The sequence below is a fragment of the Brachyhypopomus gauderio genome, chromosome 10 (genome assembly GCF_052324685.1).
Source record: "Brachyhypopomus gauderio isolate BG-103 chromosome 10, BGAUD_0.2, whole genome shotgun sequence".
Lineage (NCBI taxonomy): Eukaryota > Metazoa > Chordata > Actinopteri > Gymnotiformes > Hypopomidae > Brachyhypopomus > Brachyhypopomus gauderio.
This window is the reverse complement of record NC_135220.1, coordinates 5,249,350-5,506,849: the sequence shown is the minus strand read 5'-3', so window position 1 is coordinate 5,506,849 and position 257,500 is coordinate 5,249,350. Positions and strand designations below refer to the sequence as shown.

General features: G+C 45.0%; 11 protein-coding genes and 2 long non-coding RNA genes across 32 annotated transcripts; 6 read left to right on the top strand and 7 right to left on the bottom strand.

Moving 5' to 3' along the window:
* Positions 1–8,193: 8,193 nt before the first annotated feature.
* On the bottom strand, positions 8,194–26,301 carry LOC143525258 (6-phosphofructo-2-kinase/fructose-2,6-bisphosphatase-like). Of its 5 annotated transcripts, none has more exons than XM_077018958.1 (15): positions 26,094–26,301; positions 22,106–22,231; positions 21,838–21,934; positions 21,360–21,426; positions 19,957–20,031; positions 19,199–19,255; positions 16,604–16,725; positions 15,998–16,205; positions 14,945–15,091; positions 14,235–14,339; positions 12,746–12,875; positions 12,442–12,504; positions 12,165–12,229; positions 11,259–11,384; positions 8,194–9,517 (listed from the first exon to the last, which is right to left on the bottom strand). In XM_077018958.1, exons 1-15 carry the CDS (start codon positions 26,164–26,166, stop codon positions 9,458–9,460), a joined length of 1,521 nt encoding a protein of 506 aa, XP_076875073.1. In that variant the 5' UTR covers positions 26,167–26,301; the 3' UTR covers positions 8,194–9,457. The 5 variants fall into 5 exon arrangements, with proteins under 5 accessions (XP_076875073.1, XP_076875074.1, XP_076875072.1 ...); XM_077018959.1 differs by lacking the exon at positions 26,094–26,301 and adding an exon at positions 25,454–25,675; XM_077018957.1 differs by lacking the exon at positions 26,094–26,301 and adding an exon at positions 23,926–25,095.
* A 2,369-nt stretch (positions 26,302–28,670) lies between these two features.
* LOC143525257 (structural maintenance of chromosomes protein 1A) lies at positions 28,671–41,918 on the bottom strand. The gene is made up of 26 exons (XM_077018956.1): positions 41,521–41,918; positions 40,804–40,992; positions 40,527–40,639; positions 40,191–40,394; positions 38,638–38,876; positions 37,961–38,219; positions 37,400–37,540; positions 37,221–37,303; positions 36,871–36,970; positions 35,547–35,654; positions 34,951–35,136; positions 34,637–34,816; positions 34,299–34,445; positions 34,063–34,200; positions 33,746–33,862; positions 33,555–33,661; positions 33,112–33,253; positions 32,555–32,700; positions 32,297–32,450; positions 31,613–31,723; positions 30,879–31,035; positions 30,547–30,701; positions 30,022–30,173; positions 29,844–29,913; positions 29,564–29,674; positions 28,671–29,453 (listed from the first exon to the last, which is right to left on the bottom strand). The coding sequence occupies exons 1-26, from the start codon at positions 41,627–41,629 to the stop codon at positions 29,373–29,375; spliced, it is 3,699 nt and encodes a 1,232-aa protein (XP_076875071.1). The 5' UTR covers positions 41,630–41,918; the 3' UTR covers positions 28,671–29,372.
* A 1,448-nt stretch (positions 41,919–43,366) lies between these two features.
* On the top strand, positions 43,367–48,320 carry LOC143525256 (suppressor of cytokine signaling 2-like). The gene is made up of 3 exons (XM_077018954.1): positions 43,367–44,023; positions 45,567–45,844; positions 46,060–48,320. The coding sequence occupies exons 2-3, from the start codon at positions 45,574–45,576 to the stop codon at positions 46,527–46,529; spliced, it is 741 nt and encodes a 246-aa protein (XP_076875069.1). The 5' UTR covers positions 43,367–44,023; positions 45,567–45,573; the 3' UTR covers positions 46,530–48,320.
* Positions 48,321–54,345: 6,025 nt separating this feature from the next.
* On the bottom strand, positions 54,346–55,776 carry LOC143525255 (uncharacterized). Its single transcript, XR_013133597.1, has 3 exons — positions 55,637–55,776; positions 55,217–55,329; positions 54,346–54,881 (listed from the first exon to the last, which is right to left on the bottom strand). It is a non-coding gene; the product is annotated as an uncharacterized LOC143525255 (long non-coding RNA).
* Positions 55,239–61,751, top strand: smim29 (small integral membrane protein 29). 6 transcript variants are annotated; one of them, XM_077018943.1, is made up of 6 exons: positions 55,239–55,468; positions 55,727–55,805; positions 56,123–56,374; positions 56,714–56,739; positions 59,068–59,173; positions 60,774–61,751. In XM_077018943.1, exons 3-6 carry the CDS (start codon positions 56,267–56,269, stop codon positions 60,840–60,842), a joined length of 309 nt encoding a protein of 102 aa, XP_076875058.1. In that variant the 5' UTR covers positions 55,239–55,468; positions 55,727–55,805; positions 56,123–56,266; the 3' UTR covers positions 60,843–61,751. The 6 variants fall into 6 exon arrangements, with proteins under 6 accessions (XP_076875058.1, XP_076875062.1, XP_076875060.1 ...); XM_077018947.1 differs by having other exon boundaries at positions 55,727–55,809; XM_077018944.1 differs by having other exon boundaries at positions 55,456–55,575.
* Positions 61,752–62,098: 347 nt separating this feature from the next.
* hmga1a (high mobility group AT-hook 1a) lies at positions 62,099–72,307 on the bottom strand. 4 transcript variants are annotated; one of them, XM_077018950.1, is made up of 5 exons: positions 72,153–72,307; positions 71,262–71,356; positions 66,896–66,988; positions 65,737–65,796; positions 62,099–64,185 (listed from the first exon to the last, which is right to left on the bottom strand). In XM_077018950.1, exons 2-5 carry the CDS (start codon positions 71,349–71,351, stop codon positions 64,123–64,125), a joined length of 306 nt encoding a protein of 101 aa, XP_076875065.1. In that variant the 5' UTR covers positions 71,352–71,356; positions 72,153–72,307; the 3' UTR covers positions 62,099–64,122. The 4 variants fall into 4 exon arrangements, with proteins under 4 accessions (XP_076875065.1, XP_076875067.1, XP_076875068.1 ...); XM_077018952.1 differs by having other exon boundaries at positions 66,896–66,985; XM_077018953.1 differs by lacking the exon at positions 72,153–72,307 and adding an exon at positions 71,681–71,833 and having other exon boundaries at positions 66,896–66,985.
* A 3,780-nt stretch (positions 72,308–76,087) lies between these two features.
* On the top strand, positions 76,088–100,321 carry LOC143525250 (death-inducer obliterator 1). The gene is made up of 15 exons (XM_077018940.1): positions 76,088–76,196; positions 78,463–79,294; positions 79,507–79,807; positions 80,426–80,692; positions 81,220–81,427; positions 90,554–91,013; positions 91,369–91,528; positions 92,016–92,099; positions 92,427–92,549; positions 92,700–92,823; positions 93,149–93,677; positions 93,845–93,998; positions 94,769–94,858; positions 94,955–95,150; positions 95,255–100,321. Exons 2-15 carry the CDS (start codon positions 78,480–78,482, stop codon positions 100,153–100,155), a joined length of 8,412 nt encoding a protein of 2,803 aa, XP_076875055.1. The 5' UTR covers positions 76,088–76,196; positions 78,463–78,479; the 3' UTR covers positions 100,156–100,321.
* Positions 100,322–103,518: 3,197 nt separating this feature from the next.
* Positions 103,519–109,365, top strand: LOC143525252 (transcription factor-like 5 protein). The gene is made up of 7 exons (XM_077018942.1): positions 103,519–103,705; positions 104,205–104,861; positions 104,970–105,108; positions 105,274–105,442; positions 105,539–105,749; positions 108,122–108,263; positions 108,453–109,365. The coding sequence occupies exons 2-7, from the start codon at positions 104,206–104,208 to the stop codon at positions 108,576–108,578; spliced, it is 1,443 nt and encodes a 480-aa protein (XP_076875057.1). The 5' UTR covers positions 103,519–103,705; position 104,205; the 3' UTR covers positions 108,579–109,365.
* A 38-nt stretch (positions 109,366–109,403) lies between these two features.
* Positions 109,404–134,278, bottom strand: col9a3 (collagen, type IX, alpha 3). The gene is made up of 32 exons (XM_077018941.1): positions 133,997–134,278; positions 133,136–133,204; positions 131,168–131,203; positions 130,740–130,811; positions 130,566–130,619; positions 127,976–128,011; positions 126,588–126,611; positions 126,232–126,285; positions 124,756–124,809; positions 124,489–124,530; positions 123,483–123,539; positions 122,079–122,132; positions 120,566–120,619; positions 120,153–120,206; positions 119,950–120,003; positions 119,678–119,731; positions 119,542–119,595; positions 119,377–119,430; positions 119,232–119,285; positions 118,879–118,923; positions 117,422–117,475; positions 116,965–117,018; positions 116,040–116,093; positions 115,678–115,749; positions 114,053–114,088; positions 113,917–113,961; positions 113,673–113,705; positions 111,462–111,608; positions 111,309–111,363; positions 111,043–111,225; positions 110,852–110,929; positions 109,404–110,534 (listed from the first exon to the last, which is right to left on the bottom strand). Exons 1-32 carry the CDS (start codon positions 134,072–134,074, stop codon positions 110,353–110,355), a joined length of 2,046 nt encoding a protein of 681 aa, XP_076875056.1. The 5' UTR covers positions 134,075–134,278; the 3' UTR covers positions 109,404–110,352.
* A 991-nt stretch (positions 134,279–135,269) lies between these two features.
* Positions 135,270–144,769, bottom strand: ogfr (opioid growth factor receptor). 3 transcript variants are annotated; one of them, XM_077018936.1, is made up of 7 exons: positions 144,178–144,769; positions 142,789–142,857; positions 139,665–139,746; positions 139,499–139,577; positions 139,073–139,139; positions 138,606–138,754; positions 135,270–138,410 (listed from the first exon to the last, which is right to left on the bottom strand). In XM_077018936.1, the coding sequence occupies exons 1-7, from the start codon at positions 144,301–144,303 to the stop codon at positions 137,390–137,392; spliced, it is 1,593 nt and encodes a 530-aa protein (XP_076875051.1). In that variant the 5' UTR covers positions 144,304–144,769; the 3' UTR covers positions 135,270–137,389. The 3 variants fall into 3 exon arrangements, with proteins under 3 accessions (XP_076875051.1, XP_076875053.1, XP_076875054.1); XM_077018938.1 differs by lacking the exon at positions 144,178–144,769 and adding an exon at positions 143,540–144,142; XM_077018939.1 differs by lacking the exon at positions 144,178–144,769 and adding an exon at positions 143,258–143,504.
* Positions 144,770–157,856: 13,087 nt separating this feature from the next.
* kcnk15 (potassium channel, subfamily K, member 15) lies at positions 157,857–163,280 on the top strand. Of its 2 annotated transcripts, none has more exons than XM_077018935.1 (3): positions 157,857–158,083; positions 158,438–158,858; positions 159,204–163,280. In XM_077018935.1, exons 1-3 carry the CDS (start codon positions 158,072–158,074, stop codon positions 160,127–160,129), a joined length of 1,359 nt encoding a protein of 452 aa, XP_076875050.1. In that variant the 5' UTR covers positions 157,857–158,071; the 3' UTR covers positions 160,130–163,280. The 2 variants fall into 2 exon arrangements, with proteins under 2 accessions (XP_076875050.1, XP_076875049.1); XM_077018934.1 differs by having other exon boundaries at positions 157,857–158,344.
* An 892-nt stretch (positions 163,281–164,172) lies between these two features.
* On the bottom strand, positions 164,173–169,426 carry LOC143526248 (TLD domain-containing protein 2-like). 2 transcript variants are annotated; one of them, XM_077020891.1, is made up of 7 exons: positions 169,266–169,426; positions 168,755–168,839; positions 167,553–167,798; positions 166,644–166,796; positions 165,807–165,902; positions 165,444–165,517; positions 164,173–165,335 (listed from the first exon to the last, which is right to left on the bottom strand). In XM_077020891.1, the coding sequence occupies exons 3-7, from the start codon at positions 167,625–167,627 to the stop codon at positions 165,200–165,202; spliced, it is 534 nt and encodes a 177-aa protein (XP_076877006.1). In that variant the 5' UTR covers positions 167,628–167,798; positions 168,755–168,839; positions 169,266–169,426; the 3' UTR covers positions 164,173–165,199. The 2 variants fall into 2 exon arrangements, with proteins under 2 accessions (XP_076877006.1, XP_076877005.1); XM_077020890.1 differs by having other exon boundaries at positions 168,755–169,426.
* Positions 169,427–212,993: 43,567 nt separating this feature from the next.
* Positions 212,994–246,798, top strand: LOC143526246 (uncharacterized). 4 transcript variants are annotated; one of them, XR_013133840.1, is made up of 4 exons: positions 212,994–213,107; positions 213,182–213,289; positions 215,751–215,927; positions 218,971–219,897. It is a non-coding gene; the product is annotated as an uncharacterized LOC143526246 (long non-coding RNA). The 4 variants fall into 4 exon arrangements; XR_013133842.1 differs by lacking the exons at positions 212,994–213,107; positions 218,971–219,897 and adding exons at positions 245,853–245,944; positions 246,189–246,798 and having other exon boundaries at positions 213,114–213,289; XR_013133841.1 differs by lacking the exon at positions 212,994–213,107 and having other exon boundaries at positions 213,114–213,289; positions 218,975–219,900.
* The last annotated feature ends 10,702 nt before the right edge of the window (positions 246,799–257,500 follow it).

Below are 257,500 nucleotides of genomic sequence, written 5' to 3'. Positions count from 1 at the left end.
CCTTTCTCTCTCTCCCTCACACACTCTTTACATCTCTTACTCTTTCACTCTCACTCCCTCTTCATCTCTCACACACACTCCCCAATTACTCTCACACACTCTCTTTCCATCTCATACACTCTCTCATGTTCTCTCTTGTCCTCCCTCACTCTCTCTCTCTCAACATTACTCGTTCACACACTCTGCCTCCCTCATTCTCACACTTCCTTCTCTCCATGTTTCTCACCAACATGCACACATACTGAACACAGGAAGTCATAAATGTGAGATCACAGTCACACAAGCCAAATGGGACAGTGATGGCAACATGCTGGAGGGGTGTGTGTGTGTGGGTTGGTGGATGTGGGTGGGTGTGTGTGTGTGGGTTGGTGGATGTGGGTGGGTGTGTGTATTGTGGATGTCTAGCTATGAAATTCCGGAATTCTGCCCTTTCTGAGGTCTGTTTCTGTGTGTTAAAGTATGTGTGTTTTAAAGCATACGTGTGTGTGTGTGTGTGTGTGTGTGTGTGTGTGCGCGTGACTGTATCAGGAGGACTGTGAACCAGAATCAAAGTCTGAGTGCGGTCTGTGAGCAGAAATGACTACACACAGAACTGACACACACTGAACTCACACACACAGGCTTAACACACACAGGACTGACACACACAAGATTAACTAACAAAGGACTAACACACAGGACTGACACACACAGGATTAACACACACAGGACTGACACACACAAGATTAACTAACACAGAACTGACACACACAATTAACACACACAGGAATGACACACAGAACTCACACACAGGATTAACACACACATGATTAACACACACAGGACTGACACACACAAGATTAACTAACACAGGACTAACACACAGGACTGACACACACAGGATTAACACACACAGAACAGACACACACAGGATTAACACACAGGGTTACCACACTTGGTTGCCACCTTCATGTTTTTACATGCTACTCGCTACTTACTGTCTGTGTGTATACTGTGTGTAGTGATAAAAGTACTTATTACTGTGTGTGTATAGGGGTAAATTCATTGTGTGTGTGTATAGAGGTAAAAGGACTCATTACTGAGCAGTGTTGGGAACGTTACTTTAAAAAAGTAATTAGTTATAGTAACTCACTACTTGTTCAAAAAAGTAACTGAGTTAGTAACTGAATTACTCTATAATAAAAGTAACTCGTTACCAGAAAAAGTAACCATTTGTGTTACAGTTAAAAAAAGTTATATGCCAATGAATAAGGATTTTTTTTGAAAAAGCAGTTTTTACAGTGAGTTGAAATGAGTAGATCAGAAAGGTGTTTAACTTTTGATATTTATTGCACATCCACAGACCAGTGCAGGATAAAATCCTTTAATATCCCAAATCTTTGTAAAAAAAATAAAAATAGTAAACAGTTACACTATATAAAGTGCATTTACATCTATCAAATAAAATTAAATTCTTTCAATCTGAGACAACTGTTTGTTCACAACAGAAGTAAACTTAACAATACAACCTCTATTCATAATTAAATAATTCAAATACCCAGTCTGGTAGACATTCAGGAACTTCAAGTATTTTCTTAAATAATGTTTATATCGCCACCTTGAAAATGCTAATTTTTCTTCGTCTTGCTCCTGACTCGCCATTTCTGTCTCTTCTCCGTTTGTGTCGCGTGCTTCAGTGTAAAAACACTGGCTCTGATTGGCTACCATAACGCTGCCTTAGACAATCGCTTACTGACTTGTTAAGTTAAACAGGTGTTACACCGAGAACCGTGATCTATCGAGATCTGTTACTTCTCACTAGTCTGGGCAGCGGTCCGCTCGCATTACTGTTAGTATATCAATATATAGTAACGCACCGCTTTTAATGACCAGTAACGTCAACGGCGTTGTAACGACAGGAAAAGTAATTAATTATATTATCCTGTTACTAACAAAATGACGCCGTTACCTAACGCCGTTATTTTTAACGGCGTTATTCGCAACACTGTTACTGAGTGTATGAGTGTGTGTATTTGTGTATGTGGGGGGCTTGAATTAAAGTAGACTTTAAACATCCCTTCTTTTTTCTTCCTCTGATAGACACACACACACACTGCCTTAAGAACCCGCATGCCACAACAGGTGTCTAGAAGAGACTACAGAGAAAATAGATGGTGGAAAAGAGAGAGAGAATTGAGAAAGGGCGAAGGAGCCCCGGTTCTAGAGACCCTCCCACTGGTGACACTTGTTCTAGAGACCCTCCCACTAATGACATCTGTTCTAGAGACCCTCCCACTGATGACACCTGTCCTAGAGATCCCTCCCACTGATGACACCTGTTCTAGAGACCCTCTCACTGATGACACCTGTTCTAGAGACCCTCCCACTGATGACATCTGTTCTAAAGACCCTCCCACTGATTACTCCTGCTCTAGAGACTCTCCCACTGATGACACCTGTCCTAGAAACCCTCCCACTGATTACACCTGTTCTAGAGACCCTCCCACTAATGACATCTGTTCTAGAGACCATCCCACTGTTGACACCTGTCCTAGAGATCCCTCCCACTGATGACACCTGTTCTAGAGACCCTCTCACTGATGACACCTGTTCTAGAGACCCTCCCACTGATGACATCTGTCCTAAAGACCCTCCCACTGATTACTCCTGCTATAGAGACTCTCCCACTGATGACACCTGTCCTAGAAACCCTCCCACTGATTACACCTGTTCTAGAGACTCTGCTACTGATTACTCCTGCTCTAGAGACTCTCCCACAGATGACACTTGTCCTCAAGACCCTCCCACTGATGACATCTGTTCTAGAGACCCTCCTACTGATTACACCTGTTCTAGAGACCTCCCACTGATTACTCCTGCCCTAGAGACTCTCCCACAGATGACACCTGTTCTAGAGACTCTCGCAGTGGTGGCTACAGCTTAGACAAGATGCCCAGCTACTGCTTGGTGAGAACATTTCTAACATTTCTAATACATCTCTGCCTCTAATGGTTCTCTGTCCTAACCCCAAACCCCTCCCTAACCCCAACCCCAACCATAACAACAACTTCAACCCTAAACATAACCCCAACCCCAACTCTAACCTTTACCCCAACCCCAACCATGAAACCAACTTCAACCCTAACCTCAACCCCAACTCCAACCATAACTCCAACCCCAACCATGAAACCAACTTCAACCCTAACCTCAACACTAACCTCAACCCCAACCCCAACTATAACTCAAATCCCAACCCTAACCCTAACTCTAATCCCAGTGCCACCCTAAACTTGATCACTCCCAAGTGTGGTTGAACATGTGTTTTCTGTGTGAACGTTGTGTTAATAAATGACCAGATGGTGTGAGTGAATATGAAGAGAGGAAAAATGGAGATTTAATAAATAAAAACCCTTTTTGTTGGTTTTTGAAGGATGCAGGGTTGCCAACTCTCACACATTGAGCGTGAGACACACGCATTTGACCGTTTTCACACGCTCTCACGCCACACTTCCGATATCTCACGCCGGAAAAAAATGCAGTTTATTTACCTCTGATCCACATGTATGATTCAATGAGTTACTAGTTCGCTCTGGCGACAACCACCGGCGATCGATAGATCGCGATATAACACTTAATTTGTGTCCATTTTACGTTCGCCACCCCGGCTCAACAATTTACACTCACCACCTCCTCCAGGTTCAAATCTCACTCTAAGCGAACGTCAAAAGTTGGCAACCCTGAAGGATGTGAGGGAGACAGAGACTCTATTGGTCAGTTCAGCAGGAGATCCCACTGTGTGTCTCATTAACCTCCCCACGGGAGGGGAATCATCAAAGTGACAGGAGACTCCTTCTCACACGCACACACACTCACACACACACACACACACACACACACACACACACACACACACACACACACAATCCTCAATTCTACCATGGGGGTCTGGTGCCAGAGAAGCACACCCTCTAATATGTGACTGGCACACGACACACACACACACACACACACACACACACACACTACACTCCACAATTCACCTGTGAATATTCTTGTGTGTGACTGGTTCACATTCTTTTTGCAAAATTGCTTTATGAAATAAGCAGCACTGAGATGACTCGGCTGTCTCTCTCTCTCTCTCCCTCAACCACAGACACATCCTGCCTGAGCAGAGTCTTCACCTGAACAGAGTCCTCACCTGAACAGAGCCCTCACCTGAGCACAGTCCTCACCTAAACAGAGTCCTCACCTGAACAGAGTCCTCACCTGAGCACAGTCCTCACCTGAACACAGTCCTCACCTGAACAGAGCCCTCACCTGAACAGAGTCCTCACCTGAGCACAGTCCTCACCTAAACAGAGTCCTCACCTGAACAGAGTCCTCACCTGAGCACAGTCCTCACCTAAACAGAGTCCTCACCTAAACAGAGTCCTCACCTGAACAGAGCCCTCACCTGAACACAGTCCTCACCTGAACACAGTCCTCACCTAAACAGAGTCCTCACCTGAACAGAGTCCTCACCTGAGCACAGTCCTCACCTGAACAGAGTCCTCACCTGAGCACAGTCCTCACCTGAGCACAGTCCTCACCTGAGCGTGTGTGGAGAAGGTGGAGTTACACAGCTAACCCACACCCTTAATGCACCATTCATCTGCATTTACCTTTTTGAAATCACCTCCTTAACCCTAACCAGCTATGCCACTCAACATGACCACTCTAATTTCACTCTCCGTGCACTCTCTCCATTCACTCTCTGTGCACTCTCTCTGTGCACTCTCTCCATTCACTCTCTGTGCACTCTCTCTGGCCCCTGTAGTCCCCAACAAGGGATCTCTCCCAGATGCCTACAGGCCACAGCTCAGCCTGTCCCTGAGGGAACCCTGGGAGTGACAGGAGACAGGGACAGGAGACAGGGACAGCAGACAGGGACAGGAGAGGCTGCGGGAAACCTGTAGGATACTGGCGGGGGGCATGCGGGGGTAGGTGGGGGCATGCGGGGGTAGGTGGGGGCAGGTGGGGGCAAGCAGGGGCAGGTGGGGGTAGGTGGGGGTAAGTGGGGGCCGGTGGGGGTAGGTGGGGGCAAGCAGGGGCAGGTGGGGGTAGGTGGGGGCCGGTGGGGGTAGGTGGGGGCCGGTGGGGGTAGGTGGGGGTAGGTGGGGGCCGGTGGGGGTAGGTGGGGGCCGGTGGGGGTAGGTGGGGGTAGGTGGGGGCAGGTGGGGGTAGGTGGGGGTAGGTGGGGGCCGGTGGGGGTAGGTGGGGGTAGGTGGGGGCCGGTGGGGGTAGATGGGGGCAGGTGGGGGCCGGTGGTGGCAAGCAGGGGTAGGTGGGGGTAGCGACTCACTAAATTTGGAGCCATAGTGTGTCAGTGTGTGGGGGCTTGACTATGCAGGATGGAGATGAAGGGTGCAAGTGTTACTGGCTGAGTGGTGTGTGCATGTCTGAATGGAGCTGAATAATACGAGTCATAATCAAAGCTAGCAGAGCCTCATACTTCACACTGGACTAATAAACACCACCATATCTACCATGGAGCAACTACAGCAGAGTTTAGGGCTCCCTGCTAATTCAACACACATGGACCAGCTCAGCCGTCAGCTCAGGAGAGACTCAGCTCAGCTCAGCAAGAGAGAGAGGGAGGGAGAGAGAAATTAAGAGTGTGTGAGAGAGAGGGGGCAGGAGAGAAAGAGGGAGAGAGAGGGAGGGGAAGATGGAGGGGGTGGGAGAGAGAGGGAGAGAGAAGGGGCAGAGAGATAGAGAAGCTAATCGGTCAATCATAGGAAATGATACACACAGGCAGGAGGGCTGGTGAAAGTGGGGAGGTTGCAGGGTGGTTGGTGAGTGGTGGGGTAGATGGGGGTGAGTGGTGGGGTAGATGGGGGTGAGTGGTGGGGTAGATGGGGGTGAGTGGTGGGGTAGATGGGGGTGAGTGGTGGGGTAGATGGGGGTGAGTGGTGGGGTGGTTGGTGAGTGGTGGGGTGGTGGGGTAGATGGGGGTGAGTGGTGGGGTAGATGGGGGTGAGTGGTGGGGTAGATGGGGGTGAGTGGTGGGGTGGTTGGTGAGTGATGGGGTGGTTGGGGGTGAGTGGTGGGGTGGTTGGTGAGTGATGGGGTGGTTGGGGGTGAGTGGTGGGGTGGTTGGGGGTGGTGGGGTAGATGGGGGTGAGTGGTGGGGTGGTGGGGTAGATGGGGTTAGTGGTGGGGTAGATGGGGGTGAGTGGTGGAGTGGTTGGTGAGTGGTGGGGTGGTTGGGGGTAATTGTTGGGTGGTTGGGGGTGGTGGGGTAGATGGGGGTAATTGTTGGGTGGTTGGGGGTGGTGGGGTAGATGGGGTATTGTTGGGTGGTTGTGGGTGGTGGGGTAGATGGGGGTAATTGTTGGGTGGTTGTGGGTGGTGGGGTAGATGGGGGTAATTGTTGGGTGGTTGTGGGTGGTGGGGTAGATGGGGGTAATTGTTGGGTGGTTGTGGGTGGTGGGGTAGATGGGGGTAATTGTTGGGTGGTTGTGGGGTAGATGGGGGTAATTGTTGGGTGGTTGTGGGGTAGATGGGGGTAATTGTTGGGTGGTTGGGGGTGGTGGGGTAGATGGGGTTATTGTTGGCTGGTTGTGGTGTGGCCCGGGTGACTGTAGGGTGGTTGAGGGCTGAATGGGGGGGGGGGGGGGGGTGCTTGGGGGTAAAGTGAGCAAACTGACAAAAAGGCAAGTGCAGCGATGGGGGGGCACCTTGCAACAGCTGGTCTCAATTAACTACCCTGGGGGTGGGGCAGGGGTTCCTGGGAGGAGGAGGAGGGGGGTCAGAGAACACTGGCGCCAGCAAAGGAGCAGTAGGTCAGGGAGGATGAAGATTATAAAAATACTGACGAGCAGTTGGACTCAGTATATGAGGGAGTGAGGGAGAGACACAGAGAGAGAGAGGGAGAGAGAGAGGGAGAGAGAGAGGGAGCGAGACAGAGAGTGTGTAAATGTATGCAACTGGAAGCTTTGCTGATTCAGTGCAACAGGATGTTTGGGAGGGCAACAGGGTGGCCTTTTAACTCAACTTCCTGTTGAAGATGTTCACAGTCAGCCAACAAAACCAGAGAGAAACAGAGAGCAAAGGAGAAGGGGAGAGAGAAGAGAGAGAGAGAAAGTGAGAAAGAGAGAGAAAGAGACAGTGAGTGGACAAAGCTGTGGACAGCAGCATAAATACGGCTGTAAGTTTGCTGTGTTTAAATCGTGCTGCGTCTTGTCTTATTGGACACACCCACATATCGCCATTACACGAAAGCTTCTATTCTTAGAAAAAGCCCAACTTCCAGCAGATGGATTGGTGCTCTAGGAAAAGAGACGGCGGGGCATGTTGGCGGAATACGTCGCTCTGTTTAGTTCAATTCCGTGGGGAACAACGCCCTCTGCTGGCGACTCCCTGCAACTACGTGAAGGGGAGAGAGCCGCAGAGAATAACAGCAGGTCAGGAGACAGATAAACGAACAAATAAATAACCGCTGATAACAGAAACGGTAACACGGAACAAACTTCCGAATACTGAATGAAAACCTAATAATATAGTCAGGACCAAACACACCCCAGTCATTATCCGCTAAACAGTTCATACTTACTCAGACGCAGGTAATTTACCCGTCCAATAATATTAACAACTTTGTTTTTAACCACTTCATGCGTTGTTTTGTACCTCTGCGTATTCGTTTCGGCATGGATTGCTGTTTTAACTCATACACTATCAAAATTGACAAAGTAACTTCGAGATCCCGCGGCTGAGCTTAGTGCGGCCCGTTGTCGCCCCCTACAGGTTTTGATAATGGCTCAATAATATGGAAATATTAGGTCAACATGCTGTTACTTTATGCGCCAGAAATGTAAGTTAAAAATAGTTAGTAAAAATAATAATTAAAGACATTACCAAACAGAACTGCTGTATAGTAATGTAAAGAAGAAAACACCTCCTCCCAAGGCGTTTACTCACGCTTATCTTCAGCGGTGTCAATTCCAGGTTCAGAAAGTAAAAGTCCTCACCAGGATTTTGCTCAGGCTTCCTGGATTGTGTTGATTCCACTAATGTCTAGCAAGCTTGAGCAAAATCCTGGTGAGGACTTTTACTTTCTGAACCTGGAATTGACACCTCTGCTTATCTTCCACAGACATTACTGCAGCCATTAAATTAACACCCACCCCTAACTACCACTAGGTGGCCCCCCAAGCTAGAATGTCAGACGTTCAATCCATCAATCAATCAAACTTTATTTATATAGCGCTTTTCACAACAGCTGAGATCACAGCTTTACATTAGTGTGGGTCCAACAGAATAAGACAAAGGCAACAGTGGTGAGCAATGATTCCCTGAGTCCGAGAGTAAGAAACCTCACGAGGAACCAAGACTCAGACAGGAGACATCGTCCCCCTCACCACCAACACCTTCTGTCATACAGCCCAGATCAGTACTCCACATTCACAATGCAAGTTACCCCAGGCTGGATATATGTACATGAAAAACATCCCAACAGATGTAGTCTGTTATCCCCGAAATGAAGTATACAGCTCATTTAAACCTTAATCATAGTTGGGAAGAACACAGCTTTTGTGTAGTGAGACATTCTGTTTTAAAACATCTTACATTACATCAGAAACTAACTTTTCCATTTGTGAGAGAAGCCTACAAATGCAAACTGGCTGGTCGCACGTTTTATTCACTTTATCGAAATATTCACTTTATCGATCATGAGTCATGTTCATTATATGTCATTATTCACGATTTGTTAAGGGTATGGTTTGACAGACCACAAGTAACTATGGTAGATAAATGCCAATCATGGATTATAATGCAACATATGCGTTACATTACACAAATCATTACATAGAATCATTCCAGTACTCATGGAACCCAGTTCCTGTAATACCCGTCTAGTCCACATGAAGACAGCTCATCAGGTGATGAACACCAACAGCACCAGAGTAAGGTCTTATTTCATCAGAAGTTAAAATGATTGCACAAATGCTGCTTCAATAAACACAATTCAAATCTAAAATTGAATATATAAAAAAAAAAAGTCTTGTGCAGGTATGGTGTGGTTGAACCGACGGAGGTCATTGAGGTATTCGTGTGGTGCAGGCCGTTCGTATCCAAGGGCCATCGTTAGGGTCTCGGAGGAAGCAGCGCATGGGAACGGCCAGCGTGTCGGTGCAGATGGAGGCGGAGCCACTTCAAGCCACACCCACAGTTTGTCTTCTCTGACATCACCTAGGTAACCTGGCCTCTATATAGCTTGAAATGAGTCTGCCCCTCAGGGTGACTGCGTTTGTTTTGAAGTGTTGTGTAATTAAATGCCCAGACCACTGCCACCCCACCATAACTTCAGAAGAGTTTTTGTTGAATAGCTGTAATTAAAACCAGCGTCCAAAGTGTTCCAAGGATGCAGGAAACGAGGCAAAATACAGAATTTGTGCAGTGACACCGAGGACAAATCTTCACTCTGGGCTTCAGGGTTCTAGATGTGCTCTGGAACCGTTAGGAGGGCATCCATGGGGTCTCGGTCCACACTGACATTCTGAAACATCAGAAGAAGAAAAAAAAACTTACCAGTTTACCAATGATACTCCACAGCTGATCTGAGGCACACCTGCCTTCTTACAGCCACACCTACACAGCTCAGCCACGCCCACACACCTCTGCCTTCTTACTGTCACGCCCACACAACTCAGGCACGCCCACACACCTCTGCCATCTTACTGTCACCCCCACACACATCTGCCATCTTACTGTCACGCCCACACAGCTCAGCCACGCCCACACACGTCTGCCATCTTACTGTCACGCCCACACAGCTCAGCCACGCCCACACACCTCTGCCATCTTACTGTCACGCCCACACACCTCTGCCATCTTACTGCCACACCCACACAGCTCAGCCACGCCCACACACCTCTGCCTGGTCACTGCCACACCCACACACCTCAGCCACGCCTACACATCTCTGCCTGCTCACTGACACACCCACACAGCTCAGCCACACCCACACAGCTCAGGGACACCTCTGCACGTGTTACAGTTTGTCCAGGCACACTGAATAAGACCGCCGTCACACGTCCATAACATTGTGAGAGGAAATGATAGAATGTGAGTATGTTCCACAATTAGGTACCTTCTTACTTTCTAAACAGAAATGTTTCTCAATAGATGGCTTATCAAATCATGCTCAACACATTCATCTACGTTCACATGTCTCAGGGGCATTTAGGAAACGTTAGGGTTGATTTTTTTTACGTTTAAAGGACATTTTATTAGTAAATGCAACTGCAATTAGAAATTAGAGGATCCAAGCACTGTTAAAATATCAGTGAACCCCTAAATAAACATAAAACCATTAGCACCCACACCCTCGAGTGCAGGAGATGATACATGCACAGCTAACGGCCCCGCCTCCGTCTCCCTACGACCCCACCTCCTCTCTCTTTCTCTGAATATTGAGGGCACTCTGTAGGCTAACGGACAGAATTGTAATTTATTTCCAATCATTTGGAAAGTCAAGTAAACCCTACTACATCAAAACCAGGAACCATACACCCAGTTTGACCTGTCTAAACCAGGAACCATACACCCAGTTTGACCTGTCTAAACCAGGAACCATACACCCAGTTTCACCTATCTAAACCAGGAACCACGCACCCAGTTTGACCTGTCTAAACCAGGAACCATAACCCCGTTTCACCTATCTAAACCAGGAACCATACACCCAGTTTGACCTGTCTAAACCAGGAACCATACACCCAGTTTGACCAGTCTAAACCAGTTTCCTATAGTGTATTTTATTCTTTTATATTGCTTGTGTACTGGGGAGGATGTGGAACATTCATTTGAGGTCACTGAGGCACACAGAAAGCTACCCTAGTGTTCCTGACACACTCTGATGCCCCCTGAAAAGCCCCATAGTTTTGTTCGGTGTTCCTAGCCTTCACACCAGCTCACGTCCTGGATGAGGTATTTATTGTAGGTGTTTCCTGCTGGTGTTTTAAACAGGTATTGGCCATGTAGGTCTACCTTGGTCAGAACCAAAAAATAAAAATAAAAATGAAAACACAAAGCCAGTAATGTTAGAAAAAAAATGAATTTTCAGAACATTCTGTGGAACCGAATAGCAATAGTAAATTATCACCCGTAACTGTTTATGAGTGAGGGAAATTAGCAGATGAAACGGGACTATAGATGACAGACTTTGGATTAGAGATTGTTAATTAGTGTAAATTACCCCAAGTGTCAGGTAGTAATATCCAACCACATGACCGTGATACCTGCAAGCTAAGATCATTCAAGCCCAGCTCAGGTAGGCTGGGAGCCTTGTTGGGGGCGGGGCTGGCCATTGGCTGGATGCGGTTGTGTCTGGAGGAGGGGGCGGAGCCAGCCTGAGCATCCTCACACTGGTGGAGAGGGATGTTTGAAGTCTGAACAAACTTAACATTTAGGCAGCCTTAAAATTCAGCTAAATGATGTTCAATTAAGTCACATTTTAAGACAGCCTGGACATTTTCTTTAGTTAAAACAAGAATGTCTTTATATGCCTCAGTCACCTTGACATTTTGGAATGTTTTATCAGCGAATGAACAGTTTTTTCTGTCGACAGAAAATGGCCATCAACAGGAAGGAGGCACTAATGAGGATCAGGGTGAGGTCAGTTATGGGGGAGATGAATGTCCAGGTTAGTTATGACTCTCTACTCAAGTTCCACAGTCACACACACTAAACCACAGATGACTGTAGCACAGAGCCACACACATGTGGACACAGCAAAAACTGAATTAAGACCTACACTGCAGATGTAGCACCCTGCACTGCTGAATTATCAATGTTCATTTGTGTCTAGCTGGACTTACATAAACCGCGTAGGTATTTAATTCAGCACTGGGGGTTGTTTAGCACAACACTGCAGCAAACACCATTAAATACTGCACTACTAAATATTACATCACTGTACTGCTGCAAACTTGTACCCTGCAACACACCACTTACACGAACAAGTGTGCAGCACAGGGTCGTGACCTCAACAATGTGCAGCACGTAATTACATAATTGTGACGCTTGGGCTACAAAGTAAGATGATGTCACAATAACAGGGCGCCCCCCGCTGGCCGAGAAACATAAGTGCAGGCATCAGAGCTGCAGTGCCAGGCAGAACACTGGCCCTCCCAACAGACACTCACCACAGGTCTGTCTCTGTGCGTGTTCACAGCCTCAATGTTCAGGAAAACTGGATCCACTTTACAGCCTGCAAAGCGAGGAAAGAGAGAGAGGAGGGAAAGGAGAGAGAGAGGGGGAGAGGGAGATGAGTGGGACGGAGAGAAAGAGAGATGGAGTAGTAGAGAGAGGGAAACCATTTTGGGAACTGTATATGAACAAACAATTGGGGAGAAAATCGTGGAATTTTACGATAGGCAGTAGTTAAGATTTGCTATGACTGAAATGACTGAGGACACCCACCGTAGGCCACAGGTGTGAGCTTAAGCACCGTGTGTAGAGGACACTTCAGGTAGGGGAGTTCATCTGAGTAGAAGAGAGACACCATGAACCACAGCCCATGAACACACCTCAGACCGTCAGAGAGAGCACCGTTTCCTGGAGGACATCCTAAACTCAACACTGTTTATATGCCAGATTTGACTGAAGGGCCATGTTTTTCCCCCAGGGTACCGTGACCCGTCGAGTCTGCACACCTGTGCGAGAACTCGCGAGAGCGAGAAAGAGCGCGTGGGCACGGACCCCGAGGCCACCCCAACGTGCTCACCTGCACTCTTGTCTAGGAAGTAGGCCAGCAGACACCTCATGACGGCCTGGTGACACACCACCAGCACGTTCTCCTGCCTCTCCAGCTCCATGATGACGGGCTCCAACCTGTGCACCAAGTCCTCGTACGACTGACACCACAGAGAGAAGCAGCACTCAACAAAGCAGCCAACACACCTGCAGGGGTGCAGGTACACAGGTACAGGTACACAGGTACAGGTACACAGGTACAGGTGTACAAGTACAGGTACAGGTGTACAGGTACACAGGTGCAGGTACACAGGTACAGGTACACAGGTACAGGTACACAGTATACAGGTACACAGGTACAGGTGTACAGGTACAGGTACACAGGTGCAGGTACACAGGTACAGGTGTACAGGTACAGGTACACAGTATACAGGTACAGGTGTACAGTGTAATGTCACAATAATGACACATTTTAATACAGATTTCCATCATTATCATTTACTATTTCACCCTCACTTCCACCATGAAATGAGCATGGTTACTGTAGTTTTGTACAGTACTGTAGGTCTGGTCATTTACACATTCTGACTTTTCTCTTAAGACAAATTGATCTGTGCTGAAAATTAAGCCTGTGTTGTCAATCATTCACTTATTTACATGTTATACATGACATGACATTAAATAAAGTCTTAAATACATACATTTTTTTCTGCGAAAATACTGATGAGAATTTAAACATTTTTTTTGTATGTTTACATCAGGTGTGATGCATTCTCGCTTCTAATTTCATTTGTTATTATTATTATTATATTACCTTTCATGAATGTGTGGTGGAGATTTTGCACTGTAATTGACACTAATTACACAAGACAACTATCAAAGAAAACCATAAGCTAGCTAAGAGCTCATGGTTCTTCCCGAGTGTGAACAGACTAGGATAACGCTGGTGTAATAACGCTGGTGTAATAACGCTGGTGTAATAACGCTGGTGTAATAACGCTGGTGTATTAACGCTGGTGTATTAACGCTGGTGTATTAACGCTGGTGTATTAACGCTGGTGTATTAACGCTGGTGTATTAACGCTGGTGTAATAACGCTGGTGTAATAACGCTGGTGTAATAACGCTGGTGTATTAACGCTGGTGTATTAACGCTGGTGTATTAACGCTGGTGTATTAACGCTGGTGTATTAACGCTGGTGTATTAACGCTGGTGTAATAACGCTGGTGTATTAACGCTGGTGTATTAACGCTGGTGTATTAACGCTGGTGTATTAACGCTGGTGTATTAACGCTGGTGTATTAACGCTGGTGTAATAACGCTGGTGTAATAACGCTGGTGTAATAACGCTGGTGTAATAACGCTGGTGTAATAACGCTGGTGTAATTACGCTGGTGTAATTACGCTGGTGTAATTACGCTGGTGTATTAACGCTGGTGTATTAACGCTGGTGTAATTACGCTGGTGTAATTACGCTGGTGTAATAACAGCTCCCACAGGTTCCACAGGTCCTGTCTCACCTCTCCTTTCGGGTAGCGGTACCGGTATTTGTCCTGGTCCCGAAGGGCAAACTCTTCTGGATAGTGTTCCTGAATCTCCTCATACGTCATTTCCTCACACACACCCTACAAGAACAGAGAGAGAGAACACACACACACACACACACATACACACACACACACACACACAGATACACACACACACACACACACAGATACAGACACACACACACACACCCACACACACACACACATGCATGCATGCATGCAGACAAACTGGTCATTTGTGACATCAGTAGTAGCTGCTGTAACAGGGTACAGTGGGTAAACCTACTCCTGGCCGTCTGCTGCATAGTGAAATAACAGAGGCCCTCCAATCACCTCATACAACCACCACTGTATTCAAATGATCACAGTGATCGGGTCAGGGCGACCGGGTCAGGGTGATCGGGTCAGGGCGGTCAGGTCAACCGTCATGAGTACTGCCTGTTCTTGTACACACATTGTAAATGATTTGTTGCTTCAGCTAAAAACTCATTAATTCCATGTTAAATAATAAGTCAGTCATTCTTCACATATTAAATGTCCAATTAATTTAAGGATTAAACAACAAATAATATGTTGTAGTAAACTGAAATGGCATGACGGTAGTGTGAGGTATGACCGTGGTGTGTCTGTGAGGCGTGTGTGTGTGGCGTGTCTGTGTGAGGTGTGACTGATCGACTACTCACTGCGTCGATCTCGTTGAGGGCTTTCCATTGCTCGTAGGCCACGCCCACTCCCTCTGCCGTTTGGATGGTCCTCCTCATGTGACTGGTCCAGATCTTCAGGTCCGGGATACACTGGCCCCGAATGTACTTCCCAAGAGCAGCGGCAAACTGGGATGGAGAAGACACACTTCAGAACACACACAGACCCCGCACACACACATCAGAGCACACACAGACCCCGCCCACACACACCAGAACACGCACAGACCCCGCCCACACACACCAGAACACGCACAGACCCCGCCCACACACACCAGAACACGCACAGACCCCGCCCACACACAAGAACACGCACAGACCCCGCCCACACACAAGAACACGCACAGACCCCGCCCACACACAAGAACACGCACAGACCCGGCACACACACAAGAACACGCACAGACCCCGCCCACACACAAGAACACGCACAGACCCCGCCCACACACAAGAACACGCACAGACCCGGCACACACACAAGAACACGCACAGACCCTGCCCACACACAAGAACACGCACAGACCCTGCACACACACAAGAACACGCACAGACCCCGCCCACACACAAGAACACGCACAGACCCCGCCCACACACACAAGAACACGCACAGACCCCGCCCACACACAAGAACACGCACAGACCCCGCCCACACACCAGAGCACACGTTTGTAACTCTGCAGCAGAGAGTCCAGACACACACCTGATTGTGTACAGAACACCAAGCACAGTGTGTGAATTCAGCAGTCTGGCTAATCAGGAATATGGAACAATGCAGTATGGAACTGAACATGCGATTTTATTTTTCCATATGAACACACCAGAACTGCTTTTCAAAATGTATCATTATTGTGTATATAATTATATATATAGTATACAAGTATAATTATAGAGTTATACGACTGAAGCATTTAAAACACGAGTCCCTCACTCCTGTGTGGAAGGCCGTGTATCAGAAACCTATGCACTGTGCCCTATAATACTGAATGCTAAGGTCATTATATGAAGACAGCATTGGGGTAGGAACATCATAGCAACCTTGTTTCCACGGGGTGAGAGGCCCGAATCGCCCCCGATACGGCCAAGCAGGTTCAGGTCACTCTCGCCATGACGGCACAAGTAAATAGTGCGTGGTGTGACGTGGATGTTCATCAGATAGTAGACGATCCTGCTCTGAATGTGGTCCTGCACACGATTCACCAAGTACCTGCTGCCTACATTAAAGATCTTTATGTAGGACAGGTTTCTGAGAGATGGAGACAGACACAGAGAGACAGACAGACAGAGAGATCAGTCAGAGCCAGAGAGTGTTTAAAAATACATACCTGGAAAAAACACAGTGGACAATCTAAATAAAAGATTAATTAATAAAAAAAACATTTGTGTTTAAAGATGTAAGGAAATATGCAGGATACAAGTCCCATCAAAGTGAAGTGGTGCTCAGACACCAGAGCCCAGAACTTCATCAAACCAACACCCTTTTAATCAACATATTGTTTACATAAACAAGTCATCTCTGGACTTAAAATGGTTTTATCAATAGGTGACGCTGGCCCCAATTGAGTGTTTCGGATATTTCACTATGAAAATGCCTCGTGTGGAGGTGTAAACCTCGACGACGTTTGCTGGAGTGTTAAACCTCACCGGTCACGGTCTTCATCCAGGGGCACATAGGAGACCTTGTAGCACTCGATTCTCTTCAGGAAGTCGGCCACTGCCTCTTCTTTATCACAGCCCACATAGTCAGGACTGCTTAGCTTTACTTGCTGTTGGGGACAGAGTCACCAAAGCTAGACACAGACCAACATCTACGGACCAAGCGAGAAGACATGCTGTTCTTCAGACGTCAGTCAGTACACACACAGTAAGGCCTCATGCATTTCTGTGATTTAGCACTTAAACTCAACACGTTCAGTTTGAGCACCTGAGGCACTATTATTGGTCAGTCTCCAAAACTGAAGCCTTTTTTAATGGCATTTTGGAGCAACAGCTATTTAGATGTTCAGGAGATATTCAGGAGAAGTTTGGGAGAAACCCAACGGCTGGAACTGTAACCCTCCCCCATTGCCATGTTCACCCCTCCCCCTCCCTGTGCAGTCGTTTATTGACCTCCGTCTCTCCTCGGTAGGAGGGCTCCCCCAATTCACCATTCTCTGTCCCTCTGCAGACACACAGTCCCCTCTGTTTCAGCCTCCACTGAAAGAGTGGACAGAGTCCACACTGTATCCAAAACATCTGAACACATGGTGAGGAGCTCGAAGCAGGTTTCACTCACAGAGCTCTGTAAAAATGACCAAACAACACGATTCTGTTTCCTTCAGAAAACTTCACAGCAAGGATTTACAAAAACGAAGGAAACAGGAAGTCCTTTTATTGCCCGGAGACCAATTAAGTTATAAAAATGACAGAGACGGACAGAGACGGACAGGGACGGACAGAGACGGACAGGGACGAACAAAGACGGACAAAGATGAGGAGCCTAAGGCAGCCACAGGAAACTTATGGTTGAAGAGCGCACAGACAAAATGGAAGAGAAGCCAACACAAGTCTGCAACCAAATGGTTTAAACAAAGTCAGGCAAACGTAAGTGAAAGTAAAGGTGTACTATAACTAGGATGAAAACTAGGAGAATCCAACCCAGCATTCCTCTCTTACATCTGGGGTGTTCTTGACTGTTTTAAAGTGACCAGGCTGTAACCTCTGCATAAGTGGATTACATGGAGCTACTGATTCTTTCTCAGCATTCCTCAGGAGTGTAAAATGATCGTGATCATATCAACCTGTGCTCACCTCTCTTCACTGGTCGCCAGTGAAACTTAGAAATTGATTTTAACGTTCTGGTTCTTAGTTATAAGGCCTTATATGGTGAAGCACCTGATTACATTTGTGAATTGTTGGTTTCGCAGTCAGATTCTAGGTCCCTGGGATCTAGTAATAAAGTCCAGGACTGTACTGCAGCGATAGGGAGATTGTGTTTTTGTCGCACAACTCCTTTTGAAACAGAATGACGGCTGGAAGGAAACAGCCTCACCACCTTTCTTAATCTCCCCACTGGAAAACTTAATCCTAACAACACAACGGTCAGATTTTACTTTAGCAGATTATTTTATGATCAAAGTGAGTACTTGGGGGTGGAGGGTGGAGAGTGTAGAGTGGAGGGTGGAGAGTGGAGGGTGTAGAGTGGAGGGTGGAGGGTGGAGGGTGGAGAGTGGAGGGTGGAGAGTGTAGAGTGGAGGGTGGAGAGTGGTGGGTGGAGAGTGGAGGGTGTAGAGTGGAGGGTGTAGAGTGGAGGGTGCAGAGTGGAGGGTGCAGAGTGGAGGGTGTAGAGTGGTGGGTGGTGGGTGGAGAGTGTAGAGTGGAGGGTGTAGAGTGGAGGGTGCAGAGTGGAGGGTGGAAAGTGGAGGGTGTAGAGTGGTGGGTGGAGAGTGGAGGGTGGAGAGTGGAGGGTGGAGAGTGGAGGGTGTAGAGTGGAAGGTGGAGAATGGTGGGTGTAGAGTGGAGGGTGTAGAGTGGAGGGTGGTGGGTGGAGGGTGGGGGGTGTAGAGTGGAGGGTGTAGAGTGGAGGGTGTAGAGTGGAGGGTGGAGGGTGTAGAGTGGAGGGTGGAGGGTGGAGAGTGTAGAGTGGAGGGTGTAGAGTGGAGGGTGGAGAGTGGAGGGTGTAGAGTGGAGGGTGGAGAGTGGAGGGTGGAGGGTGTAGAGTGGAGGGTGGAGAGTGGAGGGTGGAGAGTGGAGGGTGGAGAGTGGAGGGTGTAGAGTGGAGGGTGTAGAGTGGAGGGTGGTGGGTGGAGAGTGTAGAGTGGAGGGTGTAGAGTGGAGGGTGGAGAGTGGAGGGTGGAGAGTGGAGGGTGTAGAGTGGTGGGTGGAGAGTGGAGGGTGGAGGGTGTAGAGTGGAAGGTGGAGAATGGTGGGTGTAGAGTGGAGGGTGGTGGGTGGAGGGTGGGGGGCGTAGAGTGGAGGGTGTAGAGTGGAGGGTGGTGGGTGTAGAGTGGAAGGTGGAGAATGGTGGGTGTAGAGTGGAGGGTGGTGGGTGGAGGGTGGGGGGTGTAGAGTGGAGGGTGTAGAGTGGAGGGTGGTGGGTGTAGAGTGGAAGGTGGAGAATGGTGGGTGTAGAGTGGAGGGTGTAGAGTGGAGGGTGGAGAGTGGAGGGTGGAGGGTGTAGAGTGGAAGGTGGAGAATGGTGGGTGTAGAGTGGAGGGTGTAGAGTGGAGGGTGGAGAGTGGAGGGTGGTGTGTTCTGTACCTTGATGTTTTCTGCAATGATCTCAGGGTCATCACAGACAGACTCCACAAAGAACACCTGTGAGGGGAAGTGCTCAGTGTCACCAGACGCACACGACGTGGAGACGGTGTGTTGAGTGAGGACAGATAACGCACCATCTCAGAACTACATTTGGTACACGCGTACGCTACTGACCAAAGGAAGCTACGCACGCACTGGTTCTACAAACTCATTAAAACATTGGACAGAATTTTAAAACAAGCACTTGGAATTATTTAGACAGGAAAGGACTTCGCCCACAGACAGCAAACCGTTCCCATAGTCGTGATCTCCCTCACCAGTCAAGCACCATGTGGACTGCTTAGCTGTTTGGGGCAAACTCCTAAAACCTGGACTCACATCATCACTACACAAGTACTACATCAGCACTACACCAGCAGAACCCTTCAGAAGCTCCCTGATCGGCCTCCACCACAAAGCGTTAGTCCCTTACTCCCAGATCATTAGGCTTACTCTAAGTCTATGGATATTTGAATTAATTAACAATAAATTTGAGCTCAAATTACTAAATTACAGAAACCTGTGTTAGTTATTAAAGATATAAAAAAAATACTGAAGCTCATGTAAATAAAGATATTACTAAATTACTGAACCCAATGTTAATAAAGGTAATACTGTTGACCGTTCCTTAAAAATATATGTTTATATTTGCTAAGCTAGCAGCTTCCAGGCCTTTGATCAGTGGGATCTTGAAGTGCGGGGTGTCCACACTCACTCACTTTGTAGCCGTTGTCTTTAGCAAAGGAGAGGATTATCTCTCTCCGCTCCTGCGTTGTGTTTGTGGCATCAAAGACCTAAAGAACAAAAAGGATGCTGTGATATTCCATCTTCCGCAAAACAACAAAATAACAGACAAGACGATTTTGGACGGCGTGTCCAAGCAGAACACTGGAGGAGCAAGGCTCATCAGCGCTCAAACGTCTTCAGCAGGAGTCTCAGTGCTCACACACGTTTCAGCGCTCAAACGCCTTCAGCGGGAGTCTCAGTGCTCACACACGTTTCAGCGCTCAAACGTCTTCAGCGGGAGTCTCAGTGCTCACACACGTTTCAGCGCTCAAACGTCTTCAGCGGGAGTCTCAGTGCTCACACACGTTTCAGCGCTCAAACGCCTTCAGCGGGAGTCTCAGTGCTCACACACGTTTCAGCGCTCAAACGCCTTCAGCAGGAGTCTCAGTGCTCACACACGTTTCAGCGCTCAAACGTCTTCAGCGGGAGTCTCAGTGCTCACACACGTTTCAGCGCTCAAACGTCTTCAGCGCGAGTCTCAGTGCTCACACACGTTTCAGCGCTCAAACGTCTTCAGCGGGAGTCTCAGTGCTCACACACGTTTCAGCGCTCAAACGTCTTCAGCGGGAGTCTCAGTGCTCACACACGTTTCAGCGCTCAAACGTCTTCAGCGGGAGTCTCAGTGCTCACACACGTTTCAGCGCTCAAACGTCTTCAGCGGGAGTCTCAGTGCTCACACACGTTTCAGCGCTCAAACGCCTTCAGCAGGAGTCTCAGTGCTCACACACGTTTCAGCGCTCAAACGCCTTCAGCAGGAGTCTCAGCGCTCACACATTTAGCAAATGTCTCAGAGCTCACGTGTTCAGCAGGAGTCTGGAAGTCTCAGCGCTCACACACATGCATGTCGCCAGCTATATAGCTGTGGGCACCTCATTCTCACAGGGCTACACATTTCTGCGTCCAGTTAATGCTCATCGGTGGGAAGGGGTCATTTGTTTTTTTTAGGCAATAACTAAATGCTCAATGGTCAATTTCTTTGCCATTTTAAAGAATGTCAATTCTCTGATATAAACAGAGCAGGTTGTCCTTCATCAGCCTATAAAAGCATGTGTGTGTGGGAAAATGTGTGGGGAAAAATGCTCAATATAGTAACTGCTAATGGTTTTCCTTAAGATGTCCGGAATACCAGAAGAGCTTTCAAATATACAAATGCACGAATTTGCAAACACAACATATTAACGGCCCAGTATTGAATAACAGCTGGTATTGATTAAGGGCCCAGAATTGATTAAAGGCCCAATATTGATTAAGGGCTGCTGTTGTTAAAGAGATAATTGTTGTTAAAGGGCTAGTACTATTGACTAGATGGTGTAGTTAAAGGTGTCTGTCCACTTACCGCAACCTGGCCATGATCCTGAGTGAAGTAGGCAGAAACATCCTTCAAAGCAGAAAGGGCACAAGCTCTGTACAGACAATCAGACAGACAATCAAACAGAGAATCAGACAGAGAAATAGTGAATAGGATAGAGAGCAGACAGAAACAGGGGGGGGGGGGAGAAAGCAGCGTTTAGGTATCAGTATCTAATTGAACGTATCGTATCGAACATTTTCAAACGATAATCAGCACTACACATGAACAGCATATCCAAACAAGTAATAAAAGTACATAATGTTGTTGAAACATTGCTGATTTTTTTTTATGTAGATTTCTCAGTTTTAGCTGTTAGTACATAAATACTAGTATTACTAATATAGTACTCATATTACTAACATACTAATATACCTAATTTAATAGTAATATTGCTTACTTTCTTTAATAAGGAATTCAATCAGCTGCACAGACAACTGTATCATGTTTACTGTATCATGTTTACTTGCGAATTTTCATGGCTTCTTCATTGTCTGGACGAAAGAATTCAAAATTCGAGTAGGCTCGAACAGCTTCCCTGCGATACTGCCCCACATTGTACACTACGAACATGAATAAAAAAAGGATAAACATCTTAATAAACAGATCTTAAGAAGTTTTAATAAACAGATGCTTTTTCATCTTGCTGCACTTTGTTTTTTTAAGCTTATTGAGTACTATCACAATTAAACATACACAACCGAATCTACGGTGAGCATTGAAGACACGTTTACCTTTGGTGGGGACTCCGATCCAGTTGAGGTAGCGTGTGAGCTTCTTGGAGATGTAGGTCTTCCCTCTGGCCGGGAGGCCCACCATCACGATCATGGTGGGGGAGTTTGTGAACTGCGGTACGGAAGCTGGAGCAGAACAGAAGAGGGACAAAGCCATCAGAGCTCAACACCACCTCCCACAGGCCAGCGTTTCAACACCAACCTTACAGTCCCAGTACCAGAACAGGGAATTAGTAGAGACTGCTTCTGTTGCCATGCACACTTCATTAAAACCCCTACCCTTTGTATGATGTTTTGATCACTGGTGTGTTTGTGACAGGTTAATCAGGCACTGGCATTTGATTAGGAGGAGATGCAAACTGATGATTTCTAATGTATAAATGTCTGAATTAATATGGGTGGTGTAAGAAATATTATATTAGGCCTAAATATCAGAAATATTATAGGGAGTAAAACTGCACACAAGGTTACTACAGTGACAGGTTTGGTACAGAGTTCCTTATTCAGCAGTAGAAAATTGCTTCTGAAGATCTGTTTCCAAGTCAAATTGATTTAGGTTCAAATCAGATTCAAAGGAACCAGGTGTACAGTCCTAATGAGCCCAAAACTCCCTCAGGTGTGGAAACCGTGTGAGGACAAGACTCAAGGGGGAGCTCTTCCTCTGAGCATCACATACACTACCAGTCAAACGTTTGGACAATCCTACTCTGTTTATACTATTCTCAACATTACAAAAACAGGGAAGAAGCCAAAACAATGAAAGAATACATATTATTGTGCTCCAATACATATTAGAGTCTTTGAAGTAACGATCCTATATTTAGATGACAGCTTTGTAGAGTCTTGGTGTTCTTCTTCATGAAGCTGCATCTATGACACTTTCCTATCAGTCCTGAAGACATTCTCACATATGCACAGCACTTATAGAGCGAGGAACTAAAGTTCTTAATTGTCTGAAACTGTTTGCTGAAGGTGCATTTAAAACTGTGTGTGGGTGTTGAAAATTCATATAAAACACCTTTCCCAAATTATATTTTTCTTATAAACATTTTTTACTATTAAGAATATGCATTTTGACAGGTGCATCCAATCTTTTGAATATTTTTGGTAGTGTATATGTACATACATGGTTCATGAGGGTAACGACTGAAACAATTTACACAGAGCAGGTCCAGGACAAGGCACAGGGCAGAGGGCACTGGGTACAGTGTCAAGGACAGAGCACAGGATCCATCAATCCTCTGACTTTAGAGCACAATTCTAGAGCACATTCTATGTTTTAGAAAATTTATCAGAAAATGTTTGAAAGCCTATTAAGTCAAGCTATAGAGCAGGTGGAACTAATAAAGTGTCAGTAAATACAGCATGGGGATCATTTTAAGGATGATTAGCAAGAGACAACGCTTGATGATCAACAATCTACCAATGATCCGGTAGATTTACATGATTCACTCCAATTGATGAATATCTCCATGGAAACATAGTACTCCTACTCATTTAATTGCAGAGTACAAAATTAGCTCTGTGTACATAAACTGTTCGTGTGTGTGTGTGTGTGTGTGTGAGATTACACTGAGTCCATCGGCTGTGTTTGCATCTACTGAGGTTAATGGCCCTGAAGTCATGGTCTAAAGCAGAGTCACCATGTGTTCCTCTCCTGACCAGAACCTTCAAAACTCATGACAAGAACACAATACCAGGATCCTTGCTATGTGAGTCAGTGAATGTCCTTTCTATGATAAAGTCTAATAAGTTTGATTACACTGACGTCCTCTGAAAAAGAAAGAGAGCGAGAACAAGAAAGCCACAGACACACTTACACCCTCTTCTTCTTCTCAGTTTACTGCTCATCCATGGAACCCAGATCTTTTCCAGGGGATTCTGGGTAAGAGCACTTTGCAGGTGATCCATTTCCACAAAGCCACAAGCCCTGTGAGCCAGCGACAGCTACAGATACCTAACCAGCCGGGCCAGACGATACATGAATGTGTATGATGGTCTTCTTCTGCCTAAATAGTGAACATGCATGGGCTGTCATAAAAAGCAAAACCAATCAGGAGCAGCCTAACACCTATTGGGCCCCTCCCCTTTCAGCGGACTGACCTGAGTTACCTCATTCTGCTCAGGCTAACCACCACAGACACAACTCCACAACCTCACCACAGAATTACACCTTACAACTCCACAATCTCACTGCAGACACAACTCCACAACCTCACCACAGAATTACACCTTACAACTCCACAACCTCACCACAGAATTACACCTTACAACTCCACAACCTCACCACAGAATTACACCTTACAACTCCACAACCTCACCACAGACACAACTCCACAACCTCACCACAGACACAACTCCACAACCGCACCACAGAATTACACCTTACAACTCCACAACCTCACCACAGACACTGCAGTCTCACAAGACTCAACTCCACAACAGGTTCAACTCCACAACTACAGAACAGACACAACTCCAGTACCTTACCAGACACCAGTCCACAACAGACACAACTCCAGAACCTTACCAGACACCAGTCCACAACAGACACAACTCCAGACCTTCACAACAGACACAACTGCAGCCAGCAGGAGACTGCACTTGGGTTGTGAGGATGTTATACAGCTGTTAATTCTATACTGGATTTAAATATCACCAGAACACTAATAATTTCCCTAATGTTCATTTATGCAGTCATTAAATACACACACTAGACACACACTATATATACACACACACAATACACACTGTTCCTCATCCTCAAGTCTGCCAGACAGCCCAGATGACTCTGTAAGCCAACACCTACGTTGAGAAAATAGCACTGTGCACTGTGTGCTGGTGGTTTTGGCACATATGTGGTGGAGTAACTATCTAGGTCAGGGACATGTTGAGTAGCAGACACCTTCTCCAGAGTTAACCCAGCACTGAACCAACTGTGGACCACTCATATTTATTAGCATTTTCAACACCACCTCCGTAATTATGGCTTAATCCAGCCTAAGGCAAAGAAGGTGGCTCTTGTAATTCTGGTCGCAAACCATTAATCACTTCTTCCATCGCTTCTTAGTGCAGAACAGGACACGCATCCTGTTCGTCTGGTTATTCCCAGATTAGTGGACGAACTAGTTCTGTTGAGACATTCCTTCAAATACCTGACGGAGGTGCGCGCTGCGTCCTTCTGACAGGATGGCGTTAAAGCTCGGAGAGACCAGGCTGGTGAACCTAGAGCTACCGAGAAACGAGTACTTACAGTGTCCCGGGGTGACCGGAACCACGGATGAAGGTCAAACCCAAATCTTATATAAACCGAGAGCCAAACGCACACGGCGCGGTAAGAATCCTCACCTGTACTCTCGCATCGGACGCGGTTCCGAATCTGTGGTCGTTTGGGCTCCATTGCAGCGCGCAGTTCACCAACGTGGACACGCACGACCGAGTCGGGACTACCGGACTGTGGGCTGCCGGTAACGGTCCGGTCGTGTTGAGGTCCCTAACTGGCGCCCCCCCCTCGCCGCAAGGACATCGGATCTAGCAGAGCTTATTTTGCCTTCGCGGAATTTCAATAACAGACACAGATGTTTACGAATGAATTGCCCGTCAATCAAAAGCAATAACCTGAACTGCCATAAAAGTTACAGTCACGCCTGTGGTGGTGTGTAATAATAACCTCAGAAATAATAATAATAATAATAATAATAATAATAATAATAATAATGAAGTTAGGCGCATGCATGAATGTTCTTGCAGCCACACACGTGAGCCGTACACCACGACCACGCGTTCACGTCGGGCGGTGTTTACACGCCTGTCGCACCGGACACGACCGAGTCCGTTTAACTTGGTCCGTGAAAACAGCCCCGAGCCGCCGGTTACCGGGAAAACTATTACGGTGCGCGAACTCGAGCTCGCGTGAGTGCTCCTATAAATAACGGGGCGCGCGTTGTATGTTCGCTCTCGTTTTACACGACACGTCAACGTCACTCACCGTGTGGTCGTTGGTACCGGGGCGCCGTGCCGGGCCCCTCCACCACCGCTCTCATAACCGACGCGCCCTGCATGGTCTAACCGCTGCGTCTGGACTCCCGTCCGCGCACACGCGGCGAGCTGTACACGCGGAACACTGTAGCAGCTCCGCTCAGCGCTCTGGGTCCGGAGGTGGCGGCGAGGCGCGCGGATCCTCACGTGAACCCGCCCTCTTCGCGCGCGTCATCACGTGAACCCGCCCTCTTCGCGCGGACCACCATCACGTGAACCTGACCTCTTCGCGCGGACCACCATCACGTGAACCCGCCCTCTTCGCGCGGACCACCATCACGTGAACCCGCCCTCTTCGCGCGGCCACCATCACGTGAACCCGCCCTCTTCGCGCGGACCACCATCACGTGAGCGCGCCCAAAACAAACCCTCACGTGCGCTGAAATAAAAGTCAGCGCGTTCTGCGTTTCCACTTGAACGTCATGAAAGGTCGCGACGTCACATTACTCTGTGATTCATACGTCTAAATATTCGCCGCATTATTATAAATTGATTAGCTGGTTACATTAATTACTAATTAGTTGATTAATAGCAACCTGAAGTGTTTTTGGTTTTTTTTAACCAAAGGTGCCAGAAATGTCACACATAGTGACGGCCTGGGCGTAAACCTAAACCAGCAAGCTGTGCACATTCTTGGTAGACAGATGGTGGTTTTTCCTTATGATACAAGTTAAACGGAAAACGTACAGGGAAGAAACTGCTCATTAAAACCGTCTGCAAGTACAATGTTAGGTGTGTACAAACTCCTGCGATTACAATAGCAGGCGCGTTCATAAACCTGCAGCAACAGGGCTGTTAGCACGACGAAAACCCGTCTTGGATTGGAAGCTGAAGACGCACACACGGCCCCGCTGACCTCTCTGATTACATTAGAGCAGTGGTTCTCAAACTTTTTCTATCATTCCCCACCTCAGAAGAAGGTGAAATTCCACGGCCCATGAACGGATGGCGAACGTAATTTGTAATTCGCTTTTTTATTCACATTATTTAATGGTTGTTTATTTTCAAAACGTCCAATCTTAACGTCTTCACGTTCTCTCATGTTTCGTCCTGGAAATACAAGAGGCTCGTATTTGTTAGAGAACTGTTCAGTTAGACAGATATTTGTTGTGAAACGAAGTAGTTACAATTTCAAGCATTTTCAAGTACTTTAGCCTAAATTTCAGCACTTTCAAACCTGAAACACAAAACAACATTAAAATTCATCAGGTAAATGTTCCTTCCTCTGTTTTTGAGGGGTGTTTCTTTATACTACCACATATCGTTTCGGAGAACACTGCACGCGGAAAGTATAAACGCTTCCACCGTTCGCGCGAGGTGGGCGGAGTCACGCGCTACGGTCACTCGCGAAAGTTTGAACCAGGCTTTAGCAAGGTTCATTTCTTCCAATTGCTTGCGCCCCACACTTTGAGAAACGCTGCATTAGAGACACGGTGGTGTGGGGACCTCGCCATCACTCCTGCTCATGCAGCACGTGCTCACCTGGTGGAGCGCGCGCCCCCAGCCCTACGCGTCACCGCCGGCCACGTGTGTCATTCCTACGTTTCGTACTGAATCACACGGGGTATGTGCTGCAGTCCATTTCAAAACGACTAATACAGTATCTAAAACGGCAGAGAACACCGACTAGAGCCGCCTTCCACGGAACGAAATAAGGCGGAAACCCGGGACTCCACACGTACTGTGTAAGAGCCACAGTCAGTGGATCCCTGTGAAGGTGTGATGTGGAAACGCCTCCTGTGGTATTACATACGCGACCCACACACTACACTTTATTAAGGATTTAAATGTTGAATTTAGAGGAGCTAAACATGGATGTTATATTAATTTGGTAGATGCAGTTAGGAACGTCTTAATCTTACATCCGGACTCTAGTCGTGCTCGTGTGTTGCTGGTCATTGGTCCTACTGTAGTTGGAAGAGACAATCACGCCAGTGTTTGAGTTTCTAATGCAACTTTCTCAAGTGGACATTTTACATCAGTAAGACTGTAGACACCAAGACGTTAAGGATTAAGGATCTGTACAGGGTCTCACCACCCCTTTCTTGTTGGGGTTTTGAGTTATTGGTCTAGTTCAGCTGGTCATTCATAAATAATTAATTAGTGAATAAACTAATTTCTTAAAACTCGACTTCATTCAACAACAGAGTGAAGCATGTAAAATAAGACAAATCGCATTACTCACTTTGGAATCTGACTCATTGCTTTGTTTTCGCTTCCCAAACACACAGTGGATTCTTACTTTCAAATCTCGGATCTACTCAAGTTTTCATTTCAGGATACACAACCTTTTCCTTTAATCTCAGATTTAAGTATTCAACCAGAAGTGAATATCATGAGACTAGGAACTAAAAGTGAATATTGGAAATTTAAACTTTTCATAGAAAATGAACTTGAATCTAAACATTAAATCTGTGTGCTTTTGTCAACCAGAGTTTGTAATTCTGAATACAAGTGTAAGGCCTTATGAGTACTAGAAATGTGAACTATTATTCTTACCATCATGAAAAATCTCTCCTGACTCCTGTTAACAAGCACTGGAAACAGTTTATTGTTCTTAAAAGTCAATGACTTTACATTTTTAGCATAATAGGAAACATGATTACAAATGCAAAAAGACTCAGACAATCAGAAAAGCGTGAATGTACATACAGACAGCACTACGTCTACAAACCCTGACTTTCAGCTTACCAGAAAATTACTTTATTGACCTTGTACTGAAGACCACGGACCCACAAGCTCTATCCAGCATGGATAAAGTGTTTGCTTTAAAAATAAGACCTATGTTTTACTGAACATAATCCATTGAAATTACCATCACTGATTATAATAAATGTCTACAAGCGAAGCAAGATTAAAAGCCATAAGTTAGCAATGTGAAATAAAACAGGAAAGAAAATCTCAAATTCCTGCATGATATGCCAAATGTAAATATACTTAAAATCCATGAAGACTAAAATAATAACTTGTGAAATATTAAATGCAAAGAACAGTTTGTTTATATGAGAGAGAGAGAGAGAGAGAGAGAGAGTGTGTGTGTGTGAGTGAGAGAGAGAGAGAGAGAGAGAGAGAGTGTGTGTGTGAGAGAGAGAGAGAGTGTGTGTGTGTGTGTGTGAGAGAGAGGGAGAACTAGGACCATAAACTAAACTAAATATTTGTACAATGACATCATGTAAAATCTGAAGCTTGTCAGATCAGAATTCCTGACGTGGCAAATATGGGACAGTCATCACTCGTTGGGATTGGGATTTGCGTCTGGATACTGGGAGAGGTCGAAGGTCAACACCTTACTGATAACACAGTCTCCTTGCTGCAGGCAGACAGAAGGTAGAGACACATTAAGGGATCAGGGAGTCTTAACTGTTTAGTCAAAAAACACATCGACTCGTTCAGTGTGTCAAGGTTTGTGAGTGCACTGACCTCAGGATACACTCCAATGAGGGAGTCAGCTTTAGTGTAGAACTCCTCCTTCAGGGAGATTACAATGGCCTGGAAGTTGTGAACTGACTGATCCTTGATGTAATTAGCGACCTGTGGGGGGGAGACAAATTCAGTACAAGCAAACCATCACCTCTGACTAGATACTCATTTCAGGGTCTTGGCTGCAGAGGCCTTCTATACTGCTGAGGAATACAGCAATAATGAGAGCATAAACAGTTCTGAACAGCAACTCTGGCATAAAGGGAGCGGAGACACAGACCTTGCCGATGTTGGTGTTGTCCAAGGCTGCATCGATCTCATCAAGAACAAAGAAAGGAGCAGGTTTGTAGCTGTAGGGGTGCAGAGGAAGACCCGTGAGACTTTACACCCTGTTACAGGTACATTCACTCTCTGAGCGGGGTGGGCGAGGGGGACCTGCCTGGACCAGCTGTGCTCACCTGTGGATGGCGAAGAGTAGTGCCAGGGCGGCCACAGTCTTCTCCCCTCCCGACAGGTTGTCCATTGGCCTGAACCGTTTCCCAGGGGCCACACAGTTATAGTTGATCCCATCCAGGTAAGGCTCCTCCGGATTCTCCGGCCCCAGAAAAGCCTGCAGCGACAGAAGCCTCGTAGTTTTGACGCAATCACACCATTGGACGTCTTTGAACGCAACTCCCAGCAGAACTACACACTTCAACTGCACCGGATTAACTACCATGGACCGAACTATATAAACTATTACAGTTTATTTCCCTGCAGAAACATTTATTGTAGAAAAACCGTTACGTCAGGTTTTCATTATTTGGGCAACGTAATCAAAATTTACATTTAGATATCTAGAAAATATCTAGATTTATCTAGAAAAGGTTCGGCCATATCGCCCAGCTCTGTGATGGAGCAGTCAGTCCTGTCTGAGCACCAGGAGAAGACGTCCAGAAACCACGCAGCTCACGTGTGCCGGGTGACGACGTGCGTAAGCTCACCTGAGCGCTGCTGTTGCGCGAGAGTGCTTTGTAGATCTCGTCGATGTTGGTGGCGACAGATTCGAAGCAGGCGTTGAAGCGGTCGTAGCGCTCCTTCTTGATCTGCTCAAACGCCTGCTTGGCCTTCTTCGCCCTCTTCCTCGCCGCCTCAAACTCTGAAAACGTCAACGGCACCAATTTTAGACGCTTCAGGCTCAAAGCAGCTTCTCGTCTATTAAGGGTCGCATACATAGACGTGTCCACGTCCACGCAAAACGTGATCTTCCGATTTCCCTCATATCTGTCGAGCTAGGAGACGACCTGCTAGTCAGCGAGGACGAGGGGACGCTCACCGTCGCTGGTCTCCTGGAACTTGTCCCTCACGCTCTCCAGCTTCTCCATGGCCTTCATGTTGGGTGCGCTGATGCGCTGCAGAATGCTCTGCTGCTCGTTGAGCCGCTGCTGCAGGGCGTTCATCTCACCCTTGATCTCATCATCAGACAGGGCGTCCTGCACCCAACACGCCCATGTTAGTCAGCTGCGATACAGCCCCTTCAGCTACACCAAGTAATGAGGGTGAAGTCCACCAAGTAAACACAGTAACAGCATCAGACATGAACACAAGACCCATAAGTGATCGTCATTTAGATAAACTAGAAAAGGAAAAGAAGCGTGGTAGAGGGTAAGCACTGTGTGCAGAGCTTCAGTCTCAGGACATCAAACATCATTAAGAGCAATCATTCAACATTTTCCCTTATGGTTATTAAAAGGTTCTTTTATTCCGCTTTATGAAACTATTAACCATCATGGATTTTAAAGAACACCCGGACACTGACCCTCCCACCCCACTGATTTTGGAAAATGTCTTCATACTATAATTATTCAGATTTAAATGGTCACTGGCCAGTAAACTGGTGTGGAGTCATTCTAGAGAAATGTAGTTAGAACCAAAAGGGTGCAGTATATTTGGGTGTAGTACACATTTGGGTGTAGTTCACATGTGGGTGTAGTATATCATTGGGTGTAGTCCACATGTGGGTGTAGTATATCTTTGGGAAGAACTGAATGTGCATGGGTGCTGAGTGACCTTGAGGTCGTCCGACAGACTGCTGTAGTCGATCTCGATCAGCGCCTCCTTGGCGAGGACAGTACTGGACGTCTTCTGACTGCTGCTTAAACTCTCCTCCTGACTGCTGCCCTGCAGCGTACACACACACACACACACACACACAGACACACACACACACACATCACCACATGCTCTCTGGCAGAGGTCTACATGACTGTCAGAGGTCTATGAGAAGTATTTAAGGGACGGAAATCCCTGGTTTAAGACCCCTGTGTGTTTAGGACATCATGTTCTCCTGGGACCCAGAGTATGCTGTAAGCATCATTAATTTAACTGGAAACATAGAAGAACAGTGTGTGAATTAACTGACTGTCATACTGCAACAGTGCCAGAAGCTCTTCCTGGGTTTATTTTACATAATTAAACAGGGGCAGAGTTAAAACCCTACCAATACCGCCATTCTGGCTGTTTATTTTACATAATTATACAGGGGCGGAGTTAAAACCCTACCAATACCGCCATTCTGGCTGTTTATTTTACATAATTATACAGGGGTGGGGTTAAACCCCTGGCAGTAGGTCCTTCTTGGTGTTTATTTTACATAATCAAAACAGGGGCGGGGTTAAAGCCCTGGCAGTAGGTCCTTCTGGATGTTTATTTTACATAATCAAAACAGGGGCGGGGTTAAAGCCCTGGCAGTACCTCCTCCTGGCTGATGTCGTCCATGGTGCCTGACCTGAGGGGCAGGCGGATGTCCTGCATCTTACAAGCCTGTAGCAGGTTGTGTCTGTCACTACGTTTCTGCTCCGACTTGGTCTCAATGGCTGTTACCTCCTTCTGGAGCTGAGTAAGGTCCCTAACACACACACACACACACACACACACACACACACAGTGAGGACTACAGCGGTTCTCCCACCACTCTTCCTCAAAGCAGCAGCGTGTGAAGAGCGAACTCACTTGTTGGCTCCTCCGAGCTTCTTACGGATCTCCTCCATTTCATGGTTTTTGTCGTTGACCTCGGACTTCTTGGCAAGATGCTGGTTCTTCAGGTCCTGCAGCTGTGCCATGGTCTCATCAATGATCTTCATGTGCCGCTGCTCCTCCTGTTCAAAGGTGGTTGAACAGTCAGAAGACCAAGCGGAGCAGATTACAGTTCCCGGTGGGCAGTGATGTTCGTCATGGAGTAAATGACTAATCTAGTGAGTTAAACTTCTCTAACTGAGCAGAAAACGCCCCCGTGTCCTGATTCTACTTATCCTTTGTGGTATATGTAATATCTCCATTATGGTTATGTATTATGTCTTCCAGAACTCTACCTTCTTCAGTCTCTCAACCCCACACTCATCTTTCTTTGTGGTGTATATATATGTCTCCATTATTGTTATGTAATACATTTTCCAGTGCTGGTCCTCAGTTCTGTACCCTCGTCAGTCTCCATCTCACTCTCGTCTTTCCTTGCGGTGTATGTAATGTCTCCATTATTGTTAGTTATGTAATGTTTTCCAGAGCTCTACCTTCTTCAGTCTCTCGATCTCACTCTCATCTTTCTTCACCGTCTGTTCCCACATGATGACCTTCTCCTGGTCTTCCTTCAGCTGGTTCTTCTCGTAGTCCAGCTGGATAGCCAGGCGGGTCTTCTGGGTCTCAAACTCCAGGCTGGGATAAAATGAATAGAGGGGGAGTGGGCGGGGTTAGAATCCAGTGACCTCGGAACCAAAAGGTCATAGCCAACATTTACAAAACAAACACTGCTACATAAAAACGATGGGGAAGAACCCAACAATGTAAAGCCTGTCACTAAAAAACAAGACCTGTACAATATAATCTACTATTTACTTTAATTTAATCACTTAAGATTATTCTCCTACAGGTCCCACTGAAAGAGCATACAGCATAATCCATCCATCACAGCAATAAAGCTCACTGCTTTTGAACCCACACCCTAGATAAAACTCACCGTTTTTTGGCGATCTCATTCTGCCTCTTGACTTTCTCCTCCTCAAACTCACGAATGTTTCGGACCCCGATCTCCTTACAGAACTCGACAAACACCTCGTCCTCCACCTGGGAAAGGACACGGTCGTGGATGAGAACGACGTGGGGAGCACATTTTCCGTGACATGTTCCGGTTCAGGTCTTGCTGCCTACCAAGTTCATGCGATCTTTCAGCTCTTTCATGTCTCTCTCACGTGATTGGACGATCCTCTTGATGTCGTTGATTCGAGGTCCAAAATTGGCAAGCTCACTCTCCAGTTTGGATTTTTCCTAAAATTCAAACCATTTAAGAGTAGAGTGGGTTCAGTAGACCTATCCAATAAGAACCAACGACATCCCCAAGTTTCAGACAGTAATCACGTGTTAATTGTGGCTTTTGGGCATCACTCATACCACACTGTGCCCGTCTAAAAGACTTGGCGCAAGTTCTGGAAAATACAAAATGGCCGCAAACAGCAGCAGGGCTGCACCTGCATGTTGAGAGCCAGGTGGCGTGTTTTGGTCTGCTCCAGGTCACTCTGGGAGTACTTCAGACGCATCTGGAGGCCATGAGCCTGCGACTGCACCTGACGTAGCTCCGCCTCCTTCCTCTTCGCCTTCATCTGCTCCTAAAACGTCAAAAAACAGCCACGTTCAGCCAACTCAGCCCCCTTCCCCAGCTTGGCCGTCCCTGCACCTGGACAGGACTGGGCGCGGTCAAGGTCACCTTCAGCTCATCCGTCAGTTTCTCCTTCCTCTCCTTCAGCTTGTCCACGGCCTTCTCGTCCCAGCGGCGAGCTTTAGCCTTCAGATCGCTCGCTCCTCCTGAGATCACACCAGACTTCTGGAACAGGGTTCCATCCAGAGCTACCGTCTAGACCGAAAGGAAGAGATCAGACTCAGCACAAGAGCGAGAGTCAGCTCCACACTGGGCCAAATGACTCTTAAAAACGTCAAGAAGAACTTGAATCACACATGACTGAAATAACACTGATATTGCCAGTCTGCCAGCTCTCGGGCAGAGATCACAGTAACCCTGAGCCCCTGCCAGGTTTGTGGGGGCACCTTGTGTCTGTAGGGACCACCAAAAGCGATCCTGCGTGCATCCTCCACGTTCTCGCACACCAGGGCGTTCCCGCAGGCGTACTGCAGGGCCTTCTTGATCTGCGGTGGTTCGTAACGGATCACGTCGATGACCAGCTTGGCCCCACGCAGCTCACGAAGCTTCTCGTCAGTGGGCTTGACCTTGAGAAGAAACACACCTTCAAGAACTTTCCTAATTTCTGAACCTGAAATTTCTTAAACGACCATGACTGCACTGCAGTGTTTATCCATTTGCTACCATAAAACTAAGGGTTAAGGGTTAGGGGTTAGTGTACCTCCAGGTAATCGAGGGGCAGGAAGGTCTCGGGTTCCCCCCTCTGCTCCTTGATGTACTGGATGCAGTCACGTCCTGTCTTCTCAGAGTCCACAATGATGGCGTCCATGTTCTTGCCCAGAACCTTGGTCACAGCGATCTGATATTTCTTCTGAGTGGGCTGGCATAGGTCGATAAGTCTTCCATACTGAGGATGAGGAGAGACTCATGACCGCAGAGAAACACCCAACACGTGTGCCAGAGTGAAATACTAGGTAACTGCAGCAGTATTATAGCAGTGTGTTTTTGTAGTAATAGTAATGATCTTAAGAGCTTGATGATCTTTGTTCATGCATATCTTATAAAAATTATTTATTAGTAAATATTTAATTTTTAATATTTAATATTTAATTACATGTAATAAAAAATATGATAAAATAATCACAATTTTGGTGGTTGAAATATATTTAGTTCCATTTTTGATAGGATATTAATAATTTCATGGCATTGCATAGCAGTAATGCATGTGGGGGCCTGTGCTGTGCTGTGGGCCTGTGCTGTGCGGGGGGGCTGTGCTGTGGGCCTGTGCTGTGCGGGGGGCCTGTGCTGTGTCCGTACCACTGATCCAGGGTAGAGTCTTTTGATGCTCTCCATGATTTCAGCTTTGCGCTGCTGCCGGCTGTTCTCCTGCCTGTCTATACGGGCGTCACCGAGCTGTTCCATCACCTGGTGGAGAAGAGCACAGTGTGTGAAGGAGGCTTAACATCAACATGACAGGATATTTATACATAACACCTATTAACAACATATACGTAACACCTATTAACATATACATAACACCTATTAACAACATATACATAACACCTATTAACAACATATACGTAACACCTATTAACATATACATAACACCTATTAACAACATATACATAACACCTATTAACAACATATACATAACACCTATTAACAACATATACATAACATCTATTAAACAGTTACATCTATTAATTCAACATGTGTACAACAATTAGAATATTATGTTTAATAAATGGCCTCCCCCACTCTGTCTAAAGACCCCACACCCGCCCCGCTCCCGGTACAGACCCCACACCCGCCCCGCTCCCGGTACAGACCCCACACCCGCCCAGCTCCCGGTACAGACCCCACACCCACCCAGCTCCCGGTACAGACCCAACACCCGCCCCGCTCCCGGTACAGACCCCACACCCGCCCCACTCCCTGTACAGACCCCACTCCCTGTACAGACCCCACACCCGCCCCACTCCCTGTACAGACCCAACACCTGCCCTGGCGAACGAAAATTGTTGACGTTGTTGAGGCCGTATACTCCAGCGCTAGGAATCTAGCACTAGGACCCTGGAGCGGTTATTTTCTGCATGGTCCTAGCGCTAGATTCGGCAAAGTTCACATCGCGCCAGAACAACTGAACAACACACACTTATAATAATTTAATGCCTCCCCTCATAAAATTCCAGACATTTAAAGACATTTTTAGGCCTTGAATATGGAAAACTAAATTTAAGACATTTTAAGACTTTTTAAGGACCCGCGGGTACCCTGATAGACCCAACACCCGCCCCGCTCCCTGTACAGACCCCACACCCGCCCCGCTCCCTGTACAGACCCCACACCCGCCCCGCTCCCTGTACAGACCCCACACCCGCCCCGCTCCCGGTACAGACTCCACACCCGCCCCGCTCCCTGTACAGACCCCACACCCGCCCCGCTCCCGGTACAGACCCCACACCCGCCCCGCTCCCGGTACAGACCCCACACCCGCCCCGCTCCCGGTACAGACCCCACACCCGCCCCGCTCCCTGTACAGACCCCACACCCGCCCCGCTCCCTGTACAGACCCCACACCCGCCCCATTCCCTGTACAGACCCCACACCCGCCCCACTCCCTGTCCCCTGTAGGCGGTACCTGGTTAAGCTCCATGTTAATTTCATCAATCCTCCTCTTCGCTTGCTCCACCTCCTCTGTTAGCTCCTCCTCCATCCTCTTCTGCTCATCCAGCGACTGCCTTTTTTATAAATACAAATTTTAAATGGTTTTGGCTACACTAGACATTTTACAGTCTTTTTCACTTACTGATTTATTTGCCATCATTTCATAACATGCATTAACATTAAATGAATGTACTTTAGGACGGGATCAAGACTGAATGATAAATAAATGAGTGAGTTAAAGTCATACTATGCTGTTATTTTAAACTTATACAGCTCCTGGGTGGGTGTAAAGGTCAGAGCTTCAGTGGTTTCAAGCGCTGGTACCTGCTGGTGGTGATGTAATCGTCAAGCTTCTCAATCCGTTTCTGGTTTTCCTCGATCTCCCTGATCTTCTGCTTGATCTTAGCCTGTGGACAAAGCAACACTCACGCTTCAGTTACCGGAGGCGGGCAGCCGTACACTCGCCCTTCTCTACGTGGCTGTCTGGACCTTGTGACCAGTACCTCCGTCTCAACTTTCTTCCTCTCCTCCAGGTCCAGACGGTCCTGATCCGCTTTCTGGTCGCGGTTAAACTTCTCCAGCTCCTGAGCCAAGGTGGCAGCGCGTTTGCTGGCCTCCTCTTTCAGACGGTGGTACGCTTTCACCTGAGGGACGCAGGAGACACAGAGCGCAGCGGCGTGGTTATGATGACTACTCACTGAAGCAGCCAAGAGAGGCAGGCCAAATTAACCCACGAATAAAACACAGTGAAAAAATTACAACTCAAATGGACAGAACGTACAGCAGAAAAGCTGACGGTTGTGGCTTTTTGAAAGATTTGTACCATAGTATGGTTTTTGAGAAACAGTAAAGCAGGCCTTTCAACTCTCTGCCTCAGGCCAACTGCCCTGCACAGGTCCTAGTCTACCAGGCCCAGCTCAGAGCTAGTGAGCAGCCCCGGTAGAGAACCAGGGCCTGGACCTCCTGCTACAAACTAGTGGAGTACATTACACACGTGAGCCGAATCATACAATTAGTAAAGAAATAAAACAACTCTGGAGTGGCGAGTGCAGTGAGTGTCTGACCTGGTTCTCCTCCAGCTGGAGGTCCTGGCCCTGACTCTGTGCCTCCTCCTCCATGCGTTCCTCAAACTCCTGCCGGGCCATCTCCACGGCCCTCTGCTCGCGCTCCAGCTCATCCATGTCCGTCCGGCGTTTCTTGTAGCACTTCTGGGCGTTCTGCAGGGACTTGCGTGCCGCCTCCAGCTTCTTTATCTTGTGGGCCGTGTTCTCCTTGGCCTTGATGTACTGCGGCCTCTTCTGGTTCAGCTCTGCGTCCTTCTCCCTTGTGGACGGAGGAGACGTCACCAGTCAAGAGGCTACCATCATACCCACAATGCACCACGCCACACACATTACCATTATATTACCAGTTTAAAATGCTGTTTGCCCCTTCAAGTATTCATTTTTGTAGCTGCACTGATCCAGTATATGATAGTTCAGGTGACAACATCAATCCCTCAACTACGCAGTCAGTTCTTTACTACTTTTGCTTCTGGCTTTCCGTCTCTCTCACACTTTAGCTGCAGTCTGCTTAAACAAAATGTACACATCACTAGGAAAACAATGTATTATTTTTTCCCCATTTGCTGTTAACTCTGACACTGAAAAGATCCACCTGCCTCTGTCTGAGCTCCTGACACAGCACCAGCCCTAAGACAGGAGCGGCACCCCTCCCACACCAAAGCCCAACATCTGCTCACTTGATCTCCTTCTCCACGGTCTGCTGGTCTCGCATCATTTTGCCCAGCTCCTTCTTCTTCTCCTTCAGCTCCTCCTCCACGCGGTCCATGCGTCTGCGGTCCTTATCGATCTCCCGGTTGTGCTGGCCCAGCAGGCGATTCAGCTTCTCAATTTCCGCTTCGTTGTGGTACAGTTTGAAGAGCTGAAGCTGCACATTGGCCCTCACCACCTCGTCCTTCAGCCTCTGGTAGCGCTCAGCCTGAAGAGGAGGATGAGGAGGGTGAAGGTTCTTCGGATTACTGCTGTGACTCAGGCTGCTGTCACAGACACTATACAGATATAACTTCATCTGCTGGAATGGATCTAAATGGAATCTGGCTAGGTCCACATAGTACAGAATATGTTAAACATCACAGTCCTGAGCTTTGCCATACTGTTTCCAAACAGCTGAAGGAAAAAAAAAAAGTATTGTGAGACTTTAGTACCAGAATAACCTCAGACAATACTCAATACTGTGTTTCACTGTGGGGATGTGCCTTGGGGTAGGCGCGACTCCACGGTTCACACTCTGAGAGACCAGGGTTCTCCCCGAAAAGATCAGGCCGGACTCCGAAGTAAACTTCACCCAGATTTTAATCAGTGCAACAGACGTGAACATAGTCCCTCGGATCAGATAAAACAATAGTAAAACCTCGTACAATAAATGGCTCTGGCGATATGTCGGGGCACACTCGCTACCCCTCCAGGAAGGTCGTTCTTCCCGATAGATCTTCTGTTCGGCCTTTTAAACGAGTAGCCCCGCCCCCAACCTTGTTAGACTAAACCAACATCTTGGAGCGGGACCACACGTGCCGCCTGTTGGAACATCTATACAATACACATGAACATGATAATACACCATTGTTTGTTAATCACATCCTGCATGGTTATGATTTCCTGTCTTTCCCTTGTCCTCCTCCTACAGGATCAGTAGGACCCGTCTCCCCCCCTCTACTGCCGACCGTGGGCTCTACCGGCCAGCACCAGGGAAGCCCTGGAAGACGGTCCTCCCCCCCCTGAGAACATAGGACATCCGGTGAGCTATTAATCTGCATACCCATACATATACATACACACAGTCCAGGTGATGGGTCAAGTCTCTGACCCCATCACATTCACAAAACCTGATCAATTTGCAAGTCAATAATTTGCAGGTGAGCCTATACCTACATCACAAAAATTCACCAGTGTTCTACAAGCCTGCAAGACTGCAATTACAATACACAGTAATTCAGTCACCAAACACTCAGCTTGTCCTCATTATAGACATTTAAAGAGATGTTAGTAACTACTTACTTTTCATTACTTATATAATTTCAACAATGTCAAGTAGAATCCAATTATGTAAATTATGGAATGAGTACAACCAGAAAGACCAGAAATGTAACCAGAGCTCTCACACACTAAGTGGAAATAAAAGAAAACGACAAAGGGGAAACCATGGAAACACACCAGAAACCCTCCAACACAGAGAGAACGTTACGTGTACGAGGGATCAGAAGGTAGGTGAGAAGGTAGCAGGCAGAAAGGTCACCTCCTCTTTCTCCTGCTTGGCCTCCTTGCGTTCTGCCGCTATGTTCTTCTTGCGATGGTAGTTAAACTGCGTGTCCTCCTCGGCCTTCACCATCTCCTTCTTACGGCGGTCGTACTCCTGCGCCAGCTCCCCAGAGCGGGAGATCTCTTCAAAGAGGGCTGTTCTCTCCTTTGGGTTCTTCATGGCTATGGACTCTACCGCACCCTGTAACAAAAACATCACACCAGAAATGGAGGGCGAAATAATTCAGCACACCATTTCCTGACCAGGATTTAACAACAAAAATACACAAGCTACAGCACAACAGGTCTCTCACTCAAGAGCACAACGACGAACCTGAAAGACGAGGAAGTTTCTGGCCTTAATGAGAATGCCTAACTTCTCCAACTCCTCACTGTACTCAGACAGGCCTACCACTTTACTATTAATGCGATACTCCGATGATGAACCTGTCAGAGGAACAGAGAGTGAGGTGAGAGACAGATCACAAAACACCATAGTAAAAAGTCTCCACAGATAAGAGTAGCAATCAGCTCATCAAAATCTCATTAACATCCTCTAATATTATTATAAATCTCTCATTAATTTCCCCTAATTGAGGTGCAGGCCTCACCTATGATGATACGGGTGAAGGCGCACTCCTCTCCACCCTCCTCCTGGTACACCATGCTCACGTAGGCGCGGTTTGCGGCGGGCTTCCCCACAGGGGCGCCGTGAATCAGGTCCTTCAGGGTCTTCACTCGCAGGTTGCTGGTCTTCTCAGCCAGTACGAAGCTGATGGCATCCATAAGGTTGGACTTGCCTGAAGAGACCAACACACACACAACACTAAGGAAACGTACTTCCACTGTACAAACATATTTATTTACAGCTTGGGATGATTCCAAAGACAATGAGAATATGCATCAAATGTCCAGTTTCATGAAGATGGCTAAAAATGCAACTACATCTGCAGAAGTTGTTGTAACTCTCACGTACTGGTTGATAAGGGAGCTGGGGACTATGTACCACCATGATCATGGACGACCCTCAAGAGTACACATCTTATACAGCAACCCCTAACGTACTTTTACTGCTTTTCTATCAAAACCACTCTGCTTCATAAACAACGAAAACACATTTAGCTTACTGTTGGCTAGATTAACAATGTTGCATAAGTCATCATATATAAGTAAAACTGTCTTCACGACGCAAACAGCATACACGCTGAGCTAACACTATCGAGGTTAGCTTAGCTGCTAACGGACGCGCTAGCGGCCAGAGCTCGCGCCCTCAGCTCGCGCCAGCTCGGCCTACTTCACCACCTCCACAACGGCTGCGAGTCGCTTACCTGATCCATTGGGTCCAATAATTGCTGTAAATTTATGGAAGGGGCCGATTATTTGTTTTCCTTTGTATGATTTAAAATTTTCGATCTCAATTAATTTTAAGTAACCCATCTTGAAATGTTTGGTATTGAAACAAAACGAAAAAAAACGTCAGGCTGTTAGCCAGCTAGCTGGTTAGCTAGCGAGCTAAAATTGCCGCTAACACTGCAGTGTGTACAAATGAAAACCTGTGCTGTTAAATTTGTCCTGCAACTGAAAGCGTATTAACCCTAACCGAGCGGCACCACACGGTATTTGAGTTTGTAAACCCCAGGTGGTTAGCAGTATTTTTTAAGCTTTCGGATTCCCATTGCAATGTTGGGTTGGCAGCCCTGCAAACTTCTAGTGAAGGAAAACAGTCGCTGCGCGCGCACTACAAAACGCGTGAACGAGCCAATTATCGCGAGATTTAGATGCGAAGATGAGAGGGACCATAAAACCATCATAAAACGCCCGAGCAGAGTACAGAGACCAGTTTAAGATTAACGTTAGCATTACGTTACAGAATCACCCAATATAATACGTATAATTTATAATTATACAAATATACCTAGGTATTTATTGTTAACACATAAAAAGATATAGCTCTCTTTAACATGCGAACAGAAATAGATTATTTGGGACCGTCTCACAGTACGCAAATTATACATATTAAAACGACAAATATTTTACGCAGTGTTTTCATGTGCAACTTTTTTTTTCATTCACATGAGCAAGGGTACAGTGTATGTAATAAGTGATGTGATAGTAAATTGCAAAACCTATTATTTCACTAGATCTCATATTTCAGATTGTTTCGATTTAGTTTGATTTCAAATCTTATGAAATGTAGAACTATCATTTCAGATTCAGAGTTCACTGAACATATCTTGCAGTCTTAACCACGTGTTTCACTCCAGTCTTTGTGGGCCTCATTACAGTTGGTCTGTTAATTATAAACATTTCTAGCATATAATCCAATATCCTATAAAGCAGTTATGCAGTTATGAATAACATTAGCGGGTCAGGGGCCCCACAGGGTCAACGTGGCGGTGCGGGGCTGGAAACAACAGCCTTCCTATGATGAGTCGAGTGCTTTAACCACTGAGCTACCAATACCAATTCCGAGCACTTTAAGGACATATGCATATTAGAATAAGTTAGAAGTGTGATCTTCAGCACAGATCAATAGCAGTGAAATGCACGTTATATGTGCGCTAGGGGGCGCTCCACAGCGCTGCCATTGTCATACCGAAGAGACACAGCGCAGCGCAATTCAACCATGAACGACAACCTACCAGGAAACGCTCGTGGTGGCGTCCAGGGTTCTTGGAAGCGCAGCGCGTGTCATTTATCCTTACAATAATAAATCCACGAAAATCCCACGTTTAGGTTGAACAGGCAGTACTTTATGATGCATGTGAGTTAGCTTGCTGTTTTGCGAATAATTATTGGAACTACTAATAATTTTGTGAATTTGGAGCAACGTATGCATATACATATTTTAACCCCACAAAATGTCCCAATTGTAAAACTCCTTATATAGAATTTTCTATGACAGTCACACCTCCGTGAATAAGAATCGACTGCTCCGCGTAACAACGGAAACGCAATGTCAGAGAGAGAGAGAGAGATTTAGAGGTGACCCACACATAGGACATTAAGATTGCGTTACATTAGATTTCAGTAACGTTTGTACACGCAGTAACCGCCACTGCTACAAGGAAATATTGATCCATAATGGAGCAAAGAAATGTTTAGTGACTTCATCTTCTGAGCCACACACTGGTGGAACAGAGCCAGATCAAATCACACACACACACACGTGATCAGTCTTTCTCAGAATATTCCTGGAAAGTGGTGCGCTGCCTCGGTACAAGGGAAAGACTGTAAAAATAAACGTGGGACACAGGTTCGCGGACCGAAGAGCTGAATGAGCAGTACACATTCGGAACTAAAGGAATCACAAAAACCAGAGCCTCAAATACGCAATCTAATATAATCCGATTCTTAAACATTAGGGGAAAAGATTCGGGGATCGTTGCGAACAAGCCTGCGTTTTCTTGTACGACACGAGGTTCGTACAGCCTGCCCATTGTTTTTGTTAAATATAATTTCATAAATCATTTTCCAATTGGACAAATCTCCGCTAAAGGCGAAGAGAAAGCTTTCATTTCGCAAATTGTACTTTTAAACAAGAAGGAATCCGCCACCCCTCGAGCCAGTATGATGTTGTTGTGCATTTTTAAAATTGGAACTAATTAATACCTGGAAGCGTACGAGCACAGTTGCCTGTGCTGCAGCCGTCGGGCTTGTGTTCGCAGTGTAATGGACATTACTGGAGAAAGCTTTGGCTTCTTCTTCAATGGACAATTAACGCAGTGTACAATCTAAAGCGCTGACACGGGTCACCAAGCAGAGAAAGAGCGAGTTGGTGACAGAAAGAAAAAAGATCTTGGGTCTTTTCCGAGGACCACGTCGTCGAAGGTAAGATCATGTCTTATTTGTTCGTTTTACGCTTAATGCACAAAACACGGATCAAATCATGTAAAAAATTGCACTTAAAACGTTTATTCAAAACGTACGGTTATATAACGAGACAATTAAAAGTGAAAGGAAACCGAAGAACGCACATTTTATTCTTTAAATACACGGAAACACGCGCCACCTAAAAGTGTGATTATTAATTTACCAGTATTTTGTGTCCAAACATCTTACAAAATTATATGAAATATGAATTAACTAACAAAGATCGCGTATTTTCTGTTTTTTATATATATTCTGAATTCTTATCTTTTTAAATTGACGAATATTTCTCTAATCTTGCCTAATTTTCTTTTCAAAATAACTTAATAGGAAAGACAGCTTAAGAAGACGAGAGAAAAGTTACTATATCGTGATAATTAAAGCGCTTTAAAACAACATCAACTGACGACTCAGCTGCTACAAAATGGTGTTGATGAAACATTTACGTGTTAGCAAGTGTGAAAGGGGGTTTGTGACAGCTTTAAAGAGTCCGCACTGGTCTTCTATTAAGAAAAACTAAGAAATAATTGTAGCTGGCCAATACATCCTCGTCCTTACAACACATTCACACAAATCCTCAAACGGGCACCTCTTTTGTGTTTTGATACCTGTTTGCTTGTCACATTTTGTGTCTGATGTGGCATAGCAAGATGATTTCATCTCCCAAGTTTAAGTTTGTGCAAGGCAGATCAGAAGCGCATGCCAGCGTTTCTGACACGTGAAGGGGATTTGTTAAGCCACGACAGCATCCTTCTTAATCAAAGTCAGAATAATCAAATTAGACTAATCAAAGTCAGACTAATCAAAGTCAGATGTGTTTTAATACGCAGTACACCCGTATATAACTGTGATATAGCTAGTGTTTCCAGTGTAGTCAAAACTTTGTCTTAGTTACATCGAAAGAAAGGCGAAGCGTTGTCGTTAATTAAAGTATTGCTTTGAGTTGTGCCTGGCAAAGTATAGGTGATAACCAAAGAAACCTGGAAACTTTTTAAAGTTAACGACAGAGATGTGTTCAGGAAAGTTTTCAGGTACTGATAACGTCATTAGGTAACCCCGTTATATGTTAAGATTTATAGCCAGTTTCCCTCATATATATTTATTTCCACGTTTCCACAAACGTTTTCCACAAAAAGTGCAATACTGTTATATATATTTATATTTTAATAGTGTAGCTGGTATGTGGCACAATGAATGTTTGTAAGTTTATAATTTGCATATTGCAAACTAATAAAACCTTTAGAATTTATTAGATTTTCTGCAAGATTTCAAATTCTAAAGCACCCTACACAACCATGAGTTATCCTCAGTGCCCAGAAGCACTTGGTGTAGTCTAACACAGGCTGATATGCCACTTGATGTGTACAGCTGTAGGAACACATCAAAACACATCTTGTCTCTTTCAATATTTTTGATCAGAAACGTGTCATATGGCCCGTGTTTGCTTTGGTTAGTAATATTATCTTTCCAAACATTCTTGACATTCTCTTACTTCTGTTCCAAGACCTTGGATGGGGCACACACAGTGCATCTCAAAAGTAGCAGAGACCGAAGCACCTTCTGCGCAGAGGGGTCCCTGCGGACTTGATGCGGCTGGCCGGCCCGGCACGGCCCCGGCCCCGGCCCCGGCGCTGAGGTGCCGCGCGGCCCTCCCGAACCTCCGCGCGGAGAAGTGCGACTCTGCGGTCGGAGCAAAGACCCTGGAGCTGGAGCCCAGCGGGGCGGCCTCCGCTCACGACGCTGAGACGCTGAAGAGTGCCATGACTCACCTTCATGAGTCTGGTGAGGAGAAGAGTGACTCTCTTTTTTTACTTTGTACTGCTGCAGTACTGTATTGACAGAGTGCATCTTGGGAGTGTCATGCCAGCATAACAGCAGCGTGACCCCTTACTGTGTCTCGTCTCCCCTGTGTCTCACAACTGTGTTTCATCTGTGTCTCCTGTCCCCTGTGTCTCATCTCCTCCGTGTCTCGTCACTGTTCGTTATGTGGTACACAGGCTGGTACTGGGGCTCAGTTACAGCGTCGGAGGCCAAACAGCTTCTGCTTGAGGCGGTGGAGGGAGCGTTTCTGCTGAGGGACAGCTCCAACCCTGCGTACCTGCTCACCCTGTCCGTCAGAACCGCCCTCGGCACCACCCACCTGCGCATCGAGTATTCAGGGGGCGTGTTCGGCTTCGACTCCACCGCCGTGGCACGCCCTCATCTTCGTCAGTTCAAGGGCGCCGTGGATCTCGTACAGCACTACGCCTTAACCCACCAGCGGGAGGCGGAGTCTGGAGACGCCCCTGCACAAGTGGGCCTGGAGACCCCGCTCCAGTTGAAGCTCACGAGGCCACTCCGCAAAGCCGCGCCGAGCCTGCAACACCTGAGCCGCATGGTGATAAACCAGCACTGCGGTGACCACGCGGCCCTCCCACTGCCACGCCCACTCACACACTACCTGCTGGAATACCCCTTTCTCCTGTAGCCCTGGCAACAGCTCAGCACTCAGTATTTCGTTTTTAAATTCAGTGTTTGTTTCCATATTCTTCACATTTGAATCAAAGATGATGAGGTGAGATTAGCGTCGCCTCTCCATCCATCTTCTCCACGAATTTGTTGCAACAGGCAGCATGATTTACTGGAGCCATGATGATAAATCTGGGTTTATATATCAGTAACAGGTGAGAGCAATTCTGTGGTTTTAAGGTTATAAGTACTAATTTATCATAAATCTGACAATGTTAATAAAGTTTAAATATGAGTTATAAATCATCACATTTAAATATAAGCTATAAAATTGTTATGTGGTTGGCTAGGTTGTGTATTTGGCTTGGTAACGTGGTTGGCTAGGTTACGTGGTTGGCTAGGTTACGTGGTTGGCTAGGTTAAGCTAATTCAGATGAGTTTTTCAGGCTTTGTGCTCTGTGTTGCACACTACAGCAGCTTGGCCTAAACCAGATTCCACATGCTCAGACTACAAGGAAAAACAAACGTATCATGTTTGTGTATCGAGTGTCTGAAAACAATCAGGTTTGACTGGCTAAATTAATATAGAAACTACACTGTCCACTGTACCCTGTTTTTAGAATTTTTTTGTTTAAATTGTGGGAAAATACATGAACATACAGCAAAAATGTAAAATGAACACTAAAATCTCTAAACACCTAAATACCTAAACACAAGAAGCTTTTCTACAAAAGAAACCAAAGTGTCCACCACAGCATTCAGAAGGAGAAGGGCAAGATTACCACACAACCCACTGTATCAGAACCACTGCAGTGAGCCGGATCTTTGGATCTTTCGTGTAGAATCACGGTATACTGGGTGTTTTGGTTTTATAAGGGCGGTTAACTAATTCACTCTCTTACTGGAGTTGACTTGGTGGAGTGTGAAGTGTCATTAAGTCACACAGGTGCTGTTACGACCTCAAATCTCTTTAATAATACCTCTTAATATACTTTTTCAAATAAAGCTTTTTAGTTTTACAGTAATGGAAGTGACAGAAGACAGGATGGACAAATGTTTAAAAAAACAGATTGAAAGCCTTAATTAGGCTTATTGTAAATGGGGAAAAATCACGTTATTGTACTTACATGGATGTTAAATTTGTACAATCATCTGAATTTATTCATGGATCTCACAGTGAGTAATCCTGCAAGTTCACACATGTGTAATTGATCAAGAGAGTCAGGATTCTCCTCCACTCCCAAATACTTCTACTTTCACATTATTACTGAGACAAACTAGGAGTATTCTACAATAATAACTACAAGAGGCTAAGAGGGACCTTAGGACTACGACCACCTGCAGTCCTATAACTGTGTGTGTGTGTGCGTGTGTGAATGTGGTATAAAAAAACAGTGAATTGGTACTCTTTATACTTTATTGATATATATTCTATACGAATGTTGGAGCCGCACTCAGTGTTGTGTGTGTCTGTGTGTTGTCTCTCAGTGTGTGTGTGTGTGTGGCAGAGACCCATCAGCTGCATGCATGTGTAAAACATTTGGCTGATATAAACGAGTGTTCTTCTGTTCTTCTCTGGGTTCTTTTACCCAGCAGCGAATAATGGACCAGAAGAAAACACTTATGCTAATGAACTAGAAGAAACTGGGAGTTTTGGATTTACCTCCGTGGGATTTTATGTTTTGTTTTCATATGTAACAAACTCCATGTGGTCTGGTTTATTGTTTTTTTATTGTAACACCTTGGTTTTGATAAATTAAAAGTTACCCTGGTGGACTGCACACAGTAACCCTGCAGTTCAGAGAGCACACTGTGGTTCTTCTGTGGTGTTTTAAAAGGTCTAATGGCCCATGGGTGTTCCTGTGAACTGATACCTTCCCTGCCTTCGTGAGTCGGCCTGGTGCACCAGACAACTGCATGACATTACAGGACATTTGAGTCTGTAAAGTATGTGTGTTCTATTCCTGGAGTGATGGAGTTGTTCTTGCATGTGAAGAAGTGTCTCGGACGTAAGACACAGAACCCTGTTGTCTGGTGTGTGTTGGATGTGCACAGCAGGAAACATCAACGGAAACATCAGCGTGCAGCACAGCAGAGGCAGAGCTGAGCCTCCACCCTCCGTTCCATCACTACTGTATTCATGCATGGTGTAAAGATCTTTCTAGGACACAGGAGGAGGTGTGTGTGTGTGTGTGTGTGTGTGTGTGTGTGTGTGTGTGTGTGTGTGTGTGTGTGTGTGTGTGTGTGTGTGAAATAATGGTGTCTGTTCATACTTTAATCCTCACACTCCTGCAGGAAGACCCTATATATATTTGAGTTCTGACCCATTAAACCAGACCCAGCACTACTGATTCTGCTGCTGTGTCACCCCGTTACACAGACAATGTATAATTAATACAACAGACATTTTGAGATTTTTTACACTGTCCAGATGCATGTTGTAAACAAAATTTAAACTGCCCAAGTGATCTCACTGAAATATAATCCTAGCCTTGCAGTGACCCATTTTTCCTGGAAATTATTAAAGATGGAAGGGAAACATTTATTTGGAAGCTTTATTATCCTTGAGCCTATAAGCACACTAGGGACGTAAGTAGGCAGGGTGTGCTTGCTGGTGAAGACACTCCTACAAACTCCACCTGCTCACAGAGGGACTGCCTCCACCAGCACACTGAACACGCTGGACAGAGTGTGTTCCTAGTCAGAGTGTCCGTGAGGGTGTGAAACACAGAGTGACAGAGCCATGGTGAAGAACTGCCTAAAGATCCACATTTTACATGCATGCATGCGCAAGTCCTAATGACAAATAATCATTTATAAAATACTGCAACAAAAACACAATCACCACAGTGCTGTCAAACAATCTCCCAGTCGGAGGGAGACACTACACTATTGTGTCTGGATAAACAGTCAGTGTTCCTCCACGCTGGATCACATGTCTAACCCAGACACAGTTGTTGTTGTGGTGGGATAATTAACAAGATAGGGTCTTGTATGAGTATGTGCATGTCAAATCAGGGGAGATTTTTCCTGGAATACACATTCCTAAACACTTCTTCTCTGTCTTGTGTGTGTGTGTGTGTCAGTGCTTTGTTGAACTTTTGGCCAGAATTACATTTTCTCCGAATGAGGATTCCCCTCCCACACACATACACTTCAAGGCACTGTGTACAGAGCAGGGCAGCAAACGGTGGCAGCTTACCTTCCCCACAAACACCAACACACACACACTTACATACACATACACACACAGACACACTCACATAAAGCATGAGGTTCTTTCTCTAATGATGTGCAGCACACAAACCCAGGAATCGCTGTTCCCTTTTCTTTCTCTCTCTTTCTCTATTTCTCTTTTCACTTTCAATTTTTCTCTCGTTCTCTCTCACCTTTCAAAAAGTATGTGTTAAAGCACACATTTTAAAAAACAGTGTGTTCGTGAAACATAAAAAACAAAAGGTGCTTCTGCTGGCCAACTGAGTCTCAATAGTTTAGCTGAGGAAGTATTTAATTATCGAGTAGAGCCTTGTTTGTTTAAGTTGTATTTATTTTACTTTATTTCTTTTTTTTAACCCTTAGTATCATGTCATTCTCATCTTCGCCACTTGGTGTCACTGTAAGACCAATGTACAAGTTTTATTTGTGAGTTTTTTCTTCTTCCCATATTGCATATCGTCAGTTCTAAATATATATGAGCAAAACAGCTAATATTCTTGCATAACAGATAACACTTTCTCATTGCTTGCACATCAGTTTCCATTCCTAATGGACTTTTCACAATAACAGTGATCATTTAATAACACAAACTCACATGAAACTGAACAATTAAGCAGCTATTAATGTCCAATCCTAAAACATTCTATAACCATTATAACTCAACCAGATCAGCAGTGAGGGGCTGGTTTAGAACTCACCCACACACGTCTGCAGTGAGGGGCTGGTTTAGAACTCACCCACACACGTCTATAGTGAGGGGCTGGTTTAGAACTCACCCACACACGTCTGCAGTGAGGGGCTGGTTTAGAACTCACCCACACACGTCTGCAGTGAGGGGCTGGTTTAGAACTCACCCACACACGTCTATAGTGAGGGGCTGGTTTAGAACTCACCCACACACGTCTGCAATGAGGGGCTGGTTTAGAACTCACCCACACACGTCTATAGTGAGGGGCTGGTTTAGAACTCACCCACACACGTCTATAGTGAGGGGCTGGTTTAGAACTCACCCACACACGTCTGCAGTGAGGGGCTGGTTTAGAACTCACCCACACACGTCTGCAGTGAGGGGCTGGTTTAGAACTCACCCACACACGTCTATAGTGAGGGGCTGGTTTAGGACTGGTTTAGGATCTACCCTGGTGAGATTGTCAGGGTAGATAAGATATGTAGCCATGCCCAAGGATTTTTCCCACAATGCATTATTCAGTATCGCAGTAATGCAATCAATGCAGTATCGCAATATTCTTTGTGATACTGTTGCAAAGATGCGGGCCAGTTTCTGAGACCTGGCAAATCAGATCAGATTAGAGTGAATGGTACAATTTTTGCCTTGTATTTTAGCTTGTATTGAGCAGTAGTAGTACAGTATTTTTGAGCAGCATCATACTTATGAGTATTCACCTAAATGACAGTACTATATTGCAATAAAGTCCAGCAAAATGACTGTAGTTACAGTGAAGATACGTTTCTCATTCTGACATTTCACTTTGTTGGACCGTATGTGTGTATGTGTACTGATGACTTTACTATAATTCTAGTGAGTCATGGTGGATTACAGTAGGGGTGTCTTAACATTGTACAGTAGTGAGAAACATACATAGCATTTTATAACTGATCACAGCTTATGATCTGCATCCTTGAGACCAGCACCCATGTTCCATATTTCCATATATATGTTTGTGTTTATGTGTATGTTTACAGTAATACTTGTTAGAGTTTTACCAGATTGGAGAGGATGACCAATCGCCTGTAAAGTTTGTAAAGGCTGCAAAGGTTGTAAAGACTGTAAAGGCTGTAAAAGCTGTAAAGGTTGTAAAGGCTGTAAAGGCTGCTCATGTGAAGGTTTTTAATGACGACCCCTAGTGGCCCAGATCTTACTTACAGCTTGGATGCCTGGAGATTATGGAAGGCCTCTAGCTAGGACATAAGCGTGTATCAAACCACATGATGGTAATGTAATATTTTAAGATTTCTGCCAATGGTGAAAACTTTAATTGGCATGCATATGCATATTCATTATAATAATTGCAACCAATAATAAAAGGCAGCGGCAGCGTGAATGTAGCTCCTTCCTTTCAGTTGAATTATTCTTAACGTGGGATACATATCAGAATTTAAGTGCTGCCTCTGCGACCCTCAGTCTGCGGTTAGGGTTATGTTAGGGTTAGGGTTATGTTAGGGTTAGGGTTATGTTAGGGTTAGGATTAGGTTAGGGTTAGGGTTATGTTAGGGTTAGGATTGGACACCATTCAGTCCCACAATACCGCCACTGCGGACCAGTTCAGACAAACATACAACATGCGGGAGGTTGACAAAGCAGTTTTTAGATGAACGTGTAATGCTCAATACCATAACAGAAACTATTCATTTGTTTCCTTATAAGTTGTTGTTGTTGTTGTTTCCAGTTGTTGTTTCCTTATAAGTGTGATATGTGCCAAAAACAAAGGACATCGTGGTAAGGTTTTGATTTCGGTGTACAGTATTGATCTAATGAGCATGAGCTAAAGTTGTTTGTTAGCTTGCTAACTTATAATCTAAGTGCTCTAGTCTAACTGATGTAACGTTACACAATGTAATTTTACTTTAATTGTATAGTTAACTAGTTGGTGGTTGACCATTATATGGTGTTATTTGAACTGTATTTGCTGTTGGGTGGTTGGATATGGCACTTAAGCAGAATAAAAGTAAGTACTTTTCAAACTTTCTCATTTGATTTCTAAATAGTCCTGGTGGTACAGGTGCTTGAATAGCTGACACAGGGCAGGTGCAGGTGCAATCTGCATCCTGACAACCACCCCTGATGCCCTGATCACCACCCCGATTGTATTCCTGCCAGGAATTTCCTGGTCGTGTGGCTCCACAGTGTACATTTGCAAGGCACAGATTGTGTAGTGTGTTACAGCACACAGTAACCTCAGGGCCAGATGCTGCATTTAACCTCCAAGGCTTTGGAAACTATGGATCACCAGCAGGACTTCATTAATCTAGAAGGTCTTTTGATACTGCCCTACTGGCCAGCCTACATGTGAAAATGTCCCCATGTGGTACCGTAAAGTCTGGCGTTGAATGGATGTATGTAGTTAACTGTTGAAAGAAAACTGCGTTGGTACAAGGCAGCCATCACTAGCCCCTTTAACCCGACAGATAGCAGGGCAACACGGCCAATAAAGCAAATAATGACCTCCATCTGTTCACTGGTTGGAAAAGATATTCACTTCTTTGTGACTCCCAGGATGGACTGGGTAATACTGTCATGTACTGTTGACTAGGGCATATCAAATGCATTTGAAACCACTCTATATGATGCTGGATATGCACAGCAGTACAGGACCCCAGTATAGTCTGGCCCAGCCCTGGTTAGAGACACTCATGGGTGAGCATGGAAGTGGATTGGTGAGGAAGACGTAGGTCTGCACAAGGTCAGGAGTGCCGTCCAAATACTTTTGCAATACTGGCACCAATTGCTTATCCTGCAGTATGAGCTTGGGTTTTTTAAATTGAAATAAGACTCAATAAAAGCTTCCTAATTTACTGAAGGATGTTTCTGTTTTGCTTGTTCTGGACCGTGATGGCCATTTTGTGTACATCTCCCCCTTTTCCAACAACCATCTAATTTCAGGAAAGGCTGATGAAATATCTTAGGAACTGAGAGAATATAGAGAATCTTAGAGGTTTTAATCTAATCTAGCTCAACTAGCAATTTCACAGTTGTAATTACTCTTCTGAGGATTTAATTGGTTGGCTACATAAAGGAGGGCAGCAATATGGTTGTTTTAGGAAAATAATGTAAGAAAATTAATAATAAGCAATCTCATCTGGTGCCCACTGCCTGCTGTAAGTGCTTAAACATCTTTGCTGCTGATGTCTGTGTTTTTTAAGCGCTGTAAGGGCTTTTGGTCTTGTGAGATTTGTATTTTTGGTTTTGTGATGTTTTCAGTAGTGTGCTTTGTGAAGTGGGGGCACGCCTGGGGACTTTTAATTGGTCTCACTGAATGTTTTTGTCATGAAGTTCAAAGGTCATACTTAAGTCGTTCAACTGTTAGTGTGGCTGTGTCTGAAATGGTCTACTCTTTTACTCATTCACTCATCCCCACAAAGATGGTTGTGTGAAGAACACTACACCCACATACAGAGCACTACACCCTTATGGCGGGCAGCAGACAGAACTCCAACAGCACCACCCTGCACACAAAATATATTATTGTGACCTTTCATCAAATATAGCTATATAGCTTTATAACTGCCTTGGGCTTTCCTAAGATAGCGATGCCGTTCTGCTAAATACAGCATGTACACCATTAACATACAGAACTAAATGTCATAGGGAACCGCAATAGACATTGTGGTACCTTTTCCCAACAGCAATGTACACTGGTCATTGATTACATTTACTGTGTACTCTGGATAACAATATATTGAACTATTTGAATAGTCCGCTGAAAATTGGGACAAAACTTCAAAATGGCTGACACTCAAAATAGAGCAGTACACAGTGAGTGCGATTTTGGACACAGCGTGTGTGTGAAACATTCCACACTCATTTGAAAGTAGTAGTACCTACATCAGGTTGTACCATTACAAATGTAATGTACATAGTGCGTAGTACCTGATTATGGACGTACTGAATTTATTTGTTAAAGCTCATTAACACAGTTTATGTTAACACAAAATTATGTTTATATATTAAAGCGAAAATTCCCTTGCGCACTGATCTAAATCTAAACTGTGTTATCGCAAGAGAACAGCTACAGCGTTCTGAGTGGGCATGCTTCAAATCGTAATCTGTATTTGTCTTAATATGCTTTTACAAAACACTAACTTTGTTTATATTTTATGCCAATAACATGTATGTTCATCTGTAGAAAATCAGACCATAAGGGGGTAAATATCATTATTAACATTGAGTCTGAATTCTCACTGGCATGGTGGGTTTTTTTTCGCTTAAAAAATGCAAACCCAGATGTCAAACAAAAGTGTATTTAGAACTTTAATTAGCATTAAATATATGTGTCTCTTTGTATGAGGAAAATCATTTTAAACATGGCATTGTCTATGGATGTAGACTGTTCAACCATCACGAGAGATCTTCTAAGTAGAGGGAGGGGGCAGGACCAGAGCCCTTATGATTCCTTATGTCTGCGGCTCAGGATGGCTGTAGAGACACAAACAACGATCATTCCAAATGGCTTCCCATTGTAAGGCAAAATTTATTAATTAGTTAAAGAAAATACAACTGTGCATTTGCCAAAATCATTTACAATACACTAAGTATCAGAATTTAATTAAAAACCATTTATAGTAAGTTGCAGGTACAACCTCCTCCCCACAACACACACACACACACACACAAACACTTGTGCATTCATTGTTAATAGATTTTAACGACTTTGAGTATGAGCAATCTTTCTTGCCAGTGTACAGTGTTAAAGCATATTCTTGTTCTTGTGATAAGTCGCAGAAACTTTGTTGAGTCATTTCAATATTTACCCCGCGTGTCGGTTAAAAAAAGACTCAAATCAGGACAGATCATCGCCTGGTCTGAGCCGCAGACCTAAAGGTCATACACAGGCAGGGGTTCCGCCAGATAACGATATGAAGATCTGCGAAAGTACAATCAAGACGACTCGTGACCACTGTTCTTCTTTTGCAAGCAGTTGATCACTATCTTAGCTCGAAACACTGGGATTTATTTGAGTGTTTTTAACGACGGAGTTCCGGAGCAATTTACGCCCATCTCACGTGAGTGGTCTGCAAGCAGCCTCAACATACTTGGTCAAATGCATGAATTGGACTTGGTGTGTTTAACGTTAAGACATTAGCGGATGAACATGGAAAACGGATCAAATGTAGGTTACGTAAAACTTTAGACCTACACCGACAGCAAAAAAAAATGGTTGGATATTTTACCTTGGATGTTTTATCTGCATTTTCATTTTCGCTTCGACGCAAAGCGCACCACTTCGCATGTGCTTAACTGCAACGTTGATTTCCTTCTAGTCTGTGCACATATTGACACTGATGTAAAAGTTTTGACCAGCGTCACTCCACCCTCACATGTGAGATCCACAGTTTTCACGTAGGTAGATGCTCATATTTCATACATTTCTAACTATGTCGGCTACGTTTTGTGCACGTTATTGCATGTGTAGAGTACAAGGAAGTTTGTTTTCTTAGTTCCGCTAAGAAAACCCACAACGTTGTCTGAAAGATGATACGGGTGGAGTGATGTCCAGTTTGTGTAACGTGTGTGTTTATTATACTGTGTCATAAGGACGTTGGTTGTCATTTATCACTTCACTGTGTTGAGGACGCAGCCTGTGTGAGATTTAAGTAAATCTGTTCAACGCACTTATTCTTGCGCACTTCTCCCCCGTTTGCCTCCACGCTGGTTAGAGGACATCGCCATGCTGAAGTCATGTGAAGACCGACGATGAGGCGCGGACTGCGGACTGACCAGCGGAAGAGCGCGCGCCCGTGCCCACCCGGACGGTTCCCGCGCCCACATTCGAGATAATAACGTCCTTGTTACGCGCAGCGATGAACACGACCACCCAGCCCCCGCATGTCAACGGCGGCGATGTGGCAGTCAGCTACGTGCTGGTGCCTTTCTTTTTAATCACCTTAATTGGGATCATTATAGCAGCGGTAGGTAATAAAGCTATACCGTGTGTGTGTGTTTGTGCGCGCGCGCGAGCGGGGATGTAGGGGTTAAGGTGAAGCGTGATATGACATCACATGACTGACTGAATCGACTGACGTAACTAGAAGATAAAAGATATCATTCAGTTGCAAATATAAATGTGTTTCAATATAAGAGTTATGGTGTGGACAGCAAAGCATTCAGGTGTTATTTTTCTGTTAAAGTGAATTTAATGAGTTGTTGTGTGAAATATTTATTGTGATATCTGGAGCTTTGAGTTTGCTGCAGAAATGAATACTAAGAGTGTGAGGTTAATGTGAAGTTGTGCTCTCTGTCTTTTGCAGGTGTTGTACCTGAGGAGAAGGAGAAGGTAAAGTCCCCTCTGCATCCACATTATACATGCACAACATTATCTACTGTCTATAACCAAACTACTGAAATCATGCCTAATGTTGGCTCGTCGTCATGGCGTGCACTTGTGCGGTGGCGTCATGGGCCCCTTGTGCGTTGAGGGGGCGTGCACTTGTGCGTCGTCAGGGGCGTGCACTTGTGCGTTGTCATGCCGAACTGCGAACGGAATGTCAGACGCGTCCTGAATAAGAGCCACGGGGATGACTAAAGAGATTAGAGACACTTGGTGAAGTCTTTTCACTCTGCTCAAACAGTGCAGTTATGAAAGCACAGATCGGTAACGGGGTAGGACATACTCACTTTGGGAAGGTACATTATCATGCGTTCAAATATCTGCAGTCGCAAAGCTCGCGAAAGTCAGTAGATGTCAAACAACAGCAGATAGATGAAGGCTGCTGTCTCCCAGTCAAAACATGATCAGAGATCAGGTCAGTGTTGCACCATGTCAACTGTTACGTGATTAAGAGGAGTGATCTCATGACTAGCTCATCAATAGTCAATAGTTAAGCGCTGATGTCCTTAACACTAAATCTGAAAATACAGAGCAAGACAAAACCATTGTGGGAAATGGGTCGTCTGGGGCCAGAGTGCCAAACACAAGCCAAAGGGCCTTGAGACTAGAGATTCATCTACCTGGACAGGAGTGCAGAAAAAAACTTATTTAACTTATTTCACTTATTTAACTAATTTGAATTTGAGATCAGCATCTGTACATGTGACTTATGAGAAACCTGTAGTTGGCTGGTGTCATTCTGTTTACAGGAGTCAGTAGACCAAACCACCCGATCCCACCCAGAGAGATCTTTTTGTATAACACCTTGCATCCATAAATGCAACTCAAAGTGCTTTACAGAATAAATAAAACAAAACATAAAAAACAAACAATAAAAAAATTAATAAAATAACAAATTAAAATGGAAGAAGAAAAGAACAATTTATAATGTAAAAATGTAAATGTGCTATATTTGTCAATTGTGATTTTTCACCGCAATCAAAATTTGTTCTCCACTTTTTTTTACCCATCTGTGCAGTTAGAACACACACACACACACACACACACACTAGTGATTACTAGGGTGCTGTGGTGCACATGTGCCCAGAGTGGTGGGCAGCCCTAGCCCGGCGAGCAGTTGGGGTTAGGGGCCTTGCACCTCAGTTGTGGCCTCAGGCCTGGGAATCGAACCCACGACCCTCTGGTCACAAGACCAGTTCCCTACCACCAGACCATGACCTCACCATTATGTAGTAAAATAATAAGATGGCAAAATTATTAAACAGACAAATAAATAACCATCAAAGTTCCTTAACTAGATGCTCTAAACTGGAACAGCCTCTGATCCATCGACCTGTGACCTCTGACCTCTGACCGCCTTCTGATCAACCTCAGCCTCTGGTTCTAGGCACAGATCACTGCACAGTGCCGTTCCGCTAACAGCCATGATGGACGTGCTATTACTGGGAAGGGAACTCTGATTCTGCTAAAGCAACTTGGCTGATTGCACCATTTGGCTGTTATGCAAGCTTTTCTGTAGTACTTGAGAACATGGCCAGAGGTCCTGCTTGTTGTCAAGAACCTGAAACCTGGTTAACCAGGTTCTCATGAGAAAAGGCTCAGGCTTCCAAACAGAACCCATGCTCATTAAGTCTGGGCCGGTCCCATGTCTGCTGGGTTTCCTTTGTTCTGAAATCATACCGAGTAGTTCCACACATGTTGAACATGAAATTAATTCTTTAACCTGACGCTTATTACAAACCTAAAACAAAATGAACCCTCACAGTCCTGTAGACAGGGCTGTGTGCGCCTGCCCCTGTGACATCAGTGTGCAAAATACTCTGAAAACTTTAGCTCTGAAACCTACTTGCCAATGGGAACTTTCTCAGAGAGCATATCTTGTCCTGTTTATGCACACGCTCATAGAATGTTTGTGGCTTTAAACACAAGGTACTTATTCAGTGTAACACATCATCTCAAGTGATGGTTCTTAAAAGGTTTGTCTGATGAAGGGAAACACATTGAAACTAAATGTGCACTTTAATTGTGTTAATGGTCATTTCAAATCAAGCTTTAGTACAGCAGTATTTCCAAGTAACTTCTTGATACATTTTAACAGCCAGCATGTTTGATCATTCTTCACCAAAATGACCTTCAGTTCATGACGGACAAACTTATGAAACTGTTGGATCAGAAGCACTTCCTGTGTGAAATGTGGTACGAATAATAACCAATCTGCACGCAGTGTTGCACAGCATTGGTGACACGTTCTAACTCCGCCCTCTTTTCCTCCAGAATTGATAGGTTGCGGCACCAACTGCTCCCGGTCTACACATATGACCCGTCTGAAGAGTTGAATGAGGCAGAAGTGGATATGCTGTGGCAAGAGGAGGACACTAAGGTGAGGCACCCTGAAGCATAAACACACCTACAGACACTAAGGTGAGGCACCCTGAACCGTAAACACACATACAGACACTACAGACACTAAGGTGAGGCACCCTGAAGCATAAACACACATACAGACACTACAGACACTAAGGTGATGCACCCTGAAGCATAAACACACATACAGACACTACAGACACTAAGGTGATGCACCCTGAAGCATAAAGACATCTACAGACACTAAGGTGAGGCACCCTGAAGCATAAACACACCTACAGACACTACAGACACTAAGGTGATGCACCCAGAAGCATAAACACACCTACAGACACTACAGACACTAAGGTGATGCACCCAGAAGCATAAACACACATACAGACACTACAGACACTAAGGTGATGCACCCTGAAGCATAAATACATCTACAGACACTACAGTCAGCAAGGTGATGCACCCTGAAGCATAAACACATAAAGACACTAAGGTGATGCATCCTGAAGCATAAACACACCTACAGACAGTAAGATAATGCACAGAGGCATAAACACACCTACAGACAGTACAGACACTAAAGAAATGCACCCTGATGCATAAACACACCAACAGACAATATGGTAATGCACCCAGAACCATAAACACACCTACAGACACTAAGGTAATGCATCTTGAAGCATAAATACACCTACAGACACTAAGGTAATGCATCTTTAAGCATATATACACCTACAGACACTAAGGTAATGCACCCTAAAGCATAAACGATACAATAGACACCAAAGTAATACACCCTGAAGCATAAACACTCATTAATGGGGCACTCATGGGCTGGTGGTTAGGGAACTGGTCTTGTGACCGGAGGGTCGTGGGTTCGATCCCCAGACCTGAGACCATGACTGAGGTGCCCCTGAGCAAGGCACCTTAACCCTCAATTGCTCACTTGTATAAAAAAAAAAAGAGATAAAAATGTAAGTGGCTCTGGATAAGGGCGTCTGCCAAATGCCGTAAACGTAATGGCATTAATGACATATGGAACAGTGCTGATTCCTGAATGTTACCAGTATTCTAGTTCTGTGACTCTAACCTACTGTACTGGCTAGGACACATTCTGTGGTTACCCTACTGTACTGGCTAGGACACATTCTGTGAGTAGATGACGAAGCTCTTTTGTAAGTCGCTCTGGATAAGAGTGTCTGCTAAATGTCTAAAATATAAATGTACCATTGCATATGTCAGGGGTGGCCAACCCGTCATAGACCAAGAGCCACTTTTCTTACTGTGTTACGGCAAAGAGCCACATCGTACATGGGCGAGTGTAATCTGTTGAGCGGGGGGGGGGGGGGGGGCGAGTGTAAATTATTAGCTGTGAAGACAGTCAAATGCGTGTTTTCCACTACGCCGGTTTTAAAAGTATTACCGGCTCGCTAGGCTTGTAAACTAACCGCGCACCACGAAAATGTAGCAGTGTGTCGCCCCGTTTGTGCAGGTGAGCCCGCGGACCGGCTGGGGAGCCGCATGAAACCAGGCAAAGAGCCGCGGGTTGGCCACTCCTGGCATATGTGTATACAGTCAAGTATAGAGTTTTAAAAGCTGGAATCTGTTTTGTGCTTCCTCAGGTGGTGCAGGGGTGGTTGAGAAGCTACCAGCCACGGTGGTCTCTGTTACCTAAGGACCCTGACGTCTGAGGGTGATGGAGTGGAGAGTGTCGCAGCCAGAGACGATAGCAGGGAGGATGCGATGCTATCTGTGGCTGCAGGCCATGCTCCACCCTTACTCCACCCTCATTCATGCCTTTTTATTGTGCTCCTGAGCTCATCAGGTGGAGTCCTCACTTCACAGGAAGCACAGTCACACCGTCTGTCACGCTGATAAATGTACAAGTTGCTCTGGAAAGGTGTGTGGAGACACGTGACCCAGTGCTGGTGATGTAAATATCCCTCACCTGCTGCTGTGAGGATTCCCTCGGTCCTCTGGGCCTCGTGTAGGCCATGAAGGGCCAGCACTCATCACTTGAGTTTCCACTTTGTTTGAATTGTGAGAACACTGCAGTCTCTTGACGTCTGACTAGGAACAAGGAGAGTAAATGCTCGTCTTTGACCCACTTGTTACAAATGTTCTATCCTGTCCTCCTCATGGTTGAATCCTTTGCAGCTCAGTTCACCCTCCGAGTGTTATGTTGTTATGGTCTCTGCTTTCCACATGCCAGTGGTGGAAGATGCCCAAAAGCATCCATGCTGCACACGTCAGGGTCACGTATGATTCATTAAGCCTGAAGCTTTATACAAGCACTGATTCCAGCTGTACTGGCTGGTTAGGCACGCCAGTGCTCCAGAGATCGCCCCCTGCTGGAACAGACATGGCCTGCTCAAGCTCAGGGTTTCCTGCACTCCGATGCAAGATGTAAAGAAATCATTGATTTTTAGTTTGTAATAGGAAACCCAAATGCATTTTCCTGTGTGGAGTAGTTCTAGCTGAAGCGGATATGTGCTGAAGCACAGCACACCCATGCGTGGGGAGTAGTTCTGTGTGTTTGAAGCATGAGCTTCACAATGCGAGATCTGGTTTTGGAGTCACATTAAACATGAAGACACGCATCATGGCTGTGCTTCTTCCTTACATCGGACATTGGGATGTTGGAGCAGGACGCTCAGGTCCATTTTCAATATTCCTCTACCACCTTCTATCTGCATTGTCTTAGCACAGAGGCCTGTGGAGGGGCACAAATCAGCCTGAAGCCTCATTTTCTTTTATCAACATTAGCAGAAGGTAGTCATCACGTCAGGTAAGAGCCTGTGGGTGTTTTTACATTGAGCAGGACCCACAGTCTGCACCTCCTGAGGAAGTATAGGAAGGTGTGTAGACCTACTACGCACGGCCCGTCAGGATACTTTTAAAAGGCCAAAACGGGTGATATACAAAACAGAGGACCACTGTCAAAACATATGAACGGTTTACTTTATTACCAGTTTGAATACAAATTTTTGCAGGCCACAATAAAAAAATACAGAGTTTGTACATTGAAAAGAGTGATCCCAATGTGTGCAGGCACAAAACCAAACATATCCCTGTTTTGATGGTTGAAAAATTCATATTAAAAAAAAATTTTAAAAATCAAACAGTTTTAGTACCACAAAGTGTAAGTGTGGATCCAGACCAGAGGGGGGGGGGGGGGGGTGCAGTTCATCACGCACGCCTGCTGCCCTCTAATGGACCAACCATTCAGTGCACCAATGTGAACAAGAAATCTAAAACCCAATTAAGTGAAGCTGTACACTAATGCAGGTCCCCCTCCAGCTGATCCAGACTAAAACACACACACAAACAATAAATCTCAAGCCTCCGTAGAGACACTATTGATGGAGACGCATAGTTTTCATGGCTGACAGTTACATACAGGGTTTCCGGGGATGCTGGCTAAGCAAAACCTCCGGGCCACCCATAACCAGGAAGGTAAGCACAGGACAACATTCTCCATCTGATAGAGCAGTTAAAATAATAATGCCATACCAGTGCAAGCCTTTTTACTGCACAAACACACACCCACACTTGGGTGAATGCTTCACATGAATCATCCAGAACATCCACTGTTCAGCTCCTTCGTGTGGTGCGTCTAAAGTCACAGGCTGAACAGGAGTCTATGGCCGTGCACACGGTTAAAAGCAAGTCCACTAATCTTCAAAATAAAAGTCCTGCCTGTAAGTCACACAAATCAAGAAACTAATAACTAAGGCTCAAGGACAAACTGGACACTGCACTTGGAAAGACAAAAAGAAAGAAAAACTCCAAAAAACCACTTTGCTTACACACTGCCTAATCCTGCACGGAGACAAGCACTGGTCTCCATAGGCTGCACTGAAACCAGTTGAATGTCACTGTTAAAAGCAAGTCATTCTAAACGGCCATAAAGTGAGGTATGGTTGTGAAGACCACGTCCAGTGTGGGACAGGTCCGGTTGCAGTATTCCGGGGTTTATTAACCGTGTTTGTAGCAGCATTAAGTTCTGAGAAACTCAGTCACTGGACCGATCAGCGTTCCCTGAATCGGAGTTTAAAAACCATGTTCACAAAAAGCATTAACCAGAAAAGAAAAAACAAACAACCAAACAAAGCCCACAAGAGAACGTTTCAGAGCCCAGGCAGTGTAGTAGTGGTACTAAGACACTGTCTGAACACCGCCATCCTGTGGACAATCTCAGTAATGCTGGGGGGAACAAATGGAATGAAACCTAGCAGTGTCTAAAAACACTGAACAACCCACTAGTTCATCCCAGTCATGTATGAACAGGTAAACAACACACCCTTTAAACATCAGAAAAGGAAGGACAACGCAGGTAAAGGTTGGACAATGCTTGCAGTAATGTTTTCTAAAACAGACAGCTCAGGCCTGTCCTGGACTTCTTAACCGCAAATGACGATCAATGGCAAGTTAAAAAAAAACCAACCAAACAGAAAAGGTACTGATTATGCTCTCACACACACACACACACACACACACACACACACACACACACACACTAAAAGCAGGCTGATTCTCCTTTGTCTAGAATACAATGTGAACCACAGAAAGGATGAAGTTAGACTCTTTTGTTTAAGAGCCAAGCTCCCGAGCCCTGCCCCTCCTCCCACCTGATTGCTGCCCAACGTTTAAGATGTCCAGAGTGCATCTTTGTCCAGTATGACACACATTTGCAGCCAAATATCCAGAGCTTTTGACACACACACACATACATTCATGCATGAGCCTGACAGACAGTATTCATAAGGGATCTTATTTTCCAGTGGTGTTGCAATGAGAAAGATGCATGTAGTGTGCAGGCCTCCCTGCCACTAGGGGGTGCCAGAGCATAGAGGTGCTGACAGGGGCAGAGTGGCACTTTTTCTTTGTTTTGTAAGGGGGCTGATGGGTTCAGTCCAGCTCTCGTCAAGGGGAAGTCATACATTTGAATTATGAGGTAGCACTGATGAATTACTGTTCCTCTTCCTCCTCCTCCTCTTCCTCAGAAGACTTGGACGGCTGCTCCTCTTTCTCCTGAAAACATGAGCACAAAAACGTGAACGTATTATACAAACCCTTAGTATACATTGCATACAAAGGCTTCTAATCAACAGCTGACAGATATTTGAAGAGCTGGAACACGGTGTGGATGACTGAACATGCGGTTCACTGTTCACTTTAACCACAGTGAAGATCCACCTCAGTGAAGTCAGACATCATGGCATCTCAGTCACCACTAAACCAGTATTTTTGTCAGTACTACTTTAAAAGTGTCAGATGGACCATCTGTAAAATTATTATACTGTACAAGGTCATTTCACACCCGCTTTCCACATGAATTCATGAATGAACTCTTAAAGGGTTACACGAGTTTGACCAAGATGACTAAGACTTGTGTTATCCTGCAAATGCTGTGATTCATCAACACAGAACACTCATCTGGAATGGCGGATGTTAAGTTTGCTCTAAGCACTCAGAGAGATCCGTTACACACAGACTTATTAGGTGCAGACACACACTAGCAGAGCGGTTTTCCACTTCCATGCACACAGACGTTATGACACAGGAACTCATTGTGTGTTCTGTCCATTTATGTTTAAAGAAAGAAAAAGAAAAAAAGGGGGTGATGTCACAGCACAGACGTAACCAGTGTTTGTTTATAGTATAAATGTATATTAAAATCCAAAACCATCCATTAAAATCAATTAACCATCCAAAACAATTCACCCTTTATTCATAAGTAAACAAAACCCACACACAAGGTTGAGGGCCTCAGTACAGTACGGGGCAGAAAGAACTCAGTACGTCAGTGAGTGAGCACCATAAGCAGTGACGGACTTTACAGTACACTGACTTCAAAAGCTATGGAGGCCTTCTAGGTCCACCTCCAGAGCAGAGATGTCCTCACCACTAATGTGCACTTGGCGAGCAAACTACACCAGTCTCCCAGGCTCCCCCGCAGGTTGCCAGTGTTACCAGCATCAGCACTTATGGACTTGCACAGCCATTTCAAGAAATGTGGGTGAGAAAATGTTGATCAAATGTGTGGGCAGGCAGGATGACTTGCTGATGTATGTGTGTGTGTGTGTGTGAGACGGCTTGGGGTTTAAAGTGTTCTAACGGGCAAAAGAGGTCTCTGCCTGTGTGTAGAGTGAGAGCAACACACACAGAGGACTACAAACCTGTGACAAAAGACTTCAGAGAAGTGTGTGTGTGTGTGTGTGTGTGTGTGGGGGGGGGGGGGGTGTCGGCGGCTTGATTAATTAAACATTTCTGGCTAAATTATATGGAATACATGAGTGTGAGAAAAGTCAACAAACAAACAAAACAACAAACCCACAGAGTGGGGGAGGGGTGGTGTAGGCTCAACCACAGCAGGAAATCCCCTTTCTGATAGGAAGCCAAATGTAAATGTTTTCAGTTGTTGCTCCTGGCAACACCCCTCCAAACACAAACACTCAGATTATCAGCAGCAGTTAAGGGGGAAACGCAGTGTGTTGAAGACAGGTGAAGACAGGTGAAGACGGAGGAGCACTAATGTGCGCACGAGCGTTCGGCTCCCGAGTGTGAGGCCGGGTAACTCACGGCTTTCTTGGGTCTTCCTCGACGCTTTGACCCCGCAGGTGCCGTAGCAGCCGCGGATTTCTGAGGGAGGGAGGGAGGGAGAGAGGGATTAGCCAAAAGAATAGGAGCAAATTCAGGAACACATTGAGCAATATAAATTAATTAGATTCGTCTGTTGCCCACAGTAGGGTGAGGCCCAACGTGTCATCTTCTGTGTGGGAGGGGCTTAAGCTGCATGGAGGAGGGGCTTAAGTTCAGCCACTACCGAAGGAGCTGCAGATTCCCTAGTATATTCCCCTAAATATACTACCCTGGAGAGTAATCACTAAAATACTACAGCCATTTACTCACTAGACTACAGGTATAAAACAATGAAAAACTGAATGAAGAGGGACAGATGACCACTAGAGGGGGTGAGTGAGACTGGCAGACAGCCAGAGGGCAGTGGGTTCATTGGCTATTATGCTGGAAACGGACATGAAGTGCACACAGGCCACTTCAGTTCATCGGCCACCTGGTTGGACGCTCACAGACAGCTGGCACAACCAAGCAAGAGCTACCCCCACACACACACACACACAGGGTGAACATGTGTATTGTGTAATGGAGGGAAAGGGGTCAATTGTTGTTGTCATGACAACAGTAATGGAAAGGAGAGTGTGAGCGCATGCACGCGCTAGCATGATTGGTTGAGATGTAGAGTGTGTCGTCACCGAGACGCCACTAACAACAACAGCACCTACGCCATGCGTGACCTGCAACAGGAAGTAAGGAGAATCAACCATTCTGTAGTGCAGACTGCACAGGGGCTCTGAGGGTTACTCTACTCTGGTGGGTTTCCTGAGCGCTACAGCTGTAGCATAGCTAACTCAGGGAACACTCAAAGGTGGGAGTTCTGCTGCAACTCAAATGAGCAAAGAGTCAAGCAGTGTAGGATGACCTCAAACACCACGTTCAGAGGGGAGGTCAGAGGTGAGGGGAGGTCAGGAGAGTGATTCAACAAACCAGGAACACGTCTGGTTTTGAAGAGCAGCAAAATCAAACCAGGAACACGTCACGTAACCACGTCAGTCACATTTGTTTCTGCGAGACCGCAAATCTAGTGCACAAACTGAATCTGGTGTTATCACACGTGCGGGAGGCGGGGCACACGCACAGGGGGCGGGACACACACACTTACTTTGCTCTTGGTTAGTGCATAGCTTGACTTGTTTTTGCTTCCTTTTGGTCGTCCTCGTGGTCTCTTTGGAGTGGGGGATCCACTGGCTTCCTGCTGGGAGAGGACGCAGGACTGGTGAGCTACAGACCTCTGAGGGAAGTCGGTCATGCAGTCCAATACTGACTGGACTACTGCAAATGATTAGTGGCTTCAGGACCCACACATCCCATTGGTCTTCAGAGCTGCCCGTGTACAGTGACCACAAGCCCAGGACAGCCTTTACTGTGACTGACATCATTGCCAAAATCCTGTCACCATAGTGACTTATGTCCTAGTACCTCAAAACTACATGGTGTCGGAGTCAAACGCATCTTTACACACGTGCACAGAGAAAAAATGTTTTCAAACAAGGTCTGTGGTTTTGGCCTCAGTTTACGATCAGACGCTTTGCAGCCAGTGCCAATGAGAGGTGTGGTTAACCCAGAAGGCCACCTGCTCCCTCACACGATACTTTCAGCAAACACCAACCGTTGGGGTAATATCTGTATTTTTTATGCCAAAAAATGACATCAAGCAAGAGATCCCGTGTAAAATGGCAGACACCGGCCCGACACCACACACACAGGTACAGGCCAGTGGCCCGACACCACACCCACAGGTTCAGCCCACCGGCCCGACACCACACCCACAGGTACAGCCCACCGGCCCGACACCACACCCACAGGTACAGCCCACCGGCCCGACACCACACCCACAGGTACAGCCCACCGGCCCGACACCACACCCACAGGTACAGCCCACCGGCCCGACACCACACCCACAGGTACAGCCCACCGGCCCGACACCACACCCACAGGTACAGCCCACCAGTCAGGTCCTGTTTGGCCATGCTGAGTCACTGTGGTTTGGCCTTGAACCTACTCTAATCTCACCTTTCTGATTTCACTCTGCAGCACTTATAAATCTGTTGGTAAAACCTTCAAACATCAAATGGTTCCTGCAGTTCCTGATTTGAGGTTTTAATGACAGATGTTTTAGGACACTACCCCACACACGTTGTTTTAGGACACTACCCCACACACACACATATGTTTCTAATCCAAGCACAACGTCTGAAGTACATTTTCAATGCTGTGCAATGCAACTGTGAGAAACTGAACAGACCATTCCAAAGCTACTCAGACAGGTGTGATTTCCGTCCAGGTTCAGGGGTCAACAGTGTCGCCGTGAACAGTCTCATAAGAGCAAGAATTTGCTCAACACAAAGAAAGCCCAGTTCAAGGTCAGAGCAACTGACACTGGTTGCTACTTTAAGATCGACAGGTGGTACACTGCCACTGGCTGCCAAACTCCTCCCAAACCACCAGACACATGGGAGGAAATCAGAAACCTGGGCAGAGTCTCCGCTTCCACGGGGAGTGGGGGGGGGACCAGCCGCCTGATACATGAGCGCCAGCGTCAAAACCGACGGGCCAACTTAAAGATGCATTTGAGCTTCTGAATGTGGAGTTGAGTTTCAATTTTTCTTTCTCTAGCTGGTAGCTTTAGCAGTAATATATGTTAAATGTCAGTGGAATAGTGAAATTTGTCAGTGACTATTAAAGGTGAACATGTTCTAGCTCTAGAACACAAGCTCGTGCCACGCAGCTAGGCATGCTGGGACACATTCTCTGGGCTCCGGGAGAGGCCAAATCCACAGACCAATAATGTCTATACAAATTATAATCCTGACACGTCAGAACTTTATGCTACCTGAAGTTCAGTTTCTCTGTTCTGTTCACTTATCAGATTTGACATTTGCTATTGTTATTAAAAAAATCCAGGCTACAGTGATAGTGGTATGGAAAATCTTGCCAAAATTTTTTTTACAGAAGTAGGCCTGTCGCAATAATTACATTATCAACTTATCGTACGATTTTTTTTTTTAACGCAATCATTTTTGCTGATGTCGATAATTGGCCATTGGGTTTTCGCGCACATTTGTTTACATGAGAATAAACCGCAACTACGTGAGATTTCAGAAAGGCACGCAGTGCTGCTCTCTCGCACCCCCCTCCCCCCTTAAGGCAAGACTAATCTGTGATCAGAGAGCGACACCTACCGGTTAGGAAACGAGTGCAGTACATGGAGAGCGCATGCGTCAATAACAGTGCCTCCACACACACAGGTGGAGACGTGTTAGCTCGCGAACGTATTCGAGGCTAATAGGACTCGAAATGATTCGAAATAATTCACTTTATCACATTATTTAATGGTTGTTTATTATATTGACCGTAGCGCGCGACTCCGCCTACCTCCGTGAACGGTGGAAGCGTTTATACTTGCTTTTCTTTGCAGTGTTGTTCAAAACTATATGTGGTAGTATAAGAAACACCCCTCAAAAACTGGGGAATGAACATTTACCTGACGAATTCTGACTGAACAGTTCTCTTGTGTTACCTTAACCTCTTGTAATTCCAGGACGAAACATGAGATAACGTGAAGACGTTAAGATTGGGCGTTTTGAAAATAAACATCCATTAAATAATATGATAAAAAGCGAATTATTTCGAGTATGTATATATATATATATATATAAAGATTTAACTTAAGTTTAACGTGCTTTAAACTTTATTGAAATGGACCTTTAACGTGACATACAAGTGCTTGAATTCCACCTTTTAAACGTGTATGAATCCTGCAAACATGACTATGTTTATTGCGCTGAGGTGCGGCGCGCGCTAAGTTACAAAATTTGAGAGGTGCACAGGGTTGCCAGGTCCTACAAAAATATCCCGCACAAAGTGAGTGTAAAACCCGCCCCTCAGAAACCTAAGCTAGCCCAAAGCCCAAAGTTGTTGGGTCAGTGTAAAATGGAGACAAATTAAGTATTATATCGCGATCGATTCTTAGTGTTGACTTGTAACTCCCGCGGTAGCCTAACTCAAAAGTAGCCCAAAAAACCGCACCCCGCGACCTCAGAATTTTTACCCGCAGCAGAATTTTCAAACAACCCCAATTTGTGTGAAAACCACAAACCTGGCAACTCTGGAGGTGCACGACCTTGCGAATCGACAGCGTGCGACGCCCTCGCGCACGGGCGGAGCCACTTCGATTACGTAATTTTCGCCGCGCGGACCCTCGAGCCGCTTGCGACGCGTCAAGTATAAATATAATATCGTTTATCGCGATAATTTCTGGGACAATATATCATTCTGAAATTTTTGTTATCGTGACAGGCCTAGACAGAAGTAATCCTATCAAATGCTTGTGAGCATCAGCTTGCCTCCTGCCACAGGTATGCCCCTCCCCACCAACATTACCCTGTGAGGCTCACTAACGGCTGTTCTGGACCTTCTGGTGCACTTCTGTGAACCACTCTGCCACACACTTGTGCAGACAGTGTTTCTAGCTGTTTATTTTGCTCATGTGGTTAATGTGTTATATACCATCGAAGCATGATTCATTACACCAAAAAAAGTGACAAATGATGGTTAACAGATGATAAATCTGTCATGTATACTGTAATATTAATTACTGACTATGGGAAGTTGTGTTGCACACAAGAAAATCAAGTGAACTTTGGGCAATTACACATCATAACACACTGACTGCTTGAGGAGTGTGTTAACAATTAAACTTTGGAATTGGTCTATCGACTCAGATATTAAACTCCACTTGGTTGGGGGATGAACAAAATGACTAAAAGATCTAGACAGTTAGTGATGTGGGTTTTTATAATTTACATGGTCTCATTATAGAACTGGGCATTAACCCCCAAATCCAACTCAGCGGTGTCCCTGTGAATGCTAGATCAATGAACCAATAAGAAAGCTCACAGTTGCCCATCAGCCAATCCTAGAGCAGGCTGGACTAGCTTGGGGTTTGGCCACTTCAAACCGCCCATATTACACATCACAGTGAAAAGGGCTTTGCAGTTTGCTCATCTGCATGTTTCAGAGTTAGAGCATTTTTGTATACGTGTGTATATATATATATATATATATATATATATATATATATATATATATATATATATATATATATATGGCCCAAATGCTTAGTCCTTCACCTTAACCTCAAGGAACTCCTTCACCTTAACCTCAAGGAACAGCGTGGACAGAATGATTTTAAATCACTCTCTGCTCGTGACGTGCGCATCATTGCCGCATATACAAATATATTGTTGGATAATTTCAGGAATAATTTTGCGTAGTCTCTCTACGTTTACTGCTCCCGAGTTGCACTAGGAAACCATTGCGACTATTTCCCCCTGGCGTTGGTTAAACATTGCGAGTGTGTGCTGGACACACCGTTTCAGCTGGTGTGATACCGACCCAAACGGACGTGATCCTGGCCCCAGGAGGACCACGCTGCACCTTATAGCTTGCAACAAGTAGACACGTACCTGCGGGTGTTTTCTGGGTCTCCCACGACCTCTCTTCTCCGCACCGTCCTTATCTTGAGCAGAGACGGTGTCCTTGGACGCGTCGCTCATGCTGTCTGGCACGACAAACAACAGGAAACCGGTTAGAGCAGAAACGTTACATGTTTCCAGACATCCGCTGCAGTTGTACCGCAGGTTCGGTCGTGCAGCATGGGTGTGTGTGGCGATGATCGCCTTAGTGAGTACAGGCTACACACCACCTCCATACCGGCGAGCCGTTTGTTTACAGTGTGTAACAGGCCGAGACCTCGACAGCGACCCACACACTTGATCGGATCGGTTCGACTGAGATTACACGACTCCGCCGAATATGGCAGTTACAATAACGGCGTGCGGACGATTTTATAATCACAATTCTCATTCTATGTGAATTTAAATACCTTGCAACTTCGCCTAACCGCGATAGCTGGTGTTGAGGCTACAACCAGTGTCTACGGGTACCCGGCAGCTCCAGCACGAACCGGAACACGCACAGAACCGTGCAGAGTTGGGCTTTAAACGCCACGCGTGGTCGCGCAGAAACGTGCAAACACACGGTTTAATAATAACAATAAGTATCGTTAAATTGTTACTTAAAAACAAATAGAATTTAAAAACAAAGATCGTTAGCAAAATGCCCTATACAATAACGCGAATGGTGAGCTAACATTTCACATTAAAAATATATTAAGCGGGAATTACAGTGAATAGTGTCCAATGAAGCAGTGAACCTGCTCCAAGTCCTGACCTAATGTACTGATACTGAATATCTCAATGCAATAACTGTCTTATCGATTAAAAAACCCCTCCGTAATTTAGACACGAGAAAATGAACACAGAATCGAATTTGATTTAAAAAACGAATACAAATACCTGTTTTAAGAGAGAACCGCGTATTGAATGCGATCCACGTTGCTAAAAATAGAGCACGGTGTGTGCAGCGCGTGAAAGACAAGGCGGCGGCCCGGGGCGCGTGCAGGATTTAAAGAGTCTTCCGCGCGGGAAACGGGCTTCGGGGCGGGGACGTGGTCACCAGCCGCCCTGTGGGGGATTTCACGTTTATAACCCAAATAAACGGCATTTGGGGGGCAGCCAATGCCAACTGCTTTTTTGTTTGTTTTTTTATATATGAAGATAATAAGAACGACGTCTTCATGATGAAATTATTTCATAAATAAAAACCTGAAACGTAAAACTCATTTTGATAAAACAGTTGATGCATGGCGTAGTGTTGCTATTTATTTTGATGTTTTAATGTCGTCTCTTGTACATTCTTGTACGTTTCTTTTCAGACCAGGAGACAAAGAGAGGAGACACGACACACCAAAGCTTTCAGCACCTCTGACAGAATTAGTGGGCTTGGATTGTCTTGCAAATAGGAACGAAACGTTAGCCCCATATACCTATCACTTTACGGACTGGGACATGAGGAATGTCACACCTGAGAAATGTCTCACCTTCATGCCCCTCCGCTCGGCCAGAAGAGCGGTAAAATAGTTCGACACCACTGAAACGAGCTTCAAAAAATTTAACATTAAAAACGAAAGCTAAATATAATACAATACAATATAAATAAACTGATGTAAAATGAAGCTTCTTAAACGATATGTAAAAATAGGAGAGCTCTCTTATTGAAGATACAAGTATGCTCTTTATTACAGAATGAACTAATTTAAAACAACCTTTATGTTTTCTGTAGGTTTGAGTTAATTACAATTCTAATTGACATTTTATTTCTCAGAATATATGTTCTTTCAGAATTACGGTTGATTTACCACGTACTGTTGTTTAGACTAAGATGTCAAGAAATCCATGTAATTATTTTAATTCTGATTTATTTAAAACTGCAAATTTAGAATAAAAAATGTTTTTTTTTCAACTGTTTAATTCAACTGTAGAAATAACTGAACTCATGTATCGTGGTCCTTATTATGTACAATTGTTTATTATGTAAAACTAATTCAAAAGGAAAAAAACTACCAGCTTAAAAATCATTCTGAGCCAGATAGGCAAGGTTGTTAGTCACGTCGGACATGTGATTCCATCTATTATAGTGCTGTGGACGTCTATATAAAGTGTAATAAGATAGACCATCCTTTGAAGTTTCCTTAACTGATAAAGCAGATTACAGGTGTCTTGTTTTCAATTGAAAAGTTCTGGATCCTTTTGCAGCAAAGGACCAAATGCTGCCACACTCTGTTCTCGGGTGTCAAACACCCCAACCCGTGCATATATGCATTTTCTAACAGCTTTAACTGTCATAGGAATTGCCCCAGACAGTCAAATGTAAATGTAAAAATGTAAATGTGCCAATGTAAATGTCACCAATGATATACTCAATTAATGACTAATCCGATTATCTAGTGTCTTGTTAAGACCACTGAGTTGAACTCATACTGAACTGAATCGAATTGAAATGTTCTTGTTCCTCTCTTGAATTTGACAGTGTGAATCCCTCTGTTAATGTCCATCTATATCGTGTTTTTCCACAGTGAGACCAAAAGAGGACAATTTATGTGTGACAGCACATAAACACTCATCACACTCACTATTTAATATCACATTTTAATAAAAACACCAATATATACAATTTCTGAATAAAAACCCCGATGCATCGTACATCTCAAGAAAATGTTTTACATGGTTTCAAAACTGTGAAATAATAGCTGGTTAGCATTTTTGTTTGGACCGAAAAAAATTATATACATTATCTATGAAATGTATTTATCTCATGTAACAGATTTGTGATACATTCGAAAATAAATAATAAAGGTCACTTTTGCTTTATTATACGATTAAATAAGTTCTCGCATTCTGAGTAAAGCAGGCTCACAGTATCCTGCGGGCGTGGGGGATCCTGCCTCGCTTGGGGGGGGGGGGGGGGGGTCACCTCTCTCCTACCCTCGTGAGGTCCTCCACCCTCCCCCACCTCCTCCACTCTCCCTGTATGGTTATTATGTGCTCCCCCTGTCTCACACACGCACGCGCTTGCCAGCACACACGCACACATTCCTTCTGTTAATTTTTTTAAGGTTGTGTACAAACCACATAGTGTTCTAGTGCCAATCGGACTCATGTTCAAAAACATCCTACTTCTGGGTTTCCCCGCACGCTGTCGAGTAATATCTGGCTGCTGGTGGATCTGGAAGTGACTCACACACACACACACACACACACACACACACACACACACACACACACACACACACAAACACACACGCACACAAATAAAACAAGCCAGGCAGACAGATGGACGGGGGGAGACCGACGCGGGGTCATGCAGCAGCCGGGGGGGACTGTGCTTCCTTCTCGTTTGTAGATGAGGGCGTGCGGAGGAGGACATGCACGCCCCCCCCCTCCCCCACCTCATGAGTCATTACCCTTGAGTCATTACGCGTGAGCTGACGTTGACTCAGAGGAACGGCGAGGAAACGGTGGACACAGGAAACCGTGCATAGCGCGCGCAGTTCACGGACGATGCCACTTGATCAATTATGATTATTAAATAGGAACTCATGTCTCCCATTTCTCTCTGACGCGTCAGTGTGGGCTTCCTGTGTACCTGCGGTTAGGTACAGAAGATGGGTAATCGATCATTAGACTGCCCAACGATTTAACCTAATTTTGCTTCGTCTGCTTAAAAAACAAAAACCGTAAAAAAAGCCACCGTAACCCAATAGGATCCGTGCTATTATTTCTGGAACATGCCAATTTTAGATGATTATTCCTGTAGGCTGCATCATAACCCTGCATGATTTAATGTATAATTACGTGTTCATGTCTTTGTTATTGCTCACTCACGGATGTTATGATCGCGGTATGTAACACGAGGTGACTCACGTCATCTAGCACGCTGGAATAAAAGAGTTGGAAAGTACCCGACTTTACCCTTCCCCTTATAATGCAATACTATTTCCAGATGCAAGATATTTTAGGATAATATGATTTATTTACACAACATTTAGCCCAATATGTATTATTTGTTAAACGTTAATAATTACAGAAAATTTAGTATGTAGCAGTAATTTGCAGACATTTTCTAAATCATTTGCAATTTTAAAATGCAGAGGCTGTTTTAAAGCCTTTCATATTTCTACATTTCTGCTGCATCTCTCGAGGTAAATAGTACGGGGAAACATTTTGCTATAGACGTGAAAGCACACAAACAGTTTGAAGACTGGTGACCAATGTGAGCATGTTTTCAAAGCATACTCAAACATTCGCTCACAAAAAAAAGTTGCTAGTTTGCATTAGCTATCACAACGACGTCAGACTCTTGAACCCACATATTGGGTTTACACGCGCTGCAGTCCCGTATCTGCACGTTCACGGACTCATCAACTTGGAGTGAGTCCCTGGGCCACAGATTAAATGTTTATGCTGCCATCTTCCGCAGCATTAAAATACTGCAGTTGGAGAAATGTATATTAAATCTCATTTACCCTAACCCTATGACGAAGCAGTTGCAAAACTTTAAGTATACGTTTAAAATGTAAGTGGTCTTAATTAATTTATTACAGCAAATACTATAGCCCATAATATATTGTAAACTTTAATTCTGTACTCTTTTGGCGCGGACACTCTGGTCATAACAATCTACTTATAACGCTGTCCACGCTTGTTTAATTGCTTTTAAAATAAATGTAAATGAATGTATTATTGAATTCTGAAGATCAAATTTAAACATACATATTTCGTGAATGAGAAAGGCATTATTCATACACGCAGCGCCAATTTCTGAATGACAATTTTATATTGTTATATTGTTATAATATTCTCCTTCCACACGGCTGTGTCGCTGTTAGCTCGCGCCTGTCGCGTTTCACGCACGCACGCCCCTTTAATGGCGGACAAAATGGAAGGTCTACGCGTTTGTTTGTCAGCGTACAACGGAGCTCAGCGTCATTATTAAATTACGTGAGTTTAGTTGAGAATAAGATATGGTTTGTGCAATTCTCATTGTAAGCGTGTCCGTTCAGAGTAAAATGTGTGTAAGTGGTTATGACGAGCACGTCGCCCGTGTTAACGGGACCGGGACCGTCTGCGCGGAGCAGGCGACGCGCTCGGTAGCCGCTCCGCCGCTCGGCTAACCCGCTAATCCACTGAAAAGGTCACAGAAACAAGAACGCAACAGTTAGCGTGTTCGTGGCTAGGTCGTTATGAAGCGGAATATAAGGCGCTGTCTGGCTGTCTCGCTAGCTAAGTAGCGGATTTTTAACCTGTTCGCGTCTGACTTTGCTTTACAAAGCTAACTTGGTAGGTTAGATGAGCTAGGCCTGGCTAGCCAGATGGGGTTAGGTTAGCGTGGCTTAGTTAGGGTTAGGGTTAGGTTAGCTTAGCTTAGTTAGGGTTAGGTTAGCTTAGCTTAGTTAGGGTTAGGTTAGGTTAGCTTAGTTAGGGTTAGGTTAGTTTAGCTTAGTTAGGCTTAGGTTCGCTAGGGTTACTTTATCTCAGGTTAGCTGGGTCAAGGGTCAGGTTAGCTAGGTTTAGGTTTTCTTAGTTAACCCACGTTAACTTATTAGAGAGGGATATTCGATTGGCATTGTGGTGTGTCAAATTTGTACCCAGTTTCTCCACAAACATTCTCAACAAAACAAGTGACCGGTTTGTGTGGTCTCCATTTGAAACAAGCGTTTATTATCCTTTATAGAAGAGCAGCCTTATTTGTAATTTCTTTTCGCATTTACAAATCAACTTTTGCCTGATCTTGCATTCAAGAACCAGTAAGCAAGCTAGGTCTCTCCCAGTTATAGTTTCTTAAGCAGAGACTCATCAACTGGAAGGACTATTTTGTTTTTCTTGCACTGTTTTTAATGAATTTCTCATTCGAGAACCACCTGAATTCACGTTCATGTCATTGTTTATATTAAGTTAACGTTAAACATGTAGCTATATCGTCCTTATATTTGGTGTGCTATACAGATTTATACAAAATTTCAACTTAGAACCATGTGTATTTTGAACTGATGCATCCATATTTCGAAATTGTTCCATTAAGACAATTTGTAGTTTGAAGCAGTTGTGGACATCTGGTGTTTTCTGTGTCTTGGCTGCTTAACAGACATTCAGACTACAGTGTGACACTTTCGATATCTAGAATGTTCTCTCTGAATAGATGGTGGTATATGAAAGACCAGTGCCAGTTCTTTTAAAGCCCTTCACAGATGTTCATGGTCATACTTTTGTTGGTTGTGACATGGCTAGTCTACTTCTATATCTGAGAAGATTCCATGGAGTAACTGCAGTGTACTGTATTCAAATATGTCCATGCACACACATTCATTGTTCTATATATAAAGTAAATATGCAGTTAAGAAAGAAGAACTGATTTACACTCAGAAGTGTTGAATAGAAAGCCTTTGTTTTCACTGTGAAAAATATACAGCAAAATTAAGAGTTCTTGAACAGTGCAAAGCAAGAAAAATGTTGCATCTCACTAAATCAATGCTGTTGTGTAAGTCTACTTTTTCTGAACTGGTTTCACCTCCTCAAACTTGCAAAGTTTCTTCCAAAAAAGTCTTGTGTCTCTGGAAACAATGTACCTGGTTGCAGTGTAGGCTGTGCTTTCTCCCATTTCTTTCCCCTTGACCTGTGAGTGGTAGAGTTGATGAACCAGATCCTGCAGGAGCACTCGGGTCTTCTGTCCCAACCTCCATCACACACGTAGTTCAGCTGGGTTGTGTACTCCACTAGACAAAAATACCCTTTCCCGGTGTTTGTGTGTGTTCAGCATTGTGACCAATTCAGCTACATTACACTAAAGGCGTGATGGAAATAATGATTGGATACTTTGGTCCTTTTAATTTTAAGATAACTAGTCTTTCTATGGATGAATGTGCAAATTACCCATTTGTGACCTCTTGTTCTTTTGTGCTTATTTTAAGTAATTTAGAAATCAGATGTAGCTATAGTAGATTCAAATAGGATAAACTGAACGTTGATTAAGAAAACCAATGCACACAGAAATCTTATCAGTGAAAGGCAGTAAAGATATTTGTGACAAAAATGTAGTGCACCGTCCTTTTATAACCTAAGGTTGCATCTTTTTGAAGTCTGCAGAAAGCTGCTACTCCACAAGTTGATTTTTCTACTGATTTGATTTGATTAAGTAAAATCAACGAGTTTGCAAAACCAAAACACAAGCATTGTACTTCAATTCCCATCATCCGTTTTCTCCACACAGTGTCTTTTATTAGCGCGATGGAAGAACGTGTAGACCAGCAACAAATATTGGTGACAGATTCCTCCACCAAAGAGGCACCTAAGACCTGGGGCTTTAGGAGAACCACAATTGCCAAGCGGGAATTCCTGGAGGAAATCGGAAGCTTGGACATCAGCTCCCTGACACCTCGCCGGAGCACCCGTCAGGGAAGGGGGCGGGGCCGGGGCCGGGGTAAGCAAGCATGCGACACACCAACTACCCCAGCCCCTAAACGAGGACGAGGGGCCAGGAAGGTGGTAGAACCAGCTCAGGCTCCCTCCCCAGAGCCAGGTGCCACCCCAGAGCTTGGTGGGGGCGAGTCAGATGTGAAGCTGCAGGGTGGGGAAGGTTCTGGCGCTCTGTTCCAAACTGACGTGGCGTCGGCTGCAGAGACGGGCAGCGAGGCTCCGGTATCTGACCAGGCCGAAGACAGCGATGACCTCACGCTGCGAGAGCTTCAAGAACGGGCTAGGGCGCGGCGCAGTGTGGAGGAGGTTGTGGGTGGAGCCGCGGTCCACACAGACACCGCGAACGCCGCCGAAGACTCTGAGGTGGATGCTCACCAAAAAGAGGTCAGAACGAACGTGCGGTCAGAAGAGGACCTTGTGTCTGAGGAGCAGACCGCTGTGAAGGGCCAGACGGCTCAGGGAGCTGTTCTCGGGAGCAGCAGAGCCGGCAGGAGTGACATCCCAGAGAAACAGGGAGCACAGGAGGAGAAACAGGAGCATGAAACTTGTCAGAGTGTAGTTGACGACGACGGCGAGGAGGACCCCAATGCTCTTTACTGTATTTGTCGACAGAAGCATAATAACAGGTAGGAGCAGAGGAGATGGGGGGGGGGGGGGGGGGGGGGGGGGGGGTGAGAAATTGTATTCACTTGAGTCACTGAAAATGGATTTATGTGATGTTATCATGACTGCAGTGAATGTTGTATGTTTGTCTTATTTGCTATTTATAGTTCCACTTCATTGTGTGTTATCCTTGTACTTTTTAATATCAACCCCAAACATTTTTTTTCCTCTCCAGGTTTATGATCTGTTGTGACCGTTGTCAGGAGTGGTTCCATGGCGACTGCGTGGGAATCACGGCATCTCGTGGTCGTCTTCTGGAGGAGAACGGAGAGGACTACATCTGTCCCTCCTGTTCTCCTTGTCAAAGTCCAGTAGACGCTTTGAGGCAGCCTGTGTTCCCCAGGGCAGCAGCAGGCTCCTCGTCTGAGAGCTCGGGATCGGTGGCTGACCGACTCCTCCAGTTGGACGGCATCAAGGGGAAGATTAGGAAAACCAGCCATCACAGCACTAAGAGGAAAATCAGGATGTTTCAATCGGTAAAATTACTTTGCTTGGAATTAGTTTGGAACTGTGTTAGTCTGTGCTGTTATATTTCTGTGTCAGAAGTCTTTCTGATATTTTGATTTTGGTGACTGACTGGCAGTTTATGTTTTCAGGTCAGTATGTCCATTTTGTCATTTTCTTTGCTGTGTCACATGGTGTTTTTAGGTAAAATAATAATTTTGAGGCAGTTACATGGTATTGAGAACATATTTCATGGCCTTGCTGAACTTTAGTCATTTAATCGAATACCTACACTTCAAGACCTGGAAGTAATATTTAAGGCACTTTAAATGTATTTGCATTGATTGACATGCATGATTCTCATATCCATGTTGGAGGTGGCGCTCCCGGGCCTCAGGCGGTACCGTGCTGTCTGTAGCTTACCGAAAGTGGAATAGTGGTTTTTCTCGGTGGTAAATTGCTGTGGCCTGGAGGAGTGAAAGTAACTGAACAACTCCGAGACCAGCCAATAAGGGTTACAACTCAAACGGAGATAAGCCAATAAACCACACCATGCTGACTACATACTAGCAGATCAGATTAAGAACAGATTTGAATACCTGTGACACGCTTCGAGGCTTAGTGAGCTGAAGGCTTAAGGTCTGTCTCAGGTGGAGATCGTGGAGGCCGCGTCGGAGGCCGAGAAGTCTGGCCCAGGCCCGCCACCGTTGCAGGAGGAGGGTCCGTCTGGAGAGAGCGCCGGTATCCCACAGTGCATCGGACCAGGCTGCGCTAACGAAGCCTTGCCAGAGTCCGTGTACTGTGGCCACCAGTGCATCATCCGGCACGCGGCCGTGGCCATGCAGTCCCTCTCTGAGCCCACAACACTGCCAGCGGTCCAGCCCACCAAACCCTCCGCCCCTAAACCTGCCCTCAAGGTAAAGGAGCTCCTTGGTGGACGTGAGCAGGGGTTTCAGATGCTGACCATGTTCTTCTACAAAAGCCTTGTATGACAGATTTTAATGTTAGGAAGTGTGGTCTTAGTAGATGAGATTAGTCTTATTAAATCTGTGGTTTTAATAGATGGGATTAGTTCTATTAAATCAGTATGGTCTTAGAATATGGGATTAGTCTTATTAAATCTGTGGTCTTAGGAGATGGGATTAGTTTTTATTAAATCTGTGGTCATAGTAGATGGCATTAGTCTTATTAAATCATAATGGCATTGGTAGATGGGATTAGTCTTACTAAATCAGTATGGTTTTATTAGATGGGATTAGTCTTATTAAAATGGATTTTAGTAGATGGGATTAGGTTTATTATGCAAGGCACTGTGGGTGATGGAGAATCAATCCAGATGGAGATCTGAAATCTCAGTCATCAGATCTTCGTTAATAATCTGTTCCTTCTTTGTTCTGGACTGTGTGGTGTGAAATGCTCACTGAGACGTACTGTGTGATTCCAGATCCAGAAGTCCTTTCTGGAAAAGCTCTTCAGGAGGAAGCCGGTGGTGAAGCCAGCTGAGGAAGATGATGGTGGCCGGAGGGAGGATTTAGCAGGGAGCTTGGAGAAGGCGGAGCCTACCACTGCTCCCTTGTCCAATGACCCCGGTCGCCAGACAACAGGGGTGGAGATGTCTTCGCCAATCACTTCATCAGTATTTTACAAATCCAGTATGTATCACTCAAGGGTCACATTATACGCAGGCTTCGAACACCACCCACCTACTGTCCCTCCACACCATCCACCTAGTGTTCCACAAACCTCCACCCACTGCTCACACCCACCACATGAGGGTGGTGGCAGACCAGTGCACAGGGGTGATGTGGTTTACTCAGTATTTGGGCAACATTTCAGCACTTAGGAAAAAACAATACAACACAGGAACAGAACACCATAATCCCCCCCCAAACACCCCTAACAGGTAAGTAGACGCATATCTACCAGATGTTTACAGTTGGGTAAGTTAATTCTTTCGTGTGATGTGGTAAAATAAAATCAGAGGGGGTCAACAGACAAACAAACAAACAGGCGTCTTCTAGTTGATACACTAATGTGCTTGTCACAGTTGTATAATGCAGTTACTTGCGTGTACACAAACGTACGTACGTGCGCGCGCGGGCGCACACACCACAATATTACTTTTAAACATCAGACTCCGCCCACCCAGGGTTGATGAGAAGTGCCTTATCTGAGGGTGCGTCTTAATTTACACTCGGCGTACTCCGTGTCAGACTAGTGGACCTACATGACTGTTCAATCCTCAGCTCAACACCAGGTGTGCCCTGCGTTCACACTCACTCGAACAAGGACGTATCTGTTGCAGTCGACACATACAGGAGTACACACACACACACACACACACACACACACACATACATCATTACTGGGCTGCTCCCTGTATTACACTTTTAAACATGTCAGTAGTCCACGCTGCTCTTCAGTCACAGCTCAGTCATGGTTCTTTCGGTCAGTCCTGCTGGTCTGGTTACACCTTGGCTTTGATGACACCCCTGCTCTGCCCTGCTTTCAACGCTTTATGGCCTTGCTTTCCAACCCTCGTTTATGCTGGTAATATCTTTGCAGCGGTTTAGGCCGCTTTATGGCATGAGCTCTGAACGGTGGTACCAGTGCAGCCCTGGAGGGGAGACAGCTACACCCTGCGGACTTGGGTGATGCTACGTCATCGGCAAACGTGCGAGTCGGAACGCTTTTCCAATCGTAGCATTGGCCTCGCCCAACCATAGAGATAATAATGTGTGTATGGCTCATCAAAAATAGATGCTCTTTTTAAACAAATACGTCATGCCAGGATTTTCTTTGCATGTCATCAGAATATTTTTATCAGTATATGAGCTCAGTGATCACAAAGTCTGAAAGCGCTTGGTGTAGAGGTAACGGCTCTGCTTCTCCTGTGTGGGGCTGGGGAGGGCTCTGTGCTCCACCAATAAGAGTCCTTGGCCAATACCTTGACCCCTCCCTCTATAACATGATTGGGTAAGAGTGTCTGCCAAGTGTGTAAAATGTAAATGAGGGTTGTGTTCTCTGCCTCGCAGCAGCCCTGAGCTGTGAAGCAGCTGTCTGTTCAGGTGTTCGATGTCCAACTGTAGTCTACTGACTTACTTCGTCTTATATGATGTGCTGCACTCAGAACAATGTCCATAGTTTAATTAGCTGAAGTCTCTATAGCTGTGGACAATGAAGGCTTAGAAAACACACAGTTCTGTCCTTTGTAACAGAGGGGGCCGACCATAAATATGGACACAAACTGATCTGTACTGTGAATATGGGGGCATGACCTGGTTCTAATGGGAACGCGAACCAATACACTGAAATCTCTGTACAACCCCCAACACACATCATATGGATCCCAGCTCCCCTGAAATCTCTGTACAACCCCCAACTCACATCATATGGAACCTAGCTCCCATGAAATCTCTCTACAACCACCAACACACATCATATGGATCCCAGCTCCCCTGAAATCTCTCTACAACCACCAACTCACATCATATGGATCCCAGCTCCCCTGAAATCTCTCTACAACCACCAACTCACATCATATGGATCCCAGCTCCCCTGAAATCTCTGTACAACCTCCAACACACATCATATGGATCCCAGCTCCCCTGAAATCTCTGTACAACCTCCAACACACATCATATGGATCCCAGCTCCCCTGAAATCTCTGTACAACCTCCAACACACATCATATGGATCCCAGCTCCCCTGAAATCTCACATTTTCCTCACTTTGCAGTGGCAACAATCGCTGTGCAACACGGTTCAGCTATTCATCTTCGCTCTCTTTGCAATGGTAAATTGATGATCTGAAATCATATTTGCACATCACTGCAGCACTACGCAAAACGAGCCACCAGGGGAAGCCCAAAGCAAACTGTCCGGGGAAAAACAACCAGAGAAAGTGGCAGTACCTGTGTAGCCCTTCTCAAATACACTCACCATTAGGCAAACTAAAACACCTCATGGGATCCCACACCTCTGAGGCCAGGGTGCACATACAGTGTCTGCAAGGTGTGCGTACAGCGTCTCTTCTGCTCAACCTATGCGATGATTTCGGCAGGTTTCAAAAGACAAATTTCTTGCTTTTCTTCCTGTGACGTTGGTCTACCTCAGTATAGCTTCTCTTTTCTTTTGCCGTGTTACCAAGTCGGCACAAAATTTTTTTTCACAATCCAGTCCAGTTACGGTGCATAAAAGTCTGACTATACACCGTTTCCTGTTCAGCTGTCCTGTTTATTGACTGAGAACAGGGCCCGATTCATGCTGTCTTTAGAAGCCGGGCTTCTCAGTGGCCATACTGTGCTGTGGATAGGAGGCCGCCTATACATATTTAGTATAAAAATACCATATACTTCATAATGATGCAGTATGACCTTTGTCTTAAATTGGATTAAGTTGCAATAGAAAATTGTGCATTCATGAGGTTTAAAGAGGAATGCTCGTTAAGGAAATCAAGACACCAGGGGACAGGTTAAGACACAGGGATGTATTAAGACCGCAGCGAGCTGGCAGAGGTCTTTTGAGGTCGTCAGAAATGGAACCGTAAAACACTGATCTCTTAATACACCAGTGATGTCACAGAGAAGCAGGGTGATGATTGGACCGGACCTCGGGCAGGCAAGGACGAAAACATGGGCATCCAGAAAACGAGTTTTATGAGGGACCCACGGCCTTCCGTTTCCTGTTGCTTCTTCAGCATGGTCTTCTAGGAAAGCTGATAAAGTGGCACTCGCAGTTGGTTTTGGGGAAAGAGGTGTGTCCTGGGAGAGAGGCGTGTCCTGGCAGAAGGAGGTGCTCTGGGAGAGAGGCGTGTCCTGGTAGCATGGCTGCTGGGTCCAGATTTAGAAGGCTCCAGTGAGATGGTTGGAAAACGACTCAGCTGCGTGCGACAGGAAGTGAATATGGTTGCATGGCCTTTTCTGTTACAACATTTGATATGATTTTAAAAGACGGATAAACATGAGTCTGCAGTGAAATCTGTTGCTGTCATCACCTTCTGTTTGTTAGGGAGGAATCCACTCCTCAGAGCTGTTCACAGCTTCTGTTCAGTTTCACTGCTTGTAACTCATGCATACATATGACACTTTGATCCACTTTAAGTGTACATGATCTGAATCAGTACTACTGTTCATTTTGAACAGAATGTGTTCTCTTAACTAGCAATGATCTGCTGCTGCTCACACAAGCTCTTCAACTTTTAAAACCCCACTGTACTTCTGAAATCAAACACAACCCCACTGCACTTCTGAAATCAAACACAACCCCACTGTACTTCTGAAAACACAATCCTACTGTACTTCTGAAATTACACACAACCCCACTGTACTTCTGAAATTACACACACACACACCCCACTGTACTTCTGAATTTACACCCCCCCCCCCCCCCGTAGGTCTTCTGAAATCACATACGCCCACCCAAACACCCACACACCACTGCTCCTAAAATCACATGCACAATAAATATCAATGTTAATAACCGTTCTGATCTTTAACTCGCAATATATGTAGATTTACATAAAGAACACAGACCATTCTGGACCAGAAATGGAATTTTTAATTTATTTTATATTTTACAGTAGAGATGTGCTTATTTTTGTATACATAAAAAAAGAAAATCAGCAAACACACACTGCCTATATAAGTATATATTATATACTATTATATATTATTGTGCATTTAGTATTTCTGCTAGTAACACTTAATAGAATAGAATGTAATAGATAAATGCTCCTCAGTACCCCCATCCATCTCCAGTCAAACCCAAAAAACAAACATTCAGACAATAGGCCATGCATTTTAAAACCATGTGTCCTGGCTGTGATTTGTCCTGTACTGGACCTGATGTGTGGAGCTGGGTGCCAGTGGACTCCTCACAACCTCTGCACTCTGTGCGGCTGAGTGTCTGCATCTTTGGCTGGTCCACATCGAGATTCCTGTTGAGCAGTTCCTGGACAGGCCACGACCGAGGCCTGGCTATGAAGATGGACGTGGAAGACTAGAAGACAGCAAACATGGGAGGAGATTCTTTTATGCAAATGTCCTACAGGTGCACACACCAGTTGCAGACATGCCTGATGCACACACACACGCACACACAGATGATGTGCACTAAATTCAGCTTTAAAAGCCTCACATATGAGGTTCCACAAGCAGACTTCATTTTCACCTGTGTAAATGAGATTAGATTAACCAATACCATATGAAGGGTGAGTGTGTGTGTGTGCTCTGGAGCAGTTGAGTTGGTGTGTGTATGGGTTGGAGAGATGTGGCTGCAGTAGATGTGTGTTTGATTTTTGCAGTTCTTGCCATTGTTGAGACAATTGTATTTTGTGTAGGTGTGTAGGACATAATGCAGTTGGATATTTTGTTGAGTGGGTCTAAGTAAGGTTCTTGCATACTGGTATATGTAATGGCCTTAGCCGGCATTGCTTTTAAACATGGAGTGCTACTGCCCTCCAGAGGCATTCATTGATATTTCACCCTCTGCTACAAAGGAATTCTGAACTTTCTAGACCTGTCTGATGCATTAAGCAAATAATCTTATTAGTTATTAGTAGTTATTAATAATTAGTATCTTTGTGTCTTACCAGTATTGGAATACTGTAAGTTATTTCTGTAAGTTAGATTTAACTTCCCCTATATTTCTTGGTTGTTTACTAATTTTACATTTCATTTACATTTAAATTTCTACATTTCAGACTCTTTATATATAGATATTTATATATATATATATAATATATTTTATATAGCAAATTTTAGACAAACAAATTTGCTTTTCCACTTGTAGGACATAAAATACATTTGGCCATAGAATTAAACTAAATATTACTCCTGTGTTATGTATAGTGTGTATAAATATACACTATATTGCCAAAAGTGTTCACTCACCTTTCTTGACTCACATATGAGCTTAAGTGACATGCCATTCCTAATCCACAGGGTTCAGTATGATGTTGGTCCACCCTTTTCAGCTAGAATAGCTTCAACTCTTCTGGGAAGGCTGTCCACAAGGTTCAGGAGTGTGTTTATGGGGATTTTTGACCATTCTTCCAGAAGAGCATTTGTGAGGTCACATACTGATGTTGGATGAGGAAGGGACAGGCTCCAAACTGTTCCCACAAAATTGGGAGCATGGAATTGTCCAAAATGTCTTTGTATGCTGAAGCATTCAGAGTTCCTTTAACTGGAACTAAGAGGCCAAGCCCAGCTCCTGAAAAACAACCCCACACCATAATCTCCACCAAACATTACACTTGGCACAATGCAGTCAAACAAGTACCGTTCTCCTGGCAAACAAATCCAGACTCGTACATCAGATTGTCAAATGGAGAAATTTGTCACTCCAGTGAATGCTTCTCCACTTCTCCAGAGTCCAGTGGCGTTGTGCTTTACACCGCTGCATCTGACGCTTTGCATTGCACTTGTGATGTATGGCTTGGATGCAGCTGCTCAACCATGGAAACCCATTCCATGAAGCTCTCTGTGCACTGTTCTTGAGATAATCTGAAGACCACATGAAGTTTGGATGTCTGTAGTGATTTACTCTTAAGAAAATTGGCGACCTCTTTTCACTATGCGTTACAGCAACCGCTGACCCCGCTCTGTCAGTTTACATGGCTTACCACTTTGTGGCCGAGTTGCTGTCATTCCCAAACACTTCCATGTTCTTATAATACAGCTGACAGTTGACTGAAATATTTAGGAGCGAGGACATTTCACGACTGGATTTGTTGCACAGGTGGCATCATATCACAGTTCCACGCTGGAATTCACGGAGTTCCTGAGAGCAACCCATTCTTTCACAAATGTTTGTAAAAACAATCTGCATGCCTAGGTGCATAATTTTATACACCTGTGGCCATGGAAGTGATTGGAACACCTGATTTTGATCATTTGGATGGGTGAGCGAATAGTGATGCCTGATTGTTAACACTTCAGGCCTTGTTGGTTGGTGAATGATTGCAGTTGGAGGGTACAAAGCTTTGAGAACGTGGTGTTGTAGATTTGATATGGAAGGATCCCCTGTTCTTGGTTTGCTTTCCTGACAGTAGTGTTGCTGGCCTGTTGGGGGACTGTGGTGTGTGCGCTCGCTGTTGGAACACGAAGCACGTTTTGTGCAATTTTGTGGTTGCAAGGGTGCTTGAGAAATGTAGACCACATTGTGAAGAAAGGAGCAACCAAGCCCAACTGTACTCCATCAGCAGTCTCCACCTCCGACAGACACCACCTCCCTCACCATCACAACCTCCACCAGCACCACCTCCATCACCACCTCCTCTCAGTGCTAAACTTCACGTGCTGAGAGAATGTTTGTATTTGTGCACATGCAGGGACGACCTTTAAACAGCATTAACACTGGTAACAAACCAAGCACTGTGCTGTGTGTTATTGCGTGTTAATGTCAGAATGGTAATCTGGTTTTAACACAGTATGTGGTCCCCAACACATACAAGCAGCCTTTTAAACATTTTGTGTAATTTTTTTTTTTAACATGACATAAAAGATAATCAGATAAATATAATTTTTTAGCCTCTTCGTTTTCTTGATGGCCCATGTGGTCGTAATCTTTCAACCTATCTACACAGTGTGCAGATCTGTGAGGTCCATGATGAGAAGTCTGCACTTTGTTTCAGCATTGGCCTGACTTTTAAGAGGTGTGATGGGTTATAGGGTCTCTTTCAGACACCTCACAGCGTGGTCAGTCATGAGTGTGTGTGGAGTGCTGGCTGTGAGCTGCTCGGCAGGGGAGTGTTTCCCCCACAAGTGTTCACGTATTCCCATTACATTCACATTTGTTTTAGCACTCCAATGGGTGCGGTGAGAGAGGTTGTGTTTGTACAAAATGTTTTCAGCTCTGGGAATTGGATTATCTCTGAGGAGGACACCTGGCCGGCAGCGTGCTGAGTGATCAAACCTGAGTAAAGTAACCTACAGTAAAATGAAACCGATCCAGCGCAGCACATTGGAGATGGACACACCGACCTCCAAATGCTGCGTCCACATGCATGTCGAACATCAGAGTCAGAAAGTCACTTCTGTCTGTCTAGCGTTGTGTTTAGAAAGTGTTTGTGCAGCCAAACATGGAATAGAAATAAATAAGGACAGATAAAGAATAAAGACATAAAGAGTTCATCCACATAAACTAAAAGTATTAATAACTGACAGTACCACATTTTGGTTTGCATGTTTTGTGGTTTCTGTCTGTTGTGGTGCACTTCCAACTTAAGAGTTCATGGACTGGTGACTGTATCTGTGCAAAAGTGTAAATGTTACGGAGAGTCTTCATCCCATAGGCACTCTTCGTTTGGTCTTTCCCCATCTAGGAAGGGCTCGTTAGTCCACACCTGCTCTCCTCATAAAGCACGTAAGCCTTGGAGTTCATGTCGATGGTGAAGATCACTCAACCAAGTCTGACTTCTGACTTTCAGCATAGGGCTCTGTGCTGTCATTTAGAGAGTTTGATCAAAGCATTTGTTCAGTTTGTCTGAGGCAGTGCAGTAGAGCACTCTGCACAACCTGGCCAGCTGTGAGTGTTTGTCCTGACCACTGAGGGCTGCACCAATCTGGGTGGGGCAGCACCAGTCTGGGTGGGGCTGTTTCTGCGTTCAGGTGATGCTGTAGCAGTCAGATGTTGAGTTTATGATGTTTATAATATAGACTAAATAGGTTTCATTAGCCACTTTAACATGCCACTCCTTCTGTCCAGATATATATGTTGACCTGGATATTGACCAATGGGACAGTATGTGTGCTCCTTGGGAATCAAACTCATGACCTTTGTGTTGATAACACCACAATGGCATCTTTTAGTCTGTAAATCACCACACTGAAAATCACGTGTCATAGCAAATGATATTGAGAGAGAAGGCGGTAAGAGAACTATATGTAAACCAGGTGTTTGTGGATGGAACATGTGTACTCAACCTCACCTGGTTTCAGAGGAGGGATTTCTGTTTCTGAGGTTTAGGTGGTGTTGGTCTGACACTCACCCTCTATGTGCTACCACCTGTACTGTGTCCTTATGTTAATGTATATGTGATGTATTAACCTGCATCTGCCTGCAGGATGTGGGACTCAAATTACACGTGTATTGGACATTTGTGGAAATATTGAACAAATCACGTCCCCATTTATTATTGGTTCATTACGGAACACAGTGCCAGTGCACTGTGCCAGTACGGAACACAGTTTATCTAGCAGTTATTAGCATAAGTCACAGTGTTTATCTAGCAGTTATTAGCATAAGTCAGTGTTTATCTAGCAGTTATTAGCATAAGCCACGGTGTTTATCTAGCAGTTATTAGCATAAGTCAGTGTTTATCTAGCAGTTATTAGCATAAGCCACGGTGTTTATCTAGCAGTTATTAGCATGAGCCACAGTGTTGATCTAGCAGTTATTAGCATGAGCCACAGTGTTGATCTAGCAGTTATTAGCATAAGTCGGTGTTTATCTAGCAGTTATTAGCGTGAGCCACAGTGTTTATCTAGCAGTTATTAGCACGAGTCACAGTGTTTATCTGGCAGTTATTAGCATGAGTCACAGTGTTTATCTAGCAGTATTAGCTTGAGACACAGTGTTTATCTAGCAGTTATTAGCATGAGACATAGTGTTTATCTAGCAGTTATTAGCACGAGTCACAGTGTTTATCTAGCAGTTATTAGCATGAGCCACAGTGTTTATCTAGCAGTTATTAGCGTGAGCCACAGTGTTTATCTAGCAGTTATTAGTGTGAGCCACAGTGTTTATCTAGCGCTCTCTGCTCTGTTTTGTCAGCTGTAAAAGAGGAAAAGGAAGTTGCAGAGAGCAAAGCAGACATGCAACATTTGTCTCCCAATCCATCGTCATCATCCGAGGATCCTGCTGCACTAAAGACAGAGGAAAAAACGTGCACTTCCACACCACCTCCTAGGAAACCGGCCTTAAATCCTCTTCCCAGTCGGGCTAAAAAGACAATGCCTGGGTCTCCACGCCTGGCCGGTCTCCGGCAGCTCACCGAGGTGGCACAGGTCAGTAGGAACACCACTACCATCTCCAAGATGCCGGGCCAGTCTGAGCCAGTCTCCAGCACACACGAGCAGGCTGTGGCGACCACGCGGCCTAGCCCAGCCCCAGAGCTCCGAGTCCTGCCTGTGACCCCGGCTCCCGTGCCTCCGTCCAGACCTCTGCATGTTCATCCCAACATGCAGATGAGACAGGACGTCAGACGTTCCCTCAGCAGCACATTGATGAAAAGGTCAGATGAGTGAAAATTTGAACACTTTGGACACCCTTGTTATAAATGATGGTTAACTCTGGTTTTCGGTCCCATGCATGCAATACAGTTTTGTGTGATTTCCCTCAGTAAGGCAGGTTCACTGTGGTTAATGTGCAAATCCATGCTGGGATCCTTCAGAACTAGGATGAAGGTGTTTTTACTGTACTAATCATGGGAATGTTTATCAGATTTATCAGATCATGTGTTTATCAGTACATTGATTAATGCAGATTAATGCATTGATTAGGAATTCACTGATTTCTGCAGAACGCTAAGTGCAGGTTTTGAGCTGTATTACCCCTGTGTTAACGAAGACCCCGTTCTTCATTACCAGGGCAAACGAGATCGATAATTTGAATCTATCTGAGAATGATGCTGAAAAGCTGGCTGTGAACATTGAGAGAGAGATGTTCAACCTGTACTATACTACAGACAACAAATACAAGAATAAGTATAGATCTCTCTTGTTGACCTTCAAAGACCCCAAAAACAAGGTGTGTTCACTAATACGTTAATTCATAGTGCTTCTTATACTTCATTCATTCTTATTTAATATTTCTAATAAGAATAATAGTATGATTACATTACTAGGCAATAATGTGATCATTAATCATGTGTCACCATTTGGAATCAGTGAGTCTACAATGTTCCACAAAATTCTGAGATAGCCTATTGATTGAAACACTTTAAACAAACAGCAAGGATGAAAGAGGTATACAGACTAGTTCTAGGATATTGTAATATAGTGTGGCATCAAAAGATCCTGAATTTGGTGGTGAAAATATAACAAATTCTTTAAATCTAGAATTTTCTTTTAGTACATAGAAATTATTTTATGAAATGTGAAATATTTCATATCTAAAAATATGGCTACTGAATACTAATGAACAGCTGTGTTCTTATCTTTGTTTCCCATATGTGAAATTGGTAATCTCTCTTTGTAAGATGCTGCTCACTCACAAATTCAAATATGTGTTTCAGGGTCTTTTCTTCCAAGTTCTGAAAGGACAAATCACTCCATTTAAACTAACACGTATGAGTGAACAGGACCTGCAGTCCCTACAGGTATACCATCACTGCTCTGATAGCTGCAGTACCTGTACTGAGCACTGCATACTCACACCTGACACCTGTTCATCACCTGTGCCGTGCACCTCATATTCCAACACACCCAACACCTGTTCATCACCTGTTCTGAGTATCTCATAATCACACCTGGCAGTGAAGATCTGACAGAAAAACCCCAAAACAAACAAAACAAAAACAAAGGTGTTCTGGGAATGGGGAATAGGAACTGGGAATAGGAACTGGGAATAGGAGCTGCTGCAATAGTATGTCCCAGTAGGAGGTCTTAAGAACGTCTGTTACTCTAACTCTTTTTGTCCTTGACAGGAAATTGCTGGGAGATGTGTGCTTCCAAAGGACGAAGCGTCTCCTGTTAATGAACACGTATTGGAACCTGTTCCTGTGTGTGAGGAGAGGGCAGTTAAAACCGAGAGCATCACACCTTCAGGAGTAGGCCATAACGTTTCTTTGGAGTTTGTTTAGATTTCTGCGTGAAAGTGTCTGCTCCCAGTTAGCTGCTGATGTCGTGTACCATATTTGGTTAGCTCAAAAGGATTTTGGTGACTAGATACATAAAGGCTCAAAGCATCTCTGTCTCAGGTCAGGCATGGCCAAACCAGGAAAGCGACTAGCGGTGTGTCAGATGCCGTCATCAGCGTGCTCCAAGACACAACGTCAAAGCACAGAACCCATCTGTTTGACCTCAAATGCAGGATATGCACAGGTATGTGGCCATGAACACTGGTCATTTCATGTCAAATTATTTGCGGCTCATGGCAGCTCTTAAAAATGTTGCAAAAAACATAATGGGAATATTTTATTTTTACAACTGAGAGTTAAACAAAAAAAGTATTTGGTTATTTGACTAAAAAAATGTGTGATGTGTCACACGTCTGTGATATAAACCCCACACAAACCTGCAGTGTGCACATGTGTTATCACTCCAACACCATTTGCTGAAGTATTTTCACTTTTAATTTGTACTGTTAACATACAGATTTTCCAATATGTTTCCTGCAAATGATTCTCCGTGTACGTCAATGTTGTAGGTCAGATTTCTGGTGACAAGGACCCTGAACCTAGAAAGATGAAGAAGGAAGAGGCAGAAGATGAGAAGGAAGAGAAAGAGAAAGAGAGAGAGAAAGAGAGAGAGAGAACCGCGTTTGTTGTGCACATGCCTGATAACTCCCCCACTCTTGCGACGGTGGGGGAGGCAGAGGGGTCCTATATCATGGAATCTCCTGCATCGCCAGTCACAGACGACCCTGGAGCAGAGACGGCACCTCCAGACTATTCTCCACTTGTGATCCCGGCGGTTTCTGTTGTGTCCATCACAAGAAGAGATCCGCGCACGGCGCCTCGGTCCTCAGCTCCTCCGTCTGATGCCACGACTTCTGCCTCTCCTCAAATCCCACCCCAGAATCTGCCCCCAGTGCCCACTGAGGAGGAGAAGGCAGAGGAGGTGATGCCGGCCAAACCCCTGCCTCTCGCTGCCCCATTACCGATGCCCAAGTCCATCCTGATGAAACCCACCCCAGCGGTTCCCAGGTTTTACCATGCATCTACCCCAGTGCCCAGGTGCTTGCATACTGTGTATAAGCTCTCAGTGTTCATACACATTCATACTTACCTTCATGTAGACATTTCACATCGCTGTAACAGTGACTGATGTATTGTGATGAGATCCCAAGCCACAGGCTCATCACTATTCTTGTTTTGCTTTTCCTTTTTCTTTGTGTTTGTAGCCTGGTGAGCTCTCATACCCCATCTGACAGTGAGACCAGTCAGTTTCTTTCCACCCAGCATACATTATGGAAGGGCTTTCTCAACATGCAAAGTGTGGCCAAGTTTGTTACAAAGGGATACTTAATCTCAGGGTCTGCAGAACTTCTAAAAAAGGTCAGCGCTTATGTTTTCTCAGATGTGGTGTATTTTATATATGTGTATATCTGGACATGTGTGGGGGGAGTCTGTGTATGTGTATTTGTGTGTGGAAGCATGTGTATGAGTTTAGGTGTATGTGCTATTTTCACAACACTTTAAATCTTGGTAGGTGTTTCAGGGACACTGTCTGAGGGAAGAAGTTATTGATGACAAAACCTGTGTGAAAAATTACCCTGACATTTCAGCATAGCTATATTAACCAGTCAGTTATTTTGAGTGCACAGACAGTAAATGTAAAGGCAGGCTGAGGCCTAGGTGTTTAAGTTACCAACAACAAAATGGATTCTAGCACCTTTAAGCAAATGCCATTACCTTACAGTACATCTCTGCTGAATTAAGGTGGCTAGTCACATTTACAGACATTATTTGAATTAATTGTCATGCCTAGTACTAAACAATCAATATTATGCTATCATTTATTTTATTATATGATATTTATGTTATACCCTTTAAATGAAAACTGTGCCTAATGGTCATAGCATTGATGGTATCAATAATGCCTCATAGTTAAGTACAGGACAGTAGTTAAGCACAGGAGAGTGCAGGTTTATTAAAAATAAAAATGTTAATAAAAAAAATTTTTTATGTATGTTTTAACTTTTTGTATTGCTTGTATAATCAGTTTGACAGGTAAATGGAGATTTTGCAGACACTTGACTGGTTTGCTTACAAACTGTTAACCACTATAGACCTTAGATACCATATAATGTTTTTGATCCTTTTAGGATTTGCCAGATACCATCCATGTTGGTGGTCGCATCTTACCACAAACAGTTTGGGAATACATTGAGAGAGTAAAGACATCTGTAACAAAGGTAAGACTTGCTCAAAATATTTTTTTTATAATGAGTTTGCATTGCTTTCTAGTATAAAACTCTTATTCATTAATCTGTGTTCTTGTTCTTTTCCAGGAGCTGTCCTTGATTCGCTTTCATCCAGCATCTGATGAAGAACAAGTTGCATATGTGTCTTTATTCTCTTATTTCAATAGTCGCAGGCGATTTGGGGTTGTATCAAATATTTGCAACAATATCAAAGACCTTTATCTCATTCCTCTGTGTGCAGAAGAGTCTGTCCCCTCGGTACTGCTGCCACTGGAAGGTCCAGGTAATTCTAAATAATACTGTTGTGTTGTTTTGTGGTAAATATAATACTTTTTAATCTTCAGATCTTACCATTTTCAGTAATGTTTTCCCCACATATTTCTTTAGGACTTGAACAGAATCGTCCCAATCTTCTTATTGGGCTGGCCATTTGTCAGAAATTAAAGCGTCTTGGGGCGCTACCGACAGAAATGGATGAGAAAAGACCAAGAATCCAAGTGGATCCTCAGGTGGTGACCACACTCATTAAACCTGCAGTTTCTGGTATCAAACAAGATGAAAGTGGTCCTTATGATCCAAATATAACCATCAGCACTACTCCTCCTGGATCCCCACCATCTATTGGATTGCCAGATTCATCCTCCTGCCCTGCAAGCTCTCTGTTTGGTCCATCCTCAACTGCACTTCCTAATATTCTTCCTGTAGGAAATCCTTTAGCCACCATCAGTGCAGTCATGGCCAAGGCCACTTCTTCTGCAGCACCTTTAGACACATGCATATCTTCTAGCAGCACACCTCTTCAGACTATTCTTAATACATTATTTGGTAAAAAGAAACAAGGATCTGATGTCGGAGTGAATGCCTCTGATCAAAGTTCTTTAGTAGTTTCTCCCACTGTTGACCCTATTGTCCAACAGTACCAGCAGACTCCAAAGAATACAGTAATAGAGAAAGTGGACCTGGATGATGATAGACCATATGACCCAGAGGAAGAATATGATCCAGGTTCAGCATATCAAAGTTTCACTCCCTCAGCCCCAGCTGAAATATCCAAGCCTTTAAAATCTTTAATTACTCCTACTAGTGATGATGACCGACCATATGACCCGGAAGAGGAATACAATTTGAGAAATAAAGTTGATGGTGCAAACTCATTTAATGCTATGAAATCCTCTGAGATTGAGCTGTCAGTACACACAGCTGCAAAGAACGATGATATAGCCTATGATCCAGAGGATGACACCGTCTTTGAGGAGATGCAGACCTTCCTTTTAGATAAGAAGTCCAGCTCTGAACATGGAGTAGCTTCGGCTGTGTCCTTGTCCGAGCAGCAGAAAATGCTGGAGGAGTTGAACAGGCAGATAGAGGAACAGAAGCGTCAGCTAGAGGAGCAGGAGGAGGCGTTGCGCTTACAGAGGGCAGCAGTTGGTGTTTCTATGGCCCATTTTTCAGTCTCTGATGCTCTTATGTCACCACCACCTCGGTTCGGCAGGGATCCAGAGGAGGCAACAGAGAAAACTCTGGCTGTTCCAGCAATAAATCCTAATAGAGATCCAAGACAAATCAGGAACTCCACACAAGATGCTGTTAGTGACAATTTGGCAACTGGTCATAATGACAAAGAAAACACTGAAAATTGGGAGAGTTTTAGGAGAAGGCAAGCATTGACCCTGTCAACATTTTTGGCACCGTCAGTTACTTCTGTACTACAAAATATGTCCAGCATTGAGCAAGATTTGGATTTGGACTTAAAGAAAGATTCAGATATGTCATTAGCTACCAAGAACACAGCTGACAAAAGTTCAAACAATAATGATAAAACAGGGTTGTGTTCCGACATAAAAGCCAGTACACATTTGAATGCATCTGAATTGCAAGACGGTATAGATTCATCATGTGCTAATGAGAAAACACAGCTCTCCAATTCACCCCCAAAGGCTTCAAGTAAAACAAGACGAAGTCATACATCCACATTGGAAAGTCAAAGCTCATCACAAAAAAGATCACGACATGACCGTAGGTTACAGCATAAAGAAAGAGACGGCCATGTGTCTAAAAATGAAACGGACAGTTATCGTAGAAGAGGCAGACATTCTCCTGAGCGCTCAGCCAGGCATAGTCACAGTCATAGCCACAGAAAAGACAGAGTGTCATCAAGGCAGAGAGATCGGCATCATCACCGAAGCACTTCATCAAGTCACAGGCATAGGAGAGACAGGCCCTCGGCAAGATCACACTCAGCTCACAGTGGGAAATCTGCTCAGCTTGAGAGTGACCAGTCCCATCAGAGACACCAGTCACCATCCAGGCAGAGCACTGAGTCAGCACAGAATAACATTGACCAGGCACAAGGCAGGAGCCCTGCAACATCAAGGTCACCTCAGATTCATGGTGGTAAATCACAGAATGACTTTTCTGAGGACCGAGAACAAGATCAAAAGCAGAATAGGAATTTAACTAAATCTGACACTGACCAGTCCCATCACAGTGCACAGCCATTTTCTGATTTACCTGACAATCGTTTAAGTAATAATGATCAGTTTCAGCAAAGGGAACAACTACCATTAGGGCCAAATTCAAAGCAGAGGGGTAAGCTCTCACAGACTAATACTGAACCATTGTGCCATGAAGAATTAAATCACGACAACAGCAAAACGCATCCTTCTGAGGTCAGTCCATTGCAGAGAGATGATTTTATACAGGATACATCACAGAAGTTCCATCACAGAAATCAGTCACAGTCCTTCACAGAGCACTCCCTGGTGCAGCAATGCAAAGACAACCAGATCCACAGTCTTACAGATCGTCACTGTAGTCAGAGAGGTAATATTCTACATAATGATTTCAGTCATCACACAGATGAACAGGTACTGTGCTCACGACAGTCACAAATGGGCAAATCAACATGGCATAAATCTGATCACACAAGCCACATCCCTCCAAATACAAAGACAGTCCAGAAGGAGAAGGAATGTTTCCCAGAATTGGACACAGGTTATTCCAGAAACCAGCCATTATCTGGACCTCCTAAAATGTTTAGGGGTCATGTTTCAGATACAGAGGCTGAGCCGTGCTTTAACAGGGATCTGCCATCGTTGCAAAGGCCTAACTTTGTGCAAGATGCAGGTAGCCAACCAACACAGAGAAGCCATCCTCAAAGGCCACCACAAATGCAGAGAAGAGATTTTGCACTGGATGAGGCTGACCAGTGCCTTCCTAAGAGGCAGCTGTATGTGGATGAAAGGGACTTCCCATTGTCAGAACCTGGCATTTTGCATCAAAGTTCAGAGAAGTATTCAGGCAATTTACCTTTGGAGGAGAAGGAGCCCCAGCTTCACTTCCTAAACAATCCACCCCAGATGCCATCCCAAAAGCAGAGAGGTCATTTTTTAAAGGATGACACTAACCAGTTTCATCACCAGGAATATCTACCACAAGGGGCTAACTTAGTGGGGCGAGATGTATCACAGGGAGAACATGATATAGCCAGAGACTTGCACTCTAGAGACCAGTTTAGACCAAGAGCACCTAATGATCAGTGGAAAGGCCCAAGAGGGCCTTGTTCCATAATGGCACCAATAGGCCCTACACCAATGCAACTCAAGGGGCCCAGAGTGCCTCATCCTGAAAGGTTTGAAAGATGTGAACCTGTTCAAAACTTTGGTCCAAGGGGTCCCTATCCTAGACAAAGGATATTTGAGAATGTTGCTCCATCTCCAAACATTGGACCAAGAGGTCCATCCTCAGGACCTGGAATGTTCAAGGACACAGGACCTCAGTCTTTTGGACCAAGAGGCTCAAACCCAGATTCTGAGATGTTTGAGGGAGCTTCACCTCAGTATGGTGTACCTAAGGGCCGATTCCCAGGTCCTGGAAGATGTGAGGGTTCTGGACCTCAAAATTTTGGGCCTAGGGGCTCATCACCTGGCTCTGCAGTATTTGAAAACTTTGGGCCATCACCAAGGCCAAGTCACCCTAGGCATGCTATGGACAGACCACGTGGTACACGCCAGTCAAGGCATGAAGGTATCCATTTGCAGCCAAATTCCTCTGAGCCAAGAGATCCGTTTCAATGTCGGGAGTTACCTTGCCGACAGTTTGACGATAGAGATTCTCAGTTACCACATTTTAATGTCCCAAGGGACTTTGCTACACCTCATCAGTTTGATGGAGAACACTATGACCCTCATCGCCCAGATTTCAATAGGCCCAGAGGACATGCTCCACCTCAAGAGTTTGATGATAAGCGTTTTGATAGCAACAAATCTCAGCTAGCAAACATTAACTGCTCAAGAGACTGTGGCCCATCCCGCCCATTTGATGAAGCTGAATCTGATAACAGAGGCTTTTCACAGGAATGTACTTATATGCCAAGAAGACATGGTCAGTCTCAGTATCTTGATGAATCAAGAAATCTATCCCCAAATACTGCCAAAGAAGGTTTTCCAAATCCACACGAAGCAAGGCATCACAGGGAGCTGACCCCTCCTCATGTACGAAGGCGAAAACAAGCCCACCCAAGGAACCCTAGACATGGCAGCCCTCCTTGTGACCAGCACGAATGTCCTCCATGTCCAAACATGGAATCTGAAATGAGGGGCACTCACTGTTTTAATGAGTTTGGAGAACATGAAGTAAAAAGGGAAATGGGTGGTCCACGTTTTGCAAGACCTAATGTCTTTGAAGGTGGCAGAGGCTGTGAAAGGGATGCTCAACTTAAAGGTCCTCGCTTTAATCCACCTCAGAATTGCAGGGGACAAAGGGCTCCATCTCCTCAGTTTCATGCCCAGAGAATGCCTGTCCCTCAGAATAAACAGTTGCTTGGCCCGACCGTAGAGCCAAATATTCGCCCTTTGAGGCTGTCAGGTCCCTTACTCCCAACACCTCCTGGTGGTCCTATTAGGTTGAATCACCCTAGGATGCAGAGGCCTCATCCTTATAAAGACCATAACTGGCCACAGGGCCCACCTACCAGAGGACAAATGAATGAACTTTGTAATAGAGGAGTGAAGCCTGGCTGCTTTGATGATTCTAACCATCAACAAAGAGAAACCACTCAGAGTCTTATGCAGGAGAAACAAGGAGAAGAGTCTGGAGACAGAGGGGCTGGTAGCCAAGACAGTAGTCCTGGAAAGCCATGGCGAAGGAGGTCGAGGAGGAGAGAGGGAAGAATTAAAGTTGCCAGAAGGCAAAGCCTTACAGATTATGGTGATAAAAGAGATAATATGGAAGGTGCTGGTATAACAGAGGGAGAAAGGAACAGAGATACCAATCCAAATATTCATTGATGGAAGAAAGATTAGTACATGGCCATGACTTCATGCCAAGCAGAAATGATAGGAATATTTCACAATGGTTCATAACACAGAATAATCAAGCAACCAAGTTTCTAGAAAAAAAAATAAGATTGCTAGACCACAGAACAGATAACACTGCAGGTGTTGAAATGAAACTGGAGAGAAGAAAGAACATGTTTATTGAAGCTGAATGTGTACAAGCAAGATCAGTTTTTTCAATAAAGTAATTATTAGCAGTACATTAATACTGTAGTTGCTGTAATAGTTCATTTTTATGAAAAAATTATACTTTTGAAGATTTTTCATGTCAGATTAAAGATTTTGTGCAGTTATACTGCAAGGTTAACCTATAATTTCAAGTTTTCATAGCAAAGCCATTTTTTGTGAGTTGAAAAGACGGTCAAATGTCTGCATTTTCTTTGGAAGATAAACACTTAATTGTTCTCGTAAATTTTTTTTAGAAGTACCATACACCATAAAGTTAATTGATCTCAAGCATTGTAAATACTGGTGTACATTTGTGTTTATATGTTTTATAAACCATTCTCTACAGATGCAGTGCAACCTGTAGTGTTACTAATATCAAATGTCTAATAGAGATTATTTGATTAAAGAAGAAAAATTGAAATCTTTTCTGTATCATTTCCTCTTTCCCTTATTGAACATTTACCTTAGAAAAGTAAAAAAAAAGAAAAAGGTGGTGTGTCTAAACATGAGTGTTGTAAGATCCAGTAGTCTTGGTGACAATGACTGACTGGTGTTTTTCCAGTGGACAGATTCAGGGAGATGCTTGCTTAAAGAATAATCTGTCTCTTCTGAAACTACATTATGTATTTATTTATTGATACATTACATTTTCAGGTCCAGCCAAAGAATAAAATAAAAAGTAGTACACATAACCAATGTTCATACTTGGGGCAATCAAAAATGTAGAAAATATGTTCAGCTGCGTTTAAGTAACTGAGAAACACTAATATGTTCAGGCAAACCCTGTGGGATATGTCTGTTTATGTGACGGTACTTTCTCCTAGCATGAAGCTTAAAGACCTGTGTAATGTTATAATATGGTTTTACTTGCTGAGGTTCTGGTGTAAAAAACATAGCAAGACAATTGGAGTAGGGTTATTCCTTTTGTCCACCTGGTAACTGAAAAGCTGCCATTTAAAGTTCTCTAAAGTTTAATATAGTAAATTCAGATGATTCTGAATTGCACCACAGACTGCTGTGGAAGACTAGACAAATCATTGGTTGAACAGTGTCAACTGGTTGAAAGTAGTAGGAGGGGGAGATGTAAGTAAAGGCATATTGACTTTGAAAGGGTAATAGTTATTAATCATCAGAAGTACAATTTACAATTTTATTTACCAAGATTTCTTTATTTGAGTGATGCAATTTACAGGAATATGTTTTGAATATGGCTACAAGAAAGGTTTAGTGGTATAATTGACTGAGTAAATTCACTGTGGATATTGTAGACCAGGGGTTCTCAACTGGTCTCAGCCCGGGACCCACATTTTCTCATTGTCATTAAGTCGCGACCCAGTTTTATACAGTACAAATATTATAAGCTCTGGTTATAACAAATTAAAAGGGTAAACAATTGGTGGTTACCATGGCAACAAGTTCTCATGCTGGGCTCCAAAAAAAAATACCAATAACACCAATAACTTTTTCTAGGCTCCATAATAATATACAAAATAGTAAACATTGCAACACTCACATCAGATCAGCTGTTATTTAGGATCTCTGTCGTCCAACATGCCTGATGTCTTTCTCTTCCTTGTAACTGTGGTTAAGTTGGCTTCATGTTCTCATTTTAAATGTACTACTATTACCGTCTACAAATGACCTTAACATGGACGAAAGTGGCGGTCGTAAAGGCCCCAGAGCACTGCGCACTCTGTTTTTCTTCAAAGATTTAAATCATTTTTAAATGATTCTTCATAAGATAAAAACAAGTTGTATAAATATTAAGTGCACATTTTGTCAAATCTTTCAATAGCTTTTAAAATGTCCATCATAAGAGCATAAAACAAGTTATAGTACATTAAGTGCATCCTAATCAACAACCTTGTTTTGTGGAATTATGGTGGCCCATTTAAAAGCTATTGAAATATTTGACAAAAACCACCACTCATTGGTGCAAGGTATAAATACCCATATTTTAGTTGTAGGTTGTTACTAAAGATGAACTTAATGTAATCCAACTACTTTGGTGGTCTTAGGTGGACCGTTTAAAAGTTATTGAAATTATTGCAAAAAACGGAGTGCGCAGTGCTCTGGGGCCTTTACGGCCTCCACTTGCGTCCGTGTTAAGGTCATTTGTAGACGGTGCCTTAGATGTTGCAGCGGTGACAGCAGTATATTTAAAATAACATGTTTTAAAATACATATATTCCTGACGTAAACAAAGTTGTAGATGTTTGTCTTGGGTGCCAGAAATAGAAATTTGCATATTTTGGCACTTTTAACTTAAAGGTATTGAAGAAATAATTCCGAATATGCGAACGTGAAACGAACTTTACCAAGTTTCCTAGTATGAGTGACTTTTGATCCCATTAAAATTTACTTAAAACTATGTACAGTTATAAAGGAGTGTGTCCTCTTATGGTCCGACAGAAATGTAGACTGTGTGAAAAAATCCAATAATTTTGGCTTCGCTATTTTCAACAAGCTAACGCTTAGTGCTAAAGTTTCAGCTCGGCTCCGCTGCTTTGCGAGTCATGCTGGTGATTCCCGCTTTTGTTAATGGGCAGAGCGAACATGAGAGTGGGAACTACAGCATATCGGTTAACTTTTAAAATACAACCTCAAAAGAAAATTGTGGATATTTTTCCAATGACAAAAAATCTTCACCCATAGAAAATAATGCTCTTGTATCACCTGTCGCCACTGGCGAGTGAAATAATTTTATTACTCGCAAATTAATATTTATGGTCGCGATTGCGACCATTTTAGTCGCAGTCTGGAGCTGTGGCATGTGCCTCTGTCTTTTTTCAAGATAAAAGACGAGTACAAAATCAAAAGAGTTCTTTTTTTTAACAAGCTGTCCGCGACCCACCCAGAACGTGTCCGCGACCCACTTTTGGGTCGCGACCCACCAGTTGAGAATCACTGTTGTAGACTCTTACACCAGTCTAACCATACCCAAACCTCAAGGTACCCAACTAAGAAGACATGTATTGTGTATTTCTTATCCTGAATCAACCCTTACTATCCAATGATACCTTCAAAATTTACAACAATAAACGTTACATTATATTAATTGCCCTAGATTACATGAGTTTAATTTATCTAAACACACAAAGAAACAAACAAAGAACAAACAAACAAACAAAAACTTGACCTAGAAGCACCTGGCAACCCCGCTCTCCATCCTCGCTGTCCACAAACGCCACACAGGTGATTTTGTGACGGTCCCTAAGAGGTTTTGACGGTGAACTCAGTTATCCCTTTAGGCAAATTCCTTTCCCGTGAACTATATATATTTATAAGAGACTTCAACGCGTGACTCGGCATCTGTAACTATAGGTTTACTCAGGTAACGTAATTCATTTTTTTAAACATTGTTTTATTTTAGTCGTCTTGTCAGTAAAGTTAGCTAGGTAGTTAGTTAGCTAGCGGGCTAAATTCTGTTAGGTATCTAGGCTCATGTAACGTTAATATTCGTTATAGCTACACGGCATATAGCACAAGGACAGTTTAATGGGAAAAAACTTGTAAGAATTGGTAGTTAAGCAAGTGGTTTATTTTACATTTTCAAAATAAGATAAAGTTGCTAAGGCCAGGTCGTTAGCTCCATGTTAGCTGAGGGCTAGTGTACCCTGTGACAGGATTAGCTAGCGTGATCGTGCGCGAGACGCAAAGACCAGGCGGGAAACCAATTCATTATTCATAAACTTGTAACTTGTTAATTAAATTCAGATTTTTCCTGGCAGCCAGGGTAACTAGTGGCTAGTGTTTTTCTATTCTCTAGTTATTTACTAGTCTGATTTAAGACGGACAGTTTACTAACACTTTTAAAAATTACCTTTTTAAAGAATGACAACTTCAATAGCGTGCAAAGCACTGCACGTAACTCCATCTGTAGGACAGTACACGTCTGAACCAGTCAGTGTTATCGTCAACCAAAATGTGTGTGATCAAGGCACAATCGTCAGTTCTGAGTTCAACCTCTTGGAGATGACGGAGGTAGAATACACCCATCTTCAGCATATCCTTCAGTCCCACATGGAAGCACAGGCTGTTGAGCGAGATGAGTCAGACGAGATAAACCAGCTGTCTAACACCGAGGGAATCCTTGCTAGCCACCCCAAGAGTGAAAATGACTCGCCTCCCTGTAGTTCACCTGTGGGCCAGCCAGGTGTGCAGTACACCATTTCTGCATCTGATCATGAAGGACCAGCAGACGTTCAGGAAGTTAAAATGATCCTGTACAGTGATCCAGGGAGCAGTGTTACTGTGGGAGAGAGGACGCCTACCAGCTTTGGAGAAGTCCCAGACTCTGTGCTGGCGAAAGTCAGATGTGCAGTGGAGGCTGCCAGGGATCGGGGCTTGGACCTGTCTGACTGCAGAGGGGCACCTCCTGTCCAGGGCAGATCCAATCCAGCTGCACGTGTGTGCTTGGAGAAGAGGTTTAACTGTGGTCCTTCTGACATAAGCAGACAGCAGGAGTCACAGGCTGCAGTTTTGAACACGTATGCTCTGTCAGTCAGTCATACTTCTGAGTTACATTATTTATGATAAAATAGTTTGGCGTAATGAAAAGTGTTCTGTCTTTGCTGTTTATATCTGTATTTTTGTAGATTTTTGTCAATGTTTAATAATTCTACGGATGTACAAGGAATAGCAATGCATTCTCAGTCAGACAAGACGGCTACATTAGAGTGTGCTTATCCATGTGGAGGCACACTTTACAACTCTCTGGGTCCCAGTCGCATTCAGGTATTCAAGAGTAGATGATTGTAGATGTTTTTATTTTATTAGGTGCAGACCTGTTTGAAGCTTTGGCCCTTGCAGTTATTCTATATTTAGTGAATGTAGAAATATCTAAATAACACTTTGAGCTATATTTCACTATATGTAACTCATAAAGTCACGATATTCTAGGGTCTAAGCCACCTCCCTCAGATTTTGGAGAGCAGCAAACATCCTGAGATGATCGTTCCCAAGAACTTTAACTTCAATTACATACCAGATAAGACAGCTGACTCTGTCAGAGCCTCGTGTATTATTCACACTGATGTAGCTGATGATCAAGAGGAACTCAACCTGAAAAGTGAGTGTCATTTTAGATCCCTTAGTTACCTGTGTGGTAATACACATGTATGTACACATGGATTTTTATTACATTTCTCTTGCTGTGGTTCAAAAGATGAGGTGTGGAAAATGGCCCCTCCAGTGAAGCGTACCAGGACGCGTGGACCCAGGTCTGTCCAGGTGCGGGTGTCCAGCATTATACAGGGCCCAGGAGACTGGAAATCAGCGTGTATGATGTCTGGGCCCAAGACCAGTAGAAGAACAGGAGCTCCTTTAGAGATCACTCAGCGCAGGCAGAGACACAACAGCAAAGAGAGAGACCGCAGGTAGTGATCCTGTCCTGTTGCTGTGAGTTTAATGGATTAAGGTTTAAAAAAAAAGGAATAGAAAATCATTCAAATTAATGACCACCCTATTTGTGTATTTTTTCTTTCATGTGGTACCCATCCATAAATAATTGTAAATTTGAAAAGTACCTGCTCAACTTATTTGTAATCATCATTAGGGGTGTAATGGGACAATATGAGATGATGCATTGCAATACAAAAAATGCTCCATACACATCACTGACAGCATGAAGATGATGCTGCTCTTTAACATTTATATTCTACCACTCGGTGAGTTGTTACGACTGTATGGATTAAACTTCCATCTCTATGCTGATGACACTCAGCTTTATCTCCGTTTTAAACCTCATGCCCCTTTCCCACCCCCATCCATCACTAAATGGATCTTTGAACTCAACCTGTGGCTCCGTGCTAATTTTCTTTTATTAAATACCGATAAGACTGAGTATGTTATTATCGGTACTAAGTCTGTCGCCCTTTCCCTTGCCAATACATCTCTTACTGTTGCTGGTAAGCCTGTCAATTCATCCCCTGTTACACGTAATCTTGCAGTCTTGTTTGATCCGACTCTTTCATTTGAACCTCATATATGTTCGCTCACTAAGTCAACCTTCCTCCAACTCCGCAATATCTCCCGCCCTCGTTCATTTCTGTCTCCCCAATCTGCTGAAACCTTGGTTCACTCCCTCATCACTTCTAAACTAGATTACTGCAACTCTCTCCTCTATGGTCTCCCCTCTAAGTCTCTTCGGTTCCTTCAGACTGTTCAGAATCATGCTGCTGCTCGTGTTCTGACCCAGTGAAGGAAAGACGACCATAAACACCTGTCCTAGAGCGTCCTCATTGGCTTCTGATAAGTCTCCGTATCCAGTACAAAATTCTAGTCTAGTATAAAGCACTCTCTGGCTTGGCTCCCATATGTCTGGCTAATCTTGCACCGCTATGTCCCCACTCGCCGGCTTTGGTCATCTGACACTGGACTCTTAGTTGTTCCCAGATTCAAGTTGAGCACCATGGGTGGTCGATCTTCTAGTGTGGCTGCTCCGACCCTCTGGAACTCTCTTCCCCTCTCCCTCCATCTCTTACCATCTCTCAACACATTCAAGGCTCAACTAAAAACTCATCTATTTAATCAACATTTTCTCACAACTTCCTCAACTTAGGTCTATTCTATGGGATTTCTGTTTTCTTTCTATTTCTGTTGTTATTTTTGTCAGGTTTTTTTTGTCTGTTCTTGTATTTGTTTTTTGTGTATTTCTCTGTAAAGCGTCCTTGGGTACTTTGAAAGGCGCTATATAAGCGAAAATTATTATTATTATTATTATTATTATTATTAATAATAATAATTTGCTAACAGGCAAAGAACAAAACAGTCCAACTACAGCACAAACATGTCTGTTTACTCTCCCAGTCGCTTTATAGTGGAGATATTTTAAATTAATTGGTATAGTTAAATGCACATTCTGCTTGCCTTGATTGCATATGTGAAAACGAGACGTAGGTCTATATTTTAGTAAAGGAAGACTCTCCATCTCTGTTGTTTTCAGTCCCAGACTGCCAAGGAAACAAATGAGGGGAACAGGTGCCACTTGTAGACTCAGAAAACACATCCAATCTGCTGAGACACATGAACACCTAGAAAGTCTATTTCACTGCACTATTAGCAAAGCCCTGGAGTGGCATAGAGGCAGAAATGGACATGAAAAGAATTCAGAATTCCACTGAGCAGTTGTGCTTTCAAGTGGCAGAAAAAATACTCCCATGTGTTCCCATTGCATTCGCCTCGGGCCAAAAGCGTACGTTTGAGTTCCAGGAACCCCTGTTACAAGGCAATGAGTTCTCAACAGCATAAATGCTCAAGAGATCCCAAATATCTCTGCTTCTGCCTGGAAATGTAGACGTTATTTCAGGAAAAACCCAAATTATCAGTATCCTAGGTTAAAAATGTTAACCAGTCCTCAAGAGGCCAGTCATTCAGGCTAAGCCTTCTGTGTTTGAAAACTGGGATTGTTTACTTTAGGATGTCACTTTAAGATGTCATCTTAATTCTATTAATTCTTGCCAGTTTTATATAGGCAAGACAAGAAAAACATTTATGTTTCAGAATTAAAATACTTGTTTTTCTTAACTCAAATTATATTTTGAATGTCATGATCAAACTGTGAACCCAGTATGGTGAATTGAATTGAATTATAAGCTGTATCATTACACTGCTATTCATTATAGTTAAAAAAGATTGCAAATTGTGTCATTTGTTAGTTTTGAGAGCCCCCAGAGGTTGTTTTAGGAATAGTGTGTTTTATCAGCATGGTTCAGTAGGATCAGACTAACACTTGAAATGTGTTTGTCAGGAGAAGGATACGGTTGTGCTGTGATGAGCTGAATCTGTTGGTGCCGTTCTGCAATGCTGACACTGACAAAGCCACAACACTGCAATGGACCACAGCCTTTCTCAAGTACACTAGAGAGGTGTATGGAGACTGCCTCAAAGAGGTGTGCACTCACTACATCACACACACACACAGTCTTTCTCTGTTAGGTCTCAGAGTTTTTCTCCATGAAAAGCCTTTAGTGCCAGAGTGCCTTCTTTTCATTGTTCATCACAGTAGTATTATAAACCAGTAAGGCCCATGAACAGTATTATATTACCCCTATCATGTAAGAACGTTTCTTCTGCTTCAGGACTTTCAGAACACGTTCTGTGGTAAGACTGGCATTCGGCTGAAGCCCAGCTGTGCTGCAGTGATCCATGACTCTGAATCGTGCAGTGACACAGCTGGGAATGAGAGCTTCACCATGCAGGAGTGATGGCTTCAGCGATTATATGTAGATGTCAGATTTTAGGTAGCACTGTTCTCAACCACATATTATTATATAGTCTATTTATTTTTACAGACAAGTGTAGAATGTATGCCATGTCCACAAAGACTTCTTAGTATTCTTGTATGTATGACATTCGTGTTGTTCATACTGTCCATAACATACTTCAGTTTCCATTAAAGTAATATATCCTAGTATTTTTAAGTTTATATATATATTTATCTCTCTCTCACACACACACACACACACACACACACACGTACACTTCATAACCACCCACTGAAGTGCCCTTGTAATCCATGGAGTTGACTTGTTTCCATTGGCGTATTTTCTGCCCCCACTGTGGTTAGTCCTATCAATGTGTTCCGGCTGATCAGGTTCTCGGATTTGTCATTTTTATAAAAGTACATTACTGAAAAGAGCAAACTGCTGTACAAGAGTAAAACTACAGGTGGCGCTGTTTCTCCATGAGATCACATATAGGGTAGTTGATTGCTTCAGTTTTGTCATATAGTTACACTTATAATATTTGCATTTTAATTTATGCATCTGCAATTTGCCTAATTTGTATTTCATTTAGGCTTTAATACTTTATCTACTCTGTTCACAGTAAATTAACAGCTTAAATTTAGTAAAGACTTTAATCTGCTCATATTCATGAACAGATTTTATTTAAATAAATGTCTGTGGCTTTTAATATGTTGTTAACTGTTTGTGTTATGCATTTGTAAATTTGTTTGCTGATTTGAATAAATGTTTGTATTTTTTAAGTGAATTGCTAATAGACCTGGATGTCTAAGAGAAGAATAACATTTTACTGAAAAGTGGCTTTATTTTGTAATTCTTACAACATGGTGCTATAGCGTCTCACTGTACATACAACAGTCACCCACAAATAATAAATAGTACTTAAAGTCTTGTATATTTAATAGTTACAGCACCAGTACGTAGTGGATGTGATGGAAATTCCAGACAAGTGAAAACTCCATAATTATTGTACACTAACAGTTTATAAAGCATCCAAAGTGATGCTTGCAGTTTTTTTATTTTTGTCAGATGGGGATCTGTCATCAAACATTCAGGATGGATTTGTTTTTGTAAAAAACATGACTGTTTACATAAAAACAAAGACTTGAAAAACACTATTTGTGCAGTAATATACAAAATATTTCAACACATTTTCAGACCTTGTACCGATGCTCCCAGGTTGGAGATTTCTGTGATTTTATGCCACATTTTGAGGTAAAACTGCTCCTCGGGCAGAAACGATTGTGCTGCACAAGACGTAACACAGTTGTGTGTCTGTTTTGTTGCACTGTCGAGACAATCACAGTTTTTGCTTTACAGGACTCTATACAGGGGGACTTCTAGCTAGAATGGCCATTGAGGAAGAAAGGAAGAAATTATGTTTTTACACACATGTACAAAATATATGGATTTAACTGGCCATTTGTAACCATTTCAGGGTACATTTTACTTTCACTGTTGTGCACATCTTTACGTACTTAGTCTCAATTTCTCATTCATAGAGTCCTGAAATCTTTCAGCTCATTCCTGTTCATCCCAATATTTGCAGTTCCTAAAACACTCCGACACTGTCATTTTTGATTTCTCACATCCACTGATATTCTCCTTTTATTTATTTGCTTTAAGCCCTGAATAACATTTCTTAGGAAGTGAACTCTGGTTCACTTCCATTGCCCTAGTTTCGTGCTCTTGCTTCTCTCTGGGGTGCAAGTGTGTTTCTGAAAGAGGAAGGCCTTTAATTCTTTGGGTTGGATGATTTCCCATGAGCCACAGTGCCCTGACAGGCGGAAGTGTCACAGATTCCAGGGGGTCCTTGGTGTCCTGGCCTACCTGGCCTGCCCGCCTCACCTGGCTCTCCTGGGTCCCCAGGAGCACCGTCACGACCATCTTTAACAATACCGGCTACTCCTTGGAGACCTTTTAAAACAAGGAGCGATTTTATCAGCATGCATAGTTTACATTCATTATTTTAATTAGAGGTGTCAATTCCAGGTTCATAGATTAAAAGTCCTCACCAGGATTTTGCTCAAGCTTGCTAGGTTTTCTAATTAGCAATCCAGGTAAAATTAGTGGAATCAACACAATCCAGGAAGCCTGAGCAAAATCCTGGTGAGGCCTTTAAATCTGTGAACCTGGAATTCTAGAGGCTAGGCTCGAAGGCTAGAAGGTTGTGGCATTCATGTTAATGATGCAGTGTTTTCATGTATATGGCCCTGTCTGGCGGTCAGACTTGCCTGGCTCCCCTTGGTCTCCCACTGGACCGTCAACGGCCTTCCCAACAGAACCTTTATCACCTGGTTCACCAGCATCACCTACAGGGATTTAGTCATAAATGTGTGATGCAACGGTGCAGTCTCATCAGCTCTGTGAGGTGATCTGCTTTAACACCGGTGAGTATTACCACTGACTGTCTCCTCTATCTCACCTCTGGGACCTGGATCACCGAGATCTCCAGGAAGCCCTCTGTATCCCGGTGGACCACGAGTTCCAGGGTGGCCGATGGACCCAGACTCTCCCTGCTTCCCTGGAGGACCAGCAGGCCCTGGTCTGCCCACGGCACCAGGCGCCAGGGGTCTCCTCAGGTTAGCTGCCAGCTGAGCAATCTGGTCTGGAATACCCAGCAGGCAACGCTTTAGCTTTAAACATACATGGTGTTGCTTGTACACTACAGGAATTCATGGAGATTCTCACCATCAATCATAGAGCCACACAGTTCCCTTATGTGCTGCTCACTGGCCAGTCTCCCCTAAAAGGGACAGAAAAGGTGACAATATAAAAAGTTTGACCAGGCCATAGATAGTGATACTGGTATGGAAACTCCAATTGTCCACCGTAGCTACTCACTGGAACACCAGTCTTTCCAGCAATGCCTGGGAGGCCAGGTTCTCCTTGGAATCCCATCAGCCCCGGCTTTCCTGGTGCTCCCCTTGCGCCGGTCTCCCCCTGCGGTCCCAGAACTCCTTTGGGTCCTAGCTCACCACGCTTCCCTGGCTGCAAGCACCATTGCAGGGAGGGTTGTTTTGTTATTTATTTTTAAACAGATTATTTATATAGAAATTCAACCGTTATCCATTTCAATGTGTAATAGCAGCTGTCTTCCTAACGAGCCTGAATAATTTCAGATCTGTGGTCCTATCTGAAGAGACTCTGAGTCACATGAGGCCAGTTGAACAGCTAATTTTATGAACATCCAAAAAGATGTGAAGTGTTTTTTACTGATGGGGCATGTGGCACACACAGGAATGTGTTGTGAAGCGCAGGAGACCGCCACACTGGGCATCTTGGCCCTTCTGCTCCAGGTGATTAGAGGAGCACTACCAGACTGATGGGACTGACTAATGAGCAGACGACATCAGAGCAGACTTGGTAATTACATTAATTGGCTTGTGAGAGTTTTCAGCCGTGCTTCCCCTGAGTCCTAGAAAATCATATTACAAAAACTAAGGCTCATCCATTAGGATAATTAATCCAGTTTAACCTGTTCATAATCCATTCATAAGCAGAGATCTGGTGCCTCTGTAGTAGTGCTTTGGTATGTTTGTGTGGGTGTGTGTGTGAGGAGGTATGTGTTTGTGGGTATGTATGAATGCGTGTGGGTGTTTGAGGCCAGGAATAGTTTTAAAAAAAAAAAAAGAAAATTTTTCTTTTTTCAAAAGAATTGGTAAGTTGACCCACCACTTATATATGGACTATCATATGCAATTTTTGTCATATGGCCCTACATTTTGTTTGTATTCTCGATTTCTATCTGTCTTTGGTCTTTTGAAAGAACCATGTAGATAAAGTGGTAACCATCTTTTCCCAGTTGAGAGTTTTTTCAGGTATAAATCTGACCAAACGTAATATCTCTCAGTTTACAATGTTAGATATCTTAATGAACCGCCAGTATGTGAACAGACTGAATTAGTGGAGGTGTAGTTGTTGGACTAAACATTTTCCCAAAAAAGAGGTTGTGGGGCAACCTGACCCAGAACCTTGCGGGTAGGTTGAATTCCATTGCTCCGTTTGACCCTCTCAGGTTTATATGACGTCAGATATTTGGTGTTGAAATTTGTGCTGCATCTTAACAACTAACAAATTTCATATTTCACACCTGTTGCACCTGAACAGGTAACGTGCCATGTAGCTACAATTACAGAAGAAGAAGCACCTCCTATTCTACACACACACAATGGGGAATGATTTCTATAATGTTCTATACTTGATTACCATAATATCCAAGTAAAGCATAATATTTTAGTAAAAAAATTGGCAAAAATATTATATGGTATTTTATAGGGTTTTAAAATAATATTTAAATAAATAAAATAACTGCTAAGTCTTGACACACCATCATTAGCTGTCAGAAGTGTAATAAACAGCGATCGTCTTCTCTGATGAGTTAACTTACTCTATCAGCTGGAGCAGAGTGTGTCAACAGGGCAGGCAGAGGCACAGTAACACTGTATTTGGTTAATTATTGGGGCTAAGATTTCAGTGGATGGCACATGTCTTGAAGTTGTGCTGTATACAGTATTCCTGTGCTATTTCCCCTTCAGAAATGTCACATCTTACCACACTCTCTCCTTTCATGTCATTAGAAAGAATATTTTCAGTGGACCCTTGGAAATCCAACACGTTGCGTTGATTTGTGAACCCTTCATATTGGCTGGTTAATTACATCAACAATCAAAATAACCTTCACACTAACTGGTTAATTACATCAACAATCAAAATAACCTTCACACTGGCTGGTTCATTGCATCAACAATCAAAATAACCTTCATACTGGCTGGTTAATTACATCACCAATCAAAAAAACCTTCATACTGGCTGGTTAATTACATCACCAATCAGAAAAACCTTCATACTGGCTGGTTAATTACATCACCAATCAGAAAAACCTTCATACTGGCTGGTTAATTAACAGCTTTTATGTCTTAACACTTGAACCTAAGTGTTTCTCTAAGAGCTTTCCACATTTCCCCCAAAACACCTTGTTCTGTACATGTTCTGTATTTGTACTGCAATGTTACATCTGTGTGTGTGTGTGTGTGGGTTTGAGTTTGTGCTCACCTCTCCTTTTTGTCCAACAGGACCGAAGGGGCCCTGCAGGAAAGACAGAGGTCAAACGTTCATCTTTATATCACCTGGTGAAAGGGATCTTCAAAGCATCTTCAGATTCTCATACTCACTCTGTGTTTTTTCCTCACACAGAAACTTAAAAACATACGAGTTAACTGAACGTATAATGAGTGAAATTTCAGAGAGCAGCATTTCCAAATGTTGGTTTACGTGTTTTTAATAATCAGTCACGTACTGTGTCCCCATTCTCTCCTGGTAAACCATCACTTCCACCAATCCCCTAATCAGAAACAGACCAGGTCAACAATAAACACAAACTACAGAAACATTTAACACTGATTAGAGGTGTGCTTAGCAGTATGGATCCTTACCATGTCTCCTTTAGGTCCTGTAGCTCCTACTGGACCCTGAGAGAGAGGGGAGAGGGAGAACATGAATTAATAGGAAATATGTGTTTTGGTGCACTGGAAGGGGGGAGGGGTGTGGAAGAGGTCTCGGTGTCCTGATCATACGAAACTGGACATTTTGACATCGTGGGAGCAATAGAACATTTGGTTGATCTCCACAAGAATTAAAAAAAATATTTATAAAAACACTAAATATTTTTGATGCTAATTTTGAAAAGGGTTAGAGTTTAGGCAGAACATTATTATTCCACAAATACAGTAAGAGCGTGTGTGTGAGCTCGCGTTTGTGTTTTTGTATGTGCGTGTGTGTGTGTGTGTGTGTGTGTGTGTGTGTGTGTGTGTGTGTGTGTGTGTGTGTGTGTGCATGTGTGCTTGTGTGTGTGTGTGTGTGTGTGTGTGTGTGTGTGTGTGTGTGTGTGTGTGTGTGTGTGGGAGTCGTGAAGTCCGGGCACAGGCGGTATAAAGCCTGGCTTTGTTCTCCTTCCAGCCTACTGAACAGGAGCTGTCTTTGTTCGTGCTGTCAACTGAGAAGTTTCTGAAAACACTGCTCAGGTTGGCCTGGGTAGGAGGAAATATGTCTTCCTCTCCTCTTCGTGTGTATGTGCGCATGCATGTTTGAGTGAGTAAAAGGTGCCTTAATTCTCAAGCAGTTAGACCAATACTGACATCCTGTACTTAGAATCTGATTAAATTACTTATTCAGGCTAGAACCATTTATTTTACAAAGACAAAAGAAAGAAATGGTGGAAACAGATCATCGTAATATAGGAAGGCCCAAACACAAAATAATAAAATAACCAATAACATAAATAAACTGGGCTCGTGATGCCAAAGGTGTGATGCCGGATGACCAACAGTGTCAGCAGTGAGCTCAGGCCCCCTGGGCACCCGCATCTGCACACTGGAGGGTTGAACACGTGCCTTAAAACATCCTGCCAGTCCAGCAGAGTACAAATAAAATCTCCAGTGCTCTTATAACTCACCCTTTTACAGTATAACCACAGGCTTGCACAGGACTTCCTATTCTACACCACTGTCATTTACCACTGTTGAGTTAGATGAGCTGTGCTCTGTTGCTAAGAAGACGTCCGACCTAGACGATGGTTTTTAGCGATATGTTGCCATGCAGATGTTTGATCTTTTTGAACCTGTTTCTGGGTGTGAGCTGAATGCTGCAGTATTAATCTGATTGTAAGTGTGATCCATGACTCCAGTGACATGTCACTGTTCTAGTCACGGTGTTCTTGTCTCCTGTCCCCTACACTTCCTCTTGTTGTTGCACATGTCTGTAAATCACACATGCTACTCCACAATGAAAGGGAGTGTGTGGCTGCAGCCTGACTCTGAGGGTCACACACTGGACGCAGGTAGAGCTGCCCTCGCACCTCTGACCAGCACCAAACACACAGCCAGACGCAGCTGTTCCAGCTGATTATTTCATTACTTTATTGTTTTGCAAGTCTATTATTTTTTTGTTCTATTCATACCTCTGATATTATAATATTTTTGTATTTCACTCAGCTGCACAGATTTGAAAGAGTGAATGAGAGTGAATGGGAGTGAATGAGAGTGAATGCTTCTTCTCTTACCCTCTCGCCAAACAGGCCCCTGAGTCCAGTCGGTCCAGGAAGTCCAGGGTCCCCGAGTGCTCCTTTAATTCCCTGTCAGGGACAGCACAGCTCAGCACTGTAGCACAGCTGAGACAGGTGCATGTGATGCGTTTACTGAGAACACGCTAACTAGCACCGCCTTGCAGGGTAAGCACCGCCTTTGAGTTCATCTGCTGCCAGATGGAAGCAAATGGTTTGACAAATGTGCTTACTGGAAGTTACATCAGTCCTGGAGGGCCCAGTTCAAGGCAATGGATAAGTAACTGACCACAGTTGTAGATGGTGATAAATTGTTAATAAAAGTGTCATACAGGTTCTTATATTGTTGTTCAGATTCTAACCTGGAATCCTTTGACACCCTGAGGTCCAGGATTTCCCATCAGTCCAATGGTTCCCTATAAAAATGTCAGAAAGGGAGATTATGATTCAGACATTAGGAGTAGAACCTCAGATCAATACTTCACTTTAAGTTTCATTTTAATCCCAAAAAGAATATCATGTCTTTCTCCTTGGAAAATTACCGTGATAATAAGTTTGATATTTAAAATATCAAATATTTGAGAAGTATGACCCCTCTGTGATTTTCCTTCAGTAATCACAAGTAGCCATTAAAAACATGAAAATATATTAGGACAAAGCAGTAATCTGACAAGTGACAATATAACACAGTGACTAACCATAATTCATAATTCATTATCTTATTTATTAGCTAAAATTCGCTTTTGAAACATTTTTTTTTTTACATTTTTTTCTCTCACCAGGGACTTCAATCTGTGAGCCATTTAAACAGGATTGTGAATATTTCCTACCAATGTGGTTATATTCTAGTGTTGCTTAGCAACACCTGACCCTTGCGATTCTCCTCTGAGGAGCAATCACAATCTATTGTTTTATTCAACTAAATAATCAGTGACGCTATGAGAAGAACAACTTCATGTTCCACTCACTGAGATGCAGCTAATCTCAGAAGCACACTCCCCAACACTCCAGCGCTACAGGAAGGCTCTGACAGCTCTCCTGCCTCTCCTCCCCTGGCACCTATTTTAGAGTCTCTGGCAGATATGTCGGTTCACCTCCTGCTGTCAGTGATGTGGCAAGGAAACACAGTCCGATAAAAATAGAGGAGGGAGAGACTGCTGCCTCTCACTGCCAGACCATGCCAGTTTTCCACTCCTGTTTTATAGCTATGATTCTCTACGGCCTTTTCATATCACCGTAGGGGACTTTTATTATGGCGGTGGCATTCTGGGTTTGCATTATACTCACAGCGATGCCCCTGTGGCCAGCTTCACCTCTCTCCCCTGGAATACCAATCTCACCCTGAGGGACGGAGACAAGGTGATGAGAGTTGCTGTTCTTCACTATTGGTGGGAGTAACATCACCCCACATCTCAGGAGAGCCATGAATAGTGCAATAATTACATTTATAATTAATTAATGTTGCAATAATTAGCACAATAACGACCCTGCAAAGCGACATGTCCACTTATTAAAGCCAGACTGGCACTTCTGTGCTTGTAATGTGAGATGCACATCCTGTGGGTTTCTGCCAGTCTGCATAAACATTTTACTTTCTGGTTTACTTATGTGGTAAATTTTTATATACTTAAAAAAAAAAACACTTTTACTACTGTGGTAACAGTAAACACCAGCATGTCTGTTTCACCAGGTGCTACGTAAGGTTGACTTTAGGCTTGTCTGCAGCAGCCAGTCAGATACATACAGGAATACCTGGCTCTCCAGATGGGCCCGCCTCCCCCGCCTCTCCCGGGTCTCCCTGAACGAAGGAGTGAGATATGGTCATGTTCTGTCACATGGGTGCATTACGCACGCATCTGGTCTCAGAACACAGCAATGGGTCCTGGAGAAAAACTTCACAGCAGAACCTGAGGCCCAGTTCAGTACTGCTAAGGAGCCTTCAAAGTGAAAATAGCACTGGAACATTAACCAGAAACAACATCCCAGACAGGCCGTCTGTTGATGCTTATAAACAGCTGTTTCAAATCTAACAGGTTTCATGGTCCATATGTTTTATTACAGTTTTATTACAGATAATGTCCTGAGTGTATTAGTGATTAATCAACAAGGATGGAATGGTTTCATACTCAAATAAGCAAGGCTGTTGTGTTCTTTTTATCACAATGGGATCTCAAATTTGTTTGCATACAAATATATTAAGTCCAGTTAATACTATTATTATAACATGCTAATATTAACAGCATGTTAATATGGAGATAAATGTCATGAAGTTAAATTTTTTTGATCGTTTGAGACTATAAGACCATTCATGTGTGGCTATATCATTTCAGCTGTTGGTATATTGGTATTCCATTAAACACCACCAGGGCTATTAATGCCACAGTGTTTACCAGGGTCCCCATGCTGTGTATGTGATTATGTGATGCATCTGCATGGCACTCTGGTGACATCACTGAATGATATTACATGTACTGTGGTGACATCACTGAATGATATTACATGTACTGTGGTGACATCACTGAGCGATATTGCATGTACTGTGGTGACATCACTGAATGATATTGCATGTACTCTGGTTACATCACTGAATGATATTACATGTACTGTGGTGATATTACATGCACTGTGGTGACATCACTGAATGGTATTACATGCACTGGTGATATTACATGTACTGTGGTGACATCACTGAATGATATTACATGTACTGTGGTGATATTACATGTACTGTGGTGACATCACTGAATGATATTACATGTACTGTGGTGACATCACTGAATGATATTACATGTACTGTGGTGATATTACATGTACTGTGGTGACATCACTGAATGATATTACATGTACTGTGGTGATATTACTGTACATGTACTGTGGTGACATCACTGAATGATATTACATGTACTGTGGTGATATTACATGTACTGTGGTGACATCACTGAATGATATTGCATGTACTGTGGTGATATTACATGTACTGTGGTGACATCACTGAATGATATTACATGTACTGTGGTAACATCACTGAATGATATTGCATGTACTGTGGTGATATTACATGTACTTTGGTGACATCACTGAATGATATTACATGTACTGTGGTAACATCACTGAATGATATTGCATGTACTGTGGTGATATTACATGTACTGTGGTGACATCACTGAATGATGCTGTAGGCTGGTTGGAACAGTTACTTACAACTCCTCCCTTAGCTCCTTTTGTACCAGCTTTTCCTTGCAAACCCTGAAAGTGTGAACACACCCACACACACACACACACACACACACACACACATATCCATAGTAACACAGTGGTAAAATACTGTGAATGCTGGTGTAACATCTCCAAATAAGACATTCAGTAAGTACAACTACATGCTGTTTGCTCTAAATCTACATTCAGTAATTCCCATTTTGCTTTGGGCAACTGCTAAGAAACATTTTCCCAGTGTTTGATGTTCCTGGCTAATTTACATTTATCCAGTGTCTGATGTTTTCCCAGTGTCTGGTCTGTTTCCAGTGTTGTACTTAGGGACTAAGTGAAATCCTCACCGGTAAACCGTTAGGTCCTTTCTCTCCAGAGACACCAGCCCGACCAGCATCACCCTGGTAACAAAGAGGAAGAAGCACTGTTTACGCTGCTGTGTTCTGCAGTGAATGTCCAGGAAGCTTCCAGAAAGACTCAGATGCAACTGACTTTTTCACCATCTAGTCCCTGAGTTCCGTCTTTTCCGTCTCTGCCTGGGATGCCCTTGGACAGAGGAGAGAGAAGTGTACAGTTATTCACTCATGTCTCACTCTCATCTACTGTACGGCAACTTATGGCATGAGAATAACAGTACAAAAACTGATTGGCACTTACAGGTTCACCTTTAGGGCCCACAGGTCCTGGCAAGCCTTTAGGGCCTATTTTGCCCTTTGGAGGAGAGATTATAGAGAGAGTAAGTACTGTACACCTGCATTTACCACACTATGCAGATCTCCACTGAACCACTCACTATCTCTCCTTTAGGTCCTTGGAAACCATGAGGTCCTTTCTCTCCAGAGTCACCCTGGATTTATCAAATGATAGACACAGAGCTCTTTTATTGATGACACTCAGAAGTGAGGAGGGAGACGTGGCATTGCCTCAGTGACACTGTCAGAGGTCTGAGCTAGTTCACAACACTTTTAGACGGTTGTAAAAGATTTTGAAATAGACAGTGTTGGTGGGTGTGGGGAACAGTCAGATCCAGGCTGCCGGAGCAAACATGGCTGTGGAGATACTCACTGTTTTCCCAATGACGCCAGGAGGACCAGGCTTGCCTCTGAACCCTGGCAAACCCTACAGAGATGGACATAAATGCAGAGACGCAGATGTAAACTGAGCAGAATGATCAGCACTTCCATTCACTCTCTGTTTGTGTTCTATATGTGGACAGGAGCTCATCTCTGTGTTCTGTAGGGTGGGATGGCGTTTGGATCAATGCTCACTCTGTCTCCAACAGCTCCCACTGGACCTGGCAGTCCCCTCAAACCACGAGGGCCCTGAAAAATCCCCCACAAACACGGTAAAGCAACCAATCACATCCTTTCCATCAGCTGCTTCACACGGGACACCAATGTAGTCTACACAGAGAAGTTCACCACGGTCTCCGCAGCTCACCATCCAGTCAGAACACAAGACATCAGATAACTCTTGCAGCATAAGTGCATCTCACAGTGAGATCCTCATAGGACGTTCTTATCTTCCTAGTCCCCTGAATAATATGTGTTGTTGTTTGATCAGGGTACGATGATGAAACATCTCCATAACAAATGGAAAAGTCTCTTGTATCCTTAAGGAGAAAATCCACCCTTGCAGTTAGTATTATACATTCAGGTGACCTATAAAGCAGACCACCCACCTGTAGTCCCACTGTTCCTGGAATTCCAGGGGGGCCCGGTGGACCTGTATCTCCCTGTGGGGCGACACACACACACTCAGTGGTCATGATGCAATAAAATGAAATGCACCTAGACATAAAATGCCCACAGACATTCTATGCAGACACAGAGTGTAACATCTAAATAACGCCTAAATCAAACCAATTCTGGAGTAAACAGACTGAGCTCGATAAGTCATGGTCTTGTAAAAATACTGAGACCCATAAGTCATGGTCCTGTAAAAATACTGAGACCCATAAGTCATGGTCCTGTAAAAATACTGAGACCCATAAGTCATGATCCTGTAAACAGACTGAGACCCATATGTCATGGTCCTGTAAGCAGACTGAGACCCATAAGTCATGGTCCTGTAAGCAGACTGAGACCCATAAGTCATGGTCCTGTAACTAGACTGAGACCCATAAGTCATAGTCCTGTAAGCAGATTGAGACCCATATGTCATGGTCCTGTAAGCAGACTGAGACCCATAAGTCATGGTTCTGTAAGCAGACTGAGACCCATAAGTCATGATCCTGTAAACAGACTGAGACCCATAAGTCATGGTCCTGTAAGCAGACTGAGACCCATAAGTCATGGTCCTGTAAGCAGACTGAGACCCATAAGTCATGATCCTGTAAACAGACTGAGACCCATAAGTCATGATCCTGTAAACAGACTGAGACCCATAAGTCATGGTCCTGTAAGCAGACTGAGACCCATAAGTCATGGTCCTGTAAGCAGACTGAGACCCATAAGTCATGATCCTGTAAACAGACTGAGACCCATAAGTCATGGTCCTGTAAGCAGACTGAGACCCATAAGTCATGGTCCTGTAAGCAGACTGAGACCCATAAGTCATGATCCTGTAAACAGACTGAGACCCATAAGTCATGGTCCTGTAAACAGACTGAGACCCATAAGTCATGGTCCTGTAAGCAGACTGAGACCCATAAGTCATGATCCTGTAAGCAGACTGAGACCCATAAGTCATGATCCTGTAAACAGACTGAGACCCATAAGTCATGGTCCTGTAAGCAGACTGAGACCCATATGTCATGGTCCTGTAAGCAGACTGAGACCCATATGTCATGGTCCTGTAAGCAGACTGAGACCCATATGTCATGCTCCTGTAAGCAGACTGAGACCCATAAGTCATGATCCTGTAAACAGACTGAGACCCATATGTCATGGTCCTGTAAGCAGACTGAGACCCATATGTCATGGCCCTGTAAGCAGACTGAGACCCATATGTCATGGTCCTGTAAGCAGACTGAGACCCATATGTCATGCTCCTGTAAACAGACTGAGACCCATATGTCATGCTCCTGTAAGCAGACTGAGACCCATAAGTCATGATCCTGTAAACAGACTGAGACCCATATGTCATGGTCCTGTAAGCAGACTGAGACCCATATGTCATGGCCCTGTAAGCAGACTGAGACCCATATGTCATGGTCCTGTAAGCAGACTGAGACCCATAAGTCATGCTCCTACCTTCTCACCATTCTTCCCAGGCTCACCCTTGTCTCCCTTGTGCCCTGTGTGCCCCTAAAAAATGTAGATGGGTGATTAGTAGATGTGCTGGTAGATTGGATGCTTAACAGGTAAACAGTGTGATTACCAGGAAGGCCACCTTTTTATTATATGCATATATTAGTATATGATAGTATAATTAGGAGATGTGCAGGGAGTTGATGTGATTAGTAGAGTAGGAGAGGTGATGTGATTAGTAGAGTGGGAGAGGTGATGTGATTAGTAGTGTGGGAGAGGTCATGTGATTAGTAATGCGGGAGAGGTGATGTGATTAGTCGAGCGGGAGAGGTGATGTGATTAGTAGAGCAGGAGAGGTGATGTGATTAGTAGAGCGGCAGAGGCAATGTGATAAGTAGAGCGGGAGAGGTGATGTGATTAGTCGAGCGGGAGAGGTGATGTGATTAGTAATGCGGGAGAGGTGATGTGATTAGTAGAGCGGAGATAGGTGATATGATTAGTAGAGGGAGAGGTGATGTGATTAGTAGAGTGGGAGATGTGAAGTGATTCATAGAGTGGGAGATGTGATTAGTAGTGCAGAGATAGGTAATATGATTAGTAGAGAGGCAGAGGTGATGTGATTAGTAGAGAGGCAGAGGTGATGTGATTAGTAGAGCAGGAGAGGTGATGTGATTAGTAGTGCGGGAGAGGTGATGTGATTAGTAGAGCAGGAGAGGTGATGTGATTAGTAGTGCGGGAGAGGTGATGTGATTAGTAGAGAGGCAGAGGTGATGTGATTAGTAGAGCAGGAGAGGTGATGTGATTAGTAGTGCGGGAGAGGTGATGTGATTAGTAGAGGAGGAGAGGTGATGTGATTAGTAGAGTGGGAGATGTGATGTGATTAGTAGAGCAGGAGAGGTGATGTGATTAGTAGTGCGGGAGAGGTGATGTGATTAGTAGAGTGGGAGATGTGATGTGATAAGTAGAGCAGAGATAGGTGATATGATTAGTAGAGAGGCAGAGGTGATGTGATTAGTAGAGCAGGAGAGGTGATGTGATTAGTAGAGTGGGAGATGTGATGTGATTAGATGAGCGGGAGAGGTGATGTGATTAGTAGTGCAGGAGAGGTGATGTGATTAGTAATGCGGGAGAGGTGATGTGATTAGTAGAGTGGGAGAGGTGATGTGATAAGTAGAGCAGAGATAGGTGATATGATTAGTAGAGAGGCAGAGGTGATGTGATTAGTAGAGCAGGAGAGGTGATGTGATTAGTAATGCAGGAGAGGTGATGTGATTAGTAGAGCGAGAGAGGTGATGTGATTAGTAGAGCTGGAGAGGTGATGTAAGGCAGACAAAGCCTGTGTTCTTCATGCTTTGATGTGAAGCGACCATGCAGGGCTGTGTGAGACAGCACGGCTGTTTGGAGCACCTTGAATCCAGGCATCCCTGGGGGTCCCGGAGGCCCCGGTGGACAGATGGCAGGACACTGGGGAGAGAAGAGAAATGATCTGAGCTAGTGTATGCAATCAAACACAAGACAGAGTGCAACCAGACTTCCCAAAACACTGTTTGACACTTGTTTGACACTGACTTACTCTGCAGAGTAATAATGAATGTCCTTGTAAAGTATAATTTCCTAGTGGATTATACATCAGTATTTATAATTGAATAAAGGTATAGGTGTACATGTGGATAGTATATGGGCTACACATAGCACACTTTTGCTGGTAGAATAGACATGGTGATGTGCAGAGACAAATGTGGCTGGCTGACACTTCTACAGGAGTGAATACTCTAGGCAGACACTACACAGGAGAGTGAATACTCTAGGCAGACACTACACAGGAGAGTGAATACCCTGGACATACACTACACAGGAGAGTGAATACTCTAGACATACACTACACAGGAGAGTGAATACTCTACAGACACTACACAGGAGAGTGAATACTCTAGGCAGACACTACACAGGAGAGTGAATACTCTAGGCAGATGTTTTTGACTTGAAGGACACTGTGCATGTTGGTAGATCTTTAGGAGTAAGGTTGTGTGTTCCTTAGTAGTGTGGGAATACTCCTGTGTTATGTGGAATGGTCTGTCATGGATATAAGGGTTATAGCTTCGTAGATGTCAACCTGAACATGTTAAAGATTAATAAATAGTCATCAGGCAGAAGATCAAATGTTTACTTCATACTGTGCACTGGCAAATAAGGTAAGTATTTTAGTTCACACTGTTCATCATGATTTGATGTTTAAGGGAAGTGTGAAGTATGTAGAATTCGTACCAATATATGATTAATAAACCCACTGTAGAGTTTTAAGAACTGGCCTGACTCATGTGAATTTCTTTTGCTTTTTGCAAAAACATTTCAGAAAACACTATTAACAACTATTTAAGAACTGTAATTTGTCTGAACAATATTAAGAACTTACCAGCAGGTCCCCGTTGCCCTCTGGGAAAGTTCCAGGAAGACCCTAAACGTAACAGGAAGACCACACAATGCTACTCATGCAATCTATTTTTTAAACCTATTTGTAACAGAAACTCTTAGTGTCATCCTGTCAACCTAAAGGTTTTTCTTCTTCTGAGATGGACGCCAGCCAGTTGCTTTGATCAGCAGACTGTCAACTACATGTGAGTCTGCTCTGTTCACCAATACAAGCTGAACAGGTGTTGGCTTCCTGAGGTGTGATACTTACAGGCGGACCATCTGGACCTGGGAGACCTGGGAGCCCTGGCAACCCCTCTGGCCCCTACAGTCAGACGGACAAAAAACATGAGAATGATTTCAACCCCTCTGGCCCCTACAGTCAGACGGACAGTAATCACTGGAACGATTGCAAACCTGCCTTCAGTGTCTTACTTCCACATTATTAATAAGTTCATTTACTTCATTTAATTAGTTTCAGTTATCATCAGGAGATTTTCTGTACCATGATTAAAAAATCCCCAAACAAACAAACAAAAGGTTCAAGACCAAACATACATGACTGACAGCTAAAGATTCTGCTCATCTGATTCTCATTTGATTGTGAATAAAAAAGACCACCTAATGTGTCATATGAACCTAAACCAATATATATAAATACATATATATAAAACACGTTATTTCAGCATAATCTATCATACAAGGCCATCTGGAACTCATGATTCCTACTATGTAAACACCACCTTATGGCCTATGACTGATGGGGTGAAAACGACCATTCTGTCTGCTGATTCACAAGTTGACTTTAGACAGACAGACCTTCTGAATCACCAGATCAAACCTCTGAGTGACCAGTCCAAACATCTGAGTCACCAGTCCAAAGCAGTGAGCTATTTATAGTAGATATGATAGTCATTATTGCATCAGCAGTATGAAAACAGACAGGAAATGGCTCTCGTGTAGTACACGCTGGAAGAGCTCCTTGATGAACACATGAGTATTTGACTAGTCACTGCAATAGCCCCCAGGGTCAATAGAGTTCTACCATCCACATTTACAGCATTCTGCAGACACTCGTGCAGGCTGTTTATTATGACGCTGCATTTGACAATGGTGAATTATCCTGTGTAGAATGATTAGCACGTTCATATTAGACTACATGAAAAGACAGGGTTAAGTGGCTGCATGCTTCTAGCTCATGCTAATGTGTTCAACTATTTCCTCCACGTAATGCAGCAGATCTCTGCTCTGCAGTAGTCTAGCTTCTCTTCCTCTGACGTTCAACATCTCAAACCCTTCAGTTTCTGCTGACTGTCGTGCCGATGCCACCAGCAGACACGCCCAAGCCGCCTGCTACCCGAGGTCGTACATCTACACTGGAGGGACTGCTTGGCTTAGAAATAGAACTATAAAAATGGACTGTTACTAGCTGGGCCGCCCAGTAGAGGTTGGGTTCTGTTTTGAGTCTTGGTCCTCCCGAGGTTTCTTCCTAATCCCTGCCAAGGGAGTTTTTCCTTGCTACTGTCAGCTCTGGCTTGCTCATTAGGGATTTAGACTGTTGCGTTTGTAAAGCTGCTTTGTGACAACATGTTGTAAAAAGCACTATGTAAATAAAATAGACTCTGAGTGTCCCAAGTTCTGCAGGCATGCAGAGCAGAGACGCAGCTGAGCGGCTGACACTTGGTTCCCAGCGTGGATCACGACCTCTTCACCTGCTGTCACTGTTGAATTTAAGAAAAAGACTCACCGGTGGACCCTGAGGACCAGCTCCACCTGGTAAACCATTGGCTCCGGGCAGCCCCTGAGACACACACACACACACACACACACACACACACACGCACGCACGCACGCACACACACACACACACACACAAAGGATGGACCAATATATGTATTTTACCTACTCTCAATGTCAGTGCTATTCTTAAGTAAGGCAGTATATTAATAACTGACAAGAATGATGGTTGATTCAGGTGTGACAGTTGATTGGTATTTGATTGATGATTGATTGGTATTTAGTTTTTTTTTGTAATTGAGTAATGGTTGATTGGTATTTGATTGGTATTTGATTGATGGTTGGTTAGTATTTGATTGTACTCACAAGAGCTCCTGGTCTCCCTCTGCCCTACGGAACACATATGAAGGTTTAATATATGTGATATACAATAATGCACAGAATCACACGGAGAAAAATAACATTGTAAGCCACAGAATGCATGACAAGAACCAATGACAGTACTGCTCAAATACACCATGAACAATCAATACACATAAATGTTCTACATGGAACAGATTACAGGTATACAAACATTTGACTTCCCTTTAACGGCTGATGCTGTCTTTGTAATGTTATATATAATGTTACAAGAGAATCAGTGGGCAGAGTGTTGAAGAGTAAAGGGAAGGTTGATGATGTCATGTGGGAGATGCGTGTGTGTGTGTTTGAGCTGGAGTGACTGTACTGGGGTGTGTGTGGAGATGGGTGTGTGTGCTGGGGTGTGTGTGGAGGTGGGGGTGTGTGTGCTGGGGTGGGTGTGGAGGTGGGGGTGTGTGTGGAGATGGGGGTGTGTGTGGAGGTGGGGGTGTGTGTGGAGATGGGGGTGTGTGCTGGGGTGGGTGTGGAGGTGGGAGTGTGTGTGGAGATGGGGGTGTGTGCTGGAGAGGGTGTGGAGATGGGGGTGTGTGTGCTGGGGTGGGTGTGGAGGTGGGGGTGTGTGTGGAGATGGGGGTGTGTGCTGGGGTGGGTGTGGAGGTGGGGGTGTGTGTGGAGATGGGGGTGTGTGCTGGAGAGGGTGTGGAGATGGGGGTGTGTGTGCTGGGGTGGGTGTGGAGGTGGGGGTGTGTGTGGATATGGGGGTGTGTGCTGGGGTGGGTGTGGAGGTGGGGGTGTGTGTGGAGATGGGGGTGTGTGCTGGAGAGGGTGTGGAGATGGGGGTGTGTGCTGGGGTGGGTGTGGAGGTGGGGGTGTGTGTGCAGGGGTGTGTGTGGAGGTGGGGGTGTGTGTGGAGATGGGTGTGTGTGCTGGGGTGTGTGTGGAGATGGGTGTGTGTGCTGGGGTGTGCGTGGAGATGGGTGTGTGTGCTGGGGTGTGCGTGGAGATGGGTGTGTGTGCTGGTGTGTGCGTGGAGGTGGGGGTGTGTGTGCTGGGGTGGGTGTGGAAGTGGGGGTGTGTGTGGAGGTGGGGGTGTGTGCTGGGGTGTGTGTGGAGGTGGAGGAGTGTGCTGGGGTGTGTGTGGAGGTGGGGGTGTGTGTAGAGGTGGGGGTGTGTGCTGGGGTGTGTGTGGAGGTGGGGGAGTGTGCTGGGGTGTGTGTGGAGGTGGGGGTGTGTGTAGAGGTGGGGGTGTGTGCTGGGGTGGGTGTGGATGTGTGGGTGTGTGGAGGTGGGGGTGTGTGTGGAGGTGGGGGTGTGTGCTGGGGTGTGTGTGGAGGTGGGGATGTGTGCTGGGGTGTGTGTGGAGGTGGGGGTGTGTGCTGGGGTATAACACTTACAGGAGGTCCAGGAGGCCCAGCAGGTCCAGGATCACCCTGCAATAACACCACAGGCATTTGTCATGAAAAACTAAATCAGTGAATATTCACTCTCACCTGAGGACACAAATAATGTGGAACATGTGGAGACACAAACATTTACAATGATGAAGGAGAAAGTGATCAGAGGATGATGAAGATGGATAGTGAGTGATGAAGATGGTTAAAGGATGATGAAGATGGATAGAGAGTGATGAAGATGGATAGAAAGTGATGAAGACAGTTAAAGGATGATGAAGATAGATAGAAAGTGATGAAGACAATTAAAGGATGATGAAGATGGACAGAGAGTGATGAAGATAGTTAAAGGATGATGAAGGTGGGTAGGGGATGATGAAGGTGGGTAGGGGATGATGAAGGTGGGTAGAGGATGATGAAGGTGGGTAGAGGATGATGAAAGTGGGTAGGGGATGATGAAGGTGGGTAGGGGATGATAAAGGTGGGTAGGGGATGATGAAGGTGGGTAGAGGATGATGAAGGTGGGTAGAGGATGATGAAGGTGGGTAGGGGATGATGAAGGTGGGTATGGGATGATGAAGGTGGGTGGAGGATGATGAAGGTGGGTAGGGGATGATGAAGGTGGGTAGAGGATGATGAAGGTGGGTAGGGGATGATGAAGGTGGGTAGAGGATGATGAAGGTGGGTAGAGGATGATGAATAGCAATGATGGTTTGGTCTGCATGACCACAGAAGTGATGCACCCAGGAGAGTGAGCACAAACACACTCACACAAGCCACACACGCCTGCATACACCACTCACACACAACACACCTGACACACAGCTGTGTTTGGAGTGTATGTGGTGTGAGAAATAGTGAGCCACTGTCATTTACATTTTAGTGTCTTGAAATCCCTGAAAAGCATGTGGCTTGTGTACACTGGACCCAGAATCTGTAGATATCTCTGACCATGAGAGTGTGTGTGTGTTTAAGAGAGTGAGTGAGAGAGTGAAGGAGAGAGAGAGAGAGAGAGAGAGAGGGAGAGAGAGAGGGAGAGAGGGAGGGAAAGAGGGAGGGAGGGAAAGAGGGAGGGAGGGATGTAGAGGCAGAGGGAGGGAGGGAGGGAGGGAGTGAAGGAGAGAGAGGGGGAGAGAGGGAGGGATGGAGAGGGAGAGAGAGAGGGAAAGGGATGCAGAAATGCACAGATAGGGACAGATAGACGTGAAAGAAATAAGACAGAAATGAGTGAGTGAGGAGCAGAAATACAAAAAGCCAGACGGAGAGGGGGAAACATGATGAGGACAATCAAAGCTGTTCACTTCATTTCACATTTCTGTTCCCGGCACAGTAATTATCAAATAATGCTCAAGAAAACATGAATCTGTGTTTATCTGTGTTTAGGATAATCACACACCTGAGAATCTTCACACTAAATAAATGGACTGAGAGAATACTCTATCTGTCTGAACCCTTCAAGACTAAGGAGCCGATTTCACATGCTAGATTTTAGTCCTGTGTGGTAATCCTGTTCTGTAATGGTTGCTATTAAACAGATGGCATGTAAAATATCACTTACATCTCACAGTATGAAGGGTGAGACAATTGTGAGTTCACCCCTGTCTCCATCCATCCCATAATAATGTTAGATGTTCATTATTTGTTTTGGAGGCGGGGAGGGGGGTGTTTGGCTCATCATAGTCTCATTACATGCTATTATTGAGCTGATGCGTTCATTCGAAACTATTACACAGAGAAACTGCGGGAGGTATATCAGCACCCTGGCAGAGTCGTGGGAGGGTTCCTGTACCGTTGGGTCTGACATCTTTAACTGTTCTATTCTCTATCAGCTCAGAGCTGAGCACTATTACATCCAGAACACACGTTTCATTACACTGCATAACCCCCTAAAGCAATCAAAACTTTTATTTCAGAAATAGGTGAACATTTTGAAGAACAAAGGGAATTTATATTTAGTCATTTGTATGAATTAATTTATTTACGGTTGTTTTCCCCTTTCGACCAGGTGTTGGCTCTATTGTAAATGAATGTGCCAGAACTTTGGGTCTGTAAGGCAGTCTGATGGACAATCATGCAGCAGTTTCGGTGGAACAGTGGGGGATCAGTGGGGGGGACAGTGGGGGGACAGGGGGGGGGGGGGCAGTGGGGGGATAGTGGGGGAACAGTGGGGAGACAGTGGGGGGACAGGGGCGGGGACAGTGGGGGGACAGTGGGGGAACAGTGGGGGGATAGTGGGGGAACAGTGGGGAGACAGTGGGGGGACAGGGGCGGGGACAGTGGGGGAACAGTGGGGGGACAGTGGGGGGACAGTGGGGGAACAGTGGCGGGGACAGTGGGGGGGAACAGTGGGGGGAACAGTGGGGGAACAGTGGGGGGACAGTGGGGGGACAGTGGGGGAACAGTGGGGGGAACAGTGGGGGAACAGTGGCGGGGACAGTGGGGGGGAACAGTGGGGGGAACAGTGGGGGAACAGTGGGGGAACAGTGGCGGGGACAGTGGGGGGACAGTGGGGGGAACAGTGGGGGAACAGTGGCGGGGGACAGTGGGGGGGACAGTGGGGGGGACAGTGGGGGGGACAGGGGCGGGTACTCACTGCTGGTCCTGCAGGTCCATCCTTACCAGCTGGGCCATCACGGCCCGGCAAACCCTGAAACGGAGTAGAAAACAAAGCATTTAACCCCCATCCAGAGCACACAACAACCATTTATCCCCATCCAGAGCACACAACCACCATTGTGTGTGGTAGTGTGTGAGCGTGCAGACTCACGTCCACCCCTGGCAAGCCAGGCAGACCAGGGGCTCCTGCCAAACCCGGGGATCCAGCCTTCCCTTTGGGGCCCTGCAGTCAAAATCACAGACACTTGAGCAAAGACACCACAGCCAGACACAACATGTCTCCAGTGGCAGCAGGAGAATAGAGTCTCCTGCAGAGAGACTGAATTCAATCATGATATTTATGAAAACTGTATGGGGCACACTTGAAGGTAGGAGACTTAATACTAAGAACCTATGACCCCCCCTTGACCTATGACCCCCCTTGGAAGAGACCAGGATGCTAGAATCTCCTAAGGTTCTAGAATAACCGTAAATAAGCCTGAATAAGTCTGAATAACACCAAAAAACCCTGAATAACCCTAAAATGTTTTAAGTGTATTCTGACCGTGTCAAGCGCACGAGATGCAGTTAAATACTCACGGGTTTTCCTGGCAGTCCAGGAGGACCTCGTTTTCCCTGTACAGTGAACACAACTGAAATGATTATTTCATATGTACATGCATTGTTTTTATCTGACATCTTTATTTAGGGCCTGATGAAGATGAAGATGACGATGACAAGTTCAAGTGCTGCTGCTCCATGAACTTTGATTCAGACTGTCCCCATGAGCACTGTGTCTTATGCTGTAATCTGTGTCCTTATAACACAGGGGCAGTTTGGGACAGTCAGTTTTTACATTTGGCACACACCTATTCAAGGAGAATGACCATTATCAGCATATTGTCGTGTATATCTCTGTGTAAGGTGAAGTCCTCTCTACTGTACCAGCTTCACTCTTCTCCAACACACACGAACCTGACACACACCTCATGGGCATCAGGGTTTAGGACAAAGACCTCACATGTTCAGAGCTGACAGGGGTCCCCACAAAGGGCAACGTGTTGGTTATTTCACACTCGTAGCGACGTGTTGGTTATTTCACACTCGTAGCGACGTGTTGCCACTGCTCACAGTGTTCCACGAGCAGGAAACATCTCAACAAAAACCCACAGGGCAGCGTCCACGTCAGGAGATACTTCACCACACCTGCTCCATGTACTCCAAGTGTGCAGGGACCCCAGTAACATCAGAACACCTCTGAAATAATCCGCCATGTTATTTTACATTTTAAGCATTTGACATTTCCAATAAACCAAAACACTGAAACTGTTTATATAAAATGCCAAAATTAGCCTGGGGTGTTACGTCTGTAATCCAAGTTCTAAGAAGAAATCCCACACATATCAAACAAGTGTCACAAAACGCCACGTTTATTGTCAGCATGCAAGAGACTGCAGAGAATGAGTTATAACTGTAAACCATGAGAAGGCAGGGTGTGTGTGTGTGGGGGGGGGCAAGATTTTGACAGCAGAATCTGGATTGTCAGTGTGGTGTGGAGTGTGGGGGAGGGAATGTAGAGGGGTATGTGGTAGCAGCTTCAGAGGGATGTGTTTGAATGTGCAGGAGTGTGAATGGGGCCTCTGTCTGCTCTGTCTGCCAGCTTGCTCCCTGTTTGTGCAGGAAACACTCACTGTTTTCTTAGTAAACTAACACATTTTCCTCTTAAATGTAGCAGTGTTGTGATTGGGAATTAAAACATTACATATGCAAATGTGTAGAACAGCGGGCCAGACTATAGGGTCATGGGAACGTTGTATGGTAACATGAACTATAATAATATAATATGATAATAATATGATAACGTCCTTTTTGCTGTCTCATAGTCAAGGGTGATGAAAAGGTATTTATGGTATCACTCCCCCCTCCTGACAACACATCAAACCACAACAGAACAAAACCCAAACAAAAGAAAGAAAAAAAACCTGAACGTGGGAAACACAAAATATGAGCAACGTCATTGGTCAGCTACACACATCAGTGACTGCATTTAACAAGGTGCAGCCAATGACGTTTTGGAGGTGGAGTCTTCAGTATCAATTTTAGGATGACCAACTGACCACTAAGAACAGGCACCATTCGGGCCTTCAGTGAAGGATGAGATTTGTAGCTCAGAATTTGCTAAATGTCTCTACAAATGTGTCTACTCAATTCCATCATAAAAGGTTAGTTGTGGAGAGAAAACAGACCTGTTATTTCAATACTGAATTATAAAATTGACAGCAGTGTCTCTGTTGGCCCAGGAATAACTTTGTCCTTTTACATTTGAGTGGTTTTCCTGCTCCTCACCCCCCAAATATACACCATCAATACGCCTGTTGTGAGATTAAAGTGGGGGTGCTCAGCTAACGGAGAGAGTATTACTCCAGGATCAGACCTGGGGAAACTGGTAAATGAGGAAATCACCCTCAGATGCCTTTCAAACAGAACGGTCCTGTTACATAATGAAACCATGGACAGGTATTAGCGTAAAATCTTCAGCATGGTATTTCCATAAAGCGATTCACTCACATCTGTGCCGTCCTTCCCCGGGGGTCCGGCAGGCCCTGGCAGTCCCACAGACCCACGAGGACCGGGTCTCTGAAACACACATGAAACCTTTCATCAATAATGTCAACTTCAAAATATGTGTGTCCATTAGAACAACCAAAATACATGGAACTAAACCTTTTAATGTTCCACAACCTCATAAAACAGGCTTAAATGGACTTTAGAAGCATGTTTCGAAACAGAATGATTGTTCTGCAAAGTACATATATAAATATCTAGAAAACCAAAAAACAAAACCCCCGCAACTCTAGAGAGTAAAGAGTAGCGGACGTAGACAATGCGCGTGCAAAAACGCGCACAGGAGGCAAATAACGCGCACGAGTAATGCCACTTCAAATGCGATCTCAAGACCAAAGTGCTCGATAACAAAGCATTTTTAAATTTTTCTTATTATAAACACAAATACTGTATGGTTTTAGTTCGTCCCAACTGGTAGTGGTACAGACTGTGGTATTTTAACTGAACTGTCTCTGCGGACCGTCTTGAACAAAGGTGTCATTGTGGAGAGGCCACTGGTCTTCTGAGCTCCACATTCCACAGCCCAGGGACCCCGCAAACCTCACAGTTATACGCGAAACTCTTCATGGACACAGTCTGTATACTAGAATTACGTACCAGATTAATATATATATATATATATATCACCAAACAGGGCCGTATTTTAAACCTAACATTATCTTAAAATGTTTTCTCAACCTTATCCAAAGCCATCTCTGCACCCTAATAATTGTCACGCCAATTAGTTCAGAGGAACAGTCATTAACTTTACAATGAACACGGCACTGCTGATACAGCTGCACTGTATGCAGGTGAATCACTTACCTGGGCAACGGATGATGTCAAAAGATGGCAAAGGAAGAACAGCCCGAGAGCCGAGAACAACGCCATACCTTTCGCCATTTATTCAGCTCTGGGTGCAAAAACCACTCAAGCCCCGTTTTCCCTGTGCTGAACACTCGCTGCCCCCCGTCTAGCGCCACGGACCGCTGCTTCACCTCACGGCGCGCGGACCTGAATGCCTTCCAGTGACTGGAGATAAACCCGAGTCTCCAGCCGGAGGGGCAGAGCTCACTCGCGCTGGGTGTGCTGGGGTGGAGGGGTGTGTGTGTGTGTGTGCTGGGGTGGAGGGGTGGAGGTGTGTGTGAGTGTGTGTGTGTGTGCGTGCGCGGAGGAGGGGGGGGGGCAAGAGAGAGGAGCGCGACACGGAGGGGGTCACGGCAAGTGGCCTGAAAAGTGGGACGTCAGGTCTGTGAATTACAGGAACGGCGATCCAGCAGCACGAAACCCATTTGTGGGAACGTGCGTCGCTCATCACTGTAATGTATCCACACAGATTTGTGCGCGTATAACGGGTGACATCTGAACAGCGCGTGAAAGCAGTGTCACGTAGGCCAACCTTACTTTCTACCTTACTTCAGTCAGTTATAATTTAGTACGAAGCCATTAAATAAACGATTATAGGCTATATGTCGGCTTATAACACTTGCTACAGTGACCAGAGATGGTAACTGATCTGGCCAGCAACCTAATAAAATGATTCAAGTATCGATATTAGTTTACTCATCATTGTGTAGTGATGCTTAAACGACAGCAGTATTGCCAGCAAACGTTAAGCGCTTCTGAGCACCAGCACGTACGTTTAACTGCATTTAACCAGATAATCCGCGATGTCTGTACACGTTAGTACCACTGACCCCATTCACGTGGGTTAGGGTTAGGGTTGGGTTGCTTTGATTTACCATGCGCCGTTATTCACTACCTTCCTGTTCTGTGTACATTGGTGTTTTCACATCTGGTTATTCATCTGAAACACACGAAGCAGCGTAAATTTGGGACTGCATTTCCCAGCATTCCCTGGGAAATTAACCCATGACCTTTAGCACCTGCTCTGCCTGCGTGACCAGAACTACGCAGTGGTTTTATTTCAGTGACCTTGTACTTTTCACAATCACAGTAGATTTAATCTAATCTGAAAAATTATCTGACAAAGTAACTTTACAACCTGCAATGCCGACAGATCCGTCACCCAACCCAGGGATCTGCTCTCAGGTTTCAATTTTAACTGACCAAATCACTTCAGAAACTTCCAAATCTCTTATTTATTTGTTTATTTTCTTATTTGAGAGAAATATGCAACTGTTTAACAGACAAAGCAGACCAAGATTAGATATGGAGTCTTCAAAAATGCCTCAAGTTAAACGATTAGGTACTAGCTATTGAAAACACAAACAGCCCTCAACATTACACATCTGTAAAACACTGAGACACACCAAAGAACCAGCACACACCACACATCCTCTTCTACGTAGCTAAATTCAAGTTTTTTCAGTGAATTATTGAACTGGATTGGTGGGGAAAGGGATTGGAACACAGGTGACCCAGCACAGCCAACAAAACACTCATCACATCTCCATGAGTATATAACATTAGAAAACACAACACAACAAAATAATACTGAGCATGGCTCTTCAGAGTCTTCATTTATTATGTGACTTGGTAGCTGGTCACAAAACATTCAGTCACAAGCATCTTGCTAGGAAAGAAAAAGCAAAACGAATTCATACAATCAAACCAGTTCCTTCGTGGCACAACTCTGCCCATTATAAGACACTTTTCGTTTAAGCAGTGCATTAAAGTTGAGAGAGCACAAAAGCCTGAACACCTTCATACTGCATTTAGCAGACTGCCCAGTCCAGCACAGTATATCCAACATACTGGCGTCTTACATGAGCGACCAAAATGACGGCGAAAAACAGACCGGTGCTGTGCAGGAGCAGTCACTGAATCTATCTGAGGTGCGTGATGTGTTTAAACTGGCAGGAAGAACTGGAGCAGACATATCGGTGACCAGTGGGTCCAAAAGGCATCGGACAGAACTGAACAAGGGCCCAGAGATGAAAAACAAGAAAGCAGAAAACCAAAAGACAGTCTGGTGAGAACCTGGTTCTGAACAACGGACAAGAAACCCCACTGACCACGGACCCAAAAACGCCAAGAAGCAGGCGAACCACCAGGTTCCCAGACCCGATTATGACAAAGCCACAGCTACAAAGCGTTTCCAGTGCGGATCCACCATGTAAACCAAGCCCAGGGGTTTGGTGTGTACACCAGCTACACCAACACAGCTAAACTAACCCCCCTAACAACGGTAATCAGCAATGTGTACACTGAGCCATTAAATCACCCAATATGTCCATTAAAATTATTTAATCCACCATTAAATCACCCAAGCTGGATGTCTAAAGGACAGTTAGTGTAGTCTTGGACAAACCAGTCATGCGAGTCACCAAGACTTCATTTCAGTCTTAGTTTAGGGCTCATCTTTGGTGTGGGAAGCCAACTTTCGTAAAGAGGAAGAGCATAAAGGGTGAAGTAGGAAATCCTTTCTAGTCTGAGCTTAGACTCTATACGGGTCTGACAAACTCAGCCTTATAGTCTTCATTTTCTGGTGTAATATAGTATACTATGGTATATTTGTATTTCAGTGCAAACGAAAGCGTGGCGAGGTGCAGGTGGTGGTCCTTCTGTGACAGCAGTGAGGAGTCCTGGCTTCTCTCTCGTATTCAGCAGAACGAGCTCACCAGTCTGCTTTCACAGGCTTTGGAGAACTTCCTGTTTGATTTACACTCACTAATCTGGATAAAGACACATTCTGTGCACACACTCCATAAACAGAGTTGAGTCTCATTGGTCTTTCACAGAAATTATACTAGACTGATCTTCCCACACAGTAAATGTGAGCACTTCTGTTTCATATGAAAACACCTGATCCAACGGTAAAAAAAAAAAAAAAAGGAAAAAAAAAAAAGAAAAAAAATCCCCTTATCAAACTGCGCCTGCTCTGTCAGAGTTGGCCAGGTCAGAGGTCATCAAGCATCATGGATGAAGTTCCCAAAGACAACACGACACTGAGGATCCAGACCACGTTAATGTTCCTCACCAAAATAATTTAATGACTCAAAGGTGGTGGATTGTAAAGAGGGGCAAGCAGAAATGTTAGGACCACACGTACCCTTTAGGATGGTGATGTTTACATCTAAAACATACAAAAAACAAACAAACAAAACAGCTAAATTCTCCCACCCAAGAATGTACTTTTATTTTGTTTGTGCATATTTCGGCACATGATCACATTTTTCGCTCCCTCACTGGTGTTCATCTGCAGACGTTTACTCATACGGCCTCGTCCACAGGCTGCTCAGTTCTGCCACGCTCTTACGGACTTCCTCTTCCTGCTGTGCTCGGCTCCGTGTCCATGAGCTCCACGCCATCGCCACCGCCGCTGTGCTTGTCCGAGACCACCTCCCCATGGCCCTGCGGCGAGCCACCACTCACCCCGGAAGTCTCTGCATGGTCAGGAAGAGCTACCACGCCAGCCGCCTCGGTCCTGGGGAGCGTTTCTGCCCGTTGGCTTTGTGAGGAGCAGGGCGGGACGTGTTTGGGGCTCTCCACCGCAGCCTGCACTGACGCCACGTTGTTGTCCGTCACGTTCACGCTCTCGTCTGGCGTGCTGGAAAGGTTCGGCGAACGGTCGCTCTCTGGCCCGCCGTGCCCCTTGGTCTCGGTGGAGTCTTCCCCCGGGCCGAGCGGCACCACCGACTGGAGGTCAGCTGGGTCTTTGTCTGGCGCCGTCTGACTGGTCTTGTTCTCCTCTTCATTCCCATCCTGGTTTTTAGCCATACTGGATTCAGTACTACTGGAGTGTTCCATCTCTCCATTGTCAACACTAGTGCTGTTGTTGAGTGTCACCGGATCCACAGGAGAACCCACCAGGTTTGGTTCAGGATCCACCGAGGTGCCTTCAAGCTGTTTTTCTAAGTCGACACTCATGGGGTCGTCATCACTCTCTTTTTGGGGCTCAACGCTCTTGCCGTCTCTCTCCATAACGTGCGGCCGGCCCTCGTCCGTCATGGCCGCTTGCCCGTTACCCACGGAGGAGTCCTGCTTCTTCTCCGCCTTCTTCTTGAAGCGTTTTTGCACTCTCCTGGGGCACCACACGAACTTGTCTTTTGGCTCGAAGTGCTGGAAGGCGTAGCGGATCAACTTCCTGCGTTCTCGCTTGTCTCGCACGGCAAACAGGAAGTAGTCGAGGACACTACGCTTCACGCTACTCAGGTTCTTCCGGACCAGCGTCTCCTCCAGGAAGAAACGCACCAGTGGCGGCTGGAAGTGCTCGAATCCCAGCTCGCCCAAACACTTCAGCATCCGGGTGATCCGCAGGTTGTTGTGCATATTCCTGCCCAACAACACCAGAACAGGAAAATCAGTTAATCTCATCACACATCTGCAGTAGCAGATAACATGTACAGCTAAACCAGCATGCGAGGAGCTTTTTCTTCCTGGCTGGTATAAACGTATCCCATCATTCTGTGTAAATGAGACGTGTGGTCCAGGGAGAGCGGTACCAGGCCGGGAGTGGCGTGCGACTCACCGCTCCAGGTTGGCGAAGCGCTCTCTCCAGTTCTCCGCACGCTTGACCTCCCCAGTGTCACGGCTCAGCAGCTGGACGCCGTAGAACCCCAACATGAGGTCATACGAGTCCACCAGTCGTGTTCTGGCCTCGTCACTATCACGGAACGCCTGCAGACAAACATGGAAAAATCACAAAATCGACACGGACACAAGAAAAGTATCGCGCATGCGCGTACACACACACACACACACACACACACACACACACACACACACACACAACCTGAATACACACAGTCCATACTATTAACCCCCTCCCATTGTTCAAGGATCTGACACAAACCTCACAGAACCTCACATCTGTGCAATCCTTATGGCTGGAGACTCACAAAGATGTTCAGGTTCGAATTCATGCTGGACTTTAACACCAGGCATCTGAATGTTGGAAGTGTTTGGGAAGGTGTTCAGCAAAGTTCAAATTCTCACCTGGATCTCCTTCTTGGTGAGTTCTGTAGCCATGTAATTGACCCCAGGCTCACGCAGAGGGAACAGCCTGTGTGATGCAAAAGTAGTTACCATGAGAACAGTGTTAATGTAGTGTGAGTCTATAAGCCATCTCCACATTTGTAACATCACCATGGACTTTTGCTGATAACGAAAACAGAAGTTCTAAACAAGAAATGATACAACCAGTAAGGTGGGATAAAAAAAAAAATACAGCACACCACACAGCTGTGAAAATCTCACAAATTCAAATATTGGAATTGAAATATGCATTTGAGTTCAGTACCAGTCTGCAAGTTTGGGGTAAATGCTGGACCAGGCAGTGGGAACCACAGACTTTTATTTTGAAACTCTTTTCAATCCATCTCTGGTCAGTGCCTTGCAAAACACACACACAACTTGTCTCACCACTGAATGTAGGAGTGCACCCGTTCCAGCCTCTTGTAGTCCGTTCTCCACTCACTGTGAAATGTCTCAATCGATACATCTGAAACCCAAAAGTGCAGGCTGTGAGCTGGCGTCCGAACAGGCCTGTGTCTGAAACCAGAGGCTACAACCCTAACAGCAGACATACCGTCGGGAGAGGACTTGATTTCATTTAAGTAGAATTTCAAATTAGGCATTCGTTCCTCTGGGCATTCCTCGTCAGTGAGATTCTGAGGGCAAAGTATACAAACAGAACTCAGAAACCAGATCACCTTTAAAAAGACAAGTAAAAAAGTTGACCTTCAAAAAGAACAGCAAACAACAGTTCTCCTTCAAAAAAGACCAGACTGGCTGAGCTGGATTAGCGTACCTTACAGACACGGTAACTTACTAGATAGCCATGTCTGTAATCCCCTACAGACATAGGGACTTACTGGATATCCATGTCTGTAGTTCCCTACACACATGGTGACTTACTGGATAGCCGTGTCTGTAATCCCCTACAGACATGGTGACTTACTAGATAGCTGTGTCTGTAATCCCCTACAGACATGGTGACTTACTAGATAGCTGTGTCTGTAATCCCCTACAGACATGGTGACTTACTAGATAGCTGTGTCTGTAATCCCCTACAGACATGGTGACTTACTAGATAGCTGTGTCTGTAATCCCATACAGACATGGTGACTTACTAGATAGCTGTGTCTGTAATCCCCTACAGACATGGTGACTTACTAGATAGCTGTGTCTGTAATCCCCTACAGACATGGTGACTTACTAGATAGCTGTGTCTGTAATCCCCTACAGACATGGTGACTTACTAGATAGCTGTGTCTGTAATCCCCTACAGACATGGTGACTTACTAGATATCCGTGTCTGTAATCCCCTACAGACATGGTGACTTACTAGATATCCGTGTCTGTAATCCCCTACAGACATGGTGACTTACTAGATAGCTGTGTCTGTAATCCCCTACAGACATGGTGACTTACTGGATAGCTGTGTCTGTAATCCCCTACAGACATGGTGACTTACTAGATAGCTGTGTCTGTAATCCCCTACAGACATGGTGACTTACTAGATAGCTGTGTCTGTAATCCCCTACAGTCATGGCTACTTACTAGATAGCTGTGTCTGTAATCCCCTACAGACATGGTGACTTACTAGATAGCTGTGTCTGTAATCCCCTACAGACATGGTGACTTACTAGATAGCTGTGTCTGTAATCCCCTACAGACATGGTGACTTACTAGATAGCTGTGTCTGTAATCCCCTACAGTCATGGCTACTTACTAGATAGCTGTGTCTGTAATCCCCTACAGACATGGTGACTTACTAGATAGCTGTGTCTGTAATCCCCTACAGACATGGTGACTTACTAGATAGCTGTGTCTGTAATCCCCTACAGACATGGTTACTTACTGGATAGCTGTGTCTGTAATCCCCTACAGACATGGTGACTTACTAGATAGCTGTGTCTGTAATCCCCCACAGACATGGTGACTTACTAGATAGCTGTGTCTGTAATCCCCCACAGACATGGTGACTTATTAGATAGCTGTGTCTGTAATCCCCCACAGACATGGTGACTTACTAGATAGCTGTGTCTGTAATCCCCTACAGACATGGTGACTTACTAGATAGCTGTGTCTGTAATCCCCTACAGACATGGTGACTTACTAGATAGCTGTGTCTGTAATCCCCTACAGACATGGTGACTTACTAGATAGCTGTGTCTGTAATCCCCTACAGACATGGTGACTTACTAGATAGCTGTGTCTGTAATCCCCTACAGACATGGTGACTTACTAGATAGCTGTGTCTGTAATCCCCTACAGACATGGTGACTTACTAGATAGCTGTGTCTGTAATCCCCTACAGACATGGTGACTTACTAGATAGCTGTGTCTGTAATCCCCTACAGACATGGTGACTTACTAGATAGCTGTGTCTGTAATCCCCTACAGACATGGTGACTTACTAGATAGCTGTGTCTGTAATCCCCTACAGACATGGTGACTTACTAGATATCCGTGTCTGTAATCCCCTACAGACATGGTGACTTACTAGATATCCGTGTCTGTAATCCCCTACAGACATGGTGACTTACTAGATAGCTGTGTCTGTAATCCCCTACAGACATGGTGACTTACTGGATAGCTGTGTCTGTAATCCCCTACAGACATGGTGACTTACTAGATAGCTGTGTCTGTAATCCCCTACAGACATGGTGACTTACTAGATAGCTGTGTCTGTAATCCCCTACAGTCATGGCTACTTACTAGATAGCTGTGTCTGTAATCCCCTACAGACATGGTGACTTACTAGATAGCTGTGTCTGTAATCCCCTACAGACATGGTGACTTACTGGATAGCTGTGTCTGTAATCCCCTACAGACATGGTGACTTACTAGATAGCTGTGTCTGTAATCCCCCACAGACATGGTGACTTACTGGATAGCTGTGTCTGTAATCCCCTACAGACATGGTGACTTACTAGATATCCGTGTCTGTAATCCCCTACAGTCATGGCTACTTACTAGATAGCTGTGTCTGTAATCCCCTACAGACATGGTGACTTACTAGATAGCTGTGTCTGTAATCCCCTACAGACATGGTGACTTACTGGATAGCTGTGTCTGTAATCCCCTACAGACATGGTGACTTACTAGATAGCTGTGTCTGTAATCCCCCACAGACATGGTGACTTACTGGATAGCTGTGTCTGTAATCCCCTACAGACATGGTGACTTACTAGATAGCTGTGTCTGTAATCCCCCACAGACATGGTGACTTACTAGATAGCTGTGTCTGTAATCCCCTACAGACATGGTGACTTATTAGATAGCTGTGTCTGTAATCCCCCACAGACATGGTGACATACTAGATAGCTGTGTCTGTAATCCCCCACAGACATGGTGACTTACTAGATAGCTGTGTCTGTAATCCCCCACAGACATGGTGACTTACTAGATAGCTGTGTCTGTAATCCCCCACAGACATGGTGACTTACTAGATAGCTGTGTCTGTAATCCCCCACAGACATGGTGACTTACTAGATAGCTGTGTCTGTAATCCCCTACAGACATGGTGACTTACTAGATAGCTGTGTCTGTAATCCCCTACAGACATGGTGACTTACTAGATAGCTGTGTCTGTAATCCCCCACAGACATGGTGACTTACTAGATAGCTGTGTCTGTAATCCCCCACAGACATGGTGACTTACTAGATAGCTGTGTCTGTAATCCCCCACAGACATGGTGACTTACTGGATATCCGTGTCTGTAGTTTTGCATGTCTTTGGCTGCACGAAGATTTCTGGATGATGAATTGGACCACTGAGGAAAAAGGAAGAAACCAGTTAGGAGAGATCAGTTAACAATCACAGCGGGAATTACCCAAAAGGAAAAACAAAACAAAAACATATAAACAAACAACGCTTAGAAATAAAACTACCAGATTCAATAACAACTAAATCACATTCATGCATCATCTAAGATATGATAATGCTCTGAAGTAATACTGAATGTGTATGTTAGACTTCAGAATCAGTATTAATTTGGTCTAATATCTGGTAATGACTGGAAGGAGGATCTTGTGTCCTTCCTCGTTCAGCACGACCAAGAGCCTCCTGTCTGCCCAACACCCCGCAGTCTGTCTGCTGCCCCAGATTTTACTGCTTTTCCCTTCTACAGGGGGCAGAAAAGGACACGAGGAACGTAAACCGCTCCTGCTCACCAGGACAGCTACTTTTGTCTTTTAGTCCAACCTTCATGTCTTTTGGATGTGTACGCTCATCAACTTTAATAAGAATAAATGTATGCAACACAGGTGATGGAAGCGTTCCCTCGTGTGTAAGTAAAGCAGCACACTGGCATGTGAATGCACCGGGTCTGTATCATCACACATTACACTGCAGTAAATTCAACCACAACCCCACCACCCCGGACGGTTACATCCACCCCATAGCATGACTGCACCGAGACGTTTACAATCCACTGGCCTATTCTTCCAGTATACCTGATGTCAGAGAATGAGACATCTTTGGTCATGTACTGAACCAAACGCCAAACGGGACTCACGACCCCACACACTACAATTCTGCTCCAGAAACGGAGGACGGAACCGCTGACGTTCACGTCGGGCTGGAAGTGTCGCCGTCACACTTGTTTTTAGTGCCGTCGGGGAGACGAAAATATCTAATCTGTAAAATGGGAATGCAAAAAATAATTCTCCCATGAAACCAAAACGGTATTTGCCCCCCCCGATTGCCAAACGCTCCGAGATGTTCCGTTCAAACGGAAGCTGGTACCGTCCGCGCTAGCCAGGTCCGCGTGTTAGCTGGTTAGCCCAAACCCTGCGATGCTAGGAACATCTAAAAGCATCTCAGGATTTGGTTTATTGGACTATTGTTTCTTCACCCGAGCTAAGCGTCTGATAATCGAGCCACGTGACGGTGCAGCCGGTGGGTCAGCGGCTCCGGTACCGCGCTGCAGCGGAAGCGGCGCCACGTTAGCCCGCGAGCTCGCCGGTGCTGCAGTATCTGCACTAAACTACACTAAACACTCGGGACAAGAACCTCTCCACCATCTAACTCATAACGAGAGCCCGAGCCAATAACGGGAGCGCTCCGTGAGGTTCGGACCGGCGGCACGTACAAATCCAGCCCTCGCTTTCTTGTTCTTGTCCTGGCTCGAGCGCCGCGCGCCGTTTCCTCCCGGTTCGTCTCCGTCGCTCTCGGTGTCCCAGGTGGAGTCGTACTCGCACACCAAGTCATCCTCCATCCTCAAACGCACAGAGCTCGGTCCAAACGCGTGCAGTTAACCGGGGAGGTTAAGCGCGGTCCCGGAGCACCGCCATCGGCGCGTGGCGCGCGGGGAGAGTGCGGCGCGAGCCTACGTGGGCCCGCCGGTAGCGCGCGAGCTAACCGGCTACGTGAAGCAGCGACAGCCACACTGACCGTAATCCCGACCACTAATTCCAAAATAAAACTAGATTTCCCCCCCGTCCACCTGCGATCTAACGTTAGTGTTGGGCTGCGTGGGCGGATTAGGGACGCAGAGCCCAGATCACGTCCTCATAATCCCGAAAATGTTTGTGTAATCTCAGCAGGAGTCCCACGTAAAGCAGTTTGCATTTCCTTCCTGGTGGTGTAACGACCTCTAATAAATGCCCAGCACCACAGTCAGGCGCTTATGCCACGAGGCCCGGCTACGATCCATATTCGAGTGTAAAATAATAAAGATATGCGGATTACACTTGGAAATGGGCCAGTAACGGTACGACATGAATTAATAAGTAACGTAATCTCTCCTCTTGCAGCCCAGGTGTTTTATGTTGATAATTCAAATGATTTACCGAAAGGCATAATAGCAGTTATAATGTCTTTCAGTAAGTCATTTGAATTATCGACATTCGGAATATTAATTTTTTTCTACCGAGATAAAAGTATTGATTTTTTTTATAACTGCGTGGGGAATTCAAACATTATTCTCAGAAAACATATTTCCTGGGTATTGTAAAACAATTCTGCCCTGCCACCCTTTAGCCAAAATATTTGACGAACATGCAAGCAGTGTAAAAAGAGACGGCGTAGCTGTTTCACAACGGTTTAATGTTGCTAATGATCAACGTAAGACAAGCGGTCCACTATATAACCATTACGTGTAAGGCCTCCCACTCCCCTGGGTCTATTTACTCCTCTGCACTTCTCTGTATGCTGTAGATAGTGATGCATGTCCACCTCAGGTGATCACTACGGTACCTGATTACGGCGCAGAATGAATAGGCATATTACCCATACAACAAAACTATCAGTGGGTGTTTTATTATTTTCATTCTTAACGCACACAGTTACCAGAGGACATAGTGTCACTGAACTGTTTTAACTCTTGCATTTGTATATTTGAATCTGGTATATTACAATTATATACAAAGTAACGTTCTGTAAGAGCTATATTTTCTGCATTTTTGTGCATTAGAGACACATTTGAGACAAAATTCACAAAAATACTAGTAGAATATGCAGAATGTTTTTTTTTTTTTTAGAAAAATGTTTTTCACTGAGGATTCAGACAGGTGATGGTGGAAACTGATAGCAGGCCTTACTCAGAGTCCTGTAAATGTAGTAGACCTTTCTCAAAGTCCTGTAAATGTAAAAGGCCTTAGTCACAGTCCTGTAAATGTGACAGTCCTCAGTTCTGTGGTTGGCAGTAGGTCTTATTTGCTCAGTGGTCTGAAAACTGATAGAAAGTCTCACACGTTGTCCTGTCTTGCTACCATTGACAGGACACTGTGAGTAGTGGTAGGGGCCCTCTCAGAGTCCTGCTTATGTCATGTGGCTCATGCAGGTCTTCTGTCCTGAAGGCTTGATCAGATGTGTGCAGGTTTTAGTAGGTTTTAGTCATTGATTGGAGGCTCTAACCTGGCACACTAAGGCTGATCTGCACATGCTGTTAGTACACTGAGTGCCTCACCTGGTTCCCTGTCAGTTAAGGCTGGACACACGGGACACTGATATCATCAAAATTATGATATCATCAAGCCCATATAAGACCTGATGTGCTTTTCTCTGTCTTCTGTTTTTTTGAGCTATCCAGATTCTTCAGGGATTTCTGGGTGTTGTCATGCTACGTCCATTTTGAAGGGCCATAACTTACACTCACTGTCCACTTTTCCACGTTTACAATGAATGAGTCACAGAAACTGCAGTTCTTACCATTCAAATCTGAAGCTTCACTTTTGCAAAGTTGTGGTCGTCACGGTGGGTATAACCACTGGATGACCTCATCACTCACTTCTGCTCAGACAATGAACAATTGACCACCACTACAGAAAGCAGACAATTGTTTTTGTAACGTTAATAATAAATTGCTAATGTCTGGATTTGGACAGGAGAAAGAGATACTAATGGAGCTGGCTGACAGCCAAGTGTTCCTAAAGCTGTGGGACTGTACTAATGCTCTGAACGCTTGCCAGCGTTTGGCTGATCATGGTGCTGGTCTTCTCATGACCCCTTCTACTGACAAACCAGTGAGACTGAATGGCACAGTTTCCATGGTGCTGATTTAGCCAATCCCTTGCAAGATAGTTCATATGTTATTTGCTCAATATCCTACCAGACAACCTGCATATTATCAAATCTGTGCTTCATCTGAGGTAAATGCAGAGTATTGCAGAGCAATTAGCTGCCCCTCTTCCCCTCTCGAGGGCACAAACAGCACCGGGCCGCCCCAGAGCAGCAGTGCAGAACCAGTGGACTGGGTTTGGGTTCACCCCGCTAGCCCTCTGCACCGCCGTGTGTCCGTGTAATGGCCAAGTCAAGCACTAACCCTAACACCAACCCTTTTATTCTGGTGACGTTAATTGGATGGCCAAGCACCGTGTCTGTGTGTCTCACGCATGCATCTCACCAGCAGTGGATAAAAATAGCACCTTTCACCAAGGGGAATGTGATGTTGAACAGCCCCCCTGCATTGGGTTGCTATTTTTGGCTGTGGTTACTGTGGTAACTGTGGGGGGATGGGTGGACTGTTGATTTTAACTTCACTGCAGCTGGGTATCTTCGCCAGCGCTCTCTGCTATGACTGATGCTGAATTAGCACACTCTAACCATCAGAGTCCTTCCTGTAATGTCTGTCCATGTCTGCTCTTCTAAGGCAGAGGGCTAGTGACGTAGTGGATTCGTTTATCAGGGTGTATTTATGTGCATATAAAATGCACCTTAAAACATAAGTGTCCCTGCTGACAGTGTGGGTCCCTGCGGTCTGTTAGTGTTTCGTTCATTTATTAGCGTGATTCATTTAAAGCCTTCTTGTGTCACCTGTTTTAATTTGTACTAAAAATATGGACTACTGACAATCATTAATTTCTTTAAAAGCAAACAAGCTAACATCTGTCATGCCAGCCAGAATTCAGTGCAGGACCTGTGGTTTTGTAATGAGACTAAAGCTGCCTCTGAAGGTTCTGCAGACACTCAGATATGTCCTTTCATCTAGCGGAGGCTGACTGGCACTGTCATCTGTCAGAGTGGCACTTTTCTGTTGGTAATTTGTCATTTCATTTGGTAAACAATATATTTTTTTGACTCTAAGAACATGGAGCCATTATGTTAAAGAGGTAAACCAGCTGACAAATTGCTCTTGCATTTCTTATCTGATGTCTTACAGTTGGTGTCACTGGTATCAGAACAAGATCTCTTTCTGCGTGAACCCGTTAAGGTACGCAGCCTCTGAAACACCTTGGGAAGAGTTTAGAGGGACGGCTTTGACCTGTTGGATGCATGTAATGTTTTGTTTACTTGGTGATTTAATGACATTTTAGGTTCATTATAATGACATTGCTTGATGGGGTCGCTGTATGCCTCGGGGTCATAATCGGCGGTTTTCCAAAAGCACCATGACAACAAGAGTATTCTTCCCCTCCCTCCCCTCCCCTCCCTGTGTATCACCATGCCGACTGATCTGGGCTGGTGAGCAGATCTGTGGGTGGTGTGCTGAGGCCTGTCTCTCAGTCCTGTGTGCTGTAGACACACCAAACCAAGCACTCACTGGAACTTCGCTGAGTGAACATTGCAGATAGCCTTCTCAATGAGCGTTAGGATGAGGTATGGCTGGAGTGTGTGTGTGTGTGTGCGGTGCAGAGACAGAGTGTGAGGGAGCAGGGAGCTGGAGATATCTGGAGGCAGCAGGTGAATGTTGTGGGTGCTTTTAGCATTACTGTAGCCTGTAGATCTTTGAGAGGAGCTTACTGCTTATACGCACGCTCACACAGACACACAGTTTTCCTGAATACCACCACATCAGAACACAAAAGATAATATGTGTTCACATAACAATCCCCAATATTGCATTATGTGTGTCCTCTTACATTATGTTTGTTGTCTTACAATATGTGTGTTCTCTTACATTATGTGTCCTCTTACATTATGTGTGTCCTCTACAATTGTGTGTGTTGTCTTACATTATGTGTCCTCTTACTGTATGTGTGTTGTCTTACATTATGTGTTTTCTCTCACTCGTGCAGACATGTGCAGAATGTTTTTTACACACACTGAACTGTCCAAAAGTCCTATACAGATCATGACATGCTCATGGTCAATCCTGCAGGAGCTGAGACTGGACCATCGTATTAACACATTAATGATACAGCACTCTACACCATCAGGCCTACATCAACTCTCTTTGAGAAGTTCAGTTCACAGCACACCAACATAAATGACAATGATTTGTGGTGCATGTGATGTAGATACAGTAGAGTCTTAGAGGGTGTGTAGATGTGTGTTGACTAAACCCCTGCTTCTCAGGACCCAGCTCCTGCAGGACTTCAACTGCCCCTGCAGGACTTCAACTGCCCCTGCAGGACGTCAACTGCCCCTGCAGGACGTCAACTGCCCCTGCAGGACTACAACTTCCGGGCTTGACTCAGAGCTGGACCTGCTGGAGATCAATGAACACATGCACTTTAATCTTTAGAATGGAAGCAATGCTTAATCTGGCAGTACAGACACTCACCCCACCCTGCTACAGACACTCACCTCACCCTGCTACAGACACTCACCCCACCCTGCTACAGACACTCACCTCACCCTGCTACAGACACTCACCCCACCCTGCTACAGACACTCACCTCAACCTGCTACAGACACTTTCTCCCAACTTACTGTTACAGACACCCCCCACCACCACCAGTGTATTGAATAGACACTATAGCTCTACAGTTTATACTCACCTCAACCTGCTACAGACACTCACCCCACCCTGCTACAGACACTCACCTCACCCTGCTACAGACACTCACCTCACCCTGCTACAGACACTCACCCCACCCTGCTACAGACACTCACCTCACCCTGCTACAGACACTCACCTCACCCTGCTACAGACACTCACCCCACCCTGCTACAGACACTCACCTCACCCTGCTACAGACACTCACCTCACCCTGCTACAGACACTCACCCCACCCTGCTACAGACACTCACCCCACCCTGCTACCGACACTCACCCCCATCCTGCTACAGACATTCACCCCATCCTGCTACAGACACTCACCCCCATCCTGCTACAGACACTCACCCCACCCTGCTACAGACACTCACCTCACCCTGCTACAGACACTCACCCCACCCTGCTACAGACACTCACCTCAACCTGCTACCGACACTCACCCCCATCCTGCTACAGACACTCACCCCACCCTGCTACAGACACTCACCTCACCCTGCTACAGACACTCACCCCACCCTGCTACAGACACTCACCCCATCTTGCTACAGACACTCACCCCACCCTGCTACACTCACCCCCATCCTGCTATAGACACTCACCCCACCTGCTACAGACACTCACCCCACCCTGCTACACTCACCCCCATCCTGCTACAGACACTCACCCCACCCTGCTACAGACACTCACCCCACCCTGCTACAGACACTCACCCCATCCTGCTACAGACACTCACCCCACCCTGCTACACTCACCCCCATCCTGCTACAGACACTCACCCCACCCTGCTACAGACACTCACCCCCATCCTGCTACAGACACTCACCCCCATCCTGCTACAGACACTCACCCCACCCTGCTACAGACACTCACCCCACCCTGCTACAGACACTCACCCCATCTTGCTACAGACACTCACCCCACCCTGCTACAGACACTCACCCCATCCTGCTACAGACACTCACCCCACCCTGCTACACTCACCCCACCTGCTACAGACACTCACCCCACCCTGCTACAGACACTCACCCCACCTGCTACACTCACCCCACCCTGCTACAGACACTTTTCCCCCAATCTCCTGTTACAGACACCCCCACCACCAGTGTATTAAATAGACACTATAGCTCTATAGCAGGGGTACTCAACTGGCGGACTGCGGTCCAGATCCGGACCCGAACGCAATCCTGTCTGGACCCAATCTCATTCCTGATTAACTGGATACGGACCAAAACAAAACCGTAGCATTTATTTCAGGGCTATTGAAAAAACACTCCGTCACGAGTGATACGTTCGCCACCCCCGCTCAACAACTCACCTTCGCCAAACCCCCCCCCCCCCCCCCCCCCCCCCCACCCCCGCCGCACCAGACCTCAGGTCACAGGTATCTGCCAAAATTGGACCGCGGACAAATTTAGTTGAGTACGCCTGCTCTATAGTTTACATGGTCTGCATTGAAAACACAACTGTACATGTTTCTGCTCCATATCTGCATTTGCCGTATCCATATCTGTAAATGAGGAAGAATATCAAGTTATTATTTTGTTTAATACACACTTCAAAAGCAGCCAGGTCGAAGCTTGCAGATGCATGCATAGTAAAACTTCATCACTTCCTGTTAGTATGAAACTACTGAAACTGATATGAAACCTGTTAGTAGTAACATGTTAATATATTGAGTACTAACCTGCAAAACTCGCACTATTAACAACAGTATAGTATACTGTGTATCCGATACTATTTGTGTGTAGTGGATACACACAACTCAATCGCACCCCTGGTCTTTTTCTTTGAGTTTCCTAACTTCTCTACAGCCAACCAGAATACAGTGACTATTAGGATCAAAGTGTCTCACCACTGGATATGACACATCCTTAATCTTGAAGGTTAAGCAGGAAGATCATCACATCTTCCGCTTGGTTGTCTGGTGGAACACTGATTTCATCTCATGTAACTTATCATGATATGATGTCATATGAACTCCGTCAGTAATGCATGAGTGTGGATGGGTGTGGCTTAACCATGTTCACTCTGTTAGCCATCTTGTGAAATTTTCAGAGTGAGAGTTAAATATAATAATAATAATAATAATAATAATATCATGTTATAAAAGTCCAGATTGTCCAGCATCATTGTATGTTTGGTAATGGTCTGCTCTGGCAAGTCATGGAGTCTTAAAGAAGTGTGTGTAGTAATTCCTTAAAGATGTGTGTGTGTAAAAATTCCTTAAAGATGTGTGTGTATAATCATTCCTAAAGCTTTGTTTATTCCTTGTTTTATATTTAAAGTGACGTGATAGAAACAGAGTCAGTGAGAATGTGTATTTGTGTCTGTGACAGGATCATTAATTAGGTTCATAATTATCAAGAAAATTGCACTCAGCAGATCACGAACTGTGCTCATGAGCTGGGCTCCCTCATTACAACGATACCTGATGACTGTCCTCAAAAGGAGCATTTTGGGATCTGTTATGAGCTCTAGCTGAGCTGTCATGAGCTATAATTGAGTTTGAATGGTGCAGAGTGGAAGGTTCTGGCAACTCCTCTGTTAATCCTCTCCTCACTGGTTTATACCGCGTATCTCCAGTAGCTTATGAATCTCCCTGTCTCCTTAGCAACGTGCAGATATCATTTTTGTATAGAGAGAGGAAGATAGAGGTAGGGAAAAAGAGAGCTAGAGATAGACAGAGAGAGCTATAGAGGGATAGAGAGATTGAGCTATAGAGAGATAGAAAACGATGGACAAATAGAGAGAGAGAGGAGAGAGAGAGAAAGAGGGGGAAAGAGAGCAAGAGCTTGAATTTCACACCCCTGATGCCCCGCCCTCCCCTCCACTCCCCACCCCACCCTGATTTCCTGGTTCCCTAAAGCATGATGGGAAGGTGAGTCCGGTGTAGCAGGTTTGAAGGTTTTCATATAAGATAAGAAAAGATAAGATAAGAAACCTTTTATTGTCATTGCACATGTACAACGAAATTGAGCAGCAATCTTAAGGTGCATGAACATACCGTAATACAAGAATTTAAACATTTATTATAATTTAAGGCATAAAAAAATAAATAAATAAATAATAATATATATATAGAAAAAAAAACTGATATGAAACCTGTTATATCTGGGAATTCAACAGCTTTAGTGTAGAACATTATAAAGCTTTCCAAGCTGTACATGCTCTTCTATGAATTGAAGAAGTGAGGGTTTAACTTCCTGAAGAACTTGTTTATCTGAGGGTGGAGCTTGTGTTTATCTGAGGGTGGAGCTTGTGTTCATCTGAGGGAGGAGCTTGTGTTCATATGAGGGAGAAGCTTGTGTTCATATGAGGATGAACTTGTGTTTATCTGAGGGTGGAGCTTGTGTTTATCTGAGGGTGGAGCTTGTGTTCATCTGAGGGAGGAGCTTGTGTTCATATGAGGGAGAAGCTTGTGTTCATATGAGGATGAACTTGTGTTTATCTGAGGGTGGAGCTTGTGTATCTGAGGGTGGAGCTTGTGTTCATCTGAGGGTGGAGCTTTTGTTTATCTGAATGTGGAGCTTGTGTTCATCTGAGGGTGGAGCTTGTGTTCATATGAGGGAGGAGCTTGTGTTTATCTGAGGGTGGAGCTTGTGTTTATCTGAGGGTGGAGCTTTTGTTCATCTGAGGGTGGAGCTTGTGTTCATCTGAGGGTGGAGCTTGTGTTTATCTGAATGTGGAGCTTGTGTTCATCTGAGGGTGGAGCTTGTGTTCATATGAGGGAGGAGCTTGTGTTCATTTGAGGATGAACTTGTGTTTATCTGAGGGTGGAGCTTGTATTCATATGAGGATGAACTTGTGTTTATCTCTGGGTGGAGCTTGTGTTCATATGAGGGAGGAGCTTGTGTTCATCTGAGGGTGGAGCATGTGTTTATCTGAGGGTGGAGCTTGTGTTCATATGAGGGAGGAGCTTGTGTTTATCTGAGGGTGGAGCTTGTGTTCATCTGAGGGAGGAGCTTGTGTTCATATGAGGATGAACTTGTGTTTATCTGAGGGTGGAGCTTGTGTTTATCTGAGGGTGGAGCTTGTGTTCATCTGAGGGAGGAGCTTGTGTTCATATGAGGGAGAAGCTTGTGTTCATATGAGGATGAACTTGTGTTTATCTAAGGGTGGAGCTTGTGTTTATCTGAGGGTGGAGCTTGTGTATCTGAGGGTGGAGCTTGTGTTCATCTGAGGGTGGAGCTTGTGTTCATATGAGGGAGGAGCTTGTGTTCATTTGAGGATGAACTTGTGTTTATCTGAGGGTGGAGCTTGTATTCATATGAGTATGAACTTGTGTTTATCTCTGGGTGGAGCTTGTGTTCATATGAGGGAGGAGCTTGTGTTCATCTGAGGGTGGAGCATGTGTTTATCTGAGGGTGGAGCTTGTGTTCATCTGAGGGTGGAGCATGTGTTTATCTGAGGGTGGAGCTTGTGTTCATATGAGGGAGGAGCTTGTGTTCATATGAGGGAGGAGCTTGTGTTCATATGAGGATGAACTTGTGTTTATCTGAGGGTGGAGCTTGTGTTCATATGAGGGAGGAGCTTGTGTTCATATGAGGATGAACTTGTGTTCATCTGAGGGTGGAGCTTGTGTTCATCTGAGGGTGGAGCTTGTGCTTATCTGAGGGTGGAGCTTGTGTTTATCTGAGGGTGGAGCTTGTGCTTATCTGAGGGTGGAGCTTGTGTTTATCTGAGGGTGGAGCTTGTGCTTATCTGAGGGTGGAGCTTGTGTTTATCTGAGGGTGGAGCTTGTGCTTATCTGAGGGTGGAGCTTGTGTTTATCTGAGGGTGGAGCTTGTGCTTATCTGAGGGTGGAGCTTGTGTTTATCTGAGGGTGGAGCTTGTGCTTATCTGAGGGTGGAGCTTGTGTTTATCTGAGGTGGGGGACACAGCTTACATTTTGCCTTGTTCTTCCAGCGTCCCAAGCTGGTGAGAGGTTGTGCTGAACTCTTAACATCACCTCACAATGAGCATCACAGTGAAGAAACACCAACAGACAGGGTTGGGAGGGGCGGAGCCATGGTGATGTCAGGTGATGTTATGGGTCCAGGACGGACAGTGAGTGAGAACAGGCAGGGAAGAGCTACGAGCTTGGACACTGATACAGGCAAGACCATACACCACACACCCACACTGTGTGTGTGTGTGTGTATTTTTGTGTGCGTGCGTGTGTGTGTGTGTGTGTGTATGTTTGTGTATGTTTCTGTGCATGCGTGCGTGCGTGCATGTGTGTGTGTGTGTGTGTGTGTTTGTGTATGTTTCTGTGCATGCGTGCATGTGTGTGTGTGTGTGTGTGTGTGTGTGTGTGTGTGTGTGTTTGTGTATGTTTCTGTGCGTGCGTGCATGTGTGTGTGTGTGTGTGTGTGTTTGTGTGCGTGTGTATATGTGTGTGTGTGTGTGTATATGTGTGTGCGTGCGTGTGTGTGTACACTTCACAGGCCTGACACTCATCCAACAGAAGGGTGAACATATATGTGAAGCTTCTTTATCACAACATTGTAATTATGTCCTGATGACTCACAGAAGACATCTGCATCTCTATCTTGTCTTCTTTCCACTCTCCTTCTCTCCCTCCCTCTTTCTCTCTCCTCTCTTCCTCTGTCCTTCTCTTTCACTCCTCTCCACTCTCCCTCTCTCCTCTCTCCCTCTTTCACTCCTCTCCCCTTCCTCTCTCTCTCCCACTCTCCTTCTCTCTCTCTCCCTCTCTCTCACGCTGTCCCTCTCATCCTCTCCCACTCATCCTTACACTCACATCATTGCTATCTTTCCTAGAGTCATTATGGAACTCTGTATCTCACGTCCCCTCTGTACGCCTCCCTGTGAGGATAGCCACTTCTGTTCTGTAGGAGATGCAGTTTCTCTGATGAGTTTACCTCCATAAATGCGTCTTGTGTGCTGTCCTATCTAGAAGTGGTGCATTGCATCATCTCAGCATGGATGATTCTTTGGGCTTTTTTCCATGCTGTCTTACTGAGCTTGGATAGTATGAGGAAACACTTTTACACGCCTGACAAGGCAAACATGGTTCTCACACTCTTACTGTTTCACTCTAATCTGACTGCAGTCTTCTGCCTCCACTTACAATGGTTAATAATTAAACTGAACAATTAAATAATGAATCAGTTCTCAAACTATCTTCAAAATATCATCTTCATCACCATTTACACCATAATTACCTTCACTATCACCACCACCACCACCACCACCACCATCATCATCATTGGTTTCTGCTCTTCCTCCTGTTACTAGGCCTGCTATTATAAGAGGAATTACGGTTTCTCATCAGTCAAAAGCTTCAAACGCATGGAGCAGTCATGGCCTGATGGTAGGGAACTGGTCTTGTGACCGGAGGGTCATGGGTTCGACTCCCAGGCCTGAGGCCATGACTGAGGTGCCCTTGAGCAAGGCACCTAACGCCAACTGCTCCCCGGGCGCTGAGCACGTGTGATCCACAGCCCCCTAGTAATCACTAGTGTATGTGCGTGTGTGTGTGTTCTAACTGCACAGATGGGTAAATGTAGAGCACAAATTTCGATTGCGGTAAAAAATCACAATTGACAAATATGGCACATTTTCATTTCTCTTTTCAACTTTCTAATGCATTTTGCAGCCACTCTGCCCCTCTTGGGCACTCCCTGCTAAAAATCTTTAATAAATATAACGCAAAATCCTACTGTTAACCAACGTAGCATAAATGACTCGATACTATTATAGCAGCAACGTTTCCTATAAGACAAAATACAAAGGGCGTCCTACAGCTCGCAGGCACTGTTAGTCACGTTAACCTTCTAGGCCCCTTTTGCTTCCAACTATTTATTATTTAGCTATTTACTTGAAGCTAGTTGAAGCTTATGTTATAAGAAACACGAGATGACGGGTATGTCCACCCCTGTTATCTACTGCGTCTCACATATAGCCCGGAGATGTGCGTGAGTCAGCTGTTTGCTTGGAGGGTTCTATCTACAAACCGTAGTTCGCGCAATGATATCAGTTTCCCCATTAAAGTGAGCGAGGAAGTGACTAGGATTATCGATGTCCGGTCGGTTCAAAGAACAGAACCCCAGACAGTGTTGGTGTTGTGGCTGTGGGCATGTGGTTGTCCGTTTGATGGAGCGTCTCTGAGCTTTAATGACACTTTGATCTCGCTCGATTCCCCATCGCCGTCTCTTTCTACAGACAGATGAAATCTTATTTTCGGCCGCTTATGGCTTTATCTCGACCGCCAATGGACAGACACACTAGAGCGGAGGAAATTGATGGATCGCCGTTAGCATAGCATGTTTTCTTTGTAATCACTAGAGATTTAATTGATTAACATCCGAGCAGGTTTGAATAACAGATAGGGCCCGGAGGACAATAGCAAAACATCACATTTATTAAAAAACAGCACTGGCATCAAGACAGGTAGACGGGCTGGATACACCTCCCCTTCTCTGGTCTCATAATAAGAAACATTCATTCAAACAGGCAACAAAAATCAGGTCGCTATTATCTCCAGACTCAGATTAACGGGAACACAGAAAACATTTTTGCCACATCGAAGCGAAAGAGTGACATTTTACATTCTCTTAAGGTCTATAGTTAAGTATTGTCGTCAAAGTTTAACATTGTGGAAGAATCGACACGCGTTCCCGGCTATAGAATGGAATGACAGATAACCACCACAAGGCGCTAAAATATTATAAAAATGACCGAGCGAGACTGCTAGATAAGTCACAATACGCTTTTACTGACTCAGAAGCGAAGCTAATCTCGTTTTTAGCAAGGCCGAATTTAGCCCGTCCTGACGCTGCAGCTCTGGAAGTAATCGCGCGAAAACATTCAGCACTGTGGACAGCGACATGCGCGCACTGTGTGGGCGCGCGTCTCGGCCACAATTCTATTCTGTTTTTGTGCATGTAATTAGCCTGATTTGTAAAGTTTAAACGAATCACCAGCATTGTTAGCTACTAATTTGAACAGTTTTCGTTAGAATTATTGTTTTTAAAGACTGACTTTTATACGAAACTGAAACATCTTGTTTACCTGCAAGTTTACCAACTACAATTGAGAATTGTAAAGACACAAACCAACTTCTTCTCTTTGAAAACGTCATTTCACACGAACCAGTCAGTCTCAGAGGCCACTCACCCCGTGGCAATCTTTCTTTGCTGCAGTCCACGAGACCTGCTGCTCTTTATCAGAAGTCAGTTCTGATACCACTACAGACTGGGGTGAACAGGGTCTCAGAATGGCGACAGAATCAGGTGCTGCGCAGAACTCTTAGTGACGTGTTTACTCGTTTTGGCCATCCACAGGACTGATAGCACAGACGAATTAGAATACAAATACATGTTTAATTTAAAAAGCAAAATCTAGTTATACAAAAATCCATTTACGGACTTATTTAGGCTTGACTACCATACACGGCACTGTAAATGTGCCTGGGATTAGTTTGTTTGATCGGTTTAATAGGAAACAGTGAGACATTGGTGTTTTTAGTACGTGATTTGTCTTGTAGAGATAATTCCCATTCCTTAGCCGGTTAGATCAAAACCACACACTAATGCACCAAATAGTTTCTTCAGCAGGAGACCGCTGGTCTGCCCCCTCCTTTACTGCCGTGAAAAGAAGCAAAATTGTTCGACACTGACAGCAGAATATCGTACTTAAGCGTAAGGGCACCCCGAAAGCGCTCTCCTCTGTTATTAATGGCCGAGGCGGGAATTAAACAGTGCTTTCTGAAGGGGTGCTTCTTGCTTTTGACACTACAAGAGGATTTGTTTAGTGGCTCATTGAACAGGGCGTGATGTATTGATTCTGCTCTTTCTGTTACGCATTGTGTAATGACGTCCATATGAAAAGAAAGGTAAGGACGCATCGTACTGTAGTCAGGATCATCGAGCTGATCAACACAAATGCGCTTGCACTGGGAGTTTTGTTCATTTTTTCAATTTTCAGTAATAGGGCGAGTTTTGTGTTTTGTTTGAACAGAGTGTGCAGGCGAAGTGGCGCGTGAATGCTGGGGTATTCTGAACGGATTTATGCTGTGGGTTACGGGCTTTGGGAAGTGTGCTCCGCTGTTTTACCACACTACACTAAAACTACAACACAGCCACGTGACCTGAGGGTATAAAAATGAGAAGATCGAGATGAAAGATGTGACCAGGTTCGAATTTGAGACGTTTCTGGTACCAAAATCTTTTTTTGTCCCTCATTTTAGGTGTGTATTATACGACCCAAACGTGCGCGCGTGAATTACCGATGCACTGAAGTGCACCACCTGTTTCGACTTCAACTCTCGAGCGCCTACTCCGTCCTCACGCGCGCCGAGTCGAGATCTCCCGTGCTCGAGCGCAAGATGAAGAAACAGAACGTGCGGACCTTGTCTCTCATCCTGTGTATGTTTTCGTACCTGCTCGTCGGGGCTGCGGTCTTTGACGCATTGGAGTCCGAGACGGAGAGCGTCAGGAAGCGCATCTTGGAGCAGAATCGCAGCGAGATGAAGAAGAAGTATCGTTTCTCTGAGGATGACTACCGGGAGATCGAGAGGGTCGTGCTGCAAGCTGAGCCCCATCGCGCCGGGAGACAGTGGAAATTCGCGGGATCCTTTTACTTTGCCATAACGGTCATCACCACGATAGGCAAGTTCACTTATTTTTGTCCGCGATTAAAAAGTATTGTATGTATTTTGCACGAACGTTAATGATTTAGGGTCATGTCTTTTTCTCACTGCGATAGCTTTCCTTAGATTTACCCTCAACAGTTTTCACGTTGTTTCGTGGAAATGTACTCACAGGAATTATGAACGTTCTATACGCGGTTCAGGTAATTTTTCTAGCATTTTCCAAACACACACAGACGATATTTTGTGTGCATATGTGCATATGTTTTGGTGTGAGTCTCATGCAGGAGTCTGACCTCTGATTGCCAGTTCACGTGCCCTTCTGGACTAACTGTGCTACTGCCTTGGCGATGCCTTCCTGCAGGTTATGGACATGCAGCTCCAGGTACAGACGCTGGGAAGGTGTTCTGCATGTTCTATGCAGTGCTGGGCATCCCACTGACCTTGGTGATGTTCCAGAGTCTGGGTGAGAGGATGAACACCTTCGTCCGTTATCTCCTTCACCGGGCCAAGAAATGCCTGGGCTTCCGTCGCACGGGCGTCTCCATGGAGAACATGGTGCTGGTGGGCTTCCTGTCCTGTCTCGGGACTCTGTGCCTGGGTGCGGCCGCCTTCTCCCACTTTGAGGGGTGGACCTTCTTCCACGCCTATTACTACTGCTTCATCACCCTCACCACCATCGGCTTTGGAGACTTTGTGGCCCTGCAGAAGAAGGGAGACCTGCAGGAGAAGACGCCCTACGTCATCTTCAGCTTCATGTACATCCTGGTGGGGCTGACGGTGATCGGCGCCTTCCTGAACCTGGTGGTCCTGCGCTTCCTCACCATGAACAGCGAGGACGAGAAGCGTGACGCTCGCGAGCGCGCCTCGCTGAAGAGAGGTCGTGACCTGGGCCTGCTGGCCCGGCGGAGGGACGGCCGTAGCCACAGCACGCTCTTCCTGCACATGGAGGAGGGAACCAGCTACACCAACCTCATCCCCTCGCCCGCGGGTCGCCGCTACTCCCACGCGGCCCTGGCCCGACCCTCTGAGCCGTCTCCGGAGCGCTCCCCGCTGGGCTCGCTGTGCTCCTGTGGCTGCTACCCCCTGGTTCTGTGCCGCCGGTCGAGTCATTCTCTCACACAGCACCCCACCTGCCACGTCAACTCAGTGTACTGCAGCTCTGTCTCCTACCGGATCCACGGGGACTCGTCCACCAGGGACAACACGGGTGTTTCCTCCCCTGGCAGCACGCTCTCCCCAGGGCCCAGCTTTGGAGATCTCCCCCGTTTACGGAGGAAATCTGTCTAACTCTCCAGGAATCGCCCCATGAACAGACCATCTGCATAGGATGGACGATGGATATAATATTCATATATTTTTGTAGCACAGAAAAAAGGAGACAAAAATGTATAACACTGTCTTTCCTAAATACGTGGTTTAAAGTCTTTAAAGTCTTTTTAAACTTGTCGGCACATTTTGAACAAGTTTGGGCATTAGCAAAATGCTTCCTGTGAGCTGAGTATTCTACACTTACAACCAGACATCAAACCTTTAAACACATAATTAGAATATTATAGAATTCAAAGCAGCGACATCATCTATGATGCACCTCCAGAGCCCTGTACACCCAGCCCCTGCTCCAACGTCCTGGTCCTCTTCAGACACACGGATCACCTGAAAACACCCGCAGCCTCAAAAAGCCACTGAAATACAGATGAAATACAGCTGCACTGTTTCCTCCTGGTGAGACAGAGTGGCAGAGAGATCAAGGCCTCTCACTCCGATATTCACCTCCATTTATCACTAATATCACCATGGTTATGACTCTGGTATTCACCTCCATTTATCACTAATATCACCATGGTTATGACTCTGGTATTCACCTCCATTTATCACTAATATCACCACGGTTATGACTCCGGTATTCACCTCCATTTATCACTAATATCACCACGGTTATGACTCCGGTATTCACCTCCATTTATCACTAATATCACCACAGTTATGACTCCGGTATTCACCTCCATTTATCACTAATATCACCACGGTTATGACTCCGGTATTCACCTCCATTTATCACTAATATCACCACGGTTATGACTCTGGTATTCACCTCCATTTATCACTAATATCACCACTGTTATGACTCGTATTCACCTCCATTTATCACTAATATCACCACGGTTATGACTCTGGTATTCACCTCCATTTATCACTAATATCACCACGGTTATGACTCTGGTATTCACCTCCATTTATCACTAATTTCACCACAGTTATGACTCCGGTATTCACTTCCATTTATCACTAATATCACCATGGTTATGACTCCGGTATTCACCTCCATTTATCAATAATATCACCACAGTTATGACTCCGGTATTCACCTCCATTTATCACTAATATCACCACAGTTATGACTCCGGTATTCACCTCCATTTATCACTAATATCACCACAGTTATTACTCCGGCTTTCACCTCCATTTATCACTAATATCACCACAGTTATTACTCCAGCTTTCACCTCTATGTATCACTAATATCACCACAGTTATCACTCCAGCTCCAGTGAAGTGTGCTGGGTGCATTTAAGGTTTAGCTAACCGTCAATTATTGAGGACAGGAGACTGCTCTCCTATGCCACATATATTTAGAAAGTCCAACCTGCATTTCTTTATATGTAAAAGAAATGACTGATTTACAAGATGTGTTGATTTATTTATTGAGGACATGAGTGGTTTCCTAGGCATCCAGAGTGCATTCGAGACTTCCACATGGTAGATTTCAAGACTGTTTTACTGCATGTAAATGCATGAAACAGAATATCTCGAAACAAAACAGTCAAAACAACTGTTGCATGGGAATGACGAGAATGTTATTAAACATGATGCCATTGGTCAGTTCTACTTAGAAGGACCCTTTAGTTCTTCTAGCGAAAATGAAAATAACGAATGAAATGCAAATAATCTTTTAATTCTTGGATTGGTTAGCCCAGACTGAAATGTAACAAAACTAAAACAAAACCCAAACAAAACCCCCAAACAACTCCTCAAACTCCTTAAACTAGACACACAGTACCTATTTTTATTTATATACTTAAATCGGTTTATGTTTGAGTGGACGTTCCCATGTGTGTGTGCATGCTCTGGAATGCTCTGGAATGCTCTGGAATGTAGGAGTGTTTGTAGTGTCTTCGCATGTGCTTGCCTCTGGTGTTCATGCTAACACATCACTGCTTATGTTTGTCTGTGTTGCTGTGACACAGAGGAGCTGAAGCAGTGAGCACTCACAACTGACCCGAAAACACCAACATATATTCTGACAGCACAACCATGACAAAATATATGTACCATGTGCTGGTCATCACATCATTTCAAGGTTCTCTCTCAGATGATCAAGTCAAGAGTGAATGCTTGCTTTAAAATGTACCAGTAAATGTACCATTATTATTATTATTTTTATTGCTTAATTACTTATACTTATTATTATTACTTATTATCATTATTTCTAGTCCCGGTTCCAGTTGGACCTTCTGTGACCAGCTTCATGAGGATTAATGCAAGGCATCACAAAGGATGTGTACTGTTCCCAAGAGTGTGTATCTACCCTTCCTGTGTGTGTACTGTTCCCAAGAGTGTGTATCTACCCTTCCTGTGTGTGTACTGTTCCCAAGAGTGTGTATCTACCCTTCCTGTGTGTGTACTGTTCCCAGGAGTGTGTATCTACATTTCCTGTGTGTGTACTGTTCCCAAGAGTGTGTATCTACCCTTCCTGTGTGTGTGTGCTGTTCCCAAGAGTGTGTATTAAAAGTTAAACTGAATACGTTAGTTGAAGGCTGGTTTAAAGCTGAACTGAAGAAGAACTTTGACCATGGACACTGCTGTACAGAAGAGTTGTATTTCAGGTAGACATGAGAGCACTGTTGTTGCTACAGTAGGGCCCGTTTGAGGATGGCCCAGTGCAGAAGCCCTGGCTCGGCTCACCCTTAGGGAAGCAGCATTCAGTAGTGCCTTGGGACTTGGGGCAGGAGAACCTGGCGAAAGAGAACCTGGGGCAGGAGATCCTGGGGCAAGAGAACCTGGGGCAGGAACTTACAGCATCCTGGATGCTCCTGTGCTGTAGATCAGCGCTCGATTCTCATAGACAACAAACGTTGCCATCCCAGTCCATGACAGCCTGTCTGCTGTTAAACTGGGAACCATGAATGTTATTATCTGTATGTGAGGTGTACAGTATGTCTTGAATTACAGGCCATCTTTAATTTTGGCTCTAATGTTGAAGTGGCCACAATCACACTTTTAAATACTGAGGGCTCTGTGTCTTACAGACCTCCTTGTAACTGCTCTAGTTCAGTGACATTGAAATGTCTCTGAAGAAGTCTAAATACTTTTATTCCAGAATGTCTACACGTAGTTCTCGCTGGTCAGACAACTGATATGCAGTTATGCCACCTGAATAAACGCTTTGATTAAACTGTACAGTAAAATGGTCCGGCCGTCTGATTACTATTGTGAGAGTGCAATGTATGATTGCTGGGTTTCAGACTAATAAGACTGGAAAAATGTCCATCTCTCTCTCTCTCTCTCTCACCTGTCTGTCTGTCTTCTCTTACCTCCCTTCTTTTCCAGCCTTTCCTGTCATCTCTCATCTTCTATTTGGTTCGTTGTCTCCCCCCCCCCCCCCCTTCCATTTCTCTCTTTTATCTATTGCACCCTGCCCCTCTCAGCAGCTCCACTCTGATGACCTAAAGATGTCACCTCTCTTGGTTTGTACAGCACTTCTGCACAATGCTGCATTTTGTACCTCTCACAAAGCAAATACTCACATATATGATTTACTTTGTCTAATACATTTCAGAAATGGCTGGTGTTGTTTCAATAATTATGATAGTATTTTTTTAAACATTACACTAAACTTGGTATTAGGTTTAATTTAATTGACTGAATATTTAACACCGTTGTCCAGAGCAACCTACAGGCGTGCTGTGTGGTACGATGCTTTGTGGGATGAGAAACATACTCTCATAGCTCCAGACAGGTCAGTGCCAGGTCAAAGGAGTGGAGATGACAGGAGAAGGTTTGTCTCTGTCCTTTATTCAGGCCATATTGTAATAATTTCACATTTTCACAGAGAGTAATTATATACTTCATGGTTTTAAATTGTCCTTTGCTTTATTCAGAAGAATAAAAATGCTACTCACATGTACATGATTAACACGTAACAAAATAGCACATTTAACACAATAACACTTTTAACAGTAACAAATTTAACATAGTAATACATCTCATTGATTTCTAACTTGGAGTACTTATATATATATATATATATATATATATATATATATATACACTTTGGATATATTTGTGTGTGTGTGTGTGTGTATGAGAGTGATAGAGAAATGTGAACACAAAGCCTCTCATATCTGTTAGTATATCACATTATAATGATTAAGCAATCGGTATAAATGACTCAAAAAATCATGGCGTGCGCCATGATTGACAGGAGAAACACCGTGGAGCAGAACTCCCCGTACGGCTGACACATCTTCCCTCCTTTCCATCTGTTATCCTGGGCATCTCTTCTGCAAAGCACTGGCACAGGTCTCTGATGGAATCCTTCACAATCACCATGAATCACAGTAATCACCCAGCTGGTCCCCAAACCCCATCGCTCGCTGAGTTAACTCCTCACGCTCGGAACACCTGCGCCGGGCCTGACTCTCACTCTCACTCTCACTCCTCACCACACAGTGGTTCTCACTCCTTTCAGTGTCTCCACTGAGTAATTCACAATGCTGTGGCATCGAATGGCGTACCATTAGTGACTACAAAGTCAAGTGGTATTTGAGAGCACGCTCCCAGGCGGGGTGAGACAGCTGTTTGGTGTTTCTGTCTGCGTCGTTGTGAGACAGACTGCAGGTTGCAGCTGCTACACTCTTTAGGTTGAGTCGTACCTGAATGCACTTAGCTTCATTTCCCAAAGGTCTCTTTCTCAGTTTGAGCTGTACCCACTGGTCTGCTGCATTCTCCTCAAGCGTGTCACTGGAGGTCTGATGCTTTTGTAAAGTCATAGCTCCCTCTACTGGTGACATGCTCTGACCCTCATCATTCTCCAACCAAGTCTGTGATTTTCCAGACTTTTAAGATGTTGAACACTAGGTGGTGGCGTTGCCTCAAAAATCCCCCATACGGCCGGTTTCGAGTCGAGTATCCATGAAGTAACGGGCGTGAGCGTTCTGAGAGAAGATGCCACACCTCCTCGTCACTCTCCGCCCGGGCCAGATCCTGCAGCAGGTCCTGGCATGTGGCCACCAACCCAGCTGAGCTGTTATTTCTCAGGTAAGATAGACGTCCAACGCGGTCCCAGGAGGACAGCAGTCAGACGAGAGCCCAGACTTCCAGCTCACTAATCAGGAAATCTTCTACAGAGGACAGGATGTCGTTATTGAAGGTGTCGCAGTGTTGACTTCTGCCCCGGAGCAGATCGCAGTGCAGCCAGAGCCCAAACCTGCCCCTGCAGTGGAGCAACAGGGTAACAGCAGACGTCAGACCCGTGCAGGGTGTGTGGAGTGTTTCAGAGCAGCTCACACAATTACAAAATAAATAAATGACTTTGTCTTACCATCCACCTCCAAACCAAAAAGAATCAGAGTTCCCTTTAAGGAAGTAGGAGTTGTTGCCTGTCCATTTGTAAACCTGTAAGTACACACACACACACATACACACACACACACACACACACACACACACACACACACGCACGCACGCAAAAACGTAATGAGGCCTTGATGAATTCTGAAACACTTAGTGCTCAGTCACTTCTTCTTCTTCTTCTTCTTATTATTATTATTATACACAAAAACCACAAAACCGACATCTAATACTAATAATACATCTAATACATAAATAATAATATTTATTTATGATCTGGCCAAGGAAAATACAATTCAGTGGGCTAAAAGAGAGAGAGAGAGATTATACTAACTTGTAGGTGTGGAGAAAAGGAGAAGAGGAAGGTCTGTCCTGTGCCATAGTAGGAGGAGCTTACTCTGAGGGGGGAGGAACATACTGCACCAAACACCTATGATGGAAGAGAAAGCAATCATATGCAAATTTAATCACAATGTTAGCAAGCTTTACCGCACTGTATGAAAGCTACTGACTTCTAAAAACAATCTAGTATATAGATGCTACAATGTATAGCATACAATTTTATAAGTGAGAAGCTGTGTATATTATAATGTATAACACACTATTAACAGTGATAATTAGGACTATATTAGGACTATAGCACAACTTGTGTGTTAAAACCCAGCTGATTTCTCTTTGGAGAATGGTTTCCTCTTAGAGGACTGAGGGAGGACCCTTCATCTGTAGGAGAGCATAAAGACACACGTGGTGGCTCCCGGTGAGAGGTGAGCACCTGGCCACATGAAGCTCACCTGGCCACATGAAGCTCACCTGGCCACATGCAGCTCACCTGGCCACATGAAGCTCACCTGGCCACATGAAGCTCACCTGGCCACATGCAGCTCACCTGGCCACATGAAGCTCACCTGGCCACATGAAGCTCACCTGGCCACATGCAGCTCACCTGGCCACATGAAGCTCACCTGGCCACATGCAGCTCACCTGGCCACATGAAGCTCACCTGGCCACATGAAGCTCACCTGGCCACATGCAGCTCACCTGGCCACATGAAGCTCACCTGGCCACATGAAGCTCACCTGGCCACATGAAGCTCACCTGGCCACATGCAGCTCACCTGGCCACATGCAGCTCACCTGGCCACATGCAGCTCACCTGGCCACATCAAGCTCACCTGGCCGTAGGTGTCACGGACGAGCAGCACCATGCAGCGGTCCAGTGATCCAGCCGTCCTGTACAGTGTGCTCAGGCTGCTGCCGTGTGTCTGCGTCTGATACACCAGCATCCACTCGTTGAGTCTCAGCGCAGCAGGGAAGTGCTGACAGAGCTGCCAAGGCATCCAGAACGACTCCAGTTAGCATTAACATCCTGCCATAATCACCCATACAGACCCAGGACAGACATGACAAACATCCAGAAGGATTTAAACAGAGAAGCAGGTTTACAGCATCTTTTTCTCTGCTTCTTTGGACGCAGTCTGGATCTATGTGTGTCATTTCCTGCTGAATCTGTGTGTGATTTTCTGCTGGATCTGTGTGTGATTTTCTGCTGGATCTGTGTGTGTTTACCTGCTGGATCTGTGTGTGATTTTCCGCTGAATCTGTGTGTGATTTCCTGCTGGATCTGTGTGTGATTTCCTGCTGGATCTGTGTGTGATTTTCTGCTGGATCTGTGTGTGATTTCCTGCTGGATCTGTGTGTGATTTTCTGCTGGATCTGTGTGTTATTTCCTACTGGATCTGTGTGTGATTTCCTGCTGGATCTGTGTGTGATTTTCTGCTGAATCTGTGTGTGATTTCCTTGATTTCCCGCTGGATCTGTGTGTGATTTCCCACTGGATCTGTGTGTGATTTCCTGCTGGATCTGTGTGTGATTTCCCGCTGGATCTGTGTGTGATTTCCTGCTGGATCTGTGTGTGATTTTCTGCTGGATCTGTGTGTGATTACCTGCTGGATCTGTGTGTGATTACCTGCTGGACCTGTGTGTGATTACCTGCTGGACCTTTGTGTGATTACCTGCTGGACCTGGGTGTGATTACCTGCTGGACCTGTGTGTGATTTCTCGCTGGATTTGTGTGTGATTACCTGCTGGACCTGGCTGAGGCTGAGGAGACTGCTGTGCTGTGAGAGCGTTGGTTCACACACGAAGTCTGAATTCATCTCTTCAAGGCCCAGGAGATGTGGGACGTCCCACCTGCTGCAGTCGCTGTCCAGCGCCTGTCCATTCACAAGCTCATCCTCAACCTCCACTATGTGGAAATCTTCATCATCGTCATCCTCCTCATCATCCACACTTCCTTCGAACCAGGTGGGAAAACTGTCACCGCTGGACTGAACAAGAGAATAAACAATGTGTGAGACAAGTTGAGTGGAAGTGGTGATGAGCTGTCCAGTGTCTCACAGATAAAGTCCACATGTCTCCAGTACTCACTCAATGTCCACTCAGCGTCTCACAGATAAAGTCCACATGTCTCCAGTACTCACTCAATGTCCACTCAGCGTCTCACAGATAAAGTCCACGTCTCTAGTGCTCCCTCAATGTCCACCCAGTGTCTCACAGATAAAGTCCACGTGTCTCCAGTGCTCCCTCAATGTCCACCCAGTGTCTCACAGATAAAGTCCACGTGTCTCCAGTACTCACTCAATGTCCACTCAGCATCTCACAGATAAAGTCCACGTGTCTCTAGTGCTCCCTCAATGTCCACCCAGTGTCTCACAGATAAAGTCCACGTGTCTCTAGTGCTCCATCAATGTCCACTCAGCGTCTCACAGATAAAGTCCACGTGTCTCTAGTGTTCCATCAATGTCCACCCAGTGTCTCACAGATAAAGTCCACGTGTCTCTATTGCTCCCTCAATGTCCACCCAGTGTCTCACAGATGAAGTCCACATGTCTCCAGTGCACACTCAATGTCCACCCAGTGTCTCACAGATAAAGTCCACATGTCTCCAGTACTCACTCAATGTCCTCCCAGTGTATCACAGATAAAGTCCACATGTCTCCAGTACTCACTCAATGTCCACCCAGTGTCTCACAGATAAAGTCCACATGTCTCCAGTACTCATTCCCTGTCCACCCAGCGTCTCACAGATAAAGCCCACGCTGACCAGGCTAATCACACATTATGGACATCAACCAGAACACTTAATCCAGAGTGTCTTCAAAACACACAACCAGTGTGTCTTCAAAAACTTTGTGTGCAAACTGTTTTTCTATGGATCCAGCAGTGAGTGAAACAATCAAACTCACAGAGCCGAAAGCAGCATCACCATTACAAAACTCCTCACCTTAGTGAAGCATGCAGCAGAGAACAAGAGTGCTACCCTTCACAGATGACAGAAAACCAGCGTGTAAACTTGTGGCTGTCTGTTACTGCAGACAGAGGACAGGAAATCAGGGGATGGAGACAGATTGACAGAGGAACCCAGCTACGTTGTCAGTGATATATGAAGGAGGCTGCCGTAGCTCTTTTCTTGGGGATTCAGTATATGTCTCTTGGCAGGACGCGAGCGCTGACATATTGAGTTAAGCTCTTCAGAGTATCCTTCTTCTTCCCGGGAGTTCTCGGTCTGCACGCGCAGCGGAAACGGCGCAAGCGCGAAGAATCGTGAGGCTAAATGGCTTTTTGTTGCAAATGTGAATTTTTTAAAAACTAAAATTAAAAGAAAATAATTAAAATGCAAAAAAATGGTTCTGTTACTACTATTAGGCTACAAATAAATACATAAATAAGTTACCACGCCCAAACAAATTAACTCGATAACTAACGCCAGTAGCTAAACCAAATGTTTTTCAAACCTGTCAGGTTTCCCATCAGTGAATTATCCGTGGCCTTGAGCCATTTACTCAACCTTCATGTGGAATGTCGCCTTCTTGAAGGTAACCAGTCAGCAGTGCAGAAATCCTTATATTGTGTACCATTTGTTAATATGCATGTAATCCGATGCCCCTGCATTTGGGAAAACGGGGTGAAATTACGGGTCTATTGATTAAAGTTTTGTGACATTTTCACTGATAGATTTTGTAGCTGGACGCCAAAAAAGACCACCGCGCAACAGTTATCTCTGGATCAATACTCCTGCATGTAAAGGCGCACGTAGGCCAAGGGTCACGCGCACTTTCGGAAACGTTTGCAATAATGGAGCGAGCGCGCAGACACCGAATGCCAGCGGAGACTTCATTATGTTGTGCTGCGGGGTATTCAATTTCGAGAACCGGACAATTTCACACGCCAGTCGATGCTTTGTAGCAAGCTGAGGTTTATTGCTGCGGTCGCGAGAGAAGGGCGCGAGGAGTTGCTCAATAAACGGGATGTTGAGTAAGTACCTGTAATTTTCCCGGCTCGTGCGCGCGCTCGTGCTGATAATAAGTGCTGTCTCTGCATTTACATCTTGTCTTATATTTGTTGAAAAACATTTACGTAACATTCGAGCCAGCGGTCAACCACGTTAATCAGATTATCTTAAGGCTATCTGACTTCATTAAAACGTGCTGATTACTATCAAAAAACAAAGACATCTTGCTGTAACTTAATTACCTCAGTAAAGTAGCTCCGATGATGAATAGGGTTAAGAGTGCTCAGTATTGAGCTTTGAGGATTTGGGATATTAACAGCTAATGCATGTCCTCTGGTTTGAACTTAACACTTAGAAGTTCACAGCTCTAACAGGGCTTCTGGTAATGCAGATGTAATACTATACTCAGATTATAATTATGATTTCGACAGTTAAATTGCTGGTTTAACAAGCAACATCTCTGAGCTAGATGGAAGAGATAGTTTGTATCACACACTTACCTTAAACTGGTAACGCAGAGATTTTAGCATCTTTACAGTCGTTACGGCTCCTGTAGAGAGTCGATGTGCAGGTGTGTTTCTGTGCAAGAGTTTTAACTTGTTTGTGTGTTTGTGTTGGGAGAATTTATATGTTCACAAACTCTTAGTCAGCAAAAAGAAATCCCCCATCTTAGGTAATCTTGGACACACCCACTCCCACTAACTGAAGAACTTACTAGATTTGACTTTGTGTGTGTGTGTGTGTGTGTGTGTGTGTGTTTTTCTCCCACTGTGACAGACCCACTCAGCAAAATCTGCACTGCTATTTCCAAAGCTACCTCCATTGTGCACCAGAGAGCCACCTTCTCTCTCTGGCACGAACATTAGTCAACATCTACAGCGGCCCTAACCTCCACAGGCAGTTGGAGGTGAGTTTGCAAGGGTGACTGACAGCATTGTAAAGGCTAAAGTGCTCAGTGAGGTTTTACTGCACTGTGGGCCTGTTCCCAGCTCCCGGGGCACCGGGCCCTGGGTTGTGGGACCAGTACTGATGGGCCAACTGCTCTGAGTGGTCAGCACAGATATATCACCTGCCTGACCGGCACAGTGCACCGAGCCAGTTCTTACCAGTGCAAAACGTCCTCGCATTCTGCTATAAACCTGCGTATTACTAAGCCAGTACCCTGTAGTCCCAATGGAACAGGCCTGGTTCAGGCGCTCTGTATGGGCACTCAGCCTTTTTCTTCCCTCTGGAAACAGAGGTGGCAACTTCTGGGTTTCTGAAGTTTGATGGTGCTGACATGCCGGCCGAGAGGAGATGCAACACAGGGAGAGAGTCAGACTGGGAGAGAGTGTCACAAACAGAGTCATGGAGCATGGCTTACAATGGGGGCTGAAGGTCAGTGTGTGTACGTGTGTGTGTGTGTGTACATGTTTGTGTGTTGAAGGAATTTTGGGATGGATAATTCCTCTGTGTGTATCAGTGTTGATGAATGAGGATAAGTGTATCTGTAAACTGGGACATCTAAGTTGCCAAATAACTCAGTGGGTACATATATATTTGCATGTGTGTGTGTGAGTGTGTGTTTGCGTGCTTTCCTGATGTGTAAGATCATCTGCATTGTCTCTAACAGCCTGTGTGGGTGTGGGCTACACACAGGGACAAACTCTCTGTTTGGTGTCTTGTCTGGGCTCTGGGACTGTGTGGGTCGCTTTGACTGCACTGTTGATGTGTCGGCCGTACCGCACACGCCGTGTGTGCGGGGCTGAGAAGGCCGTACCGCACATGCACGGGCGGCTGTACCGCACACGCAGACCACTCGGTGTGACGCAGGTTTCAAGATCCACTTGACTGTGGGACGTGTTGTTCTCCAGCACAGGGGTGTGAGAGGTCAAGGCTTCAGGCTCGGCTGCATTTGCCTTTGGCTGTGGGAGCTGAAGTTTCCAGCAGGCTTCTGGTTGGAGACAAATCTGCTTCTTCACTTGATCAATAGGACTGGGGAGATTAGGTGGAGGTTTGTACACACTACCGATCTCTGACGACCTTTGATATGTTCCGAGCTTAGATTATACGAGACAGTCCTACATGAAAAACACGCTACGCTAGTCAGATTGGCTTTCACAAGCCACACCTTTCTCAAACTGACGCACTCTTCATCGGCGTTTGTGAGCACCCCGACGCAGGTCCAGCGCTGGGGAGCACGAGTGTCGCCGCTGGCAACGTGGCTCGGCATTTTAAGTCCATAGGTTCTTTCGCACCTTTTAGGGGTGTGTTAGGTCCCCTCTGATGAAACCCCGAGCAAGTGTTATCGCCGTCCTCCCAGGAGAAGAGGAATGGGAAGGAGAGGAATGATGAAACACATCCCCGGGTCTCGTGAAAAAGAGAGCAAACGTGCTCCTGCCTCAATTAAGCCAGAGGGAAGAACGCTGTAGTAATGGCTTTACCTGTTACCCTGGTTACCCTGGTTACCCTGGATACCCTGCAGGTTCTGCCTGAGTATGTAGAGACCCCGGAGACGCAGGGGTGCTGATGGCGCTGACGGTGTATTGGAATGCACCACGTCACTACCGCTGTCATGGAGGTGGATTAATTAAGGTGGAAATGGAGACAAACCCCAGACTGACCCCCCACCACCATGATGTCAGTGAAATTCCATTTGTCCTTTATAGTAAAGAGTAGAGATATATAGAGATGTCCTGGTCTGATATTTATAGTGAAGAGTACAGATATATAGAGATGTCCTGGTCTGATATTTATAGTGAAGAGTACAGATATATAGAGATGTCCTGGTCTGATATTTATAGTGAGGAGTAGAGATATATAGAGATGTCCTGGTCTGATATTTATAGTGAAGAGTAGAGATATATAGAGATTTCCTGGTCTGATATTTATAGTGAGGAGTAGAGATATATAGAGATGTCCTGGTCTGATATTTATAGTGAGGAGTAGTGATATATAGAGATGTCCTGGTCTGATATTTATAGTGAGGAGTAGTGATATATAGAGATGTCCTGGTCTGATATTTATAGTGAGGAGTAGAGATATATAGAGATGTCCTGGTCTGATATTTATAGTGAGGAGTAGAGATATATAGAGATTTCCTGGTCTGATATTTATAGTGAGGAGTAGTGATATATAGAGATGTCCTGGTCTGATATTTATAGTGAGGAGTAGAGATATATAGAGATGTCCTGGTCTGATATTTATAGTGAGGAGTAGTGATATATAGAGATGTCCTGGTCTGATATTTATAGTGAGGAGTAGAGATATATAGAGATGTCCTGGTCTGATATTTATAGTGAGGAGTAGAGATATATAGAGATGTCCTGGTCTGATATTTTACATTTGCAACATTTGCCAATTTGATGATTTTCCTGTCCCAAGCAGTTTTTTTTTGTGTGTGTTTAGGGTCATAGGGTCAGGACGGTAGTGTGCATGCAACCTGAGTGTGAAACTCATGGCTATCAGAACAGGTCTCTCTCTCTCTCTCTCTCTCTCTCTCTCTCTCTTATTTGCTTCTTCCTGATTGTCCAGATCTGAAGTGTGAGTCAACCAGGACGTACCTACGCTGGTGACTGAAGCATTCCTTGGAGCACAGGGCATTCAAAACATCTCCACCAATTAAAACCAGCAGTGCTCTTTTACAGGCTGAGTTACAACCCCCAGGCCAGTTCATATATTAAACACATTTTATTGAAATCATACATCAATTCTACAGTTATAGCAAATATTTCTCAGAACAATAAATACCCATAGGAAATGAAGGTCTGCCATTTGCATGTATGTCATGTGTGTCATGGATGCAGTGTGTCATGTGTCATGTGTGTCATGTATGTCACTGCTATGTTAATGCTCCTCTAGACCAATACCAGCTCATGAGCACTGACGTTAGAGATGCAGCCGAGTCACTAGAGGGGAACTCATCGACTTTGACAGTGGATTAGCCTGAAACGGTTCTCATAAGAAATGCATTAAGGCAGGTGTGTAGCTAATCAGAAGACCGGTGAGTGTAGGAGCCATAGTGGTGTAGCTAAGATATTGGGGTGGCAAGTTTAAAGAATACTGGTGTACTTTTTAAATGTTTGTTTCATCAAATTTATGTTGTTTTGAAAAGTTTATCCAAGTACCTGCAGGGCAACACCCCAGTCCCTGCTGTATGTTTACATTTTTTGGCATTTGGCAGAAACCCTTATCCAGAGTGACTTACATTTTATGTCATTTTTTATACAAGTGAGCAATTGAGGGTTAAGGTGCCTTGCTCAGGGGCACCTCAGTCATGGCCTCAGGTCTGGGAATCGAACCCACGACCTTCCGGTCACAAGACCAGTTCCCTAACCACCAGGCCATGACTTCCCTGTATGTGTGGTGAATACCCCAACCCCTGCTGTATGTGTGGTGAATACCCCAGCCCCTGCTGTATGTGTGGTGAATACCCCAGCCCCTGCTGTATGTGTGGTGAATACCCCAGCCCCTGCTGTATGTGTGGTGAATACCCCAGCCCCTGCTGTATGTGTGGTCAATACCCCAGCCTCTGCTGTATGTGTGGTCAATACTCCAGCCCCTGCTGTATGTGGGGCAATACCCCAGCCCCTGCTGTATGTGTGGTCAATACCCCAGCCCCTGCTGTATGTGTGGTCAATACCCCAGCCCCTGCTGTATGTGGGGCAATACTCGAACCCCAGTACTTTAATAGTCACTGTTTTCTTTGAAGGAGTATAGTGTGCTGCAGAATCCCATCATTCACACATGAATGTAGAGACAGTAGCAGTGAAATTCTCATCCTAACCGGATAGAATTTACAATCCTTAATTAACACATACAATATTTCCAGCAAAAAGAAATCTCACAAGATTTCAGACGTATTCTCTTTAAAGCCATACTTCTTAAGCTCTTTTAAGCAGACATCTAAACTCTTAAAGAGTTTTATCTACATGCTGTAGTTAAAAAAAGTACAAAGATATTTTCTCCACTTTGTTTATAAATGAAATAGAACTTCAGAGTGTTTTGTGGCTTGTGTTGTTACAGATGGTCAGTTCTGTCAGGTCTCAGGTCTTTGTCTTCATATTGTGGGCTGGATCTGCATTTAACATTAAAACATTGGCGTTTACCATTAAACCATGATGTTTTCATTTTTCATCCTATCTGGTCAGAACACATCATATAATTTTGCGAGCAGATGTGCTTCATACAGCATCAAGCCCCTAACTTCGCTGAGCAGTGATGTTTCCTGAGCGGGTGTGGGCGGGGGAAGGCGCACCCGCTCCGTCTGGCCAGACGCTTCTGCAGCTCGGGTGGAGGTGAGCTACAGCTGTCTGCAGAGACGGCTGCAGGATCGATGTTCACAACCTCACACACTGTCCGGTCTGGGGTCTGTTACGCTGGAGGTGTGTGTTACACTGGAGGTGTCTGTTATACTGGAGGTGTCTGTTATACTGGAGGTGTCTGTTACGCTGGAGGTGTGTGTTACACTGGAGGTGTCTGTTACGCTGGAGGTGTCTGTTAAGCTGGAGGTGTGTGTTACACTGGAGGTGTCTGTTATGCTGGAGGTGTGTGTTACGCTGGAGGTGTGTGTTACACTGGAGGTGTCAGTTATGCTGGAGGTTTCTGTTACGCTGGAGGTGTGTGTTACACTGGAGGTGTCAGTTATGCTGGAGGTGTCTGTTACGCTGGAGGTGTGTGTTACACTGGAGGTGTCTGTTATACTGGAGGTGTCTGTTATACTGGAGGTGTCAGTTACGCTGGAGGTGTCTGTTATACTGGAGGTGTCAGTTACGCTGGAGGTGTCTGTTACACTGGAGGTGTCAGTTACGCTGGAGGTGTCTGTTATACTGGAGGTGTCTGTTACGCTGGAGGTGTCAGTTCCTCAGTTAAGAGGAGGTGTCTGTTTGTCTGTTATGCTAGAGCTGTTTGTCTCTTATGTGGAGGTGTCTGTTTCTCAGTTATGTTGGTGGTGTATGTGGAAGTATATTTTCCTCAGTTATGTAGTGTCTGTTCCAGCAGAACTGAAGGTGCCAATGTCTGCAAGGAATTCAATGTAGCTGATTTACCAAGGCTGAGAGACTGTAAATATTACAGCATTACATAAAGGCAGAAAGAAAACACACTAATCAGACATATTGTGAATAGACACAATAAAGAGAGACAGAAAGAGAGAGGGTGAGAAAGATTCAGTTTAAGTGTGTGTGTGAGAGTGTGTATGAGTGTGTGTGTGTGTGTGTGTGTGTGTGTGTGTGTGTGTGTGTGTGTGTGTGTGTGTGTGTGTGTGACAGTATGTAAGAGAGAGAGTAAAAATTAAAAGAGTAGCATATGATACATTTTTAACTCGTCCATTGTGAGCTATGCAAGCTAAGTGCACAAATACGTATAAAAAGTGGCTGGGACTCTGGACAAATTGAGAATTTGAGAATGATGTCCAGGGAGACCCGTCCTGTTCCTGTGCGGCATTGTTGTGAAGTCTCAGTGGAACAAAGATGAGCAACATTACAGCTTTCTTTGTTTCTGAAGTGCCGTACACAGTCTGGACACAAGGGGGCGGAAGTGCGCTTTTGTTCCGAGCTGACTCGACACGACCTCACTCTGTATGCACTGATGTTATCCTACTAAAATTCGAATGGTCACTTGGTGGGGGGCTGGCGGCTGCCGCTGAGATCAGGACCAGCGCTCAGGGAGGAGGGGAGTAGGGATTCTGCTCTTAAACCAAACTTCACTTTCATCTGTTCCTCTGTCCTTACACTGCCACACACACACACACACACACACACACACACACACACACACACACACACACACACACACACACACACACACACTTTTTCTTTAATAAAACTGCCACTGCTGCTTTGCCAAAGTTTATGTCTTATTTGTATGTGAACACGCAAACACAAACCCACATACATAAACACAGAAAACTACAGAGAACTACAGAAAACTACAAAACATTGCAGAGAACTACTGAAAACTGCAGATAACTGTCCCCCTCCACCACCCTGTACCTGGGTGCACACACACTCACACACACAATCACCCACACACTCAGACAGACTAAATCACCCCTCCACACACAGAGAAGAGCTCCTGAAAGCAAAAATATTTTCATACCTAATTGACATATGTCAAGCTAGTAGTTACCTGACATCCATATTAGCTGCAGTATATGTGAGTGATGGCCATTGAAGATGGTGAAGAGCTCACTCTGAAAGAATGGAGAGAGAGAGAGAGAGAGAGAGAGAGAGAGAGGCAGAGACAGAGGGAGAGAGGCAGGGAAAGAGGAGGAGAGGGAGAGAGAGATATCAATGTGAAACAAGGGACATGAGACAGGGATGAAGTTTCTAGATATGTTGACAAATATACCCAAAACAAACATCCTGAAAAGTTCAGAGAAGAACATCCCTGTGTTTGCTGACCTCCCCGAAAGCACCTATCATTATTTTTTTTTATTATCATTGTTGTGGTTATTACTATTAACTGATACTAATGCCCAGCTGGGGGAAAGTGGGTAGACTCACTGACACTACTGTACCAACAATAGCTGAAAGTTCTCATTTATTCCATTCTTGAAAAAAAATTACAAAAATATATGTTGTGTGTTTACCTGTTTATGTTTGTGTTTGTTAATGTATTGAATTGATTAATAGACTGATGTATAACACATAGATAAAAATTGCTTAGTCATGTCAACAAATTAATCTCCGAGAGATAGAGGGAATTGAATTGCAAGTTCACAGACACTAAAATGTGTCATACCAGGTAAACAAAACAGCGATTAGAATTTGCTTTGGAATGTTTGACGTCAAACAGAGAGCACACAACCCAGAGCGGAAGGGTTTGATCATATGGGATATTTGAACAGGAAGACGGATCAATGACTCTCTGAGTCCTACATGTGCAGCAACGCATGACCCAGAAGAGGATGAATCTCACACCAAAGCCTTCACTCCTCACACCTGCATTAATGTTCACTCCTCAGTCCAGCACTAATGTTCACCCCTGCACTAATGTTCACTCCTCACTCCTGCATAATGTTCACTACTCACTCCACTAATGTTCACACCACAGTGCTGCACTAATGTTCACTCCTCTCTAGTTCTCCATGTATCTCTCCTCACTCCTGCCCTAATGTTCACTCTTCACTCCTGCACTAATCTTCTCTCCTCATTCTTTCACTTGGATCTTTTACTTTACTCTAATAGACATCCACAATAAGGTGATCCTACATTACTCTAATAAACATTCATGATAATGTGATGGTTCTGTAGACTGAACTGTGTTAAAGAATAACAATATGAACATGACATATTTATGAAGGAAATATGCCATGGCTGGTGTTTGAAGAGTCTGCAAAGTTGAAGCCAACTTCTGAAATTTAAGTTGTTTTTAATTTAAAGATTATAAAAAAGATGATTGATTATGAGTGATGATTTGATTTGAACTGAACTAATAGGGGTGTGAGATGCAGATGCAGCGTGGGGTAAGTTGTGTAGTAACTAATTAGTGCAGATCATAAGATTGAGAAGTTGTATCAAAACTAACTTTAGTGGGTCAGGTGTAGGGTTAATTACAATCGAATGATGCGTCAGTTAAGCATAGATGGTGTTTTCCGTTTAAGCACACATCCATCACCTACAATTAACATTTCCTTTGCTATCATTTTCAGTCAGAATTGCTGATTGTCATATAATGAAGCATTACAACCATGAACACACAGGCCTAATATCAAAGGCCTCTCAGAAACGTCTGTGGGTCCTGTGAAGGGATTGAAATCAAGAAGTGAAATATGCTGAATGTAATTCGTTGTACCTGTTGGGAACAACATATATGCCCACGTACCTTGATTAACCGTTACTTGATGCTGGGTGTAAAGACAAACTGGTCAGTTTGTGCCAGCACTAATAGCTATTTGCCGTGAGCGACTAAACGGTGTTTAATTGACCGTCACCTGCCTTCACGTGTTAATATGCCTGTCAGATGGCGGGAAAACAACAGCACGGGCCCGCTTCAAACGTAACCGCTGTGGATCGAGACGGTGTCAAACGACGCCATTACTCTCCGAGTTAGGGACCTGCGCTTATGTAATCACCTCACTGAGAACGATATGCGGGTTGTCAGGGTTTGGCAGCGCGAAGGAAACACTTTTACAGGTAAATGCTGAGGTGCCGTGACGACGCAGGTTATCCGCGCCGATTACACGACGTTCGTGACCGCGCACGCCACCGCGCGCTCCCGTGCCGAGGAAAACGGGCTCGTGTCATCGGCAGTGGACAAATTCTATTCTAATCTATTGTGTTTATATGTGTTTATGTAATTATAGGTACGACATATGGAGTAACCTGTAGTACGCTGTGTGTGTGTGTGTGTGTGTGAGAGAGAGAGAGAGAGAGAGAGAGAGAGAGAGAGAAAGAGAAAGAGAGAGAGGTGAGAGAGAGAGAAATGGAAAGGCTCACTATGAGGTTGTACAGAATAGTCTCCTGTGTGTGTGTGTGTGTGTGTGTGTGTTGCGGGGGGGGGGGGGGGGTCTGTGTGAAAATGGAAAGCTTGTTTATAATGAGGTGGTACAAAACAATTACCTGTGTGTGTATTAGTTTAATCGGTTCTTTATGAAGTAAATGTTGTTTAAACATGTGATCTTGCTTTCTGCCTGTTTTATGGCAAAAGTAACAGTATCATTCTGCATTCACAATGCTGGAACACCACCATCTGGAGTGTCTCTGGAAAGGGGGAGATGTGTGGAGTTACTCAGGGAAGGGTGGTCTGCCAGCACACACACACACACACACACACACACACACACACACACACACACACACACACACACACACACACTGCGCATAGTGAGGAACAGTGGGCTTAGTGTGCTGGTGTCGTTGAGCCCTGTTTTGGATGTGCGGATGTGATGCTCAGTGAAGCAGGAGTGCCCCCTGATGTGCATTAATGGTATGGCACATTCTCAGCACGCTAACCTTCAGTACGGTCTGAATCAAAGTTTTTTTTTTTTTTTACTAACCAGTCACAGCTCGTTTGAGGGCATGTGGTATTATACATGTTGTACACACACACACACACACACACACACACACACACACACACACACACACACACACACACACACACACACACACACACACACTTTACTGAAGGGTGCCTTCAGCTAGCTGGAGCTGCATTCTTGAATGCTTCATCTGAAGTATACTTCAGCTTGTCTGGTCTGCACACGGTGGACGTCTGCAGGCTGCACAGACACCACAGGGACTGGGCCAGCAGACGAACAGGTGTGTGCAGGGATGTGGCTGATCATTATGTTTAGGACATGCTGCTAGTGCATAAGTCTCAGTGCATCCTGTGGCTGTGTTCATGTGTATAGTGGGCTGTCTGTAGATGTGAAAATCTACCTCAGTGAGATGAAGGATTATTGCAAACAAAGTGCAGGTATATTAGAAGGGCAAAGAGTCTGTCATGACATCAGTGGTTAACCCTAGTCAACTTGTCGCTGGATTTAAACCCTAGTCATCTTGTAGCTGGATTTAACCCCTAGTCATCTTGTCGCTGGATTTAAACCCTAGTCATCTTGTCGCTGGATTTAAACCTTAGTCATCTTGTCACTGGATTTAAACCCTGTCATTGGATTTAAACCCTAGTCACCTGGTCACTTATCACCTAGTCAGCTCTGTACTGGATTTATGTTTTTTAAACTATCTATAGGCTGGAATTGTAGTGTGTAAGAACATGATTTTAAAAGATTTACTGAACATCTGCCAAAACACCTCACTGAACACCTGCCAAACACCTCACTGAACACCTGCCAAACACCTCAGTAGCTGCACCTGATTTATAAGTCTGATTGTCAGTAATTGTGTAAAGAACTACGTATGTAAATGTATTTGAGAAAATGTACAACCAATACAAAGTGACTTCATTTTGCTTTTCAAAAAAAAAATAACAGCCTGTATGCTTCACACAAAAAGTAAGACAAAGCAGAGCGACCACCCCTAACTTCATTTTTTTGCCACTGTGTTTCTTGTCTCGGTCATTAGAGTCACCAACTCTGGATTTCAAAGCACTATAAAAGAATAACTGAAGCATGTTTTGGGTGCAGTACAAGTTTTAGTATCAATATTCTTCACCAGCACTTATATGTTGGATGTGAGGTGTCAAAGATCTTCCTCAGCCATTTTGGGAAGGAGTGGGACTTGGGAGTAATCACTTATTCCACCAATTATAGATGATATTATAGGAGTGATCTCTGTAGATCCCCTCTGACTGAGACTGGAGGGGTGGTAGGTCTCACCAGATCTCCTCTGACTGATACTGGAGGGGGAGTGATCTCTGTAGATCCCCTCTGACTGAGACTGGAGGGGGAGTGGGTCTCTCCAGATCCCCTCTGACTGATACTGGAGGGGGAGTGATCTCTGTAGATCCCCTCTGACTGAGACTGGAGGGGGAGTGGGTCTCTCCAGATCCCCTCTGACCTCCAACACCTTTCTTCCAGCTCTGCTTCTCCTTGTTATATTCCATCCACCGGAAAATTACATGCTTTTAAAAGCTCTTAGTGAAACTCATAAAAGAACTGAGCAGTGTTGACTTTTCATCTCTTTTACATGGAGGAGACACTCAAGACTTACTCATTATTCTCTCCCTCAGTCTCTTCTTCTCACGTCCCTGCGACGTGCCGTCGTCTCACGCCTCCTTTGTCCCGATTCTGAATAAAACTTCTTCCTTCTCCTGGAAACAAGGGGAAATAAAGAGGCCTTTTGTTGGACTTCTTGCACGGTGGAATCCATCATACATTAAGGGAGGCCATTTTAAGAAAATGCAGCTGTGTTAGAATTTAAATGGAGGGGAAAAGGAAGATAAAGTGTGTCGGAGGAGATAAAATTCATTAAACTGGACCCATTCTGGTGGGTGGATAATGCAGGCAAAAAGCGGACTGATGTCTGATGTGCAGAGAAAGCATACAGCCGACTGACAGCTGAGACAAAACACAAATCTAAAAAAGAAAAAAAAAAACACATAAAAGGGACTTTTATTATTGGTTTTATTATTTCCTGTTTTGCTTACAATTTTCTCCAGACAATCACAAGTCTTTGAAATAACAACCTGAAGAATAGTAAATATTGTTTTTAATTTGTTTTCTTTTTTACCATCAAACGGCCAACTGAAACATCTGAAAACACCAGCTGGCCACCAAAATGTTCTGTTTGTACTGATTAGGAGCAACAATGAGAAATTCAAAGTAAATTTTAAAGAAGAAAAACTTGTTTTTGTTTGGTTTGAATAATGGAGATGCTCTTCCCCTCCAAGTCCTCTCGTGAAAGCAGAGCTTACCAGAGAGGAGCTGCTCTGGTGTCCAGACGGACAATGAGAATGCACAGAGCAACAGCAGACGACAAAGACCTGCCACAGATGCCCCTGTGAACAGGGTGTGAGAAGGTTGGGAAGCTCATCCCATTCCAGTATGTTGATGTGGCATTTCAGTATATTGTTGTGGAATTTCAATGTGTTTGTGTATGAATGTCTTTCATATTGGACATTAATGAAGTAGGTCTAATGACTAAAAAACAAAAATGTGCAACTGTCAGTCTGTGACTGTAACATGTCGATTTATGTATGTTGATGTGGGGAAAGATTCTCTGCATGATGTTTCCTGGTGAAAGCGATTCTGTGTGGAACAGGCTTCACTCTTGTTTTTGTGGAAGCTAATGAGTGAATCTTTGCTAATGACAGTTAATGGTGTCTAGAAATGTTGACACAGAGTATTTTGCTAAGCACTCTTGTACAAAGTACAGATAATAGTCTTGCATATTGCAAATTACCATAACATCTGGGAGTGTAATGGTTGTGTAAGTGCTGGTGCTCGTGCAGGCCCACGTGGTGATTTGGTTTGTCTTTTCTGAGCGAGCCCTTGCTTTTTACACCCGGTGGTGTCGGTTTTTTCGGACAGATTAGTTAACGCCTGAGTCGTGCTGGAAACGCTTTAATTGCCGGAGCTCTCAGTGAATCGCTTCATTTGGGGAGGACTCTGGCTAATTTTACGGGTCGTGGAGTCCCACTTTATGAAATGCTACTGAGTGATAGAAATATGCGGAAATCGTCGCCGCCTTCGAACTGGAGCTGCTGTTTTCTCCCCACACAAGTGTCTCTTTTTTTCCATAAGAGGGAAAGTTCAAACAGATTTGTGGCAGTTTAATGAAGCCCATGGTTGGAGCTTCTCATGGGTGTGGTTGCAGAGCCACTGCCTCCGGACATTTGACGAGAGCAACACTCAATTAGTTTTCATTTCCACAGTGGAAGTTGTGTGACCACAAAACCCTTTTTAAACTCCAGAGTTTGCACAATGATTCTGGTTCGACTTCACGCCATGTTTCTGGTATATGTAGTGTTCGGCTAGGGCGGCAGGCTGGGAAGAGAGGGGGGAGGGGAGGGTTGGCCAGATTGCTTTTGAGTTTTCCATGATTCATGAGAAGCACTGTGTGTTTATTCATTTCCGAGGCAAAGCCTCACGGTGGTAAATGGTGCTAATAAAATGTTTTGCTGCGACAGATGAAATTGCAGAGCAGAAAGACAAATGATTCCTTTCGAGTGAGTCAAATCTGACAGAGTGAAACTGGCAATAAATTAGATGGACACAAATCCCAGACGCGGCCTTTGATTTCTCTGCGTGACTTGTGGGTTGACACGCATCAGTAAACGTGCGGCGGCTAGTGCACGTGCCTGTTTCATGCTGCTTCAATCCTGGGGGTTAGACAGGCTGGCTAGAATGTTCTGGAATATTTTGTGTCTGGGGCTAATTACTCATGTGAAGACAGAGACCCCCACTGTCTGTTGAGGCGTCTCATTCTCCTTGCCAGTGATTGGTAGGTGTTGAAGGGTAGCATCTTCTCAAAAAGGAGTTCCTCTAATCTCACAGCACAGCTCTCCATCCATGGTAATACTAAAGTAATGAAAAGACCCCTGCAAACTTCATGAGGAAACCCCAGCAACCTCCCTGGCTCCTGTGATCCAGTTTGCTGAAGCTGCAGACTCCTTCAAGAGTAGCGATGAGGAACCTGTAGGGTTTGTCTCTATAGAAACGGTGAGGGTTAGGGGTGGGGAGCAACAACGTCTCGTTTTTTGTTCTTCATTTATTCTGCTGTAATTCTGTCTAGCATCTTTTTGTGAGAGAGAGGGAACGAGATAGTGAGGGTGTGAGAATGAGATAGTGAGACATTGAGAGTGAGATAGTGAGAGAGTGACAGTGAGATAGATGTATCATAAATGTCCTTAGATGACTGATGTAGTGCAGGAGAGATGACTACAGCCAGGAACCATCTGTGCTGCTTCCATAATGGGACAGGAATAAATGATACATATGCAAGAGTGTCATGTTATGGAAACAAATTAACCAGTGACAGAAGAGAATAGCAGCATAGACAAACTGACTGACATTCCCAGACAGCAAAGGTATGTGTGACTGCATCTCCCAGAGAGGGAAGGTGTGTGTGTGACTGCGTCTCCCAGAGAGGGAAGGTGTGTGTGACTGCGTCTCCCAGAGAGTGAAGGTGTGTGTGTGACTGCATCTCCCAGACAGCAAAGGTGTGTGTGACTCCCTCTCCCAGAGAGGGAAGGTGTGTGTGACTGCATCTCGCAGAGAGGGAAGGTGTGTGTGTGACTGCATCTCCCAGAGAGTGAAGGTGTGTGTGTGACTGCGTCTCCCAGTGAGTGAAGGTGTGTGTGTGACTGTGTCTCCCAGAGAGTGAAGGTGTGTGTGTGACTGCGTCTCCCAGAGAGTGAAGGTGTGTATGTGACTGTGTCTCCCAGAGAGTGAAGGTGTGTGTGACTTCCTCTCCCAGAGAGTGAAGGTGTGTGTGACTGCGTCTCCCAGTAAAGACTAACAGTGACATCCAGGAGGCTTGTGAGTCCCCACACCACAAACTCCTTTAATCTCCATACAGCTCTGAATCTACGCAAACACACGCGCAGGCACACACACACGCTCACACAAATTTTAATGTTGCATTGGACTGGGGAATTGAAGCTATTTAAAAAAGGTTTTCTTCCTTGTGGATAGATGCATGGGATCTGCTGCAGAATGTGTGTGTGTGTGTGTGTGTGTGTGTGTGTGTGTGTGTGTGTGTGTGTGTGTGTGTGTGTGTGTCTGTGTATGTGTGTTCATGTGTGTATGTTTATATCTGCATGTGTGTGTTTGTGTATGTGTCTGTACATGTATATGTATACATTTACATGTGCATTTAGGGCATTTAGCAGACGCTCTTATACAGAGCAATACATTCTGTTCACAGAATACATCCTAGATAGCAGCATAGGTCAGAGTTCAAGATACTCGTGATTCATACTACTACTAAACTACAGGAATCAATACCATTACCTAGTATTACATGTGTGTATATGTGTGTATGTTCGTGTATGTGTGTGTGTGTGTATGTTGATTTGTGTGTTTGTGGGTATCTGTGTTTGTGTGTTCATGTGTGTATGTTTGTATGTGTGCGCACGTGTGTGTGTGTGTGTTAGTATTAGGGCTGAACGATTTTGGAAAATAATCTAATTGCAATTTTTTATCTATAAATTGCGATTTAAAATCGCGATTTTTTCCCATTGTTCCACTTCAGGAAACTCTGTTTCGGCATTTTTTATACAGCTCAGATACAGGGTTGCGGGGGGGGGGGGGGGGGGGGGGGGGGGTGTAAACAGAGGCGGTCTTTGCATAGAGGCGTTGCTAGGCAATTGCCTTGGGCCCCTCCCACTGTAGGGCCCCCTTGTCTAGCTAAAGCCAGGTTCACACTACACGACTTTTCAGTCATCAGGTTTTTGTGCCGTTCGCACTACACGACTGGTTGTGCTGTAATCGCAAGTCTTTCAGTTGTTGTGGCTTTCACACTACATGACTGATCGGTGACGTGGGCTCACGAACGACTGGGGAATCGCCGACTCATCTGGCTGCCGTCCAAAAACACGAGAACACGAAAATGAAACACTCGCGAGAACCAGCAACACCACGAAGAAAATAAAAACAACGTACATGTACTCCACATTTTCGTTATTATTATTATTATTTTACCGTTTAACCACTCCATAGTCCCAAATTGCCAGAATTATTTCATCTCTCCGTTGCAGTGAACATAGATATAGTCAATCACACTATTTCTCCAGTGCTGTCACAATAAAAAACACAGTCTTGTAGTAAAGTTGTATGAAGCTAGACGCTGCCGTTGACTCACAGTCGCCGACTGGGCTAGATATGAAACATGCTAGATATCTGCTGGTCGTCTGCGATGAGTTGGCGGCCACTCGGCGACGGCTCGGCGAGCGTCTTTCAGCAGTTCACACTACACGACTGAGCGAGCGCCGAATGATCCCCGATTTGCGTCCGACCACAGTTTCTGTCGGCGATCTACAAAAACAGTCGGCGACTGAAAAACCAGCCTAAAATCTTGTAGTGTGAACCTGAACTTATTTCTCGCATATTAATGTTGATGGGCCCCCTAGCTAAATTCGCCTTGAGCCTCCAAATTGCTAAGTCCGCCACTGGGTGTAAAATGGACTAAATTTAAGTATTATTATTATATCGTGATCGATCGATCGATCGCCTGTGGTTGGCGCCAGAGCGAACTTCTAATTTTTTAGTCTAAGACGCTCAATGCGTGAGAGTTGGCAGCCCTGCAGGTATAGCAACTTGGCTAAAATATGTGCGTGAGGGCGTTTGGTAGCGCATATCCAAAGCCATGAAGCCGGGCTTGTTCACTATATTAACGGGCATCATGTCTTTCACTATGAACTCCGTTACTGCCCGAGTTATTTCAGCGTGCCGCTTCGAATTACAAGGAGTTACACTTTCAAACGGTTCGGTCAGTGAACCCTGTCTGCTGGACCGCGGTCAAGCTATCCGCGCTTTCGCGATTCATCCGTGCTTTAAATCTTATTGCGCCTATATGCGTGATTTTACGGTATTTCGCTGCTCACCGCATACTAAAGCTGTATAAGCGCAGAGAAACACTTTGGCGTATTTGAAGATGCAGCACTGGTCGTTGGCATTTTAGCCTTACAAATATCATACGAGGCTTTGTGGTGTTTTTTTAATGCTGAAGGTTTGTAGTGTTACCTCGCGTCGTAGCAACAGTAGCAAGGCATGTTTTGCAGGGTACCTGATGTTGAGCAGCATCTTTTTAAAAGCCAAAGTAATTTCACACAACTTATGTGCTGCCCCTCTTTGGTATTAGACTTTCAGTTGTGTCAGCTTCTGTCGAGCCTGAAGCCATTGTGCAACAAGTTAAAGTGCGCTGTGTTAACTTCACTTCTCCACCTCCCTGCCTCCTGCTCGGGTTTGCTCCATTCGTCCTCGGCTCGGCTCGCTCCCAAGTCACGTGACCAGTTTAAATCGCAGCCTGTGCGATTAGACAATCGCGTTTAAAAAAATCGCGAAATTATCGCAAATGCAATTAATCGTTCAGCCCTAGGTTTTTGTTTGTGTGTGTGTGTGTGTCTGTCTGTCTGTCTGTCTGTATGTTGATTTGTGTGTGTGTAGGTTTGTGGGTATCTGTGTATGTGTGTTCATGTGTGTATGTGTTTGTATATATATGTGTGTGTGTGTATGTGTAGTCTAGGAAAGTTTTCCTACTATTCTTTCATGTACTGGTGACACGGCTCCTGAATGGTGATAGCCAACCCCAGCGGTAACTTTTAGACAGCGTGATTGTAGACTGGGTGATTGTAGACTGGGTGATTGATTGCAGACAGGGCTGAGTGATTGTAGACAGGGCTGAGTGATTGTAGACAGGGCTGGGTGATTGTAGACTGGGTGATTGTAGACTGGGTGATTGTAGACAGGGCTGGGTGATTGTAGACTGGGTGATTGTAGACAGGGCTGGGTGATTGTAGACTGGGTGATTGTAGACTGGGTGATTGTAGACAGGGCTGGGTGATTGTAGACTGGGTGATTGTAGACAGGGCTGGGTGATTGTAGACTGAGTGATTGATTGTAGACAGGGCTGGGTGATTGTAGACTGGGTGATTGATTGTAGACAGGGCTGGGTGATTGTAGACTGAGTGATTGATTGTAGACAGGGCTGGGTGATTGTAGACTGGGTGATTGTAGACTGAGTGATTGATTGTAGACAGGGCTGGGTGATTGTAGACTGGGTGATTGTAGACTGGGTGAAAGTATACTACATTCTGCAGATTCTTACTGATTATATGCTCAAATGAATCTTGCCCCAGTTGTTCATTGGATGCACCAGTACTCCCTGTACAAGAAGTTCAGTTCTTCCAGATCTGCTTTCATGGTTCCATCAAAGCCTCAAATAACCTAAAATAACCCCAAATACCTGCGATATGGCCGGGCCCTCCTGCTCTAACACACCCTGGCAGACGTGTGCAGCTACTGGATGTCCCAAAGTGTACATGCATTCATTCCTGTCACTTTCTTGGTTAACATTGGTGTGTAGGATTTCCCTTTATTAGGCTGGCCCCAGTATACACGCTGACACTCCCCACCGCCCTGAAAACCCCTTCACCAGTTACCCTTTGTCCTTTAAACACTGCGGCATCTGTCTGAAATTGTACTGGACTCATTTGCTAACAATATATTGTCCAGTTTATGAGTTATGCATGAATGTGATCATGTGTACATGTGTACAAGAGAGACAGAGAGTGTGAGAGAGAGAGCTTGAGAGAGACAGGCAGAGAGAGTGAGAGAGTGAGTGAGATAGAGGGAGAGAGTGTGAGTGGGTGAGTCGGAGAGAGACAGAGAGGGGAAGAGTTAGAGGAAGACAGTGAGTGTGTGAGTGAGAGTGAATGTACACTTGTGCCCTGCCACTCTGTATACATCTGATTATTATGTCCATTTTATAATATATTTATACATATACAGGTCTATGTCATAAATATTTATCATGTTTATGCAAAACCTCTATTTTCAGGTACATCATTAGAAAAAAAATATTATTGTAGAGATGTTTATGGTGATCAGTTTTAGATAAGATTTCAAATGGCTGTACTCAGCCCTGGTAAAGAGAAACTATTTTATTCATGCAAAATTTGTGATGTATTACATTGATGTATGTATTACATATGTTTCCAGTTTAGGTGAGACTGTCGGTGTCGGCTCAGTGACCCCGTGACATCACTGTGTATGAGATTCTCCAACCAGCAGCTTGCATATGTTTACGAGATGTGCGGGTTGTGTTTATGAAATGTGTTAATGAAATCTGAACCCACACACGAGGCCTGACTACATTTATGACAGACTCCTGCTCTACAAGCAACATGGATGCATGCACACATTCTTTTACCAGGACATAAGCGCAAATCTAGTAAGAGTAAAATGACATGAAGGCTTCATCTCTGGAATAATGTTTCATTTGGGGAAGGCAGCGTGCCCTCTTCCTGACGACATTAGTGGCAGAGGTCTTCGTTACTTTCGTTTTTTAGGAACCAAAATCGGTGGTGTGGGAGGCTGTATGGAGCTGAACTCCTGTGATTCCTCCAGCAACTAACACCAGGACAGCTATAGTGAGAAAAGGGAATTGTGGTTTTGAGAGGTGAATTTCTTTCTGAAAATCCCGTTCTGTGGTGAACGCCATCCTGAACCACAGGCTCACCCCACAAGGAATGCTCTTGGGAATTACACAGTGACTTCAGCTCATGTTCACTGGCAGCTTCCAGGACCAAGAGAGCAGTGGGTTCTTCCTAAAAGAGGACGTGGATCAGACCTCACGTGTGTCACATCCACACACCTTTCCAGCGGAGGTTCTGTCCCACCCGCCCTCCCCACATCGTGACCCAGTATGAACACCCCATCTGCAGAGCAGCTGCACATCTTCACTCCAGAACAGTCGCTCCACCGTGACCTGAGACTCCATTTGTAAAAAGAGATTTAAACAACATAACAACAAAATGTTTTCCATTAAAAAAGGGTAATTGTGAAGAAGGCAGATCTTCAGGGAGTTCTTCGCTCTCTCCCCGTTCTTCTCTCTGTGAAGCAGCAGCTCATGGAATTCTGAGGAAAGGAAATCATTTAAAAACAAAACATGTGAGAGGAAAACATATCACAGCCCCGAACCACCGAAGAAGAACCTCCCTCCCCACACATGGGCCTGGGGACTTCCAGGCTCTTTCATCCGAGATATATTTGGATGCCCAATGTTTTTCCAGATAATTTAGTCCCAGGAGGGTATCGCAGGAAACATCTCCAACACTACAACATCACAGTTACGGGAGTTGACATTCAAGGGTCATAGTTACGAATCCCAGTAGTAGGAGTTCAGGCAGAGGAGAGAAGATCTCAGTGTATGCGCTGAACCCACAGACCCCTCACGAGTCTGCTGTGTGTAACGGAGCTGCTTTGTGAAGATGATGACGGCGATTTGTCTTGGAAGATGAGAAAAGCTGGCACACACACCACTCACACTACCCTCCTATCTCCACTAGAACTGTGATTAAATGGAGGCCCTCCATATTAATCACTCAGACTGAGAGCACTTAAGCTGTGTGTGTGTGTGTGTGTGTGTGTGTGTGTGTGTGTGTGTGTGTGTGTGTGTGTGTGTGTGTGTGTGTGTGTGTGTGTGATTGCTTTTCAGTTGTGTAATCCTGTTGTATCACTCTCACCTGTGCTGTCCATCTTTGCTCCTCCCCCACCTCTCTTAAACAGACAAACCAGCCAATAAGCAGACAGAACATCAGCAGGAGCTGCCTAAGAGTCAGTGTTAGGTCTCCACAGCTCAGAAATGGAGACTATCTCCCCTCTCCTCTCTCCTTCCCCTCTCCTCTCTCTCCCCTCTCCTCTCTCCTTCCCCTATCCTCTCTTCCCCCTTCTCTCTTCCCCTCCTCTCTCTCTCTCTCTCTCTCTCTCTCTCCTCTCTCTCTGCTCATCCCTCACTTCATTAAAACTAATTTCTCATCCCGCTAACCCCTTCACTCACTCTCTCTCTTTCTTCCCCTCCTGTCTTCCTGACTCCCTCTCTCTGTCCCTCTGTCTCCCCCTCTCTTTCTCTCTCTCAGGGATTTTGTTCTGCTGTGCTTTCCTAACGTGTACCTGTCCAGCAGTAGAGCACCAGCGGGATAGTCTTATCTTGCTCCCTCTTGATTGAGAATCGAACCTCTGGGATGGAAAGAGGACAAAGTTTGGAAGGGGACAGGTTCTGGGCTTAGGGACGGGGGGTAGAGATGGGGGTTCTGGGCTTGGGGTGGGGAGTGGGGGCTGGGGGTAACAGGCTGTGGTCTGTCCCAGAAAAGCAATCGGAAGTTGCAAAGGCAGCACCACAGATCACTTATCAGTTCCGCTGCTGTGAGCTCGGCCTGGTCTCTCATGGGTCCTCTCCCTGAGTAAATAACTAAGCTAAATAGGGCTCTGTCGCTTAGCTGTGCAATGATGTCTTGAAATGGAGGGCTGTGGAAGTGCATTCAACATTCGGCTGTGGCAGGGCCCCATGTGGAGCGCATGACACACTGTCCCATTGCAACATGAGGTCGAGAACGAGCAGTGTGCTTCAGTGTGGTTCAGTGTAGTTCAGTGTGGTCCAGTGTGGTCCAGTGTAGTTCAGTGTGCTTCAGTGTGGTTCAGTGTAGTTCAGTGTGGTCCAGTGTGGTTCAGTGTAGTTCAGTGTGGTTCAGTGTGGTTCAGTATAGTTCACTGTGCTCCAGTGTGGTTCAGTGTGGTCCAGTATAGTTCAGTGTGGTCCAATATAGTTCAGTGTGGTCCAGTGCAGTTCAGTGTGGTTCAATATAGTTCAGTGTGGTCCAGTGTAGTTCAGTGTGGTTCAGTGTGGTTCAGTATAGTTCAGTGTGCTCCAGTGTGGTTCAGTGTGGTCCAGTATAGTTCAGTGTGGTCCAATATAGTTCAGTGTGGTCCAGTGCAGTTCAGTGTGGTTCAATATAGTTCAGTGTGGTCCAGTGTAGTTCAGTGTGGTTCAGTGTGGTTCAGTATAGTTCAGTGTGGTCCAGTGTAGTTCAGTGTAGTTCAGTGTGGTTCAGTGTGGTCCAGTGTAGTTCAGTGTGGTCCAGTGCGGTTCAGTGTAGTTCAGTGCGGTTCAGTGTGGTCCAGTATAGTTCAGTGTAGTCCAGTATAGTTCAGTGTGGTCCAGTGTAGTTCAGTGTGGTCCAGTGTGGTCCAGTGTAGTCCAGTGTGGTCCAGTGTGGTCCAGTGTGGTCCAGTGTGATCCAGTATAGTTCAGTGTGGTCCAGTGTGGTTCAGTATAGTTCAGTGTGGTCCAGTATAGTTCAGTGTGGTCCAGTGTGGTCTAGTATAGTTCAGTGTGGTTCAGTGTGGTCCAGTATAGTTCAGTGTGGTCCAATATAGTTCAGTGTGGTCCAGTGCAGTTCAGTGTGGTTCAATATAGTTCAGTGTGGTCCAGTGTAGTTCAGTGTGGTTCAGTGTGGTTCAGTATAGTTCAGTGTGCTCCAGTGTGGTTCAGTGTGGTCCAGTATAGTTCAGTGTGGTCCAATATAGTTCAGTGTGGTCCAGTGCAGTTCAGTGTGGTTCAATATAGTTCAGTGTGGTCCAGTGTAGTTCAGTGTGGTTCAGTGTGGTTCAGTATAGTTCAGTGTGGTCCAGTATAGTTCAGTGTGGTCCAGTGTAGTTCAGTGTAGTTCAGTGTGGTTCAGTGTGGTCCAGTGTAGTTCAGTGTGGTCCAGTGCGGTTCAGTGTAGTTCAGTGCGGTTCAGTGTGGTCCAGTATAGTTCAGTGTAGTCCAGTATAGTTCAGTGTGGTCCAGTGTAGTTCAGTGTGGTCCAGTGTGGTCCAGTGTAGTCCAGTGTGGTCCAGTGTGGTCCAGTGTGGTCCAGTGTGATCCAGTATAGTTCAGTGTGGTCCAGTGTGGTTCAGTATAGTTCAGTGTGGTCCAGTATAGTTCAGTGTGGTCCAGTGTGGTCTAGTATAGTTCAGTGTGGTCCAGTGTGGTTCAGTATAGTTCAATCTGGTCCAGTGTGGTCCAGTGCGGTCCAGTGTAGTTCAGTGCGGTTCAGTATAGTTCAGTGTGGTCCAGTGTGGTCCAGTGTAGTTCAGAGGGGTTCAGTATAGTTCAGTGTTGTCCAGTGTGGTCCAGTTCGGTTCAGTGTGGTCCAGTTCGGGTCAGTGTGGTCCAGTGGGCTGGGACGTGTGTCTGCTTGGTCCTGTTGTGTGAGTGGTGACATCACCAGCATGCCGCTGATAGTCACCACTATCCCAACGGTAACACTATCCCCACGGTAACACTGAAGGCAGAACTTTCACACCACTAGTAAATGTGTGAAATTATTAACCTGAACATTCCTGCAAGCTTAGTGCCTGACAAAATATGTTGAAGGAAATAAGTCTTTCCATTATGAGAACGAGCGTGGCCTCAGTGTTCAGGCTCTGTTACACGTCTTAGTAATTTACTGCATGGGGAAAAATGCAATTAAAGTCCAGCAGCGACAAACGCAATTCTTTTCTTTATCCATCATAGTAGAAAGAAAGAAAAGTGTGAGATGAGTGAAGACTTTGTCCTCGGCTGGTTAAAGATCTCTTCAAAACCATAATGTCTAAGAGTGTGGTCATTGTTTCATGCAAACCAACGCATGACATACCAGAGGAACGTCACGTCTAACAGCTTACAGAGTCGAGGTAGCAGGAACGCCATGTTTATTAAGAACAGCTAACAGAGAGTTTTTACCACAGTAATGGGCTGTCATTTCTTTCTCTTTTGCTCTCCACAGAGCGAGGAAGATAGTGAGAGAGTGGGGGAGAGATTATCCCTAAAACAGGTTAAAGAAGAATGGTGTGTTTGAATGTTAGCATGCCGCCATTCTCACAAAGACGTGACTGCTTCATGAGGAGTGAAGCAAATCCAAAATGTACCTGTAAAGAACAGGAGGGATGCAGAAATGTCCTCGGTGATGGCTGGGTTGTCATGGAGATAACGTCTCCACGTCGTGTTTTCTTTCCCATGCTTTCATAGCCGCTGTGCGATGGCTTTGATGTTGGGATAAAGCTTGTTTGGAAAGCCGTTGACCTCATCTTTAAATAAATCTCACAATGATTTATGACTGTATTACATGTCAAAGAGCTGATGTGTGACACTTCTCAGGCGCACACAAACACACAAGCTCAAAGAAGCTGAAAAGCGTGTGTGGAATATGAAATGGGAGGGTGAGACGGGTCCAGAGCAGACGGCAGGACGACCTCACAGAAGCCTGCTTCCTCACCGAAGTCTGTGGGTGTCTGTGGATGTCCTCACACGTCTGTGGTTGTGGAACGGAGAGGGGTTTCCCCAGGCTTCCTACGTTTGCTGGTATGTCTGGGAGACAGCTGGAGGGGACAGATACTGTTCTTCTGGAAAAGACACAGGAGTGACAAGCGTGAGAGCATCAGACAGAATCTCTTAGTGAAGACAGAGGGAAGGAGTGGGATTAGGGGACTGGGATTAGGGGTGTGGGATTAGGGGTGTGAGATTAGGGTAGTGGGATAAGGGGAGTGAGAATATGGCCGTGGGATTATGGGTGTGCGATTAGGGGAGTTGAATAGGGGAGTGGGATTAGGGTATTGGGATTAGGGAAGTGGAATTAGGAGAGTGGGATTAGGGTACTGGGATTAGGGGAGTGTCAGACAGAAGTGAGGTGCTCGGGGGGGGGGGGGGGGGGGGGGGTACTTATATACTTTTATAGTAGCTCCACAGAACATTTATAATCTAAACACACCCTGCAAAACCGGCAGTTAAGAGAATGGCCCATAAGTGAAGAGAATGGCCCAGCTGTAGGGATGTGTATTCATCGCCCCCATTGATGCCGCTCACCCAGGAAGTGAACGTATATACTTTTTCAATATGCAGCAGCACTGAAAACTTTCTGAGGTAATTTGCCAGTTCACTTTGTCCCTTTGGAGATGGAGAGGATGATTACCTCCACACAAACGGGTGGTCTCCTGCTCGCGGGGACATGGCCGAGAGAATAGTGCAGTTTCCATAAGCAGGGTGGTGGAGAAAAATACAATTTCCTGAACACAGAGTTCTTCTTCCATTTCTCTTACTACCTCGGGGGATGGAGGTGGAGGTGGAGGTGGAGGGGTGAATGACGAGCAGGGGAGACTGTCTACTCTTCTCCACACTGTTCATGTGGCCTGTTGTTTGTAGGGATGAGGAGTTGGCAGAGAGGAGATCAGGACAGAATGAACACTGAGCTTCCTGCTGTGGGGGCGGGGTGGGGGGGCATCTCTTTGTGTGGTACCCATCCTCATTCTCCCTCTCTATCTTTCTCTCTCTTTCTCTCCCTCTCTCTCTTTTCTTTCTCTCTCCACCCTCCCTGCTGGTCTTTGAGTTACTGTCCCCTACCTCCTGAGCTTATCCCGGCTTAGTTGAGGGAGAATAATGCAATGAAAGGAGACAGGAGATGAGGGGAGGGGGTGGGGTTGAGGAGAGGGGGTGGGGCTGAGGAGAGGGGGTGGAGCTGTTACTTTCAGCTATAGCGACCCGGTCAGTGAGCTCTATCCTGGCCCATGGTCCCATCAGGAGAACACTGAAGTGGCCACTGGACTGGCACCAGCAGAGTTTCGGGATTCTTTACAGATCATCTGAGCATTCAGGCCCGTGGGTGTGGTACTGGTCTTTGAGGAGAGGGGCTCCTCTAATGGAGGAGGTAAGAGGAGAGAAAGCCCCTCCCCTGGGATGTGTCACCTCAGAGCCCATCTGAACAGAGAGCAGGACTCCCCACTTCCTTCTCACTGGAGAGAGAATATAAAAGCCAGACATGTATCCCTGTGCAGCTCAGACCTCACTCATAAATGATTCTTCACACGGCCAGAGTGGGGCGCTGTAAGCTCCAGGGGTTCTGATATTTGTTGCACATTGCAGCCTACAAGCTCAGCTCTGTTACATTGCTTACACTCCCGAGAAGACAATTCCATGCCAAGGCCCCTCACACATTTCAAATGCTTGATTCCAAACTTCCTCATGTCTCTAGAATGGCTGGAACTTTGTGGTTGAGATGGACACAAGAGGCACTAGAAAAGAAGTCAGGCCTCACACAGCTGATTGGACAGTCGGTCTCAGGATTAGTCTTGGAGCCAGCTTTCACCCTGTTATGAAGTGTCTCTCTCTCTGTCTGTCTGTCTCACCCCCCACTATCTAGCCCTTAAGGCAGGGGTTCTGTCTGTGGTAGCGGGGTGTAGAGGGAGTCTGGGTGAAGGGGAAGACCTCGTGTACCTACTCCTCCATGTGTGACTGTGACTTGTGTCTAAGACAGAGGAGCAGCTGTAAAGATGTGAACAGTGTAGATCACTGAAACTAGCCGCACAGAAGTATGTTTGTCCTTCATAAACCTACTGATTGTATTTATACGTTGTGAGTTGATGGCAGGGTGTTATGGCTTTAATGATCACCATTAAATCAGGTGTTAAAGCGGATGGGAAACTCTCTCATAATCTGACACAGGGGGATGAGTCTAGATCACAACTACTGATAGTAGATGACATCCGCTGTGGAATCATGGGGATTTTTAATCTGTATTGTATAAGCTTGATGGTTGGAATGTAATCTGACTGGATTTGTGAATTAATTCAATATTAAGACACAGATTATTTAGATTTTTGTATTCTATTCTGAATTTGTTACTTGTTTACAACTTTAATTGTAGTTACTTGAATATATTTTATCATAAAAGACTAGAATGTGTCCAGTGAAAAAAATGGTGTTAAAGTATGAGGCATTTGTGAATGTGCCTGAACACAAAGACTAACAATATCCACAAATATCTTCAAAAGTTTTCTACTGATCAATTATCATAAGAAATGGGCAGATCGTCATCTTGTTTTAGAGCAGTGTGTCTGCGTTTAAATGCTGTCCTTTGTGATGTTTGTGTTGTTAACACTTTGAGTGTCACTCAGGAAGCGATTAGCATTCAGCAGACTGACGAGCTAAGCGCAGTTATGTGGGTTTTTCTGGAGTGAACCTCACAAAGGGTTTAATGGCTGTGAGAGGATCTGCTTTAAATCTTTTTTTTTTTAAATTGCCAAGTAAGTTTCTGTTATGGTAAAAAAAAGCTCCATCTGTGTGTGTGTGTGTGTGTGTGTTCACTTTAGAAGGACCCCTCTTTTGTCCATCTTGTGTTGAGTGTGTAGGGAATGTTGCTCGGAGCTCTGCTAGAATGGCTGCGGTCAAGGGACATTCACTTGGATTGGCTAGCTCATTAACCTCCACCTAAATTGGCCAGTCAAAACTTTCTCAAGCCTAAAATCGTTGTAATTAGAAGCAAAAAAAAAAAAACTGCACATAAAAAAAACTGCACATAATTAATTTTCTCATTTTAATGCTGTAATGAACAATTATGCTCAGATCTTCAGCCATTATATACAGACAACGTACTAATAGATATTGTTTTTTTGTGTTTGACAATAAAAAAAGTCATTTGTTTTTCTAAAATGAGTATGTGTATCAACAGTGAGGAGTCAGTGCTGTGACTCATCCACTGTTTTCCAAACCCTCTCTGAATCTGGCTAAACTCTATTTTCATACGCACTGCATTTCATGCTGATTATTTCTGTCACGGCGCCGTTTTCTGCCGGTTCCTGTCGGTCCCTGTTTTGTTTGTTCAGATGAAACACTGGGTTAATGACATTTGCCTCCCCCCAACACCCCCCCTCGCTTATTTCAAAGTGTCATTTCCTGATTGGGCTTTTAGCTTTTGACACCCCCCCCCCCCCCCGCCTCACTGCATTTTAACATTTCTCATCTATCTCTCTACCTCTCTCTTTCTCTCTCTACACATGTCTCCCTTTCTCCCTCTCCCTCTTTCTCTCTCTCTCTCTCTCTCTCTCTCTCTCTGTCTCTCTCTCTTTCTGTCACTTTCGGCCCTCGATGTAAATAAGAATTTCATGCCTTCCGATTTCGGTATGTAGGCGTTTTTCTCCGGCTATGAACCGTTACTTCCAACCTGATAAATAGATAGGTCTTGGATGTTTACAGCTATACGTCATTAGGGCATCGTGTACAAAAAGTGTATCATGTGTATGATGTCATTAGGACATTGTGTACAAACAGTGTACCACGTGTATGATGTCATTAGGACATTGTGTACAAACAGTGTACCACATGTATGATGTCATTAGGACATTGTATATGAAAAGCACTCTTGATACATTTTAGTTTTACTTAAGTACTTATAATTTGGAAACAACTGTGACTGACAAAAAAGAAGAGCATCAATGTTGATGCTTCATAGATCAGACTGCCATAACCTAGAGCATTAGTGTTGATGTTTCCTAGATCAGATTGCCATAACCAAGAATATCAGTGTTGAGGCTTCATAGATCAGACTGCCATAACCAATCAGTGTTGATGCTTCCTAGATCAGATTGCCATAACCAAGAATATCAGTGTTGAGGCTTCATAGATCAAACTGCCATAACCAAGAGTATCAGTGTTGATGCTTCATAGATTAGACTGCCATAACCAAGAATATCAGTGTTGAGGCTTCATAGATCAGACTGCCATAACCAAGAGTATCAGTGTTGATGCTTCATAGATCAGACTGCCATAACCAAGAGCATCAGTGTTGATGCTTCATAGATCAGACTGCCATAACCAAGAGCATCAGTGTTGATGCTTCATAGATCAGACTGCCATAACCAAGAGCATCAGTGTTGATGCTTCATAGATCAGACTGCCATAACCAAGGCCACAATGGTAGGGGGAGTGACAGAGGTGGGACCAAGTCAGTGTTTTGCAAGTCTCAAGTAAGTCCAAGTCTTTATCCTCAAGTCCCGAGTCAAGTCTCAAGCAAAGACAGTCAACTCAAGTCAAGTCTCGAGTCAAGACAGGCAACCGTCAAGTCAAGTCCCAAGTCTGAAGCTTGGAATTTCAAGTCCTTTCGAGTCTTTTTTTTTTACAGGCACCAACGCTTTATGAATGCTACGCTGATGCGTTTCTTTACTCGTTTTGTTGGTGTCCGCCAGCCAAAAGATGACAGATCATTTACATTTTATCTTCTCTTAATTACATAAATGTACTTAAACAAGAATGTTTCGTTACATCATTTTACACGAAAATAGCAAGCTTCATCGTAAGCAAGATGCTGTCATTACGAATGGTTATTCTAAACATTTGGATAAAATGTTTAAATATAGACTAATCCTAACCCTAAGGTTAGGGTTATTTTTTCATTGTTTTCTGTTATTGTGGGGTCACGGTGTACTATTGTTACCTGGAGATTCAGTGGGGTCACATATTCTGATGGCTGCCGTCAGAATTGGTGACCCCAGTAAAAAAGGCTCACCTGTATATCCCATTCATGATTTCTTTGTTGGCCTCAATGGTGAGGGGATGGTAAATCTTGTTTAAGTACATTTATGTAATTAAGAGACGATAAAATGTAAATATAAACATCTGTCATATTTTGGTTCGTGGACACCAACAAAACGAGTAAAGAAAGTGCATCAGCGTAGTTTATGTAGCATTCGTAAAGCGTTTGTGCCTCTGAACAGAAACTGTGAAATAGCGCCCCCTGTGGTGACAAAACTCGACGGTCACAGAATCTGGTGTAACGCCGGTCTGCGTCAGAAGGACGGAAATGAAATTAATGGGGCGCACTTTATAAATATTAATATGCGTTTTAAAATTTAGATTTGGGGTTAAAAAAAATCAAGTCTTTGCAAGTAAACAGGTTCAAGTCCAATTCAAGTCCCAAGTTATTGGTGTAAAAGTCCAAGTCAAGTCTAAGTCTCTGAATATTTTTTCAAGTCAAGTCAAAAGTCTTAATATTAATGACTCGAGTCTGACTCGAGTCCAAGTCATGTGACTCGAGTCCCCACCTCTGGGGAGTGATGCTTTATAGATCAGATTGCCATGTCAAGGCCATGTTCCTAGGGGACTGAACGTGTTGAATCAGTGGGTGAGGTAGAGTGCTGGGTCAAAGGATGCATTCACACCTCTGAAGAGCCAGCCACTGACAGGCCTCCCACAGACACACAGGTCTTCCACAGACACACAGGTCTTCCCCTCCCACAGACACACAGGTCTTCCACAGACACACAGGTCTTCCCCTCCCACAGACACACAGGTCTTCCACAGACACACAGGTCTCCCACAGACACACAGGTCTCCCACAGACACACAGGTCTTCCACAGACACACAGGTCTTCCACAGACACACAGGTCTCCCACAGACACACAGGTCTCCCACAGACACACAGGTCTTCCCCTCCCACAGACACACAGGTCTTCCACAGACACACAGGTCTCCCACAGACACACAGGTCTTCCACAGACACACAGGTCTGCCACAGACACACAGGTCTTCCCCTCCCACAAACACACAGGTCTTCCACAGACACACAGGTCTTCCACAGACACACAGGTCTTCCCCTCCCACAAACACACAGGTCTTCCACAGACACACAGGTCTTCCACAGACACACAGGTCTGCCACAGACACACAGGTCTGCCACAGACACACAGGTCTTCCACAGACACACAGGTCTTCCCCTCCCACAGACACACAGGTCTTCCACAGACACACAGGTCTGCCACAGACACACAGGTCTCCCACAGACACACAGGTCTTCCACAGACACACAGGTCTGCCACAGACACACAGGTCTTCCCCTCCCACAGACACACAGGTCTCCCACAGACACACAGGTCTTCCACAGACACACAGGTCTGCCACAGACACACAGGTCTTCCACAGACACACAGGTCTGCCACAGACACACAGGTCTGCCACAGACACACAGGTCTTCCACAGACACACAGGTCTGCCACAGACACACAGGTCTTCCACAGACACACAGGTCTGCCACAGACACACAGGTCTTCCCCTCCCTGCAGATGTATGTCCATAGAGGAAATGAAGGGATGTCGTGTCTGAGGCAGCAGGAAAGATGGAGTGCTGCATCTTTCTCTTCCTCCCCATGTTGTGTTGACTATGTCACTCATGTAATTACCATTAAAATAAAAAGAAATTCACTGCTGTATCCATGCCAACACAACCAAAGCAGCGTTTGCCTTATTTTTATGAGATGTACATTTGAGACTATTAATCACTGATCACAAGTGATATGGCATTGTGATGACGTTTCGTTTAATTTCCTTTGGGGAAATTAATGTAAAATTGAGTCTGGATCTAATGTTTTCCCTCCACGCCTCCTGAGTCATTGTGACATCACTGAAAAACAAACCCGCTAGTTTATGATGAATTATGCACCATGGTGCCGGTCTGGGCCAGGCTCTACCTTATACACTACTCACGTAATGTAGCTATACGTCCTGAAAGTGTCCATGGGGGCAGGTATGAAGCAGATGTTTAAATGAAGCACTTTTTAATAACAGGAATGGTGAAGTTGTATCTCTCTTCTAGCATGCCTGTATTCCACAGCTGTTCTTTCATGTTCTCAGTCTTCACACTGGTCCTACTGAGACTACAGGCCACACCTTGGATGGATCTATCACAGTTATGGTCTGAAACCAAAAACCGCAAAGAACTCTGGGAGCTTGGGCTGAAGATCATGGAAAACCATATATGGTAAGTTTTCCTCAAGGGAGCAAATGTTCTGCATCTGTGATACCTTCATCTGTGCTTCAGGACGCCAGAACCGCGTGTGTCACACAGGGATGCGTGAGTCTCGTACCTGTATCTAGGGGAGAAGCTGCTTCATCTCACCGTGTGCTGTACGCTGTATTCGGCTGTAGTGGCAGTGAAGAGCTACATGGCTGATTATGTCATTTAGTGAGTCCACCCACACGCGGCTCTCTCCTGTATGAATGCTTTTACTTCAACCTTGTGGTTAAGCATGTTTGTGATGGTGATGAAAATGATTTGATCTATTTATTTAGTGCCTTTAACAGACCAAAGGTCACTTCACAAAGCAAGAGCAGCATCAATGCACAGAGATAAAACATACCCATAAACCATGGAGATTAGTTATGGTCAGGGGTAGGAGAGAAAGCCCTGGGCTGGGGAATGGCACTGTGTGTGCTGAGGTCGTGCCTTGCTTGTCACGTGTGCTAAAAAGGTTCTTCATTGGGTCGACCCATCGACGGAGTCCCACTTGTCAGTCCTCCATGGTGCAGAACAGTGCCTAAGCAATCTCATCCATACAAACAGTTTTATTGCCTTTTTCTGGATCAATCAAAGTGTCATACACTACCATCATCAAAACCAAACCCCTCATAGAAGACGGATCACGATGGGAGCACCAACCCCGGCTCCAGGCCCGAGGCTACGCTGCCTGACGCGGAGAGAAAGAAGCTCTCTCCTCTTCCACGCTTCTCTCTTCTTTACTTCATCCTCCGTATTAGCGCAGACGGCAGTGAAACAGCTTTTGCGTTCCCTTTCATGCCGGGAGAATCACGCTGCAAGTACCTTCAGGCCAACTTTGTACTTTTTTTCTTTATCAAGAGTTTCAAGGCTGACTTTGTCAAGCCAACATCATTTTTTCAAAGGTTCTTATCTCGTTGCGTCAGTAACTCTGCATATCAATCATTCAGTAGACAAAGTGTGCATTCTGTCCTATTACAGTACGTTCTTTTGTGTGCCGTTTAAAAAAATAGAAATAACATAAAGATTCGTCCACACAGAAATCTCACGCTTGCACATTTCAAATCTCATCTTCTTTCAGCAGATGCAGCCTGCTCCTCTACCTCCTGTAGCACAAGCCTGTCCTGTACCACAGCCCTCTCCTGTACCTCCTGTACCACAGCCCTCTCCTGTACCTCCTGTACCACAGCCCTCTCCTGTACCTCCTGTACCAGTCTTCTCCTGTACCTCCTGTACCACAGCCCTCTCCTGTACCTCTTGTACCACAGTCTTCTCCTGTACCTCCTGTACCACAGTCTTCTCCTGTACCTCCTGTAGAACAAGCCTGTCCTGTACCACAGCCCTCTCCTGTACCTCCTGTACCACAGCCCTCTCCTGTACCTCCTGTACCACAGCCCTCTCCTGTACCTCCTGTACCACAGCCCTCTCCTGTACCTCCTGTACCACAGTCTTCTCCTGTACCTCCTGTACCACAGCCCTCTCCTGTACCTCCTGTACCACAGTCTTCTCCTGTACCTCCTGTACCACAGCCCTCTCCTGTACCTCCTGTACCACAGTCTTCTCCTGTACCTCCTGTACCAGTCTTCTCCTCTACCTCCTGTAGCACAAGCCTGTCCTGTACCACAGCCCTCTCCTGTACCTCCTGTACCACAGTCTTCTCCTGTACCTCCTGTACCACAGTCTTCTCCTCTATCTCCTGTAGCACAAGCCTGTCCTGTACCTCCTGTACCACAGTCTTCTCCTGTACCTCCTGTACCACAGCCCTCTCCTGTACCTCCTGTAGCACAAGCCTGTCCTGTACCACAGCCCTCTCCTGTACCTCCTGTACCACAGCCCTCTCCTGTACCTCCTGTACCACAGCCCTCTCCTGTACCTCCTGTAGCAGTCTTCTCCTGTACCTCCTGTACCACAGCCCTCTCCTGTACCTCCTGTACCACAGCCCTCTCCTGTACCTCCTGTACCACAGTCTTCTCCTGTACCTCCTGTAGCACAAGCCTGTCCTGTACCACAGCCCTCTCCTGTACCTCCTGTACCACAGCCCTCTCCTGTACCTCCTGTACCACAGTCTTCTCCTGTACCTCCTGTAGCACAAGCCTGTCCTGTACCTCCTGTACCACAGTCTTCTCCTGTACCTCCTGTACCACAGTCTTCTCCTGTACCTCCTGTACCAGTCTTCTCCTGTACCTCCTGTAGCACAAGCCTGTCCTGTACCACAGCCCTCTCCTGTACCTCCTGTACCACACGTCTTGCAGACCAGTCACAAAAGCTTTATTTTACTCTCTCTCTTTCACACACACACACACACACACACACACACACACACACACACACACACACACACACACACACACACACACACACACACACACACACACACACACATCATTCCCAGCGGCCTCATTATAGGTAGTGTGTGGCTATGGAGATGTAAAGAGCTGTGGAAGACAGTGGTGAGGGTGGCGAGTGAACTGTAAGATTCATGATCCAGGAAGCAGCTCCGTTCTCAGAGACACCCAGGACGACCAGGCGTTTGATCCAGACGCATGTCTGCCGAGGGACTGCAGCAGAGAGCCTGTGTGTGTGTGTCTGTACGTGTCCGCGTGTGTTTGTATGGGAAGTACAAAAGAGGATCTTGTTAGGGCGTGGTCATCCAGGCACAGGTGTGCTTGTTTACTCCTGGGCCATTTCTTCCAGCTTGGGGAGCCGCTGTTGAACGTGTGGGCTGGATCTCTTGCGGAGGCCTGTCTCATGGGGATCTGCAGAGGTGTCTACAAAATGCACAAAGGCTTCACGGAGGCTGTCACGGAACTGGAGAAATAGAGAACGATGTCAAACGCGGAGACCCTGTCAGCTGACTGGAAGAGTGGTGTCACGCGGCGTACCCGCCCGTCTGCCGAGGAACACAAACACGCAGGAACTCAGGTGGGACAGACTCGGCAACAGGGTGAGAAGGAAAAAAATCAGCTAAGTGTTGCATTTGCATGTGAGCTGCGAGTATCAGCGGTGGAACACACAGTAGATATGTCTTTTAGGAGGATTCTGTACTCAGAGCCACGGATCTTAAATAATAATGTCTGAGCCCGAGGGAGTGCTTGCTGTAGGAATTGAGTTTTAATTAGAGAGCGTTGCTCTTCCTAATTTGCAAGCTACTTATGCATAAAGTCAAGGAGCTGGAGGAGGTTGGAGGAGTGGATGGAGCGTTACCCAGAAGCCCTGGCAAACACCATGTGTAATACAGGCCATTAGCCTCTAGGGGGCACCTCGCAGGAGCCAGACAGCCCTGAGATGTTGGAAGTGTGTTTTAAGACCTGCGCTTTGCCTCAGTGTGTGTGAACTGAAGAAAGATCTGCTATCCGTCTGTCCATCATGTAGGCCAACGTCAGCGTGCGGGGGGAGATGGGCGGAGCAGAGATGAGTGAGGGGAGCTGTGGAGGGGAGATGGGTGGAGGAGATTGGTTGGAGGTTTTCAAACCTGAGGACCTGCTTCTTCATCCCTCAGGGGCACACACACACACACACACACACACACACACACACACACACACACACACACACACACACACACACACACACACACACATGTTTATTAATTAAGACACAGCCTTGAATAAATGGGTTTAACCAGGAACTACCAGGAGACATCTGGGCCAGAGAAAACAAGGGAGGCGTGGCTAAGACGGGCCACTGGATCATAACAAACATAACGCACATGTCTAGAAACCAAAACAAAAGACCACATGACAGGGTGTTGCCATGGGGACTGCAATGCCAGAGAAGCCCCCCCCCCCCCAGCTGGAGCCCTTAACCAATATTCCCATCACTAGTCCCATCATGTCATTTAATTCACCTCGACCAGGGGTGTCTACCTCTTACACCCTGTCACACCACTTCAGATGGAGTCCTAACCCTAATCTAACACACCTGCTCTAATGAGTGTGGCCCTTCAGTGGTGTGTGGATATGAGGACCAGGTGTGCTGGGGCTACACACCTCCAGGCTGGGGCTGCTCACCCTTCACCCACAAACAACAGCAAGCCCACAAGAAGCTGGTAAACAAGACAATAAACCCAGCTGGAGAAATCAATCACAGATAATATGGCCAAGCCAGCAGGTAGAATGGAAGATGACTCACATAACGCTGTTATGGTGGTCCGCTCCACAGCTGCCCGAAGGACTGAGCACTGTCCCACTCCGATGTCTGGAGAACAGTTACTGTAAGTCAGGCTCAGGGAGAATTGTATAGAAGCAGGTGGAGATGAACATAGACGAACAGGTGGAGCAGAGATCCACACCTCCACCTGCATGTCTCAGGGGGACTCCTGGAGTGGACATGATCCACTAGTCCACTGGTCAGCTCATTGGTAGAACTTCCTCTCACTTGAAGGGGATCTTCTTTATTCTTGGGGTACATCCAGTGTGTGATCTGTGATATGGTATTATAGAACTGTATTTTACAAAACATGTTTGTGCAAAATGTTTGACTTTGTTGGTTACTGAATTAAGAAAATACTGCACTGATATTCACTGTAACATTATTATTGCACTGATATTCACTGTAACATTACTGCACTTTTATTCACTGTAACATTACTGCACTGTTATTCACTGTAACATTAGGCGAAGGACGAGACACGAATCCTTCTGTGGCGACAGACGTCACTTTTATTTATAACAATTATTGCGCAATCTAGCGCACATGGAACACGTAAACGCAGAGACGTGTAACGTTAGACAACGACGAGCACAGGACACTGCACAAGCGCACATTAAATAGACAAACCACATTAGCCCCATGTGATTACGAGACGAGTCACAGGTGAGACAGATTATCACAAGACACAACCACAACCACGAAGATCCACAGACGCAGACGATGCACATGGACAACGTATACACACGCCCAAAAGGGAGGGGCCGGGGTTCTCAACGTGACACACTAACATTATTATTGCACTGATATTCACTGTAACATCTTTGTTGCAGTTTTATTCACTGTAACATTATTACTGCACTGATATTCACTGTAACATTACTGCACTGTTATTCACTGTAACATTATTATTGCACTGATATTCACTGTAACATTATTATTGCAATGATATTCACTGTAACATTATTGTTGCACTGATATTCATTGTAACATTATTGCACTGTTATTCACTGTAGCATTATTATTGCACTTTTATTCACTGTAACAATATTACTGCACTGTTATTCACTGTAACATCTTTGTTGCAGTTTTATTCACTGTAACATTATTACTGCACTGATATTCACTGTAACATTATTACTGCACTGTTATTCACTGTAACATTATTATTGCACTGATATTCACTGTAACATTATTACTGCACTGATATTCACTGTAACATTATTACTGCACTATTATTCACTGTAACATTATTACTGCACTGTTATTCACTGTAACATTATTGTTGCACTGATATTCATTGTAACATTGCACTGTTATTCACTATAACATTATTATTGCACTTTTATTCACTATAAAAATATTACTGCACTGTTATTCACTGTAACATATTTGTTGCAGTTTTATTCACTGTAACATTACTGCACTGATATTCACTGTAACATTACTGCACTGATATTCACTATAACATTATTATTGCACTTTTATTCACTGTAAAAATATTACTGCACTGTTATTCACTGTAACATCTTTGTTGCAGTTTTATTCACTGTAACATTACTGCACTGATATTCACTGTAACATTACTGCACTGATATTCACTATAACATTATTATTGCACTTTTATTCACTGTAAAAATATTACTGCACTGTTATTCACTGTAACATCTTTGTTGCAGTTTTATTCACTGTAACATTACTGCACTGATATTCACTATAACATTATTATTGCACTTTTATTCACTGTAACATTATTACTGCACTGATATTCACTGTAACATTACTGCACTGATATTCACTGCAACATTATTACTGCACTGTTATTCACTGTAACATTATTGCACTGATATTCATTGTAACATTTTTGCACTGTTATTCACTGTAACATTATTATTGCACTGATATTCACTGTAACATTATTACTGTACTGTTATTCACTGTAACAGTGCTATTCATCATGCACTGTTCTTCATTGTCATCTGTTATGAGTGCTGGCAGCTCCCAAGGGCTGCAGGGTTTTACCAGGTTGTAATGATCTGAGCTGAAACCAGAGATGTTGGGAGAATGTTGTCTTGGACCACGTGCTGAAGAACCCTGTTATTACTCATACTGACAGTAACGTCCTGAAATATGAAACACTGATGCTGTGAATCTGCAGCTGGGTCACATGTTTTCGTTTAGAAGACAAAGCAGGCGTAATTCTCCTCACGGAATGTACACAGTGTGTGGAGCGTGCACGGTGTGTGGAGTGTACACGGTGTGTGGAGCGCACACGGTGTGTGGAGTGTACATGGTGTGTGGAGTGTGCACTGTGTGTGGACACGTACGGTGTGTGGAGCGTGCACGGTGTGTTGAGCGCGCACGGTGTGTGGAGCGCGCACGGTGTGTGGAGTGTGCACTGTGTAAGGAGCATGCACGGTGTGTGGACACGTACGGTGTGTGGAGCGTGCACGGTGTGTGGACGTGTGCGGTGTGGCGTGTGCACGGTGTGTGGACGTGTACGGTGTGTGGAGCGTGTGCGGTGTGGGGAGCGTGTGCGGTGTGTGGAGCACACACGGTGTGTGGAACGTGCACTGTGTGTGGACACGTACGGTGTGTGGAGCGTGCACGGTGTGTTGAGCGTGCACTGTGTGTGGATGTGTGCGGTGTGGGGAGCATGTGCGGTGTGTGGAGGGCAGGGCATGCATGGCGCATGAAGCATGCATGGAGGGTTCACTGCTAGATTAAGTGAGCCCATTTGTAAATATTGCGTAATGGCAGAGTGTTAAGGGGACTGTGGAATTAAAACTCCGTATCTGATTAATATCTATGAGTAGAGTTGCTATTCATCATGCATAAAATAATCAGAAATAAAAAAAATCCACCCTGAGTGTTGTAAAGTGAAGCTAATTATGAACCATTAAGAGGAGACGGGGAAGCAGCTGAGCTGAATACTAACGAATGTTTGTCCTTTTAACATCACGTACAATGCTACAGGTGAGTAGCTGGGCCAGGTGACGCCCACACACACTCTCTCCACACCTACACGGAAACACACTCAAACACCCACACACACACTCCACACTTACACGGAACCACACTCAAACACCCACACACACTCTCCACACCTACACAGAAACATACTCAAACACCCACAAACACTCAACCACCCACACACACTCCATACCTACCCGGCAAAGGTTGTGATGAAGGAGTTAAAAAAGGTGTATATTAATTTGTTTAAAAATAGCAGCTGCATCAGTATCAATTATCCTAATGGTTAAAGGTTGGCCAATCAGGCCTGCCCTCAAAAACCAAAAACAAAACACTCCACTTTCAAAACACTTATAACAGAACCTCATCACATATACACTTCTACTACTGTGTTGTTCCAAGGCTGTGTGCCGCTGTCCAGGGTGCTGAAACCTTGTCATGCTCAGACAAGCACCTTTAAATAGAGACCTGTGCATTATGGGGGGTGGAGGCAGCTTGCTGATGGCAGACAGATGGACTACTGGCTGAGTCCAAACTACAGCTAGATCCTGGAATAAGGCTTGGAGCCACTCACTTCTTCAAAACAATAAAACAATGGCTGTAGAAGCACCACACCAGATTTGACTATCTTTCTCTCTCCATCTCACTCTCCATCTCTTTCCTTTCATCTCACTGGGCATGACTGCAGTCACCTGACCACAGGTGAAGTCACCACCCACATCCTCCCTGGAGCCATAGGCGACAGGTTTCGTACTCATCTCAATAAGCAGCTCCTTTCAGGGGGTCCAGTCTTCACCTGCCTCTGTGTTCTCTGTGGGTCTGAATGACACAAAAAACTTTACTGTAGTCAGGCTACTGCTGTCAGTGCTGAGGATGTAGTCGTGGCAACAGAGAGATCACGGCTAAGTGCGTGAAGACGGGTTTTTAGTCGAGGAAAATTTGTTTTTAATATGCACTGCTGAGTCAACACACCTTTCACATTAGTTTTAATTTGTTTAATGAAGAACTCACACTAGTAATTAAGTAAAGAGTGTGTCAGATTAATAACAGAACTGTAAGCCTGGAGTGCACGAGGTGGCTGGTTGAGAGGGACCTGGAGCTAGGCTGACGCTACAGACGCTACACAGTGACTCTCATTAGCACGCCTCCCTGACAGACAAGACGAGCAGAGCTCTCCTGATCTCCGTCGGCCACACCCACCACTCACACCGCCAGGAACCTGGGAGAAAAGTCAAGGATAAAGAGTTTTTATTATGGAATAAAAAATTGAAGAGAAGTCACTTGCAACCAGTGCGCACATACACATTCGGAAACAAGCTCTTTTTCTTTCTATATAATCTTTAGTGAGCCGTGCAGACAGATAAATATAGCAGGTCCTTGGAAGGGATACAGAAAGAGACAGAGATTTACACATTTACAAAGTGTGTAATGCATTTGTTTCATAAAACAAGATTAAAGGGTTGATTTTTTTCTAAATTTGAATTACGCAAATGTCACAAACGAACCTTAAGAAGCTTGAAAGATTCTCTCTCTCTCTTTCTCTCCCTCGCTCTGTGTGTCTTTCTCTCCATATCTCTCTCTCACTTTCTCTGACACACTGCCTCCATCTCTCTCTCTCTCTCTCTCTCTCTCTCTCTCTCTCAGTGGTACTGCTGTGTTAGCTTCAGGGGTTAGTGTGTAGGAAAAGTTTAATTAGTTTTCCAAATGACTCCAGTGAGCAGGATGACAAGCATTTGCTTGCTGTTAAGCATCACACAGTGGGCCAGGCAGAGCAGGAGGGCGTGCGTGCCTGGCAGTGGAGAAGAGGTGCTATACTGGCCTCTAGAGACACACTGGGAAGGTCTCTTGTCTGTAAGGGTCAAAGAAATGCTCTCTCTCTCTCTCTCTCTCTCTCTCTCTCTCTCACACACACACACACATACACACACACACACACACACACACACAACTCTTACATGTGCACACTGTTACACACAATCCCACATACATTCCAAGACCCTGTAATGGCTAAAGAAATCATCTCACACACATATCCACACAATGAGACTAACACCCACACACTACAGGCTTCTGAGAAAATTTTCTCTCTCTCTCTTTCCCTCTCTCTCTTTCTCTCTCTCTCTCTCTCTCTCTCTCTCACACACACACACACACACACACACACAGTTCTGACACTGACATATTCTATGGCATCCTGTTCTGTTCTCTCCTCACATTGCTAATTTAGATGGGTAGCATGTCAGTGAAGCTTCAGGACAAACCAGCCCTGATGACTCATTCTCTCCTGATCAAATAAAACCCAGAGCGAATATCATATCCAAACACAACTGCAGAGTCCAATAATACAGCAGTAAGGAACAGCGTACACCCAGGCAGGCAGTGCTGAACAGGCAGATGCTCCATTTCGCTCAGAAGCCAAAAACAGGTCGACTCAAGCCAGCACTCCCAGCTTGGTCATGCTCACAGTGTTAAGGGTGGCTTTTAAGTCCCCGGGAAAGCTATGAAAACATTAAAGCTCTTTTTCCATAAATGTCAAAAGGATGTCCTCCTAGCTGCTGTTTTCATTTCATTTTCCTTCTCCAGCTGGAATGGCTTTTCCTTCTCGTCTGGTATGCTGTAGTTGAGTGAGAGCTTCCCACCTCCGGCTAAGCTTGGATGACATTTGAAAGCTTTGGAAAATGGTGATCTGTGTCCGTGGGTTGCCATCTGAGATGGTCCATTAGTATTCAGCAGCAGTACTGACTTTAGCGAACCTGGGACACAAATATTCCTCTGTGATTATTACTATATTGCCTCTTCTCCTGAAGCTGGTTTTTGGTCTCTTGTGTTTCTTGTGCCATGTGATTTTGCTTTGTCTTGTTTATGTTCTCCCCCCCCATCTCTACTCCCTGGTCATACCCCTCACCTGTCTCTTGTCTATACCACCCCAGTCTCCAGGTGTCCCCTGTGTATATATCCCTTGTCTTTGTACTTTGTCCTGTTTACTGTTGTGTCTTTTCCTTTGCTCACCCACTGTCTTCTCTGTGTTTGCGTCCCACAGCATTTTTACCATGGACGTCCATATATGTCACATCCAGCCCCATATTCACTGCTGCCCTGTTACTTATATTTTAATCTGAAACACCAGTTTATGAGATACAACCTCCAAAGTGAAGGAGATGATGAGTTAAGGTGCAGATCCTTCACATTGTGCACATTCTCAACCTGAACAGTAGCTTCATACCTTTATGGTACTGTCAGCATTACCCATGATCCAAGACAAACAGCCATCATATGCACTGCTGCTTACTGACATAGCTGGCTCATGTTACGGAGTGTTTAAACTCTCCCAAAGACACCCAGGGTGTTTCCTCTAGGGTCTGCAAGACTGACTGTATTTAATGATATTTCCTCTAGGGTCTGTAAAGCTTACTGTATTTTATGGTAATTAATTTTAATTTGTAAATAAGCTAATTCCTGATAAGCTGTTTCAGAAATAATCTGTTTCAGAAATAATCTGTTTTCAGTGTTAAATTGTGACTTTAAAAATTCACTATGGGTCAGTCCACTGTTTCAGTCAGCCAATCAGCGAGTCCTCGATGTCTTCACTTTCTCAAGGTCTTTGGTGTGGAGAGCATGTCCAAACTGCCCTGAGGACAAAAGGTTAACAGTCCTGAACCAATAAAGTAATTATGCAAAAGTGGACCAGAAGAATATGTACTGAATGGAAGTCACTGAAGACTAGAGAACACAGTCCAACATGCGTCCTGCAGGGCATCAAGTAGTAAAGGCCAGCACACTTTTAGACACAGTCTACTAACAGGTACTCCAACAGATTGATAATCCTCTTCAGAAGAACACCAAGACCCGATTCTTACTCCGTCTTTCTGCATGCCAGTCATATTGAACTGTGCCAATTTTTATAATTGACTTCAACTTAAAAGGGTGAATTTAATATTTTTGCAAGATGAAATATGCAAATATGAGAAGCACTTATGATTAGGTGCTTTTTGAATAAATCGATTTATTTTTATTTATTTATTTAGTTATTTTCCTTCCATTGCTATTACAAATGAAATTAGGGCATTTATATGGTTTACAACAAAATCACACTTGCTCCATTGAAACCCCAGTATTTATGGTCCATTACCACAGATGAGGTTCACATCCAGACTTTCTTACTGATGCACTGAGGAAGCCATAGAGGCATCAGCCTTGGAGAAAATGCATGTCAGTTTGTGAATTTCCCCAATGTGGGACTACTGAAGGATTATCTTAATGTTGAACTCCATCGGTGTGCTGCTTCAGACTTAGAAGGGTTTATATTTATATATATTATTTCCCTTTATTATATGGACATTTTGGGGGTAGATACCCTCTGGGCACACACAAGGAGATGGCTTGTTTTATAAACTGGGTCACTGAGCTATTTTAATATTTTAAAATACAACGAGCTAATGTGACACAGTATGAGTGAAATAAACAGCAGACCCTCACACTTCACTTATGAAATATTCTAGATATATTTCACATTGACATACAAGTGTATCATTGTAGAAAAGAAGCAAGATGCATCAGCGGTGTTCCTGTTTATCTTGAGTTCAGGGTGACACTTTCTGCAGAGTTTATTTTTATTGTGTTATTTCTTCTGATTCCCATCATATAAAGTTTATTTTGATATGGGGCGCGTGTGACGCAGCTCGCCTGCGGCCTGCGCTGATGGTGTTCACGTGCACGTTTTCTTTCTGTTGTGTTTTGTGGCACGTTTCGTTCGTTGTGTTACCCGGATGTCCTGATAGTAAGTTGCTACTTTGTACACGTTTTGCGTTTATATGGCCGGTTGTCGGTCATTAACGTTACGTTGTCTTTTAGTTGTTTTTAGTGCACGCGCATGTTCCGTGTCATTAACCCCGTTGGGGACTCGCGTGCTTGCTTCCTTTCATCACGTTCTACTCATTCATCGTCCAGAGGAAGATTAAGGTAAGTACGAGTAGAAATATGCATTCCAGTACTTTTGCCAAGATTTAATGAAATTTAGACTTTTGATGGATTATGTTCTTTTTAACTCAGCAACAATAGTATTTAAATGCCGCTTTATTTAGAGATGAACAAACACTTTTAGTTGTTTTTACTGGAAAGAGACATCCTTAACAGTCTGCAGTCGCGTTTTTAGAGAGAAAAACCAATAAAAAGCTGCCGACGTCACAACGGGCCTGCACCAATCAGAAGATTCAGTTCCTAAGATCCCATGTGGTGGGAGGGGCTGCGGAGTTCACTGGCTCCTCCCATAGTCACAATCAAAATTTGCACGAGTTTGTTTGTATATCAAGTATACCATTGATATTGACATGCATTTGTACAGCGTTGACACTTCGTTTAGATTTGTTGATCTTCTAATATGTTCACAGTAGTGCCGTAATGAGTATCAGATTCAGTGCACGTTGTATTTTTTATACTGTATGTAATAATGAATCACTGAAGAATACAGTGACTACTGGAGAGAAGAGAAGCGAGTTTTAGTCCAATAGAGCAACAACAAACACTACAAAACTGCCAAACTGATTTACATCAACACTACCACATGGACAACGAGAGTAGAGCCAGTTAAGTGTTAGCTAAGTGTTTGGAAAATCTAAAGCAGCACTGCGTTCCATAATTCCCCAGAGTCCTGAAACATAATGAGCTGCAAGAAACTGGGAAACAGGAAAGACTTTTAATATGTAATCGGAAGGTTATGTAGTTAGACCGTGAAAGTCAGTGAATCTTTTCTACAAATACCTGTTACTCAAGCTAGAACTGAACCTTTAAAAGGTTACTTTGAGAAAAGAATTTTCTTTCAGTAAAAAAGAAATGTGCTCCAGTGGTAGGAAATAAAACATAGAGAAGTACAACAAATGAAATTCTAAAGGACAAAAGTTGTATTTTAACAGACTGGACAATTAAATGCAAGGGTTTTTGACTATGTTACTGTTGAAGAGTAGACTGAAATTCGCTGGAGTTTGTTCCACCGCTCTGATGGCTGTGTTTGTGATTCAGCTGCACCAACACTCCTCTCAGCACACGCCTCCTCCACTTTTACTTCATTCTCTTTCTGAAATGTTTTTTTCTTATGTGTATTTTTCTTATCCCCTCTGTTGTTATCTAGCTACACTTTTCTTTCACAGAACACGTTCACAGAATTCTGTCTCTCCCTTGTTTACCCATAATTCCCTGTCTGCTTGTAGTTTTGCCTTCCTTGGTCTTGCAACTCTTGGTCTGTGTAGAGAACTGCTGAACCATCGCCTCCAAAACACACAACACACACACACACACACACACACACACACACACACACACACACACACACACACAGAGTTTACATTCTTTCGTTTAGTTTTGCTCTTCGGATCTATTACCTAGAAAAGTTGTGCAGAATGAAAAAAACAAACTCCAAACAGTGAAAGTGTTTCTGTTTACTTCACTGCATCAAGTGTGTAAATCAAAGGGCTAATCGGATGGCTAAGCAGCATCTCCGTGGGCAAGGGAGAGCAGTCCTGTTTCTGCACAGGCTTCCCCTCCTCCTCCTGCAGCCGCACGTCTGGCGTTTAATCGAAACTTGAGCTGTAGAACTCCTCAGCCTTCTACCATGCTGAGCAAAGTGCCTTCTGGTCACAGCTTCAACTTCTCCTAGGCCATCGTCAAAGTTCACGTCCATCCTCCAAAACCAACTCTCGGTTCCCAGGGCTTGGACTCGTCTGACCTTGCTATCGTCCTGTGGAGCACCGTTCATCTGCTCTCTCACCTCCACCCTCTGGTCCAGGCCTCCCTCCACCCTCCAGATGTTTCGGTTCCATCCCAGTGGCTCAGTCTCGTCTTTCTCCACAGGACTCATCAGGTTCACGCCCCTCCCACTTGAGTCCTGCTTCATTTACTGCACCCTCACTCCCTCCTCCCTCCACCCACCACAGCGTAACCTTCATCTCGCTGAAGCTCTGGGTGACGGGACACAGAAGGAGGACACACAGCCTCGTCCCCCTCTGCAACCAATCGGCACCTGGCCCTGCCGTGACACGCTGCAAGTCAACAGCCAACCACAGGGCTGGATGTGCCTTAGTGTTGTCCCAGTGCCTTAGTACTTCTCCGCCTTCTCCAAGGTGACCTGCACCTTCCACAGGTCCTGTCACCTCCTCCAGACTGGCTCACCGGGGCTGAAATGAGGAAGTCCAGACTTTTTACCATTGTGATGTGATTCAACATAGCACATATATATATATATATAATATAAATTTCCATCAGTCAAGATTCAGGATGCAGTCTGGGTAATCCTTTGGGGCCAAATAAAATAATAAAATGCCTTTGTGGTAAAAAAGCAAAAAATGGCAGGTCATTGAAAAGCAAATTTTCATAGACCACACATCAGCACATTAAGTGGAGTTCCTAATAACATGTCACTCTTCTGCAGGTCATCCCTTCCTGGGGGATCTGGACTTCTACGGTGATATCAACATTATGGGTGCATAACAAGAGGTTCTTGTGCCTGGAGTCTGGAGCCACACGTGACGGGCTGCCTGTGTGGTTGGACCTGTTTGGAGGAATCCTTCAGTCTCCATCATTGACACACGCGTCAAGAAACAGACAGGTAGGTACAACTGGAAATACAGAGCAGGCCTGTGGATTACAGCTGGTCCTGTATCGGAAGAACTGAACAGGCAAATGGACTGCAAATGATCCTGTACTGAAAACACGAAACCAGACAAACAGCGCGAGGGAATGAAACCGCACAGCAAGCGGGATCCTCTGGTTGCTGCTGTGTTGAAAAGAGAGACGTATTAGGTTGATGAGTGTCTCTAAATTGGCCTGGTGTGATTGTATGTGTCTTGTGATGGACTGCCACCCTGTCCAGGGTTGGTGTGTGTGTGTGTGTGAGTGTGTGTCCTGTAAGGGACTGATGCCCTGTCCAGGGTTGGTGAGTGTGTGTCCTGTAAGGGACTGGTGCCCTGTCCAGGGTTGGTGTGTGTGTGTGTGTGTGTGTGTGTGTGTGTGTGTGTGTGTGTGATGGAGTGTTGCCATATCCAGGGGTGGTGTGTGTGTGACCTGGTGCCCTGTCCAGGGTTGGTGTGTGTTTGTGCGTATACCCTCTGATGGAGTGTTGCCATATCCAGGGGTGGTGTGTGTGTGTGTGTGTGTCCTTGTGCCCTGTCCAGGGTTTGTGTGTGTGTGTATGTGAGTTCCTGTTCTGAACCCTATGTTGCTGGATCAGCGTTTGTGATTATTGATTTAAAGTCACAAAGAAGATGTGTGGTAGCAATGCAGCCTGATTTGTGTGTGTTTCTGTCCTTCAGGGACGTGTGCTCTCATGATAGGCTCTTCAGAATGGTAGGGACAGCACTCATGTCCTCAATAACAGACCTTTTGTCTCAGCAATGGCTTCTAGCTCTTGTGTGGATCTGGCTATGTTATGTTTGATCTTAACAGTTGAATGTTTTGTTATCTTTAGGAAAGTGTGTTTGATGATCATTCTAAGTATGGGTAGTTTTGATGATCATTCAGAGTAATGGGAAGGGAGTTTTGGTGTTTGGTGTCTTCCAGAATGTGCTAATGATTTGATGTGATTTTAATCATACATCTTATATATATGATATCATATTGGAATAGAGAACTGGGGTGCGTTTCCAGAAAAACGAATGATCTTAGAAATGTACGGACAACTTTAAGAATAACGTAACTTTAAGAACACCAAATTTATGAGTGTTTCCCAAAAGCCTTCTTAGTCTCTAAGTAGTTCTTAGTTCTTAGTTGACTCTGCCTCTGCATCTGCACTGGAAAAGCTCCACTAGTCAAAAACCGAACCACCTATTTACATACATTTTTTCATTATTACAATTCAAAAGTATCATTGGCACAATGACAATCATAAAAACTAACAACTAATAAGTATTGCAATTTCAAGTATCAGAAAAAATGAGTAGAACTAAAAAATTTTTACCTTTGTAATTCTGACCAATCGTAGGCTTTTATCAAGGATATAAATAGGGCTCACAATTAACCTTTCACACGTTATTCAAAACCATGGCAAACAAGCAGAGAAAATGAAACTTTCTGTCGAGTGAACTGAGCCAAAAACAAAAGTAGACTATTTTCAAAAGCTCGAGGAAGTTCCTCAAATTCAGAAAAAAAAACAAAGCAAAATTGGGACAATATTGCCAAGAATATCAGTGCATGTAGTGGAATTAAGAGATCAGGCATGTGGCAGGACTTCTGTAGTCAAGTCAAAATAAGGGGACAGAACTCAGAAAGGAAAAGGGTTAAGACTGGTGGAGGTCAAATGTCCACAAGTGCCACTGGGGATACTGGGCCCCACAGCTACTGAAGGGGCACCAGGGGATTTGATACAGGAGTATATAGCGTCAGAGTGGATACCCACTGTCAGCTAGTACATGTCCACCATCAAATGCACCATCCCTAGCCATCTGACACACTCCAGAATTGGCCCAGATGAAGGAGTCATGAGTACTCCCAGGCCACTTGGCCACAATGTCCATAAAGAGGCCTTGGTGGTTACATATTACTTGTACATTCAAAGCAGAGAAGCCCTTACAGCAGGTGTAGATTGGGCTCAAGAGGCTGGGAGTGTGTATGGGGATCTGAGTGACGTCTACTGCACCAACAACTCCAGGAATGTTTACAATTGCATGAAAACCAATTTTGGTTTTATGTAATGCATCCCTAGTCCTTGGAAACTTTATATACATTGCTGCATGGTGAAGCAATGCTTTAGTAACAGCATGCACACATTTAGATACATCAGTTTTGCATCAGTCTGTGGGCATCACCAACAGTCTGCAGAAACCCACCTGTGGCATAAAATCAGAGGGCTGTCACTGCAAAATACTGCATTCAAGCGAACTACATGGCTTTGTGTATTACGTCGTCTTAAATTATGTCTTCTATTCAAAGCCAATACTCTTTGAAGAGCTGTCATGTTCATCACACAAGCACAATTGCTAGCCTTAATCCAAGTTACTTATATGTGCTAATCAATCAATTTTATTGGTTAAGTTAAAACAAGCTTAATAGGCCAACTTGTTGCCATTTCTTTCAAAGAATACATTAATTGTGAAAGTCTGAAATGCTATTAACTGCACGATGATGAACGGAGAGGTTTAATTAAATATTGGGAACATATCAGCTAATGCTAAATAATTCAAAGTAGTACATTTGATTTTTGTTGACACTTAATGTGGTATATGCAATGTAATTACTTCAAAAGAAAATACTAGGCTAATTATACACATAAACACACAGTTTGTAATGCCGTGCTTAAAACCAGCGCGAGTGAAATTAGCGCCTGTCCTTTTTGAGGTAGAACTGCACGTGAGCTTCGAGTTAAGAAGTACTTAGTTACGAATGGGTCCGGAGATTCTTAACTTACGAACGACGTAAGTTATTAAGAGTTTCAGGAAACACTCATAAATTTAAGAATATTCGTAAGTATGAGGTTACGAAGTAGGCTACTTAGTTACGAACGTTTTGGGAAATGCACCCCAGTGCAATTAGAGAAGACCTCTCTAGTGCCCTCCACAAGTGGCAAGGTATCTATCTGTCTATCTGTCTGTCTGTCTGTCACACTCTCTCAGTCTCTCTCTCTCATTGTCTCACTCTCTCACTCTCTCTTTCGCTAGGCAGGTTTTGTATTCCACTCCTGAAACGCACACTAAAACACACCCTGGCGTGTGCCACAGGTGCTGTGTGCAACATCGGTCTGTCTGCTCGTGGTGGGGCTTCCTGTCAGTGACCCTGAAATAAGGGCAAGAATACAGAGAGAAAACCGACGCATTTCACAGGACACGTTGACGAGCATCTCGGACGCATCACCCACTCCTCTCTGTGACATTATTGCATTGAACTGCAGAGTTACAGAGTGGGCATGTTGGTGCCCACGGGGCCATCACCTGCGTGAGAGGCTGCGTGCGAATCTTCTGCGGTGTCCACAGGTTCGTGGTGATTACACCACAGAGCAGGTGATGCAGCTAACCCTTCCTCTGCGGAACTTGAGATCAGATTATGGCCAGGCGTGATCACAGCACCAAAAATGTGGCCCAGTTGAGGACACATTAAATATCGGACCGCGTGAGTCACATCTATTTAAATATCTGCCCTGGTTCCTTTTCTCGCTCTGTAGTTTGAGCAACACCTAGATTGATGTAAGAAAGGAGAAGGTGATATATAGGAATAGAAAACCAGCCAATGCCAGGAGCTGATCGCTAAGAACTGTTAGATGGGGTAAATGCGTGAGATGGGGTAAATGTGTTAGATGGGGTAAATGCGTGAGATGGGGTAAAATGTGTTAGATGGATTTATTTTCTCCCAGAGCAGTACAGATTCTGTATTTGAGGTCAAAGACGCTGTTCATTCATTCAGTCTCTAGCAGGAATAAACATATTTCTAACATAACACATAGGAAGTCATTCATCTACATACTCATCTACAGTACTGCCAGGAGGTTGTCCAGGAGTCCTCGGCAGTGCCCATGTATGGGCCCCTGGTCCTTGAGGAACCACCCAGAGGGGGGCCTCCTGCTTCCTTCACCTGGCCTACAGGAGGAGCCGTGAGAGCTCCACGCTGCCTGATAGAACCTGAGCTCACCCGTAGCCGCGTTCTGCTCCCCCGCTGTGTGAACTGGTGAGGGAGATTGAACGGCAGTGTGGTTATCTCCTGACCTGCTGGCTTACCTTCCGCATCCCAGCTGGGGGCGACGCAGGCTTTATCTTCCTATTCCTGACTGCAACAGCCCCACCTCCACACCACCACCTCCACCACCTCCACCCTCCACCCATAAGACTACTAATCTTCTGCCCCACAATTGTCAGCAGTTCATTAGGAGGAAATCCAGCTCTGCAGTGGAGAAAAGGCAATTTAACACTGGGGCTTCATGGAGCTGAAAATGGTGTTTTGCATAGAGCTAATTGGCTTCACTTTGCAATGCTAATTATCCTCATACACACAGACAAACACACATATGCACACACAAACACACAACAAATATGGATAAATTCTACATCTTCACAGATACTTGCTCAGTGCTGTCTGTCAGATTAATTCACTTACTTCACTAATTTGTCAACAAAAATCTCCAGACACTGAGCAAAACATAACAAATATGAAAATACATGTGTAGACTGTACCAGCCGAAAACACAGCAGCTTCTCTGTGCATTTCACCAGGTCCAGTGACAGAGGGAAAGAGCATGTTTGAGTTTCTGAGCTTATTCAAACTTTCTTTTTCACATGATGCTTTTTAGTTACCTAAAAATCCATAAAGCAAGATTTATTATAGAACATGGGATTCATTCCCATTATCATGGTGCTCAGACATGAACCTCTCAGGCTAAACATGTGTGATCAGGTCTGGTCTGCTCAGCCCTTCATGCTGTCTACGTGTGTTTTCCTCCCGGAGGTACCTGGGGATTTCTCATCCTGAAGGAAGCATCATTGTGTTGTAATAGATTTGTCGTTTGCCCGTCTGGTAGGACGGTCTCTCCAGATGCCCGTCTCTCTCTGCAGGAGCTTTGGGATGGTCTCTTGATTTTAAAGGCTGGGACTAATAACCTCCACAGTGGCGTCGGCAGCTCGCTGCTGTTCCTCTGAGACCAGCGCTCAGACTCCAGCTCCTTAGTTGCTCATCCGAATGTAACTAAATTATGCATTCATAAGTCAATTAAGCTCCCTTGATGAAGCATTAATAGTGAATGATAAGACCAGTGTAATTCCCTGACTGGTTTGGTCATGGCTGATAAATATCATGAGTGCTTTTGTTTTTTGTTTTTTTTTTGACTCCAGGATTAATTTGCGATATCTTGCAGAATCACGAGGGATGTCAATAGCGCAAGAGAGGCCCGAGTCCCCTGTTTCTTCATCATGTCCTTATCTGCACTCATCGTCACTCGTGAACAGTCCAGCGACGACGTGATTAGATGGGCCGTCATGCCCCTGTGACGTTTCCTCCTTCTTCAGAGCTCATGGGGGTCTTGCTCATGCTGGTTCTGCTCACGCTGGTCCTGGTCGTGCTCAGTCCAGACTTTTCCTGGATTTTGTTAGAGTTCCTGTGAGTTTAAATTTACTTTCACATTTGTCATTTTGGAATCAGAACTACGTTGCTGTACACCCACACCTCTGTATTAGAGACCCACATCGCTGCATTAGAGACCCACACCGTTGCTTTAGAGACACATATCGCTGGATTAGAGACGCATATCGCTGGATTAGAGACGCATATCGCTGGATTAGAGACCCACGCCGCTGGATTAGAGACCCACGCCGCTGTATTAGAGACCCACACTGCTGGATTAGAAATCTACTGAGATGCTGAGACCAGATGAACCTCCACTGCTCTCCTTCACTCCTCCTGAGAGCTTAAGTGACAAATAAGAGCTGCACCAAAACAGAGAGAGGGAAGAAAGAACAAAAGAGAGAGAGAGAGAGAGAGAGAGAGAGGGAGAAGCATGCCTGAAACACTTTGTTTCCACATGGAGATCTGAACTCCCTCGTCTGTTCTTGGGAGAGTCGTGGGGCTAACGGCAGAGCGCTGCGTTTGTGATCTCGTTGTGAACGACAGCTTCTGCTTGCTGATTGGAGAGGGATTAGTGAGGCACTGGCACCCTTGTATGAAAACAAGAGTGTAGTATAGAACAAGAGCGAGTGATCCATGATTACTCTAGAAACAGCTGGAGCATTGGGAACAAAAGCTGGAGTGATGGTTTCATCCAGCATAAGCATTGGCTTTGCTCTGGATCCGAGCCGTTTGAAACAAGGCACTTATATCCCACTTCTCACTTGCAGCTCTTTCTTAAATGAAAGGATTCAACCAGTGTTTCAAAACTTCATCAGCATCGTCCTGTTCTGCTGTAATGAGTTTATGTTCATTTCAGTCTGGTAACAGGTCTGAATTGGGTGCAGATTTACACTGTAGTTTGGTCTAATGCACTTCCATTATGTTAATATCCTGACACTCTGGGCACGGGGCTCCATGGCTACTGTTGGCCAAACTTGATTCATGTGATATGTAAAAGTACATAGAAGAGAACGAGAGACGGAGAAACGCAGCTAGAGTGGCCCTTTCTGTGCTGAGCTGTCAGACTAAGGACAAGCATGTGAGGTCATTCAAGCCCAGGGTCTGTTTGGGTTCTGGTCATGTAAGTCGCTGACGGCACAGTACGCCTGCTTGGCTGGAGTCGGTCTGAAAGTCCGCTTACACAGATGGCTGTAGTGCGAGGTGTAGCCTGATCTGCATTACTATACCAAACAGTTTGCCAGCAGAAAGGATTGAGGCGTGACTGATTAGTCTGAGAGAAAAGAAGTGTGTCTTCTGGGCAGGAGAAGAGAGCAGAGGAGGAGATCTCTCGAGGAGTTTCTCCCGCAGTGTGGATTTGTCAAAGTCGAATCACACTAGTGCTGTAATTGATTTGCACAGCGCAAGGACAAACTGCCCAGGCGTCCCACATGGAGTTGCAGTCTGAGAGACAAAAAGAGGGACAAAAACATGGTCTCAGTGGCTGTGCAGGAAGGACAGGACACGCCGTCCCCCTACACCACCAGCCGTCTCAACACGCAGCATTGGAGAAAGGAGCCGCCTGCTGTCTTTGTACATATCTGCTCAAAAGCCCCTCCCACACTCCCTCCCTCGCTTCTCTCTTTCCTTCTCTCGCTCCCTCTTCCCCTCCCTCCCTCGCTCGGTCTCTCAGATTAAACACAGAAAGGAGAACAATAGCATTGTTATTCTAACAGTGTGGTCTGTGTGCAGAAGTGATCCATCCCTTCGCAGTAGTAAACGCAGGCACAGCTGATGTATGTTCACAGCTGCAGACACTTCGTATCCCAGGACACTTGCAGAAAGTCAGATGGTGAAGCCTCCTCATGCACAGGAGGGTGCAAACAGGAAATAATTCAAATATAATCAACCTCTTCTAATATTTGGAGCACTGATAAACTGATGTTGTGATGACCCAACTTTTATGACTGTTTGCTGCAGAAAGCAGAGTTTCACTGGGAGTTGTGTGTGAAATCTGGAGATGTGTACTCCACTCTGATTCTATAATGATGCCAACCATCATTTTAATACAGGGGGCATGAGTGGTACAAGTAAATTAAACGAATAACCACCCCAGTGCTGCAGTGCCCCACTCACAAGAGCAATTACAGAGACGACAGAACGCTGAGGCGTGGGAAGAGTAAACCTTGTGAAAACGGCACGTATTGAGACAGGCCTTTTACCATATGCAGTGATATTTAAAATGAGAAACACAGTTTTATAGGTTAAAGTTCTAACAGACTCGTATATCCCTCTATATGTCTTTTTGTATAGTCAAATGAGTGGGAACAGCTAATGGGTGGCAATCACACAGAAGAAGAGAGAAGGGGAGATTGACGTTGGTGGGAGTTATCTGGTTGAACCCAACCTCAAAATCTCATTCTGTTCAATGTGAACTAAGTGAATTCTTGCCTCATCATTCTGATAGAAACAAAATTGTTCTTCGTTTGTTCTGAGAGAAGAAAGGTTAAGATGAAATTTTATAAGACAAGTTATATGAGTTGGGTTTTTCTTTCATTGTTCTTTTTTGTGGATTTAAAAGAGGGCAGAGGAGAACACTTCTACCAGGTACACGGGAACCGTATCACCGGGTACACAGGAGAACCGTATCACCGGGTACACAGGGGAACCGTATCACCGGGTACACAGGGGAACCGTATCACACAGGGGAACCGTATCACCGGGTACACAGGGGAACCGTATCACACAGGGGAACCGTATCACCGGGTACACAGGGGAACCGTATCACCGGGTACACAGGGGAACCGTATCACACAGGGGAACCGTATCACACAGGGGAACCGTATCACCGGGTACACAGGGGAACCGTATCACCGGGTACACAGGGGAACTGTATCACTGGGGTGTGCAAGTGTAACGGTGGCGTACCCGAAGGTAGTGAGGGATCCATACGCAGGTGGAATAACAGGAGTTTTAATCAAACACAAGGACTGAGCAGACCCCGTAGGGAAGGCAGGCAACAGTACAAAAAGGGCAAGGCAAAAAGGAGAGTCAAAAAACCAGGCAGAGAGTCAAAAAACCAGGACAGTCCAATAGCAGCAGGCAGAGGTACAGAAGGGCTAGGCAAACAGGCGTAAGACAAGAGGGCAGAGCTAGGATCGGTAACCAGGAATGCAGACAGGATAGTAAATACGGCTTGGTAATGCTACACGGGGAGGCAATACTTCGCACTGGTCTGTGTGAGCAGAGTCCTTAAGTAGGGCGTGGATGAGTAGCCGATCAGGTTCAGGTGTGCGGATCAATATTCGGGTGATGGCGCCCTCTGGCGGTCACGGGCGTGATTGCCATTCCTGACATCAGCCCGCCCTGAACGGGTGGCTCCAGCCACCCGAGAGACACGACGACGGGGACGGCCCCGGGGCCGCGGCGCAGGGCGATCCGGGTGGGCAGCGTGGAAGTCACGGAGTATGGAGGGATCCAGGACCTTGTGGGCGTCGACCCAGCTGCGCTCCTCAGGTCCGTACCCTTCCCAGTCCACCAAGTACTGCAACACACGCCCCCGTCTGCGGGAGTCCAGGAGCTCGTTCACCCAGTAGGCCGGGCCACCGTCGATGTCCAGCGGAGGTGGCGGGGACGACTGCAGGTCAGGAGACAGACTGGAGGGCTGTGCAGGCTTAAGCAACGAGACATGAAAGGTGGACGATATACGGTAAGTAGGAGGAAGTTTAAGCTTGTAGGAAACGGGGTTAACCTGAGCCAGGACCTCGAAAGGCCCCACGTAGCGGGGGTTCAACTTCCGGCACGGCGTCTTCAGACGGAGGTTCTTGGTGGAAAGCCACACCATCTGGCCAGGTGAGTACGCGGGAGCCGCCCGTCTGTGGCGGTCGGCCTGGATCTTCTGGTGGCGGATAGCCATTCGGAGTCTCACATGGGCCGCCTCCCAGGTCCGTTTGCTGTGACGAAACCAGTCAGACACTGCAGGGAGATCTGAAGGTTCCCCTGACCATGGGAACATGGGAGGCTGGAAACCTAGGACACACTGGAAAGGGGTTAGACCGGTGGATGAGTGGGTGAGAGAGTTCTGGGCATACTCTGCCCAGGGCAGGAAACGACTCCACTCCCTCTGCCTGTCGCTGCAGTAGGACCTGAGGAAGCGGCCAATCTCCTGGTTCAGACGCTCCGCCTGCCCGTTGCTCTGGGGATGATACCCCGACGTCAGGCTCACTGAGATATTCAACAGTTTACAGAAGGCCTGCCATACCCGAGACGTGAACTGGGGTCCCCGGTCTGACACTATGTCCTCAGGAAGCCCATAAAGCCGGAATACATGGGAGAAGATAGCCTCAGCCGTCTCCATGGCAGTAGGCAGCTTAGGCAGAGCGATCAGTCGGCAACCCTTTGAAAACCGATCTATCACCACCAGGATGCAGGTGTTTCCTTGGGACCTGGGGAGATCAGTCACAAAATCAACAGAGAGATGCGACCAGGGCCGCTGAGGGATAGGTAGAGGCACCAGTAGCCCTGCTGGCAGGCGTCGGGGGGTCTTACAACGAGCACTAATGTCGCATCTGTTTACGAAGTCCTTCACATCCTTCTGGAGCTCAGGCCACCAGTACTTTCTCTGAAGCAGCTCCACGGTCCGCAGGATACCCGGATGCCCAGAGGTCGGGGCTGTGTGTACCCACTGCATCAACTCCTGACGGTGTGTAGTAGGCACATAGGTCTTACCCCGGGGACACTCGGCAGGAGCAGGTTCGTCACGGTGAGCAGTCCGGATCTGTGTATCCAGGTCCCACTGAACGGGAGCAACCACCATGGAGGCCGGGATGATCGCCTTGGGAGGCCCCGACGTGTCACTTCCCTCATAGAGACGGGAGAGCGCGTCTGCCTTGGTGTTCTTCGATCCTGGCCTGAAAGTGATGACATAGTTAAAGCGAGTGAAAAAGAGAGCCCACCTCGCCTGTCGCGCGTTCAGCCGCTTCGCCGCCTTGATGTACTCGAGGTTCTTGTGGTCGGTCAGGATCAAAAAAGGGTGCGCCGCCCCCTCCAACCAATGTCGCCACTCCTCCAACGCAGCCTTCACCGCCAACAACTCCTTGTTGCCCACATCGTAATTCCGCTCCGCCGAAGAGAGCTTACGTGAGAAGAAGGCACAGGGGTGGAGTTTCGGGGGCGACCCATGACGTTGCGACAGAACGGCCCCTACGCCGGTGTCCGAAGCATCCACCTCCACTACGAAAGGGAGCGCGGGGTCAGGGTGTTTCAGAATTGGAGCAGAACTGAACCTCCGCTTCAACTGCGAGAAGGCGCCCTCCGCTGCCTGAGTCCACGGCAGCTTTTTCGGAGACCCCTTCAGCAAAGACGTGAGGGGCGCAGCAACCAGACTGTAATTGCGAATAAAACGCCTATAAAAATTGGCAAAACCCAAAAATCTCTGGAGTTCTTTAACCGACCGGGGCCGTGGCCAATCACGCACAGCTCCCACCTTGCCGGTGTCCATAGCCACCCCCTGACGACTAATGTAATAGCCCAAAAAGTGCACACCCGTAGTATGAAAGGCACATTTCTCCAGTTTGGCGTACAAGTGATTTTCTCTAAGGAGCTGCAACGCTTCTCTGACATGCATGACGTGGTCCTCTGGGGTTTCTGAATAAATCAGGATGTCATCAATATAAACTATAACACAGCGATTCAGCAATTCTCTGAAAACGTCATTCATGAAAGCTTGGAACACTGAGGGGGCGTTGGCCAAACCGTATGGCATAACTAGGTATTCGTAGTGTCCGTTTGTAGTGATAAACGCTGTTTTCCATTCGTCTCCCTCCTTTACACGTACAAGATTGTATGCGCTGCGCAAATCGAGCTTAGTAAACACAGTGGCCCGACGTAACTGCTCCACTGCAGCAGGCACCAAGGGGAGAGGATATGAGTTTTTTACCGTCACGGCGTTTAGACCGCGATAGTCTATACAGGGGCGTAACCCACCGTCCTTCTTCTCCACAAAAAAGAAACCAGCCGCTGCAGGTGACACAGAGGGGCGAATGTAGCCCAGTTGTAACGCCTCTTCCACGTATTCCTTCATGGCTTTTGTCTCAGGGATCGATAACGGATACGCCCGCCCTCTGGGGGGAATCGCACCGGGTATCAACTCAATCGCACAATCAGAGGGACGATGTGGGGGCAGAGTAGCAGCGTTAGTTTTGCTAAAGACGTCGGAGAAGTCAGCATACTCAGGAGGGAGACTAACTGTAGTCTGGACGACAGGGCTTTCAATGTTAGTCGTTCTGACTGCTGTATGTAGGCAACACTCGTGACACTTTTTGCTCCATTTAACCAGTTCTCCTGACGACCATGAAATGGTGGGGTTATGTTGAGCTAACCAGGGGAACCCCAACACTACGGGATGTTCTGGGGAGTGTATGACGTGAAATGACACCGTCTCAGTGTGTAACAGACCCACTCGCACGCTGACAGGAATGGTGCGTTCGGTGACTGCACCCGATCCGACAGGTTTGCCGTCGATCCCTTTGATATGGAGTAGTACACGGAATCAGGGGAACAGACAGATGGGTCGCGAACTGATGGTCGATAAAATTTCCCGCTGCTCCCGAATCTACCAGGGCTGCAACAACAGGCGCAGAAACACCCCACATTACTTCTACAGGCAGAGTCATCTTACGTATGTCGTAGGGTAGGGAGATAACAGGACTCGCCCTTCGAGCGGTCGCTCCGCCACTCAACGCGGGGCAGTTTGCTCTGAAATGACCTGATTCGCCACAGTATAAGCAGAGTCTGTCCTGGACGCGCCGTTGTCTTTCGGTCTGTGACAGGCGAGCGCGTCCCACTTCCATGGGTTCAGGCTGGGTAGACGAGGGGGAAACTGGGGCTGTGGTGGCTACGGCAGAACTCCTCCGTGACCGAATCAGATTATCTAGCCTGATAGACAGGCGTATCAAATCGTCTAACGACAAGTTGTCGTCCTTACATGCTAGTTCAGCTCGGAGCGTGTCAGACAAACTCTGGCGATACACGGTGAGTAGGGCTTTCTCGTCCCAGCCGCTGGCTGCGGCGAGGGTGCGGAACTGCAGGGAGTGTTCTGTAGCAGACGACCGACCTTGGCGGAGGTGCAGGAGTTGTTCCCCTGGGTCACGACCTGTTTCTGAGTGGTCGAAGACTTCTTTGAACCTGAGTTCGAATGCAGCATAAGTCTGACCTGTAGTGGCCGTACCCCCAACTGCCGTAGCCCACTTGAGGGCTCTCCCAGTAAGCAGTGACATGACGAATGCGATCTTTGCGGCTTCAGAAGGAAAGGCTGTAGGCAACATGCTAAAATACAACGAGCATTGTAACAGAAACCCCTGACAGAGACCTGGGGACCCATCGTACTTATCGGGGATCGCTAGACGCACAGGGGCGGAGTGCCCCAGACTGGGGTCTGAAACAGGTGGTGAGGGAACAGGCGTTGGCGAGGGCTGAGGCGCGGCTGACTGGGCAGTAGTAAGGGAGAGACCTTGTAGCGTGCGAGACAAGCCATCAACTGCGGATACCAGTTGGTTGAGTAGCTGTTCGTGGCTTCCCAGCATGCGTCCCTGGTTCATCACCGCGGCTTGGAGCGCTGGCAGTCCTGCTGGATCCGGAGGCGGCGAAGTATTCTGTAACGGTGGCGTACCCGAAGGTAGTGAGGGATCCATACGCAGGTGGAATAACAGGAGTTTTAATCAAACACAAGGACTGAGCAGACCCCGTAGGGAAGGCAGGCAACAGTACAAAAAGGGCAAGGCAAAAAGGAGAGTCAAAAAACCAGGCAGAGAGTCAAAAAACCAGGACAGTCCAGTAGCAGCAGGCAGAGGTACAGAAGGGCTAGGCAAACAGGCGTAAGACAAGAGGGCAGAGCTAGGATCGGTAACCAGGAATGCAGACAGGATAGTAAATACGGCTTGGTAATGCTACACGGGGAGGCAATACTTCGCACTGGTCTGTGTGAGCAGAGTCCTTAAGTAGGGCGTGGATGAGTAGCCGATCAGGTTCAGGTGTGCGGATTAATATTCGGGTGATGGCGCCCTCTGGCGGTCACGGGCGTGATTGCCATTCCTGACAGCAAGTGCCCCCGTTCCACTGTTCTGGAATGTGGCTGTGTAGTTTATTAATTAGTGCTGTAGGGTGGCCCTGATGTTTATAATGAATGGTGTAGTATGGCTCTGATGTTTAGAACAAGGACAAGCACTCTGACATGTTTACTGAAGGAACTATGTATGCATGATGAGGCAATAAAACACTGCATTTTTACAGATGGATAAATGAATCCGTTGCATTTTGTATATATGTTTTACAGACAGCGTTGTTCAGATTCCAGTCTAATTCCTAAGTCTAATGGCCCCTGCTCATCACAGGCAGCTGAGATTCCAGTCTGGAAGTTGAACTTTTTAAGCCTTTATGGAGCGTGTCTCACCTTTGAATCACATTAGTATTCCTGCGCAGGTCTTGTTTGTGATATGAGGTGGGGTAAACAAAGGCTCTCTTAATTGCCCATATCCACCTCAAACACTAGAAGAGCACAGACAGGATTACCCACAATCCCTCTTTGAGTTGAAATGAATAGACAGTGGTGGCTTGGCTGAGTGGTGGGGTTAGCGTGAGCGGGCGTGTTCAGATAGAGTGAAGTGTGTCAAGCCCTCTCCCCTGTGGCGGGACCCGCCTACGTGCTGATGCGTTTGATGCCTTTCCGCTGGCATACTTAATCCCCCCGCTGCTCACCACCGTCGTGCGGGTACAGAGACAAACAACCGAAGAAACAAGCCAGATAAACATTTACAGGGAAAGGCCGTAAAAGAAGAGCTGAACTTTGACCTCAGAGCTGCTGGGAAGGAGCGGGAGGCCTGTGGGAATTTCCCACGATCCCCAGTGACGCAGGGTTGTCTGTGGCGAGTGTGATTATGAAGGCTGACGTGTGAAAAAGGCCCCTGTAGTTCTGGGCAATTAGACGAATGCCTGGAGGAATGTGTGTGAGGGAACACAGCAGGCACACGCCACAAACCGCACGGCATTGTGGGCAAAGCTGTGATGGCAACACATTCTTTACCATAGGGAGTGATGTAATACCCATATGACGTAATACCTGTATGTAGTAATACCCATATGACGTAATACCCATATGACGTAATACCCGTATGTAGTAATACCCGTATGTAGTAATACCCATATGTAGTAATACCCATATGTAGTAATACCAGAGGTGGGTAGAGTATTCAACAATTTTACTCAAGTAAAAGTACTGTTACTTGAACCAAATTTTACTCAAGTAAAAGTAAAAGTATGCATCCAAAAATTTACTTGAGTAAAAGTAAAAAAATACTTTGATTATAAGCTACTCAAGTAGTGAGTAAATGCAGAGTACTGTCTCGTGTCAGTAAATTACATCATGGAAAACATGATGTAATTTATAAAACAATGCCTATTAATGATAACGAAAATCATTTATTATAAATAAATATAATATAGAAATATAAATATTATTTATTATAAATATGCATTTTTGTTTGTTCCTAATAATTAGGCCTGTGTAACTTTCAGTGGTGAACCGTACTTGCTGGCAAGGGGCCTTCACTAGACAGAGCCAAATGAAAACATGACCGTAGTATGAAAACACGTCCACTGTTGTCATCATCGCGTCTACTATGTGCAACGTACCTACACAACTTCTGCATCATTTAACCACCAAATGCCAGTCAGTTAGAAGTCCAAACATCACAATTCGTTCACAAATGTCAGCAAATTATTAATAGCTGAAAACTTATTTATTATAAGTGCGATTCCATCCTTTCCGCTTGTAAAACCTCACGGTGGTGCTGGCTAAGAGCTGCTAACTAGCTAGCACACAAGCTAAAAGCTCGCAAGACACCAACCATGCAGAAGTGACGCACGAGGGCCAGCGAGAATACCCTGAGACCATTGGAGCACGCCCTCACCATTCTAATTTGAAATATGATTGGTTGATTTAACTGCCAATCCATAATAAAAGCTCTCTTAATGTAAAAGGCATGAGTCCTGGAGGAGGTCCTTTCTCTGTTTTACTTAGACACGTTAGAAATATTTTAATTGGTTGATTTTTTATTTCAGCACTGAGTTTTTTTTCCAGCATAAGCACAAAAAGTGGGTTTGAAAACCGATTTAGAGGAAAAATACAAATTATTGGTGAAGCGTTATTAACATATATTACATATAAATAAAGCATCTTTCAGGCCCTGACGGTTCGCCACTGGTAACTTAAATGTGTTCCATAAAGGCACTGAGGAGACTGTCAGCCAGTAGCCTACGTGTAGCTACAACTTGACGCCAACTGAATCAATTTGTAGCAAACTTTGGTTCAACTTAATCGTCATATATTGCTAGTGTGTACACTCACAGAGTTTGAACTGGTTTTTAGAATTGCACTGTTACATTTAATAATTACATCATGCAAAATTATGCCTTATGTAAAAATTATACATACGGCAAACTTATCGTAACGTATTTCCTCAAATTTGACTTCGATTTCTTGTAGGCTGAAACATCCATATATTTGGGCAGACACAACTGACAGCGCATTATATAACTGTCCTTTTTACACGTTTGTAATGTAAACATTGGCTGTATGTGAGGCCAAAACTCAGTAGGTTTTTCCTGTCACTTTCTTGCTACCAGTGGAAAAAGTTTGTGTTTGTGATCACGTGACTGACCAGCTTCATTTCATTGGTCAGACATACTCAGATGACGAGACATTGGTCAGTCTTCTCACTGAAAAGACTAATTATTTACAAAACTAAAGTAACGGTAGCGTGCGGCGCAAATCCGATTGTAACGGAGTAAAAGTCACGTTTTTCTCACCACATATTTACTCAAGTAAAAGTAGAAGTTTTTCATATTAAAACTACTCTCACAAGTACATTTTTGTTCAAAAAGCTACTTGAGTAAATGTAACGTGTCCCTACCTGTCCATGTTTGACGAAATAATTTTTGCTATGGTTAAAAAAAATAAAATTAGGAGGGGGGAGGAGGGGAGGAGGGGTTCCGGCGATACCTCCCTGAAATTAGTTTTTACAACTTGGGATGTCTGTTAAAGTAATATTTAAATGCAGCAAAATACTGTTTTTTTGTGGCGTATTTTACAGTGTTCTGAAATATAACGGCGTATTTTGCAGCGTAAAAACCTCCAAAGCGCCGCTTTTTTCACCATTTTACAAATCAAACAAGTTTAGTTTGAGACTAATTTGGACTACTTTAGCGTTCCATACTAATACCAGGAAAAGTAGCTAGATTTGCAGCTAGTCGCTTTTAAAAAAAGTCACTAGAGGGGTCTGAAAAGTTAAAAGGTGTGCTAAACTATTTACCATAGCTGGACAACGTGGTGGCAAGTCGATGGGCATATGCCTTGATGCAGGCCAGCATTGCAGTCAGACTAGGTTCCCTTCCCTGGTTGTAGAGCCAGTCCGCAAGAGCAGTAACAGGAGTGTGAAGGTTGCTCACACTCTAGCAGCTCAAGCCATCTCAGGGCCAGCCGTCATCCACACAAAGGCGTCCTCCAGCCCCAATTCTGGCACAACCCACCATGTCCTCCACCAGCATGTCAGGAAGGTCCCTGTAAAGGTGGAGGATAAGGCCAGCAAGATGTGGAATCAGGAGATATGCCCCAGCTCCTCATTGTACTCCAGACCTGAAAAGAGTGAGGTCTGGAGTGATCTGGAGTGTTGCCGTGATCTGAGCTGTCACAAGTCGCTTCTCACCAGGAGGGCGGTGTTACACAAGGCAGAGAGCAGAGCTGCGTGCTCGTCTCCGTCTCGCCCGTCCCAGGTGCCTCAGCTCAGCCAGGACCATGTGTCTCTGGACTGCCAGGCTGATGCCAACACCCACAGGCAGGGCAAAGACAGGTTGGCAAGGCAGGTTTGAAGGGACCAGGAGACAAAGACGTGCCTAAAAGACTTGAAGGAGGATACAGCGTGAAGCTCATCACTCTGGATGTGTCAAGCCCTGTTCCTCTTAGTGGTGTCAATTCCAGGTTCAGAGATTAAAAGTCCTCACCAGGATTTTGCTCAAGCTTGCTAGATTTTCTAATTAGCAATCCAGGTAAAATTAGTGGAATCAACACAATCCAGGAAGCCTGAGCAAAATCCTGGTGAGGACTTTTCATCTCTGAACCTGGAATTGACACCTCTAGTTCCTCTTCAGTCTGTCTCCTTTATGCCACACAAGTCCAGGTACAATCACTGCACTCTTTAGCAGAAATACATTGTATAGACAGTGTGTACATTTTATACAGTACATTATATACTATATATCATATTGATTCAAGTAAAGCTGTGTTCAGACAATGTCTGGTAAATATGAAAAGAAAAATGACACCTGAAACTATTTGGTTTGTAATTGTAACAGGATCCAGAAGGGATGAGTCTTTATTGGATCACATTATGCTCCACCCGGCAGCTTGTCAACAACTGCATGTATACAGCAGTGGAGGTTCTAGTCCATTTCACCAAGGCCCAGTGGTTATTTTAGAAGATCAAAATAGTTTTCAGTTACACAATTATATATTTCTCATGTTTTATCCAAACTCAATAAAATATCACCTTTCAGTATCTTTGCTATACCATTTAATAATGTTCTTTATCCCTTTTTTCAGTTTCATATAAAATTTATTTTAAATCAGCTGTCTTCTTTTGTTTGTATGCTGCTTTCTTACCTACAGGTTTCCTACAAAACAGATAAACAAAAATCTTCCTTCAAAGCTTTTATTAGGATTTCAATATATTATTCACTGAGGAGACTGTCAGCCAATACATGTAGCTACAACTTGAAGCCAACTGAATCAATTTGTAGCAAACTCTGGTTCAACCTAATCATCATATATTGCTAGTGTGTACACTCACAGAGTTTGAACTGGTTTTTAGTATTGCACTGTGTTATGTTTAATAATTACATCATGCAAAATTATGCCTCCAGTTGTAACAGAGATATAGCATTACCCGTAGTAGTAATACCTGTATGTAGTAATACCCGTATGTAGAAATACCCATATGTAGTAATACCCGTATGTAGTAATACAAATATGACGTAATACCCGTATGTAGTAATAACCGCATGTATTAAAACCCGTATGTAGTAATACCCATATGACGTAATACCCGTATGTAGTAATATCCATGACCTAATACCTGTATGTAGTAATAACCGTATGTAGTAATACCCATATGATGTAATAGCCGTATGTAGTAATACCCGTATGTAGTAATAACCGGATGAAGTAATACCCGTATGTAGTAAAACCCATATGAAGCAATAGGCCTACTCGTATGAAGCAATACCCATATGAAGTAATACCCGACAATATCTTATACAGCATGTCTTATATTGAAGATGTTTGAGGTTTGTATTTTTAGCATTGAGTAAGAACTTTGTAAAATTGTTATAAATTGTTGCCAAAATGGGGAAATAATTTACAAAGTTTTTAGTTTAATTTCATTAGCTAATTTCGGTTTATTTAATGGTTCATTGCTCTCGTGCAACATTGCATGTTTGGTTATTTTTCACTTCTGTGTTGTGCTTAATATTCGCTGTTCGCATATTCTGTTATGATATTCTTGGTTTCAAGCGTATGACGTGCAGGTGTAACAGTGATGAGCACGAGCGCTCTGTAAAGTGACATATGAATATTCAGCGATGTTCGTTTTTGTGTTTTAAGCTCCAACGACGTGGCCGCCTAACGGATGAGATGTAAATAATTTTATTTAATTCAATTTGTCAGTGTGAAAAAGAGTGGATGAGAAGCGCGGCATCCACCATCCTTAGTGATGGAGGAGTCAGATACAGGCAGACGGAGCTATTAATTACACAATATATCAATACGGCACCGTGTCAAAACATAGGGGATCTAATAACAGATGCTGTTAGTGGGGCGCCTCGGCGATTAAACGATAAGTCACGGTAACGCGCAGCTCCCGGTCAGGAAGACTTACTCTTATTCTTGGATTTGTGTGATTTGCGTTCAGAGAGTTGTTGTATTACACATCCAAATGTCAGCTTCCTGGTATTGTTTTTTCCTGACGTAGAAAGAAACAAAGAAAACGACGTCAAACTGCAAACGGGCCATCTGACCTTACCACAAGGGTGCACACACACACACACACACACACACACACACACACACACTGACACGTTTATGCAGCCCGGTCATTTTTTGTTGATTGAGAAATTCTGGATGTAAATGCCATGGAATTAATCAGAAAAGAAGTGTGTGGATACTGTGTGGATCACTTAAAAAATGAAATACAATAGCTTGTTTCGGGTATAAGAGTCAGTGAGTTAGAATGACCCCCCCCCTCGTCAAAAACAACTCCTCTCACGCAGTCTTGATGTATTTTGCATGGCTTTCTTCTCAGTATGACTGGGCTGGATTCATTATGCGACAAACACATTTCCTGTTAAAATATGTCGGGTTATTTAATGAAAACCCGGGTGGTGGAGTCGGGGTGCAGGATTACACAAAATTCGCCTCACAGATAAGCGAAGGCACGAAGCCATTACCAGCACTTCCATTCAGGGCTCCAGTTCATTTCCCGCTCATAAACCTTTCGTCTAGCCGTCCCGAGGGGTTGTGTTTAAGCTGCTACTTCCAAAGGATGAATGGGAAAAAAATCACATAATGTTGGAACAAAATGCACACACACACACACACACACACACACACACACACACACACACACACACACACACGTTTTTTTGTAAACACCCCGAACAAAAAACAGACATATGCTTAGAGCACGAGACACCAGCTTCAGTCTCGTTTTCATCATTTTAACTCCCCGAGGATGAAGAAATGTTTAACACAGTGCATGTTTAACACGCAGTGCCGTGCAGTTTTATTGTAAAAACGTATAAGATGGTTTAAGATGTTTAAAAACATTTCACAAACAGGCTCAATGATTGAAAATGTCCAATATTTCAGATGCCTGAAATTTGCATTCAATATATTTGTTTTCAATATTTTATAATACAACATTGCATATAGAACAATATTCCATAATATTGTGAATGCTCGTATATCTTTACGCGTGCGTGCGTGTGTGTGTGTGCGTGGCCTTCTCTAACTGCTCCCCCTGGTGGCTAGTCGTCCGGGTCAGTGGTGGTGTGAATACTGAGGTGGCCTTTAGACGGGAAGATGTCCGATAGCAGGCGGGCGTGGGCGGGGTCACGGCCTCCAGGATAGCAGCCCGCAGTAATGGAGCGAGCGCGCGAGATAAGGAGCAGGTCCCGCAGGGGGGTTATTTTGATTAAATGCAGGAGAGAGAAAGAGGAAAGGTCGTTATGCTTTGACTGATCTCCTGAGAGAGAGAGAGTGAGTAAGAGAGAGTGGACTGCATTGCTTTTAAAAAATGATGGGGTTTCATTTTTATGTCGGTTCCCGGTTGTGAAGGTGACGTGTGGGTGAGATATGAGAGTCGTTGTTCACATTAATCACCACATTAACTGTATTCCATATAGTTATCACTTTCATTTTTGATATTTAGAGTTCCATGTTGCCGGTCCACTGCTAGCTTGAGGTGAGCTTGTGCTGAGAAGTGTTTGTCTTCTGTGCCGGCGCCCCGTGTCCTTGCAGGTAAGTGCCACCTTCATCACCCTCACTCGGAGCACGTCAGGCCTGTGCTGACTCCTTTATACTAATCAAGTTAGTATTTTTATTCTGCAGAATTTACTTCCAGTTTTGACATGTTTCTGGATGAAAGCAATCTGCCACTTTTAATTGCCCGGATCATCCTAAATTAAACCAGGAAAATCAAAGCTATTAAACCCCGTTCTTGCCCCCCCCCTCCCCCCCACCTCCGTTTTGTGAGCACTGTCGTCTCTCTGCGGCATGTTCAGGGCTTCAGGTCACAGCCAGTCTTGTGTCTGCTCTGTGGGTGAGACAGGCTCTGAGGATTTGGCAGAGTTAATATTATTCTGAGTTTATATGCTTGGCTCAGGTGAAAGACTTTGTAACGAAACCTGTTTTGAACTTGTTTAAGAGCAGATAAACTTGTGAGGCAGAGAGTGAGAGAGAAAGAGAGAGAGAGAGAGAGAGAGAGAGAGAGAGAGAAAGAGAGAGAGAGACCTTGCATTGAGAAGTGCTGATTACACAACTTGGTTCACATGCAAAGTAAAAACCAAAATCAGTTGTTCATTTTTACTTCATTAGAACTCTAAAAAAAATATATTTAGTGCTACAGTGAGCCAACGTTGGTGTGTTTGTTAATGGGTTTAGTGCTACAGTGAACCAATGCTGGTGTGTTTGTTAATGTGTTTAGTGCTACAGTGAGCCAACATTGGTGTGTTTGTTATTGGGTTTAGTGCTATAGTGAGCCAACGTTGGTGTGTTTGTTAATGGGTTTAGTGCTATAGTGAGCCAACGTTGGTGTGTTTGTTAATGGGTTTAGTGCTATAGTGAGCCAAAGCTGGTGTGTTTGTTAATGGGTTTAGTGCTACAGTGAGCCAACGCCAGTGTGTTTGTTAATGGGTTTAGTGCTACAGTGAGCCAACGCCGGTGTGTTTGTTAATGGGTTTAGTGCTACAGTGAGCCAACGTTGGTGTGTTTGTTAATGGGTTTAGTGCTACAGTGAGCCAACATTGGTGTGTTTGTTAATGGGTTTAGTGCTACAGTGAACCAATGCTGGTGTGTTTGTTAATGGGTTTAGTGCTACAGTGAGCCAACGCCGGTGTATTTGTTAATGGGTTTAGTGCTACAGTGAGCCAACGCCGGTGTGTTTGTTAATGGGTTTAGTGCTACAGTGAGCCAACGCCAGTGTGTTTGTTAATGGGTTTAGTGCTATAGTGAGCCAACGCCGGTGTGTTTGTTAATGGGTTTAGTGCTACAGTGAGCCAACGCCGGTGTGTTTGTTAATGGGTTTAGTGCTACAGTGAGCCAACGCCAGTGTGTTTGTTAATGGGTTTAGTGCTACAGCGAGCCAACGCTGGTGTGTTTGTTAATGGGTTTAGTGCTACAGCGAGCCAACGCCGGTGTGTTTGTTAATGGGTTTAGTGCTACAGCGAGCCAACGCCGGTGTGTTTGTTAATGGGTTTAGTGCTACAGTGAGCCAACGCCGGTGTGTTTGTTAATGGGTTTAGTGCTACAGTGAGCCAACGCCAGTGTGTTTGTTAATGGGTTTAGTGCTACAGCGAGCCAACGCTGGTGTGTTTTAGTGCTACAGCGAGCCAACGCTGGCAGTTTGCAGTAAAGCTTAAAACATTAAAAGCGTGAGATGAAGGGAAAGGAAGCAGCTGTGTGCTGGTAGCAGGAGAGGCATGATCGTGCTTTGTGGCAAAATTAAAACATTTACTGCTGACTAAAGCGAAACAAATGAATTCATTGAGATAAATTGTTCATTAGAGTTTCCAGAGTCATACAAGTTTGGTTGGGATTTGAAGAGTTCAGTGCAATTTGTGTGGCAGAATTGATGGTCTTGTTTATTGCTAAACAGCATCCATTGTTATTAGTGGAGCTCCAAGTTCTTAGACTGTAGGTGTTACCTTGCACACATTTCCCTAACCCAGTTATGTGTGTGGGTTGTGCAGTAATTGCTTGTATATTAGTTATATTTGTCCTCGTGTTGAGGAAAGCAACAGTAGCATGGAGAAATACTGCCTTCACAGCAGCACGCTCGATTAACCGACAATACAGCCTGGTTAGTGTTTAAACTGAAGCAAAAGTCGTTAACTGTAGCAATGCCCTCTTTGAAACATGTATGCAAACACACACTCAAATAACTTTAAATGTATTATGTTGACCTGTTTAAATTTATGTCCAGTCATATTAGGGACTTAGTCAGCCACAGAGAGTTACACACGTGGCTTTCTAGTTTACTAGTTGCTATAATCTGAGGCTGGTGTATGATGAACCCTTAACAGTTGTGTGTACAGTGTAGTTCTAATAATTCATCTGTTTGCAGTGTTATGTCAGCTGACAAGACTGTACTGCCTGAAGTGTTAAAACACATATAAAACTGTCAAAACCAGCACCATGAGACTCTAATGCTATACAGTACAGCCTTTGGCCACAACACACTCTAAACAGCGTGAACCATATAACAAGGTAGCGAGATTGATTTAGTTCGTTTGTAAACTCGTTCTCCCCTGATCCTATTAGGAAACCATCAAGTTGCCTGACACGCCTTGACAGGCTTGTGAACAGAAAAAAGAAAGAAATTTGAAAGCAGGAAGTGAAGGATGCATCAACCCTCGACAAATGGGTGTTGGAGTAAACAGAGAGGGAGTGTCTCTCGCTGATGAGGCAGGCCACGTGAGGACCAGGGACCAGTGCATCAACCGAACAGGACTGTGGTGTGTGTGTGTGTGTGTGTGATCAGGACCTCGACTGCTCGGCTTTGGAGGGTAGCGGTGCCCCTTGCCATGACAACAGTCCTTAGTCTTTCTGTCTGTGCTCACCTGGGTCGCTCCCTGGGAAGAGCTCTAATAAATAAACGGGGAAGCATGCTCGAGCTGGAGCACACAGAGAGCTCTTTAGGAAGAGCACCAGGTGTGAGCCAAAGACACAGCTGTGTTTCTTCTTAATGAGTCCTACAGGAAACAGGGGACAAGCAACACAAGATCCTGTTGATACAGCGGACACATCCACACACTCATTACTGCGGTACTCTACCTGGGGAGAGAGAGAGAGGGAGAGAAAAAGGAAAGGAGGGAGAAAAGGGTCAGAGAGAGGTGATGATAAAAGGGGGACGTGTACAGGCCCATGTAGGAAAGATTTTTCTAATTCTGAACCAAAGAATCAGAGTGTCTCTGAGATCCCATGGTAACCTCTGCACTTTCCTGTTCTTGTCTATACTTGGCTGTTTTCATTCCTGGTTGGAATGTCATCACCACCTGTCACTTATATATCACCCGGCTTCACAGGAGCCCGAATGACAGTGCGAAACTCATCAATAATGCTGCTTCTTACTGATGTGTGCACTGTTGAGACAGATGATCAACTAAACGCCACTGAACTTGGATTGCCAGGAGTTTGACTTGAGGTGAACGCACTCCAAAAAGTTTTTTCCACTGCTGAAGTTTCTTTAGAAGAATTTCCCAACTTGTAGAGTTAAACAGTTTGTCAGTTCAATCACAGTTTTATTCCGGTTTTAAATTCAGCCATTTTCCAAAGGTCTTATAAGTCCCAGCGCACCTCACACTGCTGTGAGACGGAAACTCCACCCATTGCTTTTACCAATGACGGTGAATTTTCACCAATTTTCACTTTTCCATGGCTCTGGAAACCACAAAGTGCCCTGAGCTTCATCACCCATATTGGCAGATACTAATACTGAGAATCGTCTTATCCAGTGGAGACAGATTCCATCTCTCTCTGTGGAACAGCTTGGTGGGAGGGTCACAGTTGCCCCTCCCCTGGTGTTATAGTTCCCACGGCGATGCCTCGCCACCTCTTGCTTTGGTTTTCTTGTCCTTGAAATGTTTCATCTGGGTCTCATTTGTTACCCCTTGTGTAATCTGCCCCAGGTGTTTCTTGTTGATGTTCTTTGTATATACTGGCTGTGTTCAAGATAGCCTACTACATACTGTGTACTGTATAAATTGCAGTGTATACTGTATTCTGTATACTCATCCCTATAGTAGTATGCAGTATGGTATCCAGTGTGTGACAAATGCAAATTATGAATGTACGGTGGTTACACCCACTTGGGAAAGATTTTCTGCAACTGTTGCATGATGGGATACAGTTTACCACAAACATAGCTCTGGTCACTTTTTTATTATTATTATGAATGTCAGTTATTGTTACTTTGCATTGTCTGTCATTTCTCTCTCGAGTCCCAAACCCAAATGTGTTCTTCATGTTCTCTGTGGATGTGGCTTACAGTTGGTGTAACAGGTCTAGTTGTCAAGTCGTTAATGGGGACTGATTCCCATTCATAGGTTTTTGACATTTTTGGAGCAACATCCACCTTTTCAAAGTCAAACTAAAGGATGATCCTCATGTAGCAATGAAATTTAATCACATAGGTCACCAGACATTCTGTGCTTTGTCTCCGGCCATTGTTCAGTTGCTCGTTTTTGTCTTTAGTCATGCACTTCTAAGCAGTTCCGCTAGCACAGCTGCGCTAGCATGGCTCCGCTAGCATGGCTCCGCTAGCTCGGCTCCGCTAGCTCAGTTCTGCTAGCTTAGTTCTGCTAGCTCAGCTCCGCTAGCTCGGTTCTGCTAGCCCAGCTCGTTGTGTGCTGAGCACAAGTGCAGGACTAGCCCACCGGACTTGCAGGGCAGGAATCTGAAGTGCTTTTGCAAAATGTGTAACATAATCAATAATGTCAGCTTGCATGTCCTTGAAACAACAATGAAGATGTTACTATAGACGCTTTCTGTGATGTTATCATTATGATGCCATCATTGATATTATGATGAACTCTGGAACTCCTCAGCTCAGTCTGTTTGTGTCTGTCTCTCACTTTTCTCATTCAGTGCAGAACGTAAGACTGCTCTTTACACTCCATCTTTACTTCAGTATGGAAGGCGGCTGGGGTTACGAGAAAGGCGCTGTGGAAATTATTGTTGTTGTTGTATGATGCATTTTGCCAGAGGTGGGACCAAGTCAGTGTTTTGCAAGTCTCAAGTAAGTCCAAGTCTTTATCCTCAAGTCCCGAGTCAAGTCTCAAGCAAAGACAGTCAACTCAAGTCAAGTCTCGAGTCAAGACAAGCAACCGTCAAGTCAAGTCCCAAGTCTCAAACTTGGAATTTCAAGTCCTTTCGAGTCTTTTTTTTTTTACAGGCACCAGCACTTTACGAATGCTATGCTGATGCGTTTCTTTACTTGTTTTGTTGGTGTCCGCCAGCCAAAAGATGACAGATCATTTACATTTTATCTTCTCTTAATTACATAAATGTACTTAAACAAGAATGTTTCGTTACATCATTTTACTCGAAAATAGCAAGCTTCATCGTAAGCAAGATGCTGTCATATGAATGGTTATTCTAAACATTTGGATAAAATGTTTAAATATAGACTAAAAAAGGTTAGGGTTATTTTTTCATTGTTTTCTGTTATTGTGGGGTCACGGTGTAGGCTACTATTGTTACATGGAGATTCAGTGGGGTCACATATTCTGATGGTGTGACGGGTAGGGTGAGCGAAAATAAATGGAAGCGATCACGCCAAGTCTCAGGGAAAAAGGATGGTTTAATATGTAAAGTGCGCAAACCAAAACCCGTGAACTGATCCGAATTTAAGGATATAATAACCAGCGGTCAACTGGTACAAAGACAAGACATATATAGACGAACAAACGACCCTCAGGTGAGACGGATCGCGGGCTCCGCCCACCTGAGGGACGAACACAACACCACACCCACAGGACAAGCTGCTGCTGTAGACGGGGGCGACCAGTAGGGGGCCGCCATACCGTGACAGATCCCCCCTCCAAGCCGCACTCCCCTCCACCGGCTGTGCGGCCTACAGCAGCAGCACACAAAACAAAGGGGCAGGCAGGCAGGGACAAGGGACACACCCTGTAGTCTCGGAGCTGAAACACAAAATACAAACACAGGTTAGCTCGCCTACCTGGGCGGGACCCTGGACCGACTGGGCCGTCAACAAGACAAAACCACGCCCCGGTCGGTCACAGGGCCCTCACGCCCTAACCGGCATTAAGCCGCATAGCCCCACAGGTGCGAGGACGACGGGCCACGGCTCCTTGTCCGTCCGGGGTGTATGTGTGTGCAGGTTACCTCCCTGGGGCGTGGCTATGTCACCTCCAGGACCCCGTGGAAGGGTCTCCGTCTTGTGCAGGAGCTCTTCAGACCGGAGCCCCATGGTCCCCAAACATCCGGGGGCCCCAACCCTCTAGGGAGGGGCTCTTTAAGACCGGGCTCCGGTCACCCCACAACATAAGGGGGCTCCTGCCAGGTGGAGACCTCCACAAGGCCCAGGAACGCCACGATCCACCGCCAGGGAGAAACACCTGCACATAAAACACAAATGCACACACACACACCCACACACACCAACACAAAACACATACGCGCACTACCCTTATCTCCCCTACAATGGGGGAGGGGTCTCCGTCTCAGCAGGGGACTTCCACCTGCTCAGGAGAACCCCCCACGTTCCTGGTCAGGGCCTCCCTCAGGAGCGACGCCCTCCGTGCCACTCCCCGTGGCACGGGACCATCACTGGTCCACCCCCAACACACACTCAAGGGGGAGGAGCATGTGTGGAATTACATACAACATATCACAGGCACGCGAGAACCACACACACGCAAAGACTAGACAAACAAAAAACAGTGTACAAACAATGAACGAACGGGACTCTTACATGCGCGCTCGGTAGTATTGTGACGTGCCGCTCAGGTTCGCAGTCGCTCCCCCACACAAAACACAAGACGACAGGGGAGCGAGGCGACAGTGACGAGCGGCACCCGCGTCACACACGAAACACTAAACATATAACACCACGAGCACGCACACTGGTCCACACGCCCATTCACACGTACACTTCACCCACACAAAACATGAAGAGTATAACAGGGAAGACGCCCTGGTCCTCGCCGTGCAACACACAAAACAAACGCATGGCAAAACTCTTCAGACAGACAAACAACGGACATGAAGAGCTGTCTCAGGGCAGTCTGCCCTGGTCCTCGCCGTGCTACACACACACACACACAACACAAAAGCACGGCGGAGCTCTTCAAACTAAACACCACGCAGACAAACACTTACCACGAGACATGACCACGAACGAAGGAAAAAGTAAAGGAGACTGGCGGCTTCCGAAGGGTGGCTGGTTATTCTGTGACGGGTAGGATGAGCGAAAATAAATGGAAGCGATCACACCAAGTCTCAGGGAAAAAGGATGGTTTAATATGTAAAGTGCGCAAACCAAAACCCGTGAACTGATCCGAATTAAGGATATAATAACCAGCGGTCAACTGGTACAAAGACAAGACATATATAGACGAACAAACGACCCTCAGGTGAGACGGATCGCGGGCTCCGCCCACCTGAGGGACGAACACAACACCACACCCACAGGACAAGCTGCTGCTGTAGACGGGGGCGACCAGTAGGGGGCCGCCATACCGTGACGGATGGCTGCCGTCAGAATTGGTGACCCCAGTTAAAAAGGCTCACCTGTACATCCCATTCATGATTTCTTTGTTGGCTGCAATGGTGAGGGGATGGTAAATCTTGTTTAAGTACATTTATGTAATTAAGAGACGATAAATGTAAATATAAACATCTGTCATATTTTGGCTCGTGGACACCAACAAAACGAGTAAAGAAAGTGCATCAGCGTAGTTTACGTAGCATTCGTAAAGCGTTTGTGCCTCTGAACAGAAACTGTGAAATAGCGCCCCCTGTGGTCACAAAACTCGACGGTCACAGAATCTGGTGTAACGCCGGTCTGCGTCAGAAGGACGGAAATGAAATTAATGGGGCGCACTTTATAAATATTAATATGCGTTTTTAAATTTAGATTTGGGGTAAAAAAAATCAAGTCTTTGCAAGTAAACAGGTTCAAGTCCAATTCAAGTCCCAAGTTATTGGTGTAAAAGTCCAAGTCAAGTCTAAGTCTCTGAATATTTTTTCAAGTCAAGTCAAAAGTCTTAATATTAATGACTCGAGTCTGACTCGAGTCCAAGTCATGTGACTCGAGTCCCCACCTCTGCATTTTGCACACCCCAGTTAGCTGGAAGCATGTGTGGGGTGCTTGACCTGGCCCCTACATCCAGCCATTTCAAACAAAGGAGGACCTACAGCAAGACAGATGGAGACATTCACATAAGTAATGATGCAGTTGAATGAACTCCCCCAGATGGAGTTAATGGCGGCGTGATGAGTACGCCCAGGCAGGATGACGATGGGGAGGGTTCCAGGCCCAAAAACAATACATCTAAAGCCTCTTTACTGTCACAGAGAAGCTTCTGTACAATCTGCCACATGGTGAAAAGAATAAAGCTCAGGATTGTACAGTTTAACAGAACAGCTCCACACACACACACACACACACACACACACACACACACACACACACACACTGCAAGCTGTCATCTAGAGCAAGGTCTCTGCCTAGTTCGTCATCTATAGGACATAAAAGAACAGGATGTTTCTACGATGAGTCTTGTAATACAAAGGGTTTGTTATGCTGCTGCAAGGTATGGAGGATGCTACCACTACATTTTGTTAAGTTCATAAAACATTAAGAAGCAAGTGTTTTTTTTTTCAACATAGGCCTCTAAATGATTAACCGAACATTTGTTTGCTTACTTGGTGTTTGATGAATAATAAATGAGCCAAGACAAACCCCAAAGAAATTGTGTGGTGAATTTCTTCATGAGCTGTGGTTGTTTGCGATGCCATTCAGGGATTACCCTTTCCAACCCTCCACTTGAGTTACGCTGTGTGTATGACACATTTGTCCTGTTGTGCGTTTGGTCATTGTGACCTTTGACATGGATGATTAGTGATGTCACCTGGCTCATGCTCCCTCATTCTCTCTCTGTTTAGTCTACATCAAGAAATCCACATGGTCTACATCAGAGGAAATAAAAGACATTAGACAGATGTCATGAGTATGAGACACAAGAGAGACATTAGAGGTAAGAGAGACGTAATAAGACCTTATAGCTTTCCCATCACCTTAGCATGATTAGGCAGGTATGTTAATAAAGGACATAGCAGATGTGTTAATGAGGGATATATAAAATATGTTGATGAAGGACGTATCAGATATTGTAATGAATGATATAGCTACTTAACAACACATGTGGAGATTGGCTGGATTGATCTGATCAAAGTAAATTTCCTCTTAACTAGTTGTTTTTTTTTTTTTTGTTTGTTCAGTTTTTTTTTTTATCAGAGAAAACTTTAATCTATCAGTGGATCCAGACCCTCATCCCTCACTCTGTGAACTGTGCTGTAATGACTCCAAACCTCCCAGACACTTGCGGATAGAAGGTGGGGCAGGTTTATTTTCAGGAGGGCAATTCCAGAATTGTAGTCATAGACAAGGTGGTGGTTGGCACCATCACAAGCTGATTATCAAGCCGGGAGAACATTAAGATCCCGGTGAGAGGACAGACAACCAAAACAGCACACAAACAAACAAAATGCAAAAGAGGAGACACCATAGAAGACACCAAAGAATATGACACTAAAACAAACAGAGCTGTGAACAGGCAGTGAAGAGATCCACTCATTATGCACTGGTGGTAGCAGTGATGCTCTGTGAGGTTAGGAAAAATCAGACAGGCTTAAACAGACAAGTGCAGATGTAGACAGATGGGAGTAATCAGTCATTCGGTGATGAGGAACAGAAGAGTGATAGATGATTGGATGGTCATTCTCCTGGGTGTCCTCGGGATGCTGGGAGTTGCGATGCATGTGAATGTGACATGCATACCTTTCATATTGGTTTCTGTGTACAGTAATAATTGTTTAATAATAAAGTCGAGATTCAAATAGGTAACTAAAAATTGTCTGGATGTTAAGATCTTAAAAACACAAGATAAAAAATAAAAGTTGTCCAAAGCAGTGCTGCTTGATCAAGAGAGATACCCTGAGAGATCTCACTGTGATCTCCTGAGAGATCTCACTGTGATCTCCTGAGAACATTTGTACCTGTTTCACCTAATGTTTAGCAGTTGTCGTTTGCCTAGTTGGCAGGTATATGAAGCCGTATTGACCATGAGCTCTGTTTTTATCTCCTGGATGTCTAGTCGTAATATTTGTATAATGTCCTGAATGTCTAGTCTTAATGGCTGTATTATGAGCAACAGAACAGAACATGCCCCTCTCATTCTTACACACTCCCCTGTGTATATCTACATATGGCCAAGGTGATCTCCAACTCACAGATTCTTACACACTCAGATGAAAGAGGAAAACTGAAAATGGAATAAATATCGTAATGAGTAATGAGCTGCGTTTTAGTTGTTTGGGTGATTATTGTACTCTGGGTAAAATTATAGCATCGTACAGTTTGTCTTTATTTTCTGATATTGATCAGCGACACACAGATACTTGTTCAAGGAGAAAGCAGAGAGTGGTTGAGGATGATGGCACGTGTGCAGCGATTCCTGCTGCACTGGAAATAAACCAGGCAATTACCCACAAACACCTGCAAAAAACCAACACTGGCATTATCCACACAGGACCACGTGGTAGTATTTACCATATTTACCATGTTCTCCTTTTATTCACTCTGTCACTTGAACTCTTTCAACAGGTGTGTACATTAGGTATGAGACACAGACGCACAGGCACAGAGCAGAATAAGAAATCCCACATTAAAAGAGGTTATGCTTTCACTAATGCTATCTATGCTATCGCTAATGCTGCTAGAGGTTATGCTATCACGAGTGTGACTAGGAATGTGTGTGTGTGTGTGTGTGTGTGTGTGTGTGTGTGTGTGTGTGTGTGTGTGGCAGATGTATTTGTGTGTATGAAAGCATTCCTCTTCCCGGTCTGCCTGGTCCTCTCTGTGGTTGCACACATCATGTTTGTACACCTGTGTTCAGTGTACCATGAGCAGATGAATGGCAGTGTGGCATCACAGAGCAACACCTGCTCCCCCAGGAACACAGACTCCGCCTCCAACTCTTCATTTCTTCACAGCCGTGGAGGGCACACCCAGCCCAGCACGTGATTGGCTGCAGCGAAATGCATGACCGTTAAACCCGTCCCTCCCTGTGCCCTCTGAGTGGCCTGCTTTACTCCTGCTTACACACACACACACACACACATGTTAGCGAGGGTCAAGCTTCACCCACACAGCTGTCAGCACCGCCGCTCCACTCGAATTATTCTGCAAACGTCCCTGTGTAGTCACCTGAGGCTATGAAAAAAGATCTATGAAAAGAAAAGAATCTCTCTTTTCACACTGATGTTAGTCATTAGTGCCCCATTAGATACACAAACGGAAACTATAAACACATTCCCGAGAGGCCATGTTGTGACAGAATGTGAGATTTCAGGATGGTTTCCCACAATTAAAAGTCTAAATCCAGATTAGCTCAGTATCATCTGTGATGGCAGGATTTTATGCAGTGAACTGCAGTAGCATTCTTCTCACTAGCTGGTTATTCAATCCCTTCAACCCCATTCTGGGGAAATATAAGAGTGTGTGATTTCTGAGCGGAGGGATATTCCTCAGTCACCTTACATTTAACGGGAGCAGAATCAGACTTATTCGCATCTGAGTGGGAATAAAATCACCCACTGTCGCACTGTTCCCTGTGAACGAGGGGAGAGAGAAGGGGGGAGAGAGGGAGAGGGAGAGAGAAGGAGAGAGAGAGTGAAATGTGCTGATCCTTATGAATTTAGAGAGCCTACTTTCCAGGATAAATATATAAAGGCCTCCTTATGCAGCAGAATGGGTGATGCTGTCATGGCGACAGACCTCTGGAAAACAGACTGACTCTGAGTTTCGTTTTCTCTCCTTTCCGCCGCCCAGAAATATTTAAGCATATATTTGGCTTAAATACTGTGCAGCAGTACGGCGGGTTAGGGGGTGTGGCTCAACCTGTTGCCATGGTGCACTTGCTGCTGATACAATTCAGTACCTGAGTGTTTTGTGTGATGGAATCAGCTGGCCCACTGCAGCAGGGTCTGACAGGACACGGAGCAGGACACACACACACACACACACACGCGTGTGTGTGTTTGGCTGTATTGTGTGTGTGTGTATTGTCATTACTGTTTCTGTGTAATCTGTACTGCAGCACTCATGCTGTTTATTTGAAATCTTATCATTCTTGCACACTGCAGTTTTATTAATTTTTTTTAAGCTGAGACAAACCTTAATACCCAGACTCAGTTACATTAACATCCACATATTCATTTAAATATTCATGCATAAGTCTGTATGGAAGAATAAAATATCCCGCTAAATTATTCTGTGATAATTATCATCCTTAGTGTGGCAGAAGGTTTTAGAATCTCCATAAAAATACCTTAACCTGTGTGACAGAACTGCACAGCAGGTATGGGCAGATGTGATAATTACATTAATCATTTAGAATAATCGCACTTATAATTTAATCCAATTAAAAAAGATGGAGAGAGCTCAGTATTAGTGTGGATGAGTCTTCTTTCCTGCCAACATTGTGAAATGATGAAGATGTTTCTTTTCGATGAGACAGTAGGTGTCATGAAAAAGCACGCAGACGTACAGACAGTGACCCGCTGAGTTAGTGGTGAGGCCTTTCTGCTCTGGTCATGCTTGTGTTTTTGAAGAGCTGTGTTGCCATTGGGGGACACTGGAAATCCTGATTGAGTTGATGGGGTAGAACTCACCTGAGACAGATCACCTGAGTCACTTGCTTGAGACGGATCACCCGACTCACTCACCTGTGCGATGGATCACCTGAGTCACTCGCTTGACACGAATCACCCTACTCACTCACCTGTGAGACGGATCACCCGACTCACTCACCTGTGAGACGGATCACCCGACTCACTCACTTGTGAGACGGATCACCCGACTCACTCACCTGTGAGACGGATCACCCGACTCACTCACCTGTGAGACGGATCACCCGACTCACTCACCTGTTAGACAGATCACCCTTCTCACTCACCTGTGAGACGGATAACCCGACTCACTCATCTGAGACGGATCACCCGACTCACTCATCTGAGACGGATCACCCGACTCACTCATCTGAGACGGATCACCCGACTCACTCACCTGTGAGACGGATCACCCGACTCACTCACCTGTGAGACGGATCACCCGACTCACTCATCTGAGACGGATAACCCGACTCACTCATCTGAGACGGATAACCCACCTCACTCATCTGAGACGGATAACCCGACTCACTCATCTGTGAGACAGATTACGCTGTGCACACCTAGGAGACGGCCATGTGTCCTGCCTAGAGGTGTGTCATATACACCAACAGCTGGACTTCAAAAAGTAAACATTGTTTCTTCATTTCATTACAAATGGAACCAACGAAGTGAGGATCAGAGTCCGACAAAAATACTGCATTTGTTTGTTGTTTAAATGCTTAAACCTTAATGCAGAAGCAAGAACATTTTGTAACAAAACATTCCCATGTGTGGCATTAGCAAACATTCTGTGGAGTCGTTCATTCTGTGTCCAGGCTTTGGTTTTCACAGACTGCTGTTTTGAAGCATGAGAGTGTGGCGTTGTTAGTTCATTAAATATGTCATTAGAATGAGCATGAGCGTTTAGTTTGATTTGAACCAGTTTTCAGATCTCTTCTTATACAGGCAGCCAGAACTCAATTCTCGTCAGAACTGATATTATGTTTTACAGAACAATTCATAATAATTTCATGAATCAGTGAATTCCTTCGTTCACTCATGCAGCTCTCAGAGTATCGTGGATAACGGGTCTTATTTTCAACACAGATGTTGAATGGTTGAATTCAGCTGCAGGCTGGCTGGGGTGTATCAAAGAGAACCAAGATGAGAAACACACCGAGCTAATGGTGTCGAGCTAACACCACTGCATCCACAGTATGTTCGCATGTGTGTGCGTACATGTGTGTGCATGCGTCTGAGTGATGTGTGCATGTGTGTGTGAGTGTGTGTGTGTGTGTGTGCATGTGTGTGCAAACGTGAGGTAAGTATTTGCAGTGGTGTAGCGAGCTGCATTGGGTGGTGTTTTCTGTGGGAGGGGCTGTGATGGTAATTAGCCAGCTGACAGGGGCTGATAAACAGGGCTGGTAAGTGTCAGGCCCTTGCTGCTCTCACTTCTCCTCCAATTAAAGGGTCTCCACAAGCCCACGAGACCCTGCAGTCCCTCGTCTGACTCAACCACACGAGACGTGTGGCCAGAGCCGCATGCATTGGAAATCCCTGGGTCTGCAAAAATCTATTTGTGTGCTGTCTCTTTCTCTCTCTCTCTCTCTCTCTCTCTCTCTCTCTCTCTCTCTTTCCTCATTTTTCCCTCTAACTCTGGTTGAGGGGGAAAGCAGTTCATTTGCAGAATTGATCTGTCGTTAAAAAGATCCATCCTGCTGGAGCTGTGTTGTAATGCTCAGTAAGAGACGAGGTGCCTGTGGAGCTGGACTAGCAGGATGTGTAACGCGTTTAAGTCCAAACAGCTGGACTAACCCTAGTGCTAACCCTAAACCTAAACCCTAACCCTAAACACTAACCCTAACCCTAATATTGCATTTAAGTCCACACAGCTGGACTAACCCTAGCGCTAACCCTAAACCTAAACCCTAACCCTAAACACTAACCCTAACCGTAATGTATTTAAGTCCACACAGCTGGACTAACCCTAACCGTAAATGTGTGTGTACTGTGGGTCTATTGATCTTTGTTTTGTAGGTGTGTTTAATGTAGTAGATGTAGTCTGTGTAGTAGATGCGTTGTTTGCAGTAGGTGTAGTCTGTGTAGTAGGTGTAGTCTGGTAGTTTGTGTAGTACATCTGTTATTTGTAGTAGGTGTAGTCTATGTAGTAGGTGTAGTCTGGTAGTTTGTGTAGTACATCTGTTATTTGTAGTAGTTGTAGTCTATGTAGTAGGTGTAGTCTGTGTAGTGGCTACCTATGTATGCACCCCAGATCCAGGAAGGACTATTTAAGTGACATTTCTGATATCTCAGTACTGTAACTATTTGAATTGAAATACTTGAAATACACCCTATACACACAATACATACTATATACACAAAATACATAATATACACATTACACACAATATCCTCCTCTAGTAGTACTGTCTCCTCCTCTAGTAGCACTGTCTCCTCCTCTAGTAGCACTCTCTCCTCCTCTAGAAGCACCATTTCCTCATCTAGTAGCACTGTCTCCTCCTCTAGAAGTACTTTCTAGAAGAACTGTCTCCTCCTCTAGTAGCACTGTCTCCTCCTCTAGAAACACTGTCTCCTTCTCTAGTAGTACTGTTTCCTCCTCTAGAAGCAGTCTTCTTCTCTACAAGCACTGTCTCAAAGCACTGTCTCCTCCTCTAGAAGCACTGTATCCTCTAGTAGCACTGTCTCCTTCTCTAGTAGCACTGTTTCCTCCACTAGTAGTACTGTTTCCTCCTCTAGAAGCACTGTCTAGTAGCACTGTCTCCTCCTCTAGAAGTACTTTCTAGAAGCACTGTCTCCTCTTCTAGTAACACTGTCTCCTCTTCTAGTAGCACTGTCTCCTCCTCTAAAAACACTGTCTCCTTCTCTAGTAGTACTGTTTCCTCCTCTAGAAGCACTGTCTTCTTCTCTACAAGCACTGTCTTCTCCTCTAGTAGTACTGTCTCCTCCTCTAGAAGCACTGTCTCCTCCTCTAGTAGCACTGTCTCCTTCTCTAGTAGCACTGTTTCCTCCACTAGAAGCACTGTCTCCTCCTCTAGTAGTACTGTTTCCTCCTCTAGAAGCACTGTCTAGTAGCACTGTCTCCTCCTCCAGAAGTACTTTCTAGAAGCACTGTCTCCTCTTCTAGTAACACTGTCTCCTCTTCTAGTAGCACTGTCTCCTCCTCTAGTAGTACTGTCTCCTCCTCTAGTAGCACTGTCTCCTCCTCTAGTAGCACTGTCTCCTCCTCTAGTAGCACTGTCTCCTCCTCTAGAAGCACTGTCTCCTCCTCTAGAAACACTGTCTCCTTCTCTAGTAGCACTGTCTCCTCCTCTAGAAGCACTGTCTCCTCCTCTAGTAGTACTGTTTCCTCCTCTAGTAGTACCGTTTCCTCCTCTACAAGCACTGTCTTCTCCTGTAGTAGTACTGTCTCCTCCTCTAGAAGCACTGTCTCCTCCTCTAGTAGCACTGTCTCCTTCTCTAGTAGCACTGTTTCCTCCACTAGAAGCACTGTCTCCTCCTCTAGTAGTACTGTTTCCTCCTCTAGAAGCACTGTCTAGTAGCACTGTCTCCTCCTCCAGAAGTACTTTCTAGAAGCACTGTCTCCTCTTCTAGTAACACTGTCTCCTCTTCTAGTAGCACTGTCTCCTCCTCTAGTAGTACTGTCTCCTCCTCTAGTAGCACTGTCTCCTCCTCTAGTAGCACTGTCTCCTCCTCTAGAAGCACTGTCTCCTCCTCTAGTAGCACTGTCTCCTCCTCTAGAAGCACTGTCTCCTCCTCTAGAAACACTGTCTCCTTCTCTAGTAGCACTGTCTCCTCCTCTAGAAGCATTGTTTCCTCCTCTAGTAGTACTGTTTCCTCCTCTAGTAGTACCGTTTCCTCCTCTAGTAGCACTGTCTCCTCCTCCAGAAGTACTTTCTAGAAGCACTGTCTCCTCTTCTAGTAACACTGTCTCCTCTTCTAGTAGCACTGTCTCCTCCTCTAGTAGTACTGTCTCCTCCTCTAGTAGCACTGTCTCCTCCTCTAGTAGCACTGTCTCCTCCTCTAGAAGCACTGTCTCCTCCTCTAGAAACACTGTCTCCTTCTCTAGTAGCACTGTCTCCTCCTCTAGAAGCACTGTTTCCTCCTCTAGTAGTACTGTTTCCTCCTCTAGTAGTACCGTTTCCTCCTCTAAAAGCACTGTCACCTCCTCTAGTAAAACTGTCTCCTCCTCTAGTACCACAGTCTCCTCCTCTAGAAGCACTGTTTCCTCCTTTAGAAGCACTGTCTCCTCCTCTTGTAGTACTGTTTCCTCCTCTAGAAGCACTTCTCCTCTGTAAGCACTGTCTCCTCCTCTAGTCCTATAGGTACTTGATGCAAAGTAGATTGTTGGAGGGGCAGATGTTTTGTTTTTTGGTGTGTTAAAGTGATGGAGTGACATCTAGTTTTAGATAGTTAGAGAAAGAAACGACTGCCTAAACCCTGATGGAAACAATTATGCTATGTAATAATGACATAACTCTAAATAACAGCAAGATAAAACCCCCAAAACATGATCAGATGAAATAAAAACAGTAAACACGCTGTTTTAATGGAGCTTTTTTAATGGAGGTGTTTTAATGGAGGTGTTTTTTTCTGCCGTAGGTCAGTCATTACTCTTGTGTTTAAACCTTGGATTTCTGTTCTTGTCAGTGTGGGTTGTGAACAGCCGTCCTCTGTATCCAAACTCGTCCTCTCGTTTCATTTCACTGCAGTAAAACTACTGCTCATCATCTTCCACTCGCCATGACCATGAGCAGTAGTCTCAACCTTTTAAAGAAGATCACCTTTAGAAATCTGAACAAATTAAAATATGTACCAACATAAATGGTCTAGGCTCCATCTGCCCAGTCTGCCCAGTCTGCCCAGTCTGCCCAGTCTCTGTAGCAGCTCCATCAACCCACCAGCTGCTACAGATGCAGCTTCCAATGACATTTTCTTGTGGCTGATTGCACATTTGTTTTTTAAAGTCTCTAATAAGGAGTCAGTAGCAGTCGCCATTAACGTTTCTCCATCTGTGAATGTTTTTGTGTGAGTGTGTGTGTGTGTGTGTGTGTGTGTGTGTGTGTGTGTGCGCATTCATGTGCGTGTGTGCGTGCATGCGTGTGTGTGTGTGTGTGTGTGTGTGTGTGTATGTGTGTGTGTGTGTGTGTGTGTGTGTGTGTGTGCGTGCGTGCGTGCATGCTTTGGGTGGCTAACATAAAAGGAAGCTTCATTATATTTTTACCCAATTTTCTAGTGATCTGTTAAAAATGATTTTTGAGCCTTAAGCTCAGTGTCTCTTTAACGTTTTTTGTTCAAACTGAGTGTCTTGTCTGCGAAGTGTCCTTGAATGTCAGCTACATCCTGCAGTGACGGTGCTGTACATTACCTCTTCTGGGCAAAGTTGCACTCTGTTGACAGGGGCCATCACGCAATAGTTTTGTCCTTCACCACAGTGAATGAAGCCCGACTCTCTCACCCCAGGTGTCTTTTTCTCCTGAGTCAAATTTGAGGAGAGAGGGACACACCCGTTCTCTTTGTAACATCCCTACTTAATGCCGTCGCTAATGAATGCTGACCCAGATGGGAGCCATCGCAATGTGACCCCCGCAGCCGGCCTGTTAACACGTGCGGCTGACTGGATCGGCGCTGGAGACCTGTGAGATCCACACCTTCCATCATGACACGGAGCCCGGCGGGTGTGTGGCCAGGTTTTGTGAGCTCAGATTTTGTGAGTTCAGTTCCTCACGAGCTTCATCCTCTACCTGCTCCTCTCCACCATTCCTCCTCTGTGCCAGTGTGTGAAAGATCTGGAGAAGTGGGGACAGCGGAGGACGCCATTGTCTTCAACCGCAGAGAACCGAAGGTCCTTCAAAGCCACTGGGAGGATTCACATGATCTTTGTATATGTACGTGTGTTCATTATGAAACAAACACCAGTGTGTTTTGCGTGGTTTATTGTCTCTGTCAGGGTGTGAGCTCAATGTTATCTTGACGATATTCTGACGATATGGTGTGTCTAAGAGCACCTCCTGAATGTTTGAGCAGCACCGCTTTGACGCAGATCACTGTGCCACTATTGGTTTTGGCCTGCCAGGGGAGTGTTTGAGGCAAATGATGCGTGAATCAGAGGCTGATTGGAAACTGGATCCATACTGATATGCCCTCTGCTGAACTGCATTAAGGACTTACAATAGAGGTGCTGGACTGTACACTCTGTAGATAAACAGCTTCTGCTCTTGCCCTGTGGAGGTGTGCTTACATGACGTTTCAGCGACATAGAAGACTGCAAAGTTTCTGACCCACAACCCTCTTGGGGATGCCCTGGACACTGAGAAGATGGAGTCTCCCCCATCACTTTGTAGGCAGGGAACACACACCGTGGGCTACGCAGGAAGACACAGCTGTTCTCATGAAAATGGTCTTCCCCAGTAATGGGTGAATTATGTCTCAAAGTGAGACAGATACACAAAGATTTGCTCATTCTCAGAAGGAGCATAGGAGTCTTGCAGTGGTATGGACCCAGTGTGAGAGACATTAGAGTAAGGACCCAGTCGAGTCTCATTTAATCTCATTTAAGGTCCATTTAACAACATTATGACCATGTTTGTTACAAACACAAACTCATTTCCATATAACCATAACTGACCAGGCGTGTCTTAAAACATGGCCACGTGCTGGAGTCAGGCCTTCACCCACATGGTGCCTGTGATCAGCGAGACGGTGAAATCTCAATGTCATTGCAGACGTGAACAGGAATGACAGCAGGGATGAAAAATAACGGTAATGAAGCGATGATGCTCATACAAAACAACACAGACAATAGGGCAGACCTCACACACATTTTTCACACCGCGCGAATCTGCTGAAGACGTCAGCGTTGGGAGAAGAGATTAATATGCGCTAGAAGAAACAGCCTCAAATTGCCCTGCCTCCCCGAAAGAAATGTGATTTACCTCATGAGCTTCCCAATGTCTAGGGTGTGAAATTTAATAATTTCATTTCATTTGTGGATCAAAGAAGTAAATGAAATATGTAAGCCAGGTAATTTCTTCCCATCTGCCCCAACGTTTCATTACCTGGAGGTAACGTCAGGATCGGGAATCACAGCCCTGGCTCGTCTTTCTTATCTGATTTCATTTCTGAAGTCTAGATCCTCTGCTACACTGTCAGGCTGCCATAAGCCCTTTCATGTCCTGCCGGGGAACCCCAAGAACCCTCAGCTCAGCAGAGGTGTAGAGGAGGAGGAGGAGTCTGGCCAGCGCACACCTTCATCTCCTCTTCATCTAGCTCTACCTCTCTGTAATTAGGGAGCAAACCGGTTCATCTCTGCTGTGCTGAACTGAAAGTAGGTCTGAACCTTGCGTGTCTGTCTGTCTTTTCCAAAGCCCAGACAGTGATTGTACCTGCTCAGGCGTCAGACGGGCTACAGAGACAGTGAGTTGCCCTTATACCATGACAACCACAGCAGCTGGGGAAGAGATAAATAAAACACACACACACACACACACACACACACACACACACACACACACACACACACGTGTGCGTATGAGGTAGATCAATGCAGGCACACGCTACTGCTTAGCGGGTACACACATACACAACATACAGTTGTGATCAAATTTATTCAACCCCCACTGAAATAAAGTGTTTTGGCCAGTTTGACATTGATTTTGATCATTTCAGTCATCTTATTTACAATTATATCAAAGAGGCACTTATAAATTAGACAAACATAACATAATATTTATGATGGAATAACCACAAATGTCTTTACTGTGCTCACATCATTATCAGTTTTATTCAACCCCCTAGTGACATTATTTTTTAGTACTTAGTACAACATCCTTTTCCAGTTATGACAGCTTTCAAGCGTGAAG

Bases quoted from the DNA above. Each gene is read 5' to 3' on its own strand.
- LOC143526248 (XM_077020890.1), bottom strand. From the start codon at position 167,627: ATGAATTCAGACTTCGTGTGTGAACCAACGCTCTCACAGCACAGCAGT. The intron at 166,797-167,552 runs GTAATCACACAC...ATGCCTTGGCAG, and splicing joins GCCTCAGCCAGGTCCAGCAG to CTCTGTCAGCACTTCCCTGC. The intron at 165,518-165,806 runs GTTAGTATAATC...GTGTACTTACAG, and splicing joins CCTTTTCTCCACACCTACAA to GTTTACAAATGGACAGGCAA.
- smim29 (XM_077018945.1), top strand. From the start codon at position 56,267: ATGAACACGACCACCCAGCCCCCGCATGTCAACGGCGGCGATGTGGCA. The intron at 56,375-56,713 runs GTAGGTAATAAA...TGTCTTTTGCAG, and splicing joins TTGGGATCATTATAGCAGCG to GTGTTGTACCTGAGGAGAAG. The intron at 56,740-59,067 runs GTAAAGTCCCCT...CTTTTCCTCCAG, and splicing joins TACCTGAGGAGAAGGAGAAG to AATTGATAGGTTGCGGCACC.
- LOC143525256 (XM_077018954.1), top strand. From the start codon at position 45,574: ATGGGGCACACACAGTGCATCTCAAAAGTAGCAGAGACCGAAGCACCT. The intron at 45,845-46,059 runs GTGAGGAGAAGA...TGTGGTACACAG, and splicing joins GACTCACCTTCATGAGTCTG to GCTGGTACTGGGGCTCAGTT.
- LOC143525252 (XM_077018942.1), top strand. From the start codon at position 104,206: ATGACAACTTCAATAGCGTGCAAAGCACTGCACGTAACTCCATCTGTA. The intron at 104,862-104,969 runs GTATGCTCTGTC...GTATTTTTGTAG, and splicing joins CAGGCTGCAGTTTTGAACAC to ATTTTTGTCAATGTTTAATA. The intron at 105,109-105,273 runs GTATTCAAGAGT...ACGATATTCTAG, and splicing joins TGGGTCCCAGTCGCATTCAG to GGTCTAAGCCACCTCCCTCA.
- kcnk15 (XM_077018934.1), top strand. From the start codon at position 158,234: ATGCTGGGGTATTCTGAACGGATTTATGCTGTGGGTTACGGGCTTTGG. The intron at 158,345-158,437 runs GTATAAAAATGA...CCCTCATTTTAG, and splicing joins CACAGCCACGTGACCTGAGG to GTGTGTATTATACGACCCAA. The intron at 158,859-159,203 runs GCAAGTTCACTT...GCCTTCCTGCAG, and splicing joins AACGGTCATCACCACGATAG to GTTATGGACATGCAGCTCCA.
- ogfr (XM_077018936.1), bottom strand. From the start codon at position 144,303: ATGGAGGATGACTTGGTGTGCGAGTACGACTCCACCTGGGACACCGAG. The intron at 139,140-139,498 runs GTGAGACAAGTT...TGCATCACACAG, and splicing joins GTGCACTCCTACATTCAGTG to GCTGTTCCCTCTGCGTGAGC. The intron at 138,411-138,605 runs GTGAGTCGCACG...GTTGTTGGGCAG, and splicing joins CGCTTCGCCAACCTGGAGCG to GAATATGCACAACAACCTGC.
- col9a3 (XM_077018941.1), bottom strand. From the start codon at position 134,074: ATGGCGAAAGGTATGGCGTTGTTCTCGGCTCTCGGGCTGTTCTTCCTT. The intron at 126,286-126,587 runs GTGAGTACAATC...TGTGTGTCTCAG, and splicing joins GAGGGAGACCAGGAGCTCTT to GGGCTGCCCGGAGCCAATGG. The intron at 119,596-119,677 runs GTGAGTGGTTCA...TCTCCTCCAAAG, and splicing joins AAGGACCTAAAGGAGAGATA to GGCAAAATAGGCCCTAAAGG.
- LOC143525258 (XM_077018957.1), bottom strand. From the start codon at position 24,016: ATGGATCACCTGCAAAGTGCTCTTACCCAGAATCCCCTGGAAAAGATC. The intron at 12,505-12,745 runs GTGAGCACGTTG...TCTTCTACTCAG, and splicing joins CTTCCTAGACAAGAGTGCAG to ATGAACTCCCCTACCTGAAG. The intron at 12,230-12,441 runs GTGGGTGTCCTC...CTCGCTTTGCAG, and splicing joins GCTCACACCTGTGGCCTACG to GCTGTAAAGTGGATCCAGTT.
- LOC143525257 (XM_077018956.1), bottom strand. From the start codon at position 41,629: ATGGGTTACTTAAAATTAATTGAGATCGAAAATTTTAAATCATACAAA. The intron at 40,640-40,803 runs GTGAGGCCTGCA...TTCCTCTGACAG, and splicing joins CTTCACCCGTATCATCATAG to GTTCATCATCGGAGTATCGC. The intron at 29,675-29,843 runs GTCTGTGTCTCC...TCCCCCCCACAG, and splicing joins ACAACACCAACATCGGCAAG to GTCGCTAATTACATCAAGGA.
- hmga1a (XM_077018950.1), bottom strand. From the start codon at position 71,351: ATGAGCGACGCGTCCAAGGACACCGTCTCTGCTCAAGATAAGGACGGT. The intron at 66,989-71,261 runs GTACGTGTCTAC...GTCCTCTCCCAG, and splicing joins GACCCAGAAAACACCCGCAG to CAGGAAGCCAGTGGATCCCC. The intron at 65,797-66,895 runs GTAAGTGTGTGT...TCCCTCCCTCAG, and splicing joins ATGCACTAACCAAGAGCAAA to AAATCCGCGGCTGCTACGGC.
- LOC143525250 (XM_077018940.1), top strand. From the start codon at position 78,480: ATGGAAGAACGTGTAGACCAGCAACAAATATTGGTGACAGATTCCTCC. The intron at 79,295-79,506 runs GTAGGAGCAGAG...TTTCCTCTCCAG, and splicing joins CGACAGAAGCATAATAACAG to GTTTATGATCTGTTGTGACC. The intron at 93,999-94,768 runs GTCAGCGCTTAT...TGATCCTTTTAG, and splicing joins CTGCAGAACTTCTAAAAAAG to GATTTGCCAGATACCATCCA.